The sequence below is a fragment of the Lathamus discolor genome, chromosome 3 (genome assembly GCF_037157495.1).
Source record: "Lathamus discolor isolate bLatDis1 chromosome 3, bLatDis1.hap1, whole genome shotgun sequence".
In the NCBI taxonomy this organism is placed as follows: Eukaryota; Metazoa; Chordata; class Aves; order Psittaciformes; family Psittacidae; genus Lathamus; species Lathamus discolor.
In genome coordinates, this window is record NC_088886.1 from 145,972,138 (window position 1) to 146,239,003 (window position 266,866).

Consider the following 266,866-nt stretch of genomic DNA (forward strand, 5'->3'; position numbering starts at 1 on the left):
TAAGTCCTTTCCTCTGATCATAAGGGCTGATGGGAAACACAAACCCATTCAGCGTTGTGTTGATTTCATAGAACCCCAGACTGCTTTGTGTTGGAAGGGAGCTTAAAGCTCATCCAGTTCCAACCCCTGCCACAGGCAGGGACCCCTTCCACTGTGTCCTGGGTTGAGCAGCAGCAGCCATTTTTCTCCTTCTTAGGAGCTAGTGCAGTGCTGTGTTTTGATCTTTTGGCCTGGGAACAGTGCTGATAACGCCGATGTTTTCAGTTGCTGCTCGAATATTTGGTCTGGCCAAGGACTTTCTGAGCCTCGTGGTCTGCCAGGGAGGAGGGGAGGCCAGGAGGAAGCAGAGACAGGACACCTGACCCAAACTGACCAAAGAGGTATTCCATACCACAGCACGTCATGCCCAGGATGTAACGGAGGGTGCCCCGAAAGGGCTGGGACTGCAGGGTTGGATGAGGTATCAGTCAGTGCTCGGCTGGGGGGAGTGGGGCGAGTTATCAGTCTGAGGTGTTGTATTCTTTCCTCTTGTTATTTCCTTTAGCATTATTATCATTGGTGGTAGCAGCAGTGATTTGTGTTATACCTTAGTTACTAAACTGCTCTTATCTCAACCCGTGGGAGTTGCATTCTTTTCGATTCTCCTCTCCGTCCCTCCAGGAGCAGGGGGAGGGCAAGAAGGGGGGGAGTGAGTGGACGAAGTTTGTGGTTGGGTTTAAACCACTACACACTGGAGCAGGTTGCTCCAAGCCCCTGTGTCCAACCTGGCCTTGAACACTGCCAGGGATGGGGCAGCCACAGCTTCTCTGGGCACCCTGTGCCAGCGCCTCAGCACCCTCACAGGGAAGAGCTTCTGCCTAAGAGCTCATCTCAGTCTCCCCTTGGGCAGGTTCAAGCCATTCCCCTTGGCCTGTCCCTACAGGCCCTTGTCCCAAGCCCCTCTCCAGGTTCCCTGCAGCCCCTTTAGGCACTGGAGCTGCTCTGAGGTCTCCCCTTCAGGAGCCTTCTCTTCTCCAGGCTGCCCCAGCCCAGCTCTCTCAGCCTGGCTCCAGAGCAGAGCTGCTCCAGCCCTCGCAGCATCTCCATGGCCTCCTCTGGACTCACTCAAGCAGCTCCACATCCCTCTTGTGCTGTTGCCCCAGAGCTGGATCAGGACTGCAGGGGGGGGTCTCTTCAGAGCACAGCAGAGGGGTAGTATCCCCTCCGTCGACTGCTGCTCGTGCTCCTTTTCATGCATCCCTCCAGCAGGACACCCGCTACTCTCTGACGGCTGCTCACTAGGGTACACACACAAAGGCAGTGGCAATTGTTAAGCACTTGCTGCAACCAAAGGTACAGAAGATACTTTCTATGGCAACGGGACTTACCCAAGCTCTTCAAAACACAAATAGGAATCTAGGAAAAAAGTGAAAGAAAAGCAAAGCAACGCACCCGCTGTTTGCCAACAGTAAGATTTATTATTATTTCTAGAGATGCTGCACTGCTTTCAATTTTTCAGCTAACAAACAAGCAATGCTTTAAATGACAGGCTTGTTGTTAAACTCCAGTAAGTACACTATTGGGGTTCAAGCTTTTACCATCTTCCATGCAGAATCAAAGTTCTTCATGCTTGTTAACCCTCCTCTGTAGCTGCCCTGCATCCTTGACTACATGCAGGAATCAAATGGCACTTACTTACATTCAAGTAATAGTGCATTTACAGTTTTGTTACATTAATCTCTTCCCCTGCAAAATTCATTAAACACATACCATGTATCGATAGTTTATTTTCTGTATTGTCCCCATTGTTTTAAACTCGTTACAGAATCTAGCTTTCCATGTGAGAAAGGAAAATGTGGGACATTTTCTGCTCCAAAACTAGTTAAGGAAAGAGAGGAAACCCAGTGGAAGACAATTGTACTTTATGTACTTGTAGTCAGGACAAAGATCATGTCACAGAAACCCATGAAACTGAAGCTGCAAAAAGGGAATGGGGGGATAAGCCTCAGTTTGATCCTTCTTTTTAAAGCAAGACAAGGGAGCCAGTAACTATTTCAGCATTTAATTTCTTCTTCATCAGGAGAAAATGACAACTTTGATTTTATTATTATCAATGATAATCACAGCTGCTTTCCTAATGTCTTCTGTTTATGGTAACCAAGAGTTTTTTTCCCCACACATTTGGGTGTTTATTTATGCACTTTCTCAAAATATTCTTTGGAAGCTTCTGGGGTTGGTTTGATCTGTCAAGAAAAGAAAGTTTAGTTATTGCACACTATAAATAAGGGAATTTACCAGATTTGACATTTTATCCAAGAAAATCCATGCATAGTTAATAAAGAAAGATGTTATTTCCATTTCTGCACTTGAAAGATGAAAGTCCAAATGATGTACAAGCTCCTACTTGCAAGTTTTAAGTATGTAACACATTTTTCTGCCAAATATCAAGCAGGGCATTAAATGAGTAAAAAGCCTGAACACAACTGGTGGTAAGTCCAAGCCAAATTTGGAGTTTTAAACATAATTTGTGTCTTGTAAAAGAAAATCAGTGGCTTTCTTCACAGAAATCACACATTTTGTATCATAAAAATAGACTGAACTGGTCCAACTGATAACAGCCTCAGATTTAAACAACAGGCACAGCTTGAGTCCAGCACCTCACGTTACGGTGGTTCTCAGCCCTTCAGACATGCCAAAATAAGTCAGTGGCTATATTTAGAGAAGTGGTATGCAGCAGACACTTACTGTAGGGGAGTCTGGAGTCCAGTTTGCCGGGCAAACCTCTCCATGTGTTTCCACAAACTGGAATGCTTTCACCAAGCGGAGAGTCTCTTCCACACTACGGCCAACGGGGAGATCATTGATGCTCAGATGCTTGACGATCCCATTTGGATCAATGATGAAAAGACCTCTGTAATTGAGCAAGGAGTTAGGGAATGCGAATCACATTCCAAGACCAAACAAGAAACTAGACTATTTCAGCAGGGTAATCATGCTTATGTGCACGTATCAGAGGTAGGAGTAGCAATACCACGTCTGACTTAGTGTTAGTGATCAAAAGGCAAGAACCAGTCAACTGGGAGGGTATAGTGAGATTACTTATGAGAAAGTATGCATAAAGACTATTAAATCCAGGCAGATGCGTAACAGAGGTGGAACTTCTCCTTCCACCTATATGTCAAAGTCAATAGCTGACATCCTTCCCATGTCTTTTTGGTATGAAAATCTGAAGGTACTGAGTGAAGAGCTGCTCACACATGAAGTGACTACACTAAATCCTACTGCATATAAACGTTTGTGAAAACCAAAGCCTGGTCTTACCATACTAATTAATTTGTCAACAAACAAGTATCCAGAGATCAGGAACTGAAGGTCTCCAGAAGACGCCCACTCAATTCATTCTTTCTCAGGGACCACTATTTGCTTTTAATAAGCATGGCCATGGTGGAATTAAAATGAAATTGGCATTTTCTCCTCTACATAATCATGGGATTGACTGTAGGGGCCTCTGGGACAACTGCTTTAGAACTTACACAGAACTTAAGGCAGTTTCTTCTCCCTTCAGAAGAAACCAAGCACAAGGAAGAAGGGATAGACCTAAACTGTGAAAATATGTTTTAAAATCATAAATGCTCTTCTGTCCTACTCGTGTTTTCCTCAGTGAGATGGAGTTCTCCGCCTCGCTCACCGCAGAGCAGCTGCCTTCCCCTGCACGCATTCTGAGAGAGGCCTGGAACCATCTCAACTCAATGGCCATAATGGCCATGTGCCCTTTTCCTGGGGTGGGATTCAGGAGAAGTTCTGCTGGAAAAGTAACATCCCACAGTCCTTGTGATGGACTGCTTGATCCTCATGCAGTTTCTCTGCAGGAGACAGTATGGCTGATGGTGGTTGAGGCTGGGTACAGTTATGAGCAGTCACACCTTACCTCAGTGCTATGCCAGGTGCTTCCAGCAGCACACCATAATCCCGGGAGATTTGTTTTGAGAGGTCTGACAGAACTGGAATATTCATTTTGCCCAAACCACCACTCTAGAGAACAGAAGAAGATTCCATGTGGTTATAAAACACTTCTTAGGATTACCTTTCATCAGTTGCTAGATTCAATGCTCTTGAGGATATACAACAAAATCCATCCATGACATTAGCTCCATGGAAGGAAACACAGGAGGGTGTGGGGTTGTTGGCTGGTTGGTTTTGATTTGTTTTGTGGTTTTTAAGTAGACAGGAATATTTGGTTTCTTTGGAACATGAAAACTTTTGCAGTGAGCATTTCAGAATTGCTCATTTCAATGGTAAAAGGCTTCCTATGTCAAGTCCAATTTCCAGAAAGATTTCCCTTGTGCCCTATTTAGGAGCTTTGAATACAAACATGTCTACTGCATACTGAAGTGCTCAAAATTACACAAGAGGAACATGGCGGCGAAAAGGGAAAACAAGTCTTCATCCTATGAACAGAGAAAGCTCAAGGCTTCCAACAGCCACATTAGGGATGTCAGAGTTCTGCTGCTCTCTATTCAGTGCACATACTATTTTTACCTGCCCCAAATCAATTTAAGTACTATTTGGAGAGTCTACCAGGACTTCTTTCAGTTTTGCAACTGGAACTGCAAGAGAGATAAGCTCTATATCCTTGAAACAAGCTGGGAATTTGTTTGCTTTTCTATTCATGGCTTCATCAGTGAATCATTGTGTAACTGCAGTCACTCAGACCCTGATCCTGCAAAGCCTTGTCTGCAACAGAGTTCTTGCACACAGAGTTTGCACAGAGATATCTGCTGAAGAAACCAAGGCCTTGGCTTCTCCGGGTGTCAGTTTCCTGCCTGTGCCATCATGGAATTCTTTCCACTCTTTGCAGGGTGTTTTGCATGGAGCAGTGCCTGACTGAACAGCTTTTGCGTGAGACAGTGAAGTCAGCCCATGGTCACATTTTAGTGCTTTGAACAAAGCATGCAGCAAATCAAATGCTCTTGCTACCATATTAAATACAGCAAACTCTCCTCCCTCCCCTGGTGTGGCAATGGCAGAGGTGTGCACCTGAGGTGTGCCCAGTCTGCAAGCAGTACTACAGACCACTGTCCACACAGGCAGCACCACAGGCACTTCTGCACCTTCCCATGACACTCCTGATTTTCCACAGCTGACCAAATTACTGAGATGCTCTATGTGACCAAAGCCACATGTTTTTATGTAAGTCTGAAACAGGCTCCTCTCGTGCACAAGGCCATCTCTGTCACCTTCCTTCCCCAAAGAAAGCTGAGGGTCTCAGTACTACAAAAGTGGAACCACTTCAGCAAGTGAGAGTTAATAAGGCTGAGAGACCTGGGCTGGGTCAGCCTGGAGAAGAGAGGACTTCTTAAGGGGAGACCTCACACCAGCTTCCAGTGCCTAAAGAGGCTACAAGAAACCTGGAGAGGGGCTTTGGACAAGGGCCTGTAGGGACAGGCCGAGGGGAATGGCTTTAACCTGCCCGAGGGGAGACTGAGATGAGCTCTTAGGCAGAAGCTCTTCCCTGTGAGGGTGCTGAAGCGCTGGCACAGGGTGCCCAGAGAAGCTGTGGCTGCCCCATCCCTGGCAGTGTTCAAGGCCAGGTTGGACACAGGGGCTTGGAGCAGCCTGCTCTAGTGGAAGGTGTCCCTGCCCATGGCAGGGCGGTTAGAACCAGATAATCTTTAAGATCCATTCCAACCCAAACCGTACTAGGATTCTATGATAAGTGCTCCAATAGCTGGTTGTTCTGCTTCCAGTCTGAAGCCACCATTGTTAGGCATTGCTTAATAATGACTAGCAGCTCTTTTACTACATTGTACATTGTACTACATTTACTACAGACTAACACTGCAGAAAGTTCACTTCCTGCAATGGCACATACAAACCATCAGCTGGAACAAGCAGCCTGGGACAGTGCCACGTATACTGAGTATTTGTCTTCCGAGATAAACACAGAAGGATATGATGCAACCTACAAAACTATCAAGAGAGCAAACCAAAGATACCTTCCCTCTCCAAACTGTTAAGGAAAAGAGCAAGAAAACACATGTTGAAGATAGAATTATGTCATCAAATGTAGAAGTTAACCACATATCACTTTAAGCAGTCTACTGAAATCGGTGTTAGCACAGTATTTTATTCCACTCTTCTTCTCACAAGCTCTTGTGAAAAGACAACAAAGCAACAGAGAAAGACCCAAGCAGCTGCTCAATTCATACCTTTCGTGGCGTATTTATCCAGGCCAGATGACAAAAATGGGAATCCACAGACACTGCCACCACTTCGCAGTTCACATCACGAAACTCCTTTGCTTTGTCGCTGAAAGCCACAATTTCTGTGGGGCAGACAAAGGTGCTGGGTGGGAAGAGAGAACAGGCTATAATGATTCTGCAGTCTTCAGTGTTTTAGTAAAGGATTCTCAGGTCTGTTTCTAAGCACTAATGCAGCGGAGCATTTCCTTCAGCATGGCAATTTTAACCATGTTTCCTCTTCAGGATTCATTTCAGTCTCAAATCCACAGCCACAGAGCTCCCACACCAGTTTTCAGCTCTCGGTTCTAGACAGGCTTTTTGCGGAGACAGAGGAACTGTTTTTACTAGACACCCTCTAGACAGAGAGGTTTTTGGAACTATAGCAGAAAGCACTGCAGGTTAAATCCTCCCCCATGTGCCCATGTACATCAGCGTGCAATTCAAGTCTTGTGGACATGCTCAACCGCATCTGTTCCCCTTTTGCTTTGGAGCTGTCTAGCTGCAGTTCTGCCAGCCCCACTGCTTAAAAATCATATCAGAATCACAGCCTGGTTTGTGTTGGAAGGGGCCTTAAAGCTCACCCAGTCCCAGCGCCCTGCCCTGGGCAGGGACACCTTCCACTGGAGCAGATTGCTCCAAGCCCCGTCCAGCCTGGCCTTGAACACTGCCAGGAATGGGGCGGCCAAGTTATTATGTATTTATTACTAGGAAATAAACTATTAGTTTGGTTCATTTCAATGAAGGCAACCCTGGGATGCAGGGCGATGCCCTCACTAAGAGAAGCCACACTTGTAAGGCCGTATCTACCTCCCAAAGCAGTCCTGGCAGCGGTAGGATGCTCTATACCCACGACATCCATTGCTTTAACACACAGCGGCTGCGTCCCCAAGCCTTATCACTCACACCGCAGAAACACACGCATCTGCCCTGCAAGGTTCACCCAACCACCGCCAAACCCGCCGCTTCAGAGCGCATCGCTGTGCAGCGCTTCTGATGACCTTCAGCCGGGCAGCAGGCCCGTGCGGAAGGGGAGCAACCCGCACTCACAAGTCCAGCGGGTAGAAGAAGAGAACCAGGTATTTCCCTTTGAAATCATCCAGGCTCAGCTCCTTGAACTCCCCGTTAACAACCGCCGTTCCCTTGAAGAACGGGGCGTGCTGTGTAACCGCTGGAGAGAACCGAGGCGAGCCTGCGGGCGAGAAACCACTGATGCGGGCCAGCAAACGGGGCCGGGGCCAAGGCCTGGCCGGGGCTCCCCCGCTCCGGGCGCTGCCCAAGAGCGGCCGGGCCCGCTCCGTCCGCCGCGGCCCAAGGCGAGCCCTGCGGCGGCCCCGCCGCCTCCGCACTTACCGAGGCTGAAGTGGCGGCGGGCGCAGGGCAGCGGCCGCGCCGTCAGCGTCCTCCCGGCGGCGGGGACCTGCGGGGGGACAGGGAGCGTCAGAGCCCCGCGGCTGGGGCGGCCGCGGGGCGCTCACCGGGACGCGGGGCACTCACCGCGCTCCGCAGCAGCCGGCCCAGCGCGGCGGCCATCTTGAGCGAGCGGGCGGAGCGCGGCCTGCGGGCGCGGGAAGCGGCGGGGCGGGGCGGAGAGGCCGCGGGTGCGAGAGGCGCTGCCCGGGCCGAGCCTATCGGCGGCGGCGGTGGGAGCTGGGAGGGCCCGGAGCGGGGTGAGCAGCGTGGTGCGGGTGTTCAAACGCAGCTGGGGGGGTGATCCCGGGCTGGTGTGGGCTGGAAGGGAGCTTACAGCTCATCCAGTTCCAACCCCTGCCACGGGCAGGGACCCCTTCCACTGGAGCAGCTTGCTCCAAGCCCCTGTGTCCAACCTGGCCTTGAACACTGCCAGGGATGGGGCAGCCACAGCTTCTCTGGGCACCCTGTGCCAGCGCCTCAGCACCCTCACAGGGAAGAGCTTCTGCCTAAGAGCTCATCTCAGTCTCCCCTCGGGCAGGTTCAAGCCATTCCCCTTGGCCTGTCCCTACAGGCCCTTGTCCAAAGCCCCTCTCCAGGTTTCCTGTAGCCCCTTTAGGCACTGGAGATGCTCTCAGGTCTCCCCTTCAGGAGCCTTCTCTTCTCCAGGCTGCCCCAGCCCAGCTCTCTCAGCCTGGCTCCAGAGCAGAGCTGCTCCAGCCCTCGCAGCATCTCCATGGCCTCCTCTGGCCTCGCTCCAACAGCTCCACGTCCCTCTTGTGCTGTGGTCCCAGAGCTGGATCAGGACTGCAGGGGGTTACTCCCCAGAGCTCAGCAGATGAAGAAAATCCCCTCCCTTAACCTGCTGCTCACCGTCTAGGGGTGCAGTTGGCCCTGGCTTTACTGAACTCAGAGTTTAGCTGTTTAATAGTAACTAAGCGATTGCATTGGGATAGCTGTGTGACTGCTCTGCTCCTCAGCTGTGAGCTGATGCAAACCAAAGTCATTGCCTAATTCCCCACACAGGTGCTCATTGCTGCTAGTCAGCAGTGCTGTGTTAAGCTGAGTGCTTATTTGTGGCTTCCGTCTGCTCTGCAGGTTTGTCCCAGGATTGCTGGCTGTGTGAACCATCACAACTCAAGCTAAAGGAGATGCTTTAATAGTCAGCTGAGCAGTACAAGAGTTTCTAAAGCTGGTTTTGTAGAACACCTGATGGTGGCAGCAACAGAGACCGCTAAGTGTCGGCTGCCTGCCCTGTTGTAGCCATATGCTTTGGAGCAGCGCAAGCGGCATGCACAATCCAGAGTACTGAGAATCACTTTCTGAACGTCCATTTTTATTTCCTTAGCTTCTTTCTGTGTGTTTTTTCATTTAAATAGTCAAATAGAGTTGAACCCAGTTTCACTTCTGGGTCTGGTAATTTCTGGTGTAATATTCTCATTTATAAATGTCCACAGCCTTTTACAAAGGGGAGATCTCACCTTGTGAAATAGAGGGAAGTCTGGCTCCATTGGCAGGATAAACTCAGCTTCTGGGGCCAAAGCCAAAGGCAGCCAGAATGATGTCAGCTACATCCCAGGCCCTTGGGATGAGCCCAGTGGATGCTGAATCTATATTTTGGAATAAATGTGCTAATATCTTTCTAGTACTGTTCCCACTGGTGTGGTCTGGTCACCTCTGAGCCTTCAAAAGAGAGAGGTTGTGCACAACCTACCTGCTAGGTTTGGTCAGTAGCCAGTATTAACCCTCTCCTGTGGCCAAGGAACTGTTTGTGGCAGTGTTGTCCAAAAGCACGCTGAGACTTTTCTAAACACGTAACATCATCACCAGTTTCAGTCACTGGTACCTTTCTGTGGCACTCAATTTATTAATCTAGATGTAGCCAATGACAGCTGGAAATGTGGCTCTGATGATCTCAAAACCTGTAGTTCCCAATAGAGCAGCCAGAACAACGTTATCTACTCATACATGCACAGAGATACTGAACTGCTGGCTGGGCGTGTGATGAAGATGGAGGTGCCCAAAAGGAGGTGATGAAGATGAAGTTCTGCATAAAGGTGCAAGAGATGAACTCTTCCTATAGCCATGGTGACATGAGGGGGAAGAAAATGTGGACACTAAAGTATATGGATACTGCAGTATGGAGTCCATCCACATAGTAGTCTAACTGCTTCCTGCATCCACTAATGCATAGAAACACAGAATAGTTAGGGTTGGAAAGGACCTTAAGATCACCCAGTTCCAACTCCCCTGCCACGGGCAGAGATGCCTCACACTAGACCATGTCGCCCAAGGCTCTGTCCAGCCTGGCCTTGAACACTGCCAGGGATGGAGCATTTACCACTTCAGTCATGCCATTCTGCATTGCTGTTCAGGCAATCCACCCAGGTAATGGTTTATGTTTCTTTGCTGCTCTCCACAGACACTCTGCAGGTGTCCCTGGCTCAGCTTTGCTGCTCACTGCTCTGCTGACAGCCCTCAGCAGCGGCATAAAACCATCCCAAACCTCTACTGTGGGCATGTCTTTCAACAACAGCTCCTTCTCTGTCCATCTCCAGGGCTGCAGGCCACAGAACAGCTCATCCATGCTGTATCTGACATGTTTTCTAACAGAGAAATTAGTCATTTCCACTTTCAGGCTTTGAGGGGTTTTTGAGCAAGAATGCCCCTAACTTTTAGGCAACAGACATGCAAATAAGCTGAGTAGCTCAGTCATCCCCTGGCTCAGCAGTGACTGTCCCAGCACTGTCCACGTCCAGCTGGCACTTCCAAGCAGCCCTGCTTCATAGCACGAGTCTAAACTGAACTCGTCTCTCGCACACCTTCAGGTTTCTCTTAACAAAGGGCTAATGAGAAGCAAGGGGTTCATAAGGTTCCTTAACTCAGAACCTGCTGGTTCACTGACCCAGCACTATGATTCTATGACTGTGGCCACATCTGCCTGACTGGCACATGTCCCCATGGAGAGACGTGCTCCCTGGGCAGCAAATAGTGTGCGAGGGTTCCTTTCCCTCAGCTGTGGGAGCTGTATTGTGGCAGCAAGAAAAGGGCTATTGCTCGGATTTCCTGAGGATGGTTGTCTCACCCACAGATGATTATTCACAACTTGTAAGCTGATGTATTCTGAACCGATGTCCTTCCCCCCTCCCTGGAAAGTTGTATTTGTTTAAAACTCTTTGTTTAAAACACTTGGCTTGCAGGTGGGGAAATATTGCTCATGCTTTGTTATGAAGGCAGCATAATTCAACTTCTCAGGCTTCTGGGCAAGAGTATGAAATACTGCCATTTAACAGGGGGGTGATTTTCCATTTTCCTATGTACTGGGCATCCCTACAATTTGAAGATGGACTTTGTCACTGCCAAAGCTCACCTGGCAAAAGAGTCGTTCCTTTGAAATCAGCTCTGGCACAGGCTCGAGCAGCTGCTAAACCCTGTTCTTGCCATCTGAAGTTCAAAATAAATCTATCGAGCAATACCATATGTGCATCCTGTTCCAAATCTTGTTGGTTGTCTGCTTTGTTCTATTCCCACAGGCTTTTGCCTGGCTGGACAGGCCCCAGTTTCATATCTCATCTTGCAGTGAGGGAGCGTTAGTTCAGACTGGTGCAGCATGAGCTCAGGACTGCATGGACGTGTTTGCATGTGAGGGATTAGAGTATTTAAGCCTGATTCAAAGTGAGACATCTGAAGTTGGTGAAAGGCTGTCCAGGGATTTCAGCAGGCTTCAGGGAGAAGTTTGTATTGTCACACGGTGCAAAGCAGCAGATGAGGCACTCGAATGGATAGCAGGAGATGTAAAATTTACTTTTGGTTAGGATACTTCTCTGCCTGCTCTCCTTTTGTGCCTCTTTTCCCTATCTGGGAATAATTATGTATGGCTTTCTGGTGAAAAACTTTTGAGATCTGTTGATAAAAAGTGCAACATAATCCTCATGTGTTGTTACACGAGAGTTGATTTTAAAGAGCTCTTTCAATCACATCAGTAACACCACCAAATATTAATGACAAGGTAGCTGCTTCTCCCTAAACCTGATGGAGGGGGTGAGCAAATCCCAAATCACATCTGCTCCAGTGGGTCATTGAATGGCAGATTCGGTGCAGAGTATGGGCTGTGTACACCTGCTTGTTTGAAAACTAGAATCTCCTTCTCTTCTAGAAGGTTATTTTATTCCATGTGCTCAAGTGCTGTAACAATCCTTTGTCCTCTGCCTTGAGGAAATGGATAACTGAGAAAAGGTTTGGGAATGGGAAGAAACAAAAGACATTAACTTTTTTTTTTACCTAAACCAAAGCAAATCAACCCATCCCTGCCCATGACAGTGGGTTGGAAGTAGGTGTCCTTAAGGTCTGTTCCGACCCAAACCATTCTATGATTCTGCTTCAGCCGTGATGCATCACCCCATGGCTGTTGGTAGATGGCAGCCTCTGTCCTTACACGGAGGCGCTCTGTTAAAGGTTACAGTGCCTGCAAACGCTTGCTCGTCGACCTGCGTGCTCCCACCTGCTGATGCCGCATCTCAGAAGGAGCCAAAAGAATTTCCCTGTTTGCAGAATTAAGTTTCAGAAGCAATTCCAAACACAACCCAGCTTAGAGCTAATCATGAACAGGCTTCGCTGCATTAATGGTGTACTATACCATGGATTTAGGAGATAGCTGCTGTTTAGGGTATGCTTGCCATCGATAAGTGTAGGCAAAAGCCTTTCTGACATGTGGCTTGCTGGGGGTCTGTGTTATCCTGCCGTTCCCAGCAGGCTGCCCAGGCAGTTCCTCCCTGGTGCAGGATAACGCTGGTGTGCTGCTGCTGTGCTTCTGGCTGAGCTGCAGAGCCCACCCTGCCATGACTCATCCTCCAGCCGCTCACACCGTCACACTGCCGTGCTGCCTCCTCATTACACCGATGCGTTTGGGTCTCGCACCGTGCTGCTGTCTCATCTACAAACCTCTCCCATGAAGGAAAGATGGCTGCCAGCCCAGCTCTGTCCTCATCTTCAGCACCCCAAAAAGGGCTTTTTTTCCTAGGCCTTCCCCAATGACTTCCGATGAAGATGTTCTATTTAAAAGCAGAACAATGAAACACATTAAGCACCTTAGAAAGCACCTTAGAAAGCACCTTTTTACAGAGTTTAACTGGGGTTTGGTAACCTCTTTTTTTTTTTTTTTTTTTTTTTTTCTCTCCTTCCAAAATAAAAGATTCAGACTCAATTTTCCCTTTTCTCCCAGCAAACATTGAATCAGGATCCAGCAAAAATGACATGTATTCATTCCCTGCCACCCTGTCCATGCCTGAATATTCCAGCATCAGCCTTTACAACAGCGGAATAAGATAAGAGTAGAATAAGATAAGCAGTGGAACAGGCTCATAGGTCTCTTGTTTCTTTCTCCCTCACTCATGGAGAACCTGAGTACTCCAGTAAATCAAGTGTGGACATACTTTGAAGCACAAGGGCTGCATTGTCACAAGAGAAAAATGGATAGAAATGAAGTAATTCTTCCTCATATTTTCTACTTTTGTTGTTTTTGTGAGCCAGGTGTTCCAGTTGGCACAGAGATGAAGATACTGACATGAGGTAACATTCCAAATGCTGCCATGGGTTTCACAGAGACCAGCTGACGGACTTCAAGGCAAGTAGGTGTGTGCAGTGGCACTTGCTCTGGCTACCTGTGGGGCCATGAAATGGGTCATCCATCTGCATGAAGCAGACCCTGGTCTATATTTAGGCTTGAAAAACTACAGTAGAAGAGAGAGATGTGTTGAGGACTGATTGCCTGATTCTGGTTTTCAGAGCGGGGTGTTGTGCTAATGAACCACATTGACTCAGATTTATTGGAAACAAGTTTTATTTTGTTAAAGAATCATTAAGAAAACCCACCCCGTTGTTCTCACCAATAAATGTGAGGTCAGAATTGCTGCTCTTCATGTAGATGTGTAACTAAAACAAATGCCTTATTCAGAATCTCAGCAGTCCAGTGGCAGAGCTGAGCTTTCCACCCACTTCGTGCAGCCACATTTAAGTTATGCGACTGATCCTACTCCACTGTGATGCAAAGTCACTCAGCTTAGTTGAATTAACTGCTCTGGCAGCAACACAACACTGTTCAGTTGCTGCCCCTGTGCAACTGGGTCTTTGGTTGCCAGGACCGTGAAGCACTTCAGGGCTGCACTGTTCATGAGCATTAAGTAGATCCCTGGCACTTCGAAACACCACATGGATCTGTTGTAACTGTTTTGGTAAATCTGTTTATCCTTTCAGGGGTTAAATAAATGTTCAGAAAGTGTACAGGACAACACTGCAGGTGGCTGTGTGTGTAGAGATACATATTGATACGAGATAAAAGAGGAGCAGTGCAGTTGCTCAGTGCACATGCTGATTTCCAAGTGTTCTGAGTCTCCCCAGAGGGAAGAATCCCCTCCCTTGACTGCTGCTCATGCTCTGGGGATGCAGCCCAGCACAAGGTGGGGTTCTGCGCTCACTGAAGCCGGGTCATGGGGAGCTTCTCATTACCCAACACCCTCAAGTCCTACTCCTCTCTTCCAGCCTGAGCAGAATTTGCTGTGTTTACAAGCAAGCCTCAGTCCTGGCACAGAAGTGGTCAGACAACAAGCAGGGCAGACACTCCTTGGGCACCTCATCTCTATGCAAAGGCTCTGGTTTCCAGGAAGCATTTTTTCCCTGAAGAATTAATCAGAGAAACATCTTCCTGTACTTACAGACACTGTTGTTGGACTGCTGCTGTTGGACTTGGTGCTTACAAAGAAAGCAACCACAACATGGCACTGCTCTGAAAGTCCTCTGGAGCGATAGGAGAGAGGATATAGCAGATTGTACGTAGCCGTGCCTCCTGCTCTGCACAGTAACATGCTAAATTCTATCCTCTAACACTGAATGGGTACAAAAGGCATTTGTTACAACCATTGTGTCCTAATGCCCGAAGTATTATTCACTAAGTACATTTCTCTTTTATTTCCTGAGTTCAGAATATGTGTTCTGGGCAGCCTGTGAGTTCTGCTGTTCATTTCTGTCTGGCTGCAGGAAGAAATAGGATCAGTACAATAAAAAGAAGAAGAAAAAAAGGAAAAGCAGTGTCTGTGCCCCACTTACAAGAAGGTGCATGTTTTAATTTGGTTTGCTTCATGTGGTTTTAATCAATGCACATGCAGATGGGGGAAGAGTGTTAGTGAGAGTAATGGACTGGTTTTATTCCTCTTCCTTTGCTTGACCTGCTGAATCGATCTACCCTGTTGCCAGGAAAGTCAGGATCATGCTGACACCAGCATCTGTCTTATATAGACAGAGGAGAATTTATGTTGTAATTTAGTGCTTAAAATTCACAAACTTTCCACAAGTGGCTGATGTCTCACGCAACTGCTCACCAGCATTAAAGAATACAGTGTGGCAGAAATTATGGGAATCCCTCGGGTATCCTCGGGCATCCTACAGGCACTTTTAGGACCTTCAGGAACATCGGAAGCCCGTGGCAAAAAGGGCATGGGGTGAAGCATCTTCAAGATGAAGAAGAGGTCGGGGGCTCCTTCTCTCGTGTACGAGCCTCTCAGAGGCGGCGTTGAGCACGGAGGGGAAGCGAGGGGAGCCCCGAGGGTGCCGGGGCAGCTGCCGCGGGGTGGCGCCCGGTACCAGGACTGCGCGGCGCCGCCGGGTACCGCGCATCCCTGCGCGCATCGCTCCGCGGGCTCCCTCCGCTCTTCCCCACCGCCCCGAACGGAACCGAACAGCACCCCCCCCCCCGCACCAGCTCCGTCCGCCCGCCGCGCCCATCCCCATCCCCATCCCCTTCCCCTCCCCTAGGGCGGGCGCTCGCCGCCCCTCCGCGGTGCCGTTGCGCGGCCGCGGTGCGGGCTCCAGGTGCGGAGGGTGCGCCCCAAGGACTACAGGTCCCGGCGTGCCCGGCCCCGCGGAGCCGGCGGAGAGGCTGGCGCCTGCGCGGGGCTGCGGGGCCGCTCCGCGGTGCCACACCCCCGGGGGAGGGAAGCAGGAGCGCCCGAGCCCTCAAACCGGCGGGGAGCCGGCGGGGCGGGGGATGGAGTAGCGGGGCCGGGTGCTGCGGGAGCGCACAGCGTGCGGAGCGGAGCGGAGCGGCCGGGGCCATGCACCGGGGCATAGCGGGCTAAGGGCTGGCGGCGGGTGGTCGCCCGGAGACTCCGCACCTCGGGAGTGACGTCCTGCTGCAGTGCCGCCGCCTGCCTGCCTACGCTGCCCGAGCTCGTCAATGGAGCTGGAAAACATCGTTGCCAACACCGTCTTGTTGAAAGCCAGGGAAGGTGAGAGAGCGGCCGGAGGGGAGTGGGGACCGGGGCATCCCTGTCGTAGTCACCCCTCCGCGGAGCGATGCCCGTGGGAAGAGGGGAGGGAGGGTAGCGGTGGGGCTGCTCGCTTTCGGGGTGCCATGTGGCTGAGCCGGCGTTGGAACCGGTTCTTTCGTGATAGAACCCCAGTGGAAAGGAAAATACCGCTTTCCCCAACAGTGTGCGGGGGTTTGGGAAAGGAAGTGAATGAGATTGCAGTGATTATAATATTCACCCATCTCTTCCTTCCCCTTCCCCCCCCCCCCCCCTCAAATCTGGTCCCACAGATTGTGCTATTTCAGCGCCTATTGTTAAAGGTCAGCTGCAGATGCATTCATTCAAAAGGGCTTAGCAAATCTGCAAATAGCTTTCCGCGCCGTGGGGTGAGACCGGCAGGATCGCATCGCTCCAACCTACAGTCATTGCCTTATTCGGCGTTATTAGGTGATATCATGTTGCTGCAAACATGCCTGTTGTGGATGGGGGGGGATGTTTGTTCCCGGTCGGAGGGGCTGAAGCTCGTTCCGTGCCCCGGAGAGCCCCGGAGCTCGCTGAATGGGGGCTGCATCCCGCCCCGGACCGGCGGCGGGGTGCTTCGGGCGATGCCGGTGCCGCTGTGCTCAGAATACACTGGGGCTCTCTTGTCCATCGCTCTTCTCGCCCCCCCGAACCCCCAAATCCGAGCCGCGGTAGCCGCCGGCACACAGGGCTCTCCGGACAGCGTGCTTGCTTCTCCGCGCAGTGCGGAGGGAGGCGATGCTCCGGGCGAAGCCGGGCGCTGCCGGCGGAGGGGGTCCGAGGCTCGGGGCTCTACTCGCGGAGCTCCCGGGAGCATCCCCAGGCGGGAGGAGCAGCGCCACGCACCAGCAACACGTCCTACGGCTGCAGCATCGCTGCCGAGGTGCGATCCGAGACGGGCGGTCCGACAGGCTGAGCAGCCTGGGGAAGAGAAGGCTCCTGAAGGGGAGACCTGAGAGCAGCTCCAGTGCCTAAAGGGGCTGCAGGAAACCTGGAGAGGGGCTTGGGACAAGGGGAATGGGTTTAACCTGCCAGAGGGGAGACTGAGATGAGCTCTTAGGCAGAAGCTCTTCCCTGTGAGGGTGCTGAGGCGCTGGCACAGGGTGCCCAGAGAAGCTGTGGCTGCCCCATCCCTGGCAGTGCTCAAGGCCAGGTTGGACACAGGGGCTTGGAGCAAGCTGCTCCAGTGGAAGGGGTCCCTGCCCGTGGCAGGGGTTGGAACTGGATGAGCTCTAAGGTCTCTTCCAGCACAAACTAGTCTGCTGTTCTGTGATCTGTTGGCTGCAACCTGTTTAAGTCTATGCGTGTATTGCCTTGTTCACTGCTTAAAATAAGCTGTTTCCTCAGCCTTTATTTAGGCTTCTCTTCCCTGAAAAGAGTTGCTCTGCTTTCGGGTGCTGTGTAGCCTGCAACCCTTGTTCCCCTGCCCCCTGAAGTACTGGGCATTGCCTGCCAGTGAGGCTGGGGATCACTCAGTGGCCTTCAGCCTGGGTCCCTCTGAAGCTGTGGAATTATGAGTAAAGCAATGTTAGTTTAGTGAAAGGGATCATTCCAATAGCCCTCCCCTGGCGTGATCCTTTTGCTGGGAAAATAGTTCCAATTGTAAAATACTGTTTATATAACTCCTGGGCTGTTGAACTTGTGAGGCTTGAAAGAGTAAAGTCCTGAGATCCTCCCCAGAAAAGCTCTATAAATAATGAGGGCAAAGGTGTGTGATTCCGTTTGGCAGATGGATGAATTATAACCCCCTTCTGATGGAGAACTTGTATTTAAAATGATAACAGAAAATACAGCTCGGGATGGAGTTGTTGCTCCCAGCAATGCAATACTCGCTTGGATTTCAGTAGGCTTTAGGACTACTTTAAAGGACTGGTATTAATTACAGTCATTGTGTGGTGTGTTCCAAGAGCCAGTATTTTCCAAAGAATTTTAAATGTGCCACTCAGTTTTATGGTCCTTTTCTACCCTCCTCAGCAAGATGGTAACAGTAATGGGCGTTTATTGTGTTAAAGTCTTATTGAAGAAGCTGTTTGCTGTAACCCAAATGGCAGGACTTCATCAAGTTTACTCTAAACTATATTCCAACTTTTAACCATGTATGAAGCTCCAACAACTTGTATTTTTGAGGCTTGGTGCTTATTTATTTCTAAAGCTCTTTTTGGATGGGGTGTATAATGAAGGATAAAGGCCAAGCTATGGACCTGACATCAGAGCCACGATTATTCTCCCTGGATTGCTTGTGTTTCCATGTTTTTTAGCTATTGCAAGCTTCTGTGAGTAAAGTCTTCTTAAGATTTGCAGAGAGTAATGTAGGTGGATGTCATTCCATTGCAAATGAAGAAGACAGACAGCGTATGGAAGACCAAGAGTGAAAGCAAATTAATATATTGAGGATTATGGTATCTAAAAATAAGTTTGTTCCAGGTCCTGCTGACTCCATCAATAGGTTTAGCTGGGTGATCCGTGTAGCCAAAGCCAAGTACATGCGTGTGTGTTTCCACTTGTGAAGGCAAAAGTAAGAGCTTTATTACTGGTACTTGTACATGTGCCTGAACAAGGCTCCAGGGAGAACTTAAAGCAGCTTCCAGTGCTTAAAGGGGCTACAAGAAACCTGGAGAGGGAATTTGGACAGAGGATGCCCAGAGAAGCTGTGGCTGCCCCATCCCTGGCAGTGTTCAAGGCCAGGTTGGACACAGGGGCTTGGAGCAAGCTGCTCCAGTGGAAGGGGTCCCTGCCCGTGGCAGGGGTTGGAACTGGATGAGCTTTAAGGTCCCTCCAACACAAACCATTCTGTGATACTTAATGTCCGAAGAAGGAAAATGATGGGTTGCACTCTGCACACATTAGTAAAAGCAGGTTTTTTCCTTGTCACAATGGCAAGGAGAACACGAACCCAATGTCAGCAGCAAAAGGGAAGTTTCAGGTTGGTTTCAAAGGCAGGGGTAGTAGGCCTGCAATGCTCAGTCCAGGACTTCTGTCAGGGGCTCAGAATTAGGGTTGAGTGACCACCACAAACATTTTCTAGCAAATATTGGTTTAAATTTTGCAACCATTTGCTTTGGCCCCGGTAACATTTTTCCGATAGTCCCTTGTGCGAGTTCTTTTGTGACCGAGTTGTACTGAAGCAACCCCTGATGCAAAGTGAACTTTTTTAGCTGAAACACCGAGAAGCAAGTTTTATAACTGTTTTATACAAATACTTGCACTTGCGTCCTGATGATTACAACGAGAAGCACACCCAGAATTAACTGATGCCATGTGATGCATGAGTAATCTTATTAGAGCAACCAAATGCCGTTCGCGTACAAAAATGTATTTCACTGAATGGTGTTGAGCAGGGAATAAATTTCAGGCAATCTTCAGCTTTTTTCAGAATACAACGTTTTTGACACAAAATTACACGTAAGTTACTTGTTATACTCGGGGGTCTGCCAGTCTGAACATGTAGAAATTGGAGTTTTATTGCATTTGAAAGTTCATTCATGATTTATGAGGAATAAGTTTGTGCTGTGTCCTCAGTTGTCGTTTCTCATTTTTTGGATGCAAAATCCCATTTCACAACTCGCTAGTCCCTTTTAGGAGTGAATAAAAAATACATCTGGCGTAATTATAGGAACCAAATAGGTATTTGGGACTATCTTGCTTTGCCTGGGGAAAAAGAATAAGCAGAGAAGGGAAGACAAGAAAGATAAGAATCATAAGAAAAGCAAAATAATAACAGTATCGGTCATTTTGGGTTTAGTAAGAACCTCAAATTATAAGGTGGTGAAACATTTATCTGGATCTTTTCATTAGCTGCCTTGTTTCTGAGCCTCAGCCATCACGTCTGGACCACAGAATCATGTAGCCATTAGTGATGGAGATACACCATCCTGTTGGCAGTGAATCCAGGTTGGTGAATGAGTCAGGTTGTTGGACAGAGGACATCATGAGAATCAAGGGGATCAGGAGAGACCAGGGGCTGAGTCTCCCACTGTTTCAAAGGAACTTAAACAGCCCTAAACCAAGGAAGCTTTAAAACGCATCCACAGACTGATGAATCTGCCCCAGCCTGTCAAAAGCAGTAAGATAAAAGGAGTCTTTCAAAGAGGCTGATGATTAAGCCATGATGTTTGTATGAAAACCAAACAATATGGTCAGACAAGCAATAGTGATTACCTGGATACTCTTCCGCATGATCCCTTCCTTCCCAGCCATAAGATCAGTCTTCCCTTGTGTTACCTGTGGCTTCTATGTGCATGAGCTTTCTTAGACAACCTCAAACACATTTCAAAACCCAAATACAAATTCACTCTGAAACTGCAAAGTCCTTTGTACAAGCAGACTGACAATCCCCACCACTTTAAACCTGCAGTGATAAATAAGTTAGTCATCACAGATATTACCTTGAAAACAGCCAGTCTGGAAGATAAACTGTTGTTTTTCTCAGACCTGGGGTTTCTAAAGTACAAAGTTACCATGTAAACCTGGTAAAAGAAGAAAAGTCATCCTTCAGCCACTAAACCACAGCACAAATGCATTTTTCTCCCCTTTTTAGGTAGACTGGAATTCTCAAATAAGCCCGTTTGTGGCGCCCAAGCAGAGGCTTTGATCGGCCCAGCCAAAAGGAGTGCCCTTCTTTTAGCTGTCTTTTTGATGAGCGCACGCTGCTGCCATATAACATGTGAAATGTGCCCGTTCGTAAATTGCTGTATTTTTAGCTTGCTTTTGCGGGATGATCACAGGAGAGATTTGTGTGTGTGTGTGTGTCCTTATTGGCAGAAGACTCGCAATAAATCCTCACCAAGAAGCGTGATTGCTTTCCAAGAACTTGGCTGCGGAGCGATTGGAAAAAAGGCAGTAGAACAATGAAAAGCATATTTTGAAGGAAAGAAGGTGACTACAGTGACAGCCAAAACCCCACGGGGAGCATGGTTATTGCAACTTGACTTTAGCAACTTCATTAACCAGTGTGTTCAATGCAGGATCTAAGGGCCTGTCCTCTATCCCTTCATATACCCAAGTACTTTGTAACGAAAACACCTCTCTATGCGGAGGAAATGTGCATGTAGTGACTCAGTTTAGTTTTCCTTCTGGAGGTCAAGTAAAGCTCTCACCACTGCAATAGCTTAAAACGCATTTCAAGAATGAGATCAGCCATTACTCCAGACGCAACAGGGTGCTTTTAAGCAGTAGTTTAAAAGAGAGATTCTCTTTCAAGCCTGTAGCCGTTTCTTTCTGGAAGAAAAAAAGATTCAGAATGTTTCATTATATTTTAATCAAGGAAGTTCAGAAAATGGGATTCTTCAGGCCTTTGTGGAAGGGATGCGTGAGTCTGAATGACTTTAACATCTTCCTTTACAGAAGGAACTTATTTCTGTAGCCATACCTGGCTTAAAGCAAGTGTGTGTGTCTATGTACATGTAGAACTGACTTGAAATCCCCTTCCGTGCTATTTTTAGTAGGAGGATTGGTGCAGACTAAGTTAGAGCTGCTGCTGCTATAGCTGTGCCCTTGATGGGCACTCTGTTGTTTGGGGTTCTCCCTGTGGTCAACTGCGACAGTTTGCAGTCAGGGGATGGGATGATGCTGGAGAACCCAAGATTTCTTCCACCCAAACCTCATTCCTAAAGAGAGGACCATGTCTTTTCATGGGTGGTGTTACTGTAGAGCTTGGACGGGGCTTGGAGCAACGTGCTCTAGTGGAAGGTGGCCATGCCCATGGCGAGGGTTGGAACTGGGTGAGCTTTAAGCTCCCTTCCAACCCAGACCAGTCTGTGACTCTATGTTTCCACGAACCATGATGTTATGGCCTCATTACTATCTAGTTTATTGAATTTGTAGGCATTTAGAAAAACATACTTAGTACTGAGCCGTGGTGTCTCTCAGGTTATCAATATAGAAGCCATTAGCTAGTAAAACCTCTAGAACAAATATTAACCATACTGGTTTGAATAGAGCTGCTTACATCTGCTCCATTAATCTCATGTGATTGCTTTCCTCAAGTGCAAAATGATAAATCTAGGAAGAGACTCCTGTCTTTGTTATCACTATGTTCCTTTTCTGAGGAGGTTTGAATTGGTTGCCGAAATTGTCCCTTCAGAGAAGGTATTTCAGTATTTAAGGCATAGACATAACTTTTAGACATAATTGACTCTCTCTAGCTTTTTGTATCAATTAAAAATATTCTAAGGTAATACAGGCAAAAAACGCCTGAAAGGGGTGGTTTTAGGGATGCTCTACTGAGCATTGCCAGGCCAGCAGCACTTGGACCAAGCTAACACATGTCTTTATGTAGCTCCAGAATGAAAGCCTCCATCACAGACTAGCCCTGACATAGGCCCTGCCACAAGTGTCCATCCATGCCTTTGTCACCAGGGGGTTGGTGGATGTGTATGTGTGTTGCCCCATTCTGAAGGCAATGAAGAAGAAACAACTGAAGATGAATGCAACAGCCCTGATATTGGTGTTTTGAGGCCCTGGACCTATGTTATAGCTGTTTGGTGGCTGACCTTGCTTCTATTTTCCTTTATACCTGGGGGCAGTACAATGGATTATTACTAAACCTGAACACAAAAAGCAACCCTCCACCCCTGTACCATTTTAGTCTTCTTGGAGGATGAGCTCCCATTTGAGGTATGCTTTGCTAGCTAAAGATCTGCTCATGATTTCTCTTTCTCTAACTCAGAAGATGAACATCTGCATGCTGAGAACTCTGATGCAGTGGAGGGTCTGAAGCACCAGTTGTGTATTCAGACTTACTAATGCAGATGTGCTCTGGTCCTCATAAATCCCAAAGCTGACTGCTAGGATGTAGGCAGGGTCCCTCTGCATGTGTAGAGCCAGAAGTTGTAGTTTTTATTGCTTGGCTGACCTTACGTATTTAGGCATGTAGCTGATTCTTCTCCTATCCTCTTTTGACGTCAGCATTACTCTGTGAATGACTTCTGGCTTGTATTGATCCAAAGAAAGCTTCTGAACCTCTGATTTATGTGCGAGCATTGATGCTAAAGTCAATGGCATTATTTCCATGGCTAAAACATCCACAAAATCACATCAGGATCCACATCAGTGCATTGGAAAAGTTTAAAAGCAAATTATTTTATCGAAGCAGCTACTGCCTTCATCAAATGGTAGTCAGGTCCAATAAATAAAGGTTCTGGATAGGAGCTACAACCCTTCCATCCTTTTTTTTTCCCTGTTAATGAAGATGGGAGCTAAAGATCTACCTCCTGCTTATCTAGGAGATCTTCCCCTGGATCTCTATTCCCTAAATATTCTCTATGCTCCAAGTTTTGTGTGTGGCACTTGGCAAGAAGAGAATCGATTGCTCCTTGTTTTTACAGGCGCATAATCTAAACAACAACAAGATGATATAATCCTAGTATTTCTTTAAGACCACAGGATGTGAAATTAAATGGAAAGGCCAGGAAAATAAAGAACCCTGCAGTTTGATTACACTCAGCTGGATTATCTTTGTAATTATTTTGCTTGGAAGGTTTAAAAATGCATACTGCTCTGCGAGAAAGATCAGGCAGGGAAACCAAAACTCAGCTTTCTAAAGGAAATATTGCTAAGATGGTGGGTATTTTAATTTTAATGGGTATTTTCCTTCATTTTGAGGGGGGGAGGGAATTGATCCGTAGAGTTGCCTGTTAAAATGAAAGGATGGAGCAAAGCAGAGGTGAGGGGGAAGATAGAATCATAGAATAGTTAGGGTTGGAAAGGACCTCAAGATCATCCAGTTCCAACCCCCTGCCATGGGCAGGGACACCTCACACTAAACCATCCCACACAAGGCTCTGTCCAACCTGGCCTTGAACACTGCCAGGGATGGAGCACTCACAACCTCCCTGGGCAACCCATCCCAGTGCCTCACCACCCTAACAGGAAAGAATTTCCTCCTTAGATCCAATCTAAACTTCCCCTGTTTAAGTTTGAACCCGTTACCCCTTGTCCTGTCACTACAGTCCTTGACGAAGAGTCCCTCCCCAGCATCCCTATAGGCCCCCTTCAGGTACTGGAAGGCTTCTCTGATGTCCCCACGCAGCCTTCTCTTCTCCAGGCTGAACAGCCCCAACTTCCTCAGCCTGTCTTCATATGGGAGGTGCTCCAGTCCCCTGATCATCCTCGTGGCCTCCTCTGGACTTGTTCCAGCAGTTCCATGTCCTTTTTATGTTGAGGACACCAGAACTGCACACAATGCTCCAGGTGAGGTCTCACAAGAGCAGAGTAGAGGGGCAGGATCATCTCCTTCGACCTGCTGGTCACGCTCCTTTTGATGCAGCCCAGATGGATGATGAGGCTGTGAAGTCTGTACAAGTGGCTCAGTTGTTTCTAGTTCATATAATGTTTCTTCAGATATAGCTGTCACAAGCATTTAATGGGGAAGAAGGGCAGGCTAAAGGGGCTAGAAATGCACACAAGTACTTGAGTCTCAGTTCAGACCTGGGAGTGAAAAATGCAAATAATATTAATGAAGGAAGGGTGGCTGTGCTCTGGGATGGAAATAGTCACTGCTGACTTCAGTGGCACAGCAAAGGCTGAACAATTTGTCTGTCCTTCATTTCCAGCACCTAAAGGTGTGTTTACTATGCATGAGTAGTCCCATGGACTTCATGGAGGGGCTTCTTGGTGGTTGGGAATGCAGCTGGTTTGTGCTCAGGGATCAATCAGTCCTCACTGCTGCAGTGCTGTTCCCATCAGTAAAACTGCACTGATATAACTGAAGTAAACTACTGGCAGCTATGGGGAAAGGCTTACTATGTCATTTTGTCCCTTGCCCTCCATGCACTTAAGGTTTGAAACAGGTTTGGTATAAAAATGACTCTGTCTCTTGAAGGTGTTTTTGCAGTCCAAGAATTCTTGATTTTTCTGGTTAAATTTTCCTTGCTCTTCTCTCCTTACTCATCTAATCCCTTTTGTACAGTTTTCGGTCTCCAGATACTTTTTCTCATCCTCTCTTTAACAGGACAATTCTAGTCCCAGTACTGGGCTCCTAGGAGGTGTGCCTAGAGATGGAGTTGGCCATGCAGGTGGTCTGAATGTGGTCCTCATTCAGCCCCACCTCAAAACCAGCTGATATAACTGGTTAAATGGGGAGGAGCCCTGGGGAAGAGGGTACATGAGGGTATTTGAGTCGTTTCCATCAGTGTGGTTGCTTATGGAGTTCCCTGTTGTCCTGAGGATGCTGAGGCGGTGGTTAATAAGCAGTAGCAGCAATTTTGTGTGTTGGTTGAGTATTCTCTTGGGTCCCATTGGATGCATGACTTCACCATGAGCTTGGCTTTTCCTGGTAGGCTGAGGTTATGTTACAAGTCCTAGAAGTTACTCTAATCTGGGGACAATACTTCCTTTGCTTAACTACTCAAAGCACCATTCTCTATCTTGTGTGGGCACGTAGCACACTGACTTCTGGGATGCTGTTTACTAGCTCCCAAGGCTGCTGAGCCATTGCCCTTTTCCTAGCGTCGGTCTCCGAGTGAATAAATGTGGATGGTTTTGTTTCCTCTCCGTTGCAATAGTCTATGTTTTTCTAGACTGAATTTCCCATATTTTATTCTTCCTGCTTTCTAATCTTTCTAGTTTATTTTCCCTGTCATAGAATCATAGAATAACTTGGGTTGGAAGGGACCCTGCCCCTGTTTCTGACGCCACCTCTGAATTTGAGAAGCCTTTGATGTACTGTTTGAAATATATGTAATTACACTGGATTAAATGTCAGTTTACTGGACACATCTAAGGCTTTGTGTGTTTTCTCTCTTGTACTATCCTTGGTCGTTCTTGGCTGTACTGTAGTGACAGGACAAGGGGTAACGGGTTCAAACTTAAACAGGGGAAGTTTAGATTGGATCTAAGGAGGAAATTCTTTCCTGTTAGGGTGGTGAGGCACTGGGATGGGTTGCCCAGGGAGGTTGTGAGTGCTCCATCCCTGGCAGTGTTCAAGGCCAGGTTGGATGAAGCCTTGTGTGGGATGGTTTAGTGTGAGGTGTCCCTGTCCATGGCAGGGGGTTGGAACTGGATGATCTTGAGGTCCTTTCCAACCCTAACGATTCTATGATTCTATGATTTGGTCGGTGTTTAGTCTGTGTGACAAGGCTCCTATCTAAAATAATTGAAATTGTTCTCCCCCCGTGCGTGTGTTATGGGAGACCTTCATGATTCTGTAGGAAGGGTTTAATACAATGAAACTCTAGACTCTGCCTGGCTGAGGGTGCTCCCTCAGTTCTGTCTGTCCATCCAGTGTGTCCCAGGAAAGGGATTACCTACCGGGAGAACGGGGAAGCTCTGTGGCGTTACAGTTGTGTTTGCTTGGCAGCGTCTGCAGAAGGCACTGATAGAGAATCTCATCCTTTGGAAGAAGTAAAGAGAGAAATGCAGCTGGAAGAGGAGAGATTTAGAAACAAAGGGTTTCAATGATGCCAAGCGAAAACAACACCAATGGGTCCTCAGTGGCGCTTCCATCAAAATACTCCCATAGGCAGCACAAGGGAAATTACACCTTTTAACACGCAGATGAGTTGGAAAGAATGGGTGCTAGACTACATCATAGCTTAGCCAAGGCTTCCAAAATATCTGTGAGATATACATGTGTTTCGTACTGCTGCTGTTCAATGCTTGTCGTTCAGTTTTGTCTCGGGTTTTTGTTAATCTCGTCTTCCCATTGCTTTCCTTCCTGCTCCCTCATAGGTTTGGTTTTATTTCTTACTGGGGACAACGTTTAGATTAGGGATTCCTTTCAGCCAGTGTGCTTTCTTCAGTGTTCTTTAGCTTTGGTTGTTACAGATTCTTCTTTATTTATCTTCCAGTGTGCTGGGTCGCTATGAAGTTGGCTGCCTTTGGTCCAGCAGCAGAGATTCTAGTGACAAGCACAGTAGAGATCAGCAGGGGTGAACTTGCTACTTCCATGGCAAACCTTTCTCTATCAGAAATCCAATGGAACAACCACCTCCTCTCTTGTGAAGCATGGCACAAAAATGCAATTGCTCACCCTGCAAGTTTTGCAGAGGAAATTTTACTTGGCCAAGGTGTACGGAAAATTAAGAGATTCTGAAGACTCAGCGTTAATCTTCTTACCCTTAAAGGAAGAACAGTTGTCCAGTGCAACAGTTGGAAGTGGAAATACAGGAGTTTGGATTAATCTATGAATAAACCCTTTTCTGTTTCCCTCCACAGCAATTCCACATCTACATTTGATCTTTGCATCACGATTTTGTGTTTTCTGAGGACGCCAAGTTATAAATCATGTGTTGACTGAGAATTCCTCATGAAGCACACATCTGGGAAAGTTTGCGCTTTGTTTATTTCACCAGCAGCCAAGTTTTGGGAAGAGCTATCCAGATGACTTGGCTATGATGTAAGCTGCTCTCGAGGTTACAGTACACCTTTCCTGTATGTAGATGCATTTAGTGTGCATCTCTTCAATGTGAGACGTAGGAGTGGTTTAGGACTTAAAAACCCCCCAAACCACAAACTTTAGCTCTCTGGTTTGGAAAGCTGGTGACAGAACAGGAAAGCATTTGGAGTAAAACTCCTCCTTGCCACGTGTCATTGACAGGTGCCCATGGGAAGTCATAGATAGGACAATCCTTCCCCAAGCCTATCTTTTCAGCCTCCCACTCTAAGGGCTTCCTGAAGAGAAGGTGGCTTTTCCCTATGGTATTTAATAGAGGGATCTATCCTTTATGCGTTTGTTTCATCCATTTTTTTGACCATGTTTGTAATTTTGGCCTGAGCAGCTTCCTGTGGCAATGACTTCCATCGTGTAACAAAAGCATGCAAGCTTCCCCACATGTGTACTTCATGAGGGACTCTCAGTTGATGTATGACTTATGTTTTGGCAACCTCAGAAAGCACTCATTGTGAAGATGTGGAAGTGTCTTGGACAGGAAAAAAAGGGGATTGTCCACAGATCAAATACTTTCTTTTTTCACATGTTGATTTCGTTGCTTCTGCCCCAGTCTTTATTAGATCATTCCTGATTTTGTAACCTGTTATCACATCCCCTTAGTAGGCTTTTTCCAGGCTGAAAGGTCTATGTCTATCACCTCTGTTGCTTTGCATCTTCTAATTCTGTATCCTTTTGAAATGGGTGACCAAAACTACACAGCACATGCCCTGTGTGTGCTATGGGCAGTGGCACGGTGATGCTGACCGCATCATACTTGCTTCATGTCACGATCTTAACTTGATGTTTGCTTTTTCCCCCCAGCATCACAAGTACTCATTACTAAGCCTACTGGCAGCAACCTCAGCAAACTGTCTCCTGAGCTGCAGTGTTTAATTTAGAGCCTGTTGTTTGGCGTATATAGGAAGAGTTCTTTTCCTTCATGTGCAATATAGTGCTGTCTACACTGAATTTAATATCTTTTCCTTTGTCCCTTAACTCTGAAGTGGTTCAATAGTACAATATTCAATACTCCTGCAACTCTTCACAGGCTTCTTTGTTACAACTGTCCTGCAGAAATTCATCCTGGTGGCAAATGTCATCTTGCTATTTCTCTCTTTTCCAGACCATTAACAGTGTGAAATTTGAATAGTCAGATTGCAGATCTCTGTGCTCCCCACTTTCATCCTCGCTCCGCTGTCAAAGTCTTATCTGTGGTTTCCCATCTTGCCATCTGCTATGGACTTGCAGCACGGTCTCCTCTCCTGAAAGGGTTTAGTTCCTTAAGAACTGCTGAAGGCCCTTGCCAAAAAATCACTGTTCAGAAGCGTCAAAGCCAGTTGCCCAAGCAGCTGTGGCTGCAGCCAACTTGTTCCAGGGGTGAAGGAAAGCAGAAACCTGTGAATGAGAAATGTTGGAATTTGCCAGCTGATGGCAGTATTCGAAGGAGCCATCCCTGTGTCATCTGAGGATTGGGAAAACAACATCAGGGTTGCACCAGGGGCTGAAAGACAAATCCCAGGTGAACACTTGAAATGGGCACGGTTTGAATTTACTCATCAAATCTCTGACCATCCAAAGCTGTTGTAAGGTCAGCAATCACTTCTATTGTAACACAGCAGCGTGATGCATGCCAGTAGGCCACTGGCTGCGACGTGCATATAAAAATAAACCCAACCCAAACCTTCCACCCTGCTCCCAAACCCTGCCAATCCTGGGGTTAAAAAAGGAGCTAACAAGAAGTGGTTTCAGGTAATCATTCTTCAGGACCTGTGCACTAAATACTCACCTCTGTCCGTGCATGCATGCACAGGATCAACCTCTCCCATCAGCCAGCTTAAACTGAAACCTTGAGCAGGTCCTGGGATGTTTGTTATCCTGGCTCATGCAACCCTCCAGCTGCAAAATGTTTATTTGGCTGTGAAAAGTGGATGAAGTAACAAACTTTTCATGGATTCATCATATTGTTTTCTCTTCCTTTTTTGGGATGCTGTTTGCCTCCCACTCTCATGGGGAACACATCTCTGTCTCTATATACAATAAATACTGGATGCTGCGAAGGACTGCTGCTTGTGTGCAGTGCAGGTATGAGCCGTGCTCTGCTTGCAACCCTTTTGTGGCACTGCAGATTGCCTAAAAGGAGTGGCGTAATATGACTGCGCAACACTTAAATGTCAGATCTTGCCATGATTTCAAGTTGCCAGTAGTTTATTCTTGCTTATTAGCAGTTTACAGGTAACGCTACCATGACACTGGGGTTATTCATGGAGTCAAGTGAAGGAGGTAAACTCTGGCTTTGCGAACATAGCTCGGAACGGAGATGGATATATTATTTCTTGAGTGACCTCCCTAAGACCTCCTGATGGTGGTTGGTATAAACAAACTGGTAATTGGAAAGTTAGGGTAAACAGAAGGCAACTTTTTAAACCTTATGGATGTGCTACGTAAATGACCTAAAGTCATGCTCAAGTCTATATGTTACAAATCCTTTGCAAAGGGATTGTTTGAATGTAGCTTTAAGCAGATGTTTACCAGCTGTGAGAAGGCATGAGGCTTGTTTAGGAGCCCAGGAATATTTCACAAGGTGAGGACAGAGCATGTCTGTGTTCAGAGTCTCTGGCCTAAGTTTTCAGGAATACTTAGTGATTTTGGTTTCAGTTGTTAGATACAGTGAATTGAGAAGGAATTAAAATTGGGACTGCAATACTGGATATTATGCTCTGTTAAAAGGCATATTCTGAGCAGGGAAGTACCAAATGTGAGAGGTCTGGCATGTTTCTAGGGCTGGATACTGAGAAGGTCAGGCAGTGAAGCTTTGATCCCTGCCCTTTGTTAAGCTCTGGGCTCAAGGTTATCACTCAAATGCAGCATCGCATCTGTGAAGAGGGAATGTAGGAGGCTGCAGTGCTGCCCATGTGAATCTGCTGGTGCAGGTGCCAACTGAAGATGCCATCCTGTAAACACTAACGCAGGTAAATGAATATCAGATGTGAATAGTCCCATGAGGTGAACCGTTTGTTGACAGAGGCAATTTGAGCAATAGCTCATCAGTGGATGTAAATGCTTCACATCCCTTGTGTAAAGAAAGTCACACTTTATATAAGTAGTTTGAGGGCCTGACACCTAATTCCAGCGGGTAATTGTGGGAAGAGTCTCTTTAAGGAGGTTTTGCTTGTTTAAAAACATGAGATGTGCAGACACTTCTCTTTGCTAACACAGATCTGCACTATGACCACTGGATCTTTTGATCCCGGTTGATTGCCAGTCACAATGAATGTATGCTTAAAAACCCACAAGCAGTGATATGTTAAATTCTCTAGTATCTCATTGCAGATGAAGTTTCATTTGATCTCAGTAGATGAAGTTCAGCTGGAGGACAAAGCTAATTTCTGGGATTGCATAATTTAGCACGGGACTGAATTTTGCTTTTTGTTTTCCTCTGGGAAGGGCGAAGAGGGAGAGGAAGAGCTTGACAGGATTCAGTTGTTTTTATTGAAGAGAATGGGAGGAAATGGCATCTTCCAATAACTACAGATTTTATTGGAGTTGAATACTATGACAAATAGTTTAGACTTGGAACTTCAGATTTGGTATGTAAGCAGAGCAACTCTGCTGAGATTTGTGTGCATTGCTAAGATTAATGAAATATACTTTGTAAGGAAGGGCAGTGATTCACTGAGTGAAAATAGACAGCATCTTAAAGAGCTTGTAAACACAGCTATTAATTTTAGGACTAGAATCTTATACTCTTTGTCTTAGTTTGAGAATAATGCCACTGCACTTCATGACACTATTTAGTGGGTACAAATTCAGCTCTTAAATAGGTATTTTAGAAGTGGCCACAGTTGCATCTTTGCATGCTTTGTCCATGCTTTGAAATGCCTTCATGATACTTTTACTGTATAAAATATTAATCTCTTCCATTTAAGCCGTCCTCTACACTACAAATCCTGCTTGGTGCGTTTGCTGCAGTCAGTAATGGCAATAGCCAAGGAGCCAGAGTTGATGGGTCCCTCCTTGTCTACCTACTTACCTTGGGGTTTTGCGGTCTAGAAAGTGCTCCTTGGTGTGAGTCACCAGAAAGATCCTGTGTTTATTTGTGCCTCTTTATTTTTTCATCCCAGTTTTGACTGTGCTTAAGGCTCACCTGATGCTGCACTGCACTGCACTGAAGGAAAGGGAGTGACTTTCCTCTTCTCTGCTGTAACCTCATCTCTTGTAGCTTTTATCCTTTTCAGTATCAGAGAGAAGCTTTCTTTGGCTCAATGCAGCTCTGTGGTGATCTTCCCAACAGCTCCTGTCTTATTCCACTGTCTTGATCTTCAGCATGAAGTGTGTATTTGTTTTCTGTCAGATGAAGGAAGCCTCAAAGTTTGGACAGGCTCAATTCCATTAATTTTTATTTAGTGGAACACAGCAAAATCACAATTTTATTTCATTTCTTTAAGCTGAAAGCACAAAGCCCATATTTGGGTGCCATCTGCTTTCGCTTTTGACAAATGAGCCAAAGGCCCAGCTTACTACTCATGCATGAGTATTAGTAATCACTTTGCATCAGTGGGGTGAGCACAGAGATCCCAGATACAGTTTGCTGTGGTCTGTCTGCAGTGGTGACCTTTCTAGGCTGGAGCAAGCAGGCAGTGTGGCAGAGGCAGTGTAGAGACTCTCCTGAAAGGATTTCATGGAAATCTAGGAGTTGTGAACAACATGGAGATCATTCCAAGTTTTCCAGCCTGGGCTGCAGCTGATGGTGAGCAGTGGCACAGATGTGAGTTTTGACCCCCCTCAGCGCTGAGCTCCCTATGAAGGCGTCTTATTTGCCTTGTATGCCTGATGCTCTTTGAAACACTAAGTATACCTTTATGTGTTCCTTAGGGAAGCGGGCAGATACAACCAGAGCTGTAGAACTGTGTGAAGTCTGTAGCTGGGTTTGAGTTTTCTCCTCAATTTATCAATTTTCTGTTTTTTACCATTCTTGGAGGGTACAGAACCTCTATTTTTAGACTGGAGAAGAGAATCCATAACTCATCCCTAACCTACCAATAGGAAGGATCAGTCTGGTTGACCAGACTGGTATCTGAGTATTTACAGTGTAATGAAATGCCTAAATTTCCATGACAAAATCTGTAACTGGCTCAGACCTGATGATAATTTGTGCTCTGACTCTACCTTGCTTTACAAGATGAAGCAGTGCTGTTTGACGAGCAGCATCCTTTCTGGCTAAGGATATTCCACATACCAACCATTACAGTGTAGTGAAAAGTGATGGATGTGACCTGTGATTGTGAATGTGCTGTCATTTGTAAATGTTCCTGTCTGTAGCTGTCTAAATCTGCCTTATTCTACATATTTTTCATGAAGATATTGTGTATCTTCTACTGTTGCAGAGGCTTATTCCTTTGCCAAGCTGCGGTCTAGAAATTGTTTGGAAATGGTCTTTTCTCTAGTGACTATTTAATCAAAATTGGAACATTAATCACGCTTGCCATGCAGGGGCATTAAGGTGTCCCTGAGTGCTGTGAACTCCTCACTTCTATAGTTCCTTGCATAGAAGCAAGCCAAATACATATAACTTGCTACCCTTCCTCCACAAGGCAGAGAAAAAGCAGTTTTAGGGGACCCCTTTCTCACTGTTAGGAGTTAGGAAGGACCAGGCTGTGATGTGGGGCTTGTCCTCCTCTGCAGCAGCTGTGCAGCCCCTACCCCTTCCTTCAGCTAGTAGCAAAGCTGTAACCCAGTCTTTGATGGATCTGACTCCTGTTTCTGCATCCTGGCTTTGCTTGGAAGGCAAACGGAGCTGCATGGATTGTCCAGTGCCTTAAGTTGTTTGAATGGTTGCAGTCTGCTGTAGTTTTGAGTAAAGCTCCTCGAAAGGATGCTCTAAGTGGGCTTTGGGCAGGAAGAAAGGTGGGAACTGCTTTTCTCTGCAGCATCACTGCTATCATGTATAGGCTGGGCACAATTCCCTGGCAGCCAAGGAACTGCCAGGCTGGGAAGGGGCAAGGTGAGAGGGCTTAGTGCCTCAGAGTCCTTTGTGCCGCCCCTACAGAACAAGAAACTTTCAAGCCTGGGAGACACAGCAGAGGATCTGCGGCTGTATGAGGGGGGCTGGGGTCAGTTAGAAGGTGAGCAGTTTTCTAACCATGAGTAAATCCTGCACCTGGAAAGAGGAAAGGACTCAGGAGGCTGAAACCATAGAATCGTGGAATGGTTTGGGTTGGAAAGGACCTGAAGTTCATCCAGTTCCAACCCCCTGCTGTGGGCAGGGGTGCCTCACACCAGACCATGTCACCCTAGGCTCTTCAGAGTCAACTGTTTGATCTTTCATGGCTAAAATCCCTTCTACAGCAGACCCATATTCTGTAAAGCAGCTGAATTTAAGGGTCTAATAAAAGGGGCATTAATGCAGGTGTTCCTGTAACATGGAAAACAGAGAGTAAGCAATGATGTCCTCTTCTGCTGTAGAGCTGCATGTGTCTTTTATTTTCTGTGTATAAATCGGCATGTTTTATTGGCTTTGTAGCAATTTACAATGCCCAGATCAGTGTATTACAGCACAGTCTGCAGGAACTTACCCTACTTAGGCAGGAATCATCCCCTATTTAATTGTTATGACTAATTTTTCAGCCTGGTTCCTCAATTAGCTGTGCCATGTAAGGAAGTAAAATAATCTGTGTCACCATTAATTATCTTATGGAGGAGTCGTGATTAATGTCCGAGCAGCTCAAGGAACATTCCTATAACTGACACGCAGGCAAATTTCCCTTTGGAGTCACTGTAGACTCTGGCTGATGGAACGCCTCAGCACCATGTCCTGATCGTTCGCTCTTCTCAGAATTAGGTAATCCGGGTGATGGTTCTGCTTCTTCCTGACACGGAGATGAACGCTTTCTTTGCTGTAGCATATCATGCTCTTTCCAAGACACTGAAAGCCAACCCACCTCAAGTTTTCTTAACTATCCTGATTTGATCACCAAAATTAGTATTTATTTCTTTGTAGGAATGGCTTAATTCAATTCTCGAATGTCTTCAGAAAGCTTTTGAAAGTCCAGTTTTGCCTTTTAAGTTTTGTGCTGCTCTGTCCTTATATGTGAAAGGAAATACGTGCATACCTTAAAGTCGATAGTACCGTCCTGGAGCTCATAACCTTATAGTAAACTCATATACTTTGCATTCAGCAGTAGTTGGCAGCACGTAGGTATGAAAATCTTACGCAGGCACTCAACCTTCTCTTGCAAAGTTAGCTGCTGGCGGCTGTGTTGACAGCTCAGTAACTTCACAGAAGTAGCCATTAGTGTTTCCTGTCCTCTTGGTGAACTTCAGAAACATTCATTGTTTACTCCTGGTGATAGTAGTAGTGCAGATGCGGAACCCTTCAGTGCTGCTCGGTATTGGCAAGCGCAGTGAGAGATGCTGCAGTCTTTGAGCAACGTAAAGCTTAACTAAAATCCACGGACCCAGGTAGGCGGAGTGCCAGGGGAAGGAGCAGAACCTTGCCTGTGGTCACACGGTGGGTCTGGGACAGAGACAGCAGCAGATCGCAGGTCCCTTGAGACCTGCTGGGTATTGTGTTTGCTAATCTCACTGTTTTGCAGCCCACGAAGTTAATGCAGGTTAGGGCTGAGAGAGCTGGGCTGGGTCAGCCTGGGGAAGAGAAGGCTTGGTAAGGGGAGACCTTAGAGCAGCTCCAGTGCCTAAAGGGGCTGCAGGAAACCTGGAGAGGGGCTTTGGACAAAGGCCTGTAGGGACAGGCCAAGGGGAATGGCTTGAACCTGCCAGAGGGGAGACTGAGATGAGCTCTTAGGCAGAAGCTCTTGCCTGTGAGGGGGTGAACTTAGTGAGCTTTAAGGTCCCTTCCAACCCAAACTGTTTTATGACTGTTCTTTTACCTCACCTCTTGACAATAACCTGCAGAGAACGTTGTCCTCTCATGCAGTAAACCTCTGCTTGTTCAAGTTCTTGCAGATACTTCTGCAACTGTGAAAGCATTTTGCCGTAGCTGCCGTGATGGTGTAGGAAAAAAGTGTACATCGGTTGTAAAGAGCTGCTCGGTTCCTCCAGACAATTTACCCAAGCAGGTTAAGATCTGAGACTTTCCAAAATACAAGTATAAAATACTGTGGAACACAAGAGTTTCTGGTACTGTAGCTACCTATTGAGCTCAGCTGAACTGAGGTGGAACACACTGGCACAAAAGCAGTGAGATTCAGATGCTTGGGTTTTGTCATCACTCATTTACATTAAAGAAAAAAAGAACTTCTCTTGAAAGTATTGAAGAAATAGCTGTTGTGTGGGAACCCACAGCTCTTCATGACCCTATTATTATTATTATTAATTTCTCTCATCCATACCTAGTGTATGTCATTTATCAGTAATAATATGCTCCTTCTTCCCATTGAAATAAGATTAAGTATTTTGGCTCTGTAGGTAATATACAGGTAAAATGTTAACTTCATGAAGAGTAGCAGAAATGAGTACTGAGATATTGGATCTCAACTGTGTTGCAATACTGTTGCAAGCTGAAATGCCACAACTCCAGCCAAAAAAAGTCAGTGTACACCTTGTTTAAAATCAATGTTTTCAAAGCTAAACTTCGGTGTGAATGTGTTCCAGCAACACAAATCTCACACTACAATAGTAATGTAGGCTTTTGCTGTCAGCTGGCTTAGAATTTCAGCATCCTAAGTTGAGTCCATGCTGCATAAATTGGCTTTTCGGATGCATTTTGAAATTGCAATCAAAATACTTGGGGGCAAAATTAATAAGCTGAAGATGACTAATGCAGAAGTGAATCGGAGTGGCGACATGGTTTTCCACTTGTGCTGATGTTTCTCCTGGTTGCAGCACACGACCCATTGCTCTAACAGCTTGCACTTGAATTCAGTGGTGACCCCTCACATCAGATATGGAAAGTGAAGAAGGAAATGAAGAACAGGTTGGCTTCATTAACGGCTTGTTCTCTCACAAAGGGTTGTGGGGGGCTATGCACAAAGTCAGGACTCTTCAAGTCCTGAGGGACAGGTTTGTCAACAACGTCACCTCTACTGTAGCTGACTACAGCCGTCATAATGAGTTCTTCCATCAGGCATTATGGTGTTTTCCAGGGTCCACAGAGCATTAACCGCATGGTCTTGGTCATACTCCTGTATGGGCAATATATTCCTGGCACAGTGCAATGCCAACTAAATGTGACAATTGTGGCCAGGCTATCTCCTGATCCTAGATCTAGGCTGATGCTAGATTTTGCCTCCCTTTGCAGTAGGATGTATGGGACAAAGCAGCTGCACTAAGCTTCCCCCTTCCTCTCTCTCCCATGTTATGTCCCAGTCTGTGAGCCTGGACAGTGCTGGCATTTACTGCAGAGAGCTGTGGCTTCTCCTCTGCTCCCTAGCAAAGTGCTGAAGCAAAGCAGAGCGATGGGATCAGTGATGGCCTTTGTGGCGCGCAGGAGAGCAGTGTGTGAAGGAGAGCTCAGTGCTGAGTAGGATGCCGCATCCCAGGGGGGTTGAGGAAGGTAAGCCAGTGTTCCAGGGTTTCATGTGCTGCGGTGTCTGTTGTGCAGTAAAGTCCCTTTAGGGACAGGTTAGAGCTCTCCAGGGAGGTCAGGTTGGCCAGGTTGGGGGAAGGAGTAGAAAGAAGGAAGAGAGAAAGCTTTGCGACCTCTGTTCTCAGCTTGGAAAACTCAACACTCCATTTGTTCCTGTTCTGAGAAGTTTAATAGTGTCACTGTATTTGGGATTGTGCCTGTGCTCAGAGCAGTGAGGGGGTTCCCCTCTAGCCAAGTACAGCTACAACTTGTTATTAGTTATAGCTTATTACCCCACTGGTTTCTGTGTGGCTGTATCAAATACGACCATGTACTGGAAAGAAAAGTGGTGATAGTAACTTTTATTTGCAACCTGCTCTTTTAAATGGACTGCAGGTTTTCAGACAGTTCGGTAATGTCTTTAAAGCTTTAAACCCACCCAGGTGCCTCCCTGCAATCTGAACAGATCATGAATGTATGGCTCCCAGCAATAATTACGGCCGGTGAAATATGGAGCTAATAAAGGTCTCTACTTAAAGGCAAATTAAGGAGCACATCTTAAATAGTAAGAATGTTGTTTGAACCCCCATAAGGGTAACAACATGTATCTGTAGGCTTTGTTAACAAATAATTATGGTGCAAAATTAAACATAGGCTCAAAGAAACATATAGAATATATTTCTTTTTCTGTTTTCTGATTTATGACTTTTTAATCACTTGGGGACAATGTTCTTTACTGCAAAGGGAAACAGCTTGTGTATAGAGAAGGTATTAAAGATACTTGATGTTCGTCTATGACTATGATTGGGTTTTCCCCCAGCCGTTATGCATGGGGAAATGTTTACATCTGAATGGTTCATCTAGCTTCAAAGTAGAGCAGATGTGACTTCAGAGTCTGCCTCTGAAAGGTGACTTGCAAGCAAAGTTGGTGAGAGTTTCAAGAATTCACCTTAAACTGGCGTTCCGTGAGGCAATCATCCACAAGACAGTCTGCTCTAAGGGCTGGTCTGGGACCTGTTTCCAAAGTACATGAACACCAGCAGGCTTTGCCAGTTGGCAGCCTGGGACCTGGAATATCTGTTACTTCTTCGTGCAAGTACACCATGCTATGGTCTGTGCTTTACAAGTGTAGTGTTTGCAAGGCATTTAGGAACACTGTCTTTTGTTTCATCTTGTAAGACTTTGTAATTCAGCTGCTGCCCAGAGTGTTGTTAAGCTTGAGGGCATGAAGTGCTGCAATGGTTTTGTTTGACAATCACAGTTGTAGTGTGTTTTCAGGTGGTCTGAACTCCAGAAGCATTCTCAGGACACAGAACACTTCTCATTACCAAAGCTGATGCTGAAATAAACGGTGGTTTTGTTTGTTTTCTAAAGTAAGCCAGCTCACACTATGGTTTTCTATAAAACCTTTCAAGTTAAGGGCACGTAACACGCTTCTAGACTCAGGACAAAATGTTTTGATGCTGAAGAGGCAGCTCTTAAATACTTTCACATCTGTTTAACTGGCATTCTGGCGTCCCAACTTCCATTGCTCCACGTCAAGTCAGGGTATTATTTTACTTGGTTTAGGATATGTGTTTGTGCAGGTCATTGCACCTCCTGTTTATGAATGATGCCATAGACTGGGTTTCTCAGCCTAAGCGTGGCTAAGACAAATACCAGTGGAGTCTGATGGAAAATGTACAGCCTTAATAGACGTGCTGTTGTGCCCTGTTGAATTTTGTTGTTGTATTTATTTTGCTCCCAAAGAGAAAACAAGTAATTAGCCAAGAAAGCTCACAGCTGCATAGCATACTCCCCTCTCTCCTATACACACAGTCTATTGGTATATACAAAACTGGCACTAATGAAACATAAATAGATCCTTTTCTCCTGTGTGGGAAAGACTTTTAGCATTGAATGGGAATAAATGTCTTTGGAAATCCTAGTGATTTGGGTTCCCACTGTGGATTTTGGGCTCTAAAGCCGTTTGTGGTTCCATACATGGGTGATGTCTCCATGATGGGCTTCTTGGTTTCTTTTTTGCTTCATGTGTTTCTTCAGACCTGTTGGGAGATGGGATCCCTTTTCCATAGCTATGTTATTCTCTGCAAAACCCTGAGCTTGTGCTGAAGATCCTGTTTTTAGGCAGCTGTGATCACAAAACCCTAACCTGGGTCTTCTCAAATCTCAGTCAGAGGCATCCGATCCAGTGTTTGCTTGATGTTATTTTGGAAATCCTGAAGTCATTGTTCTAAGATGAACTTATTGCTTCTGGGACATTGCAGGAGATACTTCGTTCTTGTGCCCACAAATGGTGGTTGAAAGGGCCTGCAACGATAATGCTGGCTGCTTGTGAGGCTGGACCACCACTAGGCTGGTTGTAGAGGTGCCCAACCCTGTGATGGGAGCATCCAACCAGCCCTTGTGGTAAAACCAGCTGAGTTTTGCTGCCTTCAGCCCAGCCTGGGCTCAGGAAGTGCCGTGGGTCAACTGGCTGCCAAATATGAAGTGAATTTTATCTTCTTTCTGAAAGTTCTGTATGCTGGGAGCGAAATGACTTTTTTTCACCCAAAAGCCTCCAGGAGGAACCTTTCTTTGCACAGATGCTCCAACAGACAGCTCCATGTGTCAAACCTCTTTCTCTTCCCATGTATTTCAGGTTACGTCTCTGGTGTGCTCTGCTTCCAGCAACCACCCCTTGTTCTGGAATCAAAGCTCCTTTTCCTCCTGCCGTGGAGCCTCCATCCGTGAATTGTGACTTTCCACACCTAGAACAAAGCCAGGTCCCAGCTTCTTTTGCTGTTATCTCCTCCCGTTTTAACTTCTCGCCTCGGTTCCTAAAAACAGCATTGCACAAGAGGCTTGGCAGGCTCTGAGCAGTGCCTTTCAGCACCGTGCTATCGCCTGTGCTCTCCTCCACGGCACCTGCGCCCCTTTCCAAACCAAAATAGCCACCTGCTTCCAGACCTGGCTGTACACCAGGTCTCAGCCATTGGCAGCCACGTCTATTCTGTTCTCTCCTGGTTGTCTGAGAAATGCCATCACGTCCTCAGCCCTTTCTTCATCTACGGTTACTCTCAAGTTTATTGTGTTGAGAAACCAGCAAGCAATGCAATGAAGTCATGGCATTTATCTCTGTGCTTCCATAGCGTTTCTGTTCAGAGATGCTTCACGTTCCAGGCATAGCAGGATCTGCACCATGGAGCCCTGTACTCTTCAAGACCTCAAGTAGAATTCAAATAGAGTTTCTGTGTTTTGTTTTAAAAGGGGGGAAAGGCCATTTGGCTTCAGATAAGACAGGATGGATTGGCTTACACAGACTGCATGCAATGTGGCAGAGCCCTACCCTTCAATACCCTCCCAGTAGGAACAAGCTAATGAATTCCCCATTATTGTTCTTGTGGAGCAGCTCAGAAGAAAACAGTTTTCTCAATTAGAGAAACAAGTTTCCTTCCCAGTTCTTCTGTGCATTATTAACAATTACCTTTCTGTTCGGGCAGTCCCTTGGCATCAGTGGGGAAACCTATTTGAGCACCTTGGGGAAGTTCACACAAGTGGTGAGGGCAGTGCTAGCCCAGGCTCAGCCACCTTTTTCCCGTTATCTAGCAGAACCTCCTCCTTCAGACTTTCTGCACATTGCATGGAATTTCCTCTTCTGTCTGGCTGGATTTTTGGAGAGCCTCAAACACTGGCAGTGGCTCTGCAAAATATTTCTGGGGAGCTTGGTAGAAATTGAGCTGAAATGGTGAATTATAACGAGAGTAAAGAGCATAACCTTGAGTCGTTCCCTGTGAGATTCAGTTGCTGCTGATGCTCTGCCAGCATTGTGGCTCTGGATCAGGACCTGGGGCTGCTGGACCCCCCCAGCTCTGCAGAGCTGCTCTCAGTCCCTAAAGGGTTGGGATCTTGAGGCTTAAACAAAATGCCCTTGTCTTGGAAAGCCTTCCTTTTGCAGGATGTGCACTAGTGGGCTGCAGCAGGGAGCTGGAGGGCAGCTTATGGACAATGGTATGTTTTCAAGAGGGCTCTTCTTCCTCTAGGCAGGGGTATCATATACAGGACTCATTAAACTGGCCCCCGTACTGTTTGCGTGTAATGGTGAGTGTTGGATAAACTCTGAAATGCCTAATAGTTCTGTTTTCCAAGCTCACCCTCGCAGTAATGTCCAGTGCTTTAATAATGGTTTCCTTAGCGAATCCAAAATGTTTTATATGTCACAATGCCAGAAAAATTAACGTGTAGGGAAACAAAACAAACGCAGTTCTTAATGGGAACGGTCACTTTTCTATCCTTTCCTCCTACCTGCTCCAGCCGCTTGTTGAACTGCGTGTGTTTGGCCATCTGAAGTTGTGCCCCCTTAAGCTTTTCTGTCTACATCTTTTTGGTGTGGAGAATTTCAGTCCCTTATCATGGCCTTTGGTTCCTTTGCGTATGTGGAAACAGCTGTAGCCACATACTTATCATGAAGTCATGAGCAGCCATGACTTGCAGCCCAGCAGCAAGGAAAACCTCACTGGCCACTGCAGATAGTAGGACCCTATGGGCGATCATGGGTGCGTCAGGCCCCTCACTGCTCGGGGAGCCTTATCTTGCTAGGAGCTGGGCCAAGCTGCAGTGAGCTCTTGCTGCGTTTCCTCTCTTCCCTGGGCTTGTGTCCCCACTAAAGTTCGGACCTCAAGTGCAGCAGGCAGTCACGTAAGAGAAAACCCATCAGGGAAAGGCTGGGTCGGGGATGAGGTGAGGTCGTAGACTGGTGCTGAGATCTTAATAGTGCGTGCTTGGCAAGCTGATAAGGTGCCTGGAGCCTAATCAGAGGCTGGCCAGTCGGCTGTTGTAGGGGACAATCGATGTCCCCGGGACACAATGGGAGGGGAATTACGTACTCGCACGCACACAGAGGGAGGAAGCCTCCACTTGACAAAGTGGATGTTTTTGCATGTAGCTATTTTCTTCTGCCTATTGGCAAAGAGGCTGCAGTTCTCTTGAACGGTAGTCAGAGGAAGTGGAGTTAAAGAGAAGAATCAAAATGACTAATCACTGAGTAACTGTATTTCCATAGTGTCTGACACATGTGCATTGCATACAGAGAAATACACAGTCACCTATGTAACAGCTGCGTAGAATTAGTCCAGCACTAATGGCTTGAAACAGCTTGGAATTCCCGGGGGAGACACCAAGAGCTACGATTCATAGCTGGGATTCCTCTCCCTTTGCTGCAGCCTTTCCTGTGGCTCTAACCTGGCCTTGCTGCAGTAAAGTGTTTTTCACTATCTGGAGGTCCACAAGCTCTTCTCCCAGTGCCATCGCCTCTTGTTTGCCTTACAGTACAGTCTGACATAGATGTAACCTTCTTTGCTTTATGCCTTTTGTGACACTTGATTCCTTGTGCAGAACCCCTCACCTCTTCAAGGCATATGATCTTTTATTTCCTGCCACTTGATACATTCACTATTAAAAAAGAGAGGTTTTGCAGAATGCCACAAAAGACCACAAAGCTTTAGGAGCTCTTGTAAATGCTTTATGGTAAATACTGCTCAGGAATCTACTGAGCACACCTGTACTACATCTGGCTCTCCAGTGAAGGCTTAGCTTGTTTGCCTGAACTGGTTTATGCTTTAATCTTTTTTATATATAAAATATATATATATATATATATAAAAGTGTGTGTGTATATATATGTATATATGTACATATATACATATGTGTGTATATATATGTACATATATATATACACACATATATATATACACACTTTGGACTGTGTATTGTATCAGGCACATAAAAATTGGAGGCAGTTGTGCCTCAAAAGTTGTCTTGGACCGTACAACTGATCTCTCTGATGTGGGTATTGTTTCTGTGACAATACCTAGAGCCAGCTGAGTGAGGAAGGCGAAATGCTTTGACTGCCCCATAATGAAGTGTTTGGGAAGGTTTTTATTGTCACATTAGCCAGGGTTCACCGGACAGCTGAAGTCTGATGCTCAGCACTGATTCTTGATGGGTTTGACCCAGACACCCACACATCCTACCACATGCTTCCGAGTCTTTTGCTAGAGATACAGCCCAGCCCGGTGAGAAGCTGAACTTGAGTGATCTTCTGCAGGCACCTGGACAAAGCAGCTCGAGAAGCAGCTAATCCTATTCTTAGCTCAGCGTGCTAAGTTATCTGGGGGGGGGCAGCCTGCCAGGAATGCCTGGTGACACATTTGCCCAAAGGGGGGAGATTCTTGCCAAGATGCTGTGGGTGCTGCTGGAGTTGAGTTTAGAAGGAGGAAAATCCACGAAATGTGAATTCAGAAACACAAATCGTGACGATTTGTTACTGAAATCATGAGCTGTTCCCAGGTACATCCAAGATACAGAGACTTCTAAAAAATCATTTTTTAAGTATCAGGAAATTAAACAGTAAATGCTGCGGTGTCAGCCAAAGTTAACTCTACCTAATACTTTTGGCTTGGCCACCAGAGGTGGTAGCAAGCTGGATGTGCAGTTAAATGCTGGTTTTATTTCATTTCACTTTAAACTTAAAGCCCTTTATGCAGGTTAAACATTCTGGGGCTTGTGCTTGACTGTCACCCAGCAGCTTTGGCTGTGTGTGTGTAACCCGTGGTGGGTACGTGTTACAGTTCTCCCTCTGTGCCTGGTCTGGAGCAGTTAGAAGTGTATGAACAGCTTCAGGAGGAGAGCCTGCCTTCACGGCTTGCCCAGGGCTCGAGGGTCGCCCTGCAGTGCCTTTGCTGGCTCAGGGTGGCAGCTGCTTACAGATGTTCATCTAAGTTAAAACCAAGCAGTTTCAGAGCAATTGCAATACCTGGCAAGCAGCTGCTGTCTGTTATAGCCTGAAATCAGGGCTGCTTTGCTGCAAGGCATTCATGCAGTCTGCTGTAGGCTCTGCCAGTGAGCTCCTTTGAAGCATCCAGTCACAGGCACCCACCCTGCATCACTGGGGATTCCTGCACCAGGAACTTCCTGACTGGAAATACAGCTCATTCCCTCATGTGTTTCCAATGACTCCGTAGTCAGATGCTTAAACTGGGTGGTGTAAAGCCTCCCTTGAGCTGCCTCAGCCCATTTCTGCCCACTTTCCTTTGGCTTTGCTGGGTATGGAGGAGCTCTGCTGTCGGGGCAAGGAGACCTGGCTCCTCTGCTCCCCTCTGTCTCTGGAGAAATAACTCTCCAGTGATAACTCCACAACACAGATGGGAAGTTTTTCCTTTCTCTCCTGTATTTTTCATCAGTGGGTGCCAGCCAGGATTTAGGCTAAGCCTGGAGTGATCAGGATGACCCTGGTGGGCATGGGAGAGGATTTGGCTCTGGGAGTCCCTCAGCAGTGGTGCTGTCTGGGCTGGGGCTGATGCCGGCAGGATCCATCACTCTGGAGCTCCTCATGGAGGACCTCAGTCCTGTAGTGCTCAAACTTGACATCTTCAGGTGCTCCCGCTGCAGGCTGGTTGCTGTTCCGGTGCCGAGGGTAGCACAGCATTTCAGGATGTGGTTCCATCTGAAAGTCCATCAGTGTGGAGACAAGAGGTGCCTGTGGCTTCTGCATTGTTTGCTCCGACTATAAGCAAAGGTGGAAGCTGATCCCTGTGGATGGGATTTGGCTGTGCTCTTCTGTGCCCTGAAGAATGAAAGCAGAGGATTGTTGCTTTGGATGCCTAAAGCCATGGCTTTCATGTGTGGATATAACATAAAAAAGTCATTTTAGTTCAACAGAAAAATATTTGGACCCAGTAGGCAAGGAATTGTTTTCTATTATCTGCACCTTGGGTAACAAATCCGCTCTGATAAATGTGGACAATGTCAAGTCCATTGTTGTTGGCACCCAAAAATACTGGATAAGTTGTCTTGGGCAGTTCTAGTGGATGATGTCCAAAGATGACAGGCTTTTGCTGCTGATAAGTTCAAAGTAAATGTAGTTTTTTAGGTATATAGGAGAATTGTTGTTTCTTCTGGGTACTGAGTGTTCCTAGTCCAGTTACGCAAGAACAAACAGTGACGAGGTTGGCTTGAAGCCTTCTTCAAGGTTTATTTGGATCACAAAGAGAGTTCCCTACGCTGTAAAAAGAGAAAACTGGGTTGATTTCACACTTAAAGCCATTCACTAGGAAGGTCTGTAGCAACACCTGGCAGGGGTCCCACTATCGCAGAATGAAGGCACCAAACTGTGTATCAAAAATACAAGGAGAGCGAAGCAACCGGGACATCTCTGTCAAGGAAATTGATGCCCCATTCATTCAGCCCTGCAGTGTGTTTTCCTGAGACATCCTGTGCCTCCTTCAGGGTTTTAAATTAAACCATAACAACTTGTTCCTGTTAAAAAGCTCAGAGCTCATTTGTACTCACCAGGTCAAGCTCTTCATTCTCAAGCAGGCAGAGACCCTCCAGTGAATCCACTTGTTGCAGGGGGAGCTTCACAAGTTAAAGCAAGACTTAAAAACTGCACTCCTGCTAATGCATGAAAATGAAATGAAAAGGCAAGTGATGAGGCTTTAAGAAGTTGTGTTTGGGCTTATGATGAGAAGCTTTCGGGCAACTGATATTTTTGTCTATTATAGCTGGGTCTCATCTAGGGAGGTATTAGTGTTATGTATTGAAGGGCACTGGGGAGAGATCCAGCTCTGTTTCATGCCCAAATTCCACCAGTGCCCTGCTGAGCCTGTAGCAAGGCATCTTGACAGCTTTGCCTCTGTTTTCCTGTCAATAAAATGACAATGAACCCAGTTTCCCATCCCTGGCAGTGCTCAAGGCCAGGTTGGACACAGGGGCTTGGAGCAACCTGCTTTGGTGGAAGGTGTCCCTGCCCATGGCAGGGGGTTGGAACTGGATGAGCTTTAAGGTCCCTTCCGACCCAAACCATGCTGTGATTCTAGGATCATAAGACATTTTAGAAGTGCTTTAAGGCCTTCATAGGGAAGCTTATGCTTCTACAGAAGAATGAAACTTATTTACTTTTCTAAGTCATTGTTGCTGTGATATGTCCTTCAGCTTCGTGTACATCTTTTATGAGAGCAGTTTCTGCTCATAGCTATTTCTCCTGTTTATGTCCTTGCAGAAAACAGGGCTCTTCCATGTTTGACAGTCATTCCCTTCACCCTAGTGTTAATTGAGTTAGAGTTGAACTGCATGTAAGCATGTGCATGGACTTAGCTCCCTTACGCTCAGTATTGGTTAAGTGGTAGGCAGTGAATGGAAGGTGTCTTTGTATAGACATGAGTGGAAACTTCTGAAAGCAAAGGGCCAAGAGTGATGGGGTCAGGAGTAGGTTTGAATACAACAATAGCTTGAAGGTTCCTTGTGGCACCTCAATAACACAAGTTATTAGACATTTTTGCTTCAGCCTTTGAATCTGCTTAGGCTAGGGTACAGATACTGCTTCACTGATGTGCTGTGTAAGTGCTGCAGTAGTTGTGGCCAACGCTGGTATCCACAGCATCGTCCTTCATTCCATCGTTGTGAATGTTTTCTGAGATCAGCTGGCAGAGGGAGCCCTGGCCAGTCTGAGAGCTTTCTCTTGCTGTTTACTATCCTTATAATAAGATATTTGACCCATACAATAACAGCGTTGGTTTGGACCCAATGCTAAAATCTTTGGATTCAAAATGCCCTGAACTTTGGGAAATGGTCAGACCCAAATTCTGTGGCTTGGCTCAAGCTCTGAAGGAAATGAAACCGAACGTGCTGAGGATTAGAAGTCCTTTAGAATCAGAAGCTTTGCTTGCTTTTGAATTTCACTTTTTGCAATTCTGAATTTTGCAGTTTTGAATCTTGAATTTCACTTTTCCCCGTTGTTTGCAATGCTTCTTAGGACCTCACAGATGCAAGTCAGGTTTCTGTACAGGTTTTTTGCCCCCAGATCCTTTTATATATGTGGATTAGTTCCGCAGTTTTCTGGCTGATGTTTTCCCCTTTGATTTTTGGTTAGGTGTTCACCCGTGTAGTGAGAGCTAGCATTAAGGTGGTTGTAGACGTGATGTTTATAGGCTTCAAGGGTGTTTTGTGCTGTGCAGATAGATGGATTCTTTTACGTGCTATTCCTGGAAGAAAATACTGATGATATGGTTTTAATTTTAAATTGGTCTGACATCAGGAGCTGAACATCTTGGTGTCCTTCTAATGCTTTCCCTGTGTCCATCTCTGATGCTTTCTTGTCAGAGGCTTGTGTGCTACTGAGTCTTTGATGCACAAGGTCCACTGCATGCCATGTTACAGAGAAACCCCTGGTGTGCGTGTGGTGTTCAGGGAAAGTATTAAATGCTACCAGATATCTAGAGAAGGACTTGATGGCCCTGGGATGAACCTTGTGTTGATACTAGTATGATACTTGATGGACTACAGCCTAATTTTCCTGAGTGTCTGTTTTTGGGGTGAGCGGGAGCATTTTTAGCCCCTCTCTGCAGCCACCAACTTCTGCCTTTCTGAGAAGTCAGATCGCAGGTGTTTCTCTTAAGGTTTCTGTTTACCCACTTTATAGACACAGATTAAGGGGACCTCCCCAGGAAGTTGATGTTTAAGTCCTTTTGAGGACCTCAGCGACCAGATCCGCACAAGCGGATGCAAGGGATGCGTGAGGCTGGAAGAGGCAGAGAAACATGGAGCTGATTTTCCTTTCTCCTGCCTGGGGCTGCTCCTGACTTCCCCTTCTCCCTGCTCGAGAGCATCAGCCTGTGTCCTCAGCTCAGTGCATGGAGTACCTTGAGTTTGCGTTCCCCCTTTGCCGCACCTCCTCAGAGCCGCGGCTCCCCGGCAGCCCGGCTGCCTCTCCGCCGATCCCGCTGGGATGGCAGGAAGCTCGGCAGAGGCTCCTGTGAATGCTCCGTGGTTGGGAGAGACCACAGAGCTGCAGCTGGCGGCTTGTGGGATGGAGCTGACCCACAGCGGGGCCTGGCTCCCTGCCTTTTCCTTGGGGAGGATGGGGAACAGGAGCTTGGGCACAGCAACCCCACTGCTGCTTATTTGCAGCAGCTGAAGACCTGGCCCAGATAACTGAAAGAAAGACAAAACATTCCTAAGTCTGGAGGGGATCCACAGCTCAATTCTGGGCTTAGGTCTGTATTTCAGTGTTTGTGAGGTTCATATTTGGATTAACTGTGGAGTTACTGGGAGGCAGCTGGATCAGATCGGAGAGATCGTGGTTAGTGCATCTTGCAACGCTGAGCCCAAGTGCTGCAGTTCCTTGACACTATCCCCACTGGAAAAAACAAAGGTGAAAATAAGGATAAAACAGAGCTTGGTGCAGTGTGCTGGCAATGTGAGGGTGGTAGACACACGTTCTAGACATACCTTTACATGGCGTGCCTGGGGAAGAAATGATTTCGGAAGAGTGCTTCCTAATGCATCATCCTGAACTAAACAGCAAAGGCTCAGTCAACTAATCTTCTCCTAAAGATAATACCATGGTATTTCATGTCATTTTGGGGTGGGTTGTTTTTTGTTCACAAGCTCTGTATGTATTGCTTAAGATTAAAAGGCTAAGGTACATTGTTTTCCTCTAGAAGTGCCAGCTGCAATAAATCCTTCCTTCTTGCCATTCTTGTAATGAAGGGCTTGGCATTTTAAAGCCCTGAGCTGTTGACTCACCTTGCTTGCAGAAGTCCCCTTACTGCCTACTCAGCATTTTGAGGACCGGTGCCTCTGCTGCATCCCCATCAGTGGTCCAGGGATGCTTTATCAGGGATGCTTTACCAGGGATGCCTCCTAACCTTTCATATGAAGTTGTGCCCCCATCCCCACAATCTCCAGCTGATCTCCACTAGCATCCAAGGGAATATCTTGACACTTAAAGCTATTCGGGGACCCAAACTAGCATCTGCCACAAGAAACTCTTCTCTCTGATTATCTGCAGCCTTGAAAACCTTCTTTCAGCTGCATGGCCCATATTTTAGGTACAGGCTGTGTTGAACCCTGTGCGTGCATGGTGTGTATGTGTACTCTGTGGTATGTGCTGATTGAGCTCGGTACAGCTGCTCTCTGATACTGCTTTATGGCATTAGGAATATTTACTTGTGTGTGATGTCAAGTCCTCGTCGTCGTGTTTATCCTGTGGCTGCCGTTGCCGGTGGGGTTCAGGCTGTACCTACAGGAGTGCTTTTATGCAGTTCTATGTTTTAAAACTCGAGTGCACCCCACTGCTTGTCCCTGTCCTAGGTCAGGGCTCCCTTACCCCAAGCTGCCTCACAACCCAGGCTCATATCCATTCTCCAGATTGAGGCTGTATGCCCAGATCCTTTTTGTGAGCTATTCACCTGGCTTCCATTGCTACACAGGGTGAAGGCTTGGTAGTGCTTCCTGAGCTCTGCTCTCATGAGTACCTGCAGTACTGCATACAGTTCTGGGGTCCTCAACATAAGGAGATGGAGCAATTCCAGAGGAGGGCCACAAGGACGACCAGGGGCTGGAGCACCTCCTGTGTGAAGATAGGCTGAGGAAGTTGGGGCACGAGGAGGAGAGAAGCTTCGTGGAGACCTCATAGCAGCCTTCCAGTATCTGAAGGGGGCTACAAGGATGCTGGGGAGGGACTCTTCATTAGGGCCTGTAGAGACAGGCCAAGGGGAATGGCTTGAACCTGCCCGAGGGGAGACTGAGATGAGCTCTTAGGCAGAAGCTCTTCCCTGTGAGGGTGCTGAGGCGCTGGCACAGGGTGCCCAGAGAAGCTGTGGCTGCCCCATCCCTGGCAGTGCTCAAGGCCAGGTTGGACACAGGGGCTTGGAGCAAGCTGCTCCAGTGGAAGGTGTCCCTGCCCGTGGCAGGGGTTGGAACTGGGTGAGTTTTAAGGTCCCTTCCAACCCAAACCATGCTGTGATGCCATAACTCACCCTTCCAGCTCTGGAAAAAAAGAAGAGTGGGAGGAGGACATTCAAGTTCTGCAGAGTGAGGCTGAACTGACAGCATTAAACACTTATTTGTGCTTTCTTCTGTGTTACCATTGGAAAGCAAGAATGTGAGGGTGGAGGAGAGAAAAGCGTTATTTAGCTCGATGCCTTTGTGCAAGCAACGTGCGTGGCTGCAAGGGACCGGATGCAGCGTGGTTCCCCCTGTGGTTTTAAGCTGTTAGGCGCAAACGGCTTGGCCACCACCAGCACCACAGTACATAAAGGTCATCTGGCGCAGGGTTCATTCTATTGCTACCAGGCTTCGGTGAGAGTAAATATGTGAAACATTATATACCCTGCGGGGGAGAGGGAGGATGAAAACTATGGTGCCCACAGATGGAGCGGTGGGGGTTGTGTGTGTTGAGTAATTTAGAACATCTGTAGACTTTTATTACTGTTTTTTTCTGGTTTAGTGTTTTCCATTTCCCTGCCTTGTGGTAGAGCCTGTTTTAAAAGACCTGAAGGCAGTGCTGTATTCGGCGATAGGTTAATTTAACGGCTTGGATGCCTTTCGGTTAGGTCAGCGCTGAGATCCAGCATTCGAAATCAGAATCCAAATTTTGCTTAGATGATTCCAGTTTACCAAGTCTTTTCGCCTCCTCCCAGCATCCCTGCTCTCCACCACCCAAAACCGGAGTGGGTATATACAGGGAGAGACCTGCCATTTCCCATGGCAGCATTAGTTGGCTAATGCAGTGTTCTCTGTTCCTCTATGGAGGAGCCATGGGGTAGACACTCCTTCTACGGGCTGGTGTGTCAGTTCTGCCTTCGAGTTTGGGCATCCAGAGACCTGCATTTTCACTCTTCGCTGACACTTTCCCCCTCCATCCCCATAAGCACAGCAGCACTTACAATGTCCTTTCCATCCAGAAGCATTTTAAGATTTTGGGAAAGCTGTAAATAACATAATCCTCTGCTTGCAGAACTAGATCTTCAGGCCATTCAGGAGCATGGCAGATCCCACTGCTTGGGACAGGGCGAACTGGACCACTTTAATATTCAGCTTTCAAGGTATTATTTGAAAGAACTACTGCATATTGGGTATTTGAGTGTTTCATTCCTTTGTTGTCATGTTTCAAGAGTGGAGATGTTGCTTTTCCACATCCTCGGTTTAATCAGAAGGCTGAAAATAGGTATTTGGGGATTCCGGTGTTATTTGTCTTTTCCCTATTAGGAAATGAGTCACGAGTAAGTACAACAGCATCTCCAATCAGGGGGAGTCAGAGCTTGTGGATGCCAAGGACTCGTCTGCTAATTGTGCCTTCTAACTGCACAGTCATGCAGCCATGCCCTGAACCCTACCCTGTTCCAGGGATTGCTTCTGCCTTTTATTATGTCTCTTCCCAGCCAGCTGAAAAGGGCATTTCACTCCCTGTTGTTGAGGACCCATCCTGGGAGGTCCCGAGTGCTTTTTCATCCCAGTAAATTGAGGTAGCATTGCTGATGGTCAGCATTGCTCAGCATTCCCTCCATCAAATACATCGTAGAAGCATCTGTTGGCAGAAGCACTCATGAGATTGCCCATCAATATCTGTGCCGTTCAGCTGCCACAGACTCAGTGCACTGACAGAAAGTCACGTGCATGGGCCAGGCTGGGATGGCTTTACTGGAAAGGCAGCTGAAAAGTCATTTTCCTGGGAGGCAGGGAATGCTCGGGTTATTCTGCTTCATGCCAGTACCACTTACAGCCAGACCTTTCAGTCCTGTTGACATACCTCTCAAGACGTGTGCCGAGTGCTGCCATAAGATGCTAAATGTTAAAACTGAGTGTAACAAAATCAACTCAGTTATTTGTTTCTCAGAACCTGTGCCTCAGCACTGACACAACTTTTTTGTTGTGGTATTGCTCTGAGATGAAATCATTTGTTCTCCCTTCAGTGCTGAAAATCACTGTTTTTGAGAGCAGAATGAACTTTATGTTGAGAAATTCTGCACTAAGGACTGTAACTGACTCTAATTCTAGGGGAAAGTTAGGTTGGCTTCCAGGGAAGAGAGAAGCAATTACGAGTGACTGTGTGCAAAGCCAGATGAGATTGGCTGGATCTTGAGGAAAATGTATCTTAATCCCTTGATGTGGCCGTCGCCTGGCAGTCACAGCAGGAAAAGAAAGTCACTGGGGGCTTTTTCCGTCTCGGTGAGGTGGGAAATGCACATCCGACTTCAGAGGTGGGAAATGGACAAACGGGTCGACTGGGCAGCATGACAACTGCGCACACATTCTTCTCTTGAGGAACTGCACAGAGCCAGGATATTCTTGCTTTCCGGTGATAGGAGTATCACAGGCTCTGCCCGGGTCCCCTCTGGATCTCACACGTGTGTTTGCACAAGGGCTGTGTTACTGGGCTATGGAGGGGTTTATTCTGTGTGGTGTGTTCATCGTAGCTGTCACTGTGAGAGACCTAAACAGAGCCCTGCTGTCCTGCTGCTGTGGGATAACGTGGGGATAAGCGGTTTATGACCAACTATTTTGCAGTCTGAGGCAATAAAAGAAATAACAGGTAGAGGAGAGGGATAGGATCTGTTCAGGCATCCGTATGTCTCTGCCTTATGTGTGTGTGTGCATGCTTTGTTTGCATAGAAAAGGAACAGATGCATTATAAATATTCTTTTCCCCTTTCACTTATTTATTTCCTAATGTTCTCATCATCCAATGGGATTGTCCCCTCCTCTGTTCAAAACCCAAAGCATTCCTTACCATTTCAGGTTTAGACCAGATTTTCCCCCCTATCCCTCCCTAAACCCTCTGGACTGGGAGGTAGGGAAGGGAATTGCATCCCCCCAGTACAGGCTACAGGCATTTCCAGATCATGAAAGGGTTCCACAGTACCAAAGCCATGTGTGACTTGGGGCTACAGAGCTAATTGCCACCTGCTGAAGCTTTCCTTCCTCTTGTAAAGGGTAGGGTTGTGGTAAGGCTGTAAAATAGCAGCTTGAGCAAATGTGTTTGAAGCTTCTGATGTGCACAATAGTTGCATATAGAAATATACCTAAGGAAGAGACAGGTTTCCAGAAATGAGAGTAATTTATTTAGGATCCTTTCCTATATGTATCAGCCCCACAACAGCCTAACCCAGTGGTTCTTTGAGAAAGCTGTAGGTTTATGTAGGGTGTTGGTGTTATCTTCTAGTGGCACTGATGCTTTTACTAATGCATTCATTGGAAGTGATGGGGTGACGTGGCCTTGGGGAGAAGGAATGCTAGAGGAAATGCTAAAAACTCTCTGTAAATGCAGATGTGTCATGGAGCTACAGACCAATGAATCATAGAATCCTAAAATGGTTTGTGTTGGAAGGGACCTTAAAGCTCATCCAGTTCCAACCCCCTGCCGTGGGCAGGGATGCCTTCCACTGGCGCAGCTTGCTCCAAGCCCCGTCCAGCCTAAGATGAAGAAATGAAATGAGAAGAAGAGTAAAGGTGTAAAAGCATGTTAGCAAACATATGAAAATAACCCAAGTGGATCCTAGCATGAGGAAGAAGCATCAACATGAACTTTATATTGCTGCTGGGGGAGGACTCTAGGTGATGGGGATTCATTGAAACACCCCAAAATGCCAGAATGAACTCCCTGGCCTTGGGGCCCAGAGAGATTGGGAGAGGATAGCACTAGAAAACAGGGTAGAAACTGAGTGTGTGTGTAACAGTTCTCACCATGCTAATATTCATTCTTTTTTTGGAATAAAAAAATAGATCTGGGCTCATAATGGCTAGGGTCTGGAGACTTTAGTTATCCTCAAATGAAAAACTTGGCCTTTTGTATATTATGTGAATATGTGTATATACATTTATATACATGGTGTGCTTCCTCTTCACTGATAAAACAAGATTTTGAGTGTGGGACCATGCTAGGGATCTCTGTGCTAAGGCAAGCCAATTCTTCCAAAGCTCCTTTTCCCTAAGCAAGATCCAGGTGATATATTAAAGTTTCCCTGCTTATACTGATCAGAATAAAACCCAGTGTAGTCATCTGGTAGGTGAGAGCTAGGCAATCTGTTCGTGCTGGCATTCCGGATGGATTAAATATTCCCCACGTAGCAAAGCCCATCTGAAGGACTAGTTGTCAAAAGGGCAGGCAGCAAATGGGAGGCGAGGGAGCTCTGACAATGCTGTGGGAGCATGCACAGCCATGGAAAATAGGTGTGTTGTGGAACTGAGATCAGACCCATGCTTGCTCTCTGCGGTGGTGCCATGAGTCAGACTCTGGCTGGTCTCACTTCCCAACCAAGTCTCCCGCAGCTAAAAAGAGAGCGGCTCAGGCTGGGGGTAAGAAGTGGTTCTCCTTCAGGAGCACCAGATTTCCATGCTGAGGGCAGATGGGGATCTGCTCAGTACCTGGTTAAATGAAGATGTGTGATTGCAAAGCAAGCTCTCTTTGGACACACATGGGTTGGTTGCGTTCTTCTCATCCTTCTCTAAAGGGTCTTGTGTCAAAAGCAGGCAAGACTGCAGTTGTGGGTGAGAAGGGAGATGTTGTCTCATGTATTTGATCTTGGGGAGGCTATCTTCACCTTCTTAGGTAACAGAATAGGACATACATCACTTGTTCATGGTGCTGGGACTCTGGGCAAGCAGGTCAGATAAGAACCAGTCTCCTCTTAAAGCAATTAAAGGGTTCCCATTGATTTCAATAGACAGTTATCCTGGGTCCAGCAGTAGCAGTCATTTTTTCTCCTTTTTAGGAGCTAGTGCAGTGCTGTGTTTTGATCTTTTGGCCTGGGAGCAGTGCTGATAACGCTGATGTTTTTAGTTGCTGTTTGAATGTTTGGTCTGACCAAGGACTTTGTGAGCCTCATGCTCTGCCAGGGAGGAGGGGAGGCCGGGAGGAAGCAGAGACAGGGCACCTGACCCAAACTGACCAAAGAGGTATTCCATACCACAGCACGTCATGGCCAGGAGGTAACTGAGAGTGACCCGGAAGGGCTGGGACTGCAGGGTTGGAGGAGGTATCGGTCAGTGCTCGGCTGGGGAGAGTGGGGCGAGTTATCTGTTGGCTGGTGTTGAGGTGTTGTATTCTCTTCCCTTGTTATTTCCTTTATCATTATTATTACTGGTGGTAGCAGCAGTGATTTGTGTTCTACCTTAGTTACTAAACTGTTCTTATCTCAACCTGTGGGAGTTGCATTCTTTTCGATTCTCCTCTCCATCCCTCCAGGAGCAGGGGGAGGGCAAGAAGGTGGGGAGTGAGTGGATGAGCTGTGTGGATCGGTTTAAACCACGACAACAGTCATCTCACACCTTTGAAGCACACCTCCTTGCTGACTGAGAGCGGCCTGTTGCTCATCTTCCGGGCCATCTGAAGCACCTTAGCAAAGTGTTTGAGCAGACATGTAACCCTGGGTATTCCCCGTCTTCCATTTCTCCCACTCGTCCAGTTGAGCACAAAGGCGAAGCTCCTGCTGTAGTTTGTGGGGTAACATCAGTGCAGCCCATTAAAGCTCCCTGAGGTCTTTACTTGCCCAAATTTTGTTCTAGATGGCCATAAAATCTTGGTGTTTGATTCTGTGCTTGGTTGATGTCTTTTGCTACATCATGGACTGATGTTGAGGCCTGCGGTGACTTGTCTTCACTTCCTATGGTGAATGTTAGAAGGAAATAAAAACTCTTGTACCTCAGACTTCAAAATGCCCTTTAATGCAGAAGGAGAACCTCAGGTTCATTTAATGCATTTCATCTCCAAGCAGTGCTTTTAAATGATGACTGCAATAAAAAATACCTCCTGAAAATAAGGTGGAGAGCATTGGATATTCATCAACAACTGAAACTGCAAATGGAAGAGGCAGCTTGTTTGAGGCTCACCTCTGAAAATTACTGAAGCATTTACAGAAAGGTTTTGTCAGGTATCTTGCATATTCATGAGCAGTGATTTCTCCAGTTGCTGTATTTAATTGATAATGCCTCTTTTAATACTGTAATTAAAAACTTTCAGTCTAGGTTATACTTAAACTGTTTGCTCAGGTGCACTGAAACAATTGGTGCTTTGTTTGCCTGTGGTTTTAAATACAGCCATTACATGTTAAAACATCAGTTGTAAGACAGATTTCCATACCTGACAAAGTTCTTGAAGGACCCCCTAGGTAGTTAGGCTCTTGGCAGTACCCTATGGGAATGCTTAGCTTTCCTTTCCCAGACCAGTGCATGCACTCACAAGACACAATGAAGAACTTGGGAGGCACTAAAGGTTAATGGAGCAGGAGGTAGGTGCCTATAAATCTCTTTGAAATGGCAGTTCTTTAAAGTTCTTCAAAGCTGTTAGAAACTGTAAATGCCTCTGGAGGGTCAGAGAGCGTCCTCTGAAGATGTAGAGAATTTGCAACTTGGACATAGAAAGGTGAAATTAGAAGTGAAAGCTGATGGAAGAAGAGTGCAGTTAAATGCATGGTGCTCATTGAGCCTGAGGCACAGTGAGCCAAGCCCATAGCTACACAGCACTGCCCACTCTTCACCTTCTTCACCTTGTGTGGGTTAGGGCAGGCACAGCACAACCACAAACCCTGTTGTAAGTCCCACAGCATGCTTCTGAACTGGAAAAGAGGAAAACGATTGAGCACAAACTGTGGCTTCTAAGATAAGAATAGGAAGGATGGAGGAGGAGATGGATGAGGAGGCAAAAGGATGAAAGCAGCAAGGCACCAGTCAAACAGGTTGTAGCAAAGCCCAGAACTGATAGAACCCATTCATTCTTCTTTGACCTTGAAGCAGTGAAGATTTGTGTCTATGTGAGAGGGCAGCAAGAAGGAAGTTTCTTCAGCAATCCGTTCTGCAAATGTCCTCGTCTAGTAGTCCATGCTCAGAACTGCAGGCTACTGTGATCTTGCTGGGACATGGAAACCCTATTCTATGGACAGTGTTGAAGCAAATGAGATTCTGATTAGAGGAAATACTGAGAGCTATGAAATCTCCCATGGACACAAATTGTGCAATTTCTTTTCAGAAAAGGTTTCTCCTTTCTCACATTTTACCATTGGTTAGGCTCTCAGTGAACTATTTTTATGAGGCTGAGATATTTAGCTTTCCACCTATGTCAGCTGGTGTTCAGTTATATGGCTTTATAATAACACAGAAATCTAGATGATGAAGCTAAGATGATACATTTTGACCTCATCAAATTGCAGTTTTCCCAACCAGTCAAGTCTGAATTGTTTTGATCATTTTTAGTGAAAATGTTGACAAATTGTGTACCTTCTCATGGAGCACTTGGGTTTAATGGAAACTTCATTTCCCAGTGGGGAAATGTGCCATCAAACATAATGTCAAGAGCTGCTGGGCTGGAGAGCATGCTAGTGGGCAATGGGAGGGAAGGAGAAAAGAGACGTGTCATTGACACGCACATACGCAGTTGATGAAATCAATGTCAATTTATTCGAGCTGTTCTAGCATCACTTTCAATTACATATGCCAAGGAGAAAGCTACGGCATCCAGCTGTGGGAATCAACCAGACAATTGCGCAGCAGTCCTGAGAACAGTCAGCAGAGGAATGATTTGCATTCGCTTGTCTTGACAGCTGATATTTTCCTGATAAATGGCTGCCCTCTGTTGTTCTAGTTGCTTTAAAGGATCAGCCCACTTCAGGGGGTGGTAGCTTTGCCTGCATTCCTGGCTTTCCGTCAGCTGGCACAGCTTGGGGATGGAAACAGGAGGAGGAGGTAGAAGACCACGTAGTAGAGGTAACGCTGGTTTGGTAATTAAAGGTGTGCTGTAGACAAGGTGCTGGTCTGACAATGGTGTCATCTAGAGCTGTCAGTGCTTAGGGTGACAGTTTTTCATTCAGAATCCGTGGATTTGGGGGCAGAGTGATGGTAGGAAAGAGGCTTTCATGGCTTGACGTTTTAACCATCAAAACAAATAGGCCTGTGAGGCTGCAGGCTGCTAAGACAGACAGCGGAACTATAGAGTTAGATTTCTTCTTTGGAGAGTGGGTTTGTGCCAGTGAGAGAGCAGGACAAGAGAGACTGTGCAGGTAATTCCAGTTTAAACTCCAAACCATGGGATTTCTTTCATTAGTTGAGCCCAGGAAGGAGGACACAGAGGGAAACATTGGCAGCAGGATATGCAAAAGGTGCCCGTATCAAATACGCAAAATTGCTCCCCCAGGATTTCCCTTTGGTGGGGTCATATTGTTGTTAAATGGCTTGTTAAATAGGATTTAAATGGCTTATTAAACGGGGTCCCCAGCTGGGTGGCTCTTAGTGGGCAGCCTGTTCCAATTATCCCAGATTTGCCCTCTTCCTGCAGCAGCCCTGACGTGCCTAATGCCAATATTCCAGCAAAATTCACTTTTGCAAGAATGTTGTTCTAGCCCAGGATCTGGTCAGGCCTTTATTTCTGTTAATTACAGATCAGTCATTCTTCTTCTTTCCTAAATGTTGGAGAAAATGTGTTTTATGTGGAAGAAGGGCTGATAAGCGATACACCCACAGGAACATCACATTTCTCTAACATCCGCCTCTGTGTTCTTTCTCTGATTTGCCTGCCACTGTCTTTGTAGAGGATCTGTCTCCTTCCCTTAGTGCTGTTCCCTGCCTTTCAGATGTTTTCCTTCTCTTCAGCCAACCCTGCCATTGGCACATCACAGCTTATTGCTTCTTAGTGCTTTATCAGTTGGCGAGTGTGAGTTTTCTGTTTATTTCAGTCATTCTGTGTAAATCATCACTAGATGTTTAATGGTAAAACTTTCCTCCCCATTCTATTGCATGAGTGGGCTCATGAAGGGTAGTAGTGGTGCTGGCAAGACAAGAGCAGGGCCAAGAGCGGCACACGAGCAGTACCACAGGTAATATCTAACCTGTTTCAATAAGTGATCCTAGTCTTAGCGAATCACAGAATCAGGTAGGTTGGAAAAGACCTTTGTGATCATCAAGTCCAACCTCTGCCCTAGGACTGCCAAGACCACCACTTAACCGCATCCCTAAGAGCCTCATCTATATGGTTTTTGGACACTTGCAGGGATGGTGACTCCACCACTTCCTTGGGCAGCCTGTTCCAATGCCTGATGGACCTCTTGGTGCCTTTGGTTCAGGAATGCAATGCTAAAATCTCAGCAGGTGTTGAAGCAGCACCGTAGGAAAAACGTTCCCTTTGGGCCCTATTCCTGATGTTGTACAGATAAATGAGGGACCAGCAGCCAAACGATCTCCTTGAAGTACTGAATCTGTCAGCAGAGGTTGAGCTGGTTCAGCACAAAGCGTCCATTTTCCCTTCAGGCCCAGTGATGAAAAGAGACCTGGGGCATGAGATGCAGTTTGTCACGCTTGAACTTTTCATGTGGCAGTGCTGCTTTGTTCCTTAGGCTTACCAGATCTGCAGAAGTGGCGTTCCTTTTGCAAGAAGACTGTTGAGGAGCAGACCAACAGCCACTACTCGTGTCTGGTATTCTTTGTATACCAACAACATCCCTTCAAAATCACCTGTAACCTATGTGGGGGTACCCCTCATTGTCCTGCCTAAAGACACAAATCCCTGGGCAGTTTTAGCAGGTTAAGCTTGATCCTTCTTTACTCCATGTGCTCCACTTCTTCACAATCAGCCTGAAACCTCCCTGCGTTCATCCCACCTGCCGTTTCAGAGCTGAAGCGTTATTGGGCTTTTGAATCCCATATTTAAAACCCACCTATTGACAAATCTGTCCCAGCCTGGGAGGTCTGAAGACATGTCTTTGCATGGGATGACATGCCCTTGACATTTGGTACCTGCGTGTGGAGGAAGGGCCGTTGCCATGCTGTGCCGTATCTGAGATGAGCAGTCCCATCCAACTTGGCACGCCTGGCCAAGGACAGGCCTGGAGCCAGCTCCTGACCAGCACCTTGCTGTTCTCACCCATGGAGCTCAGCACAGGCTGCCAGAAAAACACTGAGAAGCCTGAAATCCCTTTTCTGGGGAAGGAAAACAGAGCTCTCCTTCCCAGTCTGTTTTCTATGGCCCATCATGTGTCTGTTTGAACTTGCTGCTGGCCAGCGGTGGCTGTGCAAGTCACTGCTTCTCCATCCTGGTTTATCTGGGCTGCAAAGGGGAACTGTCATAAGTTATTCATTAGTTTCTTTGTGTCCCTGCCCATGGCAGGGGGTTGGAACTGGATGATCTTAAGGTCCTTTCCAACCCAAACTATTCTATGATTTTATTCTATGATTCTTTGAGCTTGCTGTGGGAAGTGTCCTTTGCATCTGGCTGTAGTAAGCTGCTCTGGTCTGGCTGAGCAGGGTGTGAAGAGAGTGTGGAAAACTCCTGAGAGCTTCTGGAAGGGATTGGACACTGCTGCTTAACATAAAGTGTGAATAGAGCCCCACAGAGCTTTCAGCTTCTCTGTTGTCTGTGTGATGCCCACATCTCAAACAAGGACAGGATGGAGATAATTCCACCCTGAGTGTCACCAGAGGTGAAGAAGATGTGTAGTGTCATGTCCACATTCAATAACAAATGAGACCATACAAATTCTTGAAATAGCCCTCCTTGGGTTTGCATCAGAGCACGCAACCAGAGACAGATTGTGGCAGCCTGGAAGCTTCCTCATGTACCAACTGAGATCCTGCATATAGGATACAAAGAGCTCCCTATGGGACACAAGATGCTAATAAGCGATAGAAAATTAACAGGAGTGCAATTGTGTTGCCCTGCAGGGTTTCACATAACCATGCTATGAGAAGTGGACTTGTATGACTAGGGAAATCTGTCACAGCTGAGGGGCTTTGGATGTACACCTCTGCACTTGTCCTTTAGGCATTGCCCCCCTGAAGTAAGCCCAAAGGATGTGGAAGGGGCACTGCCATCTGGAATGCAAGCTGTTGGACTGGGAGCAACTGATAGACCCATCTTTTGCTTTGAGCTCTGCTTTCCAGCAAAGTCACCACCTCAAATATATTACCTCCCTTTGCCTTTTTGACTGTCACACTCACAGACATGCTGAAGAGGGGTGCTTTGGTGGCCATCCCAATGGCTGCGTCCTGTCTTCCTGGCAGTATTTGAAGGGTCATGCTTCTCAGGGTGTCCTGGTCAAGGTTGGTTAAGAGGATGCTTGGAAGTACCCAATACGTGCATATTTGACTCTTTAGATGGGTGCATCTTGAAATGCTGTAGCTCCTGCTTTCTGAGAGTCGTTTCTTGGCTGCACTGTGCTACATTTTACACTTTGATTTATGGCAACAGAAGAAAACGAGCCTGAATTTAAACATCTGGGGTTTGAAGGCCTGTGAATTTCATGTGATTCACAGAGAGGATTTTCATGCTCAGTACCTGCTAGCTCCTGACCAGGCTGGGGTGCCCAGCTCTGCCCTTTGAAACTCTATGTTCCTTGAAGCAGTTGTTCAAATGTGGCCTCCACTCTCAATCTTATGGCACTGACCAATGTGTTAGGAGAGAAGCTGGGAAGCCATATGAGGAGCATCTAAGAGTTGCAGTACTTGCAATACAGGGAGGAGAGAACTGGAATGCAAGAAGTGTAACCTGGTGAATCAAGTCACTTATGGGACTTCTTTGAATCAACCAGTAACCAATTTGACACTGTTCCTCCAGCTATCGCGGTCTGCATGTCGTGTCCTTGGGAAGCAGGATCTCACCTGTGGCTGAGGCATTCTTAGGGCCGAAGGAAAATGTGGAGATGGGCACAATGTGGATTCACCTCCCTGGATCTACACAGTGCTGGTCCCATCCTATGGAACAAATTGGAGAAGCCTTGAGGGCTGCTTTGCTGAGGTGAAGCACAGGTCTCTAATGTTGAGGTACAAGAAGAGCAAGTGTCAAAGAGCTGATGCTGTGCTGCTCTGAAGGCTCTGTGCCCTCCCAAGATCTCCATACATGAGGTAGATTTTTCCACTGTGAGGCAAGCCAGCTTTTGGGAAGCTTCTACTTCAGGGTCTGGCCCTGGATTTTTAAATGTTAAGACATTTATCTTTTATTTCGGTTGCCGTTCAATATTACGGGAAAGGATGCTATCGCAGTTAATCCATGTGGTGTGTGTGGAATTCTTTGGCCTGTGAGGGTTTATGCTGCATTCGTGTATTCCATAAATTGGGCACAGGCTTTGCGTCCGACAGCAGGAGCTTTTTTTCAAGGGCATCCCAATAAGATGAAAGTGTGGTCGCTGACAGAAACCACAGTGTCAGGCTACGGTGCTAAGGATGTTTTAGATGGCTCTGTGTTTTAGTTCTTGATTTCCCCTGGTATCCAGACAACCAGCAACTTATGTGAAATCCTATGGGGAAGGGGGAAAAAAGGAGAACTGAAGGAAATGCCTGAATTTAATTGATCAGAATATTTGGACATTCATATGTGCCCTTCTTTCAAAAGAAGTAGTAACTAGAGAATGGACAAAATACTGTTGTAAAATCACAGTGAAGCTTTAGCATCACATTTTTCCTTGTTGCTTCAGCCTTCTAAACATATTCCAATATGCTGAAAAGAACAAAGCAGGACTTAATGGTTCAAAAAAATCAGTATACAAGACTATTGAACCAAGGGGACTCACTGCTGCAGGGTTGTGGTAGGGAGTCATGCTTTTGTAGGAAGACTTTGAACAACCTTGACACTACCATGATTTCTGAAGTTTGTGGGTTTGTGTGGGAAGAGTCAGAAAACGAGGACCTTGCCCTTCAGGATAGGATCTATCACTTGTCTCTTCCCCAGCTTCCTATTGAATGCTCAGTAGGCATTTTCAAATGCTTTTTTGAAGTATCACAAAGAAACAATGAACAAACGTTGTGATCAAGGGTGAGAAACCTTAACCGATAACATGCAGCTGGGTATATGAATCATCTGAAAACCACATCACCATTGTCTTATGTGTATCAAAGCTGATCGTTTGCTATATTGTTCTAACATACCTTCACCGGGCTGTCTGGGCTGGAGGAAAACAGGAAAGGAGGAGGCTCTTGGCTGTAAATGAGTCTCCTGTTCCTTCCTTTGCAACGCCGAAACAGTTATGAATGAGCTTTGACCTTGAAGTAGGTTGAGCTGGGTAAGGGCTTTTATACATTTCTGTCCATTCATATTTGCTTCAGAATGCTTACCTCTTGTCTAGGCAGGCTTTTGTTTCAGTTTGGGTTTTGCATTGTGGAATATGACTCATCCATAAGCACATAAGCCAGCTCTACTCCCCGGTGCTTACAATGACAGCACATGCGAGGTTAGCTGTGCTGCTATGTACCGTCAGGACGTCTGAGAGCTCAGAGTGAAGCTTCGCTTTTTGTCTGTGCCTCCTCAATCAAATTTTAAGTGTGCAGTCACCCCTGTTTCTTCAGCTCTGTAGTGTTATAGATACACCCTCTACACAGTCCGGCATCACTTTGTTCAGGGGTCCTATCTAGACCTTGCGTACAGACGTTTCTAGTGCAATGTTCCACCAGGTAAGAAAAGCACTGCTTGTGCTTGCTGGCATCCTGCACAGCATTCCCTTCCCTCCACATTTTGCTCCAGAAAGCTGGCGTTTTACTACTATATATGCCTCTTTTCAAACCTGTGTTGTTGTTTGCTTGCATCCAAAACTCGCTAGTGATATGCAGCCGTTATTACTTTACAGCTACAGCCTATGAAAGTGGCACATGATAAAGTGAAGATCGTAGAATCACAGAACAGTTTGTGTTGGAAGGGACCTTAAAGCTCATCCAGCTCCAACCCCTGCCACTGGCAGGGACACCTTCCACTGGAGCAGCTTGCTCCGAGCCCCTGTGTCCAACCTGGCCTTGAGCACTGCCAGGGATGGGGCAGCCACAGCTTCTCTGGGCACCCTGTGCCAGCGCCTCAGCACCTTCAAAAGATAAAACATACCCAACCAATACACTGCAAAGCAGCACCGAAGTGTGAAGCAGCACTCTGCGAGAGTACAGGAAAGGTTACACACAAGCTGAACTTTAGGTAATCCTGGTTAAATGTGCACCACAGGGTAATCAGATCTGATCAGTGGTCTGTTGTCGCTGTAATGGTATCTGTAATAAGCAGCTTTTCTCAAGAGGCTGGTGTTCCTGCTGAGTGCTATATTCTGTGGGTGCATTTTTGTGGGTGCTGGGGTATGTCTGAACCATGCAACTCAAGGTCGCCTCTCAATTCTTGGGTCCCAGAGGAACCAGGAGCAGATACAGTGAGGCTGAGAAACTCCTCTGCAGTGGGAGACACACTGGCAGGTGAAGCTGTTGTCCCTTTGCTGACTCTGGGGATGTCCGCGCATGGAGCGGAGCATGATGCAGGGATCTCTGAACCTGCAGGTTTACTGCACACATATAAACAGCAGCGCCATGTCAGGGTGGCATCCTGCCCAGCTAATTAGTGGGGGCTCTTAACTGATGCAGCTCGGCTCTTGGGCAGCCCTTGCATTGCGCCTGCTCTGCCCGTGCCGCCCTATGTGTCGAGGTTACTGCCTTGCAAAGAGCTCATCTGCAGCACAGCACTGAGCCCCATAGATATTCAAGGTTTTTCTCTCTGAAAAGGAATGGATAAAACTGGGTATAACCCCCCCACCCCGATTTAACCCACGGGTCTATACTGCTTAAAATGTGCAACACAAGCAGGATGTAGCTTGTGGAAGAGCTCTTCACAGCTCATAGGTGTGACATGCCATATAGAGAGCTGTCAGCGACTCCCCTCTGACACAACCCTTTCTGCATCTGACTTGCTTTTCTCACATAATGGTGGGTTTTGTCTTGCCCAAACAGTTGTGATGGGTTAACAGCAGAGAGCCCTACATGAGGCAGCTTTCTGATAACCAGGGCTCAGCAGCTGAATTTGTGTAATAATCCCACCGGCTTTAATCAAGAGAGGAGACTGCGAGAGGCTTGTAAATTCCTACAGCAGAATTCTTCATTCTCATTCACAGAGCAGATCTTGCCTCCAATATGCTTATCTCCCTCCCTCCGTGTGCAGAGCCCTTGACGTCAATGGAAGATACGCGCTTTCGGGGAGTGCAGAAGACTGAGGTCACATTCCAAGCAGGAGAATTATATTCCTGGTGCTGAGGCGAGAAGGCTCTGCAACAAAATGCTTTTGCAACAAAAGCAAAAAAAGACTTGAGGCAGTGGCATGCATAGGAAAAGAAGAACATAGATTGCTTGTAGGAGAGAAATTTGGAGCTGTATCAGGAGGCTGCAGAAGGATGCAGCTCTCGGTTGCATTTAAAAGCGTGCAGTTTGGCAGCCATGAATGGAGTGGAGGCTTTTCATTCATTCCTCCTTAGATCTGGAAAGGGACATCTGTCAGCACTGAGCCCAAACAGCAGTCAGTGGCTGCAGCCTGCTGTGCTCATAACTCAGGGCATTTAAATCAGAAACCAAGAGGTCAAATTCAGCCATCAGTGGCCTCGGTGATATTTATAGGTTGCATTGTGTTTACTGCAGCTTTTATGAGTAAAATGGTTAAATTATCAGAGGTTAAGTGTGACCGATTGTATTTAACCTGATGATGGATGTTGCTGTCTTGATTTGGGTTTTTTTGCCTTGTATTTGAGAGGATACAGTATATAGGTATAAGACTCCCTGAATAAAATAGTGGATTTATTATTATCATCAAATTCCATTTATAAAGCTGCTTTTGTTGAGGAAGTGCTTTGCAGAAATTAACATTTTGCCTAGCATAAACTTTGGAATAGCAAATGAAATACTGCCGTTTCCCTCAAAGAGCTGTTTATTTCTTCTTCTCCATAAAGGAAGTGAGTACCTAGCTCTGTGGGAAACTTATCGCTCTGCAAATGAGGTTCGTAGCTGTACAGAAATATAGCATAGTTCGCCAAGGCCAAAAGCCAAATGAGGTGACCGAAGCCAAAAGAGGTGTCCCTGGGCGGTCCCCGCGGCGCTATGAGGGAGGATGTTCTTCTGCAGGATGGTTTCCTCCTGGGGCTGGAAGTCAGTTGGCGTGTGGCTCACGCCATGAAGCCTAGAGCGTAAATGGGTAGTTTGTATTGCTTTCATCCCGTCTCGTGTTGCTGCCGAGGCTGTTATTATTCACCATTTACCTTCTCAAAATATTGAGCCAATTAGAAAAGCAAATCTCTCTTTTGGTGAATGCCCAAGGGTGAAGCTATAACGATGTGTGTTCTCCGCAAGCCCTAATCGCGGGTCTTGCAGTTGCGCTTGGCACTGCTGGGCTAAGCAAAACCAAATTCCTTTCTGATATATTTGACAGCTCAGCCAAGCCACACTGAGTGGCTGCTTTTGTCCAGCTTCACAAACCGGGCAGCCGAGGCTGGTCAGCGTTGGGATGGGAAAAGCAGAAACAGGGAAGGAAGGGGTGGTGCTTGGAGAGCATCGCCGTGAGCGGATAGCAAATGAAGGTCCTGGCTTTTGGATAAAGCTCTGTCGCTTGCAAACTGCACTGATTGAAATGGTGGCTGTCATTCCAAGGGTGTGATACAGACAGATGTTTCTGAGGTTTTTTTTCCTTGTTAATTGTCAGACAGGTGAGTCAAGGGATTAAGAATAACTGAGACAGGACCACGGTGCCGTGAGTTAGGTATTAATCTAAGGTCCTTTTGTTGAAATCCTACATTTATATTGCTGTGTCTTCCACGGTGAATTAAGTGGCATGCTCAAAAGTTTGCATGAGCGAGGGAATATATATTGGATAAGAGATTTGAAGTACATTTAGATTTTAGTATCAAAAGTCCAAGATGCTGCTGTACTTTGATTTTCATGCCAGCATTTTCGACCCCCTGCATAATGAGAGCACATTGCTAACTTTAGTGAAGCCCTTTATTAAACTCATCTGATGGCTCAGACTGCCTGCCATTAGTATTGTTTCATACATGATAAGCGGTCCTGCTAAGCCTTCTAAAATGAGTATAACAATCTAACTGGTGCCCAATGGGATATCCATCTTGTGTCTGACTAGAAGGAATAAATTATGCTCTTAGACTGATAATTGCTGGTGCCTGGATTTCAGGATTACAGTCCTGTCATGCTGATGATTAGAACTGGTCTCTGTCTCTGTGCACAGCTGCTCCCTGTGATCCACTTCAGTGTCTGCCTCAGCTTTCCCAAATGGATTGCTCTTTGCTAAGGAAGGTAGATGAAGTAACCATTGCAGGCAGCTAGGATCTGATTTAAATTCTATACAAGGGGGGGTCTGGAGAATATATCTTTGTCTTACAGGTGGTTTAAAGAAGTATTCTTGGGTGGTTTTGGTGGTTCTGAATATTGGGTGGATCTTAGGTAAAGAGTATTCAGAAAGAAATGGAATCATAGAATCATAGAATAGTTAGGGTTGGAAAGGACCTTAAGATCATCCAGTTCCAACCCCCCTGACATAGGCAGGGACACCTCACACTAAACCATCCCACACAAGGCTTCATCCAGCCTGGCCTTGAACACCGCCAGGGATGGAGCACTCACAACCTCCCTGGGCAACCCATTCCAGTGCCTCACCACCCTAACAGGAAAGAATTTCCTCCTTATATCCAATCTAAACTTCCCCTGTTTAAGTTTTAACCCGTTACCCCTTGTCCTGTCACTACAGTCCCTGATGAAGAGTCCCTCCCCAGCATCCCTATAGGCCCCCTTCAGGTACTGGAAGGCTGCTCTGAGGTCTCCACACAGCCTTCTCTTCTCCAGGCTGAACAGCCCCAACTGAATAGATTCAGAAAAATCAGAAGTATAAAGAAAACTGTGAAAATTCATCTAAAATGAAAAAAAAAAAAAAAAAGAAAAAGTGTATTCTGAACTGAAGAAAGAGTTAACTGTTTTTTTTCTTCCTTTAAAATAATTTCCCTGTGCTCCTTAACAAGAGTGGTGACAAAGCAACGTAAGAAGTTATGCTCTACGCTTCGCTGCCTATTTTCTCACCCTCGGTTTAAAAATACCAGCTCTGTAGCACCTTCTGTTTTCTCATGACGTCTATGCACACTTTATGAATAATCCGTAGGGGGAACGCTGCGCTTGCTCTCCGATTGGGATTTTCCCATCGTACCCAGTGTTGACTTAACCCTGCTTCCACAAAAGTCAAGAGTAGAACGCCCATTGATTTCAGCGTGAGCAGATTTTGACTTTTCAGAAATGCTCAGCCATATGTGTTCTCATTTTGGAAGTATCATGTGGTTGCATTTGGCCCATGTCGTGTTTTAGTCACTCAGAAAGAACACGAGGAGTTCCAGCCTGTCCTCACCTGCCCTCGATTGCGAGAGCTGAGGGCCTTAGGGAGGTTTTGGTGGCCAAAAGTTTTGCTGTTGTCCTGTTTTGGGGTTTTGGTTGGTTGTTTTAATTCCCAAATTTCAAGAAAGCGTATTTGTATTCTAGGACAAAGGGAATGCAAACAGTTCGAATTTGCTGTGAAAAATAGATCTGAGGGGAAAGCGTTTGAACTCAGCCTGTGTGTTTGGTTTGGTAATAAATGATACCAAAATTTGGTTTTATCCAGTATTTAATGCAGCATTTTACAAGGGGCAGAAGTCGTTTGCAGTCCAAAGTGAAACACTTTAACCTCATTCAAAGCCTTTTTAATTTTCTTTTCAAAATGAAATGTTATCAAGATTGACACATTCACTTAGGGCTGATTGGTATTTTCTGAGGGAAAAGGTTCCACTGACAATTTTCATCTGATTTTAGGGTTTCTTAGTCTTTAATGTATGTACACCCATCAATATCAAAGGGAGGCTTAGGAATTACTCTCTGTTCATGTTATGTGCTAGGAGATGATTGAGGTCAAGATGAAGGGCTCTGACTTGAGATCATAAATAGCTTTAGCTAGGATGTGTACCTGCAGTCACACTTTATAGCCTGGTGTGATACTGTGAGTTTCAGCAGCTGTGAATTAGGAGCACAGCCCATTAAATCTTATGCTCCCAAGAGTAATAGCCCCTAGCAGAGGGGGTTAATGAACAGGCATGTATCTGCTTCAGCCATCTCACCTGAGTCTATCTGTGATCATGAGCTGGAGCCCCTAGTTTCAGAAGGTATTTACATAGCCTAAGTCTTTGCGTAAAATCATATGAGAAATCTGTGCTAGAAGGACTTAAAACTAATCTTCCCTCAGTCTGAGGTCAATGTCCTTTCTTCTGGATTATCTTTCTTAGGAGCATCCCTATTCTCCCATCTGTTGAGTCATCTGTAAGGTAAACTGAGCATGCTAGGAAAAGCTCTAGCGAGGGGTACGACCAAATTAAGGAGACAAATGCAGTTAATCTGTGCTTTCTCCCGCATTCCTCGTGCTGTGTCCTGCTGTCACTGTGTTCTCCACTATAGTCAATGAGGGATTTGTACTGGATGTGCTGCAGCCTTTAAGCATGTTTCCTGATGTGGATCTGCAGTTTAAAGAATGTAATGTAACTGCACATGCCATGAAGGTTTTCCATGACTTTGTGAAAAAAGAGCTGCTGTCTTCATGTCACATGCTTGTCCTGGTTTAAATACACTGGTTTGAACAATGTGAGTTGGAAGGGGAGTCAGCTTGTGACTTTGAAAATGTGCAAATCATCCGAAAGAAACTTGTCGCAGATGTTTCTATGGTATTTTAGCTGAAGTTCCACGAAAAGCACAAAAAATAACACTCCTTTTGCCTAAAAACAAAGTCCCAAACCAAACAAACCCATAATACAGAAATGCTTGCCAAGAGTCATAAAAGTCTTAAACTGTGATTTAATATCCTGTCTCCCTTTTGTCTTAGTGGAAAAGGTCATATAGATGAAAGACATCTGCTGTTGTACCTCTTGGATTTCAGGACAAGACTAAAGTTCTATTCCTGGCCTTTTTGGTGTGAGCAAATTGCCATGAATTCCTACTCTTCAGTTGTCTTGATGTGCCAGCTCCTGAAGAGGATGAACCAGTTTGTGGCCAGTGGTTCCAAATGCCAGGCTGCATCCCTTGTATTTTATTCTTCAGAGGTGGATGTATGCCTGTGTCAGCACTGGGTGAAAGATATCCAAATATGACAGGGTTCATGGGAGTGAGATGGAGGTTCTGGACAAAGCCAAGCCCTGGTGGCAGCTTATGGTGAAATTTGGCCTTAATCAAGCCAACCAATAAAGAAGTTACGCTGTATAATATAAAGAAGGACATTATTCTAGTGAACCAAGTATAGACATGGCAAGAGGGTTGAGTACTGGCACGCAGTTGTCCACACTGTTCATTGTTAGGACATTTTTTGGCACAGTTCTGGCTTACACCAGGTCCATATAGAGCTTAAGCACAACTTGGTGCAGGGGTTGTTTGATGCAAGCCAGGTAAAGTGTCCAGAACCTCCATATTTGTGTATCACGATCAGAAAGATGTAGAGGGGTAGCAGTTCGGCTTGCAACAGGTCAGAGACAAAAGGTGGCATCATAGGCTTGCGGATGTTGATAGTCAACAAGGGGTCTGAGGTGAAAAGCTGGAAAATAGAAATAAGCAGTTAATGCTTGATGTGATAGAGCGGGGCGGAACTGGGGAAGACAAAGGCAAGAGATAGCAGGGTGAAAGTGAAGGAAAGCAACCAGGCTGACTTGCCCTTACTCTTCGGCATTCTATCTTCATGTTTTTATTGACTCTATTTGAAATGCAGTCAGCTCTGGACAACAGTGCATTTATAGGCTTTGATTTTTCCTGGCAACGTTGATGGTTTTTCGGTAGTACCGACCCATTTTGAAACGTGGGTCTTCCTCGCAAAGCAGTTTTGTTGATGAGTGGGAAAACTGTGACCCTCTGGAGCCACGGGGGATGAAATCCTAGCCCTTGCTGAAAGCAAAGGCAACATTCCCAGGGTTCAGGATGTCACTGGGAGTGCTTTTGGCTGCTGTACTGTGAGCTGGAAACTCTTTGGGGATGGGATCTGTATTCATGCATTGCCTTTCACAAAGAATTCCTGAATTGGTTGGCCTCCAGGCGCTGCAGAAAAGCAAATGTTAAACAAGTTGTCCTGTGAGCAGTGGAAGTGATGAGGCACTGGTGCCATTGGGTTCCCTGGTGTCTGGTAAAGGGTGAGCGTCAGCCTTTTTCTCAGCAGGTCTTTTTGCCCTCTCCAGCTGCTTGCTCTCCTCCCAGCAGCAGGAAGGTGGTGTGTAACCCCCTTGATAAGTGACCAACAGTCTGGAGTTGGTGAAGGGGATCCACACCATACATGCATGTGCATGGCACACAGCAGCACCCCAGGCCTTCACTCTACTAAGCTGAGCTGCTTAAAACCAACAGTAAATAGGAAACCAAGAATGGTTTTCCCTCTAGCGCCTAGCAGTCCTGGTTATCGTGGGTCCTCTGACAATATCAGCTGGGAAACTTTGCAGGAAGAACAGGTCTGGTTTTATTTTGGGGTTTTCTTCTAATTAAAGCTGTGCATTTCGACTGTCTGTGGTAGTTTCTTTCCCCGGTTGTACGGGTGGGGTGTCTCAACAGGGCTGTCAAAGTCATGCTAATTTCTAAATTCACCTTTTAGCTGGAAAAGCTTTTGCTATTTTAGTTTCCTTTGGGTCCGTAAGTGGAGGGCAGTGATGAAAAGCCAAGGGATGTGTTGGGTTTATTGTTTTTATCAATATACTTTCAAAGCAACTCAGAAATACTTTGCTTGATACCTGAAGCCAAGCAGCAAAGTACAAACCAGTTTGTCATTTACTAACATGGGAAATGTGGAACAAAGAAGATGCGCCTTCTACTGTTCTCCCCTGTCTTACTTCTCCTGGGACATAAATGTTTCTTTTATATACATATATAATTGGGAACATTGCCTTTTTATGCATAAGATACAAATAATTTCCGTTTATTTTTGCTACCACCGTAAGCACTCTTCCACGTCTCCTACATTATTCTTTCATGACAAACTTCCATACCCAGAAGCCTTAGAAACCAGCGCTTAGTGCAGAAACAATCTGCACTTAGTTTTGTGCAGAGGGAACTCCTCAGTTAGGATCTTTATCTCTCCCTCTCTCAAGGAGCTCTTTTAAGGGCTTGCTGGTGTGTGTGGCATCCTGATGAACTCAGGTGGAGTTGTAAGTACTTGACATAGCTGGACGGGAGGCTCTTGGGGGTTAAGAGCTAGTTCTGCTCTTGAGACGCTAGTCTGGCTGTAGGGCAATCATTGCCTGCATTTCAAGAGGGTTAAATATAGAAAAGCATGGAAAATAATTGAATGCCTACTATGATGAGGCTGAAAGTGTAGCCTTTAGCTTGAGTAAAAATCCCGTGTCTTCATGCGTATGAGCTGCTGTGTTTACTGGAGACGGGGAAATCACAGGATGCTGCGAGGGCTGGAGCAGCTCTGCTCTGGAGCCAGGCTGAGAGAGCTGGGCTGGGGCAGCCTGGAGAGGAGAAGGCTCCTGAAGGGGAGACCTGAGAGCAGCTCCAGTGCCTAAAGGGGCTGCAGGAAACCTGGAGAGGGGCTTTGGGCAAGGGCCTGTAGGGACAGGACAAGGGAAATGGCTTTAACCTGCCCGAGGGGAGACTGAGATGAACTCTTAGGCAGAAGCTCTTCCCTGTGAGGGTGCTGAGGCGCTGGCACAGGGTGCCCAGAGAAGCTGTGACTGCCCCATCCCTGCAGTGTTCAAGGCCAGGTTGGACAGGGCTTGGAGCAACCTGCTCCAGTGGAAGGGGTCCCTGTCTGGGGCAGGGGTTAGAACTGGATGAGCTTTGAGGTCCCTTCCAACACAAACCAGCCTGGGACTTTATGAAATCTGGTCAGAAGGCAGAAAACACAACCAGGACAATCCTGCTCCCACGTTCTACCCTGACACCCCTATTGTGGTGGAGAGGCCAAGCATGGATCCATGCTGTGCAAGGTGCAGTGCATGTCTGCAGGCAGGAGGAGAAGCCAAGCCACAGGAGCAAAGGGCAGCCTGAACTTGAGGCTTCCTGCCTCGTGTTGTTTCTCCATATCTTTCCCATAAGCAGTGTTTTCAGCCGGGGTCCTGTTTTTGTTGTCATTTTAAAATGTAATTTGGAATGTTAACTTCAGCCAGCTGAAATTATTTCCCTTTTGCCCCTTATTGAGAAGGTTTATAAATATCGGGTTACACAGGAAGCAAATTCTCCCGTTATCAGATTGTTCTGTAGTCACTTTTCTTTTCCTCAAAAGCATAATGGCAAACTTTATCAGTGCTCAGTCATTTGTTTCCTTTTAAACTCGGGTGATTAAGATACTGTTTGGCTCACTGGGAAGAGTTACTGACCTGTTTTGTCTGTAAACATAGCTTTAAATTAGGAGACACCTGAAACTGGTAGGAAGCGAGTATTAATTGGGTTCAAGTTCCATAAGCACAGATTGCAGTTTCCCAGTGGGATGTGGTAAATAGCTGTCACCAAGACAATATTAATTACATTATCTCCCAGAGAGGTCCCAAGAGGTGCTAAAATAGCATATGTGCCACTTGGGCTTAGATGCTTAGACACAAAGATCAGTGTTTGCTGCTGTGTTGCTTTGCGTGGTGCAGAGCTTCTGCGTCACTGGGGGAGTTGAATGAGATAAGGAGGCTTGGGTTTTCTGAGTAATTGCTTGGGGTTTTGCTCCTGTGACTTTAAAAATGAGAATGCCATCTAAAAAAGAGCAGAATTTCTTTTTTCTGCCCTCAAGCCCTGGAAGCAGCAGTAATAACACCACAAAATAGGGATTTTTCTGAAACACCTGGACAGAAAATGTTTCTTGCAACAGAGCTTGTCTTCCCCTGTAGGTTTCTCCAGCTCCACAGTGACCCTCAGTGCCACACGAGCAGTGTATTGCTTGTGAGTGTATACCTCGTATATCAGAATCACACCCTGTGCCACTGACTTTACATGCGGTCGTGCGCCCAGCTGTGGTGCATTGCCCTGTACTACCGGCCCCATCACAGGTAGCATGGGCTGTACCCTGACTGCTGCCCTTTCCCAAGCAGCAGCTTATGGGCTCTTGCTGCAAAAGCCTCTCTATTAATTTTGGTAGGGCATGGGCATCCCTGCAGGGATGGCTGTCTGTCCAGTTGAAGCACGTGCCTATGTGCAGGTCAGACCACTCTCATAGAATCATAGCATCATAGGATAGTTTGGGTTTGAAGGGACTCTCAAAACTCATCTAGTGCAACTCCCCTGCAATGAGCAGGGACACCTTCCGCTAGACCAGGTTGCCCAGAACCACATCTAGCTTGGCCTTGAATGTCTCCAGGAATGGCACATCCACCACCTCTGGGCGACCTGTGCCAATGTTTTACCATCATCATTGTATTTCTTCGTCACATACAGCCCATATCTCCCTCTCTTAGTCTAAAACCATCACCCCTTGTCTTATTGCAACAGGCCCTGCTAAAAAGTCTGTCCCCATCTGCTCTGCTGCATGTCAGACAAACTGGAACTGCTGAGCCAAAGACCTCTCTTAGTCCTTTAGGACCATGTTAAGTCTTCAGGGGAGACTGTTTAGCCCTATAGACCCATCAGCCTTCTTCCTTTGGATATTGATGAGTGCAGAAGCAAGCAGCAAGCAAATATACAGCTCAATGACCGCTTGTCACTAACTTCTCTATTGTTAATTGAAGCTCAGCAAGCTGGATTCACATGGGGTGTAAGTGTACACGGCCTCAGAGCAGGAATTGACTCTGGGCTGATAATCAGACTTTTCCATCTGGGCAAGAAAAACATGAACCTGGTGGTTTGTTAAGGACATGCTGGCAGACGCTTAAAGACAGCAATGCTAAAGGCACCAGTATAATTAGCTCGATCAGAGACTTGAGCACATAGATTTACTTGAAAACCAGTTCCCTGGTCGACACGACCTCTGTGGAAATACACTGCTGAAAGAATGTGTAGACTTCAGTCACTTCATTCAGTACTATTTATCCTTACCGGCAGTGTTACACGTTACCACTATTAATTGAAGGCGTCAGAGTGTTCTATAATGAGGGGAATGACTTAAGACATAAGAAGTCACTTTATGGATCTCAAAAACTGACTGGTAGGTTGCTGCTCTATCTTCTGAAACTCAAAGTGCTTGTCCCTTGTTTACGTAGCTTAAATTAAACACCAGAGGGGCTCACGTATATTCAGATGAATGGGAAAGATGTGCCCTTCAGTCTGTTTCACAACAGCTCAAAGTGAACGTAACCACCTTAAAACAAAGGGGAGCTTTCATCCTTGTTCCTACAACTCCACACAAAAGATCTGAATTGAGATGAGATTAAGCAACAAGAAGAAAGTGAGCAGACCTCATTCTTAACTGCGGAAGAAGTCATTTCAATGGAAAAGCGTTAGCCAGCTTCACAAAATGTCACTATCAGGATAAAAATGGTCCCTTAGTATTTCCCCGGTTTCACTGCTCCTCCCACAGTGACACTTTCCACTCAACTGTGCATTGCTGAACAGGGTTATATAGGACAATGAGAGACGAAAATGCAGAGGGGAAAATGGAGAAAAAATTGCTATTTAGAATACATTTTGTATTACTGTTATCTTTTGCTCTCAATCTTCCTTCAAAGCAGGAAGAAACAAGCTCAGGCTGATTTTTGTGGCGCAATTCACACTCCTCCAATTTAACTTACTTATTTTGCACTTGCTATATTCAAAGATCAGATCTATTTGAAACGTAAGCAAACAGCCTTTCTTCCCAAAGCAACCAGGATAACCCATGGCTGCTCGACTGGACCCAGAAGCTTCAGTCCTGGAGTCAGCAGCAGTATCCTACAGTGGCACTGTTTGACCCATGCTCCTCCGATGGGCCGGGGCTGGCAACAATCTCAGCTTCAGCCATCAAAACATTCCTTTGTGGCCAGGAGCCCTTCTGCTTTCTCTGAAGTATCTGGTGTCAGTTTTAACAAGAGGGGAAACAGACATTCGTCACCATTAATTCGTCGGACAATTAAGCTGGTGATCTCTGACCTCCCACCATTATTGGCTTTCGGAGCCAGGGTAAAGACCCTGCAGATATCTGTTCTCTGTCATTCCCCGCGAGCTGCCCTCGTATTTTATTTACTCAAAGGCTTAGCTTTTGCCCACCACCAGCCCAATGTATATGCTCTGCAATAAAAATGGTTAATAAGCTGTCCCAGACAGCGACGTTAATCTGAGAGCGAGGATAACAGCAAGCAAATGGAACAGCTGGCTGTCAGGAAAGCATGTGAGGGGGAATTATACATTTATTTAGATTTATGTACGTATTAGACGTGTCTGTCCCTGGCTGCAGCTGCTTTTGGTGTGTTGGGCTAACTTGGGCATCGGGCACCGCTCTGAAGCAGAGTCAGGGGCTTCACACTGCGTGGTGTGGAACTGGTGCATGGTGATCTTGTTAACTGAAGTTGGATGAGGCTGTCAGCAACTTAATCTAGTGGAAGGTGTTGCTGCCCATGGCAGGGGTTGGAACTGGATGAGCTTTAAGATCCCTTCCATCCCAAACCATTCTAGGGTCCTATGATTCTTCTGTCGTTTTCCAGGACATCACAGTACCTAGGTTTTGCTCTCTCCTGGAGTCCAAATCAATACCTGGTTTTAATTCTGCTGCCAGGGCTGCGGGGAAAGCAAGTGGAAGCGCAGGACTTGGTGAGCAACGAGGAAATAGTTAATCCAGCCCTGGGACTAAGCTGCTGTTTTGTGTTTATTAGGAGGGTGCTCACCACTGCCAGCTCTCAGGGTGGGTGGGAGAGGCGAAACAAGAACGGGCCAGCTGCCTGCATCATCTGACACTTACGCCACGCAACCTTCAAGCCTCGTTTTTCAGTCGTGGGTTTTGAAGTACTTCATTAGCTGATCAGAGGAACCCTCTGCCTTCGCTTTATGACAAGTTTCCTCTTTTTTGTATTCTACCTCCTAATTTTCTCTATTTCTGCTTTTCTTCTTGAGTCCTTCAACTGGTAGCTATAGTAACACCCGTGAATGAGTGACTGTAGTACACTGCTATGACCCACTCCCCCCAATAAAGCTCTGCTGGGCTTTCAGACACCTGCAATGGCTTGGCACCCTCTCTTATAGGGGTTTTTCCAAACAACAGGAACAGTCTTAGCTTGGGAGCTGGCTCCATCCTGCTCGCTATTTACAGCTGCAACCCACAATATATTGTGGCAGAAGGAATGAGTCACTGGCAGAGCAATCTGTTACATCAGATAATCACAGATTACCTCCATTAACCTGAATCCCTTCTGTAACCTTTTACAGTAATGATCCGAAAAGCTGACACATACACTTGTGTTGCCATCATGTCTTGGGCTGTCAGTGATTTCTTAGGACAATGTTTTCTGTGATTTCAGGGGTGATGTAGCAGGGTGTAACAGTGAGATCCGCAGAAAGGAGATGTTGGTACCTTATTGCTGCTGGGGCAGAAGCCAGGCTTTGTAGCTAAGCAAGGGAGAAATCTCCCCTAAAACTGATCATGAGCATTTGCATCGGCCTTGTTCACCCCTTTCCAGCCTTGCCCTGCCATCCATGTAGTACCTCTTTGCTCCAAAGCCAAAGTGTGTGCCAGCACCTTTTCCCCTCTGTCAGATAATCACTGCAGCTGGCAAATGCTCTCTGTAGCCAGGCATTTCAGGGTGGTTTCATCCCCTTCTCCACATTTCCTTCATGGAGCGTGTGAAGGCTTGTTATATATCTGGGATTTAATTTATGCTTTATGTGTATATCTGTAGCTGAGAATCTGATGTGTTGTTTGCACAAGGAGAGCTGTGAAGATGGCAGTATAGCCCATGTAAGTGTTCTCATGAGGTTCCCAGCCTGATTTTCACGTTTTTTAGCTTGTTTACATCAACTGCCTGAGAAGTGTTGAGTGAGAAGGGTGAATCCAGCAAGGCATCATTGAAGGACATTCCTTATAGCTGTTGGGCTGTCTCTCTCCACCAAGACACTAATTTAATGGTCCACTAGACCACACGAAAATGCAGAAGCAGCACAGGATAAAAACATATTTGGGCACCTGATAACATTTCCTTAGTGCCCTTCTACTTGAGTGTCCATATCAGCACCCTTGCTGGGCTAGTGTCTCAGGTGGGATTAAATGTAGGAGGTGATCCTTTGATAATGCAATGATTCAATAGAGTATTTGCATGCACAGGCAGCATGAAGGGGCTGCAGAGTCACTTTGCAACAGGCTCTGTGTAGCTCAGACCTGTGTGTTTCATCTCTAAACATCTGGGGTCTGCCATTCTGCTTGCTGGACACTAGGAATGAGTACTCGGGTGGACTACTTATATGCTTGAGGGACTTTGTCTCCTGCCTCCTTCATGGAGACTCTACACTGTTCCTTTCTTGCTTTTCTGGTGGCTGTTTTCCTGACCCAGACATAAAACCATCTACACTGAAAAGCGTGCTGTTGTTTATGTATAGAAGGCAAAACTCATCTGGATTTCTGGGTTCTTATCAAAGCATCTCAAAGCTTTACCAAGTCTACTGATTAGGTGGAACTAAGGCCTAATAAAACAGACTGTCTCAAATCATGAATTTTTTCATGGCATTCCCTAAAATTCCTTTCCTTAGCCCTGCTGGTAAGTTTTTTTAGGTGAGGGCAGAAAAAACCACCCAGGAAAGAACATAAGTCTCAGAGCTTGGCTACAGACTGTTGATAAGAACACACTTGAATTCTCACCTCCCATCCAGCTGGATCTGCTCCCCACAGTTCAGAAATACTCCTTACAAAACTCAGATGTCAGGAACACAGAGGCTAAGTTCTTTTTTTAGAGACTGCAGAACTATTTGCAGTAGAAAAAGCCCACACAGCTCTTTGACAGGGACAGACAGAACCCACATCGTTCCCTGCTCCAGGCTGGGTTTTTGCATGTTCTCCGGCTAGAACTGGCACCAGAGTTTTCGGAAGAGCTGAGCCTCATGTAGTTGCTTGTACCAGGGCTGGGTTTCCTTCTGTGTTCCTTCTGCCTGTGTCACACTTCCCATTGTACTGCTGTGTTGCAAAACAACAGAATTGAACAATGTAGAGCAGCAACTCAGCAGAACCTCCTTAGACTTCTAGTCATTTTTCTCAGTGTCTAACTAGGACTCACAAGTCCCTTCAAGATAGTTTGACTTTAGGGGCCAGCCCTAAAAACATTTGGGTTGCCTGAGGAGCACCATTGAATCATCATAGAACTATAGAATACCAGGTTGGAAGGAACCTCGTGGATCATCTGGTCCAACCTTTCTAGGCAAGGCATGACCTAGACTAGATGCCTGTCCTGGGTTCAGGTGTAGCAGTTATTTTTCTCCTTAGTAGCTGGTGCAGTGCTTTAAACCATAACAATGTCCCAGCACCCTGTTCATCTTAATCTTATAAGTGTTCAACACTTGGGAATCCACCTCTTCCCTGTGGAGGTTATTCCAGTGGCTGGTTGTTCTCATTGTGAGAAATTCTCCTCTTGGGTCCAGTCAGCATCTTCCCGGGAGTAACTTATGCCCATTGTCCCTCATCTTTTCCATGTGAGTCCTTGTAAGAAGAGAGTCTCAATCTTCTTTGTAGCCACCCTTTAAATACTGGAACATGGTGATGAGGTCTCCCCTGAGCCTTCCTTTCTCAAGGCTGAATGAGTCCAGCTCTCTCAGCCTTTCTTCATATGCATCCATGAGCACTGCAGATGCTCCTGGGCAATCAACATGGGCAATGGGCAAGACATTGACTATAGGGGGGTGATGAGTTGCATTTGCAGGTTTGGAGGCGTCGGTTTAGCAGCTTGCATGCATGTTACTAAACCCAGGGTAATAAATATATTGAACAGGTCATAAGTTTAAAAAGCCATTGCTTAAAGAGGAGTTCCTTCCTGGGAAGATGTTATCAATCCCTATTCAAGCAGGATTTCTGGAGCAGGGATTTGTGTTTTTCTTTGGAAGAATGGGAAGCAAGTCTCCTACAGTGTATGTAAATCTCAGCTGTGCAAATTAACGTAAGGGAACGGGTAAGGAATGTGGGAATTTAGATTCACTTGAGCATTTAGATATGGGCAGGCCGTGTTCCTTGTTTAATTCCTATGTGCTTCAAAACATGTGATGGTTGAGAACATTTCTGACAAAAGAATCTTCCTTTCTGAGAATGAAGTTCTGTCGAAAATGAAAGGGTTTTGCAGGCAAGTGTCTCCTTGAAAGAAGGATTTGCTTTTTCTAGCTTCTTTTTGACAATATAGAAACATCATTTTAACAAAGCAAAGGATGTCAATTTACCATACCCATTTTGTTCGAATGATATAATGTATCTTAATACTCCATTTGATATGTTCTGTGATAATGTTTTGACGTTAGAGAACTGAGATGACTCAAATGTTATCAAAATGAAGCGGTTTAATGTCTTTTAAATCAGAATTTTCTGGAACTTTGGAATACTGCCTCTCAGCTCCAGTTTGAAGGGAAACTCTACTGAGAGATTTAGCGTTTATAGCAGGGCGACGACCTTGATTCTCAACAGCTCTGTTCAAAAGGTTCATCTCCCATAACAATCATTGATAATGAAGTGTTACAGACAAATGTTTTCTGTTACCTACACCACTGATGGATAAAATCTCTTAATACCCCGCAGGTTCAGACATCATAGCCTCTGCATGCTCCTGCATGAGACCTTACAGGTCCAAAAGCAGCTTCCAAAGGAGCTTGTTGCATTGTCTCTTCTGCTCTTGTTGCCAACTCCAGTATCGAATACTATCCAGTCACCTGCCAGTTTGAAGCCGTCAACTCAGTTCATCTCAACAGCCTGTTGAGCCACCCAATACATGCTAATGCGTTCCAAACACAACTAAACTGCCTGGGTTTGTGCCAGTAGCCTAGGTTACTTTGAGGTCACGAGTAAGAAGTTAAAAATTTGGGGTCTGCTTAAATTTACTATTTTAGATGATGTGTTTTTATTTTTATAAGATTTACAGTTTGTGGGTTTTTAAGATTGTAAATCTTCAGTATATGTCCCATCTTCTGCATTATTTTTGTGGCATAAAAACTGATGGTCTCCTTTTTCTCATTCATCAGCTGCAGATAAACACAATACAGCTAAAATACAAGGCATAAAAGAGAGAGATGCCATAATACACAGACTAAAGGTGCTTATACATGGGAAAACTAAACTGTATCCAGGGAAATCAGGTCACCAAACAGCTCCCTGTTACCACATGTATGTGGTAACAGCAAAACTTAGTCCCATCGTATGTGAACTGGCCCAGAAAACTCAAAGACAACTTGTTGAAATGGTCTCAAATTTCCCTTAAAATACCCAATGGAGGATGTAGGCAGATGTGTATGGAGAGTGCCACAATCTGGGATGCCCACTGAAAACCAGCACTAAAAATCGAAGGTTTTCCAATATAGTTAAGGTCCTTTCAGTGTATTCTCACTAGGCATAAAGGTAGCTTATGTAAAGACTTCTGTATATTCCTAGAGTAGTACCAAAATGGCCTCAACATGTGATAGTCAAGCCCTGAGGATCAGTTTTCAAAGACTAACCCCTTGGCTTCCTGTCCCTTCAGGGCACTGGATGTCATTAAAGTGTATTATTAACATCACATTATTATTACCATATAAAATGTGTTATTAAAGTCATGTTTCAGCCACCCATCAGAATCTACAGTACTACTTGACTTCTTATTTAAATAATAGGTAGATATTCCTGCAATAAATATTTGTCTGTGAACACTGACTCCTGAAAACCAGAAGGACTTTCGATGCCAGTTGTGTACAAAATGTTTTGCCCTGTGGTCCTCTAGTAACCAGATTGCAAAGCCAGCCTGCCTCTGTTGGGAAGAAGCTTGCATTTTTGCTTATGAAATTCCCATCTCTGTGGTTCTGGAGGTTTAAACATGAAATATATCTGCTGTTCATTTCCAAAAAGCAATGGGATGTTTTACACAGCGGTTGTCAGGCTTATGTATTTGTAGAGGCATGCAGATGATTTATGTGCAAACATGCTGTGACAGCAGGGAAGATGGGCACAAAACCATTATCACAGTCTGTGACTCTTCAGAGAGTTATGTTCATCAAAAAAGGCTGCAAGAGATAAAGGCAGATTAACATCGATAAGAGGAGATACATAACGTGATTCTCTTCTGGGGGCATGTTTGGGCATTTTGTTGTACCTCATGAAACAAGAGCCCCTAAGAACTTATTTGCAGAGGCATTGTGTCCCAGTGGATGGCGGACACCTGACAGCCTTTGAAAACCCATCCCTGATACTCCTCCTTTCCCTTGGGGTGATGTAGAAGGGGATTCATGAAGAGGTTCCTAAAGGTCTTGTGATTAAGTCAGTCAAGAGTATCACCTAGGATCTTGTAAGGATAAAGCAGGGTTCCTGTGGGGTTTTTTGTGCTTTCCCAGATGAGAAGGGCAGGATGAAGGGCAGAGAGCAAGCAGTGTCTTTCACTCTTTTTGAAAGCAGACCATCTTTATTTGCTAGTCCAGCTGGATGAAAGAAGAATGGCGAACCTAGGTGAACTTCTACGTGAAGCAGGTCTAAGAAGGGTGAAACTGTTTGCTGTAGAGGCTAAATGTGTTAGATATGAAAAATCCTCAAGGAAAAGTGGCGGGCTGATGAGTTGCATTCATGCAGTCTTGTTAGGAAAATAAGCAGTTTAAAATTGGTATTCTTTTCCTTCACAAATACGTGGTTAATCTCTGGGACTCCCACCCACATGAGGCAAAAGGGCATTCAACAGTCCAGGGCATTTACCAGGAGCATAAGAACAGCCTGAATTTAAGTAGCATAGCTTCTGAAAAAGAAGAAATTTTGGAAGCAATGTACCTTTATGTTTAGTTACCCATATCTAATGGATAGAGTATGGAAGAAAGTTCCTGCTTTCCAAATACTTTAGAAACAGCTTTCTAAGATCTTCATCTGAAGCTGCCTGAGGCCTGTCCTGTGCTAGACAGACCATTTGTTTAATATGGCAATGTTATATATACCATATAGCTACATGCACTTTGATGGGAGAGAGTGAGCAAAGGAAGGCTGGCAAGAGAAAGAGAAGAAATGTAACCGTCTTTTGAGTGGAATAATGTTGATTTTTGGACTACTAATATTTTTTTTGGAGTTTGCTTCACTGCTTTCATATGTAATCAAGGCCTTGCAATCAGAACGTACACAGCTTTGTACTGTTGGGAAGGACTTGGATAGGAGCCTGGCTGCTGTTGTGAAATGGAAGATACAAACTGTAGTCATCCTTCAGTGATCTGTAGACAGTTTACCTAAATTGTGGATTAACAAGATCACGGATAATACAGCTGAAGGCAATGAAATGTTTGGCCATCTTGGCTTAGCCAGGCCTGACTACATGGGGTGTGATGCAGGGTTATCAACTTGGTCAAGAAGAGAGCAAAAGTATGAAGCCAGCTGAGCCATGCTGAAAAGCCATCTTGGATGGTAGCACAAGGCACAAATGGAGCATGCTACAGGCATGATGCTGGAATGAATTCATCCATCATTCTGTTCATCTCTGGCTATGGAATACCTTTAATCAACTGAGCTAGCTCATGGCTTGATCCTGTTGTTAGCAGGATTAGCAGGCTGAAGGCCTTGGCATCAGCTCCTTGTTCTGTCTCTGAGTTATCGTATCATTTTGGGCAAGCCACTTAATATCTCACTGGCTTATTGATGTGAAGGTACTCTTCTACCTCCTCTTGGTGTTCATAGAGTAAGCATATCTTGCATAATGAAAGCAAAACAAGCAGGCACTTTAGGCTAAGGATAGGTTCTGCTTGCAAATGTTTTACATGTGTGCCTCTGCTAATGTCTCTGTCCTTACAAGCAGAGATCAGAGCTAGATTTGCCATCCAGCATCACAAGATGCTGTGATAAACGCCATGTATTTTTCAGTAGGTAGGATGTAGAGCAAATGCTTTTGTTTCCTGTAGGACTGGTTGACATGTCAGAGAATTAGCTTCAATCCTGTTCGTAAAAGCTGAGTTAAGTGCATGCAAGGGAGTGGAGCTGAGATTTCATGCTGTTGCTGGGAGCTCACCTTGTGCCATCATCAGCAAACCAAGACTTTAAAGCAGTCAGACCCCCCAACACCACGCTGGTGAAACCCACCTCTAAATATGGCACATCTGTCAAGCCTTGCCCTGAGAAGCTGCCTTGAAGATTGCAAATCCTCTTGTCCAGAGCAGACAGCGCAATCAAGGCAATGTGTGAAAAGCTTCCCTTCGCAACCTGCACAATTACTGACCTATTCAGAGAAACCTTCCCCTTTAGCTTTTAGCTCTTCTAGACAATTTATCCTGTCTCAGCTGTCTTGCTGCATTATGTCCTTCAAACCCCCTAGAATTAACATTTGGAGCCAGCAAACACTGCTGGCTCCACAAGAGAAGCTGAGAGCGGAAAGGTCAGGTCGATTAAAGCACTTGATCAGAATCTTTAACATAAAGACGTCACAGGCAAAACAGTAACGCTACTTCACGCTCAGCTAAGAGCAAATGATTCATCGGGCAAGGCTGCTTATTTTTGGAGGATGGCCACAAAAGAGGAGAGAACATGCTGGCTGTATCGATCATGGTAGTAACAGGGCACTGCAGAGCCCTCCTCCAGTTTTGATGGAAATTTAAAGTCGGAAATACATCATCCGATGTAAATATGTCAATAAGTGTTTTACATCAGCTGGGTTTTACAAACTGAGCAGAATCATTTTGTCGCTGCACAAATCTCAGAGCAGCCATTTAGAGCAAAGGGCTATTTTGCAATGCTCTGCACAGCCTGATGCTGCTGGAGATGCAACCATTTTGTGAGGGCTTCTGTAAAGGTGGCTGGAGAAGCGGGTGTGCTCTGAAAGCTCTGGTGCTTTGGCCCAGAGGGAAGACCTTCACTGGGTGAAGATGCACCAGTGTTGAGCAGATGAGCCCGAAAGGATGCTTTTATCTGGCTTACACTGCCTCCTGTGTCCAGAAATGATTGGAAGCACTGTGCTAGCATGAAGCGCTGCCCAAGCAGCTGCATGTGCTGCCTCCATGCCTGCTCATACCTTAAACAGAGAGCTCCTGCCTGCCCCCTTACAGCACCATAGTCTGCTCTTTGGTAAGAGCAGAGTGGGTCTGTGCATTGGGAGAGGGAAGTGTTTGTACATGGAAGTGGGCTGAGCTGCACTGGGAGCTGGCAGTCTGAGGAAGGGATCCAGAAATCTACATTCAACCCCTGAGGCTGTCAAAGGGGGATAATCCTGCTCTGACACCTGCCCAGCAGCTTCCTTCCCTCCTTGTCCTCTTCTTCCTTCCCATCCCTCTCCCAGTGCTAACAAATACATGCTTAATTCATTTAATTCCCATGGCGGTTTGACATCAAGACATAGAACTCCTCAAAGTTTACAAGATAAATCAGTGTGAGGAGAAACATGAAGCAATAGTTCAGGGAAGAAAATGCAGCCAAAGAGAATGACTGGCGAAGAGAGGAAGTGAGAATTCCAGGAGGAAGGATCGTTCCCCAGAGGAGTTTGTGAAGGGAGGGTGCAGGGTAGTGTCAGTATGGTGTGATGAGGCTTGAGGGCTGGAGCACAGAGGAAGGTGCCACTGGAAGAGAAGAGAGGCAAGTGGAGGTGCAGACAGGAGCAGTTATGCAGAACTGATGGAGCATGCTTTCAGGGAGATGAAAGCCAATGAGGACCCTTTGGGTTGCTGAATCCTTTGGGAGTTGGTGAACAGATGATCGCAGTGCTCACCCAGCCCACAAAATGCACCTTGTGGTATACCTAAGACCTTCAGCATGCAAGACTGGGCATGGTATGCTGCACGAGACCAAGACAGCCTGCTACAGGGGCTAGAGGGATGGGAGAGGGAATTACTTTAGCTGCAGTGTTTGGGATGCACTGAAGAGTGGAGATTGAAGCAGAATATCTATAGAGAGAGACCCAAAGGGTCCATGAAGCAGAATATCTATAGAGACTCAAAGGGTCCATCTGTGTTGCATGATACTGCCTAGTGCGGAGACAGTCACAGCTTCACAGCTCTCTGTGCTTTGCTGCAGACCAATTCCAGGAAAGGGTAGCATAACTGTGCTCCTGGTAGTCTAAACAAGCTAGTTCCTTTATGGCGACTGCAAACATCTCTGCTCCACATTGCATAATGTAGGCATACGGTAAGATCTTGCCAGTAAGGACTTTAATTCAAGGCAAGCTCTGCAATGGCAAAACCATTAGCCACTAAAAGCAAAGGAATAAAAGGCGAGATGCAGAAGGAGCACTCCTGCACCAGAGGTTACGCTGTGTGAGCAGCAACACCCCACAGAGAGAAATACTTCTCATTCTTTATCCAGGCTCATGTTTTCTCTGTAACGGTCTGCTACCTTTTGAGTCAGTGCTCTCCTAATTTAGCCTGCAATATCAAGTAGTACCCAACACACCCTCAATCTGCAGTTGTGACTCCACCAGCCCCTCTACAGAATTAACTCAGCTCTGAATTAGTCACTCGACGTGCCAGCGCATGTAAAACACACTCCAGTGAATCACATTTTGTGTGCAGGGACTGAACTGCAGTAAATACAGCGAGTCGGAGAATATCAGTCTGCATCTGGGCTTCCATGTCCACAGGGATACTCCTTCTCTAGTGGCTGCACAGCCTCTCTAAGCAGGACAGGCACAAACCCGAGATGGGAATGGAACCCCCAGCATCACACCACACCTCCTGCCCTCTGTGGTAATGCTGATGGGGCAGCGTAAAGAATGGGAGGACATAAAAGAGAAACCTGGGTGAGACTGGAGTGAAAAATGCCTGATGACAGTAAAACAAAAGAGACAATAAAAGCCTAAAAATGTCCTCTTGGGCTGAGCTGCTTCGGGTCTGAGTGCCCATCTAACAGACAATGGGGAAGAGCACACACAGCATGTCAGCCTGCATTAGGCTTGCTTGGGCTGAGGGAGCTTAACCCCACAGGCAGTGTGTCACCTAGTGATCCCTGCAAGGAGTGAAATATGCTGGAAATGCCAACTCAGAGCCCATGCAGCAGGCATCCCACTTGCAAGCTCAGATGTAGCACCCATAGATGCCAGTGATGCAGGCAGCAAGATGCTTATGAAGGGTCATGGTTGAGGGGAATTCATCAGCATGGAAAGGTTGAGGGTCTTGGACCATCTTCAGCTAGAGCTGGAGGAAGCTTGGCTAGGTCGTTCCCCTTGAGGACAGTCTAGGTGTCAGGGAAGACAACAAGGAGAGAAAAGAACCAAAGAGAGATCTTCTCCTGATGAGGACATTATGTTAATTTCATCCCACTGTTCTCCTATGGAAGCAGCAGTGACCAGTGTGCAGCATCAGCAGTAATGCCTCGTTGGCAGTATATGTAATGTGAGGGGAGGGTGGTGAGAGTTGAATTTTGGTCTTCAGTTTCCAACACTTCATTTGGGATGGGACAGGGACTCATCCCAAAACCAGAAGGGAGAGATCCCGATTGAAAAGATGCGAGCTGTAATTTTACAAGATGATTTGACTCGTATGAAATGGCTGTCAGTTGGGGCAGAGATGATGCTCGTGCTGCTTAGTTCAGCATTATCATCTGAACTGGACCTGGTGGGCCACAAGCCTCAACTCCCAACTTTTAGCAATCTGTTCTTCTGCCAAATACTGTCTCCTCAGTCTCTTGTAGCCAAGGCAAGCTCAGATGTATCTACCCACAGTGTTTCAGCTTTAATTATTAATGACATCCATAAGAACTGTGACTGGGCTGGTAAACTCTGGATGGGGCTGTGCACCCAAAGCAATCTAATCTGATATTTCTTTCTCTGCAGGGGGTGGAGGGAAACGCAAAGGCAAAAGCAAAAAGTGGAAGGAAATCTTGAAATTCCCTCACATTAGCCAGTGCGAAGATCTCCGAAGAACAATAGGTAAGAGCTTTTCCCTTCTTTGGAAGTGCTGCATAAATAAAACATGCTATCAAAGCGGCTTCAGCAAAACGGCATTAAGGGTGCTCATCACTAAATGGAATCAGTTTGGGCTTGGAATGCATGTACATCCCACGATGCTGCCATGCAAACTCAGTATTTCTGGTTCCTAACAAGTCACTGTGCATCAGGACGGAGAGATGGGTAAAATCCACTTGCGAGGCCTGAAGGCCCTTTTCTTTGCATGCACAGGCTCTACAAGCCAAAGAGACTTTACATTTAGATGATACCTGCCTATGGGACAGTGCTTTGACTTGGTATCTACCAGGACTAATGTGGCTGTAAAGGGACGTTAAGAAACAAATCCCCCCATCACATCCTGTATTCTCTTCACTTATTCTCTTGTAATAAGTAACTCTTTTATCAGGGAGGAATTGAGACTTGATGAAAGCAGAGAGATTGATGATGTAGTTGAAGGTTATTATTAATTTCAGTCTGGATCATAGAATCATAGAACAGCTAGGGTTGGAAAGGACCTTAAAATCATCTGGTTCCAACCCCCCTGCCATAGGCAGGGGCACCTCACCTTAGACCATGTCGCCCAAAGCTCCTCCCATCCTGGCCTTGAACACTGCCAGGGTTGGAGCACTCACAACCTCCCTGGGCAACCCATTCCAGTGCCTCACCACCCTAACAGGAAAGAATTTCCTCCTTATATCCAATCTAAACTTCCCCTGTTTAAGTTTTAACCCATTACCCCTTGTCCTGTCACTACAGTCCCTGATGAGGAGTCCCTCCCCAGCATCCCTATATGGATATGTTAGAAGCAACAGCCACTGCTCTCTGCCAGACAGGTTTGCTCAGCAGTGCCATCCTCTATTCCAACCACAACCACAACACAACTTTATGTAGTTTTTTATACGACATATAAGAAAATTTATTAACTTGTTTTATCAATGTGAGCCAAACACTGCAGATTTGGAAGGAAGCTTGCAGTGGCCATTTCCATAACACAGCATTTCTCCTGCTCATGCCTGCCAAATTTCAGCATTCTGTTGACTGGTGCCTTGGCAAACAAAGCTAGCAGCTATCTCCTTGAGCATCCTCCACTGGATAACCCAGTGTTACCAGAGGTTAACTTCAGCAATTGAGGCTCCAGCCACTGGCAATGAATGAATGAATGAAAGGCAAGAAACCGTAACAACTGAGATAACAGGCAGCATAATTTGTCTAACTTGAGTGAGCTCCTGGGGTCTGAGTGACAGTGCCCTGGCACAATTTACATTTGAAATTCATGGTGTGTTTATGCAGGGAAAATATGTGGAACGTTTTGAAGCTCTTTTCATGGTCTCCTTCAGTAAATTTTGCTTCCCTTGTCTACTGCTGTAGAGCTAAAAGGTAAAAAAATGAGGCAGGAGCAGAGGTTTTTCCAGTTTATTGCCACTCAATAACACACAAACCCTGGCATGATTTCTGAAGGTACAGAACCTGCCGGAAGCAGATTTGACTTAATATATTGTAATTTGCTTAGGGAATTCTCTCTGTTGTTCCATCAACCTTGGTTCTTACAGGGGACAACAGCACCAGATGAAACACTTGGCTCTTTACAAGGATATCATATCCTAAATGAGTAGTCTTTGAACAATTAAGTCTGGCAGGGATTTCTGTTTCTGAAATGCCGTTTCTGGGTTTGTTTTTAGTGTCAGCTTTGTCCTCGATGTAATTTGTTTTGCATTTCTTTTTGTGAGCAAAGTGGTGAAGTAACAGGGAAGGAGCCCTTCTGATGCTCTTGGTGGGTTTGGCTTCATTGCAAGGGCTACCTGTTGGCTGGGAATTTTAGCAACTGACTTGGTCACACTGGGAAATCAGGTCCAAATCCTTGTTGTGTGACTGACTGTTATTGAGTAGTTTTCCTGCCGAGTTGGATGTGATTCCGCATGGAATGAGGCACTGCTCAGCCTGAGGAAGCTCATCTGGCCTTTCTGCCTCTGCCATTTTTCAGTTAATCTACCTAAGGCTGAAACATCCCAGGCAAAGAGTTGCTGTTTATAAACAACTCCTTGCTCATCTGACCCATCTTGGAAGAACCAGATGCACTGGGTCTATGGCATTAAGTTGTTTGCACGTGTGTGGTTGACCCGAGGTGCTCAGAATGGATCTGTTGTACATGCAAATCCATTGCACTGGACTCTGTGTGGCTCATGGTCATCCAGGAACAAGTAATGGTCATTGCGTTCTGGCCTGCAACCACTTCTTTTACTGTCTCCATCAAGGAAGAACAACTCCCTTGGCTTTAACCCATCTTCATTTGTTATTTTCTGCAGGTCCTTTAGAAGGATCTCAGGACTACAGGTGATTTTGTGAGGGAATGTTCTGAAACATCTTCCTTGAACCAAGAGTTGAACTGCTTTCTGACTTGCAGGGGTTCCAACTGCTTGGTGTGTCTGCTCATCAGTCCCTACCCTAAAAAGTTCTTAAGCCACTGGTCAGTGCCAGTTGAATCTAATAATGAAATTGAGACCCCAGAGAGGGTTTTTTTCCCCTCCAATCTTTAGGGAAATAGTCAACCAGCAGAGAACCATAACATCCCAGAATGGTTTGTGTTGGAAGGGACCTTAAAGCTCATCCAGTTCCAACCCCCCGCCATGGGCAGGGACACCTTCCATTAGAGCAGCTTGCTCCAAGCCCCATCCAGCCTGGGCTTGAACATTGCCACGGATGGGGCAGCCACAGCTTCTCTGGGCAAAGAACAACTTTATCCAGTGAAAAAGCTACAGACTCCATTCAGTGTGTTTAGAGAGCAAGACAAATATCAGTAGGTTCTGCTCATCACAGACCTCTTTGCCCTGTGTCCTCCTCCCAGCACTTTTGGTCAGACACAGTCTTGCCCCTTTGGTTAAGAAATCACACCAAGTCTTAGAGGGTTGCATGGACTGGAGGATGAGGCTGTTGAGGTTTTGTTGTACTCCTCTTTTCTGGATGCTTCCCAAGAGCCTCTGTGGAAAAAACTGGAGGCAGGGATGGGATGGACCTTTTGATTTGACTGCTGCAAAGAAAGGCACGGCTTAGTTTAATGCAGCCATAAGACATGGGTGGAAAATGCTGCTGTTGTAATTGTGGCAATACAGTCTACATGTGTGTGTAGATGCCCACATTTTGGTGTAAAAATGTGTGTGCTTTTACACCCCACTAAGGTGTACTGAAAAGAGTCTGTGTCTTAAAAAAATAGTGTAGTGTGAAAAGAAATCTGTGAAAAACAGGAAGGCTGAAATAAACCAAGGGTCTGCGACCTGTGTTGACACAATTATGAGTCAGTTCATACCTTTTGGTTCCCTCTGTGTTTACAGGAGACTCTGTGTTTGACTATCCATCATCTGGTGTCTTACTGAAAGCCTTGCTTAGTAAAGCCTTTTTTTCCCTTCCTTCTTGTGCATAGAAATGAAAAAAATAAAATCAAAACACCCGAGAGAAACACTGGTTTTTGATAAATAAACAAACTCTGGAAACATCTTTATTAAAAGCACCATTTAGCCAAGGAGCTGTTTTGTTGGATTGCACTTAAAAGCAACTTCTCTTCTCCTTTCTTTTTTGTCCAAAGTATGCAACGCCTTTTGCAGGGGAGTTCAGTGGCTGTCATTGTGTGCTAATTATAATTAAATAGGCAAGTGGAACAGGGATGCTGCACTAATACCTTTACAGGGCTCTGAGGGAAGCTTCTACGTGTGTACTTGTATATTATGAATGCCTAATACACATTTCTATTTGTAGCCCTCTTCCCAGCTGTATTTCATTGACTCGTAGAATGGTTGGGGTTGGAAAGGACCTTAAGATCATCTATCTCCAACCCTTCTGTCTGCATTTAATTGTATTAAACCAGCTAGCCCTTTCCAGGATAATACTAGCATTAGTGACCATGTCAATTGGTGAAGATTGGTGTTTGAGACGCGAGTGACAATAACTCATGTGATGAATGCTGCTAGTAGACGGTGTTCAGCTATCTTTGAAATTCACGTATGATGCCTTAGCAAGAGAGATGCTTCAAGGGAAGGGAAAAAATAGCAAGGCACAGCATTAAAAATGCCTACATTTGACAAACACTGCATGAAGAGATGCCACAGGTTAGGGATACCCACTAGTTTAAAGGCCATCAGTAAACACGACTCTAAGAAGAAGTTGTAATTTTAAAGGGCAGAGTGTCTTTTTGATGATAAAAGATTCTGGATGTCTGTAAATATTTCTGAATGACGCAAAAGGTTCTGTTGGTTAAAAGCGTGGAATTTTTATTTATTTTGCTCAGACCCATTCTGTGCTTTTTTCTTCCATAAAAAACCTGCTTGGGTGAAAGAGTCGATTATTCTGATCTTTGGCAAATTTTCTTTCGCAACTGTCCAACTGCTATATAATAAATCAAGACTTCCCCCCCCCAGATTGAAGGTTGTGGGGAAACTGCCACAGAATGTGGCTGCTGTTTGTTGCATAGAGTGGTTTGTTGCATTATTGCAGAAAACTTTAACTCCTTCAGTAAAGCAGTTGCTGGTTGTGCATTGTGCTCATGTAGAAGGGAGAACTCTGATGATTTCTCGTGTTAAATATTTATATCATAGAATCATAGAATAGTTAGGGTTGGAAAGGACCTTAAGATCATGTAGTTCCAACCCCCTGCCATGGGCAGGGACACCTCACACTAAACCGTATAAATCATATTCACTGAGATGTCACAGTCACAAAGATCAGCCCCATTAATACAGATCTGGCCACACTTGGTTTAAAAAGAGAAAATCAAAACCCTTCCCTGTGCTGTTTACCCTCTTAGGTGACATTTGCGTCCCATTTATCAAGGGCAGAAGTAGCTTGAACTTCCAAATGCTTTTCAGCGATGTTAAAAATACACTTCTGCTTGAGAAACTCTTTGTAGAGGTGGTGAACAGAGTAAGTGGGACAGAATTGAAGCCACAGAGTTCACATGCTCACTTTTTACAGAAGCTGACCCCTTTTCCTCCTTTTTGTGTTGTACTTCTTCAGACATGATCAAGACCTTCACCTGTATGATTTTATTTCACTCTGATTTTATTTCACTCACTTTATCTACCTGGAAGCATATTGATAGTGCAGGCTCTGCAATGGGATTCAGACCCACCTAAATGAGGTTTTTCAGCCACCAGCATGGGCGCTGGTAACAATCAAGAAGCAGCAGTATGGACATGAGTGACAGAAAGATGCTCAAGTATTCATCCAGCTTCCTCGGAATGCTTTGCAGCCTGCACTGAGCTCCATCCTGTGGCAGAATGACTGCTACTATCCCCCAGTTATCTCATTTAGAGGGCACCCCTGCTCTGCTCCACTGTGCTGGGGCATCTGTCATGAGTTCCCACCGGCAGTTCTTGGGTTCCTTGGCTTCAGCGGTTTGCCAGCGCTGCAAAGATATAAACACATGGGTGAGGGGTCTTGGGAAAGGGAAGTGTGAGTTTCCAGGCTTGCTCGCAGGGGAAGCTGCCTCTGTGAGAGCAGGTGACAAGATGGCATAGTGATGTTCATTGCGGGATGTGTATGTGCTCTCAGGGAATGTAGGTGTAGCAAAGAAACACCATGCATGTGCAGATCCCAGAACCTGAGTCTGCAAGGTGGTATCACTTATAAAGCTTATATCACCTATAAAGCTCAGGCACTGAAACCAGGAAAGAGAAGGCATCAAAAGCCCAAGCTGATAAAAACCACAAAGAAGCAGCCAATTTTCTCTCCAGCAAATTCTTCAGCTCTGATTTTTACACCGATTAAGAACTGAGGTTTAGAAGTGTAATCCTGAAGCCAACAATTAGATCAAAGGAAAGAGCTGCTAGCTTGCCTTCCACTGTGAATAACGGAACACAACTAGTTATAACTTCTGTGATTGTCTCACAGTATCAGTCTGAATGCTGCACCTTTGTATCATGGCTTTGGTTAAAAATTAAATTTGAGGTTTTGAGGGGTTTTTTTTTTCTTTTTTTGTAGTAAGCATCAGCTTTCCTTGGGGAAAAAAAAGATTTCCATTTTTATTGGAAATAAGTTTTTCAACAAATAGTCAGGATTCCATGACATGAAGCAGCAACAGGAATTGTCTCCTCATTTCTTTCCAAATAAGCAGGCACATGGGTAGCTGTGTTGAAAAGATGCTGGTGGTGCGTGTGTATGCAGCCAGAGCCGAGTACCCAGCGCGGAGCTGTACAGCACCTCTGGGAAGCACTAGGTGTTCTGCAAGCCCAGGGAGCTGGATCAGTGGAGTAGAAAATACTATCCAGTAAAAAAAAAGACACCATAATGTGTCATTGTTCTGCTGTTCATTGAAATATATTTCCAGAGCAATTAAAGCTGGACCTGATAAACACATAGACTCACAAATAACTTTTGATTCACACCAGATGGGGTGGCTTTTCTTCCTCAGTTAGAATCATGCTCTGTATGATCTAAGTGCCCTTAGATAACTGCAGCTTAAGATATAGTTCAGTCACTAGGAGCAGTAGCAAAGTGCTATATTGCTGGTGTTGTGCATTACCCAAGTGCCAGCTCCTAACCTCGGTGGTTGTTACCAGGCCAGGCTGCTGGGTGCTGACGGGGCTCTGTGTTGTCCCTTGGGATCATGTTTATTGCACCAGCACTGAAGGGCTGGTTGTGGTGCTGCGGCGTGGGTAGTCCCTTTGATGCTGGAGTGGTACCTAAGAGAAAACCTGCCCAAATGAGTTGTCCTCTGTAGTGGCTGTCCAGGGAGTGAGTACAGAAAGAGCGCAGAGAGGAACGCAAGAAGGGCTGAAAGCAAAGCTGGAAGAACTGCTGAGAGCTGTGGATAGGATTTATTGCTCTGGAAAAAGTTGTGCAGATATTTTTGGATAACATTAATGCAGAAAAAAACCTCAAACTGATTTATTTCTAACAAAGAAACAAAGTCCTTCCCCTTGAAAGTCCCCGCTCTGCAAACTTCCCTTCCCCCTCACTTTCTTTGTTTCTTTCTTCTACAGTAGGCACAACTTTCCCCTCTCTTCTTTGAGCCAAAAGGTCCCTGTTGCTCCTTCGAAGTACAGTTTATGCAATCTTTCCAGCATAGACCTTGCCTTCAGCAGTACCCTTGTAGTTTCTTGCATTCATGATATGGGACAGCACATCAAATCCATCTAAATTAAATTATATACTCTTCAGGGGCAGGAACTGGCCGCTTGATAGAAACTGTTCCAGCACATTAAATGATATGGCTGATGTCGAAACCATGTTGTTTGTTTACAAACCCACAGTTGGTTCAGTTCCTTTCTTTAAAATCCTTCAGATTCAGCTATAATTCTATCATAAACATAGGTTTCTACTGCTCTAATGATGGGCAAACAGAGCAATGTTTGGTGCCCTTGTAAGATTAGCTGTATCCAGTTTATAGCGATGGGTGGAATTGAGAAGGGTTGGGTTTAATGCCATCACTGAAAGTATGTGAAAAACAAGCTGGTTTATGCATCTAGTGAGACTCAAGACTAACACGGGGAGAGCAGGCAGCTTGCAGGCTGCTTGTACTTGACAGCTTCCAGGACGGGAAAGGGACGCAGGGGAAATGAGTTGAAATGATCTCAGCCCACGTTCTATTTACAGAATTTATTTCACCAGAATTAATCCGTTAAGCATTACCTTGGCACTGGCAATCCAGAAAGAACCCAAGAAAGACGTTGCTATTCTCCATAAAGAACAGGCAACAAATCCACATCTTCTTACCAGTGAGTCCACACCAGTCCTCGTGCAATAGAAAGCCTCCAAAGGGACAAATATTATCACTAGACCTCTGTATTTGTATTCTGTGGCAAGGACGGTATTTGGGGCAATAAATTCTTCACAAATTAAGAAGGGGAAAAAATGCCATGACACCCTTTCAATTATTTCCAGAAGTTATTACAGATATATGCAGAAAAGGAATTAGAAGATAATATAGTCTTTTAAAAGATCCATTTCATTTCTCACTGAAAATAGAAGATACTGTGAGCTGCAGGGTTTTTCATTATCTTATTAGGCAATACAAGTCATTAAGGCTACTTAATACTTCTGCGGTGATTTGGAATTGTAATGTGCTATAGAAGTGCTCATGGGTCCTGTTAAATAGTAGTACTTGGCTGTTCAGGAAATTCATTTTAAACCCAGTTTAGCATTTGCAGGTTGTGGGCACTGAGAGGTAGGGCTGCATTTGTGATAAAAACTTAACTCTTCTCCCTGCTGAACTCACTTGTATATTTGCTACTGGTAGTAATGAGGAGGTGGCAGGGCAAAGCGAAGGCTCTGGTTTGGTTGATTGTTCAGCTCTGCTGGGGTCAGTGGGAAAGATTCCCCTGAATTGTACAGGAGGCCTCTTATAATGAAAGGAGGGAACTGTAGGGAGGGAATAGGGAGAAAAGGTCTACCAGACCTACGTCATTATGGACGCTGGGAGGGGAGCGCTCATGGGATGATCAGCCTGAAATCCTCACGTCTGGGGATGGATTCAGGCTTTCAGGAAGGGATGGGATTAACCTAAGTTAATGCTTCCTAAGGAAAATAACTCATTTGGAGTAGCTGGTAGAGGAAGCATTATTTCGATTTGGCTTCTGCTGGTTGTTGCAGAGGCCTCTAGGATTGTGGCCGGGTTTCGTTTTAGGAAGAACTGTTCCTTTGCTAAGAACAGTCATGCTAGAAGTATGGCACACCAAAATACTGCAGGTCAGTGAGGATGGACATGAGCCTGAGCCCTTGGCTGAAACATTCTGTAACAAAACCAAGTTTTTTGAATGAAATGTGTGCACTAGAAATTGCAGTTATTATTCTGGTTAAAACCTTAAATCAAACATTCTTCTGTTTCTTCCTTCCATGTCCTTCTTTGGTGGAAGAGGGGCAGGAGGAAAAGAAACATCCTATTCTTTACTTAAAACCAGAAATTTAGTGGTAGCCTTATTTTATGTTAAAGTTACCCAAAGCCCATAAAATACTTGGAGTGAAACAAAATTCGCACTTTATATGTGTGTGTATATACATGTATGTATGTATATACATATATATGTACACATATAGAGAGAGAGGCTGGTTTGAATATCTGCAAAATACAAAAGCGATGTTGTACTTCCTTGTTTCAGTTTTATTTCTGTTTTTGTAGCATTTCTGTTACTGAAGCAGTCTTTGCCACAAAGCATGCTTCACTGCCATAAGGTGTACTTTCTTCATTGGGAAGGTCTTTAAGCTGTGCATTTCAGTTCCACAGGTTTAGTTGTCATAGAATCATAGAATAGAATCATAGAATACTTAGGGTTGGAAAGGACCTCAAGATCATCCAGTTCCAACCCCCCTGCCATGGCCAGGGACACCTCACACTAAACCATCCCACCCAAGGCTTCATCCAACCTGGCCTTGAACACCGCCAGGGATTGAGCACTCACAGCCTCCCTGGGCAACCCATTCCAGTGCCTCACCACCCTAACAAGAAAAAATTTCCTCCTTAGATCCAATCTAAACTTCCCCTGTTTAAGTTTTAACCCATTACCCCTTGTCCTGTCACTACAGTCCCTGACGAAGAGTCCCTCCCCAGCATCCCTATAGGCCCCCTTCAGGTACTGGAAGGCTGCTATGAGGTCTCCACGCAGCCTTCTCTTCTCCAGGGTGTCTTTTCCTGACAGTGCAAATGAACAGTAAAATGAATATAAATACAGTATTTCTATTTAAAATATAATAAAATGTACTGCAAATTGTTTTATCGGTTAACAGGGTTGGGATTCATCCTCCTTGTAAATCCACGTCTGAGGTAAGACCCCACATAAAGTGCAAATCTGGCTGATTATTATCCTAGTGCTCCTGATTTTTGGCTTTCAAGGAAAAGAGAGGCTGAAAAGTTGTTCAGGATAATCTCACACATAGCTTTTAATAACTGTAGCAATAGGGCAAGGGGTAATGGGTTTAAACTTCAGCAGTTGAAGTTCAGATTAGATACAAGGAGGAAGTTCTTTACTGTGAGGGTGCTGAGGCACTGGCACAGGTTGCCCGAAGAAGTGGTAAATGCTCCATCCCTGGCAATGTTCAAGGCCAGGTTGGGCAACATGGTCTAGTATGAGGTGTCCCTGCCAGTGGCAGCAAATTGGAACTAGATGACCTTAAGGTCCTTTCCAACCCAAACCATTCTATGATTTTAAGACATAGGACAGGGGAATTCATATGGGGAATATTAAAGGCCAGATTTTTTGCTGATTTGGCTGAATCTCTGAAGTCATTGAGAGATTCCATTTATTTTTCAGGTAAGGACCGTGTGCTGCTTTGAGAACACTTTGGAGGTGATAACTGAAAATACTTCCCTGTGCAGTTTCTTCTGTGTAGATCAGAAATTGGGGCATGGCCATGAATTCTGCTAAATGCTGGATGCTGGGGAGGGACTCTTCATCAGGGACTGTAGTGACAGGACAAGGGGTAACGGGTTAAAACTTAAATAGGGGAAGTTTAGATTGGATATAAGGAGGAAATTCTTTCCTGTGAGGGTGGTGAGGCACTGGAATGGGTTGCCCAGGGAGATTGTGAGTGCTCCATCCCTGGCGGTGTTCAAGGCCAGGTTGGATGAAGCCTTGGGTGGGATGGTTTAGTGTGAGGTGTCCCTGGCCATGGCAGGGGGGTTGGAACTGGATGATCTTGAGGTCCTTTCCAACCCTAACTATTCTATGATTCTATGAGATATTGATATTAAAATAGAACCCCCTCTTGGCAGGATAGAGGCCAGAGTTAGGAGACCATTTCTGAATAGAGCTCCTGGTTATGCCAGTGTTTTTATTTACTTATTAATCACATTTTTACTATGCTAAACCAGTGCCAGGGACTTTTAAGACAAGTCAAATAAATTCTCTACCCTCAACTGCTGTCTTTTAGGTGAAGTAATGGAAAGGATGAGTGAAAGCCCAATGTAGGGAAAGGAAACAAAACTGTAGAGCACGACAGTATAATGCAAACTCCTGAGAGTGTGGGGAAGAAGGCAGACTGGTGTTTGATTTTGTTGGAGAACTCCCTGTAGTCCTGGAATTTGTAAAGCTCAGTCCAAAAATGGCTCAACAAAGAGTCTGAACTGTTATAATCCTTAAAAAATATGTTATGGAACAGAGCAAGACATTTAGGTCACAATTAAATTTAGTAAATTAAGAAAAATGTGGTGGTTTTTACCTTTCCAGAAGAAGAATTGATTAATTACAAAAGATGGGAAGTCTTTGTGGTATTAAATGACCCACAGAAATATAATCTCTGCAAATAGTCACTAATTTCATTGTACCTGCCAGATCCACCACCCTCCTGCCCTCCAGCAGCAGCAGCTTTATATCTGCAGTGGCACCTTGAGGGTCTCTGCACGTCACAGTGATTTTGTGAGCTCTTGCTTGATCAAGTTAGGACAAGGCAGTGTTGACAGATTGGTGAAGGCTGTTCTTGTGAGCAACAGGACCTGGCTCAACTACATATAAGTGTTCGCAGTGTTGAAACAGCCCCCTGTGAGTGCTTTCAGGCTTTCGTAACTCCCGGTTCAAAATACTATTGGCATTTGTAAGCGTGGTTTATGGAGAAAAGTGGGTTTGAGCACAGGAAGAATTTGGTGTAAGTCACTTCAGAAATACTATGACAAACAATATTCAGCACTGGAGTATCACGTTCATTGTATTTGACCTTTCGGCATAGGTATAGGTTGCCTCATGAGCAGTGGCTTCAACAAACTAGACCCTGAGTGAGTAAGAAGTAAGAACACCCTGAAAGGTACAGCACGGACTCTGAAATGCAAAAGAGAGAAACCCATGGTGGGTTACTTACTGAATAGCATGGAATATTTGATTTAGTGTGGCAAAGTATGACATATTATAGCTGATCAGTTCTCCAACAGCCAAAGCCAACTGGCGGCAGTGCAAGATCAAGCCATCAAGCAAGATCTGTTTCAGAACTCTTTGGCTGAGCAAGCTAAACCTGCTCAAGCTAAGCATGAATAACTAGGTGGGGTATGCTTGGGAGAGACCTCTGTGCTGGTGACAGGTTGGGCATCCCACATAGGAAGGAGATAATCTGTCCCTGGAGTAGGAATGTGCCCCCACTGTTGGCTCCTGGAGGCCTGTTGTATGCTCAAAGAGGATGGAGAAAGGAAGACAGGAGGGCATGTGGGCTTGGGGGATAACTGTAGGTAAGGGTACATCCCCTTTGCATCGTCAGTGGGAGTATTCCTGAGGCTTGTGCTGTTTGGGAGAGGGGAAAAAAGCCAACATGAAAAGAGCAGCTGTTCAGCAGCCCTCATGTTGGGAGCGGACCTCATGACTGTCCTTAGCCCCACAAAGGCTTTTTTCCTCCAAGGTTCTCCTTCCTTCTGAGACTGCTTTCATCCCTGCCCACGAGACTGTGGGTGTCCATACACACCGTAACCTCATTATCTTCAATGGAAAAATAAAACCCCAAAACCTATTAAAAATACTGCCTATGCCAGTATTGTCTATGCCAATGTGACCATGAATCAGTGGTCAGAGCTGCGAGCGAGAATTACAGCCTTTTCTCCGTGTTCTTTGCCATGGACAACCCTTAGTCCTATGACTAAGACTAATGTCTTTTTTAAACCTATTCAAAGTCTCCTTAGGGGCCAGAGCCTTTCTTATGAGTTAAAAATCAACCTATTTAAGTAAGGTCTTAAGGAGTGGAAGGCGGCAATGTGAAGTTTCAAACACTGCAGAGGAGCTGCCAACGCAAAGGTCACACAAGGTTGTGGTTACTCCCACTGCGTGCTGCAATGGGCTTCATGCATTAGGACAGACTGGGATTACAGCAGGGCCAGCGCACAGAGGGAAGACATGGATCCACCCTTTAGCCCTGTGGTTTTCGCAAGTTTTCTGGCACTGGCCTGTGTTCCAAATCCTAAAGGAGCTCTGGTGGAGAGTTGCCATCCTGGTCCAAAAAGAGAGATAGGATTTTATTCTCAATAGCACTGTTGAACTGCATGGAAAGTAGTCATCACCCACAATCAATTACTAGGAAGCACCTATAGATTGCTTGAAATCTGTAGAGAGCTCTATACTCTATAGCTGATAGCATACGGAGGATATTCCTTTGTTTTCTCTTTTCTCATGAGACCAGTTGATAACTTGTCCTTCTCCATTCCCAAAAAGAGATTATGTTTTCCTTCCTAATCCCCAGTGATTTTAGCTTTCTGTCTCACCAGTTGCTGGGGACTGATGATGCTAAACCCTGTCTCCCAAAAAAGCCTTTATCCTTTGTGTAAATTAGCTGATAGATTCATGCTACTGATACAAGTCAAAACAATGTTTTAGCTGGCAGAATTATGTGGAATTCTGCCTCTTCCATTTTTTTCCCCTCCCATTAGCAAACTAGTGTTTCCCTAACAAGTCCCCAGATCTGGCAGTTTTCCAAGGTTTCCCTTTTTGGTAGGCAGCTCTAAGGAAGGGAATCTCGTCTTGCTGCCAGCTCACCCACTTGCAACACGTGTTGGGGAGGGATTAGAAACTCTTTCCTTCAACAGCCCTGGAGCAGAGGAGGCACTGGGAGTTCAGCTGGAGGCTCTGCCTGTGAGATACAGATTATCAAACCTTAAATTAGAGAGCAAATACCACCCTTTGCTTTTCACCCTCCTTCTTTTTCCCCTTCATTTAAGTGAATTTAGGTCCTGGTTACAGGTAAGGCACAGATATCCCTTGAAAGGGAGATGTGTTTCTCTCCCAGGCAGGTGCAGTATGATTTCCCTCTCTCTGCTCTGGTCCCTTCCAGGCTGGAGTTACAATGGCAAGAGAGAGAATACTTCAGTGCCCATCATTGCTCACTCTTGGCTGGCTCTGCCAGCCTGGTTGCCAGCTGTGGTGGTGGGTTTTGCATAGCTGTGGGTTTGATACCAGTTTAGCTTGCCAACTGCCGGCATAAGCTGTGTAACTTGCAGCTCCACAAATGCCATGCCAGCATCTGTTTCTCATCCTACAGCATTTTAAATGATGCACATTTCCAGCTGTCTTCCCTTTCCTTCCCAATTTCAAAGCACATATTGCTCTGAGATGCATTTCCAGGCTACGCAGTCCATATGCAAGGCAAAGGAGGGCTGCAAAGGTTTGACATGAACTGTTCATGCCCTTGTCCTCCAGCATGGTCGTGCATTGAAGCAGAAGAAACCCTCAGCTGTGAGGAGTCCTACAGCTTGTGGAATGTGTTAATTAAACAAGCATCTCTGGGAGAGGTAAAATGGTAGAGGACCTCTGCAGATAACTTGGCAGCTCCCTAATACAGTATTCACAGCTTCAAGTCTCTTAGGAAAAAAGATGAGCAGCCGTTATAGAAGGCTTTTAAAGCCCTACTTTCCAGTAGGAATGTAGTAGAAGAATGCTGTGAAGGCCCTGGAAGTGTGCTGCTCACAAGCAGAGGAAAGATTAAATTCCAGGGCTTTGTTTGGGGTAAATTGCTGACCTCTGTCTTCAGCTTTAAGCCCTCTGAAGAAAACCATTCCTAGCATACAGCAAGATGAGTTGCTTTTGCTGGATTCTTTCCTGCCTGCAGTGTAACGGTTTAATATGGATATAGCAGGAAACAAGGAAAATTGAAAGTATAATTCATTTTGAATGGCATGATCTAAGAAGTGATTTCTTTTAAGGCAAAGGGATCAGTGTTAAATATTTTAAGTGAGCCCTTGGAACAATCCCTTAATGGAATTTTTTCTCTTCTTCCCCTTTTATGACTACAAAATCTATGTTTTCTGCTGCTTCTCTTTTGTTATTTATAGACTTTAAAACCTTGATCAGAACAATTTTACTTATTGGGTTATAAAATTCCTTTATCTTCTGTCCCACAAAGTCAATAAGCATTTCTTCAGCACAGTAAGAGATCCCCATTCTGCTTTCTGGGCAGATTTACTTGCTATCAGTGCAATTTCTACCCACTGAGTCAATGTCTCAAGGCGCAACCTCTTCCTGCTGTGCTACAACTAAGCATTTCCTATAGTAGCCTTATGATTTCCCAAAGTCCTCCTCCCCCTTCAGAGCCTGGGAAAGCAGATGGAACCTATGGGATGACCTGGAGGCCATGAAATCCAGGCTGTTAGCGCTGAAGTGGGGAAGCGCATTCCAGAGGAGACAACCCTTCCACCAGGAGTGCTTGCAGCTCCCTTTGCTCTCCAGCCCACACAATGCTAAGCTGATACTGAGCTCTTCAAGTGATTGCAAATGACGTGGCCTGGGGCACGGAGACAGCAGATGTTTGGTATTAGGTTGTTATGGCTCAGTGTTTTCCACTCGAGCTGAAACTCAACTACTGGTTAATAACAGTCCCAGGGACCCTGTGCAGTGCATGTCTTGAGCAGGGCACCTAGGAAGAAAAAATCCATTGAGAGGCATCGTGCTGCTCTCAGTTGTTTAAAAGGGGAGGACAGCGTGAGAGGCACGAATCACTGCAGAGAGGTCCATATTCAAATGTCAAGCCCACAGTTTTCTCAGCAGTCATAAGGAGAAAACCACTTGGCATATCCAACCCAGCCCTGAACCCAAGTGACAAAACACCCCCCTTCAATTTGGCCTCTTAACAAATGCTGGCTTTTTCATTACGTTGAAGTAAATCAGTTGTATTTCTCACCCCAGGCTTATAAGCTCTAATTATGCCCCTGAGTCATGTTGGATTGGCCTGGCACTCAGCTGCCCTAGAGCATGACCAGATGCGATGAGCCTTCCATCCTGTCAAAGCTCTAAATGTGAAATAGAGCTAGGAATGACGTGGGTCTCTCATGGAAGTCCCTGGGGTCAGAGAATGGGTGCTTGGCATTGCTCTACGGCTTCTGTTGCTGGAGAAGGAGAAGGACATGTGGTCACTGTGCTGTAATAAATATAGCTGTCCTATCTGAAAGAATTGCTGTGGACAAATAGTAAACTGTGGCCTGGAGCAGGTTATCAGTCAACACCAGGAATGTGGCCTCTGCGTCATAGTCAGACCTAGAATCAAACAGATCAGGGTTAAAGAGTCTGAGAACAACGGAGTAAAAGATCATGCTCTGGTTCAAGCAGTGGAAAGTGCATACAAAAACCATAATCCAGGCAGCATGAGGCTGAGATGAGTGGTGAAACATTAATGCCGCTATGAAAACACATCATCAAAAGGCAAAACCAAATCAGGAAGAACGAAACCAGCACCGCAGCAGGCACTCTGGTGTTGTACCTGGGGAAGATCTCATTGGGTAAACAGAAGCTACCTGTCTGGGGTCCTTTCCAAGCAATACAGGAATTACAGGTGTAATTGCAGGTGGTTTAATGCAGCATTCATGGGAACAGCCTAAAGAGTGGCAGTGTGGACTCAATAACAAGTAGCAGGAGCAACTAATGTTGGCTTTCATAGAATCATAGAACAGTTAGGGTTGGAAAGGACCTCAAGATCATCCAGTTCCAACCCCCCTGCCATGGGCAGGGACACCTCTCACTAAACCATCCCACACAAGGCTTCATCCAACCTGGCCTTGAACACCGCCAGGGATGGAGCACTCACAACCTCCCTGGGCAACCCATTCCAGTGCCTCACCACCCTAACAGGAAAGAATTTCCTCCTTATATCCAATCTAAACTTCCCCTGTTTAAGTTTTAACCCATTACCCCTTGTCCTGTCACTAATGTTTCTAAACAGCATCACCAAAACTGAAGATGGACACTTCATGCTGTTGCCCATTGCAGCTAAATAGGCTTTTTCTGTCTCAAAGTGTACTTGCACTGTCATTTCATGGTGTTGATCTGTTTTACTTAGAGTGCTTGCAAAGTAGACCTTACTTGGACCTCCTGGTCTCTAATTTGGAGCAAGTGGAACTTATGCTCCATGTAATTTTGGAGAACGGCTAATGTAATGCTTCATTTCAGGAATTTCTTCTTATTAATGACCTACTGTAGCTCTTTAAAAATGCTGCTCTTACCCAGAATTCAGCTGCCAGCTACTCATAAACACTGACAATCAAGGGATCCGAAAATGAAGTTAATGCCTTCAGTACAGCAGGACTGATGTAGAGCTGTGCAGCTATGATGTGATACCAGACACAAGAAATAGAGTGGTCTCTCTCTTAACTGTGGCAATAAAAACTCAGAGGTTGTCAAGCAGTGATTTCTTACCTTTCCTTGATTTGGGGAACTCCAACTAAAACGTGGATACCTCCATGGGAAAGGTAAAGCTTAGTAAGCAAGGCCCTGGCCTGAGCTTTTCAAAGTCTGAGCGTGGACTGAAAGACATGGCTAATCAGGTGATTTTGGTTATTTAATCAGAGAATTATGGGAAGGCTGGAGGGAAGAACACAGGAAAACCCGATGAGAAGCTGCGAAAGTTAAAATGCCACGAGGATGCTGAATTGTGAAAAAAAGAGAAGCAAGCCAGGGTCTCATCAGGGACTGTAGTGACAGGACAAGGGGTAACGGGTTCAAACTTAAATAGGGGAAGTTTAGATTGGATATAAGGAGGAAATTCTTTCCTGTTAGGGTGGTGAGGCACTGGAATGGGTTGCTCAGGGAGGCTGTGAGTGCTCCATCCCTGGCAGTGTTCAAGGCCAGATTGGATGAAGCCTTGTGTGGGATGGTTTAGTGTGAGGTGTCCCTGCCCATGGCAGGGGGCTTGGAACTAGATGATCTTGAGGTCCTTTCCAACCCTAACTGTTCTATGATTCTATAAGCCATTTAAACTCAGCACATTGTCTGATCTGGAGAGCTCCGCGCTATCACAGTTCCCAGCGGAATCACTGGACTTTATATGAATTCTTGGAGTATCTTATAATATTTGTAAGTCTTTTCACAATGATGTATGCAGTGGGGAATTTCTTGAGTAGAGCAATGTGAGAATTACCATGAGGCTGTGCCAAGGGTAGGACCAGGCAACCGAGTGGATGAAATCAGACTGTGTCAACACAGGCACCTAAGGCAAAGTGAATGTTGTTTTGGGTCTGTTCAGTGAAAATACCATTTGTGAGAGATGCGGGCAGATTATTCCGTACTAGAGCCAGGTCTTACCACCCTTACTGATGTAATCTGTCCTGACTGGTGAGGGTAACCAAAACCAGCTTTCTTATTTGTGCTAGAAATTCTGTTTTCCTTCTGTCATATCTTTGCTGACTTGCTGCCTCTATTTGCACAAGCTGTTTTCATTGAACACTGTAGATTGATTCTGGGGAAAAGGAGGCAAGACAGCTGTGCTCACCACGTTGCCGATGTGATTCAAAAGTGGTTTGGCCACACCTAAACAAAAAGAGGGAAGAAAATTCTCTTGGTCTTTGGCAGAGGGTGAGGTGGCCACCTTCCAAACACCCTAATTTCCTCTCATTTAAAGTCTGGCATCCGAAAAATGGGGCGGCTGTCATCACGTTATGAGTGAGTTCATTTGAGAGCATGATGGTACACACGTGGGAAGTTGGCCAACAGAACAGAGAGGAAGAGAAGCCTTTTGCAGACAGGTTTTTTTTCCCCCCATGGGACATACCTGGGACCCTCCAAGGCAAACCACGCTTGCTTTTCTCCACAACAGATTTTCTCCAAGTGCTGTGCCACATGTGGCAGTTGCAGACAGCATCGATCGACTCAATACTCGATGTTGCGCAGGACTGTAAATTCTGGTCTATGTAGTTTGTTGTGTGTGGGAATATCAGATAAGACCCTTTAATTAGGCTTGCGTCTGCTCTGCTTGGACGTTGCAGCCTATATGGCATTTCTTATCAAGGCTAGGATGTTAAATGTAGTGTCCTGGCCACATTCCAGCCTGGATGTTTATATTCCGCTCACTTAAATGCCGCCATTGGATCATTATATGAAAGCCAACTGTGGTGCTTGTCCTTTGCTAGTAACAAATATGCCCCTAAGACCTGCTTTATGGGGAGGCACATCAGCTCTCCTCTGAGGACCGTGAAGCCATGATTCATGTTAATAATGATAGCATGCACCAGACCAGACCTTGTGGATTTTTTGTTGCCTTTTTTCTCTGTAACCTCAAGGTTTATTTGCTTACTTTTGCAGTACCTTTGGTTTTCTTACAGTGTTTGTGTCCCTGAATTATCACATGATGTATCTCCTGCATGCTGCTGTACCACAGGCCCATGTAATGGGTGAAGGATACGAACTAGATCTTTTAAATCAGGGTGGTTTCTCAAATGCGTATTTCTTCAAGAGGCCTGTTTAGTCTGTTTCTGTTTTGCCAGAACAATGTGTTTTTAGGGAGTCTCCTCCTTTACCTGAATAAATTGTGATTCCCTTTTCCTACATCAGTAGTAGAGGCTGAATCTGAGAGAGTTTGGAAGGTGTCTCCAAGAGGCATCCAAAACCAGTGAATATTTATTCATATTCTCTAAACCTTTCCACTCACCACAGCCGGACTGCCTTGTTTTTCTGTGTTCATTCAGTGCCTAACACCGTGCTCCTCTCCATATGATCTTCGTCCTGTGCCATGATTAGGCATTAGCACAGTAAAATAGTCTTTTTTAGCAATAATGTTACAAAATAATAACAGGAAGAGTGAATGAGGAGGCAGGCCTTCACTTTCCCTGCTTTGCTCCTCTGGGAGATGTGTCAGGCAGATCTCTATTCCAGCAAGGCAATTCCGTAAGGATGGAGCAGAGATCTACTTTAAGCCTTGTATCAGTGATGTAGCCACTGATTTCCCCTTGTAAAGAGGCTGAGTGGAGTACGCAGGGTGCTGCACCCACTGCTCACATACTTTCAATATTAAAATGCATACGTGGGAGTGTTTGAGTATTCCCAGTGGAGTTTCCCACTTAAGGCTGACAGATAACGCAGACCATAGCTTGACGAATTCTAGAGTTCTTCCACAGTCTTCTTTACTAACACTTTCCCCTTTTTGCAGGCCAAAACGAGGTATTTATTTAATTTTTATAGTTCTTATTTTCTAACTGTAAAGAATGGTAGAAATTATTGAGCTGTAGAGCAGCTTGAATCAGCCATGTCAGACATACAGACCTATTGAAAGGTAGCAAGATTCCAGGTTTCACGTAAGAGGTGGGTGCCATGGGGTGGAGAAGCAGTTACAGATCTCATTAAGGCCACGTACGTGGGCGTCCCGTTTTATATTTCACGTTTCTTTTCACCTGGAACATAATTAATTCAAGAAGCAAGTTCCATAAGTTATATTTTTAGACAGTCCTGGTCCCAGCTGAGGAAAGGAAAACTCGTCATTTCCTCATAGCTGGGTTGTGGCAAACAGAGCAAGAACAATAGTTGCTAAAGGGGCAGCTGAAGACTCGAGGTTTCTTACGTAATATTGGAGGCTGGAGTTCCCACGTGAGAACGTGTCTTTATGCGTATTCTGAAAACAACACAACAGAAGTATTGTGTTGCGACTTGCATAATGTGTAACTCTGTTCCCAACACTTCAGTGCACACTGTTGCTAAAAGAACGCAACGTCAGTGCTTTAATAGCAAATTCATTGTGTAAACTAAACACACCAGACCCACCTCGAGTTGCCTTTGGATCCCTTGACTGATGAACAGTATCATAGAATCATAGTTGGAAGGGACCTTAAAGCTCATCCAGTTCCAACCCCTGCCACGGGCAGGGACACCTTCCACTGGAGCAGCTTGCTCCAAGCCCCTGTGTCCAACCTGGCCTTGAGCACTGCCAGGGATGGGGCAGCCACAGCTTCTCTGGGCACCCTGTGCCAGCGCCTCAGCACCCTCACAGGGAAGAGCTTCTGCCTAAGAGCTCATCTCAGTCTCCCCTCTGGCAGGTTAAAGCCATTCCCCTTGGCCTGTCCCTACTTGCTCTTACAAAAAGTCCCTCTCCAGCATTCTTGTAGGCCCCTTTAGGTACTGGAAGGCTGCTGGCAAGTCCCACCATGAGCTGAACATTCGTTTTTTCGCAAGGGGGTGGCCCCATTGAGAGGGTCAAAGCTGTGTTAAGGCTGATATTGGTCATGCAAGTGGCAGTAGAATGATCTATCACTGCAAACGCTACTTCCTACATTTTCTTCTTACTTCATCTCCACAGATGAGATCAGTGGAAAGGAAGATGGGGAGGGAATAGCATGGAGATTGCAAAACATGCTGGGAGAAATGTACTTTTCCATGCATGTCTTGCTTGCTGGACTGCACATTCTTCTTTCCCTGATGACAGTATTATGTGCTGGGGTTTGCTGGTAGCTAGGCAGCTACCCAAAGCAACAAATCCAGGTGCCAATGAAACTTTCCATTGACTGAAGTGGGTTCAAGGGAGCAGTAACAACTCACAATTCAGTCTCTTCTGAGGCCACAACACAAGGTCCTATGCAATATTTTTAACTGCAAATTATTCCAAAATCTCTCTCAAAGCATAATCTGTACTTCATGCTGCTTCTCTGTACCAAGGATTTAGAAGGAAAATGGATTATTAGTACCTAATTTACATTTTATGTTTTATCCTTCCTGGCAAGTTAAAGCTGTGGTCAATGGTTCGGCCCCAAATGGCCTTTCATTACTCAGGCTGTCCAGACATTCATAACCTTATGAGTCCTTACCAAAGAGGCTCCTATTTGTGCCAGAAATATTGAGAGAATGCTCATGTGGAACATGCATAATGTAAGAACAAAATGGAATTCAAGGAAAGTAAGGTAATATTAATCCCTGATAAGCAGATAGAGATGCTTAATTATTACAGATCAAAAAATCATACAAAACACTGAATGAATCTTATGCAGTCTCTCTTCTTATTCCTCATATTCTGCTGTGTTATGTTTATATATTTAGGCTGAAAAACCCCAAAACCCTCTGGACAAGAAGCTGCTTGTGTTTTGATTCCCATATAGCCCTCAAAGATAGCATCTTCTTTGAATTTTCCGGTTAAGCCTTCTGAATTTGGTGAGACTACTCACAGGTCAAGGTCCTAAAACATCACTAGGCACAGCAGAACTGGCCCTGTAGCACATAATAAATAATAAAGAAGCTCCTCCCAAAGCCAAACCTTCTGAGTAAGGGTTGCTGTTATTAGTGGGCTGCAGAGCACCATCCATTATTAAGGTTGCCTAATATTGCACATTAGAAGATTAAGATTTTCCCACAGTTATATAGACTTAAATTTTCCATGCTGGATATTTTCTGTGTTATAACCTTCCACTCCCCAGCTCTATCTATCTATCTATCTATCTATCTATCTATCTATCTATCTATCAATCTATATCTATCTATCTATCTATCTATCTATCTATCTATCTATCTATCTATATCTATCTGTCTATCTACCTGTCTTCCTTCCTACCTACCTGTTAAAAGCAACAGGCTGAAAATGGGAGCCAGGATTGAGCAGAAAGACAGAGAAGCTGCATCAGTCCACTGTAGGAATGAGCACTGGTGAATGAACACCACTATAGTTACTATAGCTTAAATATTCAGCTAAGAGTGAGGTAGTTTATTCCACTTTCAGATGAGGTTAGTTACATTACGTGTTGCTGAGGGGGTTCATAAAGCTTAACTGTATTTTGCAGCAACTTATCTACCTGTACATAAAGGAAAGAGGCCATCAAGGATACATTTCAGGGAAGGATCCCATCTTGAGGATCTCTGAATGCTTTTTCCACCACTGAAAGAAACTAGCCACTTCAGACTGAGATGCAGAGTCTTAGCAGATGCTTTCCAAAGGATGTCCTTTTGGAGAGCTGTTGCAGAGCTGCTGGAATGCTGTAAATTTATATCCCACTTGTACTGCTGCATACTATCTTGCCAGTGTAGAACAAGTCCTGGGATCAGATGGATGGGGGATTTGGGACCCATTATCTAGAAAGATTGAGATTTAATGTAGAAGTGGAGGGAACTTGCTTGTCTTCGGGGACCTAGAATGGAGAATCAGTGCTGCTGGGAAAGATGGCAAGAAGTTAGGGATGGAATGTGAAAGAAAACAGAAATGGAAAATCACGGTCCAGCAAGCCCCTGGAACTGAGAATAATCAGCTAACAGTTTACAGTTCCCTTTCCCAGCTCCCAGCAGCACAAGTGGATACAGTGATAACCCTGTTTCAGCTCTGCTGATATGGGTGTCAGTATGGGTATCAACATGACGGAGCTCTGTTTCAAAGAAAACTTAGGAAAGAGCTCAGGCAAAGCTGTAATAAAAGGATAAAGCTGCCAAGTTGAAAGTTCCCAGGTTTTGTGTGAGCTCTTCCTAATGAGTAAGAGCTTCTCTATTGGTCCACAGCAGTTTTCTTTCTCCAGTTTTCCAGTTCCTTAAAAGCTTAGGAAATTAACCATGAAAAATATGCGTTAAAGCAATGAGCACCTAAGATGGATTTTGAATTAAGGCTGCCTATGCAGCTTCAGTCCGTATCTCTATATATATCACATGCTTAGTTCTCTTCCCCAGGAGCCCTAAAGCAGTCAGTACAAAAGACTGAGTTAGTCTGGGGGTGAAACTGGGTTGTCTAATAAAGGAGGTTAGAATGACTGACTCATTTATTGCATGAGGTAAAAAGTGTGTGATAAATTTAAATATGGATTTGCAGTATCAAAGGAAATGGTCTCATGGCCAAAGCAATTCAATAGCACACGAGGGATCTGGACAGGGATAGGTCTTACATGATGACAGGCAAGTCACTTAAAATGAGTTTTTCACAGTTGGCCTCTTATTGTTCATTTTTCATTTTCTGAGTAGCTGCCTTGAGATTTTTGGGTCTCAGAACTAACATCTGCAGCTGAAGCAGAGGGAAGATTGGCTTTGAACAGAGTGAATGGTGTACAAAGTTATATACACAGAAAATCAAGTTGCACCAATCAATGGATACTTTTTACCTTAATCTTCATATGTTTAAGTTCTCTATCTGTAAAATTGGATTCTTTGTCTCCCAGAGGTGGTGTGAAAATAGATCCATGAATACGTGTGAAGTATTCAAAAGGTACAGTGAAGAATGCCACAGAAAGGTCTATGGGGAAATGAATCATTCTGTCTTCAGAGCAGGCCTGACTGGTGTGCAGTAAAAAAAGTCCAGGGCCACACATTGAACCAGAGGAGAAAACGAAACACTGAATAGCCGCTCATTAAGTAAGCACTGTCTGTTCTGTGCATTGAATGAGGTGAAGGTCCTGTGGGAAAAGCAGTTTGCAGTGATGCAATTAAAGACTGTACCAGAATGTACACAGGGTGAGCGATGGCATTCAGGTTACACGAGCAACTTTAATTTAGGTTTTGCCCTAGGTTTTGAGGCTTAACTTTGCAACCTCAATCACGTTCCTTTAATAATTTGGGGTGTGTCAATGTAAGACTACAGCTGAATTCTTCCTTGTGGAATATTATGTCTTATAAGAAAATACTCTATAATCAAAAGCGAATGTGTTGCATTACTTCTTGTTTTCTTCACATGCTGCTACGGTTAATTGCTTCTTTCCTGCGGTTGGCATGAAGACTGTTGAAGCCCAACGGCCTCAACCATGGACTGCTTATTCAATGTGGCATGTAAGCAGCAGGGATTTCCTTGTCCCTGGCTAGAGACCTGCATACTTTACCTCTTCCATGCAAGTAGGATAAAATTAATCAGTGTTGGTTTTCTCAGCAAGCAATGAAATTTCAACCGCTGCAATGTCGGAGGAGGAAGACTCCTCAAAGGGGACCGGGAGAAAATGCATGAATGAGAAGTCTCTGCCAAGACATGAACACTACACTTGAGTGTGTCTGAAATCTTGGGCGCAGAGAGTAAATAAGCCCCATGACAGGTCTAGCCTAAATACCCAGCACTTCCATGGCAAGTAGCCCATACTTTCACCAACCTTGGCATCATGACGAGGATAATATTTTTGCAAGGATGAACTGCACTTGAACAATGCCTCTAATGTTTCAGTGTTGTTGCAAACATGCTTTCCTTTCAGATCAGCCATATGGCTCTTCTTTGCCATCCCCATTTTCCCTTTTCCTTTCATAGAAGTACATTTTATGTGTCTGCTGAAGAGGAAATCCCTGTCTTCTGTGCAGTGCCTGGGCTCACCTGAGGACTCAGAAGACAGTGCACCTCAGTCCTGGGAATGTTGGTGTTAACCCTTAGCTGATGGTTCAGTGCCAGGCTAGCTTGCTGTACTTAGTGTTCCTATATCTCAGTGTCATAGGAGAATCTGTGTATCACTAAGGGTATAATTACACATTTGAATTCCATATTTTGTAAACTCCTCCCCAAACCCATTGTACTCACTAATGAAGCAGCAGGAGCAGTCTAGCTGTGCAGATGGGCCACAGAATATTGCTGGTGAAGTGACAGCTGGCTCTAAACATCCAAGCATCAAAAAGCCATATACAGCCTCTACCCTACCCATGCTGGAGGTCGACAAGCACAAGAGGCTGCTCTCTTTGGTGGTAGAATTGAAGGGCAACCAGAATCTAAGTGGCTGCCCCATAAGTGATCCTTTTCCCCAGGAAAAGGGTCCTAAGAGCACTTTATCTCTGAGCATCACTTCACATTGATAGACGGAGAGCTGGTGCTTCACACAGAGAGAGGTAGTGCCACTCAACTGATAAAAGATGCTGTGAGCTGTTGCAGAGTTCCCACTGGTGGAAATAAGCCCATGATTATTTCTAGCCTGATCCACCCCACCTCCCTATATGTTCTTGACCAGAATAATTTCATCACAAGTTTCTCCAAAGACTAATGACAGGTAGTTGTGATGCTTCTCTTACCACACCAGTGCTATTCCTTGCCATGTGTAGGTCTGGTGTAGAAGTTTATGAGATAATCGGGTTAGATTTCAGTGAGGTTTTTTAAGTACCAAGCAGTGTGTACAGACCTCTTGTAGATACCCTTGGGTGAAGCAATGTCTGAGTGGGTCAGCACTTGGCTGGAAGGGTGCTGGAGAACACTTCAGGCGTGCATTAGGATCCCGGTTATCGATGTATTTCTTCAGATCTATCATGTAGTGCAAAGGGATGACATATCATTCTTTCAAGTGAGAAGTAAAATGTCAATATGTTTTCAGCACAGAGGTGATAGTCTGGGCCTCTTCTTTTGCAGATCTGAACGCCATTATTATGTGTTGCTGAACATTTGTGGTTGTGCGTTGAAACTTAGGAAACAAAATGTTTCAGAGAAAAAGCACTCTAAGGTTAAGACATTATTCATAATACAGTGTGAAACTAAACCAAGAAATGACAGAAGAAATTAAAAGAGAGAAACTGAAAAAATACCAATATTACAATAATCTTTAAGATTATAAAAGTTCTCACTTAGTTTCCCTATGAAAACCCAGTTTTCATAAGAACAAAGAGGAAGTTCTCTCTCAAATTGCATTCCTTTTTTGTAGACCTGAGTAAGCCTGTTCTTGTGTCTGGACACCAACTGCCACGCTGTCTACATCCATCGCAGTAATTTGGTCTGAAGAGATCCTTGGTACTGCAGACTTCTGTCGAGAAGGAGAAAAAAATACTTTCCATTGGCAATCCCCTTCTTGCGCGAGTTCCTTTAAGTGTATTTGGGGTTTCTAAATGACTTTAAAATCTGTTTTCCACTATTCATATCATCTTTACTCAGCTCCTTTGCACCCACTCAGAGGGGGCTGTCACTCAGCAGCCAGTCAAATCAACCTGTGAACATAAATCAAGTCAAAGTCGGTGTCTGTATTATTACAAGTAGACTGCTTGTACTTGGGCAAAAGATCCAGTGAAGTGGTAATTTAGAAGTGTTGTCAAAGGTCAGTGATACCCCTTAAAATTGTTGAGAATTGAGCATTTTTTCCAGTGTATTATTGTCTCTTTGATTATTAAGTTGATGGTTGAGCTTATTTTGTAACTTTCTTTAAAGGCTGTGATTGAAAAACACTTAGAATGGTAAATTACCAGTGTAAGATTGCCGAGTTTTGTTGTACTTCAAGTTTAGGGTTTCAGATCATCAAGAGAAAAGCTGAAAGGGAAAAAAGGAGTAAATTTAGCAATGAAGTAACAACTAATAGCGTCTAGTATTTGGTTATAGGAATCACCAGTAAAATAGCAGAGGTGTTTAGAAGTTGCAGTGACTACCGGATGGCATGCAGAGTTAGTGATCCCCTTGAATGGTTTTATTATGTGCCTCTAAGCAACATATGCTGCTTAAATTTGCATGTGCAGAGTGTCTGTGCCGGTGGCTGTATGTATTCTACCATTTTATTGACCTGGTAAAACTTTAGTCTCGATGGCTGCTTCGGTTTCTATCCAGGCTGGTTTAGAAGGCAAAGAGTAGTTCTGCAGAAGTCTTTTCGTCTTAAGAAAGCGATTCACAAGCTGTCTCCTTTAGTTTCCTGGAATCGAGATGTTTATTTTGTGCTATGTACAACAGCAACAGTCCTGTAGATTTCATAACCTTAAACATTCAAATTACAACTTTGACTGAAACCTTCTTTCAGCACGTATTACTCAGAACGTCAGCAGGCAGGGCTCTAAATAACAGCACGAGGCAGAAAGTAAGTTCGATATTTCAGTTTAAATCTTTAAGCCTGGACATAAAAGTCCCAAATAAAAAAGTCTCAGTTGCTACCTTCTTTGAGGGCACTTCATCCAGTTCTGTCGTCTCGATCCGAAGCAGAACAAAATGAGAACAACCAAGTGTTTGTTCCCTGAATTTCCCAGGGTGCTTCTGAGATGAGCTTTCATATCTCTTTGGGGGGTTTTTTTCCCCTTCCTCTGACCTTGCCGCAGAGACATTGGTGAAAGTCGTTTAAGAAGATAAAGATGAACTGCTTTTGTAGTCGGGGTCATGGTCATGGTCATGGTGCGCCACACTGCAGAACAAGCGCCACATTCAAGTGCTGGGAAATTTTGGTGATGGTGTGTCTTCTGTTTTCAATGTGGAGTAGTCTGGAAGTCCACCACGTCGCGACTAGCTTTGTAACCACCCAGGAGACAGCAGTTTAAACATGGTGCTGAGGAAACCTCATCAAAGGTATTGATCCAGGGACATGTGCTTTTCCAGTGGAATTTATGGGAATGGTAACCAGCTTATTGCTAGTCATTTCGCTTTTTAAACTAGAAGTGTAACATATCTGTCCATCTGCCAGTCTATCAATCAGTCTGTCTCCCTGCTCTTTTCTGGGGCTTTTTGTTCCCTTTCTGCGCACTGTTATAGTAACTGGTAGCCAAATGCAAAAGAAAGGATGTGTTAAAGAGCACGGTACCTAGTAATTTCAGTTAAAAGAAGCTAAAGACAGACTAATTTGTTCACATGAATTGTGCTTGACAGAGGTGGGAAAAATGGAGAAAATTGATCAGAGACCCACTGGAATTGATGGAAACCTTTCCATCCGTTTCAGCAGGCTTGAAAATCACCTCCGTTATTTGTAACAATTACTTGAAACCTTTCCTTGCACCACATACATCACACAACAATATATATTTTTGCTTCTGTGGTCTTAGAGACTCAAACATTAATGGCGAGCTCCATTTTCTCAAGCTAAACCTCCTCTTGACCCTGCAGTATCTGCAGTTTGCTTTTGAACTCAGGGCTTGATCACTGACCCACATGGAAAGGATGCAGTCGCCTGAAGGAGAACCTTTTAGAAGATACCAGAAGTGTTGGAGGAGGGCTGGAATAGCTCAGCAGAGTAACTCGGATTTTGTCAGGATGTGAATTTGACTTCCACTGGCGAATAGCCTGGTCTCAGGGCAGAGCATTTGCTCTTTGCCATTTGACTGTGCTCCTGGCGCAAGGCTGGGTGACCCAATGCCTCCCCTGAGAGAGCTGAGGGTCCCTCCCCAGGCTCTGGATCCCACTGATGTTTTTCTGTGTGATGACTATATTGAGCTCACAGGATCTCGTTTGATCCCTCCTGCTGCTGCTTCAAAAAGGGTGGGTGGGTTGTTATCCCTGTTGCCAGAATCTTTGTCCAAAATCAACAAAGCCACATACACTTTCTGGTTGAAGGACTTGTGCAAACATATTTATGCAACTGTTTGCGGGATTTGACTTTCAAATAAAATTCCATGAGCAAAGCTTCAATACAGCTGCTTCAAAAAACAAATGAGAAGATCCGTATATATCACCCAAGTGCATTTAACTGCAAATTTGTTACAATAGTTTCCAAACATCTTTTCAGTATTGGTCCAACTCGAAGGTTTGGACTGTTTCCATCTTTAGTATAATGCTGCTGTGATGTGTGGAGTTTATCCCTGTAGCCTAATACCATGAAAAGAGTGGAAATAAGGAAAGTTATACAAAACAAACACGGTCTCCATCTGAATAATTACATTAGAGGTTCGATTATCAGGAGATCAGGAGACAAACTGGGAAGATTGAGTTGGCAAGACTTAAAACCATTTCCATTGTCTCAAGTAAGCTTGATTGCACTTGTATTTTTGATTAATCAAACTTGGATAGCCAAAGCTCTGGCTATCCAAGCATAGATGAAGGTCTGACAGCATAGATGAAGGTCTTCAAGGTTCTTTTGTAGAAAATCCTAAATGAAAGGGCTAAAAATCAACCAAGGCCAAAACCTGTGTCCTTCCCCAGGGTTTCATATGTAAGGTCTAGACCTTTCTACAGTGATGAAGTGCTGGTTTTAACTGCAGACCAGGACAAGCTGCTGTTCAAAATACAGAATCTAGCAAGCCATAAGTGGTAACAATTTCTGTATTTCATTAAAAATAAAGAAAACAGATGAAATATTTATTGTTAGAGGGAGTGTGCTTTTGCCACCAGCAAGAGAACTTCATCATGGCCCTTGGCTTCAGGGTTTCTGTCCTGCACCTGCACAGCTTTGGCCCTGCCAAGATAAACACCCTCCAAGACAGGGGCTACGTCGTCATTTCTCATGTGGGTGAAGTGCCAGCTGAAGTTATGGAGCAGTATATAGCGGTTAATGTATAAAAAGACTCTGCTGTGCTCTCTTGGACTAAATTTCCGCTCTGGGAGTTTGCATTGCAAGTAAATAGCAAGGAGCCACAGGGCTATCCAGTAGCACTCTGGGCTCCCACACTTTAATATACTTACTCTGGCCACGCTGCTTTGAGGTAGGGCAGTGCTATCAGCCCCATTTTGTATATACAGCACGGCGCTGAGGTCTGCAGGACGCAGGATATTAGTTGTACTGGTAACTGAATTCCCGCGGGAGCCTCGCTGCTTGTATTAGGCTTTTATAGCGTGACTTACTGCCACAGTTCCTGGGAATTTTTGACTGAACTGAAATGAGGCATTTTTATTCCTGTCTTGTGTCCTCTGGCCATCTGGCTTGCCTTGCTTTTTAAATGCATTGCTGAGGATGGGGCAAGTGGAGGGTCCTCAGCATCTCAACAACAGGTTTCCGTACTAATACAGTCCCCCAAAACCACCAGAAAACCACACCAAACAAACCCAAAACCGCAGGGAAAAGGTATGATTAAAAGGACAAGAAATTTCCCTTCTGTTACTTCCTCCCATTTCTGTGACATTCCCAAAGAGTCATCATGAAAAGGAGATCCCTCGCTGCCTTATCAAGTACAGGTACTTGGCCAGGTTCTACAGTTAAACAGCAATATCCATGTTTCTTCATCAGAAATGGGCCCATATTTTCAATGTCTCAAAGAAAGAAACCTGTTTTTCACTGCAAGTACATGGGTTCCCAGCAAAGTTTATGACTTCATTATAACATCTACATTCATTATAACATCTCCAGGCCATTGAAAAATCAGAAAGTAATGAGTGGGTCTGCAGAAGTGTTAACGTAGCCAATCTCCGGCCCTTGCTTTTGATCACAAGGATTATCTTTTGTATTGAAGCATATTAGAGATGGAAAAGCATCTTTTTTGTAGAATGCAAGAGCTAATGTTCCAGCTTTCCAGATGAATCCGAAATACAAGAGCAACACAGACACTGTTAATAATGCAATCTAAGCAATTTAAATCCTTTTAAAGCATCCACAAAGGATCCTTTGATAAGAAGGAACTTTCATCAGCCTCAAAGACCAGGCAGTTTAGTGTGTACTGTTTATTAAGTTTATGCATAGACAGTGGTAATTCCACTTTTGGCTGGAGAAGAGCAGCAGCAAATTATAAGACATATTTATAAGCACTATAGTGTTACACTTGCTGGCTTTAAATGAAGAAATGTATTTATATTAATATAGCTCTAAATGGGGTTATTCAGTGTTTAAAGAAGCAGTTTGTTTTCCATTAGTACCCTGCCTGGACACAGAACAATTCTGTAAACTTTAAAAGCTTTGGTCTTCTTTTTTGACAAAAAGAAGGAAATTGCTACAAGTGCACACTGGGAGATGGGCTGTGAGAGTCTGTTTAGCTCAGTCATGCTGCATACTTTTTAATCTTGCTTTTAGTTCCTGCTTTTGTCCTCCTTTTCTTTGTGTGCCCCTCTAGGAGAGCTCACATGTAGAAAGCAAAGATGGACAAAAAACAGAAGTGGCTTTAGATTGGGGCCTGGAATCTCCTTTAGCAGCATCTCTCCCCCTCCAAGTTTGAATGAGGAGGGAGGTGTGTGGTTTTTGGGACACCTCTAGATGAAGTTTTCATCCGTCCCAGGGCTGGTGGGAACCGCTTTGAGAAGCCTTAGCCCCTTGGAAAGAAGAAAGATTTGCTTTTGGTGTGCCAACAGTCTTATGAACAGACTGCTAGTTTCTTCTGGCTCTGCTGCTGCTCCCTATTGTCCAGCTTGAGAGTAGGGACTGAGAGTTCCCTCATATTCAAATGCTTTCTTCCATGAGTTTAGTGTGCTTTTTATTGCTCTGGACTAAATCAGGATAAAGGAAGACAAATAATAGACTTGGAACAATGTCTGTTTGAAGGATTTTGATTCACCTTAAAGAAAAAAAAGGGGGAAGATGAGTTCTCATTATGGGTCATTGAGCACAAGCAGGAAAAGAACAATTAAATCTTCTTACATCCACTTTGGGGTTTCCAGGTGTTAAGGAAGGGGTTTTTTTTGGTTGTTGTTGTTGTTTTGGTTGGGTTTTTGTTTTTAGGCAGCAGAATTACATTGCATTTGGATCTTACTCAGTTTTAATCCAGGCTGATTTAATGCCAAGGAGAGCAGAGAGCCAGAGGCCAAGTCCAAATTTTCCTGTGCAGCAGCATGGTGCATGTCTTCTTGGCGGCTCTCCATGCATTTCTATGAAATATCTTATCTTGGGATTCCAGTATGTTGGAAAGTAAAATGCTGTTTAATAGTCAGTACCTAAGTGCAGTCATTGGCCACACCAGTAGTGACCAAAAAGGCGAAAAGATGTTCCTGGCTCTTGTAGACTTGAAAAGTGAGATTTAAATTGAGCTCGTCCCTCCCCATAGACAGCTACAGGAAGAAGCCTCACCAGCTGTGTGCAGGTGTTGGATTAGCGGCCCTTCAGAACGAGGGCTTCTACCCAGAAACAGAAGTACAGCTTTCCATAGCAGTCTCACTCATACACCTGCAGTTTACACTGAATGAAACACATCAGAAAAGACTGGGTTTCAGCCAAGAGTCATCACCCTGTTGTGTAGCTCACCACTAACCCACCAGAACCCATAGGGATATTTTTAATGTGAAAGAGGAGGAGGGACCTGGTCTCTCTGCAGACCACTGTTTCTCTCCAAAAACTTATAAGGTGACATTTTGAGCCAGACAAAAAACCTTCTATGTCTTTAAATGGGAAATGAAGACAAAAAGATCTTTATAAGGCACAAGGAGATCTTTAGATAATTAAAATATTCAGTTTTTTCCCTTTCGCACGAAAGTCAGGGGTTTTATTGTCAGCAGCTTTGTTACCCTGTTTAGTGTTTTTCACTTCATCAGTGACATGTTTTGGTCACTATGAAATGTTATTAATAGGACTGTTTTTCCTGGGTGTCTGCTTAGATCTTTTTCAGAACCTTACCAGAGTATCTGCCAGGGAGCAAATTTGGCCGTAGACTTTGACTGGTGATGGCATTGTCTGTATGCAGGTATAACTGTTTCGGTATGTTCTGCGTGCTGGGTGCTCTATAAGGTAGTCTTCAATACATGAGCTATGAAGTAAAGGGAGAAATGAGTCAGTAGAATTTAGAATGAACATGGTTTATCTTACGAGTACATTATCCCTGGGGACATTCAAGGCCAGGCTGGATGTGGTTCTGAGCAACCTGATCTAGGTGAACATGTCCCTGCTCGTTGCAGGGGGGTGGGCTAGGTGAGCTTTGAAGGTCCTTTCCAACCCAAACCATTCTATGGTTCTATGTTTGTGATGACATTTTATATAGTATCTTTTCTATAATGATCTGTGTCTATACTCTGTTAGGAAGATGAAGAACTCACATGTGCACATTATTTGCCAGTGGTATTTTTTAAATGGTGAGTTTGGCAGCAGTGAGAAGTGACTGCTTTCCTAGGGCTTTGACCCACGCAGCTTTTCACCCCTGGTTTGGGTGACTTTGCAGGTGTTAAACAGGATCACGCTGCAGCAGGAGGGTCCGACGACCAAAGATACGGCTCTCAGAGCTGTTTTAGTTACACTTCATCATCACGAGCATATGGTTTCACTTCCAAGTGTTTAACATTTCCATTTCCTCAGGAAATCTTTCTTTCTATTTTTCAAGCTCTCGAAACTGGATGGATATATTTGTACTGGCAGGCGGGCCGAGAGCAACACGACCATCATCCCCAGCCCTAGGGAGCCCCTGGCTGTGGTACCCTCTTGAATCTCCATCCCCTCCCCTCATGCAGCACCTCGTGAGCATAGCTTGGGGTGCTTTATCCAGGTCTCCGGGGTGCGGCACACTGTTAAAACACTTCTTCTTTTCCTTTACTGTAACAAACTATGGCTCCTTTTCTGTTCTTTAGCTGGAAGAGGTGTTTTTCTTTCTTAGTCACCTCCAGGGCCCATGCATCCCAAGAATGAATTGGGAGCAGACTCCTTTAGCTGACTTAGTGAGGCCAACAGCAAGATCAGAGCCTAAGAAAATACTCTGTGTCACCTAGAAGGAATGAAAGCAGTTGCATCATGTATTTATTGTCTGTATTGGTAGATCCAGCACTTAAATGAGCACGACTGAGGAGTGGATGGCTCCAGGGAACTGCTCTGGCTCTTGTGTTTCCAGAGATTATTTCTGGCATTTCCTTTTTCCTCATTACAAACAGGTCACCCTTCTCATATGCTGGCCAAGTTATGCACCATAGGAGGAAGTCTGTGCTCGTGTCCTCTTTATGTTTCATTTAGCCACATATGTAATAGTGTTTAGCTGCTTGTTTTCTTTTCCTGCTACGCTATGAACTGCAGTGATTGTGTGTGCAATTTGCATGCCTATTTAGCTGATATCACTAGCCCTCTAGCATCCTCTACTACAGTGAGTGTCACCATATCATAGCAACTTTGATAAGCTAACTGCATTTTGAGCAGCAAGCCTTGCTACTGTGCATCAAATAGCACTGTGATAGAGAAAATGTAGGGCAAACTAGCTGATTAATGTATTTGTTCCTTTGTGGTTTATCCTGTTACAAATTCAGCCTATTGCATACGTTGCACTGCTTGTTTAACATGAAGAAGCTCACTGTGGCTTTGGGCTTCTGGAAGGATTGAGTCTTGCCATCGAGCAGGCTGTGTGCTGCTGATATTCAGTGTATATATTTTATTCATAGCCTCAGAAGAGTGAGTTAGTCAAGGTAGCAGGAAACAGCATCAGACAGATGTAGTTCAACCTCCAGACCTCCCAGGAGAGCTCACCTGAGCTGCTCAGCCTCTGGCCTTGTGCTGGCCTGGGGGACATTGTGAGCTGCTGCTTTGATTCAGTCAGGCTCTTTCCTCCATTGCTTACCTTAGCGTTATGTGTGTCTGCACATCCCTGCAGCAATTACCTCCTCACTCTAAAAGCTACTTGGTCAAGCTGCACAAGCTTGTACCATCCACAAGGACACCTCCAAGGCTGCTCAGCATCCAGACGAGCCCGCTGCCTTTCTCCTGTACATGTCTGTGTCATGGTGTTCCACACTGGAGGCTCCAGCTCAGACAAACAAACCAGTGCCATGGGCTTACTGCTGATAGATAGATAGACTGGAGGTCAAGTTAGGATTTACACAGTGATTTAGATCCAGTTTTATTTGCTGGAGGGTACCAAAGCACTGCAATCCTCTGGATAGAATGAGTGATATCCTGATCCAAAATGAACTGGCGATGCCAGCCACAAAGTGGTGTTGGTACATTGTTCCAGACTGCTTCAGAAGAACGGAGCAGAGTAGGACCCTACTGAACTAAAAGCACAGCCCAGCTAGTCCCAGCCCATGTCTTGAGTGGCCACCCTGTAGGTGCTTCAAGGGGCAGGTTCCTGAAGTACAGCCATACTGCACACAGCACAGCATCGGGCAAGCACCCTCTTTCCTCTTGGAAGAGGCAGCCTTGGGTGCTCTTGGCATCTGCCACCCAGCTACAGGTCAGCAAGTCCAACATGCCATGCAGCATTTTCCATTCAGGATTGACTTCCTGGTTTCGCAGAACGTGGTCCCCAGGATCTGACCTGTGATGAGCGAGCCCTTTGTCCGGGTGCCTCCATGGCAAAGGTGGGCTCCATCACAGCACAGTTATCCTTGGTGCAGATGGAGCTGAACGGTGCAGGAGGACAAAGCAAAGGGGGAATAAAAGACATTGCAGGAGCCACTGTAGGCCTGAGAGAGAAGTAGCCAAGGCACTGACAACTTGTGTGGGTTTTGCATGTCTGTTTGCAGTGCTATGTTATGTGTTTAGGAGCTGGTTGTTTCCATAATAACAGCAAGCGCCATATGGCAGCGAGGAGGGTGGTGAGAGGAACGCTCAAGGAAACACAGTATGTTGTTTGACATGTGTGTGCTTCTAGAGGAATAACGTGTCTCAAGCAAGTACTGCTGCTCCAAACAGGCTGGGGATTTGCTGCTCTCACCAGAAAAGTATTATAGCATCATAGAATGGTTAGGGTTGGAAAGGACCTTGGCTTTTGTACTGGTGCGATGCCAGTTAATGGTGCCTGCCCTTCCCTCAAGTTTTCCTGCAGATAGTCCCTGTGATGGGTAAAGGACCTTTTGCTTTACTGGGAGTGATGTTTCTGGATGGCATTTAAATACAGGGTTTAAGGGGAAGTACAGTTCTGTAGAGGAGTGCTGTGTGAACTGGAACCAGCGAGATGCCATATGCTCCATCCATTTGTTAATGCTCAGCGAGTAAATAGCACAGATTTTGAAACCTTTGGAAACATGTCGTTTGCAGTAATAGTTTAGTAGAGAGTGGGTTGAGCATTTCCAGAGATTAGGGGTGCTTTAGTGCGTATCTAGGAGGCATCCAGGAAGGTCTCCACAAATTCCAGCTTTCCCTGCCCTTTAATGTATGACTCACATTTCAGGGACTTGTAATTTGCTTCCCACATTCCCACAATCACCACCAGGCCAAGCGGTACCTTTGCAGAGTGCATGTATTTCCACCACAGAAAAATGTGGGATTATTCTTCCATAATAGCTGAATGGCTTTTTGCGGGACTTGTACCAACATCAGCTCTACAAAATTGAGCCTCTCTTGTCTGAGTCTTCAAGCTGTTAATCGTGTTTGTATTTGGATACCTGAAACGTGGTGTAGTGGGGAGAAGGCAGCGGTTTTGATTTGGGGACATAGTTTCGCACTCGCTTGCAATGCTTTAAACTGCTAACCAAGCCAAAAGGCAAAGCTCCTCTCATTTTCATGCTTCTCTTCTTCTCTTCATTGCCTCTAGAGAGAGATTACTGCAGCATATGTGAAAAGCAGCCGATCGGAAGGCTTCTCTTCAGGCAGTTCTGTGAAACTCGACCCGAGCTCGAGTGCTGCATTAGGTTCCTTGACTCAGTGGTAAGTCAATTCCTGTGATATTTCGGGGTTCTTCTCAATGCTCTCCAACAGAGGAGACTCCCCTGACCCCAAGAAATGGCTGTTTCGTGGGACTTTGTGTCTAACACCTTAGTAAGCAGTGGACCATGGCAGCATCCCAGCATCACTGGTGGTAGAGGGGCAGTGCTGCTTGAGAGGTTGGTACCAGCACTCATGAAGCATCTCACTGGTACCAGCCTTGTGGCTCATGGGAAGCATAAGCCACGAGCAGAGGAAGGATGTCCCAGCATGGCCTTCCTTCATGTCAACACCCAAGCAGCTGAGATGCTCTGAGTAATGTCTTTTGATGTGGGTGAAGCCTGCAGTGCTGGGAGGCACTGGGAAGAAAGGGCAGATTATGAATGAACTGACAAGAGAGGATGACGAGTATATATATATATATATAATATCCATCTCTGACCAAGCCTTTTCATCAGCAGGCTGCAGGGTGATTTAGAGAGGACATCTTTACTGTTACCCTGCTTTTTCAAATAGGAAAACAGAGGCACAAGGTGTAGAAGTGACTTGGTTGAGTGAAGTCGCCAAGAAACCATTTTCCACCCCAGAGAGCTATCAGTTAACCGGGCCACTGAACAACACCCCCAGCCCCAGGGGTATCTGATGTTCTTTCCCAGTCTGGCAGCACTTGGCCATGTGTTATGCCAGCAGGAGAAGCTGTTCACAGTGAAGAAGTCTCTCAGTGGCTTTCTTGCTGGGAACCTGCAGAAAGGGAGGGTGCTGATGAGCCAGAAGGGTAAATTGTACCAGGAAGATGAACTTGTCAGTGCTGAGCATGAGTGCCCGAATGGGGCTTTGCTCTCTGGCTGACACTGACAGTCAAAAGCAAAACAATGCATACCAACAGGAATAAAATCATGGAATAGTATAATCACAGAGTGGTTTAGAAGGGACCTTAAAGCTCATCCAGTTTCAACCCCTACCACGGACAGGGACACCTTCCACTAGAGCAGCTTGCTCCAAGCCCCTGTGTCCAACCTGGCCTTGAACACTGCCAGGGATGGGGCAGCCACAGCTTCTCTGGGCACCCTGTGCCAGGGCCTCAGCACCCTCACAGGGAAGAGCTTCTGCCTAAGAGCTCATCTCAGTCTCCCCTCGGGCAGGTTAAAGCCATTCCCCTTGGCCTGTCTCTACAGCCCCTTGTTAAAGCCCCTCTCCATGGTGAAGCTATTCTGAAGTACATGGGATGTGAAGATTGCACTGAAATTGTAGGTCTGGGAGAGGACACGTGGTCACTTAAAGCTTTAAAGTTTGTTAGTGCTGCAGTACCTGCAGCAAATCTATAGCATCACAGAAAGTTTTAGATAAAGCCCTGTTCAAATCAGGTTTAGCTGGTCACAGTTTCTACCTGATATTCCTAGCACTGGTTGTGATTTTCCTTAATGGAAGTTTTAGCCATCGAGATGCATGGAACTACTGCATCTGACAAATACTCTGCGCAGATGTGCTTAAGGCTAGCAGGCAGGAGGACGTTTCAGGTACCCTGGATGTGTTGGTGCTGTACTGACCCAGCATCCTCTCATGAGTTATCTGCCACTGATGGAACACAGCACACCCATCTGAGGGGAGGCACCTCCACAGAAATGCCACATAGGGTGTGATGCCTACAGCCCTGAGGAGCTGGGTGCTGGTTCTCTCTCCAGGAAGCCACAGAAACCCAGCCGCAAAAGACTGCTTCCAAGTGGTTTTAATTTCAGACAGAAGAGACAGAGCTGTCCTTGGTTTGGAGAGGATCAGCGAGGCTCTGCTCTTCTCTCATGCCTCCTTGCACCAGCAGCAGGCATCATATTTTGGTTCCAGCAGCGCCCAGAGGCTGCAGAGAACAAGCCCACATTGTGTGAGCCTTGCGCACACCTGGCAGTGGTAATAACATCTGGGCTAAGGGAAGCATTATTGCCCCCCCATATCCCTCCTGTGTCTCTCCACCAGTACCACCCCATGATAACCTTTGCCTCGAGCCTTTCCCAGCAGTGCCGGCTGCAGGAACTGAGGGCACTGTGTCATTTCATTCTCCTAAAGCTCCATGGAGCAGTGCCAAGCAACTCCAGGTCCTCTTCCCAGCATCCATGCAGCACAGGCAGCACCGGGGCTGCTAAAGCTGGTGGTGGGACTGGATTTGTGTTAAAGCTCCTTCTACAAGCAATCCTAGACTCATATCCCTAAATCTTTCTGTGAGGGTGTGTTTTGCATCCGTTCCAGCACTGCTTTTGCAGGCTGGAGCTGTCCTGCAGACCTTTACCAGGCCAGTGATCACTCCCAGTTAGGCTCAGAATGGCACTACAAGGGTTTCATTAACAAAATGCCTGGCTCTGTGGAGGTCTGAATATTTATGCTTTCTCTCTTCTTTTTAACACTAATTAACAGCAGCCTCCTTTGTTTATTGATTTCAAATTCTATACAAGCTTGCCCCAAGCCCATGAAAATGCCTGTATTAAGCAATATTAAGGTCAAGCAGCACAGCCCATAGCCATTAAATTGGACGATTGCTACTGAAACTTGCCCAGCAGGGTCACACTGCGTTGAGTGAGTGGTGGAATTCAAGCCAAGCCCTACATTAGGCAAAAAATTAGGCAAAAACATCCTATAATGAGACCAGAAGTTTGACTTTACAGCCCTATTCTGGGACCACCAGGAATGTGAAACCTTTTAGAGACCACCTGCTGTAACAAGCCCGAAGCAGAAGAAGCCAAGAGCCTCCATTTACTTTTGACTTAGTTATGTTTCTCATGTGAGATGCAAAACTTCAGCTTTTGTGTAATAACTGATCAAAAGAAAAAAGAATAGAGGAAAATATTCAGCTGTTCATGGGAGGCTCATGGAGCTTTTTGCGCGTTCAGAAGTAGGACCACGTCTCTTTCACAGAGCACAGCTAAGTGACTTCACCAGGTCACGCATGGCAGAAGCCATGCCTCCCAGTTTTTAATACAGTTTTTAAGCAGTGCGGGGCTGCTTTCTGAAGAAAAAGGATTTGTATCATTAAATTCTACATGCATGTAGGTGGGTTTCTGTCAGTTCCCTCTGAAACCTGTGAATACCTTGGCCAGCTTCAACCCATAACTGAGATTAAAGTGCTCGGAGGCATGAAGTTTCTACATGTTTTCTGAGAGCACTGGTTGGGTAATGAGCCACAATCTATCAACCATAAAACAGACTATAAAGGTACGTGGTTTGTGGCCCCAACTTCAAATGATTGAAGTGGTAGGAACAAAGAGATGCAGAGCTTTGCAGTTCAGCACTGGTGGAGCTATGAATGTTTGGTTCCCACCACTGCTATGGGACTAGTAAGTGGCCATCAGTTTGGCTGATTGGCCAGGAAACGGGGCAACAGCAACCTTTTCTCCTAGCTGATATGGCTATCTCCTATTATGGATATTGTGCAAACAACTTCATGACAGAGGTCCTGACTTGACTGGATAAAATATCTAGTAGGAAGTATCAATGGCTGCAACTTGTGCCTCTGAATGCATTGTGTGCTTACCTGTGTACATGCAAACATAAAGATCTCCCATGAATAATTCACCAAACCCTTAAGTAGCCTTTCAGATGAAGAAACTACATGAACATAAGCTATTAGCATTAAATGGGGATGGTTTATGATTAAAGCAGCTCCCCTACAGCTGTTAACAAAGAATCCCCATCCCTGGTAGCGTTTAAGGCCAGGTTGGATGGGGCTTGGAGCAACCTGATCTAGTGAAAGGTGTCCCTTTCCTAGTTGGAGCTGGATGATCTTTAAGGTCCCTTCCAACCCAAACCATTCTGTGATTCTATGAGTCCATGCACAGCCCTAAAGCATGCTCTGCTGTACTTACAAATATTTTGGCGACATCACGCAGCTTTGGAGCTATTGAAAGACAGCCCTTAAAATAAAGTGTTAGGGGATATGTTTCCTGTGCTGAAAGGCAGATCAGTGAGCAGGGAATCTGCTAGCGAGACGCATTTCCTTCCCCGCAGCCCACGCCTCCAGCACAAGAAGGCGGCAATTCAGCACCTTCTCGCCCCTGTCCCCTTCTCAACGGCACATTCCTGGGGTGCCAGCTCCTGACGTTTGCACCTTCTCTCCTGTGATTCTTGTGTGCGTTATAATGAAGACTTTAGCTTCTGGATTCCCTTTCCTGCTTCGTCTACTCACGCTCATAATTTCGTATTATTATTTTTTTCCAGTCAAGGGCTTTTAAGATTTTAATGTGGACCAGATTTAGAGGGACTGAAGGAGAATGTGGCTATTTCTCAGCAAGGTTTTCTCTCTAACCTGGATGATATTATTTCTTTGCACTAAAGTCACACAGAAATACACCCTCTGGGGGAAATTAGCCCCTCTCCAGGTTGTTTCTGCTTGTGCTATCCAGGCATAGGGCTGGGGGGTGAGAGGCACAATCTCCTCGGGTGGACTTTTCAGCTGAATGCATCACTAGACATTGCACTTATCCGGGGTAGAAGGATGAACAAGCATCCATTTAATGCCATTTGTAAAAACCCTGTCTTGCTGTTAGGGAGATTTCGTTTGGTTAAGTCCTTTACATGGTACATAAACCATCTGTGTATGTGTGTCTTAAAGCTGTTCAAGGCTTTTTCCATCAGAAATGCCAGTTTGTTGATATCAACAAACTCATTAACTCAAAACATGTTTTTAAACAGTCAAAAGGGCTCTTTCTGCCCTGCGTTTAAATATGAAAAATGTGGTTTCAAGTTCACTTTTCGTTTAGAAATGTGAGTTATTATGAATTCCAGCTGTTTGCATTTTGCTTTCCAATCTTCAGTCACAGATTTTAAGTCTCCAGCGGAGGCAAGTGCAAGGGCAGTGGCTGGAGCACAGAGCAGCAGGAGGGCAGAGCCTGGAGTCCAGGGAAGGAGTAGGCAGGAGCTGGAGCAGAGAGAGATGCTGGGAATAACAGAGCTGAGAAAGTGGAGGTGTAAAACTGGGGACAAAACGCTAGAAGCCTTCTGGAGATGCTCAGAACCTGACTCCACTGCACTAGTTTATACCAAGAAGCCCAAAATGCATTGGCGGGAGTGTCTGTTCCCATCTCCACCTCCAGGTAGGTAGAAGGGACTGACTCCTCTTGGCATGCCATGCTCCCACAGGCAAGCAGCACCTGCCTGCTGTGCGAAAGAGTCCTCCCGGATCTGCAGAGAGATCCCTCTGGCTCCATTTTTCAGTTTTCACATGTTTTTAGGCCACAGTTTCAGGAGCTCAAAGAGTATTAAGAGGAAAATCAAGCACTGGATAAAACGATGTGTCAGAATTAAGGTTGCTGGTACAAGCCCCCCCTGTGTCCCAGTGCCATCTCCCTAGTGATGCTCTCTGTTGGTCACAGGCAACCTCCAACGTCCAAACCTCTTCCTGAGCCACCCCTGAGCCTGCAACCAACCACAGACTAGATCTTGCTCCTTTTCCCAGTGGAAGTGTGTTTTCCATTCAATCTCACTCAGCCCATCCCAAGGGTGGCTACTCCAAAACAAAGGATGCTTCGCACCCCTGTGCCCCCATTCAGCCAGGGTTGCTTCTAGGGAAGCAGGAGCCACTGAAGTAACTACTACCTCTGAAACAGCAGCCAAAAGGAAAGTTAGCAACAAACGGCAGCCAGCCCACATCCTCTTGCCGTTTGGGCTGAAGGATCCATGCCTGCCCACAGAAGGAGCCTTCCCTGCAACTTGTCCCATGCAGTCAGGGTGATCGTAAATCCTCCCCTCATTTATGAGCTATGAATAGGGCCCTGTCTGACCTAACTAGGGCATGGAGAAGCTATTAGACTTCAGAGCAGGAGCCTTGAAACACATGCCTGGATTCATCAAAGGAATAATGGAAAATATTTTGTTCCACATGGATTTTAAGTAATGATGTTATTTCTAGCAATTAGGGATTTGCAAACTGTAGCCATGCTTTTGGGTATTGTGGAAGAAGGGGATGTATCTTGTGATTTAAGCACAAGACTGAGATTTGAGGACCTTGGTACGCTTCCCAGGCATGTGGGAGAGTGAGCATGGGGAAGTCACTCTGCCTGTCTACATGGGCAATTCTTCCTGTAATAACAGCCCATGGCTGAAAAAGTACCAGAATCTGTTGCTGAATAGCTCGAAAGTGGCACTGAAGGGAGAAATAATAATGAACTCAGAAACAAAGCGAAATTGGCTCCTAGGACTTGAGCTACAGTGAAATCAGCACTGTTCACAGTTGGAGCTTATGGTTCTTTCTCACATCCCCGCTTGTCTGTCACTTCCTACCTTCACCACCACAGTGTTGCATTTTCTGTGAATGTCAGATGCGAGTATAATTCAACTTTCCTTTTCTTCTTTCCCAACTGTCTTGAGACTGTTAGGTACTCTGTATATGTGTGTGTGTGTGCATTTAGGTCTGCATATGTTTGGATCCCATCAGGAACTGCATTTCAAAACACTGATCCAATTCCTGCTAAACTTCTCTTTTGCGGTCCATCCTGATTTGCTTCCTGTTGTATGATTGGGATGGGATGTAAATATAATAGGGTGTCTGTGGTGAAAAAGACATAGCGTTTTTTGACATCCCCCTGGCGCACTTCAAGTGGCAGATGATGACTTTGAATCGAGTTTTAGTTACAAGGGAGCCAATATGTTACTAGGATCCAGAGTCTAAAAGCAAGTGAAGGAGGGGAAAATGATCATTAATGACTAAACTGTAAGTAGCATTGAATGGAGGACTCGGATCTCCTAGATGCTTCCATGGTGAGGCAATGCCAAGAAGTTCTCCTTTCTTTGCAGGCTTCTGCACGGACAGTTACATTTAAGTACAGTTGTTTTCTTTTATTGAAATACATTATCTCTGTTTTATTTTCTATGAAAAACACCTGGTTTTCCTGTGAGCCCAACCCTAAACTGTAAGGTCCGAATGAGATGCAACTTTCACCTGTAATGAAATTGGTCCCTCTGTTACTATTGCCATTGCTTTATCACCTAGCAAAGAATCATGGAGAAAAATGCTGTTAAGATGCTGTAAATATTTGAGAGTGCCTGTGCTGTAGGAGCTGAAATGGCCCGTACTCAGATATCATCTAAAAGGACAGGAAATTGGATGAAAGATTTTTTTAAACCCTTGTATTAGGTTTTATGAGAATGTAATCAGTTCATCCCCAAAATGGTCACTAAAAGAGAAGTACTGCACTTGTGGATTTTAGCTTTTGGGCGTATTTTTCATCACCAGTACAGGTTTCTCTGTTATTTGCGGTCACTGTCATTTCCCAGACCAAATCAGATCATAATTCTAGATTGTTCAAGCAACCTGCTATGTATGTGTGTAATACATAGCTTCAAACTTAAGCTGCAATAGCTCTGTGAGTACTGGCCAGATAGATGGGTAATAGCATTATTACCACATTGTGGTTTTCATGGCATTCTTGGGTCTGTTTAGCTAGGGTATCCATTACAGCCTGCCTTTGGATTTATTGCATCAAGCTTGGAGCAGGACATGCATCTTCCAGTAGGCTATAGTTCTGATATTTGTTCTTCCAAGTGTTTGCCAGTTCAGTCTGATTTACCTTCTTTTTATTTTAACTTCCTCCTCATTTATCATCACAGACAGCTTGTGTTGGACCAGGTTACTTAATTGGTTTGGCAGGGGTTTCTGGGAGCTTTCTTTTAATGCAGTCATGAAAGCTGATAGGCAGTTTTCATCTGGGGGGTTTGGGGTTTTTTTATTGGTTCCTAAGGCTTCATATCCTGAGCAATGCCAAGTGGGAACGTCTCTAAGAACTTGTTGTCATTTAGCCACTGGGGTCCCATGCGGCATGTGTGTTTCCTTTGAATGCCTGCCATGGATCCAGAACTTCAGCTGAGGTGATTAATGCCTTCATGGTGCACGAGTAATGCTTCCTTTGTTTCTTATGTAAACGTTGTCCTGAAACTCATTAAAAGTCAGTTATGCTACAGTACATAGAATAGTCAGAATCTGAAATGTAGGTAAAGTTTGGGGAGGGGGGGGGAATGTGGTGCTCTCTTTTGTAAGGCACCAGGGAAGTAAAAGAGAATTTTGCCTATAATGTCTCTTCTTCTAAATGGTGCCTTTTGTTCTACCTTGGTCCCAAGAAATCAGCCCTCTGGAGGGACTGAGTCAAGGATCACTAAAAGTGATGGGCAAGTCTCTCTGCTTTGCACAAGTATTGTTAGATGAAGGGGAAGAGTTAAATAGCAAGAACACACTCAACTAGAAGGACAATGTACTGAAGGGGTTCACCTGGTGCTTGAAATGCTGCATCTGTGGCAAGAATTAACAATCACTCACTTTCCCTGCTACTCAGAGAAATAATCTTACCTTCTATGTTCACCTTCCCCTTGAGCAAACCCAAGTAAGTTGCCATCTCTTGTCAGTGAATGCTTTCTGAAAGCTGGCTTGGCAAGTCTGTAAGATATAAATGAGTTAAATTACATTGGTGATATCATCTCAGAAAGTGCACCACTAGGGTTTGGTCAAAATATAGTGGAAAGTTTTAATAGGATGGTGTGTACGGGTTTTACTTCCATCAGAAAATGGTATTTATCCTTCCGATTTCTCAGACAGAGCATTCCGTTAAGGCCACATCCAAAATGAAGTTATAATGGTGAAATATGAGTGCAAATATTGACTTTCTTTTTTGTTATATCTGTTCCAGGCAGAGTATGAAATTGCTCCAGATGAAAAGCTGGGAGAGAAAGGAAAGGAAATCATGATGAAATACCTCACCCCAGAGGTAAGGGGCAGCCAAAGTGGCATTACTGAAGGAATGCTGCAAGGCACACCTTTGCTAAACAAGGTTGTTATAGGCTTTGTAAGCCAGACTTCTAAAATTTATGGTGGCAATCTCCAGTGAATAAACCTGCAAGTCTTATACAAGCAGTCAGAGAAAAAAAACACTGTAATCCAATCCAGAAATTGACTTCTAAGGATGAACTTGAGCTTACCAGTGATGTCAGTCATCTCTGGATAAACAGGAGCTTCTCTGGTCTCTTCTGGGTGCACAAAGCTCTACATGTATGGTGTAATCATAGAGCCATGAAACGGTTTGTTTTGGAAGGGACCTTAAAGCTCATCCAGCTCCAACCCCTGCCACAGGCAGGGACCCCTTCCACTGGAGCAGCTTGCTCCAAGCCCCTGTGTCCAACCTGGCCTTGAGCACTGCCAGGGATGGGGCAGCCACAGCTTCTCTGGGCACCCTGTGCCAGCGCCTCAGCACCCTCACAGGGAAGAGCTTCTGCCTAAGAGCTCATCTCAGTCTCCCCTCTTTCAGCTTAAAGCCATGACCTCAGCTGCTGTCACAGGTGCCACAATTATTTCCTATCCAGCTCCAAGGAGGTGGTGACATTTCTTACACTGCTGTGTAGAAAACATCTGCAAAAACCGCTCTTTGGTAGCAGACACTGTATATTGGTGCAAAATTACCACTCCTCCGCCATCACCCAGGGTAGCCGGGGACATGCAAGGCTGACAGCGTGGTTAGGAGCTGAGAGGTGCTATCACCCGTTCTTGTTTCCACTGGGCTGCAGGACGGAGAGGAGCCTATGGCAGCAGTTGTGTCCACGTGGTGGCACTCCAAAAGGAGCTACAAATCCACTGTGGGAATTCTGGGCAGGCTGCACTGGGACTAACCCTTTTTGTGGGGGGGTTACGATCATTTGCTGACTGTGTTTAACCTTTGCAACAAAAGCCATTGCCAGTAAGCAATAAACATCCCAACTTCAAAGGACAAGAACAATCCTAGGATTCTTTTCTAAGTTGCTTTCACAAGAGTAATCAAGAAATGCAATTGCTGTTTCAACTGTTTTACAAGAGAAATACATTTGACCTTCAGGAGAATTAGTTGCATTTTTTGGCAGATGTCTTTCTCGTGAGTTTAAATGGTACAATATGTTTTGGAGGTGCAGACCACTCTTTTTCCAGTCAGTCATTTTCCTACAATAAATTCCAATGCATACTTTCACTTATCTCAGGCTGCATTTGGGGATCTGGTTTCGTTTACTGAGCCTGGCTAGTTTCATGTGCAGCCATCAAGCACTGCCAGTATGAGTTCCTGTTGCCCATTCATTAGGGGCATGAAGTTCCACTGCTTTTAAATCCACTGAAATGACCATTCGTCATTTCTGTCAACAGAGGAATGAGGGGCAAATACTGAGGGAAAACATTTCCCACTGCTCCAGTTCCCATCTGGAAAAGGAGAAAGCATTTTGCTGATATCAGAACTAGTGAAGTAAGAGAAAGTTAGTACTGCTTCGTTTCAGCTGGTCTTGGTGCAGGGTTCCATATACCATATCCCTTCACTGCTGTCCCGTGGCCCTCCTGCCATCTGTAGTGCAGCAGAAGTACATGGAATAGAATGTGCAGTGAAGAACAAGTTTTCTTCATCAAGAAATAATGGTGGTGTTACAGAAAGGGAAACCAGTAGGCCTCCATAGCTGGAGTTTCCATTCCCTGCCATGCTCTGGACTTCATATCTGGTCAGTGTACCTGGTTTTACTGTGTTCAGCTCTGAGGCTCCCAACATGAGAGGGACATAGACCTGCCTGAGAAAATCCATAGGAGGCCATGAAGACGCTGCGAGGGCTGGAGCAGCTCTGCTCTGGAGCCAGGCTGAGAGAGCTGGGCTGGGGCAGCCTGGAGAAGAGAAGGCTCCTGAAGGGGAGACCTGAGAGCAGCTCCAGTGCCTGAAGGGGCTGCAGGAAACCTGGAGAGGGGCTTGGGACAAGGGCCTGTAGGGACAGGCCAAGGGGAATGGCTTGAACCTGCCCGAGGGGAGACTGAGATGGGCTCTTAGGCAGAAGCTCTTCCCTGTGAGGGTGCTGAGGCGCTGGCACAGGGTGCCCAGAGAAGCTGTGGCTGCCCCATCCCTGGCAGTGTTCAAGGCCAGGTTGGACACAGGGGCTTGGAGCAAGCTGCTCCAGTGGAAGGTGTCCCTGCGCATGGCAGGGGTTGGAGCTTGATGAGCTTTAAGGTCCCTTCCAACCCAAACCAGTCTGGGGTTCTACACTTTCTAAGTATGTAAAATGGGACAGGATATTTGCATTCTGTTCTGAAACTTTTCTGGTATTTGCAAGTTGTTGACATCTTTGGGCAGAAGGGAACACGAAGATAGGCTTCTCCACTTGCTGCACGTTTTTTTCTTAATGGAAAACTTCTGCTTCTTCCCAGAGGGACGTTTAAGCCCTTTGTAGCAGAAAACACAAAGAAAACTAGAGGTGAAGCTGACTGCGCCATAGGAATGGGTTGAATACTAGATTTTCTAACAGGTCTCCCACACAACAAATACTTAAAGAACTAGAGCAAGGCCTGGATTAATTTAATTTCCTTTTAGATACCTAACTGAGGTACTGAGGTTAAGAGTTCAGGTGGCCTACTGTCCTTTCTTGACAAGAAAGAGGAACAAGAATTTCCAAAGGACACATTTTAAGCCATCAGAATTCAGTGATTTGAAGCCAAGTCAGATGCTTGCAGTCAAAAAGGATGAATCCGGATCCCAGTGTCCTAATGGACAGCAAAGAAACCTTTTCATTAGGAGATGCATTTCCCCATTTAGTTATCAGTCTCTTGAAAGATACAAATTACTCCTGATTCCAAAGTCTTCTCCTTTCAGAGGAATGCTCCTTTTAAGTAGGTGTGTCTGTGCTTCAAAGAACCTGATTGTCTTCGTATAAAAATAGTGTGACATGCAGCTTCACTGATAGAATAAAATTATAGGTTTAGTTCTTGGGCAGATAATTCAGTCTCAGAATGTGAGGAGTATTTTTCCCAGAGTGCAGGATCAGAAGCAAAATGAAAGCAAAAAGTAGACTTTGTGCTCTTTAATATTTATACATGATTTTTCTTTCTTGCTTAGAGTTTTAAATGTCATGCATATTTAACATAGAACGTGTCACTATATCATCCTTCTAACGCACGTTCATTTGCATAGGGAACATGCGTTTTATTGAATAAAACATATACTACTTGCACAGCAGAAAGGAGAACACTTTCCCAGATGAATAGACATCACACCAGTACTTAGCGCCTGGTGTGACTCATGCAACCGCTGTCTGCAAGGTGGTGCTCCACCGTTCCATAAGTAGACATACCTGTGGGAGCAGTGAAGTGCCACGTGGAGAGCTCTGCATGAGAAGAGTCAGCATCAGTCCTGCAGCCACTACACAAGCACTTAGTCGAGGGGGTTGCACTTTTCCAAGTAATCACAATTCAGGCTTTTCACGGCTTTAACACCCTGAGCAGCCCCTACGTGCTCACCGGGGAAGTTGAGAAGAGGTCTGGCAGACTTCTGTTGTGGTTGACAGCAGAGGTGGCATGAGTGGGTCAGGCTTCCACCATCTCCCTGGCTTACAGGCAACAGCAATGACAGATTCTGAATGTGTCCCAGCACATAGAAAGGAAAACAGATGGGTTAGGCCCCTTGAAGAAGTGGCATGTAGAAACAACCTCCCTAGGGATGCGGTAGAGTCCTCGTCACTGGAGGTTTTAAAGATGTTATTGGATGAGGTGCAAGACAATATCATATAGGCTCGCTTTCCCATGAAAGGTTGGACCAGATGATCTTTAAAGGTCCCTCCCAACTGTTTTATGAGTCTATGTACTCAGGTCCTCACCTAGGAAGACACTATTATTCCCTCTCTCTTGCCCAAAGTTTGTTGAAACATTCATACCCAACAAGCCATTCTGAATTATTTTATAGAAGGAAAATGTAAGGAATACGTGTCATTTTCACACTGAGGGTACCAAAATATAAGCATTTTCATGGTTTCCTTAGCAGCTTCACTTTGGATGATGAGCAGGAGAGTGAAAACCCTTGGAAGAGGTGTCCTGTAGCTGAAGACCCCCCCTGTACTTGAAACACACTCTGATCAATTGTTATCCTGCTTCTCTGAGGAGTTCCAACTGTGAGCTGACAGCACCTCAGGGCTATGTGAGGACAAGCACTGGAGAGAGGGCCTTCTCCATTAGGAGGAAGAGACCCAATGAGGCATGTGCCACTTCAATACTGTGATCTGAAGGAAACTCCACCTGCAAGCTGCTTCTGCTTAACAGGAGCAGCACAATAGTTGCCACACTGACAAGGTCAAGGTTTCTTGACTCAAGTCTCGCTTCTTCAAGAGAGGCTTTAGCAGTTTCCATGCAAAAGGCACTTAAAGCTGCCTTCTTGACTTAATAAGCCTGTCAGGGCAAAAGTCCAACCCACAGGAAGTCTAAAATATCTGAGGTTGTGAAATATGATGGTAAAACTGCTAAAATGAATTGGTCACAAGTATTTCTTTCCTGGCTTTTCCTAATCTCAACAGTTGAGTGGGAGCGTTTCAGGTTTAGGTTCCAGTTCTGTCTGTAAAGGAAAAAGCTCTCAGTGCTTCATTGACCAGTTGAGTTAAACTGAACCCAGCCTGGCTTCGTTACATGGCTGCTTCTTGTACTTGGAAGAGCAGAGATATATGTTTACCTTTGTACTGCTTTTAAATCAGAGTTTTGCATTTCCATGCAGCATTTTTGCCTTACTGCCTGACAGCTGCCATGCATTATGCTACTAAATCACTAGCCCACTATTTTCTTTTTCAGTGTAAATCACCTTGAGATGCTCCGAGAGACGCTATATAAAACTAAATTGATTTGAAATGGCTCTTAAGACAGTCTCCATATGCCATTATAGTTTATATTTCAACTCAGTAGGGTACTAAAAATGCTACTGAATAGGATGTCTAATGTGTATTGTTATCCCCATTAATATACTTCACAGAATATGAAGCACAGCAACAGCATTAGTTTTCTTATCTGTGTTCCTGTTCGGTCTCCTTTCCTTTAGGAAACACACAGAATAAAGGCCACGTTTGCAATTTCTTTCTGTGCTGCAAGAGGTTAGCTGGACACAGCAATAACCTCCTCACTCCAGTCCAAGGCTAGCAATGGGTATTTTGCTAAGTGAAAACATGTCTTTGTTTTTATGAACAATTATAGGATAAGGAAGGGAGGGGATAGTCCTGTGAAAGGGACACTGGCTGATCAACAGGGCCTGGCCTCCACTTGTCTGTGGCTAAAATGTGCTCTTCTCTCATATCAGTTCTTTATGGAGAAGAAAACATCTATGTAATATGGGTGAGATGAAATGAAAATGATATATGAGCCCTTCTGCTGGACAAAGCCAGGCAGCTGAGTGGAGGCTCCTGTTCACAAACACCCTCTCTCAGCTCCATGCATTCTTAAAGAGCAGTTTTTGCATAACCCTGCTTTAATCTTGATGCCGAGGATCTTTGCCTTTGGTTGCTCTCTCTTTGAGATTTCTTTCCCCCTTCCTATTTTCACCACCAAAATAAACGCAGACTTCAGCGCTCATGCCTCTGAGTGAGTCATCTTTGCTGATCACTAAAACCTTCCGTATTCCATAAGGAAAGTTTCATGTATCACTTCTTAATGATTCTGGCTGAATCCTGCTTTCAAGTACTGAGACCTCTTCCTCTGTTTACTAAATGCCTTCTAGGGAACATGTTATAATTAGGTTTTGGAACGGCCAAAATAAAAGCTGAATGTCACTGTAAGGGAAGCTCTGAAAGAGAAACATTAAGCTTCTGTAAAGCAATCTGCGAGTTTAGTACAAGACAGAGGCTTTGTGTTTTGGAAGGTGAGCCTGCAGGGACTGTTTTCTACATTGCTGCTTTCTCCTACAAATTCGGCTTATATCACTTATATCCAGCGAGTCATCTCCATCCCCTTTTAGCTTATTATCTTGCTGATAAAAGGCCAACACAATATCACTTTTCACTTTCTATAGTGGATGGTCCCTCAAGGCTTGGTCCAAGACTTATCTCCACAGCTAGTTTTCAGATTTTTCTAAACACTGTGCATTTCATTAATGACCCAGTTGAAGTAAGCAATGAATGAGGTGCCTGTGTGAATACAGCGTGTTACATGGATGCAGGATGGGCTAGAATTGTTTACTTGCTCAAAGCGTTATTCACTGTGTCCTTTGGGTTGCTATTAGGAGGCTTTTCAGGATGCTAAATACTTAAATAGAAATCCTGGCTTTACTTTAGCCGAGGAGAGTTTTGCCATTTAATTAACTGCCCTGGGACTTTACCCTTTGGCTCAATGGATTTCTCATCTCCTCTTTCTATTGACTTCACTACTCTACAGGCACCATTTTAGCCAGAGATGATAGCATTACTTAGGCCTCTGCTTTGCAGCTAGCATAATCGATACATAATCCAGTCTCCAGAGAAATCAATACATAATTCTTGTTGTTGTTCCAGAGACACCACAATCAATATCTCTGCTGATCACTATGTCTTAGTCCAGGAAAGCACCTTCTCAGCATACTTGCTGCATAAGCTCGTATTTCCAAAGTTCAATTCTGGGAAGATAACAAAGCAGAGGAATGGCAACCCTGTTACTCAAATTAATGCTTTCTAATCAGAATTTATTTTAACAAGCATTCTTCCGTCACTGGGACCAGGCTGTAATATAGTGTGGCAGAGGAATCTGAAATATCACAGCGTTGCCTTGATTAGGAGTCCCTTTGCTGTGGTCTCGAGCTAAATGGCTAAATTTTCTCACGGTTTGCTCAAGTCCTGTTTCCTCATCCTTTACCCGCTGTTTACAATACAAACGTTAGTTAACTAAACACTTACTGAGGATTCCTGTCTCTTGCAATGGTGCCAAACTACGTGGGAGCCTATGGAAACAACGTGGAGTCTGCTCTGTCCCGGTGGTGCCGTCCTAGAATAGGTCCTTGGGCAGTCCTGTGTCCTGTCCTTTAGACTTAAGGAGGGCCGCATTTGCAGTGCATTTGCTCAGACTGGTTGAAGGTTTGGGCTGGTGTCATTAACAACACTGGGTTTATGCTAAGCAATGCTATTAGTTGAAGTTCTGTTTTGAAGAGGTTACACTCCCAAGTTCACATGCTTCTTAACTGTTTGTCATTTGTGGTTGGGAAAATCACTGGGATGACTTGGTCAGTGGGCAAAAGCCATCTAGCTTCCCCGTGTTTGCTGGAATTACTCTCACTTGACCCTTTGGAAAATGGAAGCTTGCTGCAGCTAATTGATGTCAACCACACATGTAAACCTGGCTCACATCTGTCTGCTGAGGCAGGGCAGGCCCCCCAGGCTGCTCTGACTCTTCTCTGAGCCTAGCCTGGCACCCGAAAAGGCTGAGGACACAGTGCAAATAAAGAGCCGTCTGCTCAGGATTATCCAAGCACAGGAAGGATGTACTTGTCTGCCCGCAGCTAATGAATACGCTCATTATAGTTTCCTCCTCATGTTTTCAGGGGTCATTTTTGCCTATCTCCTCTGCATACCCCTCATTACTTTCACTCAGTTCGTATGGATTATCCAATGACCAGGGGTCTAAACCTTTAAGGTTCACTCGGCTTCCCCAGAAACAGCCTTTTCTGCCTGGAAAAGTTTGCCCACATGGGAGAAAAGAAATTGGCCTTTTCCAGATGTGTGAAACACTGGCTCGCAAAACATCCAGAAATCTGCAGGAGATGCGTTTTGTGCATTTGAACAGAATGACATTGAAATAGACATCCGGTGAGTCCAGCCTTTTACACTCCCAACACATGTATTGCAGCCTTGGTCATGCAAACACAAGGAGGTATCTGGGTAGGACACGTGAGGTGCCTCTTTCTGCCCACGGACTACAGGGAGCTCAGGAAGACTTTGAGTGTCTTGATTTTTAGATGATTAAAATGCAATGAGATTAATTTCACACGAGGTGTAATGTAGAATACATTAAATTACATTGCGTGGCATATCCACACAGGTTTCTGTGTATGATTCCTCAGTGGTAGGGGAGCCCTTTGAACAGACTTCCACAGCCCTTCTATCCACCCACTGTGACTTGCAGCCACTTCCCTGGTTGGTTCAGCTTTGGAATTGTGAAGCTAAAAGTGTAATGAGTCAACAAACGTCTCTCTGAGCTCAGGATTCATTGTGTTAAACTCAGACACAGTTAACAGGCAAATGTATGCTTGATCCCAACAAAGAAGAGAATGAAAAGGCACATGATGAAAATGGAAGTTAAATTTAACTTCTTTCTCATCTAATTCCATCATAATAGGAAATTAGGATTGTGGAAAAACATCTATAGACTTCAGCATCTGAGTAGCCTCACGAGAATGGGCCAAGCAAACTCAGATGAGATTCCTGAGGCTGACACCTTTGGCTGAGGTGCTGCAACTAGGAGAATCACTAAGTTAATAACGTTAGAGTGCATTATTTCAACTTGGAACCAGCATTACTATAAGGAATGTTTTAAATTTCACTGAAGACAAATATGAAGATAGGCTGAGGAAGTTGGGACTGTTCAGCCTGGAGAAGAGAAGGCTGCGTGGAGACCTCATAGCAGCCTTCCAGTACCTGAAGGGGGCCTATAGGGATGCTGGAGAGGGACTCTTCGTCAGGGACTGCAGTGACGGGACAAGGGGTAACGGGTTAAAACTTTAGATTGGATCTAAGGAGGAAATTCTTTCCTGTTAGGGTGGTGAGGCACTGGAATGGGTTGCCCAGGGAGGTTGTGAGTGCTCCATCCCTGGCGGTGTTCAAGGCCAGGTTGGATGAAGCCTTGTGTGGGATGGTTTAGTGTGAGGTGTCCCTGCCCATGGCAGGGGGGTTGGAACTGGATGATCTTGAGGTCCTTTCCAACCCTAACTGTTCTATGATTCTATGTTTCAGTTCACTAAAATATCATTATCACTAGATCAGTGTAAAAACAAGAAAATAAAATGGGTTTTTTTTAACTCTTTTAATGACAAATGGGTTTAAAATAATATGCATATTTAAGTTGTGGATATGCAGAACTTCAAACTATCCATGTTTAATATTTTTTCTCCCAGTAATGCAGCTACACTTAACAAAACTCATTTAACCTGCATGCCAAGCCTCAACCTGTATGTTAATTTATTGCTTCCTTAATCAAGCCAGACTCTGACCTGAGTCAAAAATCCCACATATAGCAAGTTTATTATCCTGGCACAGATGCTGTTTGTCCAGCAAGCAAAACTGAGGAAGAGCTGAATATGCCACTGCAAACAGTGTGTCACCTCCTACAATAAATGTCTTCCCTCTCAATTCTTTGCAGATGGCTGTTACCATACGATCGTTAATGGATCATGTGACAAGGTGATTAGGGAATGCCCTGTTTCCAGCAGTGCTAGGTAGTGATTTTGTGTGCTTTTGTGGGTGTTTCCAGTCTTTCTGAGTGGGCCGCTGGTTCCTGCCCGATGTTTGTTTAATTCACTTCCTAATCCTTTTTCAGGCCTTCCCGAACTCTCCCTTGGATTTTCATTTCTTCATTCAAGTGTTTTGGCCTGGTAATAGAAAAGAGATAAAAGCAAATTCTGCAGAATCTCCTCTACAACTGATAGCACCACAGCCATTGACTTGGCTTTCATGCATGAGCTACCTTCATGCAAAGCAAATAGCTCGTGGGCTTCAGTGAGAGAATCGCTCGCGAGGGAAGGGTTACTCATGTTTACGGGCTAATGTCTCAGAGGAGTGAATTCAGTGAGGGATCTGTTTGTTTTCCTACAGGAAAGCCATTCAATAACGTTGAGGTTGTAAATGAGTGTTTATAGATTTAGGGATTTTTTTAATGGAACAAATGACATTTGGTTTACCAGAGGAAGCCAAGCTATGAGTATTGCAACATAAGGTTGCTTGCTAATGTTTAGGCTATCCATCAGTGCAGGAGGACATTAAAAGGTAGAAAGGTTCTGATAAAAGGCTGGACACTGGATGTTATCCAAACCTATTAAGCATATGTGACGAGAGAAAAAAATCTGAGGACAGAAGCTTTCAACATTGTCCTGTCATCATTGTTACTACTAATGGTGAGAATACTGTTCTTTTCCCAAAACACTTTATCAAACATCTGTAGTAATGCACTGTAGCAATGCCTCGGTTAGGTTGCTAAGAAAAGAGGTTACATGATGCTTCCAAGGACTGTGCGAGTAGACTAACTTTTGGATAGAAAATCATGGTTAGTATTAGCCTTTTATTCTGTTTCTTAAACTACCCTCCTCATCCTGCTGTCTGCTATGGTACAGGTTATTTCATCTGCGTTTTCATCTTTTATTCTGTGTGCAAAATGCTTTTAAAACAGAAAAAAGGCAACCACAAGTAAAATATGCTGTCCCTTCCCCTGCTTTAAAGTAAGTTCATATAAAAGAATTTCAGCTGGCCAGTTCATGAGCATCCCTACACTAATAAACCATGTGTCTACAGAGAGGAGGAAAAACTTGTTTCTTTGCTAAAGAAACCTCTATAAACTGACTTCAAATAATTACTTCAAAGGTAGGGGTGGGGAAGGACTAGGGTTTAAAGATACTGAAAAATATCTCGCCATGCACTTCTTGTGAGGCCCATTTCCTCGCTAATTGAAGTCAAAAGCATATCTTCCATGGTGACCAGTTCAGGTGCTTAAAATAAGCTGTACCAAAAGCCCCATAGCTGGTTGGAATTGTGGTGAGCATTTCTGTTTAATTGAAGAGTATAAAGCCTGCAGCTGATTCACTGGACTTGCAAAAGAAGCTGATGAAACAACTAGATGTTGTCTCAAGGGACAATTTGTTATTTCAAAATTACTTTCTATGGGCCTTGAATTGTTTGAGGTTTCTTCTGGCCACCTATAGGAGCCAGGAAGAAATTTCTCCTCCTTGATCCAGGCAATATTTTCTCTTCTTTTGTTGCTCTGAATCTCTTACTGTGGTTACACCCTGAAATTTCTCTGAATCAGGGCCATGAGGATGATCAGGGACTGGAGCACCTCCCGTATGAAGACAGGCTGAGGAAGTTGGGGCTGTTCAGCCTGGAGAAGAGAAGGCTGCATGGAGACCTAATAGCAGCCTCCCAGTACTTGAAGGGGGCCTATAGGGATGCTGGGGAGGGACTCTTCGTCAGGGACTGTAGTGACAGGACAAGGGGTAACGGGTTAAAACTTAAACAGGGGAAGTTTAGATTGGATATAAGGAGGAAATTCTTTCCTGTTAGGGTGGTGAGGCACTGGAATGGGTTGCCCAGGGAGGTTGTGAGTGCTCCATCCCTGGCAGTGTTCAAGGCCAGGTTGGATGAAACCCTGGGTGGTATGGTTTAGTGTGAGATGTCCCTGCCCATGGCAGAGGAGTTGGAACTAGATGATCTTAAAGGTCCTTTTCAACCCTAACTATTCTATGATTCTATAATTCTATAAATAATTTAACATTCCAAAGAAACTACACTTTGGATTGGGGATTTACGTAGGAAACCTTTAGACTCACACCATTTGCATGGCAGTTGCTTGTTTGCCATTGTCAGGAATAGAAATACGGTTTCTAGGAAGGAGCAGCTACGAAAAAGAGAACAGGAAAACCAAGGCATAGCTTGATAGCAGACCCTGTTACTGGTTAACAGGAGAGTCAAGAAAAATGCTTCATATACTTCCCATGCACTTGTCAGAAAGGAAACCTCAGTGATTGCTATGTTTCTGCAAGGAAGGTCATAGTTTAAGACTACAGCCTGTACCCCAAAGAGGAAGAATGCTGGAAACCTAGAGAAGAAGTTGTCCTTTTCCTACCAGTGGGCTTGCTGAGGCCCAAAAGAGCCCAATATGTCCAAAGCAAGCAAGTCAGCCTGAAGCTACATCAGATCTACTGCGGTCAATGAGTTAATGAAGTGACTAGCATTGCCTTTTGTGGTGGATTAATACAACCCCTCCAGGCACGAGAACATGTTCAGCTGTTAGCTGAGGGCTCTGTTTTCTTCAGTCAATGTATTTTTCTGTGTGTCAACACATGCTTTGATAGCTCAGTAGAAATATGAAGGAAAACAGATTCATCATGACTCCAGATCAGCTTGCAGCTACAAAACAAACCCCACAGTTGGTCGGCACTGCTGATTTGCCTCATTTAGCTACCAGCGAGTGATCCTGCCCTCAGAACTGAAAACACCATTTGATCAGCGACCAGGATCGGGTTCAATTGTTTTCCCTGTCATTGACCCACTCTGTAATCCTGGGTGAGGTATTTCATGTCTTTGGCCACTGTTCCCATTCCCAATGAGACTGGTTTGCTTTGGAAGCTTTAGCTCGCATGACCTGTGTATGTAGTGCCCTGCATTACTGGCCCCCATTCTCAGGTATAATGTCTACACACTGTAGTAACAGATGAATTGCTACTTATAACACAGCTGTTTTCCATGCTCCCTGTCCACCTCACTGCCAATTCCTACATCTGTCATCTCAAAGCAAATATCCTGGAATTCTGAAGCCTTCTGCTTTGCTGGTTTGCCTCATGTAGACCCAGATGACTTTGTGGTAGGAAAAAAAATAAGAAGAAAATGCAGAAGTTGATTGCTTAAAGTGTTGCAGCTGCTCCTGATGTAGAATTGGCTGTTTACTGGGTATACAGCTAGAACTGGACAGATAAGATCAGACACAGGGCAAGAAAAAAGAATGTTGCAGTATTTTTGTGCATGACAACAAAAAGCGTCAGGAGAATGCACGTGTTGTGACAGTGCTGGGAACCTTTCCCTCACCAGGTTGAACCACATGCCTAACCCAGGCTTCCCAAAATCAAAGTACCACCAAGACACTCTATCTCTTCCTCCATTGCTTTCCTCTGCGCTTTTCGGTTGGACTCAATGATCTTAAAGGTCTTTTCCAACCTGAATGATTCTATGATTCTCACCCTCAGCCCCTTTCACTTCTCTTCCATCAGTCACCAGCTGCATGGTCAGTACTTCCCAGAGTGAGTCTCAGCTGCCATTGGCTTGCCCCTGCCCAAACCTAGGAGGTGGGGAGACATCAGAGTTACCCAAAGTGGCTCCAGACAGATCCCTGTGGTGGGGCAAGAAGAGCCCAGGCTGTGCCTTGCACTGGCATGTTCCTGCTCTGAGGGCAGCAAGCAGACCCCAGTGGAGGCATCACAGGCCAGTTCTTGGGGTGAATCTCTAGGCACAGATAGCAGATCAGCCTTGGAGGCACAAAGAGGCATAATTTCATGGCCTCTATTTTGCCTTCCATTACCTTTCCGCATTGAAAACAGGCATTACCTGAGCACATAAATTAGCCTTTACCTAATTTTGCACCTACTAGCATGACTTGCCTACATCTACCTAGTCTTCTCTAGTAACTGCTCTCATTACAGTCCTCCTTTTACCTCCTTGTGAGTGCTTGCCTCAAAGAATACTGAGGACAGTCACCCCTGATGGTCGTGTCATTGCTACCTATCCCAGTAAGTACTCCCCCTGCTAGCTGAACCTTCCACAAACATCTGGAGAGTGATGTGACCTTGCAAAAGCAACAGCAGAAATGGCATTGCATGTGGCAGACGTCCCATCCTTGACACAAACCATTGCTCTCCGTTGCTGGTCTTGGGTCACGGCCGGGTGAGTGCAAATCAAATGCAGCAACACAACAGCTGGATGAAGCCAGTATTTCCAGGTTTGTGTGTATGAACTCTTCCCATCCCACCGTGCATCATCCCGCACCAACAGGCTCGGTTTAGCCTGTTTCTTTCATAGTTTTGAAGTCTCTGCTGGTAGCAGATCTGTGTGGAGATTTGTAAGTAGATTATATCTGGAAAATTGCTGTCAACATCTGAAAGTACACATATCATTAAGGCAGAAGTGCTCGGAATCAGAGGCAGCTCAGGAAAAGTTATGGCTTGAACTTTTGTGCATTGACTGAAACATTTTTAATTGTTTTAAGCTAGTTTGTTGTGGGATGTTTTCATAACCTGAGACGTAACATATGCTGCACATTATTTGTTTCATGCAAGTAACTTTTAAAATAGCTCATTGTGTTTGAATCTCTCTGAAGCTCGCCAGGAAAGCAGTTGTGTTTACAACAAGAAGTTTGCATGAAGCCTAGTCCATCTAAAGAGTGTGGTATCTTTCTGGTTCATGTAATATTTCTAGTGATGAAGAGTCGTGCTTTAGGATGCTGTGATGACTTACATCCACTGACAAGCGCTGGCGTAAAGTGAAAGCCTGTATTCTTTGGTTTCCATTCCTTATTCGCTAATTGCAAGCTATAAATAGACTGATTTGAGGAATCTGAGCACCTCTAGCTTTCATTTATCTCAGTGAGGCTTCTTTATTTCAGTAACAGATGATGATCAACTCGTCTGCAAAATGCAACTCTTAACCTCCCTGTTCACTGTTCTATAAAATATTATGAGATTGCCACCTAGCTCATGAAGACTTAATCATGCAATGAAGCTTTGATATTTTGAGGTTCTTAGATGAAAGGCAAAGTGTAAGGATAAAGAATTACCTCCAGACTATGGACTCACTCTGTTTCTTGCAAAGTCAGTCTGACTGAAGTCAATGCTATCCCTTTCTCTGATCTCAAGATCAGGGTTCTGCAAGCTATTTCTTTTCTTGTAGGAAACAATGATGTCTGAGACAAGTGTCTTTGACGCAGGACTGTTCCTTTGCAAGGAAGATACTCATTCCTTTGCCAGAGCTCCAGGTTTCCTTTGGTGAGCACTCAGCATACCAACTCCCTTCCTCATCTGTTCACAGAGCCATGCCTTGTGCCTGTGTTTTGCAGAGTCCAGTGTTTTGCGAAATCAGTGGTACAAAGGACTGGGAGAGGGCTCAAAGCCCTCTTGCACTGAACAGAGATCAAATACACTGCGATCACCAACAGATGTCTGTCTGACCTCAGGGGCCTTTCAGACCTCTGAGAAGAGATTCCACAATATTCATATGCCTGTTCTTATGCTTCATGTGTGAAAAGTTAGGAAAAAATACCTTTCATATCCAATTAAGTGGATTCTTTCGTATCATTCCCCCAGTGCAGAGCAGAACATGCAGGATAATTGATCCCTGCCCTCTTTATTAAGAACATTCCTATATTAAAGGAGCTTTACAGTGTTTCACTCCTACTTTTCCAGACTAAACAAATCTAGTACCTCAGCATTCCGCTTTGGCATTTTTTTCCCCCCAAGCATGTTTCTCAACCCTCCAGCTCCTTGGTGCTCTCATCAGCTCTATGCAGCTTTCTCAAACAGTGGTGACCCCAAGTTGATATGTGTATCTGCCTGGAGTCTCAGCACATCCCGCTCAGTTCCCTTTGTAATCCGGTCACTTTTCCCACGGAAAAAGCAGTGTTGTGCACAATAATCCAGCTCTGCTCGTGCCGGTCAGTGTTGTGTGCACATCTTCTCTGGGTCCTGTAAGGCTATCAGAAATGGTTGGAGTTGGTTGCACAGAGACATCTGCTACTCACACCACCCCCGTTTCAGAAGGGCTGACCTGAGCTCTTGGGTTGTCAGGAAAATGCTTTTGCTCACTGAAGTTGTAAATCTCTGCTAGCTGGCTGCCAGCTTGCACTTCCATAGGCTCAGACGCGACACCTGTAGCACACTACATCTCGACCACAGTTGTACATTTCAAACACTACTAGATAAATATAAGTACCATGGCAAATGTATAGAGACAATGAGAAGGCTTATTTGCTTGCTGTCCTGTTCAGTGAAGGCCAACAAATACTGTGTCTCGAAGGGCTGAGTGAAGTAGTCTGTAGCAAAACTTACAGAGCTCTCAACAAAGGGGAGTTTTTTTAAAGCATAGTGATGCAACACGACATCGAGAATAATAGATAATCATAGAATCATAGAATAGAATCATAGAATAGTTAGGGTTGGAAAGGACCTCAAGATCATCCAGTTCCAACCCCCCTGCCATGGGCAGGGACACCTCACACTAAACCATCCCACACAAGGTTTCATCCAACCTGACCTTAAACACTGCCAGGGATGGAGCACTCACAACCTCCCTGGGCAACCCATTCCAGTGCCTCAGCACCCTAACAGGAAAGAATTTCCTCTTTATATCCAATCTAAACTTCCCCTGTTTCAGTTTGAACCCGTTACCCCTTGTCCTGTCACTGCAGTCCCTGATGAAGAGTCCCTCCCCAGCATCCCTATAGGCCCCCTTCAGATACTGGAAGGCTGCTATGAGGTCCCCATGCAGCCTTCTCTTCTCCAGGCTGAACAGCCCCAACTTCCTCAGCCTGTCTTCATACGGGAGCTGCTCCAGTCCCCTGATCATCCTCGTAGCCTCCTCTGGACTTGTTCCAGCAGTTCCATGTCCTTTTTATGTTGAGGACACCAGAACTGCACACAATGCTCCAGGTGAGGTCTCACAAGAGCAGAGTAGAGGGGCAGGATCACCTCCTTCGACCTGCTGGTCACGCTCCTTTTAATGCAGCCCAGGATACGGTTGGTTTCTGGGCTGCGAGCGCACACTGCAGCCGGCTCATGTTCATTTTCTCATCGACCAGCACCCCCAAGTCCTTCTCTGCAGGGCCGCTCTGAATCTCTTCTCTGCCCAGTCTGTAGCTGTGCCTGGGATTGCTCCGACCCAGGTGTAGGACCTTGCACTTGTCGTGGTTGAACTTCATAAGGCTGGCATCAGCCCACCTCACAAGCGTGTCAAGGTCCCTCTGGATGACATCCCTTCCCTCCAGCGTATCAACCGGACCACACATAATGGGGAGTTACACAGCATGGAAGCTTTCAGCTGAGTCAGATTTTGCCTCTTTTGAGTACTCCAGTGAGGTGCTGAGTGCCGGGACATGGGCAGTACCAGATGTGGCATGGACACAGCTGCCTGGCAGGGGTCTCCTGGCACTCAGGCTGCCAGGAACAGCTGTAGAAAGACCAGCTTGCATTTGGCTTACGATGCACTCAGCTTCCACTAAGAACCTGGTATTTATGGGTGGTATTGCATCCCACTTCAAACCTAACCACCATTCTGTTTGTCAGTGGTTGCATCCTAGTGAGCAGGAGAAGAAGGGGGAGAAGCTGCAATGTGGGAAAGTAAAATGTGGGAAGTATCTTGCAGGCCCAGAGTCTAAATGTGGAAGGAACCATGATCTCCAAATTTCTGTGGACACAACATAACTAACCTTGATCAAGTGTGTGACATCTCAGCTGTTTTCATGCCATTTACTGAAATGGGAGAGGAGCTGGGAGGATCTCTTGTCTTTTAAATTAGAAAAACCCCAAATTAACAATTGGAGACGTTTTCTTCAGTCTGTGTCAATGGCACTCAGAAGTAACTGGATATCCATTTCTTGCTTCTCAGATGATCACTAATCCAAGTCCTAGTTGCATTCTTTTAGTAAATATTAAGCAAGAGGGCATCATAAAACTGAGATCTTGCTTTTCCAGCAGAATATTTATATGAAGGTTTTCAGTTTCTGGCCATAAATGAGAAGATATAGGAAAGAGGAGATTTTGATTAAAACCTCGTGAAAGTAATTTAGACTTTTGGACTGTCTGGTTGAAAAGGGTAATGTGATGAGATAAATTTTTGTGCTGAATCAATTTAAGCACTTCTTTCACTGCCAGAATCTTGGGACACGAGTCTGGTTTCGGTTCCGTCAGCTTTACCTTAGTGTTATCCTGTTGACTTGACTGGCATCGTTTCCGGTTTACACTATTGTAAGTGAGCTCAAGAATCATTTTCTTTGTCTTCAGGAAACAGAATAGCCATTAAGGGAAGCATAGGACTGTACTTATTTAAGTATACAAGAAACATAACAGGTTTCTGCAGGTGTTTCTGAAGAGTTAGCAGGATATTCTTTGTCACGCGCTCAGATGTAATGGTCTTAATCATGGTGTATGGCTCTCCTGCTGCCACAGGACATTTAATATGTTGGAAAAGGTGTCTCTCTTCCCCTGTAAAAGCTGAATTTGCTTTTACAGCCATTACCCATCATGCAGCAGGAGAACAGTGTTAATAACCGTTGCTTCAGGGCTGCAGAAATCTTTTGCATCTCTCCAGGGAAGAGGCAACTTTTTCTTCTGTAACTGGCCAGAGCGTTACCTTTGGAAGCTTTTCCTCTTGGGATCCAAATGCTCTCTTTCACTCATGACTTGTGCTACCTAATTGTTCTCCAGGGGAGCAAAAGTAGGTTGGCGAGGTTGGGTTTTGGCTTGTAATTGTTCCTGGCTTTGTTTGAAGGCTACAGGTATGCACAGGACTGAGGCAGGGAAAATGGCAGTCATGGTTATTTATTGGGAGCAGTGGGAACTATGAAGTCTCAAGGAAAATCTCAGGAAGGATCATACAAATGCTCCCTAGTGCTGTACACAGAGCTGGAAAGTGTTGGGCATGCTCTTCCATTACATGTGGTGCAACTGCTCTGCCCTGAACACTATAAAGGGCTGCATAAAGGCACCAAACGTTTTGCAGGGCCTACAAAACCTTTGGAAATGATGAGGCTGTGGAAAAAAGTGGGGTTTTGTTACAGAAAATGAAGTGCTCTAATAAAGTGTTTGCACTTTAGTCCGTGTAAGGGACTAAAGGCCTTAGTCCATGTAGAGGAGCTCAGTGTATTTATGTTTTTACCTACCTTGATATTGTTAGCTTGCTCTCAGTTTGTTCAAAGGAAGCAGGGATTCAAAGGTCAGCCATGAATGGTTTGGAAAAACCAAGTGGTGACTGTATCTCCCATGAACTGGGAGAAAGGAATCACAGTTCGTGCCATTTTGAAATACTTCCCATATCGGTTTATCATTTCTTTTACTCATTCTGCTCCCTTTTCCCTTAAAGAATTTATTCTCTTCTTTAAGAGAAAAAGTTAGCTTATGCTTATAAGTTGTTTGTTTTTTTTTTAATGTACTTTGATCTTAGACAAAATTTGATGGAATTATTACTAATAATGCAGCCTGAGCATGATCTTCAACACTTAACTCAAGGCAGCTTATCTCCCATTGGGAAATGAATTCCCAGTGAGAAATGAAGTTGCCTGGCATGACTAAGAATCAGGTCACTTGGTCTAAATGACTAATTATGGGGTTTAGAACTTAGCTTTTGGATCCAAATTTTGGCCTATAAATGTAGAACAAGTTCTAGATTTAATTAGTCGGAACATCAATTAGAGTATTAATTCTACTCATGCAACTCTGTTCACATCAGAAGACGTTCCTGATTCACAGCAGTACAAAGACTCTGGAGTTCCGTGGTGTTTCTGTACCCTACGTCAGATGTTGAAGGTGATGAGGGCTCTGAGCAGTGGACTCACACAGACACATACAAGATTTGGGCTGCCAATGAGCTTGTCCACACAACCCACTAGAAATTGCAGGTATTAATTCAGATGGTTCCCAGCCTAAATCAATTGACATATTGCTAATCATTAGGCTTTGGTTCATATCTGAATAGTCCTTTAAAAGCCTTTTTTCATCTGTTTCCTCTTTTTTCCCCAGTTGTTTCCATGCAGCAGCTATAGCACTGGAAACAGGATTTTTTTTTTCCCTAGTTATTTCACTGCTTCAATCTTGCCTCTACTTACTGTCTGGAACTAAAACTGGGACTTAGTAATGGGCATCTGCAGTTACAATTTCTGTAAGTTGTCTAAATTACTGGGACTTGTTCTACAGTTCCTGGTTCATGTCCACCCCAGTGGCCAAACAAGCTGAGGCTTTGTCTCAGCCTCTTCATCTTCTAGAGGAGGGCACGCAGGGACAGGCCAAGGGGAATGGCTTTAACCTGCCCAAGGGGAGACTGAGATGAGCTCTTAGGCAGAAGCTCTTCCCTGTGAGGGTGCTGAGGCGCTGGCACAGGGTGCCCAGAGAAGCTGTGGCTGCCCCATCCCTGGCAGTGGGCCAGGTTGGACACAGGGGCTTGGAGCAACCTGCTCTAATGGAAGGTGTCCCTGCCCGTGGCAGGGGTTGGAACTGGATGAGCTTTAAGGCGCTTTCCAACACAAACCATGACAATTCTGTGATTCTATGATAATGTGTGAGCTTATCTACCTCTAAAGAACCTGAAACTTCTTACTTTTTAGCAATATATTCTGTCTGCAATTAAAAGTGGGTGTCTTGATGTCTTTTGCTGAGGAAATAGAGGAATATATGGAGGAAATGGCAAAATATTTCAGCAAGGCCAAAGGTACCCAGCATGTTCTGCAGATTGTCTGTGAAGGTTGAACAGTGAGGCTGCATTACACAGCATGCACAGACAGTTCTGTAAACCATGGAACAAACTTACTTTTCCACGTCACAATCAGGATCACATTCACATTTCAAGGAAACAATAGAAGATTTAATTCAGCTTTCACTATGCTGGAGATTTGCTCTGGCTCTGGCTCTGCCCCTTTCTCTGTCCTCATTCCCACTGTTTTTGGACTCTGCCTGCAATTTCAGTGCTTGCCAAGATATCCCCAGCTAAGTGTGAGTTAATAAGAACATCTGGCTAGGATGATGCTCTGTGACCCACCCCCTCAGCACATCTGGTGGTCATGGCCATGGACGGGGAACCTTACCAAGCGTAAGGCTTCTGCAAGGAAAGAGGATTTTGTCAGCTAAGGCTGGATTTAATGAAAATACCCCAAACCAATTGGTTATATAAAGGGGCTTTCATGTCAATAGGAGAAATGCCTATAAATAGGCACACACACACATATACACTTTTTTATGTAAGTAGAGCATACTGTCAACGAATAAGAATGAGGACTGCCTAAAAACTGTCTTGATAGGTAATTAGTCCCAAAGGCCCTAAACTGGTTAACCATCAAGGCATGCTGCAAAAGAACTCTCTTTGGTAAGGGCTTTTTGAGGAGGCTGAATGTCCATTCTCTCTAAAGGGAAGAGAGGATGAAAAGGGTTTATGTGCTTGGTTGGCAGAGTTCCTTTTAGAAATGATTACTTTAAAACTTCTGGATCATTTTTTTGTCCTTCTAATAATGAATTAAGGTGTCCAGACACTTTTGTGAGCATCTTCCGGTATTATTTATATAGCAATCCATCAATACCAATGCCCTGCTCTTGTTTTCCTTTGCTGGTTAAAAAAAAAGATGGATTTTTCAGACAGCACAATGAATCATCAGTGAAGTGAAAACACTGGGCAAAATCTCTTGTTTAAGAATGGCCTGTGCACAGCTCAGGCCAGCACATTTTTCATGGGATGCAAGGGAGCAGTTCAAAGAATTGGCAAGGAGTGTGCCCTGCATATTCATGAGGCTGGGCAAGGAGGTGAAGGTACAGGAGAAGGCAGAAAAGCAATGTGAGGATAGAGTGGAATGTGGAGCGAGTTACCACGGTATCCGATTTTACTGCTGTTTGACGTAAAGCTCCTTTGCTTTTACACAACCGCTGGAATTGAATGGAAGCAGTTCAGGGCATAAATAATGAATGTGTCTTTTACATGTTAAGAGAGGAGAATCTGCACCTCATCACAGAGATAACGCACCCCTCTTTTCTCCCCCCTAGTCTCCAGCCTGCGTTCCTGAAGTCAGTCAAGATCTTATCCAACAGACAGAGGAGAAACTCGAAAACAGCCCCTGCAAAGAGCTATTCTCTCACTGTACAAAGTAAGTATAACTCGATACTCAGAGATCTCAGAGCCGCAGCCAGCAGTGTGTAAGGAATGTGTCAGGTAAAAGACAGACATTTCCACTTGAACCTGAAGCAAGTATCTTCATCTTATGTTCATAATCCTAGAGGCAGAGCTGCAAGCAGTGAAGTCATTTCATCTGAGCAAAATGCAATAAATATTTCCATGCCATTATATACACTACACACAGGCACTTAGTGTTTCAGGTATTTGACGGAGTGTTCTAGCCAAGTAAACCAGCCGTGGATTTCATGCTGTGTGAAAAGAGCTGCAATGATAATGCATCCAAAGAAAACATCTCTGTTTCAAAGTGAATAAAAATTAAGTGGCTATACAGCCCATTTAGACAGAGGAATGTGCAAACTTGCTCCGCATGGCTTTTCCAGCAAATCTTCACCAGGAGAATGGGGCTTTTTTGAATGCTTTCTGTCTGCCTGTGGCGTTCAAAACGAGCGTGCATTATTTCATCCTTTGTCTGGGAAAAGGCTTATCAGTTTTTGTAGCGGCGAGGCGATTTGCGCTGTTATGCGCTAAAGCTCCAGGTATGCACTTTGCATTTGCAAACACTGACCCGAGGCTGTTCATGCCAGTAGATCATAAACGAATGAAAATATGAAAAGGAGGGATCATGGCACGCTGGCCCGTGTGGTTTCTGGCTGAGCACTATTTGTTTTCCCTGGATGATGTAATGGGGATTTGTAAAATCCGCTCCACTGTCATTCATTGTTTTGACTCATTTCATTGACCTTTTCTGGTTCCAGTTATGCTTTGAGTTGGTAGATGTGGGTTATTTCTGGCCTTCTGTTCTAACACAGCCAGTTTCCTTGCATTGGCCTGGTGTCGTGTAGAGATGCTCCTGTAACTCGCAGCAGTTGTGTGTGCCAGTCCCAGTGACAAAGGCAGAACTGTGCTCAACACAAACCCCCCTGATGCCTGTTTCCAGTTCTCAAATCGGTTTGAAAGCTGACAGTTCCCTCTAAAATGCACTTTGTTGTTGCCAAAGAGGGGAACTAAAAAGCAAACAACTGCTGAAAGGCAGCTATTGTTCTGTGAAATGCGCACAGCTTTTAATTAACTGAATGGAATAGGCTAGCATTGGACACCACTTAATTCAGGCTCGCATTCACCAACAGCCATTCCTTCGTCTCAGCTCAAACAGATAAATGAGCCAGGTTTGAGACCTTGTTAATAAATATGCTGGGCATTTCACATGGGCTGAAACGGGGTCAAAAGGAAGTTTTAAAAGCTTGCTGTTGGTATTTACTAAATGTACTGAATAATGTTAATTTTGGAAGAGTTCACGGTCAGACCAAAAAAGGGAGGCATACCTACAAAAATGAAGCTTGCTATCCCGTAGGAGCAGGAATGGAGAGGAGTTTCAGACACATCTTCATAGATAAGATCAGTCTGCTGGAGATACGCATGTATAAGCTCTAATTTCTGCTTTGACCTTTAATATTTTGGCTGCCTGCTCCTGCCCCTCTCCAATTTCCCATGTTCATGTTATTCATGGTGAATTGTTTGCAGAGGTCTAGAACTACCTCAGGGTAAGACATAGATCATCCATTCACAAACCAGACTGGGATTTCCTTCCTCCTCCAGTAAAATCTGGAGCTGTGTCTGTATAGCCTTAGATACAGAGAGAAAAGTGTCTGTATACCCAAAGACAGAAATACACCCAAACCCAGGTTTAGTCTGCACCAATGCTGCCAGCAGAGGTGGAAGCAGTAGCCCCAGTAAGCAAGGCAAGAACCCAGACCAGCAGGTGAACAACCCCTTAGTCAATGTGACCACCTTCATCTCAGGCAGCTCTCAGCTCAACCCAGCTTTTCTTAGCTCTGAACCCTTGGCCTTTCCTATGGGATGTCTGTTGGTCTCTGGCTGCTTGTTGACTGTCACAAGCAACATATTTCTTTCTCACATTTGCAGGCTGGTCTTTCCATTCCTTCCTTTGATTATGCAAAAGACTTTGCATCCACTGCTTGAGCCCAAGAATTCTTTTCTTGATCCAGAAGCAAATCCACATCCCTGTTCAGACTTTCCTCTGTTTTACTCTACAAAGCACATAGCTGTTAGGCAAAGCCCCTTGATTTTAATGACACTTACTACTTCTTCTGTATAGAAGGAATTGAAATTGATTATTTTTTGCTCAAAATAATACCTCTATGGTCCTTCTTTGGCAGAAATGGGCTTTAGACAGAAATCTTCGATCCAGATACAAACACCCCCTAAAGTTTAGGAGCTCAGTTCCTGAGGGTGTTGTGTTCAGTTACTAACAAAAGCAAATAAATTTGTTGTCTAGTGAGTAACAGTCTTTGTAAAAGTCCATTGAAGCCAGTGGGAGATGCCCTGTTAATTTTCAGCAAGCATAACCGGTACATACTACTATTCGGCTTGTATAAGGCCTTCTGTTATGAAATACATCTAACATAGCACTTTGTTCCTAGATTGAAACCACGAGTAAAATAAAGTACAAAATAAAGGAGAATGATCGCACCATACAAGAAGTCTGGATTTTCTCCTCTTGTTTTGTTTCTCTTTTGCTCCAAGTTCAGGATTATAAAATGCTTATATATCCTTTTCATCTGAGATAGATCTGTCCTTGACCACCTCAGTGGGGAACCATTCCAAGAGTACCTGAACAGCATGTACTTCGACAGGTTTCTCCAGTGGAAGTGGTTGGAAAGGTAAGTGTCACAAGTTGGTTTGGGGTTTTTTTTCCCATAAAAAAATGAATACAGAAAGTTTATTTTCACTTTCCATGCAAAGCACATAGAATATGCTCAAAATCTGACAGCTGAGATAGTATGTTTGCTTCCTTTGCCTTCAAGATAAAGACAGTTTGGCTTTTCTTCAGTATTACCAATGCCTCATCCTAATGTTTGCCATTTATGGCCCTCTTTGTGAAGCAATTCTCTCCCTCTTTCCACTGTTCTCCTTCAGGATGGTCTGTCAAGACTCATTCACCATTTCCCTGAGCTATACTCCAGGGAAGCTTTCCCAGAGAGTTCCAGGAAGGCTTTCCTAATTTTAGCATTTGGTTTTAAGTGTTCATTGTTAGAAGGTTCAAGAAGAGATAATGGCTTTAGCCACAGGAGGATGTCATATAAGAAAGTCATGGTTATGTTGGTGTTAGACTCAATTTAACCATGAGCTGAGTCTCCAGCTGTGACCATCCAATGAGCATGATCGGTGCCAGGGATATGAGTGTGCCTAGACCCAGAAATGCTCTTCGACCTCTCCCTTCTCTCTTTAAGGAATCCTGTGATCTGAGAAATGTCTGTGGCCAATTTCTCTGTAGGTCCTGTCACCATGAGCTACTTATGGCGCAGATTGAAGGACACATTACACTTTTTTATAGCCTATCCCTTGTGCATCTGTAATGCTAAACTTAAGCTACACATCCAGTCTTTGGCTTTTGCATTTGCAAACGCTGTGCCCAGGCAAGACTGAAACAGATGCTGCTCTCTAGGGAAGCAAAGAATAAGCCAGAAACCTACCCCGAAACACAAGGGACAGTTTTGGCTTCTAAAGCTCAAGTGTTTGCCCATTCAATGGCATCAGCTACGTTAGGCACATCAAGATTAAAGTACATTCAGCAACTTCAGTTGTCTTTCTGTTTGGCTGTGCTCTGAATATGGTGACTTATTTGCTTGGACCAGTTATCATTATTATTAAATCACTGTAAACAGACAAAAATCCATCATATAGGTCCTCACACCGTATTTATTGGCTAGACATTTGTGAGCACATTTAATAACCAGGCAGCCTTAGCGGTGTTAATTTGCAAGGAAAGGAGCCTTTGCCTGCTCCTTGTTGGGAGGGCTGTAGCAGACGCACACTGCGGGGTAGCAGTGACCTTGAGTTGAGAGAAGCCCCAGGTTCCACAAATGGAATTAATTATGGCAGATGAGTTAGGGCCAGATCCGTGAGTGGTGTGTATCAGCGTGGTGCCTTCAGAGATCAAAGGAGCTGTGCCAGTTCCTCTCCCTGGAAAGCTGCAAAGCTGCTGCACAAGAGGGAAAGGGAAGCGGTGGGCAGAGGGGAGAGCTGTTTCATGCCAAGACATGCTCCACATGCCATCTTTACTGAATCCAGCATTCACTCTTCCATTTCAATTAAAAAAACATCAGATGATTCATCCTTAGCCAGGCTATTTCCTATCTACTTTCACATTTGGGATAAGGAATTTTCTGAAATGCTTTGAGGATTATTACTTTTTCCATTCCCCCAAGTGTGACAGGCTATCGGATATGCCTGGCTTAAGAAGCTGGGAGAACTGTTTTTGGGATTAGCAGAGAGCTGTTAGTAGCTCCTTCTGACAGCCTGCTGGCTCCAATGGAGGAGTCATACAGTCCATTTATTCCAGAGACATTGCTGAGCATGTAGTTATCACTGCTAATTGTTGCTTTTAACCCCAGTAGCATTTGCAGTATCCTCGCAGAAGCCTGAAAATAGCATCTCTCTCTCTCTTCTAGTTTTGGCTTTCTGCATGTTTTTCTTCCCCTACTTTTAAAAACAGTAATGAGCATAAATGAAACGATTCACTTTAGCATTTATTCCTTATTGTCATCAACCTCATCACCACTGTTGTGGGAGCAGCACATTATTGTGCTCCCTCTGCCGGCTGGCTGCCCGCCAGAAGGAAACAGAGCTGGTAGGGATATCCGTATCAGCCGCTAACGTAATTGTAAAGCTTCAGTGGTGGAATGGTGGGGTTCTTCTTCTGTCACATTATAAAGCTTTTATGGTAACAAAGTGTAAGTTAGATGTAGGGCTGGAGCCATTTTGGTAAGGCAGGATTTTGTGGGAACCTTGTTAGGTCGTATAGTTCGTGTCCAGTGAATGTTAGGGAGCACTCTGCCCTCAGAAGGAAAGACTTATCTAACCCTTAATTTGCCCATTTAGAGGAAAGAGATGCTTTTCCTCCCTTCTCGCCCATGGTGCTCTCCCAGGAGGCAGGTACCCCAGGCAGGGCCGGACTGGCTTGGAGCTTGGCTTCCTGCTCTTCCCTCCTGCAGATGGCGCTTAAGCCCACCTCTCTGGTCCCTGGGATTGTTTCTTTCCTTGTTTCACGTAATTTTTCTGTTTTCTTTAAGGTCAAGACATCAGAAATCTTTTCTGGTGGATTGAATTCTGGATCTCTTTTTCTCCATCTCTAGAAGTGTTCAAGGCCAGGTTGGATGGGGCTTGGAGCAAACTGGTCTAGTAGAAGGTGCCTTTGCTTGTGGCAGGGGGTTGGAACTGGATGAGCTTTAAGCTCCCTTCAAACCCAAACCATTCTAAGGTTCTATGACCTTGAAGACCAAGAGAAGTCATAAAATGTTAGCCCATCCTATGCCTCAGGAGAATTAATATGTTATTGGAAGCTCCCAGGCCTCCTCTTTGCTTAACAAAGGCCAAACCTATATCACGAGATACAGAACCCTCCTTGGTCCTAAGATACTTGCAGAAATTACACTGATGACTCACTAATGTGTTGTATTTTATTACAGCTTAATATGTTGGAATTGAAAAGTTCAAGCCATACATAGCATTGAAGTAATGGAATTACATAATTATATATTATATTCTATAATAGGATTACCCTGAAACAATGTGATTATCTAATATTTATGACTTTTGCTTTTTCAAAGTATGCTCTGAAATAAATAAATCACAGAGAGTGCATTAAATGTGTTGTCTTCTTTTTTTTTCTGTATTTCCTTTTCTTCCAGGCAACCAGTAACAAAAAACACATTTCGGCAGTACAGGGTACTGGGGAAAGGTGGCTTTGGGGAGGTGAGTAGGTCTGAAAGCTTCTCCTAAAGAGGGTTTCTTACTTCTCAGGCACTGCAGGCCACAGCAGCCTGATGCGACAGAGGCTGATTTTCGTAAAGTGCCGACAGCTTTACTTAGCCTCTCATGACAAGAGGCAGTGGGTTCAGACTGAAACAGGGGATGTTCAGTTAGATATAAGGAAGAAGTTCTCTACTGTGAGGCTGGCGAGGCACTGGAACAGGTTGCCTGAAGAAGTGGTGAATGCCCCATCCCTAGCAATGTTCAAGGCCAGGTTGGACAGAGCTTTGGGTGGTTTAGTGTGAGGTGTCCCTGCCCATGGCAGGGGTTGGAACTGGATGATCTTAAGGTCCTTTCCAACCCAAACTATTCCATGATTCTATGACACTGTCATCCCAAAAGAACACTTTTGAGAATTATTCTGTATTCGACTAACAGTGGAATGAGGGGCACACCCTTATTTGTGTTCTAACTGATGGCTGGGCAGCAAGAGTCAGAGGAGGGGTGGACAGGCTGTAGCTGAGCAGATTACAATCTGCGCAGACAAAAGGAGGTGGGATAGGAAGCAGGCGGAGGAAAGTGGAATAATGAAACCAATATTACACAGCAGGTTTGGAAACAGTAGTCGGTTCCCCAGCTGCCCCCGCCTGTGCCTTATTCGCTGTGCCGCCGTCTCTAACCTTAAAAGGACTCGCTGGGGTCAGCTCATGAGGAGTAAAGTGCAACCCAGACGCAGCGTTTGCTTCGAATTACCCAGCAATTGTTCTTTTTAATTCGCAGGTCTGCGCTTGCCAAGTGCGAGCAACAGGGAAGATGTACGCCTGCAAGAGATTAGAGAAGAAGAGAATAAAGAAGAGGAAAGGCGAATCCATGGCACTAAATGAAAAGCAGATTTTGGAAAAAGTCAATAGTCAGTTTGTAGTGAGTATTGAACTCCCCGGTGCTCAGCTCCCTGCTCACCTCCTGAGCGCTGCTCTTGTTGAACCCAATGCCTCCTCCAGCTCCTACAACAGGGAAGGTGCCAGAAGCTGATTCCCTTTGCTTTGCACCTTCGTCCTGCTCCATGCACCTTTGCCAAGTCTCATTTTAGTCTCTGGTCTGTGCGAAATTCACCAACCAAGGTGCCTGCTCCTGCCATGGGAATGATGCGTTTTGCAGCCTTGACTTGCATCAGGGCTGCATCAGCTGAGCTATTTTTATCCAGTGTGATTACCTGAATTCCCAGCGTCTGGGAGAGAGGAGCTTGGAGGAGACTGAAGGATATTCGAACCCAATAGCTGAGAAGAGATTGGCTAGTAACCAGTGACGTGGAGCTGGTCTGTCTGATGTAGGGCTTTCCTGACTCATGCCAGCTCTTGTGTCTCTTTAAAAACTTGCCTTAGATTAAAAAGAAAGGTATTTTTCTCTCAGCATCTGTCGTGTTCTTTATACTTATTTTAGGAAACACTGTGAAAACAACAGATGCAAGATGTTTATTTACCTCTGGCAGAAGCAAAGATGATGGCACGTACTTAAACTTGATGGGTAGCTTTTGGCTTGTCTGGTCGTTCCTGGGGCACCTACCAGAGCAGGATGATGCTGACCTTCGTGCCTCAGTGATGGTCCATTTGACCACCACAGGACCAGGCTATCAGGGCCTTCCTGGGAACCTACTGAGGTGATAGTTTTTGGAAAGCTACCCAGCAAAACAGTGCAGCAGGAGGTGTAGATTCCCTTGGTTATTAAGATCTCTCTTACATGGAAAAGTATGCCTGGAATTAGTATGTTTGTCCAGCTTGTGAAGCTATCTGAGCGTTAACCGTGAGGGTTTCTGATGATGAATAGGCTGGATTCGACGAATTAATTTATAAAATCCTAACATCTGAGTTTTCTGTCCTAAAATGTATGTTTGCTATTGCAATAAGCCCCAATTCAAATTGAGTTTCTCTTTTTTTCCTTTTCTGGAGGATATCTTTAATGAGAAGTTAGTGCTTTCTTCTCAGCAGCTAAATGAACTGTCACAACTATGCTACAAATGTTTTTCTAGGTCAATTTAGCCTATGCCTATGAAACAAAGGATGCATTGTGTTTAGTTCTGACCATAATGAATGGAGGTGACCTGAAGTTTCATATCTACAACATGGGAAATCCAGGCTTTGAGGAGGAAAGAGCTTTGTTTTATGCAGCAGAGATTCTTTGTGGCTTAGAAGACCTGCACAGAGAAAATACTGTGTACAGGTAAGCACTCTTTAAAGTCTTATAGGATATCTTTTATGGGTAAAAAAGAACTGCTTGCATCTTCCCTACTCATTGTGGTGCTATAAAGCTTAGATACCTCAGTGCTGGGGCTGAAATTTCACAGGGTATAAATTCAGTATGATTCAGTGATCAGGGCAGGAAACAGTTGCTTCAGTAATGCATCCTGTCTAAATTGCAGAGCTAACACAAAGCTCCCCAAACCCTACCTCAGTGTGCACCGAATGACGTAAGAAAATCATGAACGTTCCTATAAAGGGATTTCATTGAGGATTCTAGTTTGTAGCTGATATGAAATGGAGATCATGCTATTCAAGGCTCTATTTTAATTAGTTGGATTTTATTGCATTAGGAGCGGCAGCACATCAGATGTGGAAAAGCCATGTCCTACCCCAGAGGGAGCACAAGAGGGGGGTCTGAGACACAGGGCAGGGATTCACGCTGTAGGACATGAGCAAGCTTGATTAGCTGGATCATGATGGTGACCATGGCATGCCAGCTGTGGAAGGAGGCACACTTACAGCCATGCAATGGAGATGTCCTGCTGGCAGCATCCCACCCGCTGTGGGAGCAGCCAGCGGGCAGAGCAGTGACAGCTTCGAGAAGGACAAATGTCAACTTCTCAGCTTCCAGTCTGGCTTCCAGCTCTATACAAGCCTTTTTCCAGGGCGTCACATGGTTTATTTGCTGGAAAAGCAGGGTGGTTGCAGACAGAGTTCTTGTGACTCCATGAGGATTTATTTTTTCCTAATCAAAGACCAATGGAGTTGTAAACAACACTGAATGTTTGCCTTCATCATCCCAGCTTGTGAAATCATTACTGCTGGCATTCACAGCAGAAGAGGTCCTGTAGATTGATGAAAGAACTTCCAAGGGCAATGATTAACAATGATATGTTATTTTCAAGAACCAAGCCGCACTTTAAATCATTCGATATGCCCATGTGTAATAAGCATTATGCATATGCTTGTATACATAGGAATTACAATATTGTTGTTCCTTGGAGGAGATCTGTAGCAAACTGCTACTTGGTTGCCTCGGTGTGACTCAGATCTTGCTAGCTGGCATAAGGAGAGCAGACAGATAACATGCTGATTGTGTTGGTGCTGGCCCAAGAAGGACATATTATTTTTCCCAAGGAACAAAATGGAATTAAGTGTTTAATGTCAATTGAAAAATCAAATAATGAATGATGTGTCTGGCTTCCCTCTTCTTTAAAAACCATCCTACCACATTCAGAAAAGTTTCAGGAGGCATTGTAGCGTTTCTTTAAGAAGTTCTAGATCACAAGCATGCTTTATTGTTGAAAATGACTGGTACATTGATAACCTGGCTGGTGAAATGCCATACTAATGCTGCTTTCTAGTCAAGCAAATCAGATCTGGCCACCTGAAATAGAAGGTGACTCTGAGTGAACTGGCATCCTACTTCCTTAAGCAATTGTTTTCATGTTACTCTTGAAAGAGTTGCTAGTTTACACCTCGGATGCCACATTCATTTTAGTGATGAATGATGTTATATCCTTGTCGGTGACATTTTCCAGCAGTAGTTTGGGAGCATCTGCAGAGACCCCTAATTCATAACACCGCAGCATGTTTTGGGACCAGTGAGAAGTGTTATACAGGTTAATAAAATATAGCAGCTAAATGTTACCACTTTCTCAAGGTGAATAATGCATTGCAAAACACTTATTCCTCCAACTTAATTTCATTTTCTATGAACAAAATGCTACTGACTAAATCACAGCATCGGAAAACACATCCCCATCTCACGGGCCAGTGACGCACACTGCGGATGTGACCCGAGAGAACAACCAGGCTCAGAGTTAGATTTCCCTTTGCCAAATGAGATGCGTTGGTGACATTTCCCAACTGCATCACATTGGTAAAGGTCAATGGGTCGATTGTTCTTGGAATGCAAACATAAAAAGCTGATGGTTCTTTTAGAATTATTATTATATATAATATATATAATGATATATATTATATATGATGATATATCATATGATATATTTTATATCATTGGATGAATATATACATGTAATTTATATCATTATATTAATGTTGTTATACACAGTGTTTATATATAACATTATATATATATTTATATATAAATTATATATACACATATGTACTATAGCTGTGCCTGGAAGCTTGAATCAGCATCAAGACCACATTGTCCTGGGCATTACACAAATATACAGTAAAGCCTTGTCCACCTTGATTAACTGAGTTGTTCATGCTGTCCTGTACAGCCAAATAATGTACTATCAGCTTTCTAGCATGGACACAGTGCTGGCAGTTTGTGTTTCAGTGTATTTAGGCTAGACTAGTTTACATATGGGAAGCTGTATCATTGTGAAGTAGCCTTACGTGTAACTGTGTCTACCAGGGAGTTTTATTTCTCTTGCTCATTTCATACAAGAATCACGTTTCTCCTTGGCATTTGGAAGTGTTGGCCATGCAAAGGAAGCCAGCCTTGATGCTGAGGAACCAAAAATCAGGAAACAGAAATGACAACTGATGTCTGGGGGGGGAAGGCAAGCCTGCTTTAATTGGCCACAGTTACAGCTTGAAGTGGGACTAATAACTGCTGGAGCAGAAGATGAAGTAACTAATGAAGTCTGGGTTCTTCAAGGAAATAGTTCTTGAGGGATTTGGAATAAATTCTTAAAAATAAATAGGAAATGCCCTCCACTGTGTTGCTCCAGCGCTGGAAACCTTCCGATAGGCAGGGAAAGCCACAGCAGTATGTTAAACTAAATCACAGCGTTCGGCTGCCCTTCACATGTTTCAGTATTGTTTATTTGAAAAGTAGGCTTGGTACCAGTGGGCATTGGGTGAAGTTTATCTTGAGAGGTCAAGAGGGTCTGGAGCAAGCGAGAAGAGAAGATTGTTCCCGTTGCTTTATGTTCTTGCTTGAAATAATAAATAAAAGTGAGGCAAGTGTTGAAATTTCGATCTCAGCATTGTGAAAACCGTAAAACATCCCTCTCCATTCATGGGGAAATTCATGACACCGGAGTGGAACAGCCTGAACCTCAGGGTGGGCTCCTGCACAGGCTCTGTGCAGTGCACTGATCTCCTGGTGTGCGGGTTTCTCTTGTAGAGCCCCCTCTCTTTGCTCTTTGAAAAGAAATGTGTCTTGCTGGGAAGCTAACAGAATCAAGCTGGTTCACAAATGCAAGGAGGCCTTAGAAAAAGACGAGGCCAGGCACTTCTTGGATTTGCACCAGGCTAAACACTGTGTTTCAGTAGGAGTCGACCAGATAAAAGTCAGGGCATGATGTTGTGAATTGCAGCAATACATTTTTGCCTGCCTCACTCAGCAGGGCTGGTGCCTTATTCAGGCTCCTGAGCCAGCACAGCTTGCTCCCATCACACATCCCTTCTGGGATGCTCCCTGCCCAGCACATCCCTGTCTTCCCTCCAGCACCTCCAGCTCCCATCTCCCAGGCTGGCTTCATTCCCTCTCTGTGTTAAAAGAAGGCTGTGCCTCATCCCTACTTAGCAGTATGGGGAAGCTGGGCTGCATCTTCCCAGCAGTCAGCAGCATCCAGGAATGCTGCAATGTTGTGCTCACCTCCATAGGCACAGAAACAAACCTTGGTCAAGCGAGGGGACTTGAGCATGGCTGGTCCAGGCAGCATCTAGAAGGAGCAACTGGTGAAGTGGGTTTGGTGCAGACAAACCTTTCAGAAGAGCGAAGGTTCTGCCAAGACTCTGCTAAATACATGAAAACTGAGATTTCATTTTTCAGACGTTTATAACTTGGCCAGATTTGGGAATTCATTTTTTCACAGAAGCAATAAAAGGCACATCTTTGACATCAGAGTGACCACCTTGCCAATTTTCGTGGTGTTGTTCCAAAGCACATAGGCACTGGAGTTTCACTGGAGTTTGTAAGAAGAATCTTAATATGGGCACAGCGTTCTCTTCTTTGCCCTTCATTTTCCAAACTCGATAAAATTATTACACATGTGCACAAGTGCATGTACACACATTCACTGATTTGGTTTCAGTCAGATGCCCGGCATAGAAAATCTGAGCCCAAGATATTGCTCCTTCCATTTTCATATGCAAATACAAGATTTTAATAAGTTTTTCTTTTTAACAAAAGATTTTATAACAGAAAATGCGGCAGAGATTTAACAGCACACAGGACTGCATGGGTTGGTTTACAGGGCTTACAGGACTGGATGCATGAGTCCATTATAGAGTGGATTAGGAACTAAAAGCTTGGCTTAGTGAAAAAATGTAACTCTGGTTTAGAAAAAAACATACGGTTTCAGTCTATCTGTGAAGTGAGTTGTAGAAAGTTCTATTGGTTTCATGAGTTCCTTGCTGTTTGAGTTGACAGTCAATTGGTTTATTACTAGTAATAAATGCGCTCACACACTGTCAGATGGTTACGTTATCAAAACCAGCCTCATACCAGTAAATGCTGTCTTTCATTTTCAGAGATTTGAAGCCAGAAAATATCCTGCTAGATGATTATGGTAAGTCTCAGAGGTTTACAGAGATGCTTTCATATTAAAGTAGATTAGGTTAGTTTTAGGATATATACTGTACAAAGACGAATAATGCTCTGAAGTGACTAAGAGGCTCAGCACATGCTAATACTGCTGTCTTGGGTGGGTGGAGTGCTGGAGCTCACTGCATGGATGGAAGGAAGCAGGGTTTGTTCTCAGAGCACAGCTTTGCTGGAGGTGTCTGCCTTCTTTCGTTGTTGTTCTATCCTTACTGTTGCAAGGCTGACACCACACAAAGGAAGTTGTAATTTCTAAATCTGTGCTTCCCACTCCGTTTACAGAAGTACTTTCATCCTCTTCTGAGCCAGCTCTCGGTTTATGCAGACCCAGGTACCCATTTGCTCTGAAGGGAGCGATAATTGAATCTCATGATGACTTACAGACCAGATGTAGCCCCTTCAGCCATCAAAGAGCTACAGAATTATGTCAGCCCATCCATCCCCTGTGATCAGTTCAAGATACTTCCCTCCAGCCTGCTTCCCATTGCCTTTTTTCTGTTGTTGGTTTTAAAATACCTAACACAATCCACTCTAGTCTGTAGCCTCACTGTTAAAATTCATTTCACTGCATTGTAATTCCCTTAGTCATTCCTCCTGTCCTTATCAATGAAACTGCTCCAATTCAGCAACTGAAAACACTCTTTTCTTAAAATGTCTGAAAAGTTAATTGCAAGGGTATTGTAGCAATAATAACAGTTGTAGTTTTGGCCTAATTTGGGTCATATATCTACTTTATGTGTTTTGTTTCTTTTTTCCTTCCAGGCCATATTAGAATATCTGATTTGGGTCTAGCTGTTAAAATCCCTGAGGGTGAATCAATCCGTGGAAGAGTAGGAACAGTAGGGTATATGGGTAAGTCTTTAGTAGCTCATCATTTTGATACTTTGCTGAGATTACTTGAGTTTCGGAGATCTTTCTGCCATGTAAAAGATTCACATTCAGCTGTGTCTGGGTTGCTAGACAGCAACCCACCAAGAGTCATGTGAGTGGAAATCAGAAGTAGGCAAAAGGATGGACAACAGCAGCTCTTAATGAGATGGGCCTATAATCTTAAATCAGCAAAGAAAGTAAAAAGGGGAGATAGCAACTGAGATTATAGTGGTTGTGCTGTAGTTTTATTTTAGGAGGGCTATGTGCTAAAATGGAGGTTTATTTCTAGTTGCTGCTTTGTATAATAGTTAAAGTGTATGTTTATTATAATATGGGTAAGTCTGCACCTAGGGTCATCTTGACCAAGGTCATCTTGAGTCTTTCCCTACATGTAGGAGAGGCTGTGAGAAGGAACATTAGAGATGTGTACATTGGTAAAAACCACACTCCCTGATTTAACTAGATCCGGTTCCTAATATTCAATGCAATTATTTGCATTCATTCTGTGGGTGGGCATATTTCTTGGAATAAAAATTGTTTATGCTTGTTTGACTAAATGGAAACTAGCTGATATGAGCCACTGTTGCAGCATATGGAGGCTTGAATGAAAGCAGGCAAATCAGTTGTCATCTCTAACTTTTGTTATCTCAGTTTAAGTTTGTGCGCACACTAAGACTCTGTGCTCGTGAGCACATGGGTATGTGTGTGTACAGAAGCGAGGATGCCTGCAACACAGTGCCTGTAGAGCCAAAGCACGCTGGATGGTTGCAACACAAAATAAATGGATTTGTTTCTTGAATGGGGAAAAAATATGTTGTAAATTAACCGAAAAGACAGAACTCGCTTTTGAAGAAATGTCACTGTTGCTTACAGGATGCGTGTTTGCATGTCATTCCTTCCCTAAATGGAGAAATCTGGAAGGATTCTTAAGATTAGGCTTCTACTTAATACTTAGCTTCTTTATTGTTGTTTTAATTGGTCTGACTTAGTAGACAGGTCAGAAGACAGCATGCACATGGCATGGAGCATGTAGAGAAAAAACCATGGCATGTAGCATGCTGCATTTTCTGTAATGACATCAACAGCAACCACTCTCTGTGCATGTGTATTCAGTCACCAGAATGGAACTTACAGAAATGTAAGGGGTTTGTGCCTGAGTATCAAGCATTTCCACAGGAGACATCTTTCTTCTCCACAGCTCCTGAAGTGTTGAACAACCAGAGATACACACTCAGCCCTGACTACTGGGGGCTAGGCTGTCTCATTTATGAAATGATTGCTGGGCAATCACCGTTCCGTGGAAGAAAAGAGAAGGTGAAGAGGGAAGAAGTGGACAGGAGAGTGCTGGAGACAGAAGAAGTGTACTCCCATAAGTTTTCTGAGGAGGCCAAGTCCATCTGTAAAATGGTAAGGGGCTTGAAGGCCCAGTGTGGCAGCTTCGTTAGCAAGCTGTATCTGACGGTCAGAGCGGTAACACAGTACCATAGACGGGCTGCAGAGACAAGAACTAACAAAGCTCATCTGTTGATGGGATGATTGCATTCTCTATCATTCAAATTGTGTTTATTTGGCCTTGCTTCTCCATGAAATTCTTCACGGTCATCTTGAGTCCTCTCCAAAGGTTTATGGTCAAGGGAGCGGTATCTATTCTCGTGAGACTTTGAATGTTAGTCTGCAGTCAAGAATGCTTTTCTGTCTTTTATAATCTTGGAGAATAAAATAAAAAGGACTTGATGATGCAAGACTCTGATTGTCTCCTGCAAGGAACTGAAAACCCCATGCTTCCATTGTCTTTGGTGGGAGCTGGGGGTAAGCAGGACAAAGATTATGCAATGAAATTGTTGTGACACGCAAATGTTGTCCCACCCCATCTCACTAACTTTTTAGCAGCTTTTCCCCCAGGGTGCCAGGGTATCCAGCTTTTTAATACTGTTGAGCTGTCCTTTAAAATGTTTTCTCACTCTTTCAGCTGGGAGTCATTTTCGTAGCACAATAGCCGTGTCTGACAATGGAAATCCTCAAACCCTCTGAGGACTCTCAAAGCTGTGTCTGAGTTCATCAATGTCTTGTCAACAACCATCTCCAGAAGGCTTCATTGTCATTTGGAAAGGGATGTGGCCTTTTTCTTAATGTTGTTTGCTAAAGAGTGAAGTCTCCTTTGGAGACAATGACATATCTGTGTGTGCTGTTAGGGAGAGAATGAAGGGAAAGAAAGGTCAACAAATAGGTAGTGAGAGTTTCACCAGTATCTTGTGCAAGAGGCAAGCAAACTGCAGATCAACAACATTGCTGGTTGGCTGGCTTCACAAAAAGACACTGAAGTCTCCTTGCAAAATAATAACGGTAGCATTGCCAAGTATCATGCCTGGAAGTCATTAACTCACAGTGCACCAACTTAGTGCTGAACCCCCAGGGCAGTAATTAACTGACATCACTCTTGATAGATACTCTAGGCCATTCACTGCCCTTAATCGGCGATGCAGAGCCCCCACTGAAATCAGTGTGGGAGGATCTAGGACAGCCACAGGCTCTTACAGACCATTGCATGTGCTCGAACAGCTTGGTAATGCTGTTCTAGTAGCGTCTCAACTCCCACCAGGTGAGGAACAGCATCTGATGGAGTGGTAGAGTTTGTGCGTGTCCTGTTGTTAGCATGAAATCAATGTGTTGTGAGGCAAAAATTACACTCCTTTTGCTTGTTCTGTAGTTAATTGCAGGCATGAGGCATTATAGAATGAAAGTATACTTTGAAAATAACCAACTTTAAGCTCAGGAGAATAAAATGTAGCATTGATGGGATGGTGCTGGAGATGACCCCGCACTGTGGAGGGAGTAGACATTGAAAGTCATTATGCTACAGTGGTCATTTTAATCTTCAAGCCATAAAGCCCTGGTTTCTGGGAGTCAGGGACCTCAGGAAGTTGTCTAGTTCTGTCCCTTGCCTCAGGGAAGCATGAACTATATGTAAATCATTCCTGACAACTTGATCGTTACTGCTTCACTGTCCAATCATGTGGCATATTTATTTATTGTAGTTTTCCATCCAGAAGTCATTTATCAAACGATAGCTTTAAAAATCCATGATCCAAATACATTTTCTCAAGGTCTCTTCGCTCTTTATATTGAAAAAAACAGAACTTTGTTCCTTTGTACCTTAAACAGAACTTTGTTCCTTTGTACCTTAAACAGAACTTTGTTCCTTTGTACCAGCATCTTAACAAGGAATCAAAAAAGTAATCATTAAGTACCCATTATATTTGCAAAATGAAGCATGAAGTTACAGTACATAAATCTAACTTGAGCCTTCACAAAGATCCAACACAAAAGGCTTTCCCATAGTGAGCTCTTCAGGGCAGGAGTAAGGAACAGCATGTTTTCCACCATGTTGCCTAACCTTCTCTTCAAAGCTTTCTCTATAAGCTAATAGCATCGCCACCAGGAAATGTATTGTCTTTATTCCTTTAGTCATATGAAAACCCTTTTAGTGTCACCCCATGTCAACCTTCCTGGCCTGGATGGTTATGCCCTTTGCATTTTTGCAGGCGCGTATCATAGCTCCCATTAATCATCATCCATCCTGTACTTCTATGTTTCATTTTGGAAGTAATTTCCCATAAATCAGACCTCATTTTGGACTGAAACAGAGATGAATAATAAATAATTAGGAACAGGGGCAGCTGGCTTTCTGGGAAGCTCCCCAACCCATAGTTCCCATATAACATAACTGCTTCATGGTGTGTTTTTTCTGTGAAAAAATCCAATCTTTCTAGGAAATGCTCCCTGTTTATTGTTGTTGTGTCTTCTACTTCACTGATGCATGTGTGTGTTTTCCCTGACAGGTGCAGTCTTGCATCCAAAGATGTGACTTGAAGTGTATTCAAGTCAACAGTATTGCATGGGCCCATGCTGCTGTGTTCTTCTGTCACTCTTTCAGTGTCCTGTTTGTCTGTTTCGTGCATACTGTCTTCTCTGATGCCTTTTATTCCTGCATCTCCTATTTTACTCCACAAAAGTGATCTCTGATAGGAGAGTGCAAAGAAGACACAGCCAAACTCTTGATCTGGTGTCCAGGGACAGGACAGGAGGCCATGGGCACAAACTGAAACACGTGAGGGTCCCTCTGAACATCAGGAAACACTTTTCCATGGTGAGGGTAGTCAAATAGTGGAACAAGTTGGAACTAGATGGACTAGAAGGACTAAGGTCCTTTCCAACCCTATTCTATGATTCTAAGTTGTCCAGAGAGGCTGTGGAGTCTCCACACTCGGAGGTATCCAAACCCCAACTGGACACGGCCTTGAGCAACATGCTCGTGGTGACTCTGCTTTGAACAGAGAGATTTGACCAGGCATCTCCAGAGGCACCTTCCAGCCTCAGCTGCTCTGTGATTCTGATCTCCATTCCCTCCCCAAAGTGCCTCCTCAGCCAGCCTAAAGATGATGGATTCTTTTTTTCCTAAACGCAATGTTTTCTCTTCCTCACCGCCAGAAACTCTTTCATCATGCTGCTACTCCTCCTGCTTTCATCCCTGGTACCACCTTGTTCACACATTATAACACCTTCAAGTTTATCAGCACTGTCCTTTCATCTGTCTCACACATCACACCTCACACACATCAAGGTGAGAGGCACCTCACACACATCAAGGTGGTCTTCAAATGATTATCATTGCTATTGTTACTGCTAATTATAATGATAACCCTGAGTAGTAAGCTACTTAATTGTCACCCATGCCTGAATTTTGACTTTTCAGCTGGCCAGATTGGGCTGTGATTTCATAAGCATAAGCAGTGCAATATACAGCCATTCTGGCATCTTCAGTTCCCACACCACTGTCTTGTCTCATCTGGTAATTGAGAGATGACCATAGTATTTTTCTGCTCTCTAAAATATGTTAAAAATAGTATGTTTACTTCTTTTTAAAGGTTGACATTTAACTGGTGATCCCTTAAACTATTTGATCATCTGGGTCAATGGCAGTGGTTTTCCCATTCCCCTTCTCTCCTTTCATGAGCAGAACTGTTTTGCACCCTTACCCTAGAAAACCTTTCCCTTATTTCTATAATATTAAGGCTAACATCTTCGGACTTGGAGTTATTTGTTACATGGTATGATCTGAATATGAACTGACTGATCACATGAAGATAAATAAAGCAGCACTTTGGGGACTGTTGGCTGTTTTTAGCCATCCTCACAACAGCTGTTTGTGTTTGTAAAGGAAGCAAAACAAAGTTGTGGAAAAAAAGTCTCAGACATTGCAGAGTTTGAATCCCCAGAGGGGAACAAATGAGTGACATGAAACTATCAGAGAGTTCTTCATACCAGGAGAAAAGATCTTAATGTAACTTCACCGCTGCTACTCAAGACGTTTCTATGAAAGTCCCATTCTAGTCATGCTTTGCCCATAACTCTGTAGACTTAATCCTGCCCTTGTTTACACATCTCCAGTGTCATCCGGAGCCTTTGTTACCAGAACGTAAAGCTCTGCTGCTTGGTACAACTTCATGCATGGTTGGATGCCATGAGCCATCTTCAGATCTGAAGCTCTGTGAATTCCCGTAGGCTTTGGCTGGGTCTTATATTTGTTTGGGTCATTTGCACTGCAGTCCCAAGAGGGCTTGTCATCAGCCTGATGTAGTTGGTTTTGTTCTGCTCTTTATTCATATTAAATACATCCTTTAAAATGGAATTAAACAAAAGTGTAGAGATGACTCAAGACATACTGATGTTATCTCAGTTTTCGTTTCCTGAGCAGATTCCCAAATGGGATGCATATTTCAGGCTATTACGCAGGTTTACTATTGCAGAAAGCTGCTGGGGCTGCAGGAAATGGTTCAAGACTCATTATTCCTTGAAGAAAGGAAGAACTATTTCTTCGGGATTCTAGTCCTTACTATCTCTTGATATCCATAACAGAAGCCAGAAGTGTCTGGTTTCACCTGTTGCCATCTCTGGAGCTGTCTGCAGCTACAGCTGAACAAATTCCATTAATTTCTTACTTTCTTCTCCATTGGGACTCTCCTCGAGAGGCAGGCACTGCTCCCCAGCAGCAGGGCTTTGCAGGAGAATCATCTCCTTTCTGTGATCTTTCAGTCCCAGCCTATTCCCAGCGGCCTGCTTCCCTTTGGGTCTTTCAGCCACCCATGACCAACTGCATTCATGCTCCAGAGACTTCCCATCTTGCAGCTGAGGTTACTGAATATTCCCTTGTTTATCATGGAGGAGCCCAAGAATCCCCAGACTGCCTTTTTCTATCTTCAACTACCCTCTTGTCTGACCACAAACTCCAGCCAACTTCTAACATTCGCAGCCTGGCAAGGGTGAATTCCCAGATTACCCTGGTCTTCCCAGTTAATCCAGAGGCAGGAGAATTACTGGCTGCACAGATGGTAAAGTCACCCCTCTTCTTCCCTGCACAGCTGACTTGTAGAGCAGAAACTCAGAGGTCTCCTTTATCATCTGCAGGCAAGTCCAGATCTACCCCTTTCTACTACAACCTGCTCCTCAACATCACTGTTCCCAAAAGCTTCAGGGTATCACTTCCAAAAGTGATGCCTTTTACTGTCCAAGTCAGAGACATGGGTAGTAAAAGTGGTTCTTCTGCCTTCAGAGTCTTCTTTTCACCTGTCAGGAAAGTCTTAACATGAGAATAGAAGATCAAAAGAACTTTTGTCTTCTCTGCCCATTCACACCAGAGCAAACCAGATCTTGGCTGGGAATTCCAAAGCAATCTTCTTCACATAGGCTAAATCCATATGCCTGTTGGGATTAAAAAGAAAAAAACCCCAAACCTAAACCCTCTAAAATCCCACAACAAGAAACCTTGCATCAACACCATGAGAGCTTCAAGTCTCATGCAAGGATTTGAAAGCAAAACATCCCTCTTTTCTGGGAAAGTAAGCTCGAGAGAAGTGCCCACGAAAGGTCTTTTCCTATCAGCTGGATAAGTATGGTGCTGTATCGCATGAACCTATGTGCTCAGAGGATAGAAAGGCATAGAGATGTTTCTTCAAGTCTTTCTCAGTCTCAGCCAGTCATGGTGACCAGTCAGAGCAGATGTCACCACCTCGACCGCAGCAGAGGCAGAAGAAACTGTGAGGAAGAAAAGGATGTTGCTATCTGGAAACTGGAAGTTGCTGTTATAGCCAGAACCATTCACTTTTGCCCCATCCCTCAATCCATACAGTCTCCTCTGGCTATTGCTGCTGCTACTGCTGAGGCAGAAAGAGCTGAGCAGAAAACTCCTATGTCGCACAAATCCCTTCATCACCTCCTCTGGATGCTTGGCCTCTGCCATTGCAGCTTGCTCAGGACTGGCTGGAGAATGATCAATGCACACATGGGGCACACTGATTGTCAAAGCCGTTTGCTGTCTCAGGCTGGAAATGAGGCCCCTAGCAACAAAAATGCAGAACTGAGGAGGCTGTGGAAGCCCGATAAGAAAACCACTGATGCCCAGGGGGTGGCAGAGCATTCAGAGAAGCCTAAAGAGCTGTGGCCCCGTAAACCCGTGATAAGGACAAGAAAGCTTCGGCTTTAGCCAGACACCAGAGGAAAAATCAGCAGCCTCACATTAGCAACAAGCAGTTGTTTCAAGGTTTCTCCTCTTTGAGATGATGTGGCTGAGAGAGCAACAAAACCAGAGGGTACTGAGGCATATCCTGAGCTGGAAAGCCTAAAAACAGTCCTTGGCAGGGAAGGTGCCTGGCTCCCCGCTCCCAGCCTCCTGCAGCGCTGCACCTGATTGTCTACTTGATCTCCTGCAACACTTCTTTTCCTCTCCCACCCTCCCAGAGCTATTTGCCTCCTGCTTTCCTAATTGAGCCCCAGCCAGGTGCTGCATGGTACAGCTCCATGTGCTCACTGCCCTGGCTGTCAAGGTACCCTGGTAAGATCCAAGGGGATTTATCCAGGGGGGCTCCCATGGGCTCAGAGGAACAAGACGAGGAAACAGCCTCAAGCTGCACCAGAGGAGGTTTAGACTGGATATTAGGAACAATTTAATCACCAAAAGGGTTGTTAAGCATTGGAACAGGCTGCCCAGGGAACTGGTAGAATCACTGTCCCTGAGTGTTCAAAACCATGTAGATGAGGCCCTCAGTGACATGGGTTAGTGTGGCCTTGGCAGTGCTGGGGAACGGTCGGACTTGATGACCTTAAAGGTCTTTTCCAACCGAGTTGATTCCATGATTCTATAACGCCAACCACCCCATGTCCTGCATGGGCGTGGAAGGCGTTCCCGGCGAGTTTTGCTAATCCTTTCGGTGTCACTGCTCTGCACAGCCCACCTGGGGAGGCGGTGAAGGGAGATCGCTGCTTTTGAGCTCCGGTTCGGAGCAGCGAAGCTGCAGGCGGAAGAGGAGGTGTGGCGTGAACCTTTCCGTCCGCAGGGCACCGCTCCCCTCCTGCCCCAGGGAAGAGCCCCCACGCGGCTCCCACCCCGCTTCACCCGCCGCGCTCCATCCCCGGGCGAAGCCAACGCCTCGCTGCCTCCGGCCGTGCCCGGCCACCGCCCCGCCCCGCCCGGCCGCCGCCCCGGCCCCGCCGCGCTGCTCGGTGGCTCTGCACTTTCCTCTGCTGCCCCCCGGCGGCCCCCGGGCTCCCTGCAGCCGCGCTCCCTCCGCCGGGCCGCGCCGGGCATCCTCGCCCACCCCGCTGCCTGCCCCTGGCCAGCGGTGGTGGTGGGGCTGTGGGTGTCTGCCGGAAGCGTGCCCGGCTCCAGGGGGGATACCCTGCTTATGGAAAAGGGCTGGTGTTACTTCCTCCGGGATGTGCAGTGTAAGCTTGTTGTCTCCCCACAAGTGGACACTCCAACAAAGCCATCCTTGACTTGTTTCAATGCATGTTTAGTTTTCTGTTGTACCAAGGCAGATGTCATCCATCTCTTTAACCAGCAGCTGAAATCTCTGTGCACATCACGGTGAGTTCGCAGTTGTATTTTCCCTCCTTTAAGAGAGCATCTTGCAGGGTTCCTCAAAGAGCATAGAACAGTTGGGGTTGGAAGGGCCCTTCAGCAGTCATCTAGTCAATGATGAGTGGATGGGGAATAAAAGAAACAAATTTATGAATCTTTACTTTTCAGCATTGCCTGAAGTCAGGGATACACTTAGAAATGTCCCCGTCCAGGTGATGCTGGTTTTGTACCAGTTATTTGCATGCTGAGTTCTACCTCTCTTCAATTATTTAGATGTGATCTCTTAAGACACTTTTTTAGCCTCCTTGATTCTTTGCATATTATTTATAAGAAGATGATATAAGAAGATTTGCCTGCATGTTCTGTCTCCTCAGCCACCAGTGAGTGCCAGAATTGTTCTTCCATTGAAATGATCCCTTGCAGATCAATTAGTCCATCTACACAAGGTCTTGCAGGACCTATGCCCCTGTGTTTGTGTTCATGGACCTTCTTATCTAATAGCCCAAGGATGCTGAGTTCGGTCAGTGTCTATTGCTCCATTACAGGTACCGAGGAAACGGGGGAATTGCTGTAGTGGGCAGAGGTGGTGCATTGGTCTTCTCTGAAAACAGATAACCCTGATGGTTACCAGTGCTGGCTCCATGGACAAAACTCCCCTTGAGTTCAGCAGAGATAAGCCCATGATTGGTTCACTGTGACGTGTGATGTAGTAGAATATACTGCAATGGATGGAGGGAAATACGATTCCATGGTGAAGTCATTCAGCCTAAGCAACATGAGAAAATTACACTTGGTAACAGGAACAAAAACACAACTAAGAAGCACACAGGACTCATGAATATGCATCTATATATGTTATTAGGGTATGTCAGACCTCTTCTTGAAAGTGTTCACTGAAAGTCAGCAGAAGCAAGTCTCTATTTTGACTGTAAACACTTTACAGCAGGTAATTTTCAAAGGGCTTCACCAGCACGTAGAACAGTGCACTCCCCATCCATTTCACTTGGGCCATTAAGTAACAGCAACGTCAATTCCCCTCTGTAATTCCCGCTGGGCACATTCAAAACCAACTGGAGATAAAAATATGCTTGTGGAGTTCTTGCGTTTCTGACATCCTCTCCATTCCTCTTGGTGTGTTTCAGCTCCTCACCAAGGATGTGAAGCAGCGGCTAGGGTGTCAAGGGGAAGGCGCGGCAGAAGTGAAGAGGCACCCCTTTTTCAAGAGCATGAATTTCAAGCGGTTAGAAGCAGGAATGCTGGATCCGCCCTTTGTCCCTGATGTGAGTACAATAGGAAGAACTTCCAGGGGACTCTTTCAAGAGATTTGTTTCCAAAGTATCTTCTGTCCCTGAGAGCTGCCGTCACTCTCTGCATCAATAGCTGCCCTGGGAAGATGGAGTGGGGAGGCTGGGAGGAAGAGGAGAGCTCATCTGTAGGCTTGTGTATGCAGGGTGGGTGGGCTTACATACAGGGCGGTGGCCTGGGAGTTGATTCTTTCCCACTCACTTTACCACAGTCTTCCTGTGTGACACTGGAGACACCACTTGATCTCTTTGTGCCTCAGTCCCAGACTTTAAACTGGGAACCTTTGCATCCCCATATCCGCGGTAGTATTGTAAGGACCGGGTGGTGGTTGGAACAACCATCAACGAAAGCCACATGTATGCATACAGATAGATGGATATACATGCTGAGGTGAAGCTAAGTCCAAAGCTCTATGGAACTGAGGAATGGATTGGATCATCATAAAAACAGGCATTAGTTACAGAGTCTGAACCAGGTTCAGATACCAAGTGTCACCTCAAGCAGAGGAGGTAGCTCAGACTTGAGACAGCATTTTAAACTTGTTAGTGTCCATGGGGCACCGAACCCAACACTGGGTCCTTACTCAGGTTTTCACACCCATCTTGCGCATACTAAAGTCTTTGTTGCATTGGCAATGACAAAACATTTTCCACCCTTTTGTGGTGTCTCTACCCCAGGGCAGAGTTGTCTGATTGTTTTCCTCCTGCGGGGCTCTCTTTCTGGCTGGATCTTCTATCCTTAAAGTTCCCATATGGTTCTAAGTAAACACTGCCATTTTAACGTATTAAGGAAAGTATCGTCTTGGCAGCTCTCATTCACGTTGCTGCAAACTCCACCAAACCAAAGTGGTTTGAACGCTACAAAAGTTTACTTTAGCTGCTCTGGTTTTGCTTTACATTTTACTATGCGGCCTAGTTCTGCCTGCCAATTAGCCCGTGGTGTTACGACCTGCTTTAGTGGGAAGAAACAGGAGACAAGCTACTATTTCTTTCTGATGTAGAAAATGAGAAAATTCTGGGCTCGAATTTGGGATCCGCCAGAGTGTATTAAAAGCTTAACTGTGGCATGTAAGGCCCAGGAGGCACCTCTGATAGACATATTTGCTAAAGCAGAGGCACATAAATTTTTATGGCTATTTATTGGGAACTCAAGAGCTGCTCCTAATTTAATTTATTTGGCACTTCATCCGTAGATTTCCAAGTCTTTACTGAAGTCAGCTGAACCACCCAAAGCTATATAGCCAATGGTAGGGGTTGTAATCCAACCCACATCTCTCCATCCTCTTCTAGACTACTCTGTCTCCACAAAAAATGTTGTGGATTGCAGCCGTCAGGAATGCAGAGGGATGCAGCCTCCAACAAATAGGAATTCTATCAGGAATCAGCTTGATTTGTTTGGTCACACTGCTCAGATCTAGATAAAACACTGCATGGTTGGACCCCTGGGCTGTGCGGTCATGGTGCTGTGTATAGACAGTAGGGTTCAATACATGTTTGAGTTCAGTAGGTCAAGCTAGTCCCACCAGCCACCCCTCAATTCCTCCTACGCATCAAAGGATAGCTGTGTTGTTGATGGGAGCACTTTGAGCACGCAGATGACCACACTATGACAGGTGATGACTATTTCTGCTTTCTGTGGCTGACTGCTGGAACAGGAGCTAAAAGCGGCGTCACTGCAAAGAGTCCAGTCTCTGTCATCACCGATAATTAAGTAGTTTAAAAAGGCAAAGCCATTTGAGTATTTGCTTGAAGAAATGCAGCCCAGTTGAAGGAGTTAATAGAGGTGATTCTGGACAGCTTCCAGCAGCCGAGCTATTAATGAAAACAATGGAAAAATGCCAAACCTCTTCTGTTTTCTTTAGCAATTAGTATACATTCCTCTAAACTTTTAAGCTGCAAACTCCACAGCTATCTGAGCAGAAGGAGCACTTCTGTTTGAGTTCCCTTTTCAGAGCTGTCTCCAGTGTGTCACTCACGAGCATACTGCTTTCCTGTAGGAGCCACTCTTCTATAGAGAGGGTACTGACTACTAGAAGAGACTACTACTGGTACTACTGCTAGAAAAGACTACTGAAGGACCTACTTTTGTTTTCTTGCTCTTTCGGTCCTTTTCCCTCACCTCTTAACCATATGCTACATGGATGACTAAAACCCACTTTGGCTTTGCTGATGCTTCTAAGGACTTCATATGGGAAGTTTAACATGCTTAAAGAGAAGCTAGCCTTTGATGGAAACCATGAGGACAGAGTGGGTCTAGAGAAGCAGGACACAGATAGTCACTTGTTGTTAGGCATTCTCACTTGACTGAATCTGTGAATGAAAGCACATGGTCAGACTCAGAAATATCTTTTGCGCTCTCTCTCTGTTTTCTCTTTGTGCTGAGATAGCCCAGAGCAGTATACTGCAAGGATGTGTTAGACATCGAGCAATTCTCCACAGTGAAAGGAGTTAACCTGGACCAAACAGATGATGATTTCTATTCCAAGTTTTCCACAGGATCAGTGTCTATTCCATGGCAAAATGAGGTAAGGATGTATCATAGTAAAATTACTCCAGTAAAACCCCTAACACAGATGGTTTAAGAGGAGCTGTGTATTTCCATTAATACATAGCTAGTGGATAACTTGCCAGACTCTAATGCTCTCATAAGTTACAAATGGCCTCTTTCAAGATCTGTAACATACCACAGATGTCAGGTTCAGGTGATTGCATCTGTTGGCTCTGCATTGTGTAAGTTGGCAAGGATCCTACTGTACTTCCTTCTCCTGGGTTTCTACTGAGGTGTTTCAACACCAGCTCTCAGGAACTTCTGTGGGCTGGCTGGAAGTCCTAATGGCTCCTCCATTGGTGATCCTGATCTCACCCTTTGTCTTTTACCTGCAGCACATCCCAGCTGCTGCAGTTGTCTCTGGACCTTCAGCTGCTGTAGGGTTTCCAGATCTGGGGTTTTGTTTCTGTTTGATATCAAAACATAGCCAACAGTTGAGTTCATAATCCAGCTCTGGATCAAACAGGAGATCTACTTAGGCTAATAGCTGGGGATTTGTGAGTATTCCTGTCTTTACCCAATGTTCTTCACAGGCCTGAAGAACAGAAAGCTTTATGGGGCAGCTTCGAATAAGGCTGATGTGCACACATGCAGAGCAGACTTAGCCTTTCCTTTTCATACATCCTATTTGCCTTTTATAGCCAAGAGCAGGAATTCAACTGGTAACTCTCCTAACATATTGCTCAAGCTGCTGTTCCTGATCCTGACTTTGAACAACCTGGGCCTAATGCAATGTATTTAATGCAGATGTATAATTTCTTTTCTTTGTTTCTTACTGTTTCCCACTAGATGATAGAAACAGAGTGTTTCAAAGAACTGAATGTATTTGGACCAAATGGTACTATTTCACCAGACCTAAACAAAAGCTACCCCCCAGAGCCACCCAAGAAAGGATTGCTACAGAGAATATTTAAAAGACAGGTAAAATCTTCCATGACTAAGACATGGAAAATCCCATAGATGCCCAGTTCACAGGTGGTACTTTATACTGCATATCCCACATTTCCCATCTACCTCTTGATATTGTTTTCCCAGCAGAAGTTCCGGTGTTGTTCCTGAGCTTTGTTTCCAGCAGTTGAAAACTTCTCAGCCAATCTATTTTTCAGTAGTATACTGAAATGCCTTTTGAAATGGTTACATGGTTTTCATCAGTTCTTTGTGAAAGTCCTAGATTTCTGTTTTTAAAGAAGAGAAAAGGCATATTTTGAGTGCAGTAATCATGGCAGGAAACCGAGACACTAGAGAAGAGAGCAGACCAGATACTATGTGATGTACAGCTTCCATGAGGCAGCACTTGCAAATCTAAGTAACATTCCCAGACCAATCTGTTTCTGTCGGGTTAAAACCATACCTGAGCATTGGCAGGTGTCCTCTGTATTAATCAGATTTAGTAGGTCCTGATGTTTCACAGTGAATTAAGTGACAGGACAAGGGGTAACGGGTTAAAACTTAAACAGGGGAAGGTTAGATTGGATATAAGGAGGAAATTCTTTCCTGTGAGGGTGGTGAGGCACTGGAATGGGTTGCCCAGGGGGGTTGTGAGTGCTCTATCCCTGGCGGTGTTCAAGGCCAGGTTGGATGAAGCCTTGTGTGGGATGGTTTAGTGTGAGGTGTCCCTGTCCAGGGGGGTTGGAACTGGATGATCTTGAGGTCCTTTCCAACCCTAACTATTCTATGGTTCTATGATTCTATGAATCCTGGAGCTCTAGTGAGTCTTCTTTGCTAGGTTCCTCAAGAACTGCCATGGTTCTCCAGACCTAGAGGGAATATGGGTAAGAAGGTGAAGGATATTTTACATCCAAAGGCCTTCAAACAAAAATCTTGCAGTCGGGTCCATTATGTTATCACCCTAAAATGAACAGTGTTAGACTAAAAGAAAGAATGGCATATTGGAGGAATCTAATTGTCATTGTCTTCCTCTTTCTACAGCATCAGAATAATTCAAAGAGTTCTTCAAATTCAAAGGCCAGCTTAAATCACCACATAAATTCAAATCACGTAAGTTCAAACTCCACCGGAAGCAGCTAGTTCCAATTCAGTTTTATGAAACAACATGTTGCATCCTTCCACTATGATCTATGGCGCTTCTATGGATGAGAGAGCCTCCACCATCGAGTGAAAAAGAAAAAGGATCTCCCAAAAAGGAGATTTTCTATCCATTCCTTCCAGTGGAGCCTCGCATTTTAAGAAGAATTTTCCACTCAGGTCTGTTTTTGGAGGTGGCACTCAAGACTGTGTGAATCAAATTTGTCTCTTTAGAACATTGCAATAGAAATTCTATGAACATGACTACTTGCACGTATTTAACTAGCATCATACTAGAACTGAATTTTGTCTTTATTATTTTTAAAGGAAAGTTTTGTAAATTTCTCTATCGTCTCAGTTTACATTTTGTACATTTGTATTTAAATGAAAGTCAGACTTTGGAGGTGTATATTTTCCAAGCAGCAGCTGTAAAGCCATGTGTTTTAAGACATTTTTTTAAGAGAAGAAAACAAAACACAACAATGTGACTCAAGACTTCCAGAGCCTCAGACGAGAAATCATTCTTTTTAGTAATTCTAGAGAATTATTCATAAATCACTTTATCAGACTGGGGTTTATTGACGTGCATTTGTATGGACCAGTTTATGCTTAATTATTTTACATCTGTATATTTGGTTTACAGCAACACTGCATCATACATTTCTCCTCTTCGTTAGTTTGTAACATCTCACATTAAATGCTAAAAGACAAGATTTTGATGCATTCAAGAATGCTACTTGCTATGCCTAAGGTTTGGGATGTCATGGGACCAGCACAGCTGAGATTTGCACTTCCTTATGTTGTTAGCTCATCAAAAACTGCTTCGTTAGAAAGGGAAGCCTGTTTTAGGCCCTTCTGCTTCACTAGTTTTTGTGCTGTTTCTAACAACAGCATGAAGAAAACCGAGCGAGAGGTGACCAGGAAAGCAAATGACCAGTTGTTTCTGAAGGACTTGGAACCTGCCCCTGCTGAAATGAGAGCAAAACAGAAGCGTTCTCCATGCTGCAGTCAAAAGTCCAAGGCCTTTCCGCAGCTGCTCATATCCAACAGGTAGCAAGGGAGAAATTCAATAGAGAAATTCAATGACCAAGAGACTCATGACAGCTTTCTAGAGCTGTGGAAGTTCAGAGTGGGATCTGATCTGCTTTTGAGCAGTAGCAGAACCTAGAGGTTGCCTCTGCACTTAGAGTACTTTCATGTGTCATGCCAAGCACACCTCAATTAGGTCCTCAACTCAATTGAATAATGTGTCAGTCATGAAACAGTAGCTCCCACTTTTGGTTCCATAATTCTTTGTCCATCATTCTTTTTAACCACTGATGAAAACATTGTTCCCAGTAATATAAACAGGGTCGGGCAGGATCAGCAGCGGTACCTCAGGCATCAGGATCATGCTCGTCTCAAGTGTGTCACTATCTGTAATTAAGAACATCAGATCAAAAATACGGCTACTTCCCTTCAACAGTAATTGGAAAACCTTTATCCCCCCAAGTGCAGACAGGATCTCTATAGCCCAACATGTTCTGTAAAACACATTGGCTCAGTATGCTCTTTACAATGTTGTCTAGTGTATACTGATGATTCTACACCTTTGGGTCATCAGGAACATCTGAGGGTCAGCCTGGTGTGTCTAAAACCCTTTTAGTTAGTAGGGCAGCTATCTCAGGGTACAAGGAAGCACTGTTGCAGTGGAAGTTTTAATAGCCAAAAGTCATTAGACTATCATGTATATGTTCTATCTGTCTGGCCAATGCAGGGGGAAAAAAGATGCAGGTTAGTAGTGGCAAATGTCAGAGTGAGAAAGACACAGGAATTACATGCTAAACCAGCTTGAGCTCATGAGGAATAGACACAGAACAGGGGCAGGATTTATATTACACAGCTGACAGAGAAAAGTCGGGGAAAAGGAGATGAGGCTTTGGTACCTTTATCAGGAGTAAAGTACGTGAAGGTGCAAGTCTACATCATTTCAAAAGCCTCCAGTTTTCCTGGTTATTAGTAAACACGTAGTGAAGCTGTGTAAGTGTGCCATAGTGTCGCCAAGAAGTTGTTCTTTTTCCTGCAGATCAGTGTGGTCCAGAAATTCCTTTTCTCTGTATTGGTGGTGCTCAGGGAGCGCTTCAGCCGCTCTCCCATGTCAGATGATGGCATTGCAGAGCTTATGGAAGATGCACGATTTTAGAGAGACAGTAACAGATGAGAATTTTGTGCAATTTTATCTGTCTGTATCAGCTATAAACCAAATCTATAATGGTTTCAGCTTCCTGACAGGAGGGGAATGAAGTATTGTAGAGGTGAAAGCCGCTATACACAGAGAGGGCTAATACCTCCGGTTCTGTTCTTGTGGCCTGACATAAAGCTACATAGGTCAACAGGAATCTGATCAGTCACTTGAGCATGCTCTGGTTGAAGACATACTTGCTCTGGGAGGTTTTCACAGGCCTTCTTTAATGACATGTGGGATTTCACCTTACTTCAAGAAACGTAGGTGAGAAGTGAAGGAACAGATCTTAGCCAGACAACTGATGTGTATCAGCATACCTGGGGCAAGACACACATCGTAGTTCTTCTTAGGGAGCTGCAAATGTTGTGCAACTCCAAACTGTTTCTCTCACTCTAAGACATCACCTTCTGATAACAGTATTGTATACAACATGATCGCTTACCCTCAGCTGTTTTCATCCTCTACACTGATATCAAGGGATGAGGGTGCTGGATGGGGCGTATAGTGAAAGACTAAGCACTGTTTTCGACTTCTGCTTTGCAGCAACAGACAGGTATATTCCCCATCAGAAAAATGTGGCTGATAATACCTACCACCACGAGGAAGGAAAGATGGTTGGGGGAAGGCTTAGTCCATTAATATTTCATTGGATAAATCTGATAGAACTGCAGCTATTGGCCCAATCTCGTGTGTTGCCAATTTAGCATAGGAAGACTAAATTTTCTCTACCATCTCCCACTTGGGAAATAAAATCCTAATAACAACAAACTCTTTGCTGAAAGCTGGTGAACTAATTGCAAACATTGATTGTAGATGGCCTCATAACTCTTAGATGCTGTCAGCCTTAACTAGCAGTGGATGACTTTTATGACAACAGTGAATGATAGCATATGTGCCTTCTCCTGCTCTCCTTTCAGCTGGGACAGTTACTTACTCAGCATCTCTAGGATTCTAGCACTGCGATGCAAAGGTGATGAGAGCTGAATTCATCGAGTCCTGACACTTGGAGGACGTTAATGCTAGGGTTAGATATCCTGAATCCTCAAGATGGTATGGAAGAAGGATGCTTATGCGCACCTGAAGCGTCAAACCTGGGATGAAGTCCCTCTGGATCCCAGGCCCTTGGGAGCAGTGAGACAGAAAACAAGACCAGTTGAGGGAGATTTTGTGCTGCAACCATAATGTGTTGCTATCCTGTCTGAAAAACAGGATTATGATGCTGGGGCAGCAGAGCCGTTGTACACTTTTGGTCTTCAAGCCCTTTGTCAGGGACTGTAGTGACAGGACAAGGGGTAACGGCTTAAAACTTAAACAGGGGAAGGTTAGATTGGATATAAGGAGGAAATTCTTTCTTGTTAGGGTGGTGAGGCACTGGAATGGGTTGCCCAGGGAGGTTGTGAGTGCTCCATCCCTGGCAGTGTTCAAGGCCAGGTTGGATGAAGCCTTGTGTGGGATGGTTTAGTGTGAGGTGTCCCTGCCCATGGCAGGGGGGTTGGAACTGGATGATCTTGAGGTCCTTTCCAGCCCTAACTCTTCTATGATTCTATTCTAAAGATTCAATCAGTATCATACATCGCTAGTGATAATGAACAGTTCTAGGAATGTCCTAGTCAGGGTTTGCCTACAACAACAAAACCCATAGAATTTTCTCTTTTATTGCTTCTTTCTCCTATTTTTTGCATTATTATTCAGCTTTGCCCTCAAGACTGGCATAGGACCACAGTCCTCTCCCTTCCACTGTGTGACCAGGTGCAATCTGAGCCCAGAACTCAGGGCTGAAGCCCTGCCAAGGCAGTGCCCTGCACAGCCAGGCTTCCACAGACACTTGGCATTTGCCTCTGTGGAGCCAAATGTAGAAAACCCTGGGAGCCATGGGTGTTCAGGGACTTTGGGAGAAAACACCTTACGGTTTCATCCTGCAACCTTGGGGAGCGTTTGGGGTTTCTAGTATTCTGCTTCCAAGTGACTAGGTTCTGATGTGGGTTTGCACATAACAAAGGAGCAGAAAGGAGTAGTTCTTTAATAGCTTATTAATAGACTGATTCATTTTCTGTATCCCCTTTCCAATTACAATGCAGATTCTTTCCAAACAATGCACACATTCCGATCTGGTTGCTTGTTTTAAATAAAGAGATGAGCAAACTTTGCTCTTTCTAAGAATCAGAAATCTTCTGCTATCTGATCCTGAACTGTGCAAGCACGGGGTTTGTGTTTAAATTGCTACCGAGTGGTCTGATGAACACTAACTAGTGAACGGGCTTTGATGACTCAGATGTTTGCTATTCATTTTCCACAGTGTCTCAAGGTTCGCTTAAGTCTTGTAGATTTTTTTCCCTCTCTCTGGATGCATGAGAGACTTCTTTAAACAAAGGGATAATGAAGGGAAAACTACCAAACTCTTAGTGTGCACTTTTGACCTGGATTACCTAAAAAGAGATTTCTTTTACAAGAATGGCCATGACTCAGTCTTGTTTCTGATCAAAACCCTCCTTGTGAAGCTTGGAAAGGTGTGAAGATAATCAAACCAAACAGGTACTGAAGATCAAACTGAGCGTTAGGGAGCTGCAGAATTCAATATCACAGCATTCATCTGGCCCCGCTGATTAGAGTTGCGCAGTAACTGCTGTTCAGGGACAATACCAGCTATCTGTGAAAACGGTGTGGTACCACCTCAATTTGCAGTCGTCCCCTGCCCCAGAAACTACAGCTAAGAGTGCCATCAGCAGCTGGGAATCAAGCCTGGCTGACCCAATAAAGCATCTGATTTGAAGACACTGATTCTTAGTGTTGTTCAACCAGGCCTCAAGATCCAGCTTGAATTCTTTGCTTCAGCCGTCAAAGCTTCGTGTTTCAAATCCAATTCTTGTTGATCTTTTTTTGGTAGAGATGCCTCAGCTAAAAAGACAAGGAGGAAACCGGTCTGTAATGCTAATAAAACCATGGGCATGACAAGGAAGACAGACAAGCTGTGAGCTCTGGAGGACAGTGTGAAACTACCATATGTGCGTATCATCTTCAGCACATGTTGAATGGCAGTTGTTATCACACATTGCTGCACGTTTATCCTCGTCCATCGTATGTTGCTCACAGGCTCTTTCGAGTAACCTGGAAATTGCACGCACAAGTTCATGTTAAGCATAGGGTCTGGCCCATGGCTCAACGACAGCATTGTCTCTATGAGGGTCAGATGGAGCAGCTTGACAAAGCAAGTAGGTATCCACTCAGCCTGCATGAACTGCCGTCACATAGGTCTCTGTTCCCATCTATCTGAGCCTCAGTCAGAATTCCCTATGTAGGCTTTTCTGGAAGAGCAATAAATGCACATGCTTATAGCACAGCTACTTCTTCTTTCAGACATCCATGGAACAGGTTCCTGCAGGACCTGACTTCATTGTGGACAACGTATGGGTGTTTTAATCTCTACTCCACAGCTAGCTGTGATGTTTTTTCCTATTTGTATTTGTAATACTCACTTGTAAAGTCTCTCAGTGAAGAGGAGATCATTCATCAGGCATTTCTAGGCATTTCCCATACAATCCTTGGAAAAAGAGCATCCTTGGGTTCGTCTCCCCTTTGGGATGTAGACTATCTTCTTTCATTTGTGTAGCATGAAGCACAAAGTGGCCTGCAGGAGTTCTAGGAGTCCAAACTTGAAGGCTGTCCTACCTAAGGATGGTCCTAGTCTGTCCCAGGCTACAGGGGAGTACATTTGGCAGTGAAGTTTGGGAGAATGGGTACGTGCAGTGGCTCCATGGAAAACAGAAGATTATAGAGTTGCCTATTTCAAGCCTCTCACAAGTATGACCTGCGATTTAAAATGCTACTAATTATTGAGAGTAAGAATAATAATGACCAACCCCCTCGTGCTAAAGCTGAGAGAAAGTCTGCATAAGTTTAGAACAATGCTTCTCTTTGGTGTGCTGGGCCAGACACGAACTCTTCTATACTAAATAGTATTGCAGTGCTGGCTGGTCATAGCTTTCTGTCCTTAACTGCAAAAAGAAAAGAGAAATAAATTGGCTCAGAGAGTTTGGCAAGTTATTTTCTTTAGGGAAACCACCAAAGAAGGCAAAAGCCAACAGCGTGCTGCAGTATTACAGCTCACCTCCCCCAAATGTCTCTGAAAATACAAATACAAGCTGCTGCAGTTGGATCAGCTAAGCCAGGGTACTGACAAATGGGCTTTATGAAAGAAACAGTTTGAAACAGATTGCTGCCTATTCTCTAAAATGAGTATTACTGCTGGCACATATGTATTCTCCTTGGTTTATGTACTGGAGCCAGAAATGGTGGTTTGTATTCCTATTCTGCCCATGTTTTTCTTCATTGCTTTGGGCAAACCTCTGTGCAATTTTGTTTTCCCGTTCTTAAACACAAAGCGATGCTCTCTGTCCATCAGTAGAAAGCACTTTGGAGTCTGTGCATAAAACAAATCAATATCAACCCTGTCTATTATTATTTGAGTGAAATAGGCTTAATATAGCTGCTCTTATTTACATGAGTAGGGAGATGACTTGTAAATTCAGGCTCTTCTTTTATTATTGGTTTGTATTAATTCCTTAGAGATACTGAAACAGAATGCGCTGCCTTCTGTATGACATCTCCAGCAGAAGATGAGGTGACAGTGCAAAAGTTAAAGTATTCATTTCTAACTTAAGAGCTAGCTAGCAATCGTGGCATTCACACAAGAACCTCCTCTTTTCTATGTTGGAAATCGATAGTTAGGAGGAAGGAAACAAAAAAACATCGTTTTGGCCAGGCCTGCAAACACATCCCTAGGTACTCACTAAGTGAAACGCTGTGTGAAGTCACAAAGATGCACCTGTGGCAAACCTTGGGTCAAATCACTGCCCAGCTACGGAAGCGAAAGAGGCAACCACATGCCTGGAATCAGCGGGTTCCAAAGGGAAACTCCAGGCTTTCTGGAGAATTAATGGTCCTGTAGAGAAGATTCACTCCCAGAGAAGAAGCATTTCAGTAGTGGCTGGATGACAAATGTGTTTTCCTCTCTCATCACCCCACACACGGCTGTTAGATCTGTTTAATTGCAAGCTCAAGCGAGTTATGTTTCATGTGTATCGAATGCGGTCCCCCTCAATTGCATTTCTTTTAAACACTGGACACTCTTCTAAAAGACTGAACATTTTAGCCTTTTGAAGGTGAAAGCTGTAAAAACTTTATTTTGTGTTTCTGAGCAAATGTAGATAGACCTAAAGATTTCATGAACTCTCATGTGGTTGCCCATATCTGACTAATAATTGAATTGTAAACCTGCGGTTTCATGTTAGGGTTAGTCTTTTCACCTGCTTTAAAAAGGAAAAATCATATTTGGTATATAAACACACACGGAATATCCTTCCGGTTGAATTTCAAGAGCATATCCAGGATTAAATGTTTTTAAGCACTTCTAATGCTGTAGTCTATAAGAGGAGCAGACACTTCAGAAGCGATGTTTAAAAGTCGTCTTTCATAACTGAGTCAACAGATCATTTTTGTAACAAATCAAAGCAAGTGTTCTCAATTAGAAGAGCTAGTGGCTGTTGGTATTGTACAGAAACAAATCATCCTAGTATCCAACGGGGTTGGGGTGGGGAGGGTCTGTTTGGCTTTGTTTCTCTTTCCAGGGAGATCTTTAACATTGTTTGATGAAGCTAGTTTCATTTTGAGATTGTTACTGAAGATAAAGGCTTCTGTGTTCTATGGCTGCTTGGATTCTTCGTACATAATGTCCTAGTAATGTCACAGTGCTGCTGTATCTAGATCAAACCACTGTTTTGATTGTTTTTTGGGCTTTTTTTTTTTTTTTAATAAATTCCTTAATTTAAATACATGAAAACTATACATTTTGCTTTAATGATGCATGTAACTAAACAGAGCTTCCTCAAGTCCTTGCGATCCTGGAGACGATTACAGTGAGGTGGGAATGCCGCCTGTATCTTGCTAGATGCCTTTTAATATAATAATCTTTTGTATGTTCTGTCCCATCACATCTTCAGAGACTGAGGGAACTGAAAACCAGGCTGAGGCTGTATCTCACTTTGTGGAGGTTCAGATTCTCGTCTGAAAGCAGGTTGTGTTTCCCTCTGAGATGCCTCCCACCCTCACAACCCCAGCCTTCCTTTTGCACTGCAAACTGTCAGCCAACACAACATTTATGACCCGAAAAGTAAGTCTGAGGAAAGGATGATGAAATCACTAGCAGGGACACAGGCTTCAGAAGACATGAACTGTTTGTTAAGTCTGATTTATGAGGCCCTAGAGAGTACTTGGCCTAAGCTCCAATTAGGCAGAGGGAAAGTGTTTAGAGAAGGAAACAACAACAGCAACTGAGTGTGCTCGAGTATTCCGTACAGAAGGAGCTAAAACAAAGACAAAGAGTAGCTGCAAAACCACCAGAGGGGAAGTGGCGCAGTGCTTCTTCTTTAAGAGGAGAAAGAATACTTTTTCAAAGAGGCAGAAAGCGTATTTGTATGAGCTTGCTAACGGCAAACAGTGTTTGCATCGAGTTTCATGAAAGAACACTGTGAAAACAGATCATCAGCATGAAAGCAGCAGCTACATCCAACAGCTGAACTCAGTAAAACCTAAGGTAATAGACTACAGAAGCGCGGGTCAATGGGCATCGTCACTTTCCAAACAAAGCCAAGCCATTTTTCATGATATTTTAACAATCTGAGAGGATGTGAGATGGAATTTTATTCCTTCTCTAACAGCCCTTGGTGGTTTTGTAGCTCGATGTCCTTTCTGTGCAGCAACGTCTAGATACGTTCCCTCTTGGGAGGTGTAATCTTCCTTCGACTTTTCCACTGTCTCTGGCATGAGATGTGCAGCTTCTCCCAGGAAAGTGATTGCACTGTTTTGAAGGAAATCCAATTAATAACAACACACTTAAGCTTTTTTTAATCCCTGAGGGTGCTTTGCAGATGAAAAACGCCATAAATGGGCCTGGCTGTGCAACTGCAGGTCTACGGGGTGCTTCTGGGGGAGGAGACAATGCGAGTTTCTGCCAAGTCAGAGTCTAATCTGTTGTGTTTCGTGATCCTGTTTCATGTTTGGTGTACAGGAAAAGGTAAAATAGGGCCTATAAAAATCATTGCTCCGACTTATCTGGGGTGGAGAAGAGTAACTGCCATAGAGGCTGAGTAGCTTGCATTGTGCATTTGACCATTTAGCCCATTGGGTAAATTTTACCTGATTTTCAGGTGGTTTTTTTACTTACAACTTATCAATATTAATTTTTTTCTTAATCCAAGGGAAGTTTGTTCCTCTGCTGTAATCAAACCTCACCAGCACCATATCAGAGCAAGGCTCCATGTACCTCTCTTAGCTTATACGGCAGAGGTCTGCAGAGGGGCTTAGGATGCTCCAGACCTGCTAATGTGGGGTCATTGCAGTGTGATAATGATCAAAACGTCAAGAGCAAAAAGACAGGCATTTGCCTTTCGTCCAGAGCTTGTAGGTAGGAAGGCACTTGCAAACCTAATCTTCAAAAGCACACACTGAAGGGCACAAAACCAAATGCGTAAGAAAAGAAAGACTGAAGGTTGCCTGCGTCCCATTAATATTGTTCCCTTGCGCTGTTATTATTATGCCCTCACATAATACTATGTTATGCATTCACTCCTAGAGGAGAAAGTAACCTCTGGCAGATTTACAATGAAATCCAGATGGATCCGCTTCTATGGCATCTGCTAATACATAGTGTGTTTCAGACTTTCATTTAAATCTAAAAACATATTTCCCTTGGGGGAAAATCTCACCCAATTGGCTGCTGCCTCCATTGGCAGTTGTGAGCTCTGGAAAAGTCACTTAGCATATAATGCTTTCTCCCATAGACAAAGGACTCAGAGCTCTCAGTATCCCATCTTGGTTCCATTAGATCCTATTGATCCTGGGATTGGGGAACGGATGTGGAATGAATCTTACCTGTTTTCCTCCCCTTTTTGGGAGGAAACACTTGTTTGTTTCCTCAGGGGACTGGTAGGAGGGATGTGAAAGGTTGCTCAATCTGCCCTCTCCTCTCTGCATATATTCACTCACGCACTCTGAAAGAGAGAACTACGAGGCCCAGGAGCACTAGAGGAAATATTTCTGCAGACAGGTAAGTGCTGGGAAGAGGTAGAGTATGAGCTGCAGAAGGGACAAGACGCACCTTGGGCAAGTTTCACCCGGGCTCAGGAAATGGGAGGAACGAGGAGCTAAAAGTGATGGAGAGGAGTCAGCACTGGAAGGGATGAGGTCTAGCCAGGAGGATGGCTTACTTGTTAACTCCCATTAGAACAAGTCTGAAAGCACAGAGAGAACATCGATTCAAGCCAACACTAATGAAGAATTTATTGCTGATGATACCACAGGCAGTAGTAGCTCTTTCTGGAAGCTTAAATTTGCCCTGCTTTGGGTCTAAGAGTCAGTGTACTGTGGAATTAAACATTGACATTTCACATAATAAAAAGATTCAGCTGCAGCTGACACTGTATACTTAGATAACCATGATAAACAATGATTAAGTTAGATTACATGAGGCATTTGCTATGTTGTTCTCATATTTACACTAGGAAAGAGGGAAGGAGCCTTCTTTCCTCTGTAATTCCATCATTCTCACTGAAATAGGACATTTTTAACTCTTGCCCTCATAGTGGTGTTTAAGTCAAAGGTTTCTGAATCTGCAAATGAAACCAGAATGGCCATTCATATTGAAAAATAAAACTTAATGTCTGTGTTCGCTTCTTCATGCATCAGATGCTTCAAATGATCCACCTGGTGACTACATGTGCCAATGATTGAAAATCAATCATTTCTCATCAATGATTTGCATCTGTGCAAATCATCACCATAAATGAGTTGATCCAAAGTGACATGATGAAACCAAGAAGCTTAAAACAAGCAAAGTAATGGGGAGATCACAACAGTCTTTCTCCAGATGAACCAACACAAAGTGCAAAGTAGGAGCTCAAGCTGCTCCTCTGACATCGATCACCTTTTTCTTAAGGCAGCTTAAGAATTCTTGAGCACTTAAGTGCTCAAGGCCAGGTTGGATGGGGCTTGGAGCAAGCTGCTCTAGTGGAAGGTGTCCCTGCCCATGGCAGGGGGTTGGAACTGGATGAGCTTTAAGGTCCTTCCAATCCAAACCAGTCTGGGATTCTATGGATTCAACTAATATGTGCGTGTATTTAAAACACTGCTCTCTCTATAGTAAGTCCCAACTGTGTCTCAATTATACTGACTCTTTGCAGAAAATAACTGTAATGCCAACCAGGAACACAAGATGAGAGAACATTTTCACCCACAAACAAGCACGTTTCTGTGCCAGAGTGGGCTGACACATGTGAACAACTTCAGTCAGAGTGGTGCTGAGCAGGAACCGTTCTTCCTGGCTTTCAGCACTGCACAATAAGCTGTAACCAGCTCCAGCATCACTGCTTTTGCACAAATGCTTCTAAGGGAGCAGTGATGTGCATTGTCAGAATGTCTAAGAAGTCACTCTTGTAGAGGTCCAGGGCATCCTGGCTTTCCTCTTGATCTTTACACTCAGTCACAGTTCGGTTGTCTTGATCTGCTGAGCTGCAGGGCTCCTCACTCTGCTTCCCATGCCCCGTCATTACCACAGCACTGCAACTGCTTCTGCGTCGGCATCCTCTGTGGGTGAGGAAGGGCTTCTGGTTCTCACCAGCAAATGCTTTTGCCTTCCTGTTCGACCTCTTGCTTTCGTAGTTCCTCAGCTCCATTAGCCTCTCATTGAAGTACTCTTGCAATGGTTTGTCGTGGAAGCCGCTGCTGGTTGGTAGGTGGCCTTTCAAGCCGCCTCTTGAAGAGCTCCCCACGCAATGGACTAAGAGAGCTCTGCTTGGAATATTACGCAGCTGAGATGAGGAGCTCTTTCCTCCTTTCAAGTCCTGGAAAAGCCGGTTGGAGGCTGGAGTTTCCGAGTAATTTCTTGGTAACTGTTTAAAATAGGTGGGGAGGGAGAAGCAGCGTCAGAGGCAGAACAGAGAAGGAAATCTAAATTACAATGTGCTGTCATAAGTAGCGAAAGGATCTTTAATTCATGATCCCATACAGTAAAAGGCTGTTAGGGAAGGTTTTGGGTTTTTAATCCAAACTCCATGAGGATCCAGCAGCTTGGTACCAATCCCTTTCCAGAGCAGAAGTCTCCTGGGCTGAGCTTAAACAATGCTGAGCGTTTTTACCTCCCACTGGCTCTGATGGACTGCAGCAGTTTTGTGTGGCCTCTCTGAAAACCTGCTTTTCTGAAAGAACCTCTCACCTGCCTGTATGAACAGAGCTTCAGGTTTATCCTTCTCAAATCTCATTACCCTGGAGCTGTATTATTATAAGAACCTCAAGGTTCACATAAAGTATATTTCTACAGCTATAAAACTATGACATTTATCATTATTATCTCCAGAGAATTACAGAATCCCAGACTGATTTGGGTTTAAAAGGACCCTGAAGCTCATCCAGCTCCAACCCCTGCCACGGGCAGGGACACCTTCCACTGGAGCAGCTTGCTCCAAGCCCCTGTGTCCAACCTGGCCTTGAGCACTGCCAGGGATGGGGCAGCCACAGCTTCTCTGGGCACCCTGTGCCAGCGCCTCAGCACCCTCACAGGGAAGGGCTTCTTCCTTATATCCCACAGCATAGCATAATGTGCATAGTTTTCTCCTCCTTTCCCATTGTATGATGCCTATCTCCTTTCTAGCTCACCAAATTAATACTTGAGCTGCTTAAATAGTCAGAAAAAGGCCTGATCCAGCCCCCACTGGCACCAAGGTGGGGGTCTTTAGGTTGATTTGAGGAGAACATCCATGCTTTGAGTCCTTTTATTGACTGCAGAGAAAACACTGCTAGAGATGCACTGTGTAAAAGGTTGCCTTCCTATGTTCACACTTAAATCTCCCCTGGGCTTTCAAAGCTACTGCTTGACCATTTCCTCCTTCTCCCAGGTATTGCACTGGTTTCTGTGCACCAACTTCAACTGCACCATGGCTTGATCTCTGACAAACCTTGGCAGTTCAGCCTGAGTAAAGAACTGCTTTATATTACTTGCTGTTTCAAATCAATAAAGAGAAAGACTCCACTGTATGCGGATGACAGCCACAGCGGGACCATGGAAAACTTTGCAATCATTTATTATGCCTGTCAATGCCTTTGGTATAATAAAGAGCCATCATTCATGCAGTTTTTGACAATTACTAATGAAGCCTAGATACTTGCAAAGGGTCCAGCCACAAATCTGGTTTGAGAGCCCAGCAATGTCCCGGTAGGGCACTCCATCATCAGCATTTGGCGTGTTGCCTCCTAGTAATGAATGAAAAACGTTGAGCCCAAAGGAGAAACAGGGGGGTTGGACATGCCATGTAAACTGAAAAGTAATCAAGTTTTGATCTCCCACTATTCCATCACACTTCATTCTGGAAGGGACCCAGCAAATCTAATATCCCTGCCTAGAGTGGGTGGAAGAAGGTGGGCAATTGAAGAACACGAAAACTCGGCTAATCAGCAGTCTCTCCTTCCTACTTCAAATGTTTTTAAATGGCTTAAAAATTAACAGTCTTGTATATATAACTTAAAATATGCATTAAAATATATATTAATATATATAAAAATAACTGAAAACTTAGCAATCATCTTAATGTAGCAGAGTAAAAGTCCATCATGTCAAGATTTTATATCCCAAAACACAGCCCAAAACTTATTATCATATCAAACATTAACTTACCAAGAGGAATCATCACTCTAATAGAAGAAGAGGTAGTAGCTATCATATACTGCAAAGGGAGTTTTTGCATACAAACCTTGATGTCCTGGAAGCCTGGATATTCGGGGATGATGGGCAAGATGCACATGCTAATACTGTTTGACCTCCTTTGTTTCATCATCCTGCAAGAGCAGCTCCTGGAGAGATGGGATTGTCGCAGCTCAGGTGGGTTTTCAATGAATCGGAGGGGTTTATAGTCTTTTACACAGCGAGTTCTCAGGCACATCTTGGAGGAAGGTCCCTCCATTCCAGCACGATCCAGAAGAGTCGGGAAGCGATGCCTGTTCCAGGAGAATTCTCTCTTCTCGTTCTCCTCTAGTGCATAATCTCATACCAGAGAGCCCCTTGGCAACCTGCGGTACTGAGTGCCACCAACAGCAGTACAGCTCTTGCTAAACTGGCTTCTTAGGGATCATGGGCAAGCGGTGCCTTCCCCGAGGTCTGGAGCCCTCACAGCACTAATGCTGCTTTTATCCTCTGAAAGCTCTTTAGAGAGTCAGTAAATCCCAACCACGAACGCAAAGGGCTCAGGTGAGGGGGGAATTTGCAGGTCTCTTGTGGTCATCTCAGCTTAACGTGACTGCTGACGCAGCTGCAATTAGGGGAGATCAACAGCCCTCACGCAGGAGCTGTCACTCGGCTTACGTCGGAGCAGCAGATCTGACTAGAGATCCCTGACAGCAGAGCATTAAGGGCAAAGGGTAACACCGTTAACCAATAGGTCAAGAAAGACAGTGTAATAAGCTGCAATGAAACAGCCTTCCAAGAAATCCTATGGCAAAAGGCTTCTTCCATGCGGTTGGAGATGGGCTGCAGGCCTGGAGAGCTGAGAGATCCAAACTGCCTTCAGACAGCCTGGCACCAGTGCAGATTTGGCAAGAGGCCATGGTGAGAGCAAGAGCCCTGTTAGCCAAAGCTGTGCAAATGCTCACAGTAAGAAGCGGTGGCTGCCCTGAGCAGCTTCAACCTACACATCATAGATGAAGGGCAGCCAGGGGAACAGCTCCATGGTTTTGATTTGGTGATACGTTAGCGGTATCACCTGCTACATACAGACGTATGAAGTTGCAATAGCTGGTTCATCACGAACTTTGGTAGCACGGAGCTCCTTATAGTCCAAAGTGACAGTGGGCATCTCCTACCATTTGGAGGGCGGCACCTCCATCCACTGCCCCACTGTGGCCTGTTTGCATGCAGAGCACTGGCACTGAGGGGAGAACTGCCTCTTTTCCATCCTATGGATTACTCCATGGAGTAATTGCTATTCTCACTGGTGCCTGTGGAAGGTAAACAGAGGGGGTTTACACCCCCCCCCCCCAAGCTCCAGGGCTTATTCAAGGTATCCATAAGTATTTTCATGTTCCAAGTATGTGCTTGCAAATATTTGTGGCTGTCCTGATGAGCAAGAAATCCACATCCATCCAGAGTATCCATAAGTATCTCCGTGCACGTATTCAGAGCAATGACCGTGAGCTGTAAAGAGCTTTGGATCTTATCCATGAGACCATCAGCTGGATTCAGGTTAGTGTTTTGGACTGTGTGGCAGATGGCAGCTTGGCAGGCTCAGGGCAGAAGCCTCAAGAGCAACACTCACCTGGCCACGGGATAAAAGCACGTCAGGCATAAGTAAGGATCTCACGTAAACAGTTACATCCAGCCCTTTGCTATCCAAAGGCAAAGGTGCCACACCACGTGGCTCTGACACTGCTTTATTTGGGAGTAAATCAGTTCTTAGGCACACAGCAACACTCTCAGCGTGAGTGACCATTTCAGCTACACACCCCCTGGTGTTACCACAGATCAGGGTCCGTGGCCACAGCTCTGAGCCACACACAGATTCAGAAATGAGGCTGATGGTAACAGGTTACATGCAGGGATGTCACGATGCTGACAAATAGAACTGTGAGTCATCCCTCAGATGCAGCCCTGGTTATTTGCATTGCTGTTGTATACATAGTGGTACCTGAACACATAAGCACAGCATGGCCTTGCTGGGAGTACCTGAGAAAAATTAACAAAGCATTAACAAGGCTTCTTGGCACCAAATTTTCCCCTGAAAGACTTTCCTGGCCCCATTTAGCAGAAATAGACAGACAGATAAATAGGTAGATAGAGAGAGAGATAGACAGACAGATAGATAGGTAGAGAGAGAGATAGAGAGATAGATTGATAATGATAGATATATGATTGATAGATACATGATAGATGATAGATAGATTAGATAGATAGATATATGATTGATAGATACATGATAGATGATAGATAGATTAGATAGATAGATAGATAGATAGATGATAGATACATGATGGATAGATAGATAGATAGGTAGGTAGGTAGATAGATAGATAGATAGATAGATAGATAGATAGATAGATAGATAGATAGATAGACAGATACTCTCTGAGCCACAGCTGTTTCTAGACCAATAAGTCACTGTGGAGAGGCAGGAGTCAGGTCTTGCCAATGAGTCTTCAGGCCAAGTCACAACATCCAGGTCTAAATGGCTTCAGCCATGCAGAGACAAGGTGGCAGAATACCCCTTATCCTGCAAAGAAATCACAGCAACAGCAGGAGTCAGACTAATTCCACTGGTGACAGAGATTTATTACCGCAGAGCTGAAGGTATTCATGGTCCTGCCCACAGTTGTCATCTAATTCAGAGAAATAAGAACGGTGCAAAATAGCTGCCATTGACACAGTTTCTTTAGGAGATGTGACATACTGTAAGTGGAGAGGCTTTGCAGGGGATCTGCAGATGGACCATGATTGTCGACAGGGTAAAGAGCTCCCTCTTTCCATTTAAACTTGCAGCCTGGAAACCTCTCATTACCAACATCCATTCCCTTTCTCCCCTGAAAGCACTTGCCTGGTTGAAGTGAGACACCAGCAGCTTTCAATCTGTAATTGCTCATTGTGCTTAATGAATGTGTGAGTGCTACATTCAATGCGTGACTTGCATGGGGCCTTAAGTAAAAATCCCTGTTCCTGTTTTAATGGGAGGTTCCGAGTCTACTCCCGCAGTCTAAAATCAGAGCTCATGGTGTCTGCCCTTTCACAATCCCATTTTCCTTCTTGTGCCATAGCATTACTGTGTACACTGGGGGCAAGGTAATTCTCCCTTCAGCAAAGCTCTCAATCCTGTTTAACATTAAACTTTACATTATCCTTTAATACCCCAGTGAACAGAAACATGACTTTCAGCAGCATGTAGGCTTCTTTAGTTACCTACTTTCTATCCTAACCATTAGCGTCACACTTTGAATGTAAATTGCTAAATGCCTTGCAGCAAAAGGGAAGGCTATGCTGATTGAATGATCATTTTTATCAATATGATGGGCATTTTCCCTAGTTAAAGATAGCTAATTTGTGTTAGAAAAGTACGGATTCATTCCCATGCTTTTATATATGTACTTCATGAAACTGTAATACTTAGAAGGCTACATAGTTTTATGCCACGAACAAGAACTTCCTTCCCTACCACCTACCCCAGGGTAACTTCTGTGACTGTAATCTGCTGAGCTCTTGGTGAAGTCAAGGTGTGTTACATCCTTCATCCACATATCAAGTACTTTGGTCAGAGCAGGCACTCAGGCTGCTCAAATGAGGTTTTCCCTCTCTTAATGATGAGAGTCCTAAATCTGCTGCTCAATCTGGGTGCCTCTGGGTTAACTCCATCACCCCTTCTTCCTTGCTGTTAGAGGGATGTCACTGCTGCAGCACACTGCCCTCTACTGTAAACATGCCCGGGCTGCCCGCGGACCAGCAGCAGTCCTGCAGTGACAGCCCACAGCTCAGACCTCTCCGAGCTGCCGTGTAAAACCATCAACCTTCCACCAAGAGCGCTCCAGTGTTACTGCATTTAATACTCCTGTATTAAAGCCTTTAAATTATAAACCATGGGAAGTGCAGGTTGGCAACACAGCAGAACAGAGGCCGGGAAGGTGGCCCCAAACCCTCAGTAAGCCAGAGCCGGGGGGGATTGCAGGGGAGCCAAGCAGCCCTGAAGCTCCTGTGGCAACAGAGGAGCCTGAAGCAATGGGAAGAGGTGGGAAGTGTAAGAGGTGAGCTCACCAAACCCATTACCTACTGACCAAGGAGATGAACAGGCTTTCCTGGTAACTGTGGGAGCAAAGTCGTCATGAGAGGAGAAGCAATGAGCTGTTCCTTGCCCAGTAATGAGTGGTTCAGGGTCGGAGCAGAAGTAGAATTGCAAAAGGTTGAGTCAAAATCATTGGCTTCTGAGGTTACTTGGTTCCTCGTTTAGAAATGACTTTGGTCTAGCCCTAAGGAAGAAGCTGGGCTGTATCACCACTGCCTCCGCATCCAGACTTCCCCAAATCACACTTTTTAGTGTGAGGTGTCCCTGCCCATGGCAGGGGGGTTGGAACTGGATGCTCTTGAGGTCCTTTCCAACCCTAACTGTTCTATGATTCTATGATAAATCTGGATGCAGTGACTTTGCATCTATTGCAAGTATCCCCCCTCCACTTGCAAACAGAATCAGTGGGGGGGGGTGTGGGGTGTGAATCTATACACCATTTTACCAGGTAATCACACCCCTGATCTCACTCACAGTCTTGTGACCTGACCAAATTCTGTCTGTCGTGGTTTAAACCGATCCACACAGCTCGTCCACTCAACCCCCCTCCCCCGACCCTCCCCGCTCCCGGAGGGCTGGGGAGGAGAATTGAGAGAATGTAACTCCCACGGGTTGAGATAAGCACAGCCCAGTAACTAAGGTATAACACAAATCACTGCTGCTGCCACCAATGATAATAATGATAAGAGAAAAGAGAAGAGAATACAATACCACTGCCGAATGAGTTCGACCCCCCCGAAGAGAGAGCGTGCCCTTCCGGGTAACTCCCAGTTACCTCCCTGGGCATGACGTGCTGTGGTATGGAATACCTCTTTGGCTAGCTTGAGTCAGGTGTCCTGTCTCTGCTTCCTCCTGGCCTCCCCTCATCCCCAGCAGAGCATGAGGCTCACAGAGTCCTTGGCCAGACCAAACGTTACTTAACAACAATTAAAACCAATCGGTGTCATCAGCTGTCTGCCCAGGCTGGAAGTCAAAACACAGAGCTTGCACCAGCTACTAAGAAGGAGCAAAACGGCTCCTGGTAAACCCAGGACACTGTCTTAGGTGTCTCATACTCTTAAAGCAGCAGCAGGTGGCACACATTTGCAGATGTCAGCTGCTTGCCTCATGCAATGCATTTACTATCGGATTTTCACCAGAGACTCCTGGCCCAGACAGTGAGATTCTTGTCATAATCACCTGCTTTAAGCCTGCAGCAAACCTTCACCGACTGGGTTGAGCCATAATTACATCTGTATCTCTTGGTGCTTCTGATTCTCTTTTAAATTGACTGTAGGTTGGAGTACAGGAAAGGGATTAGGGATGTTTAGAGCTCAGGAGGAAGAGCATTAGAAGTGGATGTTACATGAGAGATGGAAAAATCACAGAATCCCAGCCTGGTTTGGGTTGGAAGGGACCTTAAAGCTCATCCAGTTCCAACCCCTGCCACAGGCAGGGACACCTTCCACTGGAGCAGCTTGCTCCAAGCCCTGTGCAACCTGGCCTTAAAATGAGCAATTAAAGCTTATGTTCATAGGATAAAAATGACTCATCTCAGATGCTGCTAAAACCCAGCAGTGTTAGGGATGCCGTTACTCCAAACTTCTGTCATATCTGTAGGACATTGCTTAAAAGTGGGAATTACAGATGTTGTATCATTATCATTGTATCAGTCCCTTGCACAGGGGAGCTGTGAATGCTCCATCCGCCAGGTTGGATGAAGCCTTGGTGGGATGGTTTAGTGTGAGGTGTCCCTGCCCATGGCAGGGGGGTTGGAACTGGATGATCTTGAGGTCCTTTCCAACCCTAACTGTTCTATGATTCTATGATTATTGTATTCCTCAGACAGATAATGATCCTGATTTCTACAGCCTCATGCTAAAAGGAAGCCTTATGGAAGTTTCATTTAGAAGTCTCATCCGTGTTGGTCCAGTGTGGCTGTGGAGCTAGGCCAATGGGAGTGGAGGCTTCCGGAAGTGATGGGATAGAGGAAAACAGGGAAAGTCTTTTTAGACTAGGGAACAACACAAGGAATATGTGTGACGTTCGCTCAAAGAACAAATCGCCCAGCAGTTAGGTAATCACCACAGGGTGTTTGGCCAAGGCTTTGCCATGCTCTGCCAGGCACAGCTTCATTCCATTGCTCCCAATGGAGCAGAGAAATATCACCTCCTCCTCCTTCCAAGGCAAAGAAGGACTTAATAAATGCAACTCCTGCACTCTGGGGAGGGGAAGTGCAACCTCAGAGCAGAGCTACAGGAGAAGACCCATTTCTCAGTGCACGTGAAGCTGACCCGGGACCGATGCTGTGCGTGTGTGTGATGAATGCTCTGATTTGTCCCCTGCTACCCTCCTGCAGGGGCAGGCAGGATAAAGCAGCTCTGATCCTGCGGCACAGACCCTTTGTGCCACAGGACAGAGCAGCTCTGAGGCTGGGAGGTTTGACACCGTGTTCCCCTGACAAAGGCTCTCAGGGCTTTTCTTCCTTTGTTGCTTTTCCTGTGCTTGAACACAGGTTTCCGAGCTTCCTGGCTGGGGGTCTGAATCATAGAACCACAGAATGGTTTGGGTTGGAAAGGACCTTAAAGCTCATCCAGTTCAAACCCACTGCCACGGGCAAGGAAAGCACAGGGAGAGAGCGCTGATCCCTCGGGGACAGCAGTGCTGGGTATGGGATGTCCTTGTCTCTGCTCTGTGTTAAGGACAAATTCACCCGAACCTGTTGACCTTCATGGCGGTTTTGCAGCACATTTACACTGCGCATCCTCACGAAAGTGCTCTAAAAGGTACGAAAGCAGCAGGGGTTTATTCTGGAAGCTAAAGGCAGACACTTAACAGCTCTGACACTGCCGCGTGTTTCAGATGCATTAAGCTAATGTGCTTATTCCACAAGCCCAAAGTGCTCCATCTACCCACCTTCATCCCATGGCAACTCCTAAAGCACAAGGAGGCATTAGCAAACCTACAGCTGAGTAAAATGCAGGATAGAGGAAAACCAGAGCAGAAGTCGCATTGAAAGTCATAAACAAGGTGACTGTTTGTCACAGATACAGATCCGCTCTGATCTGCTCCACCAAATACCCTGATTGCATTGGTGTTCTACACCTGGAGACCAGCACTGAGCTACAAACTGTGTGCAGATTACCTGAAGGTCCTTTCCAGCCCTAAGCATGCTATGATGAACCACGCTGATGCACAGTGTCAGTAACTTTGTCAGTGTCCCGCATCCATTTGGGTACCTCAACAGGCTCAGGATGACTGCGTTTCGGTCACTCTGCCCTCATGAGGTGCTGCAAAAGCACGAGGGCAATGAAGAGCTGACAGGTTTATCAGCTGCACTGAGTGATATCAGCAATATACAACCAAAGGAGGGGGGAAGGTGAACTTATACCTCCTGGGATCCTGTGTCTTCAGCTCTGTTCGGGGAAGTATATAATAGCCCCCAAAACAGGAGTGATTTCTGTCTCACCGGCTCACGGATGCTCTGATTCCCTCCCTCAGTGGAATTTACCTGGCTTGTCCTGACCCTCGCATGCTGCGCTTGCTAACAAGTATGGATACGAACCCATCACCTTCCTTCCTCCCACCTGCTCTCTTCCCGTGGACTTCTCCATCCTTCCTCCACACCCTGCCTCCTCTTTCCTTTCTCCTCACACAGGGACAAACGAGCTGCTCTTCTCCTGCTCTCACAACCAGTGTCTAGCGCATCTTTACCCCAGTCACCCAAAGCACCTGTAGAAATGGTGGCAAAGAAGAGGGCAGTACATGGGCTCAGCTTTAACTCTCCACCGCAGCCATGGAAACAGCTTGTATGAAGAAGAAAGCAGAGAGATAAGTGCTGATGCTCAAGTCCCATCAGTGATAACAGTCAATAACCAGGGATGCCCTTTGCCCCATGCAGAGAGTGCCTGGTGCTCCAATCACCTGCACATTCTGGAAACAGCTCTATCTGCAGCCTGTCTCTTTGCAGAGAGAAGCTAACACAGGGCACGCTCCACTACTAGGACAGTATTTGCAAGTCAATGAAAAGCCCATCCACGATGTCAGCTTTCATCAGTGCTACCAAAGCTGTCACAGGCAGAGGAGAGCCAAGAGCACCATTGAAAGCCCAGGCTGCTTTCCCTAGGACTGCTCCCATGGTGGCCACAACAAATGTCGTTGCTGGGACGATGTTGCTGCAGCTGCTGGAGAACCATAGAACCATAGAATCAACTAGGTTGGAAAAGGCATTAGAGGAAGGTACGGGTTGTGTTTCTCTGCCAGGGACAAGACCCTCAGGGCTGTTACCTCCCTTCATTTCCCAGGAGATCCTAAACACTCTATAGAGTTTTCCAGGGCAAGTAGAAGATGTTGCTGTTGATGAGAAAATGAACATGAGCCGGCTGCAGTGTGCGCTCGCAGCCCAGAAAGCCAACCGTATCCTGGGCTGCATCAAAAGGAGCGTGACCAGCAGGTCGAAGGAGGTGATCCTGCCCCTCTACTCAGCTCTCGTGAGACCTCACCTGGAGCATTGTGTGCAGTTCTGGTGTCCTCAACATAAAAAGGACATGGAACTGCTGGAACAAGTCCAGAGGAGGCCACAAGGATGATCAGGGGACTGGAGCACCTCCCGTATGAAGACAGGCTGAGGAAGTTGGGGCTGTTCAGCCTGGAGAAGAGAAGGCTGCGTGGGGACCTAATAGCAGCCTTCCAGTACCTGAAGGGGGCCTATAGGGATGCTGGGGAGGGACTCTTCATCAGGGACTGCAGTGACAGGACAAGGGGTAATGGGTTAAAACTTAAACAGGGGAAGTTTAGATTGGATCTAAGGAGGAAATTCTTTCCTGTTAGGGTGGTGAGGCACTGGAATGGGTTGCCCAGGGAGGTTGTGAGTGCTCCATCCCTGGCAGTGTTCAAGGCCAGGTTGGATGAAGCCTTGTGTGGGATGGTTTAGTGTGAGGTGTCCCTGCCTACGGCAGGGGGTTGGAACTAGATGATCTTGAGGTCATTTCCAACCCTAACTATTCTATGATTCTATTCTATGATTCTAAGATCTCCTGTGCTAAATCATAGGGTAAAAAAGGAGCAATAAGAAGACAATTTGAAGTGAGCAAAGGAGCATTAAAAATAAGGCAGCTCCTCAAATCCATGTGGCTCCTGTTCTGTTTGATGCCTGTGAGACTGATGGATCATACATGCACCCAGGCAATACCCAGTCTGGGTGTCCTGCTTCTCTTCCTGCTGTCCCCTGCGCTGCTGCATCACCTTCCCTTGTCTCTTGCGGCCTCAGCTGGCACTGTGGGGTCCTACCATCTACAAGCCTTGAAATGGGGACACAGGGAGGGTGTTGGAAAGTAGCGAATGGGAAAGGGACTTGGGGGTCCTGGTGGATAGGAGGATGACCATGAGCCAGCAATGTGCTCTTGCGGCCAAGAAGGCAAATGGCATCTTAGGGTGCATTAGAAAGGGAGTGGTTAGTAGGTCAAGAGAGGTTCTCCTCCCCCTCTACTCAGCCTTGGTGAGGCCGCATCTGGAATATTGCGTCCAGTTCTGGGCCCCTCTGTTCAAGAAGGACAGGGAATTGCTTGAAGGAGTCCAGCGCAGAGCCACAAAGATGATTAAGGGAGTGGAACATCTCCCTTATGAGGAGAGGCTGAGGGAGCTGGGTCTCTTTAGCTTGCAAAAGAGGAGACTGAGGGGTGACCTCATCAATGTTTACAAATATGTGAAGGGTAGGTGTCAGGATGATGGAGCTAGGCTTTTTTCAGTGATATCCAGTGATAGGACAAGGGGCAATGGGTGTAAACTGGAACATAGGAAGTTCCACGTTAACATCAGGAAGAACTTCTTTACTGTAAGAGTGACAGAGCACTGGAACAGGTTGCCCAGGGGGGTTGTGGAGTCTCCTACACTGGAGATATTCAAGGCCCGCCTGGCCAAGTTCCTGTGTGATGTACTGTAGGTTACCCTGCTCTTGCAGGGGGGTTGGACTAGGTGATCTTTTGAGGTCCCTTCCAACCCTTGGGATTCTGTGATTCTGTGATTCTGTGTTTCCTACCTCAAGCAGGATGAGGAGCTCCAGCGTGCCTGAGCTATAGCCCCTTTCTCACACAAGCAGCCTCTGTGGACACTCCACTGTCCAGGTCAGTCTGTAGTGAAGCTCTGCTTGCAACTCACAGGGCTAAAAGCACTTTCAGACCTCATCTGCTGACAGCCAGCACTGAGCAAGGCATCCACCCATGCCCCGAGGCTGGCAATCAATGCTGTGATGCAGAGACAGGCAAGGATGCAACGCCCCACTTGGTGTTCACATGCTGGGGGGGAATCGGTCTCCAGATACATATATGCATATAAAAACATATGAATGGCTGGGTGTACACGCAGCCACAGACTGGCTTGTGTTGGAAGGGACCTTAAAGCTCATCCAGCTCCAACCCCTGCCACGGGCAGGGACACCTTCCACTAGAGCAGCTTGCTCCAAGCCCCGTCCAACCTGGCCTTGAAGTGGGTGACTCCCACCCACTCACTCTGCTCTCGCTACCACACACACACAGGGTCCCCACCAGTGCTGACTGGGACCGGGCACAGCCACCATAACAGCCGGTTAGATGGGACCGTCCCTTTCCATCCCGTCATCCCTCCGTTTCCCCACACTTGCTCCTCCCCAACGTGACCAACATCCCCCCAGTTGGTCCCTCCCCACGGCATCCCAAAGGGACTTCCAGCACTCCCCCTGCCGAGGTGGGGAAGTGGAGCTGGATTCCAGGATTTCCTGTTTTTTCCCATTGACCATCAGTGTCACCCCTGCCATGATCCCGGTGTTCTCTTGCTAGCTTTCCAAGATGTTTAATACGGCCCCGCGGCTGATCCCACCTCCGACCCTGCAGCAGGGCCTAGAGAGCATTTACCAAGATCCCTCCCTGGCTCCAGCGGCAGTTTCGGGTATTGTTAAATCCTTCGGAAATCCCAGGATTAATGCAATGATGGGGACTGCATCTCTGGCTTCCATCACCTACAACAGACACTTAAGACAGGGCCCCCGACATGCAAACTGATGAATGGTGTTAATATAATGAGCCCTGCAGCAGAAGCTGCCACCTGATTAAATCACTTCAAATTAGTGCTGTTATCTATAGAAGTAAATGGGATCACAGCCTTGCTGGGACAGGCATTTGGAAAGCACACCTAGCAAACTGAAGTGCCAACCTGCAGCGTGCCCAGGCTCCCAAAAATGGTTTGCTGGGAGGTACAGCCCAATGTACTTTTGCTGTTGCTCCATCTCTACCGGTACAGCTACAACAGGGATAGGCTGAAACTTCCATTTCTAGTCTTGTTGGCGAAGAATAAACCAAAACTAGACAAAAATCACCCACAGGGTAAAAATCCCTTCTCTTTTAAAGCTCCCCTCTCAAGCAGCAGCCTCTTTGCCAGCCCCATGTGCCTGACCCATCCCATCGCTCACCAGCACAAGCAGCGATTCACACGCTTGCTGCGAAGCCTCCCGCGTTGTTGAGGCTCTGACCAGTATCTTCCGCTCGTGGGACAGTGTTCTTCTTGTGCTGGAGGTCAACCAGAGGTCCGGCTAACAGTGCTGCTCTTGGAGAGGCTCCGCTGGGGACTTCCATCTTCAACAGTGGCTCTTCTCAGCAATGACTGAGGTTCAGCCCTGCCCAGTTTGAACCAAGTGTCTTTGATGAGCTAAATGAGCCCGATGAGCAATGATCGTATGTGGGGCATCCTTTTAGATTTGAGGGTGTGATACATATATGCATGTAATAATATAGAAATGGATGGCTGTACAGATCATAGAATCCCAGACAGGTTTGTGTTAAAAGGGACCTTAAAGCTCATCCAGTTCCAGCCCCCTGCCCAGTGATTCACCTGCTTTGACCATGTTCTTATTGATCTCTGAAGGCCTGTTTTGTACAAACAACTTTTCTATATGGCTTCTATATATTGCAAAGTAGAAAAAATGGCTGTACCCTGGTGAAGGGTACTGTAACTTCCCCCTGCATTCCCCTGTTCATGTTCCACGTTGCCATATTCACGTTCTGGGCTTGGAGCAACCTGCTCTAGTGGAAGGTGTCTCTGCCCGTGAGACTGGGTTGCGTCTGGATGAGCTTTAATGTCCCTCCCAACCCAAACCAGTGATTCTGTGAGACTGGGATTGCTGGCAACATCCTCACTGCTGGCTCCTATAGAGGTGCCTGAATGCACCAGAAATGTGGAATGCATCTAAGGGTTAGGGAAAAAATGGAATATGCTATGGAACAGGCTACGTGTTGTAACATGCTTTACAGGGAGAACAGCGATGCTCACGCTGCTGTAAGCCGTGATATACCTGGGGGTTTTCTTTGAAAGCTTGGTAACAATTACTTATTTTTCCCCATCACTTTTTTTTCCTGTTGATGAAAACTGCTGGTGTTTGTAGGGTATATATAGAATTGTATCAGCTGGGTTGGAAAAGACCTTTTCATCATCAAGTCCAACACTTACCCCAGCACTGCCAAGGCCACCACTGAACCATGTCACTGAGGGCCTCATCTACATGGTGTGTGAGCACTTCCAGGGGCAGTGACTCCACCACTGCCCTGGGCAGCCTCTTCCAGTGCCAGGGTTTGTGATCCATCAGCCCTCCAGAGGTACAACAGCCACTACCCACTGTATTTATGAGCTTTGAAGGAGAATACGAAGGAGGAGAAAAAGCAATAATCCTGGTGTGATTTATGCCTGTGCAAAATTGGAAAGGGGAAAGAGCAAGGCAAAGACCATGAAGAGTAAAAAGAGGGTGGATGCGAACACTGCACATCCTTTTGGAAGTGGGTGCTTTGTTCTGCTGTAGTCCAGGCACCCATTAATCTCCAACCTGGTGAAGCAAGATGTGCCTTGAAGCAAAATGCTGCTTAATAGGAGATTGCTTCCACACAAGTAATATTGAAGCTGGCAAGCCAGAGCCACGTCATGCTTCTGGAGACCTTAGCTCCCAGCTGAACAAATCCATGGGCAAATGAAGAAATGATGGCGAGGTGAATAATGGCTTTCATAGTGCAGCTACAGCAACCCTGCTCTAACAGTCATTTCACATGGGACCAGAACTGAAACTGGGCTGAATGCAGACTAAAACCCTTTATTCCTCATTTGTGTCACTTTGGTCACTGCTTGGGCTATCTCAGTTTTATTTAGCACACTATAAAGACCTTTTTAAAGACCCTCTGGTGCACGGATCTCCCCCATTCCCTCCTTTCCTGCCCAGTTTGAGTGCTTTGCTGTGGCACCAGTTACGTACACAAGGATAGCTAAACCTCAGGGTGTAACCTTGAGCATAAGCTCCCCTGGCAGCACTCAGCTCTGCAGCTTTCCCTTTCCATCCACCCAGCTGGGGTCTGTCTGGGGTCACCACCTCCTTGGGCATCCCTCTTTGAAGATGCTGAGCCCTCAAAAAGCCTCATCACTTCCAAGTTCTGTTTTCCTAACTCGTAGCCTCTCATCTGAAGCGTGCATGGCGGAAATGAAAGAAGAAGAAGAAAAGCCTGATTCAGGTTTTGGCAGCTCTCCTCTCGCAGAACATTCCACACTTGCACATGAAAGGGGTTTTTTAGCAAACCAGAGCAAAGAGTCCAAATCACAAACACAAACAGTTACCAAGAAATCGCCATGCTCAGTAGTTTTGCTGCTGCAAGTGGCTTAGGGAGAGGCTGGTCCATTGCCTAATCTTGAGCTCAGCAAAAGACAGTTCATCTTTAAGTTTACAGTGTTATTGGCCCAGCTACAGAGGATAAGATTTCCCTTCAGCCTTTGCCCAAGGCCTAACGATGACTCCAAAAATAACAAGCCGCCTTGAGGTTGGAAATTTGGGTTCAGAGAGATTTTGTTCATGTTCCGTAACTGATACACAAATATTCATCCGAGTGGACGGAAAATGCTTTAAAGCTACAGAGCGCAAGGAATGAGACCAGTCCTGAGATGGGAATAATTTACTTACTTAATACTTTGCAGCACTGCTGTCACTTCCAGCCATCTGTTAGCCGGGACACTGCTGGTAATCTATGAAGCAGCTTGGGAGATGAAACCTTCCGAAAGATCACAAAGAGTTCACTTATTCCTCTGCAGTAGCAAAGGAAGTGGGTGGGGAGAAGGGATGAAAGGATGAAAGACACAGCTCGTACTCCTCTGGCTTCAGGATGAAAGCTTCGCTCTAATAAGATGGTAATTTCACACCTCCTTAACAAGAAATGATGTTAAAGATGTGGAGTGAGCAGCAGTTGGAGGTGTTCCCTGAGCCCAATTGTCTTCATTACATGGTAGATTGTAGTTATAATCCAAGGGGTCTTCTCTGTTGATTTCCCACGTAGCCTGGCCGGGATGTTGAGAACCCTGGGTTTTAATAGTGGCCAACAGAACAGTGCATGAATGGGTCTCCCTTTCATTGAGAGAGGGACTTGATCCTGCAGGAAACACCAGCAAAAAGTACATGATTTGGTCATGTACTGAGGCACTCACTCTCAAGCAATACCCATAGCAGTGTTGCCTTTTGTCCTTCCATTTTAGGGGTTTCATATCATTCCACACCTCTTAGCAGGCTAAAAGAGGGGCATCAATCTTGTCCTCCACCCTCTTTGTTGTCAGGTCCATCTCTGCAGCATTTCAGATATGCAAAATGGACATTTTTATGTTGTGTGTCCTGTGGAAGTGAAAGAATGTCTAAACCTACTATCAACTGTGGAAAAATGTTCAAGGCAGTACATACAGACCAGGAACTGAGAACGATTTGTGTCAGGCTGCTCCTCTTGAAAAAGAACCCAAGGTTTTAACTTACCTCCACGTTAGTATGTTTCTTGTAACACTGGGAGAGCTTTAGCACTGCAATTGTTAGCGTAACTTGTTCAAATATTTCAAGTTCCCACCTCTTCTCATTGATGACATGGAAAAACACTTCAGACTTATCTAATGAAAGGCTCATGAGCAGTCATGTCCCGGAGGCAGCAGAGACAGGCCTGATAAACACAGAAAACGCATTTGTTAGCACTGATACAGCTTCTGCTCTGCTCCTGCCTGCTGAGCCCCGCACTGGCACCTCGATCCGCTGGAGGCCTGCTGACCACCCGGATTCCCCCTGGGTCTGTCCAGGCAGAGCAGCTCACAGACAAGCCTGGATTCCTTTGGGAAAACACACACTGAGGGGCTGCTGCTGCCAGGCTCCAGTGAGGAAGCAAACTGCCAGACTCTGCTTGAAATGCATATGGCAAAGAGAATGCACTTCAGGACATGCCACTGATGGCAGTTTCAGTGCTCGCCCTGCACATGAGCAGTGGGTGACACCAGCCCTTTCTTTATTCGTGTGTGTGAAGTGAAACAAGCTTTATAAGGCCAAAGAATAACATGTGAATGCAGACAGGCAACGCTTTTGGCTTTCAGGCATGCCACTTCCTGACAACTAAAGCAATAGGACACTGTGGTAGAAACACAGTGTAACGGCATCTGTTGCTGGAGCCTGGGTTACGATGCTCAGCATGCTGGTCACTGCTTCCTTTAGGAAATGTCCTGTCTCTGAGAGATTCAGAGCCCAAGGCATGAGCTGCAGAGGGGGAAGGGACAACTGCTGGCCCTGTTCTGGTGTTTCACAGCATGAAGAATGTTCAGGAAGTTGAGAGCATCATCGGCTCTATGGTGCAAGCTTCCCAAGCAACTTTGATCAGTTTTCTTATACACAGTGGTCCCCTCAAGTTTTGATTAAAGCAACACCTGCCTCAATGAAAAGCAGAGCCATTTTAGCATAGTATTTTAGCTTAGCTGCCTTTATTGCTCACAGAAACTTCACCAAGTCCATTGCATTTGAGGAAACAAGCAGTTAAGAGCTCTCCGTACTTGCAGCCTTACTGCAAGATCCACATCCCTACCTGTTGTTCTGTCAAGAACCAGGAGAGGGTGCTATTAAATTTGGCAATCACTTCGCTTCTCCGGAGAGAACCACATCATGCAAAATGCCTTTCCCAGTTTCTCCCCACTCCCCCATCCCAAGCCCCTTCCCACCGGCTGCTTTTAACCCGACCGAATTAGATCTGTGACACCGATTCAGCGCTGACGAAAAGCATCTTTCACCTCATTATAGCCCAGCTCCTCAACTGGAGCCATAAAAAGTCGCTCGCATGGCACCACTGCATAGTCACACAGAGCCTTTGATAAAGGGTGGCCCACAGCTTGGTTTTAGCTGTGCCTCTGCCAAAAGAGCCCTCGGACATAAGCTGTGTTGGACTTAAAAGAGGGACTGCCTCTGGGATGGGGAAATGAACATAGTCACATAAACAATCGTTCTGGTGGGTCAGGGACAGATGTTTGGCAAAACGGGGTGACTCTCATACTTGCTGTGCTGATTTAGGATGAAAAAAGTTATAAACAATTTATAAAAGGGGGAATACATCCATGGTCAGCTTTGAACCACAGCCATAGCATCACAGAATGATTTGGGACCTCTTTCTGCATCAGTGACCTAATTAGCTTTTAGCTCAGATGCAAAAACTGCCCACTTGAAACCAATCTGAATCTTCAGTAAGAATATAAGCACATTCTGAACTGTTATCCAAACATGAATATTCAAACCATTTTCTTTCTCCCTCACTATAGTTTTTCAAGCCCTCCTTCTCTGTGTCAACTTGAAGCAAGCACGGTGGAAGAAATGCACAGGAACAAAGAAATGGGAGGAGATGAAGAAGGTACAAGAAGCATCTGCTGTTGTTCAAGTGACTTTCTGCAATTTGTTCTGACAACAGCTCGCTCAGAAGTGAAACCAACTGTGTGTCATCCCATCTTCCAAGAGAAAAAACGCACTACAACAGAGTATGAGCAACTGTGTTAACAGGGACTGAAAGCAGAAAATGGGATAACTGGGATATGAAGCAATCTTGTCCCAAACTGTGTTCAAACATAAAACTGCCAGTGCACAGATTTGGTGTATTTGTAGGATATTTTAATTTTTAGCTGAGAAACACACAACTGGGTAGAGTTTAAGGCATGCAATCAGGCACAAAATTTCTCTTGCTTGCTTTCTGTGCTCAGACCTTCAGTGTAAGTTCTACAAACAGGAGTAGATCCTACCTTTAATCTCTACGTCAAGCAACACTGAGTACGCACTTACAGTCTGAGGTTCAATGCAACGTTTGCAGTTGTTCCTGGAGTGCACGAGTTACCTACTGGAAACTCAGTTCTTTTCCTGTGTGATTTGTTCTATGCCATGTACAGAGAAAGTCATTTCATAAGGTAAATTTGATCACTGAGAATATCAACAGAAGCAAAATAACCTTCTCCACGTATATACATGCTGCAGCTACAGACATCTTGCATGGCTTTACTTTGATTGCTCTTTCACTGGAAAATACAGATAATAGGAAAAACCCTTTGATTCCTGCACCTCACAAGTTTTCTCCTAAAAAGCAAACCAAAACCAGACACTACAAAGACACATCAATGGGGCAGTGAACTTTGCAGAAGAGCAGTTCAAAGATTAGAATTGTGTGGATTTAGGTATATTGTATTAGAAACATTGAGGTATTGAAATAAACACCATAAGCATTGAGATGCTGTGAAAAATACATTTTCATTTGAGTAACTTTTGGTTAGTAGTAGTAGTGTAAAGCACCTTTGTGTCTACTATGGGGCAGTTGCTCTTAACAAGCAAATAAGGCAGTACCTGACAGGGAGCATATTGCCAAGGAAAATGGTGTTCATAAGCAGCTACAAATGAGTATTTTCTCTCTTTAATGCCCCACCATTATTCCTACAGCTTCGGGGTTTAGTTATTATTATTTTAAAACATGATAGTCAAAGACTCTTCTCCCTTACTTGCGCATTTCTAAAATCAATATGATTAAAAAATAATCTACTGTGCATCCATGTGATGAATGTGGTAAGAGCTCATTCTCTGGTTTTCCCCCATGAAGGTCCCCGTCCTGCATTTTTCGGTATCACTAAGACTTTTGCTGCAATTACTGGGAAGAGACAAATCCCAACTCCTAAATGTGTTCAAGCTGCCCACTCCCAAGGACTTCAGTGGCATCAGAAGTTTCATCCTCTGCTGTGGCAGGCATTGAGAGTTTGTTATTACAGTGAATTTTCAAAAGAAGTAATCCTGAGATTACAAATAGTTGGCAAGTCCAGAACCAGACGGTCCCATTTCCTAAGCCCCATCCCAACAAAAAGATTCATGCATGGGTTTACCTCGTTCCTATAGAGCAAAACATTAAAATACAACTTAAGCATGAGATCAAATACTACTGAAAGTGCCTGAAGGAAGATTAGGACTTCACCATTAAGTCTTCTGAGAGCACAAAGGGAAAATTAAGTGCATAAAGATCACACCTTAAAACATGCATATGGAGGCACTGACCTCTTCTTTGATCTTCTAAACCAAACAGGCCATTTAGTTCTGAGGGAAGAATCAGAACTCCTGATCCCACTCTTAACACCTAACTAGGAAAGAGCCCACGGAAACAAGTTCCTTTACAAATTACCTGCAAGAGTGACTCAGAGTTAACAGAAATAATCAAGTCTGACAAGTGAGTTTGCAGCCTCAAAAATTACAATCTAGACTTCAGTTTTAAAACCTTTGTAGCAACAGTAGCGTACAAAACATATAGAATCACAGAAGAGTTAGGGTTGGAAAGGACCTTAAGATCATCCAGTTCCAAACCCCAACCTGGCCTTTCTGACAAAAAAAGAACTATAAAATGATCAAAAGCTAACTGGGCATTTAGATTAGCTGGCACATCAACTAACGTTCAAGGAAAGCAGTGCAAAAGTAACTGAGTAAATAATGAGAGAATGTGAAACAGCTACACTACACACTGCGAAGCTTGGAAATAGAGCACGTAGCTAATGGGCTTTCCCAGCTTCAGCTGCAATCTAGCAACACTACAGTGAATTAACTCAAAACTATATGAACAATGAAAAACTGTATGCCTAAATGTGCTTTGCAGCTCTGATACAGTCCCAGGACAACACGGAAGGCTCATTGGGAGAGTCTTCCTTTACCACCATTTCACCTTGGATTGCTTTGAGCAGGAATAAATTCCCACTCCTCTCAAACTTGCTGTAAAGGGCTAAACCACAGCGTCAAGCCCCTGTTCCACTGCAGCTCTCAAAAGTTACATTAGGAAACCCTGAAATAATTCTCTGGGGCAAACAAAATCAGGCAAGGCGATTTTAGTAGATTTTAGTAAAACAAAGCCAGACTTTGTTGGTTGGTCCTTTGCCAAAATATTCTTGCTCCACAGAGCAGGATTGTTCAGGAGACATAGGAGGGACCAGATGCTTCCCCATACAGGCATCTGACATTGATGTTATGCTGACATGCAGGATGTGCCCTGGTGAAGCTTTACTGAAATCAGTGCTTTTGTTCCTAGGGGAATACAGGTTATTCCATCCTCTGAAGAAGGTGATTGTCTACTGCAAAAATAGAGGAAATCATTACTAGAGAAGTGTTTGATTCAACAATAAGGGCAAAGCAAAACAGGTATCACCTTGAAAAAACAAAGTTACATAGGAAGGGATTGGATTCTATTGAGCCTAACCCTGAAAGATGCTGTCCCTTCATAATTAAGTTTGCTACGAATGACTCATCCACAAAGTAACGTGCAATTTACTCCTCAGCAGCTTCTCCCAGCAATTCAGGATGTAAAACCCAGTCACAAATGAAAATTACAAGGCAAAAATAGAAATCCAGGCACCCTATTTCCCATTTCTCATCATTATGAAGCCTCACAAAACAAAATACAAAAACTGAAAGCATTTTAGCTTGTGAAATATGAAATGCAATTCATGCTATGGAGGAATATCTCAGCCTTTTATGTAGGAAACAGTCTTTCCATGAGCACTTTGTTATTAGCTATCATGCAAAAACAATTAGTCGTTCAAGCAATTAAGAAGGTAAGTATCTCCTAAGAAGGTTTTGAGCTTTTCAAGCCCTAAATGCAACTGCTATAAACCTAGACTGTTCCTGAGTGTAATTTAGTCATTGTATTGCTCCTCCTGAAGGGATTCATCATATCATGTGTTGTAAATTCTTGATGCTCTTTTAGCTGCAGTCTGAGCCTCTGGTGAATTCTCCTCTTGCTCCTCACACTTCTTATGGTTTAGGAATATGTCTGACTTCAAGAAGCGGCTGTAGCTGTCGTATTTCATGAGATTGAATATCTGGTAAGAGGGGGAAAAACACAAAAATGATGACCTAAGTAAAACTAGATTTTAAATGAGGACAATATATGAATTCTAATATATTTTTGTTGTGTTAGTACTAAAAGCACCACTCAAAAGCATGACATTAAAACACACTTCAATCACTCAGAAGGGGCTGCATGTAGCAAACCATACTGCAGGTTCTACAGTCACTCTTTTCTATAGCATCCATATTAATTTAAGAACCAGATTATGATTTTCACAATAGCCAGCTTTGAAAACCTGATAGTGAAAGTGGGAGGCCACGTGCCACGGTCACTAGGTAGGATTTTACAGCTGATGATCAGATAACTGCACAAGTGGACAAGCCAGGACATTACCTGGTCCCCTTCCACTGCAGCTTTAAGGCTGCAGAGCCACCAGGAGCAAAACCCAGTGAGGGTCTCCTTCTGGCAGCGCAGTTGGAAGATATTCAGAAGGATGAAGAACAAAAGGCACCTTTCAGGCACCCTTCTGACTGCTGCTACTCTTGAGCATTACAGAATAGCTCACTATACATGCACAGCACTGGATAATTAAGAAAAAACCCTAAATAATTTACACAAATACTGAAACTACAAACTGAATCTAGGACTGAAACAACTGTTTTAATCCCTGTTTCTTAAGCTTAGGCTGATCTTCCCATCCCTTTTAGGCTACGACCCAACCAAATGCCAGGAATGGTCTCAGGCCAGATCAGAAATGCTGCAGGTACCTGCCACAAAGAGCTGACCTGGTACAGATGGAATTTGTCAGATAAAATGCAGCTTGAAGTTAGTGATGGATTAAATTTATGCCAAGACCTGCCCTTCTTCTCATAGCCAGCGCACAGCCAGCATGGAAGCATGAAGTCAATGCTGAGTATAGATTTTCTCTCCTCGGCTTGAGTTTAAGCTCATCCCTCAATACAACTGCTTTCTGTCCTATTTATACCCATTTAAGACAAAAAAAGACCAAAAACCTAGAACTCATTTGGAGTTCTCTGAAAACAAAAGGGCCTGGGAGAGGAGCTCAGAATCTGTTCAGGTGTCAAGGTCAGGACTATATTTTGCTTGGTCTTGAAACAGAGGGGAAGGAAAAAGTAAACCTCAAAACTATAATTGAGGAAAACCAAAGCCTACATCATCCTCTGCCTATTATTTCAGTGGCAGAGCCTCTCTGAGTCATGCTTCGTGACTGATTACATTTTATGGCACTCAGAGTAACTAAATTTCCAAGACTTGTTTCTGGATTGTGACCTGCATGAGTGGGTAATCCACGTGTGGATAACTGGAGCTTTACCTTTACGGGCCTCATTTCTAACTGAAAGTGCAACTGGGTAAAACAACTGTTAGGAGGAAAAGAAGTGAGAATCATAGAATCCTAGAATGGTTTGGGTTGCAAGTGACCTTAAAGTTCATCCAGTTCCAACCTCTACCATGGCCTGGGACACTTTCCACTAGAGCAGCTTGCTCCAAGCCCCATCCAACATGGCCTTGAAAACTGCCTTATCATTTCATGTCCTCAAGGAACCTGGACAGGTAAAGGCTAACACACAAAACTTGACTGTTCCTATCTGTGCATTTGCTGAAATATCCTCCTGGCAAATAAATTACATGAAGCATTTTACTAACCACTGTTCACATATTCTAATAGTTACATTAGTGTTTAAAACAATGGAAAACTTGCTTTATAAGCTACATATTGGAAGACTAAAAATCCCCAAATACCCTCTTGATGTAGACCCAAATCGATGCAGTTAAGTAAAGTCAAATTACACCTCTTGCCATTGGCTAACTACAATGTAATTTTAGACCTCTCTTTTTCCTAGTGTCATTTATAGCATCTCCCAGAGAGAAAGAGTACTAAGGTCAAAATCTGCAGGAGTCTGGTCAACCAAATGCACAGGACAGATTTCATAATCACAAGCAAAGGCAGAATTCTTTTTTCCCTCCTCTCCTCTCATCACCGCTGTGAAGCAGGAACATTTAAACTCATAAATATTTTGAAATCTACAGATCTCTATGAATCATTCTAACACCATTCAGGATGAACAACTGCCTCCAAGCTACTTGTTTAAGGCCATCCCACCAGCACATCCCACAAACACACCCAACAAGTAGACCCATTTTAATCAGCAGGTCTCTGGACCTGCTTTATACTTCAGACACACAGTGCCAGCAGTAGTTAACACTGTTCTTTAGAGAACAAATTATACCATTCTCCATACCTTTATAAGGATTGAAAACTAGGGAAGACTGTAACTCTTTGTGAACTATTATTACCTACCAGCAATAAGCAGAAGCTTCAAGCAGTGGCAACCTGCAACAACACATAGATGCTCTGCATTTGGTTTTAGAAGTTCACAGACTTTCTTCCTACACTAGTGGGATTCCTCTACCACTGGTCTAACATGTTTTCAGTTCAGGTATTACTGATCTCTGGCTGTTCATGTGCATGCTCATTTATTTGAACTCCAATGGTCTTCTCCAACGTCACTTTCATAATCACTCATGCTGAAGGGCAGTGCTTAGATGTACCAGCCCTTTCCCTTTACCTTCCCCCAAATCAGAAGTTCTTCTATGAAAAACTTTGCCTCTTCCCATTGAAATTGAGTTTCAGACATTTCCACTGCTAATGACTTGGAACCTGCTTGAAAGACAGCAGAGTCTTTGCTCCTCAGACCAATTCCACTGACCCAGCCAGTGCCCAGCTAACATATACAATACCTGATGTGAGATGGATTGAAAACACTATTTAAACCAGGGTGCTGTTTCTCCACAAAAGAGCCAAATGGAAAATACAGGTAGTCCTGAGGATGGTACAGAAATTAAAAGCAGTACAGACTGCAAGTGCTGGAAAGCTGCAGATAAGAGTGACTCACTTCCTAACTTAGGCATTAAAATAAGCTAAATAACAAGAAAATTTACCACCAAAAGACACGCCTGCAAAATGCCACTTAATTTGTACCAGACCTCCCAAGTTCGATAGGGAAAAGCAAAGTAGATACCAACTACTCTTTTAAGTTCTGTGTGTTACAGAAGAGGCTTTTTAGGAAATTGCATTATATTCATATCAATATAAATACCAAAACAAAGTGAAGAATCTTGAGCTCTCAAGGAAACCAGTAGCAACTATGGAAACAAACATCAGCAATGACTCAGCGCAAGTGAACACACAGGAAAATGTAGGCACTAAGTTAGTCAGCTGGGTGATTCTCAAGGTACTGGCACAGGAATCTGGGAGAAAACTTCATCCAATTTTCCAGGAAAGTCCTGAACTGGCTTAGAATGGTTGTGCCAAGACTCTTAACTAATCAGTCAGTTACACAGAGCCAAAATCCTTGCATATGGTGCATCCATCCTTGCAGCAGCTGCACTAATATCCCCAGTATGAAGCAACCCAGCTCCATGTGCGCTTATTCATTCCATGCCACAGGCAGCAGTAGGCAGATTCCCAACTTTCCAACACTAGCTTATGGTTAAAAAGCAGAGTCCATTAAAAGCAGACAAAAACCAAAAGAAACTGAAGAAAATAATTTTACCTGGTCCTGGAGCTTCTGAAACATGAGAGGATGAGGTGTCTCCAAAATGGTCTCACTCAAACGGGACTGCCCTTCAACATTGACCTGGGAGGAAGCTTTACTGGACAGGAAAGTCATGTAAATTTCTTTAGCCTTTTCTTGCATCTGCAAAAGGACATATTTATTTAAGGAATTACTTGCTGGGGGAATATGCTCATACAAATATTGTTAATGTTCTGTTCAAGACTGCTCCAAGTCACTTCTTGAGGTTCAGATCCTAAAACCAAAACACAGTCTGAGTTACAAGAGAGAACAAGTAATAAAACAGAAAGACAGATTAGCTTATTTGTGTCTATTCATCTGTACTGGAGGGAAAACATCTCCGCAGGCCAACTCCTGCGCTGAGATGAGTGGAAGCAAGCAGTGTTCAACACTTCGGTGAAACAGCAGGCCTTGTCTTCAGTATTTAGAAGACTATTTTTACTAACAGATAATCAGCGTGCTCAAGGAACCCAGAATAAAACAATATGGAAACTTACTGCAAGGCAAAACTAAACAAAGTTAGTGTATAATCCATGCTACTGCTAGATAACTGCCATACTACGTGCTCTTTCGTAACGACATTTTTACCTCACGGTAGCTCGCATGCAACGGTGACTACATGATTAAAGAAACCCAACAGCTTGGTTAATGGTAAAGATAAGACTCTCAACAGCCTCTGAAAGCTGATAAATAAGGGTAGGTGTGACTTGCATAAAGCTGTTTGTTAGTGTTTGCCTTGATTTCAGCATTCTCTTGATAAATCAGTAACAGTGATAACACTTCAACCCAACCTAGCATCTTTAAGCTTCAAAGCAGTAAATGAGTGGTCACAATCCTCTGAAGTTCAGCGCAAGCTCCCCCTTGACCAGAAGGTTGGATAAGAAAGCCAGTGTGGGAGAAGAAAGCCAAGCCTCTCTGCTGCAATCTGTATTCTGCACACTGAAAACCAGCCCCATGCAGCAGCAGGCACTGTACAGTCCTGAGCCGTGGGTACTCATCATCATTCCCCATGGCACATCTAATGAGCAGCTACAACACCACACCAGCATCAGCTAAAGGGCTGTGTTTTTGATGGGAAGTGGCTTGAAGAAGGAAGCATTTAAACCCTTGCCCATGGAGTCAGAATGTCTTTCATGTTTTACAGCTGAGAATCAACATTTGGGGACAATTAGAAGAAAAGCTACATGTGTTTGACAATTCCCAAGGCCTAAAGAGTTAACTCTCTCACTGCTGAAGGGAACATGTATTTTCCAGTATTCCTTTCTAAAACACATTATCCAGCTGATGGGTAGATCATGTGCCAGGTGCACTGGGTCACAATGAAGTGTTTAAGATGATGTTCCAGTGTCACAGAGCACGGAGGAATGTGTCAGCTGTGTCTGTTCTAAATGGGCAGTTAATCCAATCGATGAGACTGAGTTTAACTGGTAAAGTTAATACCCTGACGCAGACACAGTAAAGGTACCTTTACCTATTATTACACTACTGACTGTCAGCCCTACCTAAATAACTTTTGAACCTGCTGTCCAATTTCAATCGTATCTAAGAGCGGGGGACAAAGGACTGAGAAGTAATTACCCTCCTACTGATTCAATTGAAAAGAGTGGTGAGAGAAAGGAAAGGGAGAGGAAAAGCTGCAGTGTATCTTCAAAAGTTATCTACTCGGCCTGAACCACCAACATACACTTAGCTGCTGCCTAATCTGTGCACACACAGCTCCACACCAGCCACAACATAAGGTGCTGCTTGCGCAAGTAACACAGAAGCAACCTGGGCACTGTACAGGAGTACTGGAAGGCTTGAGGGGAAACATGAAACTAGAAGTACTGTGAGGAAGTTTAAAGAACATGGGGGGAGCAAGAGAATTGCGTGGGAGGTTGGTGAAATGGGGAGGATCTCTGGATTTGGTGGGGAAGAATGATAAAGAAAGGAAGTGAAAGAGCTGTGGTAGAGAAAGGGGGTTGCTGGAGAGACACAGGGGACCTGACCTTACAGTAATGGGGCAATACGGAAATGCACAACTAAATATTACAGGTTCTGCTGCACATGGAACAACTGCTATGTCTATGCTTCAGTAGCAGAGCATCAGTTTAACTGCAACTGTTTTTAAATAAAGTTACAGCTATATATGTTATAAACCATAAACCATATGTTTATACACCCCCCAAATGACATTCAGGGAGAGCCAGGTTCAGGCAGAAAAGACAGCAATGGTCCCGGTCAGTGGGTGGCATTCTTTGTTCTGTGTCAGCCTGAAACTAATGCCCTAGCACACAGGACTCTGCTCTGGAATTTAAACAACACTTAAACTGGGATCTTGTTCACAGGTGGTTATTAAAGGATTTCTGGCACTTTTCACTCACATCTGTGTGTTCACCCCAGCATCCGTGCCAAATTCCCATTTGGAGTACAAAGTTCTGTCTACAGAAATCCCCCTCGCTATTTCAAGTGGATATAATCTTCTTTCCCACTTCCTTTCCTAAGGTCACACTCAGCTCTGAAGCATGTGTGCTTCCCAAATGAAGTGAATGGAAGTCCCAGATGCTCATCAGTACAGAATCCAGCAGTTAGCAGCTGTGCAGCATTACCCAGTCCTGCTTAGCCATTGCCACATTCCACATGGGAAATGGCAGAAGAAACTCTTGAATAGGTATAGTTTGTTCTGGAATTGTTCTCTCCAAAGCTTGACACGGGTATTTTGATGGGTTTGAGCAACAGCTGTAAAGATTCCCTGTTGTTTGAAGCATTTATTACAATCTATAATTTCTTTTTAAAGCTCAGCTGCAAGAGAAGAAACATTTAAACCTTGGGAAGTAGCACAATGGACATGTTGTTTATTTCATCAACAGTCACAAACGCAGCAGCGTATGACTAACTCCAATAAAACATTTAAAGCTCAATTTTATTCCCTTAGCCCCACCACTCCTATTTCAATAATTAAATGTGTCCCAAGATGAGGACCATATGGGTGGCAGCAGAGCTCACTGCTGCAAGTGGACTTGACCCAATTCCTTCCTCAGTCTTCACTAAACATTAACATTTCTATTTTAACTTCAATTTTAAAGGAATATCCTTTCTTTTAAACTACAGAGATGTGTCTTGCACTGAAGGGAGGAGTTTGTGCTTTCCTGCTGCAGGAAGATAGGCTGAATCCAAAACCTGCCTAGACTAGTGATGTACTTTGCTTGCTGCCCTGATGCAGATGCTGAAAACCTGCCCTACTTCCTGAAATGAGCATGAGTTTTGTATTAGCTCACCCAAACAGGAAAACAAACACAAACTCACGGAGTAGTCTGGTCTGAACTCCATTTCTGCCTTCTGACTAAGCATTTTCACCACTAGTCTAGAGCCAACACAACAGTCAAGAGCCTGGCTTCTTCTTGCCAGCACTCCCTTTGGTCCCAAGGTCCAGCTGCATAGTGGCACACATTCAAGAGTAAAGGAACAGAAAGATGTATCTGTATCAGATCTGCCTGTGTTGGCTCGATAAAGTCAGCTTCTAGGCAGAACTGTGTGATTGTGGTTAGAGTAAGGACTGAACCAAATTTAGTAAGTCTTAAGGAAAGTCCCATAATATTTCCTTAGAATAGCACTAACACAATTTGCAACCAACAGAAAGCAGGAGCAGAGAGCCTGCATCTACCTGTGAAGACCAGAAAGGACATGAGGGAAGGACAGAACATTTACGGAGCCCGCCAACCTAATGGTACACCAGTTTATACAAAATCAAACACTGCTGCCGCTGACACAGAAGGGATGACAATAACACTAGGCATCACTGGCCAGGTAGCCACCTTTGTTCAAGTTTAAACTGACCAACAAAACCCCCACACTTGTACTCTCATGTCAAGTACCGAAAAGCTTATTTTATACTTTAAAAATAGGGGGAAAAAATGCCATTCAGTCTGGGTTAAATTGAACTCAGCTTCATCTGACCAAATGTCTAAGTGTCTATGAGCTAGTTTCTGTGGTAAACCAGCTTTAATGAGAAGCAGGTTATAAAACAAATAAAGAGATGCTTTTAGAATATCTTGCTCACATCAGATAGATACAAAGTGATTTCTGCAAGAGACTTTCAGAAGACAAATTCATGCTTTGTGCTATCATAAGCTCTGAAAAGATTTCTGGGTTTAGTGCTTTTTCTAGTTTTTTAAAGTATTTAAACAAGGCCATTCATAAGAAGCAGCTATAAAAACTTACTGTAAGTCTGTGCTATTCTAAAGCACATTTATGGTAACCAGCTACAATAGCTTTGGCAGTTCTAGGCTCCAGATTGACCACGCTGTGTAATGTTGGGTACTGAATAATTGAGCTAAATGGAACCTAGTTAAGCCTCTGTCCATTCATTCAAGAATCACTAGGCCACTATATTTCATTTTACCATTTACTGTACTTACATGTGCAATCCTGAAACAGCTAAAAAGATGGAAATTATTCAGCAAGAGAAAATCTGATTGTTATCCCTTTGCAAATTGGGGAAGCTTAAAGAACGAATTCCCACTTTCATTTCCATTTTAAAATGCAGTTTGATACTTGTCCAAGGGGTCTCAAGAAAAGGCAAGGACCCTGTACAACCTACAAAGCAAAAACAACTGACCTGTATAACACAAAGCCTTCTTCCTATCTGCATTTGTAGAGGGAAGAGAAGCAGCTAAAAACTCAAATCTGAAGTAGTGCTGAACATTACAAAGAGCACAGTCAATCTGAACATGTTCCTCTTGTTGCAAAAATATATTATTTTTGTATTTTTTATGTATTTATCAATACCAAAAAATATTCACAACTGAAACAAGCAAATTGTTGTGAGGGGGATGCTTTTCCAGTGCAACATGAGAGTATTTGCAGAAAGTAGAGTCCCCTCTCAAAAATATGTTTTGTTGAAAACCAGGAAAATGAACTGGGAAACAATTTCAAGCTGACAATATTTGGCTGACCTTAAGAGAGGTATACCTGCACTTTATAACCATAGAATCCCAGACTGGTTTGGGTTGGAAGGGACCTTAAAGCTCATCCAGTTCCAACCCCCTGCCACAGGCAGGGACACCTTCCACTAGAGCAGCTTGCTCCAAGCCCCATCCACCATGGCCTTGAGCACTTGCCAGGGATGGGGCAGCCACAGCTTCTCTGGGCACCTGCGTCAGGACCTCAGCACCCTCACAGGGAAGAATACTGCCCCCAGGAGCCCAGTTCCCACCCAATTCCTATTCCCTGACAGTTCTGATGGTAGACAAAGCCTGCATGGTCCATTTGAAGCAGGTTTAAGTGGCATCTTCCCAGCCTCACCTCCTCATGGTACTCTACTTATTTTGGCCAGAAGAGTGCAAAAGGGGCTGTACATTTGCACCTGTAGCCTTCTAAAATGTTCCCTTTGGCAACAAGAGCTGCACACATGTGAAAAGCATAAAGGTGGGATTTTAAAAGTAAGGGCTTATGGCATTTAGGAGTCTGACTCTCAAGGACAGTGATGTTCAGTTGGAGTTTTGAAACTAGTTCATTCCATTCTCACAGAATCCTCATCTCAAAGGTCAAATAAATTTGGAATTTCTCAAAAATAATAAAAATCACAAAAACTTTTTCAGACAGAAGCAAACCAAGCACAGCATATTTTAGGCCTGACTCCATAGGCTCCAAAGCCTAAATATGAAAGTGGATTCTGTGCTCCTGATGGATCTAAATGTAGACCAAGATCTAAGCAGTGGAAAAAACTTACTAGAGGTGGCTGGTTGAAGAATTTCCAATAGAAGGTTGAAGAATTTCCAATAGAATATTTTCTACTACAAAAATACAGCTTTCATGAAAATGAAATGCTCTGCAGACATCAATTGCAGGTATCTATTTGAATACATATTTAAATTGCATTTAATTTGAATACATATTTAAACAAAAAAAGCCTAAATGGGCCCTCAATTTGTTTTGCTTTGTAACTTGATAAAGCAAAACTTTTCATGTTGGTATTGTAAAACACTTTGCTGATTTTATGTTCCACTAAACATTCTACTGGTGTGTATTTTCATCTAATGGCTGTTATGCTTTAAATAAAAGTCTTGAATGAAACATCTTTATACATTCAAGCAAGATGATGCAACATCCCCGAATGAAACCTTCGGCTATTCCCAAGCAACAACAGAAAGTTCAGAGTTTTCATAACATGGGAAACGTGACAATTCCAGCATTTTGTTTTCATTTTGTTTCCGAACAATCCCACCACTGCGATCTCAGTGCAATTCCTTCAGATCTATTTATTCACACTCACATGAAGCACGTTATGCAACAGAAATGTTACAGCTTCAGCTCTGCTATGGAAGTTGTTGACAAGTAGAGCTTACTTAGGAAACATACCTGTTTTTTCCCCTGTGTTTTCTTAAACTCTTCACATGCTAACCAGAACAAAACATTTTCTTCACTAAATTCCTTCTTTAAAAACTCCTAGGGAAGAGAAAAACAAAAGTTAGGATCCAATTTCTCAATTGCTTTTCTCTCTTCCTACTATAGCTATTAAAACTAGACCCTGGGCTTAGCTTTACCAGGGTATGAGTTTCCATAGCGTCGTATAGCAGAAGTGTAGTGTATCCGCGTGCTACCAAGGCACAAATGAACAATCTTATTGAGCACTCTGGAAGTGCATTCCATGAGAATGAGCAGCTACATTTTAACCTCAGAGCACAACAGTAACTAACAAGAAGAGCTTCTTCAGTCTCCCTGAAATAACTCAAGTGATTTTACAGTCATTACTCAAAGGGAAATCCAAAAATACATTAATTAGCAGGTGAATATAATGAACTATTTTAATGAGTCACAGATCACTTGAGACTCTCATCTAGTGTCTTTCTGATTTTTAATGAGTAAAATCACTACAAATTAAAGTGTTTCTAATCATCACTGGCAATTCATTTAAGTAAACTAAAGCAGAAGATGCATTTGTGTTATCTAGACAGTGCTTAAACAAAGCACATTTCTCCAGAAGTGAGGCATGTTTTAAAATGAGGAGAAAAAAATTGTATTAAAACTCTTTATAAAACATGATTGAAATATTTATAGCTCTGAGATCGTCAGTTTTCTCTTTCAAGTGTTAGAAAATAGAGAATAAGTAAAGCCAAGAATTAAATAGCACCAATATTACTCTGTTTCCTTAAGAATTCTAAATCCAAGTGGTTTGTGCTTCTATTTTACACCACTTTCCAAACCAGTCTGGCAGTAAAACATTTTATCCCAGTGCATTTTATCAGTTCTTGGTGTGGCAAAACCATACTCAAGTAGATAGTTCCTATTCTTATAGCTAGTATGGCAAGAAGGCCTTGAAAAACCAACTCGGCACCTTCACCCAACTAAGCCTCAAGCCTGTGTTAAGAGCTGCACCAACCCACACTTTATAGAAAACTTGAAGGGAATTCTCTTCAGTACGGCTGCTGCAACACAGACTAAGAGCCACACAGTTACCAAGCTCAGGAGCTGTTAGTGATAACTCATTCCTTAAGGACAATGTATGAGACTAAAGAGTGCAGGATCAGCCCTCAGTGATAAATAATGCTTGGCAAAAGAGATCAGTGGCTCAAGGACTGTAGTTTATCCAACAGTAACTTGTTAATCCTTGTAACAGCTGATAGATCCAATTAGAAAGATGCAACCAAAAGTCTTCCATCGCCTTAGGAGAGCAAGCTGCAGTAGCAGTGGGCAAAAGGCACTACCTTAGAAGCTCAGCTAGTGCCACAGCTCCAACTCTGCCCATCTAGTCAGGGTACATATCTGGAAGGATGCACACCTATGTGCTTACAGCAGTGGCACCATTTACCCTGAGACTTAATTCAGCTTTAAATCCTAATTTCAGTTTATTTAAATATCCATAGTTAATATAGCCACCCTAAATCTTTTCACTCCTTCTGGATCTTCGAGGAGGCTCTCCAGTGATGTAGCCCATTTTGAGGTTCCTTTCAAGGTTTGGTGGCTGCTGCTTGGGTGCCCCTCGCTGTCATTTATCTCTGGAAAAAAATGGGGAAAAAAAAGCCATTTTAGTTAGAAGTGATGAATGTCATATACAGGTCTCCCCCACTGCTCTTTGCACTCCTGGATTACAGCTGCTCTCCTTAAAAGAAACACCATAAACCTGAAATTAAACACACACATACTTGAATTCTGCTTTGCCTGTAAGGAGGCAGAAATGCCTTGCAGTGTTATAACTCATGAGCATGTAAGTAGGTGCTGTCACTGGTTTATAGGAGTTCAAGCACCTTTTCTTGCTTGCAGAACACAGTGACCGCAGCCTGCACGGTAAAAGGACCATTTGCTTCTTTCGTCCTGGCACTGTCAATGCCATTGGCTTCTATAAAGCAAATCCTGGGCAGTCACACACATGCAATGTATTCTGAAGAAAAGGATCACCACTGGAGGTTGGGAAAAGGCAAAGAGAGAAAGAAAAGTAATGCTTTGTTTAGTGGGAGAACAAGTGCAGTATGTTAACCCAGTCTAAAGGGAAGAAAGATGGCAGGAGAGCCTCAGTCCAGCTGAGCTGTCCTGTTACTGGGAAAGAGGTATGTGGGTGGGTTTTATGTTTCCGTGTTTTCAAGTCCACTGAAATGCTGTTTTTATAAGGACTATGCCCACACCTTACCTGCCAGCCATGTTTCTCACACACAGGACAGAAGGGATAAACCTTGAGTTTTAGGTTGAATTATGCTGCATCCAAGGCTGGTAATGCCAAAAGATGGTTTGCTGGCTACCCATCACAAAATCTGTAACTTGGGAAAACTCCAGGAATTTTACCTCTTATCTGATAAACCCTAGAACAGACATAAGGTACTTGGCTTCCTTTCCTCTCACTCATGAAATGCCCAGGGAGTACAGGCAATGAACAGTCAGGCTAAGAGCTCCACATTAGGTCTCTGCGCACTGGAAAGGTGCAAAAAGCTCCTTCTGTAATCAACACAAATTCTATTTACTGTTATAACAAATACAGAACTCTGCTCTGCTCTTGTGAGACCCCCCCTGCAGTCCTGCGTCCTCCCAACACAAGAGGGATGTGGAGCTGTTGGAGTTAGTCCTGAGGAGGCCACAGAGATGCTGCAAGGGCTGGAGCAGCTCTGCTCTGGAGCCAGGCTGAGAGAGCTGGGCTGGGGCAGCCTGGAGAAGAGAAGGCTCCTGAAGGGGAGACCTGAGAGCAGCTCCAGTGCCTAAAGGGGCTACAGGAAACCTGGAGAGGGGCTTGGGACAAGGGCCTGTAGGGACAGGCCAAGGGGAATGGCTTGAACCTGCCAGAGGGGAGACTGAGATGAGCTCTATCAGACACCCTTTTCAGCTGGTAGCTAGCATGATAAATGCTAAGGTTAAAGCCCTACAACATACTGGCACAACAGCAAAGCCTGCTGAGTTTTGGTTAGTAGGGACCTGTAGAGTCTATTTGTTTTTCTAACAGTGAGATGGCCACTGTCGGAAATGAATTAACATCTCCTCCCTAGATAGAAGTTAAGGTTTCCATACAGGAGAAATTACAGAGCTGGAAAAGAGGTAAAGTTTCTGGAGCTGTGGTTTTCATACTCACTGCCTAATGCTGAGTGATGTACACTGATGCCCTACGTAAATACAGCTCTATAAGAAAGGACAGCATCTAAAACAATCAAGCAAATGTAGATCCTGTCCCTCTTCTGCCTGCCCTGCTCTCACTATATGATGCAGATACAGCATCAACCTGAAATTTCTCACACAGTGAATGCCTGACCCTGTGCCTGCACAAAACCTCTCAGAATCCAAGATCTTACCCCCTTTGGGTAAGGACTTTGGCAGACTGGCCTCCAAAGCAGTAAGTACAAGCTATGTATAAGTACATATATATAATCTCTGTAGAAAGCAAGTATAAGCTCTGTGTAAGAAACACAGTCTGGTAAAGGCCAAGAGTCAGAACCTGAGGACTGTCTGAGCCCACTACTGCAGACTTCATACGTAACACGAGCACAGTGAGTTAACTGTGCCTCAGTTTTCCCCTCTCTCATGCAACAGGATGTGGTTCTTGATTATCACTTGCAAATTTATTTTAGGAACCTGAGCCTGGGCATCTAATCTCCATAAAACCTGAGATTTCAGTGGGAATAGCCAAGTACACTGGAACAGAACACAGTTACCTCTGAGGAGCTTCAAACTCTTGTTACGATCATTCACCCGCAAGCAGAATGGCAGCTCTGTACGTAGAACTGTTCACAGCCTGAAGAACCAGGCCATTCCGCTATTTAATATAGGATTCAGATATGATATGGGAGATTTTGTTTCTAGTGTTTCTTTTCCAGCCAAACTTGAAGTGGACATTAATGATTACTTTGAAAAGCATGTGTTTCAATGAGCCAATGCAATACAGGGCAGACCCAGAGGTCGTGCAGCACAGCTCTTGTCCTGAGCAGTCCCCAAAGAGCCTGCTGGGGACATCATCTGGCTGGTACCACCATGGACCAGAGCCATGCCAGGGACATGCCAACAGGATGGTTCAGCTCTGTGTGCTGGGCATGGCACTGATCAGGCTCCCCCCTGCCAGGCAGACTACCATTAATCCCCATGCTCCGTGTTCCTTTGCAACCTCTATAAAACTTCAGCACACATGTAAATAGGCTGTACATGACACATGACGGTAGGAAACACCCTGAAACTTTATGAGGATATTAAAACTGCTGCATATTTTTATTACAACCCATTAAATACGCCATCAGAGAAAAATATTCTGATACAAAAGTGGCCCCCAATTAGGAGCATAACTTCCCACTCCACATGCTGGAATCATTTAGCAGATCTGAAGTGTGATTTCTATTTTAAGAGCTCAGAAGATAGGGAGGAGGTTTTCCCCACACATGACTCCAGAAGCCAACCCCCAAACGCAGATCCCATAACACAGTACTAAATTACCTTAAAAATGATACTTCCACTGAGGCAGAATTTAATGAAAGTCTGAAACAATTTATTTTTGAAGGCAATGCTGCAGTAAATGTAATTACATGAACGACCCTCCTGAAAGCTATTTATCTCTGTGTGCTATTTATAAAGATAACTTCCTCCTGTTAAAATCATCTAGTGACAGTTACTTAATACACGCAACACTGATGTTTAATAACCCAAATGCGCACATTAGTATGATTATTTAAATGAGGAAGGCAGCATGTGCTGATATGGAAAACTGGGAGATCATTTTGAGCATCAAAAAGGGAATTACAAAATGGCAGTTCTTCCACCAATATTTCTGTAAGAGAAACAGATAGACTGTACAACAGATGATAAATATGGTAACTACACTTCCTTCTATCTTTTATACAGGTTAGAAACCAAGGAGCAGGGAAAGACAACAAAGCAAGCACCGTGCAGCATGAGAGCGCGGCTGCAGAGCCTCTGCTTGAAGCAAACTTCACACCAAGTGTACGAGTGCAACGCAGCTCTTACATGATGTGTGGTGGCCAGATGCTTCTACATGCACAGTAAATAATTAAGTCCTTACGTTAGCAGCACTGTTACTTTAGAGGAGAAGCCTATACTAAGACAGCAAGTAGGTAGCTGCATTAGCTGGAGCATAGAGAAGAATCATATAGAAGCTGCCTTCTCCATCGCACAACAGTTCTGCTGCATCAGACCGCGGATGAAGGCTCTTTTCAAGCAATAGATCACAGAATCAGCTCAGTTGGAAAAGACCTTTAAGATCGTCAAGTCCAACCATTCCCCAGCACTGTCAAGGCCACCACTAACCCATGGCACTGAGGGCCTCATCTACACTGTGTGTGAACACTTCCAGGGACAGTGACTCCACCGCTGCCCTGGGCAGCCTGTTCCTATGCCTGACTACTCTTTGGGGAAGGCATTGTTCCTAATATCCAGTCTAAACCTCCCCTGGTGCAGCTTGAGGCCATCTCCTCTTCTCCCCTTGCCTGTTATCTGGGAGCAGAGACCAACCCCCACCTCTCTCCATCCTCCTGTCAGGCAGTTGTAGAGAGCGATAAGGTCCCCTTGAGCCTTCTCCAGACTAAAACCCTAGGTCCCTTGGCCGTTCCCCATCACACTTGTGCTCCAGCCCCTGCATCAGCTCCAGTACCCTTCTCTAGCCCCGCTCCAGCACCTCAATGTCTCCCTTGTAATGAGGGGCCCAGAACTGAACACAGGATTTCGTGTGCCGCCTCACCAGTGCCAATGTGACTGTAAGTGCAGCACTAATAACACCGTAATTATCAGTTGAAGTCTGGTGTCAAACCCGACAAATACTTACATTCTCTACACAGGAACTTGGACTGAAACCACAGAAAACATCAACACCAAAACATACCACTTTGCAGGTCAAACCTCACTTCTGGCTCTTGCTTTCAACAAGTACAAAAATGTGGAAACCCATCAGACATTCAGAGATTAAGGCCCAGCTAACTGAGTTCAACATGCTGATCGTCCACCTTCCAGAGGGGCAACACACTACAGCAGCTTCCCAAGCTGCTGCCATTCCCAAACTGCTGATACATCAGGCTGTGTGGCTCCGTATCACACAGCACAGACCCATACCCTTCACCACAGTGCATCCCTCACCTCGATGCCTGTGCTTCCTGCACACACAGCTCCTCTACAAGCTCCTTAACTAAAGACAACCAGCACAAATGACAAAAGCACCATGTAATGAGCGTACTCCTTATTTTACATTTAAGCATTAATATATGATGTTCAACAAAGCCTTCTCGATTTCTTAATGAAGAACTGATCGCACCGCCTGCACTTCCCCCTTTGTCACCTGTGAGCCACAAACCTTTCTTATTACCTTAGAAGTACTCTGAATACCTTGCCTTTCCCTAGAAGCCACCACGATGCCCATCCAGCAACAATCACCAGTCTGGAATTAATAAACCCAAGGTTATGAAACAGGGGGAAGCTTCATCAGTAACCAGCTGAAAAGGGAAAATTCCCTTACTTTCCATGTATCCGAACGCCACTGGATGAGTCCTCACACACCAATTCTTTCCTAGGAGTAGCTGAGTTTCAGCTCTATACGAGGGCTGCCCAAAGCACGAGCCTCAACATCCTTTTCTGCCTGTCTCCGACAACAGATGGCCACTGGATTCCAGTTTTAGCTATGGGGAAGGAAACCGAAGGGACGTTCCGCTTTTGTAGCATCTCTGGAAGCGTTCGCCAGACATCACCCCCCAGAAACAAACCCAGCTCCAGACACACACATTTGGCTCTTCTCAGGAGGACGGTAACTTCCGATCGTGCTTTATAAAATGCCCTATCCACCGGGATTCCGAGTTTGTGACTTCTACCTCGGTTGTTTCAGTGATGATACAGAGACCGTTTGGAGCAGAGACCGCGGCAGACTCGGCGCCAAGGGGTGCCCTGTAACAGCACGAACGCCTTAGGACGCCTGTCAGCCCCGCGTTTCTCGCTCCTCAGTAACTCCCGCGGCAGCCGAAGACGCTGCCCCCGAAGGCAAACTCTCCCCGCGTCAATCCCGAGCTCCAGCAGCCACGCTCTGACGCTGCCTCGCCAGCACCAGCAGCGGCAGGCAGCAGCTCGCAATGAGAGCGCGGCTGATGAGGCGCAATGAGCCCGAGCGGGCTCCAGTTCCCTCTTCCGCGCAGCTGCCGGGGCGGGAAGAGCCGCGCTTCCTTCCCCGGCGGGGCCGGTCCCCCCCGCACCGTGACCCGGGGCACGGCAAGAAGTGAGGGGACCCTCGAGGGGACCCCCTCCGCACGCTGGCTCCAGCCCCGCCGCCCGCGGGTACCTCAGAGCCGGCGCGGCCCCAGCTGCGGGGCTGGGCTCGCCCGGCTCCCCTCAGTGAGAAAGGGCGGGAGACCCGCGCCGGGACCGGGCTCGGCCGCGCTTACCCAGCCCTCCCCGCCGGCGCCCGTTACCTGACGGCGGCCGCTTCCTGCTGAGCCGGCTCACGGCCCTGTTGAACATCTCGGGGCGGCCGCGCGGCCCCGCGCTGCCCGGAGCCGGAGGGGGGCGGCCGCGCCTTCCCCGCTCCCCGCCGGGCGGCTCCCGCACCGCCCCGTCCCGCCCCCCCCCCCGGGCCCCGCCGCCGTGAGGGGGAGCAGCTCCGGGGCTGGTGGGGAGGCAGCGGCCGGGCTTGGCGATGGGGCTCGGCTCCTCCGCGCCGCGCCCCGGGGGGAGCGGGGCAGCGGCGTTTACACGGTAGCGGGAGGCACCCGGAGCGCCAGCGAGACGTGGCAGCGGGGGGGTCTCGCTGTCTGCAGTGCCTGTGGGGAGCGGCACCGCTGCCAGCCTTCCCCACCGGTCCCGTGTCCCTGCACTCGAACAGCAGCGTTATCTCGGTTCACCCGCTGCCGGCTCTGCTCTGGAGCCAGGCTGAGAGAGCTGGGCTGGGGCAGCCTGGAGAAGGCTCCTGAAGGGGAGACCTGAGAGCAGCTCCAGTGCCTAAAGGGGCTGCAGGAAACCTGGAGAGGGGCTTGGGACAAGGGCCTGTAGGGACAGGCCAAGGGGAATGGCTTGAACCTGCCCGAGGGGAGACTGAGCTGAGCTCTTAGGCAGAAGCTCTTCCCTGTGAGGGTGCTGAGGCGCTGGCACAGGGTGCCCAGAGAAGCTGTGGCTGCCCCATCCCTGGCAGTGCTCAAGGCCAGGTTGGACACAGGGGCTTGGAGCAAGCTGCTCAAGTGGAAGGGGTCCCTGCCCGTGGCAGGGGTTGGGACTGGATGAGCTTTAAGGTCCCTTCCAACCCAAACCAGGCTGGGATCTCTCCCTCCTCCTCCCTCTCCCCAGGCTCAAGCCTCCTGCTCCCCCATCTGCTCCTTTCATGGCACTCCTGTTCATCAGGCAGCTTCCTCCACGAGCATTCAGACACCATAAAGTGTTTGCTGAGCAGGTGCAAGAAACAAACCCACTTCCTGAGACAGCCTTGATGACTCCGTGCACTTTCTAACCAAAATAAACGCACCAACCTTCTTGTGCTGGGGGGACTCCGTTGCTCTTCAAAGACGCGGAAGAACAACTGTTTCTCAATAGGAAATAACAGAAAAGCACAATTACCATTTCACAGAGGTGTTTTCACCTTCAGAAACAACTTTTTTACCAAAATATTTCATAAGAAAAATCCAGCATGTAGCCAGAGCGAGAAATTTGTGTAATTCTGACACAATTGTAAGCCAGTGACAGACAATTATCTCGGGAACAGTGGTGGGAGGCAACGGGAGTGCTTAAATCCCACTGGAAATGGCACTGATTCCTAAAAAGTCGCAGCAATCACTGCTAGCAGACAAGTCAATGCTTATTTCCACCTAAAGCCAAATCCCACCCCGAACACGGGGTAACGCGTTTATTTATTGATGCTCTGTTTGCAGAGGGAACTTGGACTGGCTCCCTGCCTCACGGACACGTATGGATATTTTCCGCTTACATGCACAAGGCCAAGACTTCATTCCTGGGAACTGGTGACACCAGAACGATGAACACAAACTGCATCTGTGCTTCCAAACCAAACAACAGCACAATGCCTTCCAGCTGAAGAGCGCTGGCCTGCGTACCGCTGGACCCCTGCCTTCGGTACCAAGGCCAAAAGCTGTGTGAGCTGGTGCAGGTTTCTTGGCTCTTGGTGTGGGTTTATAAAGAAGTTTGCTACGCTGCTGAGGGAACCGCTCAACAGCTGCCTGTGGAACATTGGAGCCGATGTGTGGGACAGGCACAGATGCAGACCACAAGTGGCGTTTCTGTGCACACAGAAGAGACGGAGGCAAAACCATGGGAGAGGTAAGGGACGCAGTTTGGGGAGGAGACAGCTTGGACATGATCTCCGAAAGGTGTTTCACCCATGTCCACTCCTGTCAGGTGTTTCAAGGCAGCACATTTACACTGAAGCAGTACAGATAGCACCAGGTTTTATTGTTAAGAATGAGGTCACAAAGCCCAAAGCTTTTGATTTTAAATGCTAAGAACCAGTACTCCCTAGACCAGCTACATCATCTTACAGCTAATGTACCGACACAACAGGTTACTGGGGTGGTTTTAAAGCTTAACTTCATGGAGATGGAAGTACATAAGAAAGGTGAGGATCTTTGTAGACTGGGCTCTGCCCACGGTGCGTGCTCCACTGGTGGTGTCTCCAAGTAGCGCCATGGAACCCAGCCATCCACTTGTGCTCCATTCACACACCGCTAAACCTGACCTTCAGCTCCACCACGGATTGACCTGTAGAAGCCAGGACATGAGGGAATTTTCCTTCCAGGTGAATTTGGGGGAGATACTGAGGCGTGGTTCATCTGTTCATCTCTTTCCACAAATAAGCTGCAATACCTGTATACAGCCATATGCAACTTCAGTCTGTGCCACTGTCCACATGCCAAATATACATGCTTACATTGATTTTTAGACCTTGCATCACAAGCTTTTTACCAGCTTTTCCTTAATTTCACGGGGTAAAGCTTCCCTTAAAAATTATTAAGCTAACGAAACCCACAGGTTTGTTTGATAATCTCTGGCTGTCAACCATTAGTTCGTTGGCACGCTGTGCCAGGTTAACACACAGCAGCAGATACACTCAGTGTACTTACCAAGCCACTGCATTTCCATCTCAAGAACTGTGTACCATTAAAACTGAGATAGTCAATGAAGCCATACCACCTATTTTACATTCAGCTTTTATTTCTTCTTTCAGCACTACTCAACGATGTTCCAATAGAAAAGTTCACTTAAAACTGAACATCTGAACATTTTGAGCGCCTCACATCTGCTCCGTTCTGTACATACATGGATTGTTAGCATGTTGTGTGGCAGCAAAACTTGGATTGCTGATGACCCTGAATGGGGACAGGTTTAGCAATTTGGATAAAGTTGAGCAAGTTTCCCATTGACAATGGTAGGAACAAGTAGGGGGGAATGAGAATGTGCAAGACACCCAAAAATGCAGAGCACACTTGCTAAATCTGTGATTGCAGGCAAAGATACTGAAGATGCTATTTAAAACACTTGCATCCTGAAGAGTGACTGGTTGACTTAAATAGCAGGTTTTGAAAAGAAAGGGTAGCAGTTGTGCTTAGCTGCTGCCAGTGCAAGTCTATTCTGGAACACACTGAATGATGAATAACATCACAGAAAATCTCTAAATGTGTGGCTTATTTCAGTGCCAAATTGCAGTCTAAAGACTCAAAACTAATCAACAAACTATGAGAAACCTCACTTAGGACTGAAGGCCCTGATTTCACTTACACCAACATGATGCAACTGATTTCAGTAGAGTACTTCTTATTTACACACAAACTTCAAATCTGAGATGCTAACGAGGAGAGAGCTGCAAAATAGGAAACTCCCATCTGCTACACAGAAACACCTTTAGAATCTGAATTTAGACTTGCAAAGTTTGTTTTCCAGTTACACTGCATGTTTCCAAAGTACTCCAAAAACAAGGCATAGCGTAGGAGTTACTATATACACTGGAGATTCACACACCTTGGTTTATGTTACACTGCAGCCACTGTTCTGGAGCTGGCATTCACACCAGCGAATGGTGTTTCTGCCACTAAGTTTCCTTCAGTCCCCCACGACCAGCTCCACCTCCTACAAGAGCTGCAGTCAGGTACTGATCCAATGTGTTCTGCAGCCACCCTGTCACTCCTGTCTCATCTGGACATGCATGTCCCCTGCCTCCCTCACCTCAGTACCAGACTTGCAGCACTGCTGTCCCCAGCACCTCTTTCTTTGCCATGGCATGTGGTAGAAAGGATGCTAGAAGACACAAAGCTCCCATGAGAAGCTTGAATAGACCAATGGGATATAAAAGCCCATGCACTGGGATTTTTACTGCTTGGTCTACCAAAACCCGAGCACCCTCGTCAGAAATGCCTTATTCATTTTTTCCTTCTAACAATCTTGGCTCATAGCTGGCAGTGAAATTTTACAAGCTGAAAAGACAGAACAAGATGTTTAAGTCTCCTCAAAAAAATCTCCAAAGTAAATGAGCGTGCTTTTGGCTGGATTGATTTCTAGGAAGATTAGTTTTCACTTACACCCAAGGACTAACCACTTCATCCTCACTTCTGTCAGATTCAGAAAGCAATGCCAAACATTACTATGATTTTACAGCCTTCAAAGGACTTTTTGAGTACGAGCGATGGTTCAGCATTTTGCCCAAATACATTTTTATATGAATCTAAGCAGCAAGTGATCTGTTAATACACATACTGCAGCTGGGCAAAGCTAGCTTCATCTGATGCGACATTATAGGTAACAGCAGAAAATACAACTAGATGCTACACTGCAAAGTGAATTCTAGCCAGAATACATTTAAAGCTGTAAGAATATGTGCATAATAATCAACTGTTCTGAGCATCATAGGTTCAATAAGTAAAACCAGGTTTCAAACTTCATGAACATTCATTTCAGTGTTCATGGTGGGTTGGCAAACACACCTTTAAAGCTTTTCCTTCCACATCAGCCAGTGCTCTAGGCTCTAGTATCATGAACCTAGAGAGACTCAGATATTTATATTTAAATCTAAATATTTTAGCTTCTACATTTTCACAGTTTAAACACATAGAAATCAGTGACAGGCTTGCTGCTAGAATATACTTCAGCGTGGTTAAGCCTACTCCTTTTGGAGAAAACAACATGATTTGATGTTGTTAAGATCTGGCTGTTTGGGTTTTTCCAGTTCAAAGCCATTTTTAGTTTCAAATCCAGTTTGGCAAGTCTTAGCTAAACACATTTACTAGCTGAAGATTCACAAACACCAGAGTACAAGAGCAGATAAAAAAACATGGGTTTAATCTTTTAATAAGATAACACAGAGAGAAAACAAACAACCCCCCCCCGAGGTACACAGCATAAAACAGCTTTGAAGAGAACTCTGATAGAAAACTATATGCTATTTCAGGCTTCCCTAAATGAATCAGGGGAGTTTGTCCAGCACCCCTCACTTTGAACTCCAAGAAGGCTCTGACTCACTCTTTTGTAATACTTTCTAGTATGAAGACGTTCACAGGGTCAACTTTTATCCCTAATCTTGTGGAACATTCCTCAATACCTCCAATTCCAGCAGATTTATGCTTGCCAAAATACAGGCTGCAAAACTCCAGCAGTGACATTTGAACATGTAGAAACTGAGTTTCAGGCCAAGTAATTCCAATTGCAATCCTACCTTCCCGCTAGTTACACCCAGACCTCTTCATAAATCGCACTGAGCAAAACCTATGTGTTTCAGAGCTTCTATTTAAGTGGGTGAATTTCTTTAAAACAAAGTTTTATGTTCTCCTTTATGTATGTGAAGAAGCAAAAACGTTTCATGAGGTTAGTATTAAATGCATATTTAAGCTGGATAGAAACCTTATTGCTAAAGCAATCTTACTTAAGCTTCTTCAACTTTGTTTTATAACAAAGAAAGAATTAAGGTGAAGGATTTTCTGTTTTCCTTTTATATTGCCTTTAAATAGCAAGAAAAAGGCAAATGTCTCCTTTTCTACCCACCAGGATACCTGTAGCTTTCAGGAAACAAAGTAGCACCATGAATTAAAACTTGACATAAAGAAACATGGTTTTCAGTAACCAATTTCACAGCAATAAAAAATACTTCACTTGCTAGAACAATATTCACGTATTCAACTAGAAACAAACTGAGAAATCATAATCAAACCCTTGAAAGCATTCTAAGCCCTTCTGGACACACATAGTTAGGACTGACTGGAATATGCAGTAAAGAAATCTCAGGTTTTGGGAATTATGTCCAGGCTGGCATGAATCTGAGGATACAAAACAAAAAAGGTACTTAACAAATGCTTTCAACATGCATCAACATGTAAGTATTAAAACATGCTTAGAGTATAGAAATCAAAAGGGCTTTTTTCAATACAGCGGGATATTAAAAATTACACCTGAGGTTAGTGTGTGTTTCTGCCAAGAACCAGATGCAAATGCTTCTTGCGCATGAAAAGCAAGTACAACTCTGTTGACTAGAAATACGTATCATTCAACCAAGAAATACAGCAAAACAGGGTACAGATGTACAGCCTTGTCAATAACTGAATGGCTACTCAATATATGCATATTACAACCCCCATACGCATTTTCTACAGTGAAAATAGATAGGAGGCAATGCTTGTTTCTACAGCCTTGGTAACCCAAGATTTGGCCGTACTAAGACACTTCCACCAAGGTTGCATCTTGCCTTTCTTCCATCTAGAAGTGGCACGGACAGAAAGACTCTGGCAATACCTTTCAGTATGATTTATAACGTAGAAGCATTTCAGTGGGACATCAGTTTTCTAACCTATGGAGCTTGTCAGACACTTGCTGCTAGATGCTGTGGCCTTGTAAAATGTATTTAAAGCATCATATCACACACGTGTCCAACCTCCCATGTATACATCTTGAAGGACAGGTACTACAGTGCTTCTCAGAAGGCCACAAAGCAAAAGGATGCTGGAAAAAATGCCCTTGGAAATCAATGAGAACACAGTATCACCTTGTATACTGGCCTTAAATCTATCAAATGCAACATACATTCAGCAATATATGTTGGTTCTCTGACCTCAGGTATTGCCCATTTCAAAATGTATCAGCAATACATATGATCAGCTGTCATACTTCTAGAACAAGGTCCTGCTACATGGATACTGCAAGTTTATAGTCATTTGCTCACTTCTGAAACTGTTCCTTTTAAGTGATTTGAGAGATGTTTCATGGACTTTTATATCCTTATTCCATGGAATACATAAACCTCGTAGGAGGCAAGATTCTTTTAAAAACAGTATTCTAGAAATAGTCATTTTATTTTTCTTAGTCTGTCTGAAATTAGCCACAAATATAAATTTCTCCTACACACACACACAGCATATCCCTGCAACTGAAAAAAACCCTAATTCATAATAAGATATCAAGAGTTCAGAAAATGCTGTTGGACCTCAGCCCTGAGTATCTGCTATCACACAGATTTATCCTCTACAGAACACAAAACAAGCAGCAAGGCATAAATGTCTCCAGCCTGTGACTGTACAAGAGGGATCCAGTGCAGAGCTCTAGCACGTCAACAGCAGCTCCAAGCTTCCATCCTTTCGGTCCAAGGTGTATTCATGTTGCCTCCTTGTGCTTTCAGGTCCAAGTAAACCTCAAGGAGAAATGGCTTTAAAGGTATATTGAAAAATTAAATGGCCCTTTTAATACCCAAGAGGGTTATTTTCCCTGCAGTCAGTATCCGAGTTGAAGATATGAACTAAGCAATATTTACAATTGGTCTTTCCCATCTTGATAACCCAACATTAAAGGAAACCATTTGTGGAATAAAAAGATCCCCTTCATTGGAAGGAACAAAGAAACTAGAGAGTGTCCTTCATGTAGCAGCAAGCCAGCAGTAATTCTCCATTTATTAAGGTCAAAGAATGAGCTACACAAATGGAGGAGAGCAACTTTTCAATATCACCTGTGGTATTTAAACTTCTGCAGAGCTGGCTCCAGTAAGTCAATTCCCATCTAGGAAATGCGTTACTCACTGTTTCATGCGGCAGGCTTGTGATTCTTATTTAATTCCTACCCACCCCTGCTCCAGAAATTATACATTTAAAGACTGGGATGACATTCAACAAGCAGCTGTGCATACCTCAAACTACTTCATCTACACAAACAAAAGGGTCAATATAGGCAGATAACAGAATGCCAAGCAAAGAGGTCTGAATTAAACAGAGGTCTACAAATTCAGATAATGAATTCAATTTGCTCCTTTAAGTCTTCTTTACTTGTTCAGTAAACTTCAGTATTACAACCTGGCCCTTTAACACGTATTATCCTCTCAGAAACTGAAAAGCAAATGGCCAGACACTCTGTTTTCCGTCATTTGAAAGCAACACTATTTTAAGTGAGGAGCTAAAGCAAGGTTGTGTCTGTGCAGTCACAATCCTATACTGCTGAGGTACTTGCACAAGCCTGTTGCAATTTTCACATCTGACAATACAACTTGGCACTGATACTGCTGGTGCATGTGTACTACCTAGCCTCCCCATTTTCCCCTTCCCTGCAAGCAGCTGGGAAATACAGCTGCTGAGTACCTGGGATCAATGAGAACCTGGGTTCACGCAAAGAACAGCAACTGATCCCTTGTTGAGTATTTTCCAAGGGAAATACTCAAGTGCTATCCCCATCTCTACAGCACAGCCAGTTTCCACTGGAGTTCCCAACATAACTCCATGAAGTGTTTTTCTTCTAAACAAAACAAATCCTGTCTCTTACTGACAGCTTGAAGAACTACAATACAAGGTAAACATTTCTTCCCACAACACAGCAGCAATACTTTAACCAGTAAGACTCAGATCAGCTTTGATCAAAGAACGAGTGGCAGTGTATTTAAGCAAAAATAACTTATATTCAAATAATCATTAGATGTCAAATTAACTTTGAGTCATTGCCCTTTACATGTCAGTGTAAAGATGTCAAAGATGACAATCAGTGTTCTCTCCTCAACATAATGTCCTGTTTCTTTTTAAAGTAAAATATTCAATAAACACTTCACCATTTTCCTGGTAAAGGGGGAAGGAGGGATTTTATCCACATGATAATGAAAAAGACCCACAAATACCTTTTAATTCTTTTTAAAGTCAACTGGATTCACAAAAGTTGGTTGAAACGAAACACAAAGACCTTCCCAGCAGCTATTGCCTTGCGGTTGCCTTTTTATCAACAGGAACATTATTACACAGTGAAACCCTTCAATCTACCAGCATTGAACAGAATGTGTGATCAGAACAAGCCAATTCTCAGTTTCAAAAGCACAACTTCCTTTTGCTATTACAGCAACAAACCAGATCCCAAACCACAGCTATATACAAAGATTCCAGCTGGAACAAGACAGTTCTTTACAAACCCCATCCCTTTTTTTGCAGTATACTGAATAAAAGATTGCCTATATATTGCAATGTAAGAACAGTGCAACAGAATCTTTTATTGCTGACCAGGAAACAGATTAACAGATTCCACGTGATTAAAAACAAAGACTTGTGCCCTTGTTCAAAAACAGTCAGATAAGTAAGTAGTATCAGACACTAATCATGTCCATACAGTTCAAGTCTGCTTCCTTGTGTACAAACACAAGAAAAACAAAGCACTAGTTTTCTGCAAAGCTAAGCCTTACTCACTGTGAGCCTCTTTAGGCGAGTGAAATGTAGGCAATGGTTGTGCTACAGTGAATAGCTATGTCATGAAGTTAGCTTTGTAAGGAAGGTTCTGCAGGAAGAGTCTCTGAAAACTGCTAACAAATATACACAAGGAGGCAGGACTGATGAAAAGCTACATGTACCCTTTGATTTATAGCCTTACTACTGCAACTCTGAAACATACAAACCGGTTTTGTACGAAAAGCCTTAAACCAAACATCTTTTACACGAGCGCAAGTGCATAGTTTACAAGTTCATCCTTGTCTGCCTGTTGTCAGGTTTACAACCAGGAGGGACAGTGCTTTTTGACAGATGACAATACAGGATAAGCCCTTTATCATGTTTCACTTTTATTGAACATTTCCTGCAAATGCAGATTCCAACCTTGCTTCAGGTTGTACGCATCAACTTAAGCCATGAGAAATCAATATGTTTGGAAATCCAAAGCCTTGTAGTGGTTAAGGGGTTCGGTAGTGGTTGATTTCTGTAGTTAGAGAAATGACAGTGGTGTAACAGTCACTCGGAAAAGCAGTGTGGCGCAAGAGGCTCTTTGGTGCCAAAAACACTGTCAGTGATGCATTTCTGAACACTACTGAGTAGAAAGCAATCCAAATTACAACTCTCCCTCGCAGTGCTAGAGAAACATTAGACACTGGAGACTCCCATATCTTGAGCAGTCTGCGAAGAAATATCACCATTAAAGAAAAGCTGTATAAAAAACAATGACAAAAGACTTCAATGAGAAAGTAGATACTCTCTTTCATCCTTAAACACAGGTCAGGTACAGCCCAGCTCTCCAGCAGGCATATTAAATAACAGATTTAAGGTGATCTACACATTGAGACCTCAAAGATCACTGCCTTAATCTTACACCCATTTATATGGGCATTTACATGGCAAGGTATTTGCATCATCTAGATCTTCGGTAGTGCCTAAAGAACACACTGCTTACATAATAGCACACAGTCACATGTTAAACACCTAGAATCATGTAGAAACCTCAGATTTCAAGTGAAGGCTAAGAAAGCCTACAGTAACTTGAAAGTTCATATCTCTACTGACTTGTGATTTCTTTTTAAACCTGATAAATGTAACAAAACTGCAGACTTACTTGTGATTCTTTTTTCCCCAAACTGCAATGTATAGGCCGATCCTCGCATAGATATACACATATATACAAAATCCATAGAAAACTCAAAGTCCTGTAGCAAAATTCCTAACTTAGGCAGAAAAACATTACAGATACCATAAGGGACAAACAGAGATAAAGGGCCAATTCTGTCATCACAAGCACTTCTGGTTCCACACTAACTTCAGTCATTATTGCATGCATTAGATACCCAGAGTTATACGTATCTCTGGGTACAGCTGAGCCAACTGACTAAATTACTCTTTCAATATATCTCACTTTCAACCTGATCTAGAAGTCAAGGTACTATTCAGCATGTCAAGTACAAGAGGAGGGAATAAAAACCAAGCCTCATGTGATTTGCTACAGCATCAAGTGTAGTTATTTGCACAACCTGGCCGGGTTTAACAAAACTGCAAGTTTCCATTTCAAAAAGCTATTCTACCACCTGCATGGCAAGAAACAGAAAAGATAAAATGTACAGCTCGCCAGACACTCATTTACAACTATCACCTCTAAAACCAAACATTCTGCTCCTGTTAAAATGCAGGTTGGCTTCACTGAACTACCACTGCAAATCCTAGAGCTGCTTTTTGAACTGCACCTGCCTCTGCATCTGGTACACAGCTGGACCATCTGCACCCCCTAGCTGTCATAGGTAAGACACAGTACTTGTATCTAACTTACATTCATTTTCAACTTGAAATTTATTGAGGCAGTTTATATCAATGTATCCAGAAAATAATTCAGAAAGAACCCAAGTATACCATTTAAACATCTTCATGATTTATCCATTTACACACTCAGTACACAAACAACCCAGCCTCTGTACAGGTTCATCACATGCAAACCACCCAGCAAGACAAAAAACTGGAATTAAAAATAAAGTCACAACTCAGTGTACTGGTTCAACTGCATCTCCATTTACCAAATGGCACATTGAATAGTCTCTAAAATAAGATGTTTTTAACAATCTTGTTAAAAAATTCTTGGGCAAAATATTTCTAGACTTAAAAAACATCCAAGTTTTTTCAAAACACTCAGGATACTATACAACTTAGAAGAACCTTGAAATAGGTTTTACAAGGTTGTTAACCAAGGTATTTACATACCAAATAATGTAAAGCAAAAAACTGGTATTTCTAATGACAAAAAAGGTGATGCATTAAAGATTTATGAAATTAAAATTAAGGCTCTTTGTTATAGTTCTTTATGTAACTTTACATAATAGCCAACTTTGGAAATGTCAGTCTTGCACATTCTTGTCAATCTACTGCCTTGAAAGCAGTAGAGTATATTAAGTATTACTTTGAATAATTACATTGCTACTTCTATGTTTGAGCATGCTTTTGAAACACTGTCATTATGAAATATTTACAATGTGTAGCCTTCAAACTTGATGGAAAAGCCCAAGTATGAGTGTCTGCTTTGAGTACAAACAACATACTTGCAAAAGCCTTTTACTTCTCAAAATTAAAAGCAAATTCCTACAGTCTTAATAAGCAAACCAGCCCTGAAAAGGTTTCACGTGAGCCTGAACGTGGACAGTAAAAGTGATGTGACGTTACTCAGACAGTACTGGTTTTCACTTCACGCTGACCTATTCTTTGTATCAGACTCTTTATGCATGTAGAAAAATTAAATATCTTTAAAAAAGTTACTTCAAGCCCTACACATCCTTTCTGAGCTCTGCCCATAGGTATGGGAAAATCAATACTGTCTTCTTGGCTGGAATGATTGGTCCACAGTTTATTTCAGGAGGCGTGTTCGACTAAAAGCAACTTGCTGTTTTGCAACGTCCTCTCTCTTAAAAAGCACAGTGATGTAAAACATTGAAGACAGAACACACACAAGAAAAAAAAATAGAATGGAATGGTAACCTAGAGATCAGATCCATTAGCCATTTCCCCTACTATATCAAAATTTGTAGTCAGAATTGTCTTTATTGACTTTATTTTTCATTTTTGTACACAAAGGAAAACATGTTCATCTCCATCATGAACAAAAAACTTTAAAAGGCAGAACTAGAAGACATTTGTGTCCTTCACCAAAGCAAAGCTGTGCTAAAGGTTCCAAACATTTCCATTTTTAAAATAAATATTTTCTTTTTTTTTTCCATTGTCTACATTCCAGTCTTCAGAATGTCACTGGAAACTGCAGCCTATCATGAAATACACACTTTTAAACAGAGTCCCAGCTCACTGTGTTTGGTAGCTTGCCATACCATATCCAGCTTGGTTAGGTATTACAGGAGCACCTTGTCCTTGGGGAGGCTGAGCACCAAATCCACCCATCCAGGCAGCAGATGGAGATTGGCTTAAAAAGAAACAGGGCAGTTAAAAACAGGAAAGGGAAAAACATCATGTAAGCTAGTCAAGTTATCTACAAGGCAAGAGACCAAGAAAAAAAAAAACCAAATCTGTATCATACTTCCTATACTACTATTCACAGAATCATGGGATGATTTGTGTTGGAAGGGACCTTAAAGTTCACCCAGTTCCAACCCCCTGCTACAGGCAGGGACATCTTCCACTACAGCAGCTTGCTCCAAGCCCCTGTGTCCAACCTGGCCTTGAGCACTGCCAGGGATGGGGCAGCCACAGCTTCTCTGGGCACCCTGTGCCAGCGCCTCAGCACCCTCACAGGGAAGAGCTTCTGCCTAAGAGCTCATCTCAGTCTCCCCTCAGGCAGGTTAAAGCCATTCCCCTTGGCCTGTCCCTACAGGTCCTTGTCCCAAGCCCCTCTCCAGGTTTCCTGTAGCCCCTCTAGGCACTGGAACTGCTCTAAGGTCTCCCCTTCAGGAACCTTCTCTTCTCCACATTGAACACTCAATACCATTGAATGAATGAACGAACTACTCACACCAAAACACACCAATTTCTTATCTTTAATGAAAAATTCAGGTTAAGTGCTACAACACATGATTATTGAAAGTGTCATAAGCTTTTTAAGAAGAAATTCTGAATCTGAAGAAGTTAAAATGTCCATAGGCAGCTGCTGCTCTCCAGGGCTGTGAACCCTTCAGGCAATACCTCTGCTCCCTGTCTCAGACTCTCCAGTATTCACCACCTCAAGTCAGAGTCCAGAAGATGTTCAGGCATCAGACAAGACCACTACTTGAAACTACTGTAGGAGAAGGTCTCTGTGCCTTCAGTCTCAAAACACTTAAACCATGCGAGTGCAAGTCAGAGTGACTCACCCCTTAATCTGGTCCATGGAAATCATTAAACATCAGCTTTAAGCACCCATGAGTCCACCTAAGGCTTGAAACCTTCTTTAATCCTTGAACCAACTAAGTCTGAAACTCAGATCTAACATTCTTGGAATAGTCTAAAAGAATTAAATACAATTACTCACTCTACTCCAAAACCCTGTTGATTCCATGCTTGGCCATACATTCCATATGATGGTACTTGCCACCCGTTAGCCATATATTGCCCATACTGCTGTGGATTTCCATATACTTGGCTCCATTGCCCCCACTGGCTGTAATCCACCTAAGGAGAGAACAATTCACAGTACTTCAGGTTCTAGAGATGGATTATGCTCCTTTTGTGTTGTTGAAGGCAAAATTTTGGGCGCTATCAACCGCAGGACTAAAAGGAGCAAGAGATCAGCAAAATACGACATCACTGTGACTGAAACATATGTCTGTGTGGGTTTGAAATACCAAAAGAACATTTGGATAGACAGTCACCTCATCTGCAGTTAGTGAACTAGCAAGAATCAGAATTACCTCAAAGTTTCTCCCTATCTTGAATCATATCCAGAAGACAGTAACAGATATTCCATCAAAATCACTAGCCCAATTTGATGAACAACTGGAACATAACTGAGACAGAACATTGAATTTCGTAAGAACTCCAGCACAAAATTCAGCTATCACAACTGGGAAGATATGACAGGTATATACACAATTGCTTTTGTAATACAATGAAAAGGTAAAAGTGCAGTTACCTGTTGGAAGTTTTTAGTCATATCAGGGGATTCTTTACCCCAATAACATTTAACAACATGTCCTTCAATTGTGGTTCCATTAACTGAAACAATAGCGTGTGCTGCACTTTCATGGGTTGAAAATCTGAAGGATGTAAAAACAAACTCATGTTATGCTTCATAGTACTTTCACCTTGTTAAAAAGCAGTGACTCCATCCATATATCCAGGATATCCAGAGAAAAAGATCTGCTTTCACAGATATTCATCTTTCCAGGTAGGAACATTGGTGGCCACTTTTTTAGGTTTCAGATTTTTCAATGAACATATGGTGACAGCTTTAAATGTACCAGCAGAAGCTCAAGCAAGCAAAATTACATAAAGATGATACATTATTACACAAACAAAACAACAGATTTTGTTTTTCTCTCTCCATACCTGACAAATGAGTAACCTTTTTCTGGAAACACCCTTATTTCCATTATCTGTCCAAATGGGGAAAAAGTCTGTCTCATAAGTTGATCTACAACACACAACATTTTTGAGTTAGTAACCATCCTGGTGGCTAAGAAGCTTCAGTAATACCAACAGCAACAGAACAAATCCTACCTGTTAGCCCAGAGGCGATTCCTCCACAGTACACAGTACAATTTTTTGGACTTGACTGATTTACTACATCTTCAAATCTCAACTGTTTTGTATTATCTACAAAGAGAGAAGACTGGTTTTAAGCAGTAGGATATCAGTAACCAGAGCCTCAGACACTTACCTCATACACAAGGATGAATTACACATTTAAACACACATATTGAATATTTTATGACAGACCAGCAGTGCTATTACTCTAACATACAAAAAAACTATCCTTTAAGACCTGGAAGTCAAACTAGATACATAATTGACATGACTTAGGCAACATTATATTTCATTCCTTCACTGACCAGTGCCGGGCAAGATAGCAAATACAACAGAGCATGATATGAAGGTCTTACTTTCTTGTGTATTTTTGGGGGCTGGTGGTTTCCGCGTTGCCCAGTTAGTTCTGATCTGACGGCCTCCCAACCACTGGCCTCCCATGTGTACAATAGCATTTTCTGCATCCTAAAGAGATTAAAATAGAAATTGTAACACATCCAAACAAGTAGTACATACAAGTCCACTTCCAATAAAGACTTGGTTGGCAGTTAATTATGTTGACAACAGTAACAGTACTAAAAAGCATATGAAATTCTGAGCAACGACTGCAAGCAGCCGAAAATGAAATAACCTGAGGCCTATCAGAGAATGTCCTCAAGTAAGTTAGTAAAACCTTTCTCCCATCCCCATTTTCTACACACAGGTTAGAAGCCAACTACAGTCATACATATACTACCTTTACGCAACCTGCAACTGCATTAGATTATCTGAAGGCTGCCCCAAAAAGCGCAAAGGTCATACAGATGCCAGAAGCAATTACTGAAATAAAACAACTATCATTTTAACTATTGAAAAATAAACTTGTATTTTTAATAGTCATTGGCAAAACAACATACAAAAGTAGATGTAATGATCAAAAGAAAGGGAAGATTTTTAAAATTGTCAGAATCACTCAGTGAAAAGTTTCTCAGCTGTAGCTCAAGTAACATTTATACCCTGAAGTACACGTTTGCAAGAGACATTGTACAGCACTATCCAAATGTGGTTTTTCAGAGTCTTAATATGCACTCAACGTAACAGGCCCAAAATCCCAAGTTCTGGGAGGGCTGAATAGCAGTTACTAAGAAACTAACGCTGAGATACAAACAGATTGAGCACATTACTTTTATTTATTATCTGCACGCACACCCCCTGTCCCATCCTCTCTTCTGCCCTCTGGAGGTACGCAAGACATGTCTGAGCACAGACTGCTTTGTAAAGTCATTACATGAATAGACATAGAAGTTATGCCGTGTGGGCCCTGGACTCACTTTTATCTTAAGCATGAATTAGAAGACAATCTTTAAAGTTCGCATTGTAAACAGAAGCATTTAGTAAGCACGGGGTAACTTTGCTAACGCTTCCACATAGTGATTTTTTCTCCACTTGCTTTGAAAGAAGTGAGGCAGAGCAAATGGTACAGATGTTTGAAATGCTTTCCCAAGGGCACAAAGCTTAACAAAGAGAACACATGGACAAGATAACAGTGAGCAGCTAGCACTGTCCTGCCTCACACTGAAGGCTCCCAGCTATAGCATTCATCTTTAACTCAAATCACTCAGAACCTCAATCCTTCCAAGTATTAATTACATAGGGTGCTCATTTTTAAGACAATACATAAATAAAGAAGTTAAGAAATGACTGATAAAAGGAAGACTAAAACCACTAGACAATAAACAAAAACCTCACTCAAAACACCCTCACTCCCAAAACATGAGTAAATTACAAACTGACTAAGAAAGGCAACTACCTCTAATGAACCTTGCTGCCAGCCTTGAGGGTCACTGCAATGACACAAATGGAACGAGCCCATGCTGTAACTGTTCCAGTTCACTGCAGGAATTGAATTTTCTCATAAGTGTGGTGTGCATTAGGACTTCAGGCTAGAGACCTGCAATCTGGGAACACATCCCACTTCCCCAAACCTAGCGGGACAATAAAGTCTGATAAATAGGCCTTGAACTGCCAGCTCAGGATGGTGGTGCCACAACTGCCGAGGTGCGGCTGCAGAGTTTGAATGAACAGCAATCAGGACAAGTTTTACAGGTACTTTTTAGTATGGCATTTAGAATTTAGCCATTTAGGTTAGATGTAAGGAAGAACTTCTTTACTGTGAGGGTGATGAGGCACTAGAACAGGGTGCCCAGAGAAGCAGCAAATGCTCCCATCCCTGGCAGTGTTCAAGGCCAGGCTGGACAGAGCCTTGGGTGACATGGTCTAGTGTGAAGTGTCCCTGTCCATGGCAGGGTGCTGGAACTGGGTGAGCTTAAGGTCCTTTTGAACCCAAACCATTCTGGGATTCTATGATGAATTTTGCAGAATTAATACAAATTTTGATTTGCAGGATTTATGGCTCAGACTTAAAAGAATCCAGCAATTTACATTCCATATGACTGTTCCAATATTTGCCTTACGGTCACAGAAACCAAGCACAATCATACCATAAGGGAAGAGGGGTAACAAGGAAATAAGACAAGATTTCTCTTGTCTATTCCAGCTGCAACACAAAATAAACCAAGTCTAAGTGGAAAAATACACTAAATAAAGGCATTCGATCGTAATGTCTTCTGGTGTTTGCAAATCTGAAGACAAGAAATTCCAACTTTTCCTCTGATTCATCTCCAGATAACTGTGACAGAAGTCATCTTAACACATAAGACTTCTGACCACACAAAGAGGCTTATATGCCCCAAATCCTTAACTGTGTGTGGTTTCCCTAAGCAAAGTATTTAAGGAAAATAGTTTACAGTTTCCACATATTGCCCTTATGTACTTCTGAATACGCACAGCTCAATTCTCCTATCAAGTTTCACAAATTTCTCATGCTGTTTGACATTTAACTTCAAATTACTAAGGATTATTTGTTGAGTCAATAGATAGATTTGTTGTTAATAGATAATAGCACTATTTTTATCACTACAATGATTAAGCTCTACAAATAACACCTTTAACATCTGTATCAGTAAGGGGGACTAGTCCCTTGTTAAAAGCATTTCTTCCTAAGCATACATAACATCATCCATCATGCAAGTTAATCCATCATGTAAGACCATCCAACACAAAACCAAGAACAACCTTCAGTTTTACAATATGCAGAAGCAAGTGCTTTAGTAGTACAGAATTAGCTCTTAGCTGAGAATCACTTAATACAAAGACCTATTTTAAGAGTCAAAAATAAGAACTAAAGTGAAGGACCAACCAACAGCTTTATGAAGATGCAGAGCTCAAGGAAGTAAACCTGGCTGTACTTCACAGTATGACAGACTTGGTTGCATTAGGTCCTCAGAAAGACTGAGCTTTGGCACAAACCTAAACCTGGCAAATTACAGACTGCTTTGGGTTGGAAGGGACCCTAAAGCTGACCCAGTTTCAACCCCCTGCCACAGGCAGGGACACCTTCCACTAGAGCAGGTTGTTCCAAACACTGTCTAACCCGGCCTTGAGCACTGCCAGGGAAGGAGCAGCCACAGCTTCTCTGAGCAACCTGTGCCAGCGCCTCAGCACCCTCACAGTGACCAAATCCTGCCATGTAGCACGGCACTGCGCTGCTGACAGCTCCAAGACATCCTTTTGTAGGGGAGCTCCTAGCTTAACACAGGCACCTGGCATGGTGCCTCAGCTAAGAGACCCAAAGCACTGCTGATCAGACCAGGCACCCAGCTCGCTGTAAGAGAGGCGGTTCCACAGGCTGAGCTGAACTACCCTAACTCACCCAAACAAGCTTGCTACATCAAGGAATCTTCTTTCACAGTGTTCTCACAGCATTGCTGTCATCCAAATTGTTTCAATCCTTAACCACAGATAACGAAAGCTTTTGACTAAAGTACATTTGTCCCGTACGTGCAAATTTATTTCCCTTGGGAAAGCCTGATACACAGTGAACGTATAAACAAAAAGTCAAAGCTACGAGTGGAAAACAGGCAATGATTTTCAGCGGACACTGTGCTTACTCACCAGTTTGTTATAAAAAGATACAAAACCATAGCCTTTTGACTTTCCAGTTGCCATATCTTTAACTACCCGTGCATCCCTGTGAAGAGAAGCACAGCTATATGAGGGCGATATTAATAACCTGCAAAATAAAAACTAAAAGGAACCACACACACTGTATCGTGAGCATAATTTTGTCTTAGCAATTCAGTTAGCCCTACAACTACAAGTCATTCCTGAACTCTCCCTATTGCTTCTTTACCTGTTAGAAAAAAGCAGTAGGACAAAAAAAAATAACATGTAATAAACATGCAACCTAACCACATAACCTATGCTGGCTAGGACTAGAAAGCTCAAAGTGGGCAGTATAAAGAGAGACAACGTTTCCTTTTCTAGTATTCTATTGGCTAGGGTCCTCTAAGGTTTACTGTTCTAGAAATTACTGTAACAATTCTAGCTAAGTTACCATGCATTCTCTAAATAGTTAAAGGTCTTCTGCCTACTGATACCAAATATATGAAATATTAAAAAAATGGAAAAAGAGGAAAAAATAGGAATTAAAAGGCATACATGGCCTGTTAACAGATTTCTTTATTTTTCTTGGTCAATTCTCTAGCATCATTTTGGAGTTTGGGGAGCTGTAAATTTTGAAAAATTGACATTTTCAGATATTTAAAGAAAAGGAGAATAAAACTAACAACAATGCTAAGCACACCAGTACGAAAACAACAAATTTACACAGAAATTTTAGTGAGTAAGTTAAAATGATTGGAAATATAGAACTGCACTGAATATAGAATGTTAAAATGTAAATACTAAAATATGTATATATAAATAATGTATAATAAGAATAAATAGAAATGAGAAAAAATCTACAACTGAGTTCCAGTGTGCACAGTTCCTTGCAGTTAGCCTTCAAGATCCTGTCCATTCTTATGAGCAATTCTGCAAAATAACCAGAATGCTATTACTTTTAATTGTGACTTGGACTTTAGAAAAACTGCAGGTCTCAGGTATAAATATAGATTGAGAAAACAGAAACCTGAATTATTCTCTTTAAAACCCCATTTTTAAAACAGTACTTACTTACCACATTAAGAGACAAAAAGCAAAGTAAACAAAATAGCAAGAGGTAAGAAATAAGATTTATGATTTCATTTCAAAATGTACAGAACAAGAGAAAACTCAGCATTTTGCTCTTAGAACTATATCCCTGCAAACCTCCATGTGCAACTTCATGTACTCTTAAGGACACACATACTTTAGCACTCACAAGGATGCTTGTCATGTTTAATGTGTTCCATTAAAACACCAGGTGATTTAGGATCACCTCAATTATCTATGAGAAGTTTAAAGTAACCTTCTCTTAACCGGCAGAAATGTGCACATATTGTAAATCCACCATTTTTTCATTTAAATATTGTAATCTTAATTCATCCCCTCTTATCATCCCCCAAAAGCAGATTTCATTTTCATCATTAGCTTTAACACGTTAATCACAAGTTATTCAAGTAGCTGCTTCATTAAGTTATATTCCAATTACCCAGTTTACTGCCTATGAAATGCAGTATGAATGCATACACAATACACCAAAGATGCAACATATACCAGTTATCATGTCACTACCCTGTACACACTCTAAACAACCAAAAGTCACACTTAGGAACAATAATTAAGAATTAATAAGAAGCTGAAGGACATTAGCATATAAATTTGGTTAAAAGCACACTGCTTTCAGCAAAACCAGAGCACAATTACATTACTGTATTTGCAATCATGATAGATACCAAGATGAAACAATAACCCCTTCTTTACTGCCCACCCAACATAAGAAAATCAACATCAGAAAATCATCTAGAAACAAGAACTAACATTTCAACTCAAACACATTTTCACTGTCATTTTCTAACTGATATTGGAAATGTTTATGATGATACTTACGATATTTTACCAAAGGGAGCAAATGCTGACTTGATGTCTTCTGTTGTTATTTCTGGACTTAAATCCCCAACGAACACATGGAAGTGATCTGAAAATAAATAATTTACTTATCAAATATTTAACTGCTATCTACAATGTCAACTCCTGAGAAAGTGATGCTCTGCACACAGCACTGGGAACCACGATTCCATTGGATGAGCAGCAGCAATTTAATCTGTCCACTCCAGTTTCCCCAGTTGTAAAGCAGAAACAGAAGAATTAGTTTGCAAACTTCTATTAAACACAAGATGGGAAGGAGAAAAGTTATGTTTAAATGTATTTATGACAAATTATTACCACGATGCGAAGGATTTGTGTAGAAGTGATACTGTGGCATTACTTTACTTACTGGATGTATCCTTTTTCTGGCTACTTGGTGTTGTTGCCCAGTTTACTTTGACCTCCTGAAAATAAGCATAAGATTTAGTATGAATTCAAAAAATCCTTACATTTTATAAGTTCATTCAAGGGTGGGTTACAACCTCTACAAGTCATGACTCAGTATAAAACACTGTCACAGTTAGAACATCACAAACAGTATGTTTCCTAAGCAGGACTGACTTTTGCAAAACAGTATTTTATTAATCTAAAATATTAAACTTGAGAAACACTGTTAAGAAAATTAACATCCCCCAGTTTTATTAACAGTTTTTACACAAACCTTAAATCTAAGATTTAAGAGTCCTTAAATCTAAGATTCCAATGTAAGCAACTTACCTTCCCCAAAATTTTTCTCCCATTCATAGCAGCTAATGCAGCAGCTGCATCTCTGTGTTCATAAAATTCCACAAAGCAATAAGGGTCATTGCTTGTATGCTGCAAAACAGAAAATCCAACAGAAGAGTTGACCCTTCTGCTATCGGGTTGCTGAGAAGAAAATCCAGGAAAATATATTACTTATAGTTAGAAACTTTAAAAATGATTTGCATTAGATTTATGAAATAGCCTTTGACATTACACTTAAATGCAAGAATTATTAAGATGGACTTTTATGAAAGGTCTAGTAATGTCTGAAGTATAGTGTACTTTCTGTGAGGGCTCAGTACTTCAGGTTTATTACACTGAGAATAATTCAACGAACCAGTAACGTGATCTGCAGACTGGATGAAAGGGAAGGTGGGAAAGGGAAGAATGAAGAGAAGAACAAATATGGTCTTCTGACTCATACGTACACTCAAAGCTTAAAAGGTTTGTTCCCCAGATACATTATTGCCAATTTTCCTCTCTCCTCCTACTTAAGATGTCTTTCCTTGTATTTGCCTAAAAATCACAGCCAGAATGCAACCTAGAAGTTGCATCTTCTCAGTCTCACATGAAAAATGTTATACCCAGCAACAGGGAAACATCCATTTAAAAGAAATCAAAACAGTCTGACTGAGGGAAAAAAAGATATCAATTGATAGTTACTCTTAAATCTGGGGTATAACATGGTTTTGTAAGATGGCCTAATAAAACACCTTTAAACATAGTAATTGACAAACAAAACTCACTGAAGCATTAAATGTACCAAACTATTAAGAGCAAAGAACATAAAATTGATCAAGTCGAAATGATTATTAGAATGCCATTGGATTTAATCTGCCTAAAGGATGTAATGAGTACAAAATCTATAGCCTTACACCAAAATATCTACACTAACAACTCTTAGCACTTATCTACACTAAGTGCTCTGCATGTGCCCAGACCAGGAGATGACAAACACTAATATGGAATTAAATCAATTATTTCTTGCACGGACAGCAAAGGGTCTAGCACATGAAGAAACTGCTTTGGCACCAGTATTCTTGCATGTCAACACCCCCCAGTGTTAGGTAGAGGGCTCTAACTCAAGTTGGGAGCAGGCCTTTGCCAGTTTTATTATTTAACTTCTGGAAATTCACACATGCTTATATGGACAAACTCTAATTCTGCCCTGTTAAACTGGACTGTACATCTTCAATAGTTCTGTCTACACCTGAACAAGGAAGTTAAGATCTCACAGCTGAACTGATCACAAGGCCTTTTCATACTCAAAATGATCAAGCAGTCTGAAGACATCCTTCTAATCACTCAGTACAAGGAGTCTCTAAGTGATGCAAAATGAGCAAAGAAAATACACCTCAGACCATAAAAAAGACTAAGTCACAACAGCCATGAAATGCTCTAAGAGCACATTCACCCCAGATGCCTCAAAATACTGAGCCTTAATTCGCTCGTCTTCCCATACTACCTTCCTGCTACAATGAAAACAAGAGAAGGACTTAGCAGGTAAGTGCAGCCTGTGCTTCAGCTAAAGCACAATTTACTTTTAGACTGTGGAGAGGTCTTCTCTACCAGTAAGAACTTGTCTGAACATGAAAAGATACTCTTTCGCAGATACCCAGACCCTGAAGAGTTTGAGATACCTGTACACGCTACTCATGCCACCCCGAGTATTACATACCCCCAAAATAACCACTTCAAATCTCTAACACTTGACATGTTCATGTCATATACTGTACAAATTTAAGAGTGTTCAAACAGTTGATACATCTGGCTGAAGAGGGGAAGGAAACAGAAAATCACAGACGTTTTTAAAGCACTCAGGTATAAACTTGACTGACGGTGGCAGTAACAAGACAGGTAAGAACCACTTAAACGCAACTCAGTGCCTATGAGAAAGGGACAACACTGATTAGGAGGATGGACAGCATGGATAGGTACTTTAACAGAAGTACTGTAGCTGCAGGCCAGTTCCAGTCTAGACCTCAACTCGCACTTGCTGACTGCTCAGTGAGAGGGGATTAGGTTAGCTCATTGTGTTCACCTCCAGATGACTGAATATAGCTGTGAGTAGCTTTCTGTTTAGCTCCTCAGTTCAGAAAGATGCCTCACTTGTTATTTGTATGGTTATGTAAAATCCTAAAACCATAGAAGAGTCTAAATCAAGTAAAAAGAGTGTTGGAACTTCGCATCTTGTTCCCAAGAAATCACACTAATGCCAACATCTCTCGACGAAGGCTGGAGCTGCAGTACCTTATTTCTAATGAGCCTATGACAATCAAAGCTGTTTCTTCAGAGAAAAAAAACAATTGTGCTCTGTTACCCTTCTGTTTAGTCACCTTTCTCCAATAAACCTGTAGAGTATGTGGCTCTTATCTCCACTAGAAGGTTTTAATTAATGGGGAATGATTAGTGAAGACAAAGAAGAGAGTGATTAAACAAGCATCAGATGGATAAGAAGCCACTAAAACCACCACCAAAAAAGCAGTGTGTCACACTGAGAGGAAAAGAAGACCAGAGAGGAGTTACTAGGAGTGTTCCTAAAGAAGTCTGCTTTCCAGACTTGCCTTTTAACACCTTCATTAACGATCTTGGCCAAAAAAAGTAATGTGACTGTACTCAGGAAATCGGTAATCACAGGTTAGTAACAAGCATAAGTAGCAGTAGAAGTAGGAAGAGCATAGAGAAAACCAGAGCTGACAAACCAAAGACTGAACCCAGCAAAAGTTCCGATTAGTCCCTGCCATAAGTTTATCACCTATAAATGCACAAGGAAGGAAAAATATTAGGGATAAAGGAACTGCTTACGATGTGTCAACAAGATCGTGGAAACTGAACCAATTCTAAAGGTATCGGAGCATTTGCAATGGTGAGAAGAAAGTATAAATACTTACCACTATTTTGTACAAAAGACCTTGTCTGGGATACTATGGGAATTCTGTCACTTTGTTTCAAGAAAAAATTCATTTAAGAACAGAGCGATGCAGACAAGAGCTGTTTGCACTGGCACAGAAGTGACTCAGGAAGAGCACAGCTTGTTTTGAAGGATTTTGGACTTTTCATCCACAGTGAAGCAGCATTTAGTCAAGAGGCTCATATTCAAACAAAGTAAAAAAGTGTACAAAATAGCCATGAGTAACACCTGAAACAATGAGGTTTCTGATCATCACAATGGGATTCTGAAAAGAAGGGGTAACAACCTTCTAAAGAAAGTGGAATCTCATCATCAGCTGGTGAAGGGTATGTCAGGGCTACAGGCAAAAGTACAGGACTCCGCACAACAACAGGTCTCTTCTGCAAAAAGTTATCCCCAAAGCCAAGCACAATCAGCCTAAAAACCCACTATCAGGAATGGCAAAAGAAGCCCCCAACTCCATTTATGTTGCATAACTTATCAACATTTACATTATATTTGCTACCCCCCCCGGAAGTGGCCTTACCTCTGTTATCATTTTACAGCTTTTGCATGGTCCAATCTGGCTGAATAACTGAAGTATAAGAACTTCAGTCACATCTCTGGAGAGGTTTCCTACATAGCTATACAAGGAAACAAATAAAACGGGATTTTAAACCACATGTTTTCATCTTTTTCACATGTCATTATGATTTTAAACTCTTACAATGACTATGAGACATCTCCCTTTAAATATCCCACGTATCTTAAAGATACTATTTACAAATTATGTCATGATATAGTTTTAATGCAGCATTCCTGTGGTTTCTGAAGTTGGCCACACCACTGGGAACATGAAGCTTGATTCAGACATAATAGTGGACACGGATATCTAGTGCCAATAGGGAAATATTAGAAGCATGAAGAACATTGCTCAAGAACAAGCAAACGACTAGGAAAAGACATTTTATGTTTCACTTCCCACAGAGCATCTAATCCAGACTACTTCTGAATTTGGGTACAAACCCGCATCGAACTCCTATTACTCCTGTAATAGCTATCAGACAGAACTGTGCTGCCTTCCAACTCCATCTTTCTGTTTTCCTGAGCATTTGGGAAAGCAGCCCACTTGCCAACAGACAATTCATGCAACACTGTGCCATAGGAAGACTGTGCAGAGTCTATCTCCACAGCCACCACTCTGTAAAACACCCCAAAGTTTTGGCAGTGTCATCTTAACATCACCCATACTTTCTAAGGTTTTATAAATAAATCAGGAACAATTCAAGTTTTAAAATACCTGTCTAGCTTACACAGAGCCCTATATTTATCCAGACAGCAAGAAACCCAATAGCAGAGTTTGAAAACTACTTCTAGATACTCTGCTATGTTTTACACCAGCAAGAAGTAAAACCAGGTCATAGGGATGGCTGAGAAGAGTCATGAATGCAAAACTGAACTACTTTTAAGTGAGTAATTTGTAATCAAACTGTAAGCAAAGTGATCAGTTAAGAGAAGGGCTTGTCAAAGCACCAGAACTCAGAGTCACAGCACAGGGACATTCATTATCTTTACAAGTAAACCTGTCAAGACACCAAGGATTCAAATGCAATCAGTAACATGAGCAGAACTTTAGTGATTCAGCTGTTGAAACAATATACATTTTATTCATTTTACTCTGAATGTCACAATACAATAAACTAAAGTCAGTCTGAGCTGTTAACACACTTCAGAGAGTATAAATGTAAACCAGCATTTCTTAGCCTATGCATAAGCCAATTTCTTCTGGGTACAGACATACAAGTGCATGCTCTTCCCTAATGGGTATCCCTTTCCCATTTCTGAAAAGCCATTTCTAGGTTTGACAACTGGACTTTGATCTAGCTTTGGCAAAATCCAAATGGACCCTACGTGAACACTACAGAATGATATCAACAGGGTTTTCTCTATGTTGTAATTCTTTCAACAGCTATGAAACAGTTCTGCACTTCCTCAGTCAGAACTTAAAGGCTACACAAGATCCAGAGTGATTTTCTCATATATCACATCATCCAAGTATTAGAAACTGCCATTAAAAACTTACATGTACTCATTACTTTCTTACTAAATACATTTGAATTAATAGGAATCATTAACAAAAGCTGCATTTTCAGCCTGCATTGTTACGAAGCATTTCAGTAAAAAAATTAAAACCTACAGAATTCTGCTAAGACCCATTACAGAACAAATTGCCCATCTCACTGACTTTTCAATTCTCTATTCTGAAATCTTAGCAGTTAAATATTTATCTACACCTTTGTTCCAAAACCTTAACTCATTTTTTGTTAATCATTCACCAAGATCAAATCGTAAATCACTATTAGTTTTAAATGGAAACATTAACCTCTGAAGATGCTACTAAAATCAGAGGGAAAATACAACTACCAGTGGGAATTCTCACATAAAATGCCAGGACTGCTGTCAACTTATTACTAGCACTATTTTAATTTGTATGATGTAGAATAGTATTAGTTAACACCACACCTTAACATACTGATATAAACACATGTACAGTAGCACTGACATGAAATTAAGTACAGTGAAGTCCTACTAACATTATTTCTAATGCAAACTCAGATACTGAATACAGTTAAACACCACAGAAACCCAGAATCTCAGCCTCTTCTGCATAATATTACTATGTACTTTGGAAATGCAAAACCTCTGAAAAGCAAGCTGAAAAAATCCTCTTGGTCTGACAACAAAAAAGGAAAAGCCATTCCTTAGAAATCTATTCAACTAACTAAATGCCACTACCTGCTAGAAGAAATCATAGGTGGATTTCCAATACCACTACGTTTTCATTAAGACAGCTGTGAGAACACTGCATCATAAATGCTGGCTATAAACCAAGTCACCTCTTCATAAAAATCAGCAATGTAATTCTGCATCACCTTATTACCAGATTCAAACGGGATGGAACGTCCTACTGGTCCAGTAATGCTCTAAATACATATGATAAATATGGCCTTGGTGTTTAGTATTACCACAGTCAGAAGGCATTAATACCTTTCACAAGTTGCTAACACTCTGAAACTTGAGTAACATATAATAAAAGGTTCCTGTAACAAGGACAACATCCACAGAGCCCCAAATCCCTTGAACTGCATTTAAACTATGGGAATACAAACCTTGACAAATTGGGAACGATACACTGAAAGGTAAGGTTTGATGACTACTTTCACATCTTGAAGTAGGTTGTAGTAATGTCACCTCCTTGAGTACAGTTAAAGATGACTTAAAAACATACAAACGTCTTCAGTGCATGTCTGAATACTACATAAATAAGAAATAGATTCAACACACTAGGAACAGAAAGCTTGCCATTCTGGAAACACAAAACTCCCCTCAGCTGATGCTAATCACCAACCACTCATGGCCAGCCTATTGATGCACCCAGTTCTCCCCTTTCTAGCTCAATTTAGACATGACATATAACATAGTATTTACTATTCTACTTCACTAAATCAAAGTAAACAGAAGCACACCTGAAGAAAACACATGGCTTTTAACATGCTCCTGTGCAGTAACTTAATCTTTTCCTTAACATTCTAGAGGATGTATTACTCAAACTTCTAAAACTGGTAAAATCCAACAGAGAAGAAGCACTTACTATACTTTTCTAGGCTGTTGTCTTGCTAATGGGACAGGGCAACAAAAGTTGTGGCTTTCTGCATACAGGCAATACGGTTTGTTTCCCTCTGCAAGTCTCAAGCACTTAAATACCAATTAATAAGCAAATACAAAATAAAACCCAAACCATGTATGTGTCTGTCTCTATATATATAGATCTCCTGATATTACACAATTGAATGCTGCTAACAACACAAAGAATAACAAACTGTATTTGAAATTCAGAGATCTTGTAGAATTATCTGAAAAATAAATGAAGCACTTATCAGCAAGTAATGAGTTTTCAAATTAAATTCTGGCTTGAACAGAAAAATCCTCTTTGTGAAGGTAAACAGGGTTTTATTGTATCTTAGGTAGGGAAGAAAGGGACATTTTCAGCCACTAGCTTAGGTGCACAAAACTTCCCCTACATACTATTTTGTGGAAAGATAGTAAATATGTTTTCATACTCACACAGACAACATGAAAGAAGAAACAGATTCCGTATTTAAATGAAGAAAGTACGATAAGCAATGCAGTCACTGATGTGGTGAAAAGCCCATAGAAATAGCATCTCTGCCTAGTGCTACTGAGCCTCTAGAAACAAAATGATACCAGGAAAAATCCACTCTGTAGACTCTACTAGCAGACTATGCTCCTCTACAACAGAACAGAGTTGAAAGGAAGACCAAGAGAAGGGAATCCTGCTCCTGGTTCACAACTGAAGTCTTACTTCTGCACCCTCTCCACATCCCGCAACACTTCAAATATACCACTAATGATACAACAACTTGGACATACTCTGGGACTGCTCATGAAGTTTTCCTAAAACCATTAGTAAGAAGAACACACAGATTTGGAACTTTTATTCCAGTTATCAGCAAGAGCTGGTAACATCAGCAACACACAAGGCTTCAGGTGGTTTGGTTTCCACCTTAAAAGTAGAACAGGACTTTGATACAGCTTGTGATGGAACAGTACTCACAGAAAACAGAGTTTAAGTGTCCTATATATAAAAAAAAAACCCCTCTGAAAAATCAAAAGCCCACAGTTCATTTTAGGACCAGCTGAAAAACTACATGTTGTGAATGTTCTATATCCCATTCAAATCAAGGGCTGTGACAAATCCTACTAAAAGGCCTCCCTCCCCCTTTCTCAAGTTATCTTCAAGTTGTTCAGAGCAGTAAGGAAAACTTTTGGGCAGAAGATGCTGAATGTTATTCTTCATATTTCTACACAGGGCTGCTAGTTATGAAATGTGGGCAATAAACATGCAAATTATGCCCGTTTTCTATATTAAGCTTCAGAAAATATTTTGAATTCTTAGAGGTTCATGACTGACCCATCATGATGGAACTCAACATAACAGTCCTGCAAATACCACAAATGGAAACAATTAATATTCCTGAGGTATTGAAGATGGGTATAAATGTTCAGTGAGCAGTTGTTAGGTGAGGTCTTTTTTCTTTTAGAATCACAGAATAGTTAGGGTTGGAAAGGACCTTAAGATCATCCAGTTCCAATCCCCCTGCCATGGACAGGGACACCCTTACGATTAAAAACTTGCCTGCAAGTGTTCAAAAAGAAGCTTCCTTTATAACCTACAAGTTTACTTTTTCTTTCCTGAGAGAATAAAGGAAACATTGAAGACATTCATAAAGTATCACTTAAAACTATCAACCAAGCGCTTATGCATATGGTCAAACAGCTACTGAAAGACACTTTGCTCTTTACTTAATTCCCACCTCATGAAAACACAAAACCAAGGAGTTCAACTTACAATATTATTTGCTGGTCATGGGGGCTAGTGAGTTGTATTCATATGAGAGATTGCAACTCCTCTACCTGAAAAGTATTACCCGGGATAATAATGTTTAAAACACAACTTGCAGTTCTGCATTTAAAGGTATTCCACATAAAAGCAGGGACAAGAGGAAGATGTAAGAAACGCTATAGAGGAATCTTTGTGTTCTATGAATAAAAGCCCTCAAATAATGACAGGAAAGGAACCCTACATGAGTGCAGTTACTACAAAACTCCTAGGAAACAAATGTATGGCGGTTTATTAGTTTGACAAATTAAACAGTCTCACACTGTGCAATAAAACGTCTTGGGCAGATGGGGAGATATTAGTTCCTGCATCTTAGTACAGATGGGATTCTTCCCTTATCAGTGACTAAGTGGGCTAAGTCAGGTCATCTAACCCACTCCCAATGTAGCACCAAAACTTGCTAGCAGTGAAAGAGCATTCTAATACTTAGTCTAAATAGAGAAGAACATTTAAAACTTAGTCTAGATATAGCACTTATTTAAAAAACATGGGGGAAAGACTGTCAGGAAGAGAACACGAAAACAGCAAAAAAAAAAACAGTATAACTTTGTCCTTTTATCTCTTCTCATTCTAAAGCAATACTCTGAAAGCTACATCCACTATCAAGGCCAAGCATTTGGGTAGTTAATGCAAAAAAGCATTTAAGATATGCTTATTTAAACTATGAATCTCTGGCAGCAAGGGCTAATTAAGTACTTATACTACACTGTAAACAAGTTAAAGTAACTTCTGCAGACACGGGAAGGAGAAAACACACAAACTGCCTTGAAAAGTCTTAAATGCCAAGTCATCATTTTGGAAGTGGGAACAAACTGCAGAGGTATTTCACTCTGCTTCGGTAGTTCCTTTAAAGTGGCTTTCAATCCAAACTGTCTTTGGAAGCCTTCCTGTAGGCTACTGTCCCCAAAACTAAACAGACAAAGGTTTCATCTGCACTGCCCTGAACTGTGTTTCTCTTATGGGCAGCCTGAACATTGTACTGTTGGGGCTGCCTGACATGAACAGCCTGAACTAACACAGTGCGGTTCATACAGCACAAAACATCCTCTGGCAACTGGAAACTGAGGCTCTATGAACTCCTTAAAATGGTCAACAACAGAATTAAGTGCTCTCAAGCGCCTGACCACACATAAAAGCCCCCCGCTATAAGTCAACAGGACAAAGAAAACTGAGCAAAGCCATACCTGCAGAGTTGAAAAGAACTCAACAGCAACCAGAAAAACCCCTCAAATGTATGGTTTTAAACAGAAAACAGATGACAGCCACCAACTGACCAAACCCTGCCTAGGGAGACACGGCCAACATACAGTTATCCCTGCTGCCAGGACCCAAAAGGCTGCTACAGAACCACACCATAAAACACCGGACGGAAAAGCAGTTTTCCCTATCTGCCCGCCATGGAGAGTCTCGTTTCACGGCGCTCCCCATCCCACCCACCGCACGGAGAACACAAAGAACTTTCCTATCGCCGGGACCGCGGTGAACGGAGGACCCGAGGACAGGCGGCCGGCCCCGTGAGCAGCTTATACCCGCAGCCAGGCAGGGTCCCCCCGCACCGGGCACGGAACCGGTTAAACCCGGAGTCCCCTCGGCCTCCACCGCGGCGGCGGCACCTCCGGTCCCCGCCGTTTTCGCCCTGACTCGGTGCAACGCAAACCCGCGCCCCGTCCTCCCCGCTCTCCCGGCCTGCGCTCCCCGGCCCCGCTCCGGACCCCGCTCCCCTCCGCCTCGGGCCCCCCGCGCCGCCGGGCCCCGCTCCTCTCCACACACCCGCCCGGCCCGCGCCTCCCCGCCCCCACCGCGGCCCTGCCACGCACGCCTCCGGGAGCGCATCCCCCTGCCCGCCTCGCCTCGCCCCGCCGCCGGCCCGGCCCCCTCCGCACCAGGCCCGCGGGGGCTCCCTCCCCACTCCCCCCGGCCCCCGCGGCTCGCCCGCGGCGCCCTCCCCACTCACAGGGTCCTGGGCTGCCCGTCGTCTTCCATAATGGTGGGCGAGCGCCGCTCTCAGCCGCAGCCGGGGGCAGCGCCCGAGAGGGGGGCTCCGCCGCGCAGGGAGGCGAAGGGAAGGTAAGGGTGAGGGCCCCGGCTCCCCCCGCTCCGTCTCGACCCTTCGCCAGGTCCCGACACGGCAGCCCCGAACCTGAGAGGGAAGAAACACCACAAAATGGCCGCCGCCACCAGACACTCAGGAAGCCGCGCTGTGCGCAGCCGCGCCCCGCCGGCCCCGCTCCCTCTCGGGACGGATTCTCCTTCCCGGTCGCCACCGCCGCGCCGCGGAGAGCGCTGGGAGCCGTAGGCGCTGGCGGGGATAAAGCGGCGGGACGGCCCGCGGGGCCCGCCCGCCCTCTGGGGGCTGTAGTCCTGCGGCCCAGCACCGCCGCGCAGGCACAGGGGCGGGCAGCCGGGAGAGAACTACCGCTCCCGGCAGGCCTGGCGGCAGCGGGCCGGAAGGCGGGCCGCGCGGTGCGGCGCGGCGCGGCGCGGCGGACACCGGCCCTCCCGGCCCGGGGGCCGAGCGGGGGCGGTGCCGATTGGCCGCCCGCAGCCCGGGAAGATTCGCGTGTGCGGGCCGCTGCGTGCCCACAGCGCCGGGCCGGGCCCAGGCCCGCGGGGAGCCGGGTAAAGCCGTGTTGGGGCACACACCGCCGCGGTTTCAGCCCGGTTTCTGGCGCTCGAAGGTGTGGTGGTCTGTGCATAAAGGAGGGGTAGAGCGGTCTGGTACAGCGCGGGGGCTCGTCCTGTACATGGTTATTGCCGTGTGCTTGCCTGAGGGGAGCTGATTTGTACTAGAATATGTTGGA

At 44.5% G+C, this 266,866-nt stretch overlaps 5 protein-coding genes across 11 annotated transcripts; 1 reads left to right on the plus strand and 4 right to left on the minus strand.

Moving 5' to 3' along the window:
* Positions 1-2,025: 2,025 nt before the first annotated feature.
* On the minus strand, positions 2,026-7,813 carry PRDX3 (peroxiredoxin 3). The gene is made up of 7 exons (XM_065672376.1): positions 7,716-7,813; positions 7,572-7,638; positions 7,269-7,410; positions 6,189-6,324; positions 3,908-4,011; positions 2,725-2,890; positions 2,026-2,222 (listed from the first exon to the last, which is right to left on the minus strand). The coding sequence occupies exons 1-7, from the start codon at positions 7,749-7,751 to the stop codon at positions 2,169-2,171; spliced, it is 705 nt and encodes a 234-aa protein (XP_065528448.1). The 5' UTR covers positions 7,752-7,813; the 3' UTR covers positions 2,026-2,168.
* A 7,870-nt stretch (positions 7,814-15,683) lies between these two features.
* Positions 15,684-183,004, plus strand: GRK5 (G protein-coupled receptor kinase 5). 2 transcript variants are annotated; one of them, XM_065672377.1, is made up of 16 exons: positions 15,684-15,907; positions 87,158-87,253; positions 123,787-123,899; positions 132,554-132,631; positions 154,109-154,209; positions 156,827-156,919; positions 159,950-160,013; positions 160,791-160,931; positions 162,037-162,227; positions 166,706-166,743; positions 167,538-167,627; positions 168,844-169,052; positions 177,702-177,839; positions 180,251-180,388; positions 181,201-181,332; positions 182,341-183,004. In XM_065672377.1, the coding sequence occupies exons 1-16, from the start codon at positions 15,856-15,858 to the stop codon at positions 182,437-182,439; spliced, it is 1,773 nt and encodes a 590-aa protein (XP_065528449.1). In that variant the 5' UTR covers positions 15,684-15,855; the 3' UTR covers positions 182,440-183,004. The 2 variants fall into 2 exon arrangements, with proteins under 2 accessions (XP_065528449.1, XP_065528450.1); XM_065672378.1 differs by lacking the exons at positions 15,684-15,907; positions 87,158-87,253; positions 123,787-123,899; positions 132,554-132,631 and having other exon boundaries at positions 154,113-154,209; positions 156,823-156,919.
* Positions 183,005-193,004: 10,000 nt separating this feature from the next.
* On the minus strand, positions 193,005-197,586 carry LOC136011315 (uncharacterized). The gene is made up of 2 exons (XM_065672956.1): positions 196,456-197,586; positions 193,005-194,601 (listed from the first exon to the last, which is right to left on the minus strand). Exons 1-2 carry the CDS (start codon positions 196,663-196,665, stop codon positions 194,074-194,076), a joined length of 738 nt encoding a protein of 245 aa, XP_065529028.1. The 5' UTR covers positions 196,666-197,586; the 3' UTR covers positions 193,005-194,073.
* Positions 197,587-213,417: 15,831 nt separating this feature from the next.
* Positions 213,418-234,205, minus strand: RGS10 (regulator of G protein signaling 10). Of its 2 annotated transcripts, XM_065672381.1 has the most exons (6): positions 234,070-234,089; positions 233,130-233,289; positions 228,083-228,201; positions 226,565-226,651; positions 220,205-220,348; positions 213,418-216,660 (listed from the first exon to the last, which is right to left on the minus strand). In XM_065672381.1, the coding sequence occupies exons 2-6, from the start codon at positions 233,134-233,136 to the stop codon at positions 216,514-216,516; spliced, it is 504 nt and encodes a 167-aa protein (XP_065528453.1). In that variant the 5' UTR covers positions 233,137-233,289; positions 234,070-234,089; the 3' UTR covers positions 213,418-216,513. The 2 variants fall into 2 exon arrangements, with proteins under 2 accessions (XP_065528453.1, XP_065528451.1); XM_065672379.1 differs by lacking the exon at positions 233,130-233,289 and having other exon boundaries at positions 234,070-234,205.
* A 10,912-nt stretch (positions 234,206-245,117) lies between these two features.
* Positions 245,118-266,326, minus strand: TIAL1 (TIA1 cytotoxic granule associated RNA binding protein like 1). Of its 5 annotated transcripts, none has more exons than XM_065672382.1 (12): positions 266,020-266,317; positions 259,131-259,227; positions 255,667-255,816; positions 255,299-255,353; positions 254,911-254,998; positions 252,994-253,069; positions 249,357-249,465; positions 248,974-249,069; positions 248,803-248,887; positions 248,387-248,510; positions 247,787-247,926; positions 245,118-246,745 (listed from the first exon to the last, which is right to left on the minus strand). In XM_065672382.1, exons 1-12 carry the CDS (start codon positions 266,046-266,048, stop codon positions 246,628-246,630), a joined length of 1,167 nt encoding a protein of 388 aa, XP_065528454.1. In that variant the 5' UTR covers positions 266,049-266,317; the 3' UTR covers positions 245,118-246,627. The 5 variants fall into 5 exon arrangements, with proteins under 5 accessions (XP_065528454.1, XP_065528455.1, XP_065528457.1 ...); XM_065672383.1 differs by having other exon boundaries at positions 255,667-255,765; positions 266,020-266,313; XM_065672384.1 differs by lacking the exon at positions 245,118-246,745 and adding an exon at positions 248,166-248,261 and having other exon boundaries at positions 247,840-247,926; positions 266,020-266,326.
* Positions 266,327-266,866: the final 540 nt, after the last annotated feature.

Bases quoted from the DNA above. Each gene is read 5' to 3' on its own strand.
- PRDX3 (XM_065672376.1), bottom strand. From the start codon at position 7,751: ATGGCCGCCGCGCTGGGCCGGCTGCTGCGGAGCGCG. The intron at 4,012-6,188 runs GTATGAATTGAG...TCTGTTCTCTAG, and splicing joins GGATAAATACGCCACGAAAG to AGTGGTGGTTTGGGCAAAAT. The intron at 2,891-3,907 runs GTAAGGTGTGAC...GCTCAATTACAG, and splicing joins GCACCTGGCATAGCACTGAG to AGGTCTTTTCATCATTGATC.
- GRK5 (XM_065672377.1), top strand. From the start codon at position 15,856: ATGGAGCTGGAAAACATCGTTGCCAACACCGTCTTGTTGAAAGCCAGG. The intron at 154,210-156,826 runs GTAAGTATAACT...CATCTGAGATAG, and splicing joins CTATTCTCTCACTGTACAAA to ATCTGTCCTTGACCACCTCA. The intron at 169,053-177,701 runs GTAAGGGGCTTG...GGTGTGTTTCAG, and splicing joins CCAAGTCCATCTGTAAAATG to CTCCTCACCAAGGATGTGAA.
- LOC136011315 (XM_065672956.1), bottom strand. From the start codon at position 196,665: ATGGAGGGACCTTCCTCCAAGATGTGCCTGAGAACTCGCTGTGTAAAA. The intron at 194,602-196,455 runs GTTTGTATGCAA...TATTTTAAACAG, and splicing joins CAGGCTTCCAGGACATCAAG to TTACCAAGAAATTACTCGGA.
- RGS10 (XM_065672379.1), bottom strand. From the start codon at position 234,118: ATGTTCAACAGGGCCGTGAGCCGGCTCAGCAGGAAGCGGCCGCCGTCA. The intron at 228,202-234,069 runs GTAACGGGCGCC...ATTTTTTTCCAG, and splicing joins CAGGAAGCGGCCGCCGTCAG to AGATAAATGACAGCGAGGGG. The intron at 220,349-226,564 runs GTATGTTTCCTA...GTCCTTTTGCAG, and splicing joins AAACACAGGGGAAAAAACAG to ATGCAAGAAAAGGCTAAAGA.
- TIAL1 (XM_065672382.1), bottom strand. From the start codon at position 266,048: ATGGAAGACGACGGGCAGCCCAGGACCCT. The intron at 255,354-255,666 runs GTAAGTTGCTTA...GCTTATTTTCAG, and splicing joins GGAGAAAAATTTTGGGGAAG to GAGGTCAAAGTAAACTGGGC. The intron at 249,070-249,356 runs GTAAGACCTTCA...CTCTCTTTGTAG, and splicing joins CCCCAAAAATACACAAGAAA to ATAATACAAAACAGTTGAGA.